Raw genomic sequence first — 288,358 nt, 5'->3', positions numbered from 1 at the left:
GCGAGTGGTCAATGAGGGGAAAAAGGAAACATATGTAATACTTTAAACAATAAAGAATTTAAATTTATAGAAAAAAGTATACATGGGGTGTTTGGTGCCCAGCTAAGGACCAGTAATCAATGGTAATATAATAAGATATTTTCTATGTATCATAACACAGATATATAAGCATGAACATTTTTATAAAAAGATTAATCAATTTCATATACATTCAGATACACAGAACTGTCCAACTTTTAAAAAAAGATTGAGTTTAAAAAACCTAGAGGTTAAAACATCTATTCAGTTCAGCAATTTAAAATCATTGAGTTATGGCAGTGCATTATTAAACTTCTTACTGGATAAAACAAAATGATAACTTAATTATGTTGAATTTTCTTAATTGATTAAGCATTTCAAATTTGATAATATTGTTTAATACCATCTGAAATTACCTATACTTGGATAATTCCCAGCCAACAGATGTATGGGGCCACTTTCTCTATATGTATTATTGTTTTACCCATTTTTTATAATTTCTAATTTATTTGTTATTCAATTGATTAAATACACATTTCAAGATATATAACAATTTTCCCCACATATGCCAGAATAGTGACTAAGGACACAAGTGAACATTTAACTTGTTTAAACATGTACTGTAATACCCATTATCATTTTCATAAAAGGTAATGACTTTCAGTTATGAGAGATTTATAAGCTAGCAAATCTAGAACAAGTAGCAATACAGCAAATAATTCAAGAAATCAACCTCAGTAATACATATGTCTATTTTATTAAAAAAGTTACAAACAGGTGGACTGCAGGGTCGTCTTACAAAATGACAAGAATGAAATCTATTGGAAAAATTTTACTTTTACAAATTTTTATAGGTCATTGTTCAATGTTTGTACTTGTTATTTGAGATTTTTAGTTTTCATTGATAAAGTTACAGTACATTAGATCCATAATAGGCTACATGATTTTATTTGCAGAGCCCTACTGCAGTGATTTGAACAACTCCTAAACAGATGCCATAGTAAAGACAAGACATATATTGCATTTAATATTAATTTATTTTCCTAATAAGCAACTTGACATGCAATCTATTAAGGAAGCTAAAATAACTTTTGGTCCCTTTTCTTAAAATGTGCTGGAGAAACCACCTTTAAATCACTTTCCCCTGATTCCTGTGATCCTAAGTGAATTCAAGTTAAATTTGCTGCTGAGGTTAGTGACAGAGAGATAGGGAGGGAGGAAGGGAGAAAGGGAGCGAGTCAGAGGGAGAAAGAGAGGGGAAATGAGTGAGAAAAACTATCCATAGGAAAGAAACTGTATAAAAAAATCTATCTGCAGAAAATTTAAATCATCATGAATTATTTGATTCCTTTAGATTTCACACAGCTAATAAAGATGAACCACAATCACTTAACCAACTTTGAGTGTTTGGTTTTAAGTTTGGTATTAAAGTGCAAACTTATTCATTTCAAGCAGTTAATAAATAAGAAACAATGTTTTGCCTCTACCCTTATAATCTCAGGATAGATAAAATTTAAAACTTAAGATCAAGGGTTCACTTTGAGGGAATTTGATCAGGAATCAAATGCAACACGATTTAAAAAAAGGAAATCAAAGTTTAATCAATTTCTATGCAATAATTAATGGTCATGCTGACCAATAAATCACATGAATGTAGATATCACTTTATTTGAACGTCACACACAATATAAATTTAAAATTGCCACACCCTTCCATAAACCATCACTGCATATATTAGACCTTTCCTTGACAAAGTTATTGAGCTATTATTATAGATGAAAAGTGTAGTTTTGGTTTTTTTAATTTTGTTTTATTTAGAAGCATGTTCAAATGACTAAAGCTGGGCTCCTAAAATCAAGAACTTTGGTGCAGTAGGTGAGCTGCAGTTATTAACTTCTGCAAATTAAATGCACACAACTAAATCAAATAAAAAACCCAAAACCAAAATACTGTCAAACTTACAAAATGTTAAAATCATTGCTAGAAAAAGCATTTGTCATGATGTTAAAACTGAACCAAAAGATTATTCTTTATAAATTTCCTTTCTTTATGTTTCTATATCTGTGTTATTGATAAAATGTTCAAGTATTCAGACAAAATGTGCTGATTAGGTAAACAACATGGAAGGCAATGGCTATTAGAAGCACATTTGGACAAAAAAAAAAAAAAAGCCCAGAGACTTGGCGCTATCCTCCCGATACACAGATTTTCGTCTCTACTACGAACATGCTTCTTTAAAATAACTAAAAAGCAATTGTGATAGTGCAAGAAAACTTTAACAATATTGCTTTAAACTATTATTTGTAAAGACAAATATTAAGAACTAGAAAGTGTATATGATTTTACTTGAATTCAATTTTACATGTGCAGAAGTCTATTAGATGTCAATTACAAGCCTGATAGGCAAAGCTGAGCTATCTCTGTTTAGATATACAATTAATTTACCATGGATACAATATCCCTTTTCAAAGGCATTGCTAAGTAGGTCATAACTAAATTTAGATCTTAACAGAAAGGAAAATGTTACTGCTGCAATTTGATGCTGTAAATGAGATTAACACATGTGAAAACCTAATGGAATCAAATATTTAACTCTTCAGCTAAATGCTCTACAGTCAATTTCAAATAGCAATTGTGACTTTCAGAACATGTTAACTACAAAAATACATTACAAACTGCACTTGAAGAAAAGGGATATTACATCCATTCAGGTGAAAACGTGATATTTAGTTTCTTTTTACAACACTGCCACACGTAAACAAAGTCTCAAAGTATTAACCAACCATTTAAAGGAGAAAGATTTTACAAATAGGATGAAGCACTGGTACGAGGTAATATACAGAAGTAACCATTTGTTTAAGGCTCAATTTTTTTCTCCATTATAACTTTCTTTTAAAAGGCATTGAGTAGGTAATACTGAGTTTGAGTATTTAATAAATACAAGTTGAGAAACTGATTAAAGAAATCAATTAAAATATTAAAAATTAATTCTTGCATATTAGCCATCAATAAGAACTTAGAAAGCTACAAAAGGACTGATTGGTAAAGAATAGATTTTAAACATATGGTAAACGTGCTAAGCATTTCTATTTAAGGTCAATGGATCTTGAAGCCAAAGACCTTATGCACTTAATTAGATGTATGGCAACATGCTGTAATAGAGACAGGTTTACCAAGGCTCAGTTCTGCAACCCAGGTTGTAAAGTTCTCCAAAGCAGCATCTGTGCAAATTTCCTCTGAGTTTTATCTGCAATTAAGATAAAAATGTCATAAAAATATAGTAACATAGATTAACATTCAAAATGAGAACACTGACAACAGATCTATTTACACATGGAAGTGGTATCAGAATAACTATCTCAAGGTCAAATTGTACTGTGTTCACCATCAGTTTAAGTAAAAAAGTAATTTTCCATGGTCCATAAAAGTCAATAAAAAGTAGAAACACTCTAATGATGCATTGGATATAATATACTGCACATATGTAACTACCCTAGTTTATTTTTTAAATACTATTATATTTCATGCTTGTATTATACATCATACAATATAAAAAATGCTCTTACTGGTTTAAAAGATCTTACAGTATAAAAGTGGCACATGTATTTTTAATGGAAAATGGTATTAGAATTAAATGTATACTACTTACATGCTAATATAAGTAGGCGAACAAAACTTTCTCAAAATTTAGGAGTTTTGTGTTGTTTTTTTTTTTGAGAATTTAAAATACGAAAATGTAATACCATCAGGGTCTAGCTATTGAGCACCTACTAGGTGCCCTGACTTGAGATATGCTGCTGACAGGAGTTCATACGTTCTACTCTGGTCTGCCCTTTTTGGGACATTCTCCCAACCACAGGAACTTCTATGATTGGGATGTCTCAGTCTCTGCTCTTACAATTGTTAGACTTCTGCCCTTCTAATTAATATCAGAGAGAGGGGGTGTCTATTATTCAGACACAATGTCCTGTAACTGTGCTGGGTCACTAAATAGCTTCTAGGAGAGTGGAATTACATTTATATCTAATGTAAAAAAATGTTAAATAAAGCCAGAAACAAACAGTAGAATAGCAACTATGAAAGACTGCCAAGTGAAACCAATTTATGATAATCTAAGGGCTCTACCAATGTTTATACATGCATAATTTCAATGTCATTTGACAGCTACACTTTTATTTGTATTCAAAGAGCCTGAGAGAATTCTTTATTAGAAGCTATATCATAAAATAATTACTTTTTAAAAATGTCTCTCTGCTCATTATTGTTGCAATTCTGTCACCTAAACACATTAGGAAAAATAGGCAAAAGTTTGTCTCTAGAAATTATTATAAAAACATTTTTCCAATTAAATTTTAAAAATTTTCGCATTAAAGGAAATTGTTAATTGGAACACTGGTTATTTAAGTTTGGGCAAGTTCAGTTTCCTCATTATTAAAATAAGGGTAAAATTCTTTCACCAGACGTTTGGTAAATATCATAATACCTTATATGTGAAACATAAGGTAGTTTTTCATTTCTCAACTGTTACAAATTTCTACAAGATCAGGATTATATCTTTGATACCCAGACTAAAGACCATTTCATTTTTTTACCCTCATTTAAATTTTCATACCTATTTGAACACAACAATATGTCATACATGCAATTCTCTGGGAAGTTGTTTCCATAATCCACAGTAAACTTTCCTCAATTAATTTGTATTAGTAAATTTGCTATAAATTTTAATCCACATTTTTCAAATTAAATAATTATAAATATTTTGGATTTTCAAATATGATTATGTCTGTGAAAACTTGTATTATGTGATGATTTAATAATTCAGGCATTCTCTGAAGTCAGATTGAGGAAATAGTGATTATTTCTAGCCAAAATAAACCCTAAGAATACAAACCAGCTTATTAACCATGATGTACATTAAATAAAATGTGATATATGCATTATTTCCCACCCTCTAAAAACCTGGTTAACATTTGCTCCATCAATATTCCACAGGATGACAATACTCTAGTGAACTTAAGAGACAGATAAATTCTGGGTCATACTTGACAATCTTAATAGGAGGCATACCTTTAAATAAACAGATTATTAATTACAGCTACTTTCAAGAGGGTAATAAATTTTAATTCTATGGAGTAATAAATCTTGAAGCAAAAACTTATATTAAGCATAAAGGACAGTCTCAGATTAGAATTTCATAAAATGTAAAATACAAAAGTTATTGCTTCTCACTGTGACAGCAAAATTTTCACTGTACTAACAACTCTCATTCATTTAAAAAGCATTCTAGAAGCTTTATAGGCAGTTGGTCAAACTCATACTTTTTAATTCCAAGGATATTGCAGACACATTGCAAAAGTATAACTTGCTTCTTGTAAGATAGAACACAAGTGATCCTCGTCCTCACTCTCAAGTTTCCAGCAAGAAACCCAACAATGCTTAACTCTGGAAGCCTCTGTTCAAACTCTTTCGTAACTGTTTACACTTCTTTCTAATTAGATTTTGTTATGGAAGAGCCAAAGAAAAATCCCAAACAACAGGCCAAACTTTTTATTCAGGAAATTATGAAACAGGGTCTCCTAAGTGGGATAAATTGGTACATGAGAGTACCAAACACAGAATTGAAAGAACAAAGACCATTATTTATGTCAGCATGAAGAAAAAGGGAGATTCTTGATTCAAGACTAGCACATCATTTCACGTGGCAGCAGAATGCCTGGGATTTTAACAAGGGCTCCTGAAAGGCTTAACAGTTTATGAGTGATTTTTTAGGTGAGCTGCACTTACAATTTCTAAATATAATGGTATTTGTTGGCATTATTTTTAGCAAATATAAATATGAAATCATAATTGATTTTAAGTTTTTTTCATTTTAGACATATGATATTCTGGGGATTTAACAAAAAAAATTAAAAACTAAATTACCCTTCACATTTTTTACCTTGCATTTTCATATTCAAGATAAATATTGATTATATTGGCAAAACACTAGGCTGGAATTCCGTTGATAGAAGCTATGTTTATGTTAAATAATCTTGTTTGTTTATCCTAATTTGCATAATAATCTTAAAGCTTATTGGGGGTGGAGTGGGAGGACTCTGTAATTAAAAGTGCTCACCAGTTACCCATTAAACACAGAGCGCAAAACCTGAACTATGGAACAGAATCCTTGAATGAAAGTGGAACATTGCTTTAAGGAGAACATGCACTTTGATAGTTTATGTGAACCCAGGGAAGAAGAGAAGGGATAAGCAATTTTTCTTATGTCTTGACCTAAAATAAAATATCTTTAAGTTTAAATTATGACGAGTTCGATTCTGATATCTCAGATAGTATGACCATGTCCACTGATAATAAGCAGTAGCAGTGTGAGCCCAATGATTTGATCCTAGCTGCTAACTTTGAATTAGACCAGGTAGGGAGGGCACTGCTCCCCTCAACTCTAAATTGCTTTTACTGTATCCAATATTCCTAAGACTGTGATTAATCAAAAGAATTTTGGGGTATGTTTTTGATAGGATAAGTTTTTCTTAATGATATTATCTTCTGGATTTTATAATTATACTGAGAAAAAATCCCACGAGGGGAATCCTTCCTGTAGTATGGCTAGAATACTTCCTCGATGGCAATTCTCCAACTCCATGATGCAATTTTTCTTAATTCTACTGATGGTTCATTCTAAGCCACAGAGGTAATGAAGTAAAACTGAATGGCTCCCATGCATTTCATTCTGCAATAAAAGCCTAATCTTGAGGTTAAAGGAAGCAATTAAAGAGGGAACAGATATTTAAAAAAAAAGAGTCATTCTAATCACCAGACACTTCAACACCCAAAGCAGGTCTAACTAAGCACCTATTCACTCTGAACAGTCACAAACCATGAACCTTGTAGGGGTTAGTAAAGGTCTGAGAGAATTTGTAGGGCAGAAAGGACAAGGCAACTCTGTTCTCCCCTTCTACCCTAGGGTCATTGCAGGTCTTTATGGTACACATTACCACTAAAGCATGCTTTCTCCTCCATTCAGAGCCACCATGCCATAGGCTCATTTTGAACTGGATGACAAATGAGCTTAAAATAAGCTACCTTCCCCGCTCAAAGTGATGTGCAAAATAGGGCTGGGTGGGGGGAGTATCTATCTAAACTGTAACTTCTGCAACAGAATTCTGCCCCAGTGTTTTACTGGTATGATTAATATTTAACTTGGATATGAAAATGCCAGCACTTTAAAATATACAATGTGATTTAATTTTCATGTTTTCTCCTCACAAATGCTAACTCCCCAGAATATCATATCTAATTAAAAGATGAAAAAAATAATAGAAACAATTGATTCCACACATTTATTTTAAAAAATTAAAATACTAATCAATTCCACTGTTTTTAGAAATAGTAAGGCCAGCTAGACTAAAATGACATTAATAAATTGTTCAGCCTTTCAGGAGCTTTTGTTAACATCCCAGGCATTCTGCTGCCACGTGAAATGATGTGCTAGTCTTGAATTAAGAATCTCCCTTTTTCTTCGGGATGACATATATAATGAACTGAGGCTGACATAAATAATGATCTTTGTTCTTTCAGCTTGATTCCTGGCGTTTGGTACTCTTATGCACCATTTATCTCTTTGGGAGAACCCTTTCCATAATACATGGAGAAAATAAGATCAAATTTTGCAGGAGATCTTCAAACTACACTGAGTGGCCAGATTATTATGATCTCTGAACGCATAATAATCTGGCCACTCAGTGTATACCCTATATAATAAGAGGCTAATATGCAAATTGTCCCCTTGACCAGGAGTTTGACCAGCAGGCAGGCCGGCCAACCGCCCATGTCCCTCATGTCCCCTCCCCCCGCCAGGCTGGCCAGACCCCAACCATGCACGAATTCATGCACCGGGCCTCTAATACACACACACACACACACACACACACACACACACACACACACACACACACTGAGTGGACTGGGATATAGGAATCCTTGAAAACTAATCTTTTAAAAGAGTCTATTTGCCAAAAGGGTATTTACCAAATTGTCACATTTAAGGGAAAACTTTACTGCACTTTCCACCTTCCTTTCAGGAAATCAACGGAATATTTTAGGATATTATTTTACTCCTTTTTGGCATTCCCTCTGTTTGGAATCACCTCTATCCATTGCCCATCCACTCATACCCTACCTATTCTTTTAAAAAATATTGTTGTTGAGAGTATTACAGATGTCCCCCCATTTTCCCTTCATTGCCCCCCTATTCTTTAAGGCCTGGCTCAAATGCTACTGCTCCCCAATTCATCTAAATCAGTGGTTCTTAGCCAGTGGAAATTTTGCCCCCCTAGGAGGCATTTGCCCATGTCTGGAGATATTCCTGCTTGTCACAACTTGGGGGTGGGGGGATGCTACTGGCATCTAATTCAGGGATGCTGCTAAACATCCTACACCCACTGCAACAAAAATCCCAGAATGTTGAGAAACCAGCTCGAAATGGATGTCATCTTTCCTTTTCCTGATCCCCCCAGTACTGTAATTTAATTCTTTTATATCATTATGAGATTAACAAAACACCCAACATTCTCAACAACAGTATATATACACCAAAATAGCCATCTATCAATTATTCACACCAACACATAGGAGCTAGTAAAAGCTTCTCTGATGTAGTTGGTAAAAGTGAAACAGGCCGCAACACTGACCTGGGTTTCTATTACAATGCTGCTGCACAGTAAAAGAAGTCCTTCAGTGCACTTGATGGCAGGCTCCTTGGGTCAGTAAGGAAACCAGCCATGAAAGCAGTACATAAAGAATCTGGCTCTGAATCCAAACTTACACTAAGATTACTGCCAGTGGGAGGTTGAAAGGTGAGGAAACAATCCTAGGAGCCACGCAGATAAACAGGTGTTGGGCAAGAGAGTGGTGACCCAAACTGAAAGGTGGTTAGAAATAAATGTGAGGAATTTTCAGAAGCAATTCATAGAGCATTAATTTTTCCCTTTCAACCATCACGTACTTCTGACTTACTCGAGTCTTACTATTTCTAACTTGGACAAAGGTACTCTTCTTAATATTAAAGACAGCATTTCTCAAATCATCTTTACTTGTCAAAGTTGGTTATTCAATCTAGATTTGGGATTGACAGACTTCAGAGTTTCATGACTCAAGCTACAGGATTCAGAATTTTTTTAGGTAAATAGTGAGCAAGAGGTACAACCACAAATGTTCTGGACCTCAGATTACAGATTTCAATACACATCAGTTCAATCTTATTTGAGGGAATATGAAAAATTACATATAATGTGCTTTGTTCTAAAAGATCTTGATCAGGGATTCCCTTTAATATTTTCAGAAATTCAGCTGATTAGATATTTTATTTCATGGTTCACTCTTTCAATGGTGTATTCTGCTTGCAAAAATGAAAACCAAACAAAAAACTACACAGGCAACTTGAGCCATTATAAAAAAAATGAGCAATTATTGGTATTAATATTTTCTGATTTTTTGTATATTAGTTAACAAAATATGTAAACAGACTTGGCTTGAAATATAAAAAAGATATTTAATCATTTCTGTAGGTAACCAAATGAATTAAAAGTAATTTGGTCACAAAAGTTACAAAATAAAATAAACTCAGGAAACCTACTTGGGTCCCCTCCCTGCTAAAGGGAGTCTGTTTATCTCTCAATAAACTTTGCTTTCACTTAAAAACTAATAATAAACTAAAATAAACTCAGAAATAATCCACAATAAGACTTAAAAATTGCTTTAGAAATTGCCCATTTGCTTATTTGACTGAGACCAATTTTATTCTGTTTACTTTCTATAGCTGTCTATAATAATGGTAGAAAGAAAATTGGGAATATTTTTGAGGACTGGTTGATTTTTTTTTTATGATAAAACTAAAACATGTACGTTTTTGTCATTTGCCCAGTTAAAAGTGTCAGGAAGAGAAATAGAGCATACTGGTGAAGATATAATCACTATACAGAACTTGTTCAAACTTGAAGCTGGCTTACAGTTTAAGACGAAAGATTATAGAAACAAGAACATGAGTCTCAATCACCTATATACACTTGTTACTTCCTCAAAAGACTATTCTGTAAGTGCAACACTATCAGTAAAACATGCTGGACTATAGTCTGAACAGTGATTTTATAAGGTAACAGATGTGGCTAGGTATAAGAAAATAAATGAGTTTCCATCAAATTCTGGTATGCTGGAAAGTTGATGAGTGAAATCCTTTTGAATAAAACACTGTTGTCATCCTTCCTTTTCAAAGATGATACTACCTGACAGTAACTTTTGTCTGAAAAGATGAGTTAGGGACCGTTAGTTAGTCTTTTGTCCAGGGAGTACATGAAGCCAGACCTTTGATTAGAAATCATCACTGCAATGTGAAATGCCTGTTGCCATTTGTAGCACTGCCTTCTAGACTTGAGGTCAGTCTTGGCTCAAAATAATCAATTCTATTCCTAATGTTGTCGGGCTAGTCTGGCATTTGCTGTGATTTCTCAGTCATCCAGACTATTGGTTGTTTTATCTCATTATCTAAATGTTACTAAGTGAGTTTATTTGCCCATTTTTTATGTCTAGATTTAAAAATCATGATATGAATAAATAATCTAATTTTAAATGCTCAATAAGTATTATACACTGAGTGGCCAGATTATTATGATCTCTGAACGCACAATAATCTGGCCACTCAGTGTATATCCTATATAATAAAAGGCTAATATGCAAATTGTCCCCTCAACCAGGAGTTTGACCAGCAGGCAGGTGGGCCAACCGCCCATGTCCCCTCCCCCTGGCCAGGCTGGCCGGACCCCACCCATACACAAATTCATGCACTGGGCCTCTAATATATATATACACACACACACACACACACACACACACACACTGAGTGGCCAGATTATTATATGTTCAGAGATCAGAATAATCTGGCCACTCAGTGTATATCAACTTTTCCAAAAACTCATTCATTTGAAAAAATTTTAAGTCATTATTTAACTCAATGAAAAGTTTCAAGGTTTTGTTATTATTTTATTGTTTGTTATTTATTAAAATGAGTAAGAACATTCCCTAGGCTTAGAACTGTTCCTTCTAACACATCACAGATGATTTTGCCAGATTCTCATTTGAACTATATATTCATGATGAAGTCAAGGTACACTGTGGCACTATAATTTGTTATTATCAGAAGTGACTTAAGTCCCTCAAATTCCAGGTACAGAAGATGAACTTGATTAAATAATCATTCTGTTAAATCAAGCATATGGGTGATTAGTAAATTGATTATTTCAATTATAGCAGCTCTCTAGTCAAGCATAAAAAGTATAGAGAACAAAACTAATCTTCTTCTGAAATTATTACCGGATGCTCTCTTGTGCATTCTGGATGCTAAATCACCAAAACACTGAAAAGGTGTATTATCCTTTAACTCACCCCACCCCATAGGAATGCTATCAATCAAGCAGAAAGAGAATAGTAACTCACTTGAAAAAATAAATCCTCTGATGGAAATATAAGCAATTTCTTACCTTTGTTTCCATTATCTGTATTTTTCAGGCATTCAGCATTGAATGTTGACTATTTTGTGCAAAGGGAAATGTTACTTTAAAAATAAAGAAATTTAAGGTAGCACAATGTGTTTTAATATTAACTGGCTTTGTTATATACGATCAAAAACAAAACGTTCTCTGGTTCATAAGATTTCATCGACTAACCTGCTCGGTATGGCCATGATTGAGGTTATCTTTTTTACTGGACAACACAAGTTGTACAACACTGATCTTGCTTCTCGGGCAGGGATGAATAGTTCATTTGCCTGACGATCTCAGCAAAAAGTTCATCCACCATTGATTTACTTTTTGCCGATGTCTCCATGAAAGGACAGCCCCATTCTTGAGCCAGAGCTCTGCCTTCTGAAGACATAACCTCTCTTTCTGGTTCCAGATCCACTTTATTTCCTACTAGGATTAGTGGGACTTTTTCATATCTCTTCACTCTGACAATCTGATCTCTCATTGGCTTGATATCCTATTCAAACAATCACAAGAAAAAAGAAAAAAAAATTATGCTGTTTGCATAACCAAAACAGAAGTATTGCAATCTCCTAAGAGCTCACACCTCGGTGAGTAAAGAAAGCTGAATCCAAAATAAAACCACACACCCAAATAGAGAAAATGTAATTTTCTACAGTAAAGTTGGAACTAGATTATTTCCACAGACTCTACCTGCTGGATTTCTGTCAAGAATATAAAATGTTGGTTACACACTAACTTTAGGATTCATTTAATCACTTCTTTCCCACAGTCTATAATGATTTAAAAAGTTCCCAAATATGATTAATCCATTCATACATAATGGTGTTTGCCCTTCTCCTTAAACCTGCCAGCTTGTCATCACTCCTCCTAACACTTGATATCCTAGCACAGGATTGTAGCATCTATGCATTCCTAGCCATTTAGTAAGAGCACTTGAGAGAAAAGTGTTTAAGGTGGAAACAAAAACACTGTGTCATGCCTAGAAGAAAGTTAAAAATAGATTCCTGCACGTATATGTTTCATTTTAAATTTAATGGTATATTTTTATCTCAGTAAAATTAAATACCTTAAAATATGTTAAATATAATGGAAACTATTTTAACAATGAGCAGCTCCTGGAATGGACAGGCAGGTGAGAGTCTGGGTGGGAAAAAGTCATACTTTTCTTTGCCTATATTCGGGTTTACAATTTGAATTTCCCCCCAAGTGTATTATTTTTTCTAAGTAGTTACAACTAATCACAAAAGATAAGAGCTTTAGCAATTCTCCAGTAGCATCAACTTGGAGGGGAGGTATTGATTAAAGACAATATCATAGATTTTATACTAACATTACACTTTTTATTTTTCATAACTTAAAAGTTTTAACTCAAATATAAATATGTGATTAATTTAAATAGTTACAGTAAACAGAATATTCACAGGTAGGATGAAGAAAAAAGAGGGGGCTGTGAAAATTTACAAAAACATAGTTATTTGATATTTGCAACAATTTTATATGATCATGTATCAATTCAATCTTCTAGGTTAAGTTTCTTTTCCCCTGCATCTGCATGGAAACCCAAGTTCAGCTGAGAATCCAAATTTATGGCATTTGGGTTTAAAAGAGTTTAAGTCTCTGTTGAAACAATGGCAAATTTTTCACTCCGTATTCATGGCTAGAACAGAAGTAGATATAATTGAAATCTTATGAAAAAAACCTTCAAAAGACTTCCAGCCTCAAGAGAGTCAGCTAATAGAATAACAAATTTCCCAAGATCCTTCAGAAAGAAAATGCCTGCCAAATAGCACCTTTAGTACTTCTGGGGGGGAAATGATGTTATGATATTCTTGCTTTGGAATTTAAGCCTACATAAGATGAACTTGAGTTTGGTCAATATAACTTTTATTCATTCACCCAGAATTATTATCTGTAAAAGAAAAAATCCTTAAGTGCTATATCTGGTTACTGAAAAAGTTCACTATAGTACTTCAAAATACTAAGAAAAGTGGAATTAGCACATTACCGTGACTAAACTATTTAATGTCTCTTAAGTAAGCAGCATTAACTGAATACCATTAAATGTAGAAAAATATCAATTTCCTAAATCAATGGAGGTCAATATAATGGGTCAATATGAAGTTATTTTCAAGGAACAAATAGCAACATTTATTGCATCTCTTAAAATAATGTTAAACCTTCAGTCTGTCTCCTAATGGAGGACAGGGCAGATTTTCCGAGGAAACTGGATCATCTCCAGTTTGGCCACCCAGGCAGGATTATAAATCTGCATTTGTTCAATGTTCCCAGATCCCTGTACTTTTGATAAATATAGTCAGTGTTATCAGAAACAATTTGGATAACTGGAGAAAAGGAGGAGCATTCTACATTTGCAATTAGTAACTTTTCCTTCACATGCCCCAAGTAAGTAAAATGCCTAGAAGGCAGGTCTCAAGTTCATCTTGCAGCACTAAGATTTATGAATCCGGTTGAGAAACTTGGGTGAGCACAGAGAAGGGGTGGGGGAAAACAATCACAAAGCAATTATATATGCAACAGATATTAGACTCCAAGTAATTTTCCTTCCAAAATGATGTATTTACCCGAGATTATTTGTTAATGTTTTGTTGAGTATATTAATCAATACTTGTTGAATTGAACAAGCAACTTCATAAAGTTATATTCCAAACTAAATACACACGGAATGACATTTTTCACTTTTCTTTGGCTTAAAAAAAAAGTTTAAAATATTTGTTGACAGTTGTTATTTTACTACTCTCTATAGAAACAACCCAATACTTTTTCATGCCAGGGGTAACCTCAAAAATGCGCCATGTCTAACTTTCAAAAGCAAAACATAGTCATTAACGCACAGCTCAAGCAAACCAGAAGTAAAAGTAGGATTACCACACCCCCTTTTAACAAATTACAAAACTTGGTTTGGTTACCTGAAAAGACTGTTGATTCACGAGACTATAAACCAGGATGAAACCTTGACCGTTTTTGATGTAGAGATCTCTCATGGAGGCAAACTGCTCAGTTCCTGCGGTGTCCAGAATTTCCAGCACGGACGGGGAAGAGTCCACTTCGATCTCTTTGCGGTAGAAATCTTCAATGGTGGGGTCATATTTCTCAATGAAAGTCCCAGTGACAAACTGCACAGTCAGGGCAGATTTGCCAACCCCTCCGCTCCCTAACACCACTACCTTGTATTCCCTCATGAGTCTCCCCTTCACCCACTCCTACACGAGGGAGGAAAAATAACGCCCCGCTAGCTGCGGTACGACTGGGGAGGCGGAAGATGGGCGGAAATCTGCGAACTGGGGAGGAGAGTGCAGAGAAGCGGAGGGCCCAACGGGGAAAGAAGAGGAAGTTAAAGGCGGGGGAGGGGAAAGAGCGAAGTGTCGGGGTGGGTGGGGATGAGATGGTAAACAGGGGGCGTGGGGAGGAGGGCGCTCCAGGAGAAGCCCAGCAAGGGTGGGGAGAAGAAACGCGCCCCTCGAGGCGAGGGCTGGAGGCCGCAGATCTGGCGCCCAGGCGGGCAGGCGAGTGACGGAGGAGCCCGCAGCCACGGGCTGCCCCCACCCCTCCCCCGCCCTTCACACAAAGGGGCCCAGGGACCCCGCTTCCTGCTCTCGCTGTTAAGCTGGCCCAGGCCTGTGGGCTCCTCTCCCTTCACTGCCGCCGGGCGGGTCTCAGGGCCGCAGCTCCCGCGGGCGTTGTCCGGCCTGGGATGGGAGAAAGGGGTGCACGTTACCCGCCTGACCTCCCCGCCCCAAACCAGCAGGCTCCCCCAGCACCCCCCATCCCCCGACTGGCTGTCTCGGCCAACGCAGCCTTCGCCGCTTACCCTACAGTCTGCACCCGCCCGGCCGCCCGGGAGGCTCTATCAAGCCAAGGCCATGGCTACGGGCCGGCTCCTCAGTATCACCGCCGCCCCAGCGCTGCTATTCGCAGAGGGGAGAGGGGCGGGTGCCGTCCTGGAGGCGACGGCCCGCAGAGACTCCAGGCAAACCCACCTCTTTTTTTTTTCCTCACCCACCCCCCACCCCCCCACCCCAGCACACACCCGGAAGGGTTTCCCTGACACACTAGCTTGAGGTGCCCCAGTTCCCCGAGACTGGACCGGATCACTTCCGGTGGGGAAAGTCCCACCTCTTCAGAGTGAGGCCCTTGGAGCTCCGGCCGCGCCCTGCTGAGCTAGACGGCTGGGGACTGTTTCTGGTCCGCGCTGTGGCCTTGGCAGAGGGCCTCTCAGAGGACCTCCAGCGCCCTTCCTTTCCGCGCCAGCCCGAAGCTGCTGCTGATTCTGCTGCTGCTGACAGTCCCACCCCAAAGCCATTGAAGCCCCTCCTTGTCTCAGCTGCCCTCAGCTCCGCCTGAGTACTTGATGAGCTCGTTGGCCTGTGCCGGACAGCCAATAATTATCTAACGACCGGAGAACGCCAAACATCCCTGGACTAGAAGTCGCGAGGAAAATAAAACAGCCAAGAAAGTTTACTCTCTTCGCTGGTATTTCTTTCAAATGATAGTGTTGTGTTTTTTTTCTAAGAAATGCATGCAAATTACCCCCAGACTTCACTATTGCTCTGATTCCCTATGTGGTGTGTTTTACTTAGCTGCGCCTGACAAATAATTAAATACACAGTACTTTTATCCTCTGACAAATCTGACTTGACTCTACCAGCAAATGCCAAAGTCACTCCTCTTTCTTGTCACCAGGCTCAGAAAACAAAAGGAATGCAAATAGACTTCACAGGTACTCCAACTCAGCTTTGCTTCTCTTTGATTCTAACAGCTACACAGCAGGAAAGGTAAACAATATTCAAGGAAGATTTGATTGGAAATTGTTTATTCCTGCAGATTAACATCTTTTATTCTTTCATTATCTGCATGCACAGCAATTTATATGGCTGGGTTTTCCTCGTTAAAGTTTTTAACAGCCATCCTTCCTAGTCATTGAAATTCCAAAGGGAAGGACTCTGGTGTTAAACACTAACTTTCTATTTTTAGATAAAATTGGTACTTCTTACATATCTTTCCCTCTGCCAACTTTCTATTTGTAAACTTTGTGTCAGATCCACGGGCCCAGAAAGCTAGGTTATATTTTAGGAATGTCACTCCCTCCTTGATTCAGGCACGCACCCAGAAACCTGTGAGACTTAATGGCCAGTCCTGCTAAATTGACTCCAAATTCCTTGCCTGCAAGCCCTAATGGTCAGAATGTATAAAAAATATTACCAAACTCAAATTGTTAGATAATAGAAAACAAGCAAATCACAGTAGTGTAAAGAAGTCCTACTGTGTCTCTCCCTGAGTATTCCCCAAAGTCACTTACAGTATCCAAAGGACAGTTTAGTTCAATTTCTCTTCGGCCTAGGGCTGGTGCAATCAGTCCAGTGAAGTCCTCAGCTCTGGCTCCAGCTGGCCCAGGTCTCCCCTGATATCTGAGACACTGCCCTCTGCTGGAAGAGGTTTGGTCTAGGAGTTATGAGTTTGCCCATAGGTCACTGCTCCTTCCACATGTGCTGTTGCCTGATTTGGAGCTCTGCTGCCCCATCTCCTTGTCTAGCTGTCTCCAGACTGTCTGGTGGAATCACCAGCCCTGCTTGTAACTGAGTCTAGAAATTCCTCTTCTGATCTAGCAATCAGCGTTGAGCAGTCTGGCAACTTACTGCACTGTTACTAAACTGCCAGAACGTGCTGCTATTCTTTTTGAGGTCATCCCACCTGTTGGCAACTCTAATAGCTCTGATTGTGTTGGCCAAAGTGTTTTAGAGAGAGTTCTTTGTTTCTCCACGCAGTAAAACATACTCTTCCTCTCAGGACAGAGTCCCACTGGGTTGCTCTCAGAAACTACAGGGTTGATAAATGTCATGCTCAGTCTGAAGATCCTTCTAAACTTTCTTAAGGGGGGGGGGGGAGGGTTCATTACAGCAGCATCTAGAAAAACAAACAACTGGAAGTAATTCAAATGTCCTGCAATAGATGATCAAAAGTAATGTGTGTGTGTGTGTGTGTGTGTGTGTGTGTGTGTATGTGTACATTCACGAATTGGGATACCATGCAGCTATTAAAAAGAGAAGCGCCAATATGAAAAAATGGCCAAGATATATATAATATGTAATATATATAATATATAATATGGCTGAAAAAAGCAAGATACTGAACAAATATATAATTGATCCCATTCATATAAAATATGTATGAGTGTGTACAATATATAGTTATTATCTGGCTATAATTTATTAATTATTGGTTAGGGTATTATGAAAGGATTTATATTCCTTCATATTATTTTAAGTTTTAAACAATAATCAGGTATTACTGAGAAAAGGGAATAAATATCCTATCTAATAATAGACAAATATGCAAATTGACCATACCTCCGACACACCCACAAGCCACGCCCACCATCCAATCAGAGCAAGTATGCAAATTAACCCAAACCAAGATGGCTACAGCCACAGAGAGCAAGGTTTCCTAGGTAACAGAGGAAGCCAAGCTTTCCGCCTGCCATTGCCAGGCCTAAGCCTCCACTCAAGCTACAAAGTTTCAATTATAGAAGGTAAACAAATTCAAACAAATGGCGGCAGAATGGAGCTTGAGAGAGCAGGCCAGGGTTGCCGCCGACAACAGGGGAAGCAAAGCCTTCTGCACACCCTGGCCCGGCCCACCCGCTTAAGGCAACAAAGTTTCAATTATAACCCCAACACAAATGGCTACCGGCCTCAGAGGGAGCCCCAGGCTTGGCTCCGCTCCAGGCTACAAAGTTTCTATTGTAGAAGGAAAATAAATTCCAGATACCAGGGGCTCCGCTTGCGTTGCCAGGGGGCGTGGCCCGCCTGCAAACCACCACAGGCCCCTCGCTCAGGCCGCCACACACCCCAAGGGAACCCCCACCCTTATTTGTGACACCCTTCAGGGCAAACCAGCTGGCCCCCATCCGTGCACCAGGCCTCTATCCTATCTAATAAAAGAGTAATATGCAGATTGATCATCACTGCAAGACACAATACAGCTGCCCCCATGTGGTCAAAGATCCTGCCCCCATGTGGACACAAGATGGCCACTACAAGATGGCCAGCAGGAGAGGGCAGTTGGGAGGCACCCAGCCTGCAAGGGAGGGCAGTTGTGAGGGACCAGGCCTGCAAGGGAGGGCAGTTGAGAGGGACCAGGCTTGCAAGGGAGGGCAGTTGGAGGTGATCAACCCTGCAGGAGAGGGCAGTTAGGGGTGACCATGCTGGCAGAGGAGGGAAGTTGGGGGCAAACAGGCTGGCAGGGGAGCACTTAAGCATCAACCAGGCTGGCAGCGGAATGGTTAGGGGGTGATAGGCTGGCAGGCAGAAGCGGTTAGGGGCAATCAGGAAGGCAGGCAGGCAAGCAGTTGGGAGCCAGCAGCCCTGGATTGTGAGAGGGATGTCTCACCAGGATCGGGCCTAAACGGGCAGTCGGACATCCCTCCAGGAGTCCCAGATTGAAGAGGGTACAGGCTGGGCTGAGGGACAACCCCCCGCTGTGCACGAATTTCGTGCACCGGGCTTCTAGTTATATATAAAATGTTTAGCATAGTCCCTTGCTCATTATAAACCTTTAATAAATGCTAGCTATTTGGTTTTAAACAGCTTTAATAAAGTGTTATTTGTAAAAAAAAAAAAAAAATCAGCAGACATAGAGAGGAAAACAAAACTCAAAAAGCACCAGTAGCTCCATGCCTGGCCAGTGTGGCTCAGTTGGTTGAGTATAGCCCTAGGCACCAAAAGGTTGTCACTTCAGTTCCTGATCAGGGCACATACCTGTGTTATAGGTTAGATTCTCCAGTTGGGGCATATAGGGAAGGCAACTAATAGATGTTTCTCTCTCTCTCTCTCTCTCTCTCTCTCTCTCTCTCTCTCTCATTCTATCTCTTCCCCCTCCCTCCCTCTTTCCCCCTTTCCTCTCTCTAAGCATGTCCTGGGGCTGAGGATTTTTTAAAAAGCCCAAATATCTCAAAATGGCACAAAAATAATAAAACAACTCAGTTAATCTTTCCAAGGGTATTTATTGTTAAAAAGCTTCTTGTATTTCCTTTCAGGGAAAAAAAACACCACTTTATTTATATGCTAGTATATCTATCAAACCAATTTCTATATGTACTTTTTAAATTACTACAAAAGTAATCTCACTATATACAGCATTCTGTACCTTGCTTTTTAAAAACTTACTATATCTTGGTGATTTTTCCATTTCAGAACATGTAGATCTACCTCATGTATTGTTAATGGCAGAACCATGATTTAGTTAACCAGTTCCCTATTAAGGATACTGGTTGCTCCTAATTCTTTATACTGAATATCTTCCACACACCTATATCTTGCCAGCTAATACTTCAGGAGAATTTCTGGTACCGCAGTAACTGAAAAAACTGATAATTGCATTCCAAATTCTTCTGGTAAATATTGCCAAATTGTCCTTCAGAAAGGTCAAACTAATTTACATCTCTAAAAACAGAGTATGACTGACTGTTTCTTTATAACCTCACCCTAGTCAGTGATGGGCAACCTTTTGAGCTTGGTGTGTCAAACTTCGCCAAAAAACTGAGCATAACTCGGGTAGTGTGTCACTTTGAGGAAAAAACATTATTTCGCAAATGTTTCATCCTCAGGAGCAGCAAATGTTTCATCCTCGGCATGCGGCCGCCTCAGCGGCCGCGTGTCATCAGAAATGGCTACGCATGTCAGTGCTGACACGCGTGTCATAGGTTCGCCATCACTACCCTAGGTATTATTAATTTTAGTATTTTATAAGCTATTGTTACTTGCTTTAGGACATTTTCAAGACTAATAAATGCAGGGTAGTGTTATAGAAGAATTTGGGCTTCAAAGTTAGATAATCCTAACATTGCCCTTTGCCAGCTAGATCTCCATTCTCTGATTTGTAAAGTTGAGCATAATAGCTGTGTCTAGCTTATAGGGCTCCTGTGAAGAATAAGCGCTTAGCCTTCCAAACACTAACTGCTTGATAAATGTAAACTGGTCAAATAATAACTTGCCACTCACAAGGCTCAAAAATAGGGGGAGGGTAACCTCTCCAGAGAGTATGCCCTTGAGAATCAGAACTTTTGCTTTAATTCTGTATTAACCTCCACTCCAAAATAACTATTGCTTGGACAATCATTTTCAAGAACTCAGACAATTTTTACCCTAGCATGAAAAACATCTTAGGGTATAAAACTATATGCAGAACATAGAAGTTTCAGGCACAAAATCTCCTTTTAGGCAATTAGCTTGGTGCAAGTTTAAAGTGTTAAAACATTTTGCTTCAGGCACCAGTTGTTCACTTCTTTTATCATTCCTTTCCAGTTTAGACGTCCTTCAGTTAGCTGTGAGCCCTGGAGCTATTAAATTTTCTGGATAATTTTCCCTCCCTTTCACCCTCCAAGTGAGCCCTCTCACCTTTCACGGTCCTGAGGTGTGTGTGTGGGGGGGGGGGGGCGGGGGGGGGAGCCCTGTTCTTTCCATGTCCCAGGGCTTTCCTTCTCTTTTGCTTGAAGTTGCCTTCAAGTTAGCAGAAAATTAGCAGGACATCTCCTCTTCTTGTTTCAGTGTTTTAGGAGGCCCTTTGATAGCGATTGTCCTGAATTCTTTCCAGTTCCTTCCAGCCTCTAAGATCCCAATCTTCCCTTTCAAATCCCTCCTCCAGCTACACCAGCTGTTGGTTCTGCATGTCGGTCTCCCCAGGTACACAGAACCAATTTTTATATCTTTTTTAAAAAATCTTTTTGTCATTATAAAAATTGTTCTTTGCAAGAAAAAAAAAAAAAAAAGTAAGGTGTGATCCCACTAACCAAAGAAAATCACCATTATATTTCAGTGCCTTTCACAAAATTTTACTCTGAGAGTGAAAATACGTTTTTCAACGAGAATGGGGCCATATAGTTTTGCAAGCTGCAGCTTTCACTTACAGAAATTTCATGCCTGCACAAAGTATTAAAAATACTTATAGCCTGAGTATGCCTTCTTCCCCATAGCTTTAGCTTTCCTACAACTCCAATTAGCATTCATTCACATTCAACCTTACCCACCTGGAATCTTCATTCAACCAATGGGATTTCATGGCAAGGTCTGCTTACCACAGAGGCCACCGCTACCCAAGCCTGGTCAAGCAAACATTCCTATAGAGACACAAGACTCTTATTTTCCAGATGTGTCAACTGAAAGAGTTAGTTCTTTGGAACTCAGTGAGCTACTAAATAGAGTGTATCTAAAACAGGTCTGAACTCCTTAATCATTTTTCCTCTCCATTTCATCTGTAATTTCAAAGATAGTAGATAGGAAAGCATTTTATAATCTATTAAGTTCCACTAAATTTAAGGGATCAGTATTAATAACTATATTTTGTTGTTTATTTCTGTATGTTTATTGCCAATTTTAATCTGTTATATAACCATACTCTTAATTTAAGTGCATCTGAATCACCTGGAAATGTTGTTAAAATACAGATGGCTAGGCCCTGCCCCCCAGAATTCCTGATTCTGAGGCAGGGCCAAAAATTTACATTTCTAAGTTCCCAGATAACACTGCTGATGGTCCAGGGACCCCACTGTAAGCACCACTGTTATAAAAAGTGGTAGGATCTTCCCTGCTTAATATTCATTAATTTATCAACTCACTCAATCATTTATTCAATACCCATTGACTGACTTTCTACTCCAGGCCAAGTACTTTGCTAGATAGTGGGAATGGAAAGATGTATGAGACACAGTGCCCGAAGAAGTTCATGGCCTTTTGAGGAACACAGACAATTAAATCAATATTTATATTACAGTGTGACAAGTTTCATGATAGAAATATGGCCAGGGTGTTCTGGGAGACTCAGGAAGGGCACCAGAGAAGGTTTTTTGCAAGAGGTGATTGAGCTGTAGACAGGAGGCCAGAGGGGTTAGTAGAGGCTAGAACCAGGTAAAGAAAAGCCTGGAGTAGTAAACTGAGGGGCTTGACCTTTCCCTTAAAGGCTGTAGGAAGTTAGAGAAGGTGGTTTTACAAAGGTGGGACACTACTGTACTGAGCAAAAGTAGATTTGGCAGACCTAACCGGTTTGGCTCAGTGGATAGAGCGTCGGCCTGCGGACTGAAAGGTCCCAGGTTCGATTCTGGTCAAGGGCATGTACCTTGGTTGCAGGCACAACCCCAGTAGGGAGTGTGCAGGAGGCAGCTGATCAGTGTTTCTTTCTCATCGATGTTTCTAACCCTCTGTCCCTCTCCCTTCCTCTCTGTAAAAAATCAATAAAAAAAAAAAAAGTAGATTTGGCATCCAGACCCAGGTTTGAATTCTGGCTGTGCTACTTGCATAACCTGGGCAAGTTACTTAACCTTCTCTGAGACTCCTGTTCCTCATGTGTAAAGGGAAAAATAATACCTACCTTTTTTAGGTGTTTTGAAGATTAAGTAAGAGAAAGTACCTAAATGCTTGGAATATGGTAGGTATATAACAAATGGTGATTATTATCAGGTTTGAACTTTACAAAGCTAAAGACATGGGTTATTTCAGATCGAAACTACCAGGCTAGTTCAAATATCAAGGCCGTATTTGATATTATGGCAAGTTGAATGATTTAATGGTATAATGATAATTATTTATTGGTACAGACTATATGCCAGGAATTTTTCAAAGTGATTTATACTCATCATTTCACTGTATTCTTGCAATTACCTTAGACTTAAGTGCTATTATTATCATCCCCACTTTTGCAACGATGGGATTAAGGCTCCAAGAAGTTAAATGACATATACAAAGTCACACAGTTTGTCAGTGGCAGAGCTTGAATTCTAACTCAGGTCAGTCTAACCCTAGAGTCCACACTGTATTACCTCCTTGTTCCTCAGAAAGCAATTTTGTTTCTTTGGACTGTAGAACAGTGAGTGGGTGTTAAGGCAATGTTAAAGAATGTGAGCTTTATTCTCCTATTTCTCTAACCTTGAGCAAAGCTGGTTATTCCTACTGATTTCATACTCCCTCTGAAAACAAGCCTCCATGACCTGCCAGGAGCCATCAACTATGGGTCTGTGGGACCTGCTACTGATGCTGAGGTTGTCACAGTTACCTTCTAAAATATCCTGGAGCATTTACAATAGAGAACCTCCTTCTCTTGATACAGGGACCATATTGAACTCCAAGGGAGGAGGCAAAGGGTAAGCCTAATTATTTTAAATACCATTTTGCAAATAGCAGCTATTACTTACTGGGTACTTGCTATGTGTCTGGAATTTTATGATACACTTTAATCCTCACATAGCATAGTACCCCATAGCAAGTACTATTGTCACCATCCATAGTATAGATATCAGGAAAATGAGGCTCCGGGAGGTTAAGAAACTTACCTAAGATTACACAGCTAACAGAGACAGATTAAAAGTAGAGAACTGGTACATTCATTTTTACAAACCTTACATTTTTAATTTTTGCTTTGCTTCTGTAGCTATAACATTTCCAAATGCAAATGTAATTCTCTTAGATGCTTCTACTGCCTATGTGATTTAGTTACTACACAGTAGTTCAAACCCTGTTTTAAATTATCTGTATGTAAATAATGCCTGTTTCCTCAAAATTATTACATACTGTAAGGAGTCATTCTTTGGCTACTGTCAAAAAGACAAGAAATAAATGTTGGTGAGGTTGTGGAGAAAAGGGAACCTTTGTGCAATATTGGTGGGAATGTGAGTTGTTATAGCCACTATGGGGAAAACAGTATGGAGGTTCCTCAGGAAATTAAAAATAGAACTACCTAGAACTACCACCTAATTCAGCAATCCAACTTCTGGGTATACACTGAGTGGCCAGATTATTATTATCTCTGAACGCATAATAATCTGGCCACTCAGTGTATATATGTATATATATATATATATATATATATATATATATATATATATATATATTAGAGTATTAGAGGCCCAGTGCATGAATTCGTGCATGGGTGGGGTCCGGCCAGCCTGGCCAGGGGGCGGGGACATGGGTGGTTGTCTGGCCTGCCTGCTGGTCGAACTCCTGGTTGAGGGGACAATTTGCATATTAGCCTTTTATTATATGGGATATACACTGAGTGGCCAGATTATTATGCATTCAGAGATCATAATAATCTGGGCACTCAGTGTATACTCAAAGGATATGGAATCACCATTTTGAAAAGATATATGCACTCCCATATTTGCTGTAGCATTATTCACAAAAGCCAAGATGTGGAAACAACCAAAGTGTAGACAGATGAATGGATGAAGAAGATTTTATATATATCTAATATATATATATATATATATATATATATATATATATATACACACACACACACATACTAGAGGCCCGATGCATGAAGATTTGTGCAAGAATGGGTCTTCCTTCCCCTGGCTGCCAGCACCGCATTTGCTCTGGCTAGAGCCACCTTTCAGCCTTCCCATGCTGCCCAGAGGCCCGGAGTGGCTGGGGTGGTGAGGAAAGCCTGCATCGTTGCCACGGTGACAACGAAGTGTCCTGCCCCTGGCTGCTTGGCGCATGTGTATGCAAATTAACCCGTCATCTTTGTTGGGTTAATTTGAATACTCACTCCTGATTGGCTGGTGGGCATCATGAAAGTATGGTCAATTTGCATCTTTCTCTTTTATTAGTGTAGATAATAGCCTATCTAATAAAGAGGGAATATGCTAATTGACCCTCACACTGTTGCAAAGATGGCAGCACCCAAAGGCAATAAAGGAGGAATATGCTAATTGACTGCCCCTCCCTCAAAGATAGTGGCGCCCAAGCCAATAAGGAGGGAATATGCTAATTGCTGCCCCACCCTCAAAGATGGCGGCTCCCATAGCCACAAGATGGCAGCGCCCAGTCCCCTCAACCCTGCCAGAGCCTTGCTGCACTCCTGCCTCCAGAGTCCCTCAGTCCCCTCAGGCCCCCAGCTGCCCATGGCCGGCCCGAGGTGCAGGCAAGCCTCAGATGGTGGCTGCCCAGCCACCCAGGGCTGCCCGAGGCTCAGGTAACGAGGGCTGGCCGAAGCTTGCACTGTCGAGAGTGGCAGCAGCAGGGGTGTGATGGGGCATCGCCTTCCCCTCCTCCCACCCCTGAGGGCTCCTGGACTGTGAGAGGGGGCAGGCCAGGCTGAGGGACCCACCCTCCAGTGCATGAATTTTCATGTACTGGGCCTCTAGTATATATATAAAATGTAAGAATATTATTGATTTATGAGAAGGAAAGTAAAATTCTGACCTACTAGGACCTCCATATGCTCTATAAAGAAACTGCAATAAAATTGAATTCTTAGTACTTTATTTTATTTTATTTTTTAATTTTATTTTATTGTTTAAAGTATTACAAATAGTAGTACATATATCTCCTTTTTTTCCCCATTGACCTTCCCCCAGCCTCCCCTACCCCCTGGCACATGCCCTCATCCCACCCCCACCCCCAGCATCGTGTGTCCATTAGTTGTGCTTATATGCATGCATACAAGTCCTTCAGTTGATCTCTTTCCCCCCATGCCCAACAATCCCCAGCCTTCCCACTGTAATTTGACAGTCTGTTCGATGTTTCACTGCCTCTGTATCTATCTTTTTATTCATCAGGTTATAATGTTCTTTATTTTCCATAAATGAGTGATATCATGTGGTATTTTTCTTTCATTCTCTGGCTTATTTCACTTAGCATAATGCTCTCCAGATCCATCCATGCTGCTGCAAACGGTAAGAATTCCTTCTTTTTTATAGCAGCGTAGTATTCCATTGTGTAGGTGTACCACAGTTTTCTAATCCACTCATCTGCTGATGGGCATTTAGGCTGTTACCAAATCTTATCTATGGTGAATTGTGCTGCTATGAACATAGGGGTGCATATATCCTTTCTAATTGGTGTTTTTAGTTTTTTGGGATATATTCCTAGAAGTGGGATTACTGGGTCAAATGGGAGTTCCATTTTTATTTTTTTTTTGAGGAAACTCCATACTGTTCTCCACAGTGGCTGCACCCGTCTGCATTCCTACCAGCAGTGCACGAGGGTTCCTTTTTCTTCACATCCTCGCCAGCACTTGTCATTTGTTGATTTGTTGATGATTGTCATTCTGACAGGTGTGAGATGGTACCGCATTGTTGTTTTGATTTACATCTCTCAGATAATTAGTGACTTTGAGCATGTTTTCATATGTCTCTTGGCCTTCCTTCTGTCTTCTTTCAAAAAGTATCTATTTAGGTCCGTTGCCCATTTTTTTTATTGGATCAGTTATCTTCCTTTTATTAAGTTGTATGAGTTCCCTGTAAATGTTGGAGATTAAACCTTTATCAGTGATAACATTTGCAAATATGCTCTCCCATGCAGTGGGCTTTCTTGTTTTGTCGATGGTTTCTTTTGCTGTGCAAAAGCTTTTTATTTTGATGTAGTCCCATTTGTTTATTTTCTCTTTAGTTTCCATTGCCTTAGGAGCGGTATCATTGAAGAAATTGCTTCGGCATATGTCTGAGATTTCACTGCCTGTGGATTCCTCCAGTATTTTTATGGTTTCCTGTCTTATGTTTAAGTCCTTTATCCATTTTGAGTTTATTTTTGTGTATGGTGTAAGTTGGTGGTCTAGTTTCATTGTTTTGCATGTATCTGTCCAATTTTCCCAACACCATTTATTGAAGAGACTGTCTTGACTCCATTGTATGTTCTTGCCTCCTTTGTCAAATATTAATTGAGCATAGTGGTTTGGGTTGATATCTGGGCTCTCTATTCTATTCCATTGGTCTATATGTCTGTTCTTGTGTAATTACCAGGCTGTTTTGAGAACAGTGGCTTTGTAATACAGCTTAAAATCTGGTATTGAGATCCCACCTACTTTGTTCTTCTTCCTTGAATTCTTAGTACTTTAAAAGGACTATTGTCTGAATGCTTTAAAAAGGCTGATATATAAATGTGAGAAATGGTGTGAAAATTAATGTAAAGATTGATATTGTTATTTACTATAATAAATTGTTATCTGTTTCAAATTCATTGCAATGTATAAATCCTTTTGTTTTTAATTTGGATCAGCTAGCTGAATATGCAGAGTTCTGGCACTAGGTGTCAGCAAAATATTAAATTAGAATCATCCACCTCTGCTTTTTCTTTATTTTCAAAGTTTTTATAACAATAAAAATATATTTCCTGGATTTTAAGCTAAGGAAGACAACATACTTCCTTGTTGCTGTGACAATGTCAGTGGGAGAAAGACTATTGTTGCTGCTCGAAGTGGACTCCTTAAGGAGATCACCATGGCTCAAGGAATTGTCTTGGTTTGACCTTCAGCTTTGAATGGTCTAGAATTCAATTTTGTGTCACCCAGAAAGCTGAGGGATTAGAAGTTTGCAGGTGATGGTGGAGGAGTGAGTCCACTGCAGTGAACCAGTTCCTCAAAGTCTACATGCAAAATTATTTTACACAGAGAAATCTAATTTTGAAGCTGATCACAGCACTTGTGTTAATCAACTCAGTGAATGCTCTTCCCATGGGGACAAGATAAACAAAATTACCTTAAAGGATCACTTTGAGAGCCTAAGGAGTTGGCTGGTCCTAACATACTACTTTCTATATTTAGCGTATCATTGCTTTTTCTTTTAATCTCCAGAACTTTACCACTATCCACCATTTATGGAAAACAGAACTTTGGATGTTATCCTCAACTCTTCCTTCATCCTAGCTTCCCATAACCAAACAACTACCAAGTCCTGCCAAATTTACCTCCTTAATATTTCTTACATCTGTCTCATCCTATGCCTGCTTCTTCTGCAGTCTTAAAAATCTCAATAAATGGCAATTCTGGCTTTCCAGTGGCTCAGGCCAAACCTTTGCAAGTATCCGTGAGTCTTCTGTTTCTCTCATGCTCCATCTGATCCATGTGGAGAAACAGAAGGTCTACCTTCATAATTCATTTGATCCTTGGATTTGAACTGTATGGGTCCACTTATATGCAGGGTTTTTTTCTTTTTTTCAATAAATACATGTGCTGTTCTCAATTTTTGGTCTGGAACCTGTGGATGCTAAAGGCCAGCTGTACGCAATGAGCTATGCCAATTTACATAGGGGACTTGAACATATGTGGATTTGGGAATTTGAGGAGTGGTCCTGAAACCAATTCCCAACAGATACTGAGGGACAACTTAAATTTGGGGGGAGACAAAACTTATACTTGCTTTTCAACTGTCCGGATATTGGCTCCCCCTAACTTCCATGTGGCTAAAGGGTCAACTGTATATCCAAAATTTGATCACTTATTAGCACCTCCACTGCAATGAATCTGGTTCAAGAAACCATTTTCACTTGCTTGGACTATAGCTGTAATATACTAACTGCTCTTGCTTACTGCTACACTACTCCCTATTTAGTGTCTTTTCAACACAGTAGCCAGAGTAATGCTTTTATAGCCACAAAATCCTCAAGTGATTTGCTTAAAGTAAAGTCAAAGTCCTTACAGTTGTCTAGAAGGATATGGTTAAATACTAGAGAAGTTCTTTAAAAGTGTGAATATCAAATAGGGAACCCCTGCATATAAAATGCTATTAAAAAAAAACACAAACACCTGTGCATACATTTAAATTATAACCAATAGCTTGTCAGAGTTGACTCCAAATATATGAGAAATATTACCCTCTTTCCTTGTGGTTTTAGGTCTGGACCTTGCTGTGTAAATAGACATAAAATGATATGATATAAAATATCTTTAACAGGAAGTAATTTCTGTTACTGGCAATTGTGGTCCTTCTGTCCCAAAGCTGAGCAGAGCTCCATCTTGTCTGGGTCTGTAGTTGTCCCATCTACTTATACAAACAAAACAAGAGCTTGCTGGAAGATCAAGTTTTATATGCATTTTTTAAAAATGGTGGGGTAGGGGCTCTGGCTGCTGAGAGGGAGGTATACATTGGAAACCCGGAGTCTAGGCCATGAACCTTTAAAAAAAATTTTATATGCATTTAAAAAATTATTAAAGGCTATAACACTTCCATTTCAACTTGTAAAAAAAATTGTCTAGAAGGCTGGCTCCTCCAAGATGATACCAGCCTTTGCGGTTACTGTGCCATCTGTCTGGAAAGTTCTTTCCCCACAAGCACATTGCTTCCTTTCTTTCCTTAGGTCTTGTACTCATAAGCTGCTTCTGTAGCGAGACTACTCAATATAAAATTGCATCCCCTTAATACAGTGCCTTCGATCCCTCTTACTTGTTTCATTTTTTTGTTTGTTTGTTCTCAATAGCACTTACCTCTTCTAATACACTATATGCTTTAACTAGGAATTTTATTTAATATATTTCCCTATGAGGACAGAGATTATTGTTAGTTTTGTTCACTGCATATCCCAGAACCTAGAACAGTGCCAGCAATATACTGTTAAAAAGTGATGAATTGATTAAACTGCTTACGTTATTCTATACATATGATATTTCTTTCCCATGTGTCTCTTTTTATGTTATTACTTCTGCCCAGAAGGCTTTTCACTCCCTATTTTTTCCTATGGATTTCTTGTCAGCATTATTTTTAGAAAATATTTAGTAAGATATAATTCACATCACATAGTTCACCCATATAAAATGTACAATTTAATGTTATTTACTATATTCACAGAGTTGTACAGCTATCACCACAGTCAAATTTAGAACATTTTTATCACCTCAAAAAGAAACCTTTTAGCTGCTGCCCCACTATCCTCCTATTTTCCCCACCCCTAAGCAATCACCAATCTGCTTTATGTCTCTATAGATTTACCTATTCTGGGCATTAATTATAAATAGAATCATATAAAAAAAAGTGGTCTTTTGTGACTGGCTTTTTTCACCTAACATAATCTTTTCAAGGCTCATCCATGTGGTAACATTTATATCAGTACTTCTTTCCTTTTCATGGCCAAATAATATTCTTGTATTGATATGCTACATTTTGCTTATCCATTCATAAATTAATGGACATTTGGATTATTTCCACCTTTTTGATATTATAAATAATGCTGTTATAAACATCTGTGTTCATGTTTATGTGTGTACATATACTGTATTTTCATTTCTCTTGTATATATATAGGAGTAGAATTGTTGTGTCATATGATCACTCTAGATGTAACTATTTAAAAAACTACTAGACTCTTTTCCAAGTGTCTGTGCCATTTTACATTCCCATGAGCTGTGTAAGTGTTCTAGTTTCTCCTCATCCCCTCCAACATTTGTCACTGTCTGACATTTTTATTCTAGCCTTCCTAGTAGGCATGATATGGTATCTTGTCATTTTGATTTGTATTTCCCTGGTGGCTAATGATGTTTCCATGTGCTTATCAGTCATTTGTATATCTTGTTTGGATAAATGTTTATTGAGATACTTTTTTTCATTTTCAAATTTCATTATTGGTATTTTTATTATTGAGTTGTTAATAGTTCCTTATATATTCCAGATACAAGTTTCTTTACAACATATGATTTGTAAATATGATCTCTTATTCTATAGGTTATCTTTCTACTTTCTTTATTTTACCTTTTTATTGAATTTATTGGGGTGACATGGGTTAACAAAATTATACAGGTTTCAGGTACAGAATTTCAAAACACATCATATACACACTGTGTTGTGTGTTTACCGCCCCAAGTGAAGTCTCCTTCCATCACCATTCATCCCCCCTATACCCTCCTCCACCTTCCCCTGCCCCTCCTCCCCCTGGAAATCACCACACTATTTTCCGTGTCCATGAGTTTTTTTTTTCTTTTTTTCTCTCTTTTTGCTCAATCCCTCTACCCCCACAACACAGCCCCCCAACCTACATAGCTTTCAGCCTTATTTCTATCTATGAGTCTGTCTCTATTTTGCAAACAGCCCAAGTGTCCATCAGTAAATGAATGGATAAAAAAGTCGTGGTGCATTTACACAATGGGATACTACTCAGCCAGAAAAATAAGGAAATCTTACCCTTTTGACAGGATGGATGGATCTGGAGAGCATTATGCCAAGTGAAATGAGCCAATCAGAGAAAGACAAGTATCATATAATTTCACTGAAATGTGGATCTAATGAACAAAATAATCTACTCTCTTGATAGTTTCTTTTGAAGTGCAAAAGTTTTTTATTTATCTATATTTTCTTTGTTTGCTTGTGCTTCTGGTATCATACCTAAGAATGCTTTGCCAAATCCAAGGTCATGAAGATTTAACCTATGTTTTCCTCTAAGAGTTTTATAGTTTTATCTCTTCCAATTAGGTCTTTGACCCATTTTGAGTAAATTTTTATATAGTGTGAGTCAAAGGTCCAATTTCATTCTTCTGCATGTGGCGAACGAGTTGTTCCAGCACGATTTGTTGAAAAAACTAACATGATCATAATGTCCGGTTTGCTGAAAAAGATATATATAAGATAATCCAATGATTCTCAAAGTGTCTTCACCATAGCAGTAGTATTATTTCTTAGAAATGCAAAGTCTCAGATCCCAAGGCAGATTTATTGAATCAGAAACTCAATGGGTGTGTGCAGCAATCTATGTGGTAATAAGCTCACCCGGGGATTCTGATGCAAGATCAAGTTTGAGAACCATGGCAAGTCAAATCAACTGATGAAGCACATGTACTTAATGAGTATCTATTTTATGGCTCATCTCCATTTTTCCCTTACACTGGTCAGGCCCTGAAGTCCTAATGATTCAACTTCTTGAACATTTCCTGCATCCATTTGCCTTCACCTCTTTTGATTCTCACTATCTTAGTTAAGGTTCTCATCACCTCACACTGCAAGAGCCTCCTTATTCTCCTCTCCACCTTTAGCACTGTCTCTTCCAGGTTAACCCAAGATTCCTGGAATATTGTTCTGAAAAACTACTTTGTACATGTCAGTCAGTGTCCTACTGAAAAAATAAGTGATAATGGCTTCATGCTTCCAAGATGAAACACACATTCTTCAATTGGGCATTTGAAGATCTCCTTAATTTGGTTCAAAACTGACTTTAAAACTTTTTTCATTTATAAATCCTCTACATATATCTAAATTATTCCTTACATATACCATGAGAAGTTTTGCTTCTGTACTCTTCACTTTTCCAACTCCTCCTATCCTATACTCACCACCTCTCCCATGTAACCCTTTTTTATCCCCTGGGGTTTAGCTTAGATGTCTTCTTGTGAATGCTGCATCCATTTGTGGCTAGGGTTCAAGGTCTGGAGAAGGGGCTACACACAAATGGATACACTAGACAAGAAATATAAATTTAGAAGGCATGGGGGAGCCAGGCGGTAACTTCCCTCTCATGGAGAAGCTCTCTGAAACCCCAGACCCATCATCTTTTATTTACTTGAATACACATTTGCCTTTTAGGAATGCAAACAGGCATGTCAAAGGTAAAGTTTGGTAAACAGTAAAAGGATTATCAGGTTAGGGGATTGCCTTCAGCCATTAGGCCAGTAGCAGGGTAATATAATGCTGATTTTTAGCCCTGCTGAATATCAAAGTCCATCAGCCTTCTAACTGACTTATTGCATTTATATGTTAACTGCTGTTGGTCTTTGCCTCTAGCATTTTCTCTTTCAAAATGTCTTCCTGGGTGCTTCAGAAAAGGTTAGGTGTCCCACCTCTGTGATCCCATACAACACTGTACTTCCACACTGTATTTTAATTGTGTGTTTGTCTCCTCCACTAATGTGTAAAGTCCCCAATGGCAGCAACCTTGTTCATTAACTCAACAAATATTTATTGAACTGCTCTGTGCTAGGCTTGTATCCCCAGCACCTAGGATGCACTAAAAAAATTTTAATGGATTAAAATGAGGTTCATCCTTGCCCCTCCAGCCTTGCTCTATAAACCATGAGGTAGAATGGGAATGCAGTTTTGGACATTTAAGATGACATCCAAGGGCAAGTAAGTGGTGTAAAAGATGTAAGAGCCATGGATATAATAACAAAAGGAAAGAAACTTGTACTCATCTTGTACAGTGTTCCAGGTACCTTATTGGAAAGAAGCCCTTTATTTTCTCCCTCTCTATCTATTATGTTAATTTGCAAACTAAAATTAAATATGTGCAAATAAAGAGAATTTAGCTTGAAAAAGTATATCTTTTTGGGCACATATTTGTGTGTCAGAAAAGATAAGTGTTTCATATTAAGATTGGGAAAAGATCTTTTTGGTGTGAACTTGGTTCCACTATTCATAATTTATAGGTAGATTATAACTCTTTCCCCTCACCTCTTACCCTACTCTTCCTTCTATCTAACCTTAATTAATTACATTAATTTGAAAAGCATCTGACATAGGAAAAGGTATCAATAAGTTAAAGTGGGGATTTCAAATGTTTTCAAATAGCCTGGAAAGTTCAGCATTCTTCAGAGTGATCAGGAAAGACTGTACTATGAACAGGATTCTAGATTCATCTATGGTTAAGGTAAAAGTTTCTAAACAAGGGACTGTGGATCCTTAAGGACTTGCAAATCCACATAAAAAAGAAACCTTGTCTGTGCACAATAAGTAAATCTAATATATACATATAATTTTAATATTTTATTGTTGACACTATTATAGCTGTCCCCCATTTCCCACCCCTTTGCTACCCTATAACCAGCCCTCACTCCCACCCAGGCCTTTGCCACATTATTGTCTGTGTCCATGGGCTATGCATACATGCATATATGTTTTTTAGTTAATCCCTTCCATGCTATTTTGATGAATAAAATGGAAATTCATGTGCTTTTACAAATACATTTTATTTTTTCTTATTAGTAAAGTAATACATGTTAATTGTAGAAAGCTATATACTTCAAAAGAAAGAACACAAAGTTCACTTAAAATTCTACTACCCAGAGGTAACCACAGTTAGATATATTTTAAATAAACTTTTATTTAAAATACATTTAGATTACAGAAAAACTGTGAAGATTGTACAGTTTCCTTACAACACATACCCATTTCTCTATTACTAACATCTTACATCAGTATGGTACACTTGTTATAATTAATTAATCAATATTGATTCATTATTATTAATAGAAGTGCAAATTTTCTTAGTTTTTGCCTAATGTCCTTTTTCTTTAAAAAATGTTTTTATTGATTTTTTTTAGAAAGAGAGGAAGGGAGAGAGAGAGATAAAAACATCAATGAGAGAGACTTCAATTGGCTGCCTCCTGCACACACCCCACTGGGGAATGAGCCCACAACCCGAGCATGTGCCCTGACCAGGAATCAAACCAGGGAGCTCTTGGTTTATGGGTCGATGTTCAATCATTGAGCTACACTAGCCCAGCTGCTCAATCCCCAGTGGGGGGCATACAGGAGGCAGCTGATAAATATTGATGTTTCTCACTCATTGATGTTTCTATCTCTCTCTTCTCCGTTCCTCTCTCTGTAAAATCAATAAAAATATACTTAAAAAAGATGAATCCCCTGGATCCAATATCTATTACATAGAAGATAGTGAAATTTGTTTACATTATACATGGGTTTTAATTGAAGAATTTGCTTCCTCTATTCTGATATTGCACATCAAGGGCTCTTGGTTGGGTTGGACTTTGTGAGCTATTTTCATGCACTCTTTGAAGTTTTCTTGGAGTCAGTGAGATATGATCAGGTAAAAGAAAAATATAGAGGTTGAACTAGGTAGGGAATTAAGAAAAGCAGGGGGAGAATCCAATTCAAAGTCACTACCTGGGGTGGCATCAGAATTGAAGTTAAATCTATGATTAAAAGTAATTTTTCTTGTATCTAAAAAAATAAACTTTTCATGAATTGGAAAATGACCCCAAACAATTAGTTAATTTGGGCTGTGGAGTAACATTTCATTAAATATCAAAATTTTGTTCTTCTAGTTGAATGTTTGCCTAACATAATCATAGTATAATCATATCATTGAAACTAACTTTGTGGTTGAACACAATCTCATATTTTGGGTGTTACTGCCAATTGGATGATATTTACTTACTATTCCATATGGGCTAAAGTAAACTAACTGCATTGTTTGTTTACATTTAGATCTGCTTATATTGATCCAAACAAATATGTCATTCATGTCTGCTAACATTATTATTTAAATGAAATGAAGTGTGTATTTTTAAAAATTCTTTATTGTTGAAAATATTACATGTCTCTTTTTTTCCCCATTGACCTCTCCCAGTCTGCCCCCACCACCCCCCAGCACAGGTCCTGATCCCCCTATTGTTTGTGTCCATTGGTTATGCTTATATGCATGTACACAGGTCATTTGGTTGATCTGTTAAGTGTGTATTGTTTATATTTTTAAATTTATTTCAGAGACAAAGGGAGAGGGAGAGATAGAAACATCAATGATGAGAAAGAATCATTGATTGGCTGCCTCCAGCACACCCCCTACTGGGGATCAAGTCTGCAACCCAGGCATGTGCCTGGACTTCCTGGTTCATAGGTAGACACTCAACCACTGAGCCACACAGCCTGGGCAAACTGTATTTTTATGAATAATTTTGTTTATATTGTTAAGTATTTGAGACTGACTGGGGAGGTTATAATAGAGCGTCAACTGATTTTTGCCTATACATCAAGAAAAGTACATATGTAGTAACATGCTAGGAAACGAGTGGCACAGGGGCTTGGATTGGGACCATTATACCAAAGTATGATTTATTTGCAGCAGCAAATCAGAAATGAAAGGAATTGCTGAAATAAGACTATCAACCCATACATTATGTCCAAAGTTCAGGAGATCTTACCAGTAGTATATTCATTCAAATGTGACTGTAGCTGACTTAGAAGTATGAAGGCCTCAGTTTGAAAACCTGCTCCTAAACTAGTACATCAACTCCCTAGGTAACCTAGACTCATCACTTTCCCTTCATGAGTTTCAATCTCCTAAGGCTCTTTCTAGCTCTAATAAACACTCTATGAATTGGTGAACAAAAAAAGTGATTCTATAATAAAACTGAAAAGTCCGGTGACAGTAACCTCACAGTGTGATCCGATCAAAAATTCCTAACTGAGCAGGTGGTGAGTAGTCATGCTTGCTGGAATATAACTTTTAGTAAAAGGTTTCTTTTTGTATTAAGCAAGCCCTGTCCATTGTTCTTGTCTTAGACAAATGTCAAATCAAAAAGATAAGACAAGAACATTGTCCATTGTGCATCTCTGTTAACATATATTTGAAATGACAGAGTAATCCCCTTTTTTTCAGACCTCTTGGAAGTCCTAACCACCCTCTCAGGAGCACATAATCTTATTAACTAGCCTGTAATCCAATTCCCACCTGCCCTTCCCCCATCTTCATTTGATCTTCCTTAACTTTCTTCCTGAATTTCAGATGCATAAAAGAAATTGAAAAACTGCCTTTCTACAGAGCATTAGATATCTTGCTTCCTGGCAATTGTTGTCAGTTTGACTCACATTCATTCTTATAAAAATTCTCTGCAAGTTTAGGTGTTTCTTACATTGCTAAATCTATTATTCTACTCAGTGTGAGGCACTATGCTGGGTACTTTGTGGGAGCCAAAGTTGTATAAGACACTGCTCATGTTCTTAAAAATCAAAGTAAGAAGATGAATGGCTCCATGAACATTTACCAACAGGACTGAAGAAGGTCACAAATACTAAGGTAGAAATAGAGCACGTAAGTATGGTGACACAATCCCAACAATGAAACAAGGCTATGACATTTGTCTTAGCTTCAACTCCATTTATGCTCTTCTAAATATCTACCTATACACTGCTAATATAAAGTGGTAGCATTGATTTAAAAACAAAAATACCAGAACTTAGGCATATGTGTAGTCTTTGAGTAATATCCTTATAAGATTATTCAAAGATACTTGGTAACTGCCTTCATAGCCTATGGTACATGTTCAGATTTACTCAGTTGGAATAGATCCTGGTCACTGGGGAATAAATGAAGTGAAATTAAGCTGGTTGGGAATAGCCAAATGTCATTTAAGAGGCAAATCAAATGGATAAGACAAGTAAGTGATAGAGCTGGGCCCTACATTTTGAATTTAAAAATTAAGTATGACGATTAAGAAATGAGATTAGGTTTCTTGAGAGCCTTGTAATTGGCTCCGAAAGTAATTCTTATTTCCAGAGATGTTTTTATCATCACAAGAATAAATAGATGTTCTCCAAGGGAAAGTACTTCGGAAGGCAACAGTATGTAGTTATTTGCCATACTTAGGATTTCAAGGTTTGTTTAGTTAGAAATACCAGCTATGTTACTAACAGTTAAAAATTAACTGTTACAATTAACCGATCCTTGTTATATTTTTGGGAGAAATAACATCTTTCAAGTCTAAAGGAAAAAATTTAAGGTAACACTTACTGAATCTTCCCTCCACTCAGCCATTCAGTAAATGCTAGATGCTGAACTAGATCACTCCTACAGCAATCCCATATCAAGTAGGCATCATTTCCCCCATTTTATAGATGCAAAACTGAGGTTCAGGAAAGTTAAGAGGCACATCAATAGAAATCAGGATCTTCCTTCAAGTTTGCCAAGAATCATAAAGGAAACCTCCTCCACAGTGTATTTTAGAAGCTTTTGCATAGTAGTTAACAATGTATGTAGCATTAGTACAATTTACTTTCTCCTTTTTGATGTTTCAATGCTATTTTAACCAACCAGAGTACACCATTGCTTTCATATTTCCTGCCAGACACTGATGTAATGAAAATAAAATTTTATTTATTTGATACTTTTTTCTCAACAATAACCCTATCAAATTTATCAGTTATCTACGAAATGGTTTCCCCTCTTTTGTTGTTTGGCTGGTTTGTTTTATTGAGCTCAAGTCTTTTTACCCATAGTGTATATTCACGTTGGCTCCTGATAAAAGTTCTTTTAAATACACTGAGTGGCCAGATTATTATGATCTCTGAACGCATAATAATCTGGCCACTCAGTGTGTGTATATATATGTATTAGAGGCCCGGTGCATGAATTCGTGCATGGGTGAGGTCTGGCCAGCTTGGCCAGGGGGAGGGGACATGGGCAGTTGGCCGGCTTGCCTGCTGGTTGAACTCCTGGTCGTGGGGACAATTTGCATATTAGTCTTTTATTATATAGGATAACACTGAGTGGCCAGATTATTATGCGTTCAGAGATCATAATAATCTGGCCACTCAGTGTAGTTTCTAAGTTTCTAAATTTCTTTTTACAGCCAAGAAAAATAGTACCCTCCAAACCTAGGCAATGTAGCTAATTATGCTGAATCTGTATTCTTATCTTTCACGTGGGGATAAAAATGCTTGCCTTACCTTCTCTCTCAGGATTGAGGGACAATCCAAATGCAGTCATGTATTTGAATGGACGTTGAAGAAGTATAATACATGATATAAAATGCATAATATTGTTTTTTCACATCATTGTGTGATTGACTAACCACTAAAGCAATGTGGATTTGCATGTAACTTGATATAGGTTCTGGGCTGGCTCCAGAGACATATTTTTTTCTTTGTCATAGCTCCAGAAAACAGACAGTAGTCATACATTACTAAAGGCCAGGACCTGAAAGATCTCCTTTGGACAATTAAGCATGGCATGGTCAAAAACATGCAATTATTCTTTGCAACATATATAAATGTCGAATCATTATGTTGTACAACTGGAACTAAGATAATGTTATATGTTAACTAGTGCCCTGGTGCACGGATTCATGCACATTGAAAGGAAATTAATTAGAAGGTGGCTGGTGGGGCGGAACTGGGCAAGATGGGCTGGACATGCCCTAGAGCCAAACTCCCTCGATCCCTCCCCAGCCAGCCACACCTGGGGCCATGGCTCGAAGGGTGTCTGCGGAGTGAGGGAGGTTCCTCCAGCAGGTGGGGTCCCTCGATCAGGCCAAAACTGGCTCTCCGACATCCCCCGAGGGGTCCCAGATTGTGAGAGGGCAGTTCTCGGGTGACACACCCCAGAATCGGGCTTTCTCCTCTCTGGTCCTGGGGTGTGTCACCTGAGAACCACCACTGCCACATCACCACAGTTCAGCAGCTCCTGCATTGAGTGTCTGCCCCCTGGTGGTCATTGCTTATCATAGCTACCAGTCAGACGGTCAGACGGTTGCTTAGCCTTTCAGATATACAGATTATATCTCAATTTTTTAAATGTTTTAAAAATACAAAATATAATTTTGAGTTGAGAAACTTTACAAAAAACTAGATTGTAGCTATTTCACCAAAAAGATACAGAGTACTGTATAAGATGCTTTTTTCTAGAATGCTTGTGTTCCCCAAAATTCATTTTAAGTCCTAATCCCCCAGTGGGGCTGTATTTAGACAGGGGACCTTTAAGGGAGCAATTAAGATCAAGTGAGGTCCTAAAGATGGGGCTTTGATAAGATTAGTATCCTTATTGGAAGAGACAAGAGAGAGCTTGCTCATTTTCTTTCTCTGCATGAGCAAAGAGGAAAGGCCATCAGAGCACATGGTGGACCACCCAAGGGGAGAGCTCTCACTAGACATCAACCCTGCTTCTGACACTTTGATCTTTGGATTTCCAGTCTCTAGAACTGTGATAAAATAAATCTGTTGTTTAAAAAACAAAAAGACTTGTTTTATGCTATATTGAAAGCTAATAAAAGTTGAAATTAGCAAAAAAAAAAAAAAAAAAGAAAAGAAAAAAGAAGAAGAACAAAACCACACCATTCGATTAGGTTGTTTACATTAATGAACCAAATGAGGACAATTCTCCAAATAGGCGACCCTGCAGAGAGAAACTGATTGGTCTAAACAGGGAAGGAGCAAAAGACAGTGTGAGAAACAGGGAGTCTCCCAGGATTTTCAGCCCTGATTCTTGCCCACTGTTTGAAGGTGGTCAAGTCTCTGGTATATTATTTTTTTAATATAATTTTATCAATTTCAGAGAGGAAGGGAGAGGGAGAGAGAGATAGAAACATCAACGATTAGAGAGAACCATTGATCAGCTTCCTCCTGCACATCCCCCACCGGGGATCGAGCCCGCAACCCAGGCATGTGTCCTGACAGAGAATCGAACCTTGACTTCCTGGTTCACAGGTCAATGCTCAACCACTGAGCTGTGCCATATGGGGTCTGGTATATTCTGATCATCAGTTTATTTGACTAATACAAGAGAAGGGACAGAGAGAATGATGCTTTACTTTTCTCATTGCTTTGCTGTGAAGAGCTATATACACATAAGAAATTCATTAACTCAGCAAATGTTTATTGAGTGCTTATTGTGTACATGAACAAAGGAAACATTTATCTGTCCTCAAGAAACTGGCAAAGAATAAAATGTATAATAAGAAATGTGAAGCAGGCCATCTAAGTGCCAGAGTAGAGATAAATATTATTCTTACATTCCTGCAAATAAATCAACTAGGACTAGGTGGTGACTGGAATTGATCAATAAAATGATTAAAATGAGAAAATGATATTTTTGAGACACACTGCTTTAGCATTACATTTGCTTTATTCCGTACACTTAATTAATTAAATTAATTTTCATTTGGAAAACATTTATTAATCAACTACTATGTGCTTTTTCCTCCAATAAAAACTACAGATATACTGGAGTTAAAGATGCATGTTCCTGCTTTCAGTGAAACTTAAAATTTAGAGGGGAGAAACGAACATGTAAAGACATGAGAGAATGTTGCAGATGTAATGATGAATACTTTGGTTAGGTTCTATGTAGGAAGCAGCACAAAGGAAGCAGAGGTTACCTCTTGTGAGGGTAGAGGGGAATCTGAGAAATTTCATGGAGGAGGTGCCCTTTGATTCTTGAAGGAGGACTCCCTCAAGCTGACAAGAAGCAAGGAGACAAGAAGTACATGAACATAAAGGCAAAAGTGCAAAGAACATGGGGAATAAGGGAAATTATAAGTGGTTCTGAGTGACACTACTGAAATGGGCTGTGGGAAGGGAAAAGGCACAGAAAAAAAGATGAAACCACTTTTGTCTTCTTCACAACTTTGCTCAGATTCAGGCCTATAACCACTCTTCAATCTATATTGCCATTGTTTTAGAAATAGCTTCAAGTCCTACCTACACAAAGTTAGAAACATCTATGTTTGCAAAACAGTTTTGTTTACAAATTTTTTTTACAGATATTTACCATGTAAACATGGTGTTGAATGGCACAACTGGATTTGGGGTGGTGCATTACCACCTATTGCATATTTGTCTGAGTTGGTTTAAAAGCTTTCTGCAAGAACTCCTTTTCTTGTTGAAAAAAATGAGTCACAAAATTTCAATTAGCCATTCAGGTTTCTTAGCCCCCCCCTCCCCCAAGCAGTTGTTAGTTCTTTAGCTGTTAGTAGTATCTTGGAATATTTCTCAACTAAAGTCTGCACCTTACATGTTCCCACTCCTTTTCCCCCCATTCAGTGGCTGCACTTGCAACATTGTTTACAAGGCTGGTGAAGATGGGTTCTTCCCCATTTGCTGTGGAACCCATCAGCTATTGTGTTACAGTTCACAGGAAGGAACAGTTGGTGTTCCTCAGAAGCAGACATGCTAGTTGTGATATATTTCTCTCTCAAAATTGGAGAGTCCTTATCTGCTGTTAACTACAGGCTATCTTATATGAGCATCATTCCTGCCTTTTCTACAGGAGCTAGCCTAGTGCAATAGCCATTTGCCATGGGGGAATTCCATTACCTTTCCTTACCACAAGGATATATTCTGTCTGGTGTTTACACTGAAGATGGAGGAAATTTAATTAAATTCTTTCAAGTGCTAGATTTACTTACACTATCAATTTACTGCTAAACCCACCATTCTTATTTTGGACAAAGAGAATAGGACCATATGTCTCAAACTTATCAACTGTCGGCACTTTCAGTAATAGTTTTCTGCTTAGAATCAAAGAAAGACTTGGGTTTTTGAGTTCCTAAAGCCCCCTAGTTAGAACCTTATGGACTTTGTGATTTGGAATGGAATTTACTATACACTTTTGTATGTTGGAATATGTTTTGCAATAAATCCAGTATCTTATTTGCAAATGTCTTAGGGCAAAGTTTGGCAGCTTCTCCAAAGGGTAGTTCTCTCCTCTCATCATTTTCTGGTGAAAACCATGTAAGAATTAGATTAAATAACACCACCATCAATAAATCATCCACATGTTTCATCAAGTGAAAGAATACTGGCCTGTGGGGAAAGCTAGAGAAAACAAGTACAACTACACACAATCATTGGCAAGGAAATGTGTAAATATAAAGAGAAACTTGGTAAAATATTTCTGATGCCAGAGATAAATATTTAATAATTCTGTCAAAAAATATTATGGGAAAGCTTCTCCCCTTGAGTTTCAGTTTAGGTGATTAATCTACACATGGAGCACAAGTACATACGCATTTTCACATTTCTCGAAATTGTATACAAAATATCTAGTATTTGGATAAGAGCTAAAAAAAAATCCCATCCAAAATCTACTGGGACATGGTACCTGTGCTCAAGTAGCTTATAGTACAATTGGAAAAATGAGACTTCGACACATGGCATCATTAAAGTCAAAGTTTGTAATGAGGATTGAAATGCACATAATTTAGTGAAAATCTGCACAGTACAGATAAGCATCAGGAGTTGTAGGAAGTTAGGAAGAGGAATAAAGGATTAATGGGGAGCTGGAGTTTTGGGGAAAGTTTTATGAAGGATGTGTACAATATATGATGTCTGAAATGCTAGGTACAATTTGGATTCAAGAAGGGAGAGGGAATAAGATATTCTGATTTTAAAAGAAGGAAACAAGAGCAAAGACCTGAGAGAGTGAATATGGTAAACAGAAGGTAAAGAAGAGGTCAAGCTGACTAGGATAGAGTATGTGAAAATGTTGGCATGGTAGGGTAAACTCATACTTGGCAATGCAGGCTTAAGAATTTGGTTTGGTTTCCACAGGCAAAGAAGAGATATCAGTATCCATTGAGCAATGTAGTGACTTGATGAAAGTAGTGTTGTGGGAAAATTAAACCAGGATTTTCAGGATTTCATATGGCCATCCAGATGGCAAATGCATCAGCTGAAAAGGTACATTGAGCAGTGAGATAACTGTGATAGCTGAGGCTGGCATGACATCAGGCCATGATGAAGACTAGGATCAACCAGAATAAATTCACATGGGGAGGACATATAGTTTCAATTAGCAATATGGGAGATTTAAGATGAAACATTCTAATCATTATGATATCATGTACCCAAAAGAAACTAAGGAGAAAAAGAGAGATGAAAGAGTGAGGACCCATTATTATCTGTTTCTTGCTTCTTTGTCCAACCTAATTGATGCATGTGGCAGAGCTGCTTGTGATTTCCTGAAATAAATGTTTTCTCACCTTTTCAGGCTTTTGTTCAGAATACTCTTTCTCCCATTTTTCCTGCATGCAATTATTGTAGATAGAATGGCTCCTAAAGTTATTCAGGTCTTAATTTCTGGAACCTATGAATATGCTACATTATATAACAAAAGCATCTTTGCAGGTGTAATTAAAGTTAAGGACTTCAAGATAGGGAAAATAATCCTGGATTATCTCGGACCAATCTAATCACGGGAGCCCTTAAAATCAGAGGACTTTCTCCAGCTGGCGTCAGAGAGGTGTGGCAGAAGGGGAAATAAGAGATATTTGAAGTGTGAGAGAAATTCAGCCTGTTACAGGATTCCATGGCAGGAGGAATAGGGAAACTGAAACAGGAAAGTTAAAACAAGGGCAAAGTGTGTGGGCAATTTGCAGCCAGCTTATAACTAACAAACCATTATCTTTCCCAGCCAAGGACATGAGAGCAAATGGTTAACAACCTCCCTAACAAGAGAATACAGAAAGGAAGGGTAAAGGGGGAAAGGAAAAAAGGGCAGTTTTACTCCCTAAGCAGAAAAGCCAGTAGTCTCAAGGCTTGGCAAGATAAAGTTGCCAGGTGTTTCTCATGAATTCTGGGAAGGCCACACAAAGTAAAGAAAAAAAAAAAAAGACCTTGAGAATTAATATGCACTAAAATAGTCAGCAGAAGAATTTTGAGACCTATAGACAGGAGGGTATATAATACCTCAGACCCCCATCCAACCTGTCTGTGCTTTATAAGCCATATGTATAGGTTTGCTTGCTTTGCTTTTTCAATAAAGGTACATGCTTTAATTGTTTTATTAAATTGGTTTTTCACAACACAGTCAAGTTCTCTCCTATAAATTCATTTATATGAGAAGACAAGGATTGAGGTTGGGAACAGCCCACCCCCACTGACTCAAGGGGCTGTCTGGTAACACCTCTCTGGTGTCGGTGAGAGGTGCCTATAACAAACCAACTGTTGCTAGAAGGAAGCCATATGGATATCAGTGGAAGGAATGATGACCTCTGGGAGCAAAGATCGGCCTCTGGCAGGCAACTAAATTTGGCAATGAACCTGAGTGAGCTTGGAAGTGAGTTTATTTCCAGAGCCCCAGAAAGGAATACAGCTGCTGATAACTTGTTTGACCTTATGAGACTCAAAGCATAGGAACCAGCCAAGCCACCCTATAGCCAGATTTCTCGTCTATAGAACTAGGAAATAATACATGGATGTTGTTTTATGGTAATCAATTTGTTATGGCAGCCATAGAAAACTAATACAGCACACTTTTTACCTCAAACATCATATTTCCAGGAATGTTTCCCTTTGCTCCTCTTCTGGTCTCCCATAGCACCCAATACATCCCTGTATAATGGCAAGAATGGCAGTATATTGATGCCGTTGGCTGTATAACTATCTCCCTCCCTAAGTAGTGAGTGCTTTGAAGGAAGGAACCATGTCTTCTTAATTTCTGTATTGATAGCACTTAGTATAGTGCCTTGTAGCAGATGCTGAGTAAATATTGAGGTAGAAAAAGAAGGAAAATAAGAAGAGGAAAAGCTGGCTGAGAGAGAAATAAAGGATGAAAGAAAATGGAATGGCAGCCAATAATTGCTGGGTCTGTAGGGCTTAGGAATAGTTTGGTGGTGATGGTGGCTAGAGATAAAGGCTAAATAAGTAAATAAATGCTAAAAGGAAACTTAAGGGTTAGAAAGAAATACTAACAATAAACAAGTTTAGAAGACTCTGGAAAGGCTTAAGAATTTCAGGTAATAAGTCTGTCCACCAGTTACTAAGCTCCACTTTTATGCAGCACAAGTTCCAATATACTTTTTAGTTCTTCACCTCTAAATAGAAATGGGTATCCAAAAGTCACTATTCATTTGAAAGAAAACTTCCACTTGAGAGAGGCCAACACAAAGAGAAAAGACAGATCAAAACAAACAAAACAGACAGTGCAGAGAACAAAAGAAAATGTCTGTCTGTCCTCTCTAATAAAATGGTAATATGCAAATTAACCATCACTCCGCTACATAAGCCACGCCCACCAGCCAAGCCACGCCCACCAGCCAATCAGGGCGAGTATGCAAATTAACCCAAACCAAGATGGCTACAGCCACAGAGAGCAAGGTTTCCCAGGTAACAGAGCAAGCCAAGCTTTCCATAGCCGTTGCAGGCCTAAGCCTCCACTCAAGCTACAAAGTTTCAATTATAGAAGGTAAACAAATTCAAACAAATGGCGGCAGAATGGAGCTTGAGAGAGCAGGCCAGGGTTGCCGGCAGCAACAGGGGAAGCAAAGCTTTCCGCACACCCTGGCCGGGCTCCCCCCTTAAGGCTACAAAGTTTCAATTATAGAAGGTGAATTAACTGACACAGAAATGGCTGCCTCCCCGGAGGGAGAAGCAGGCTTGGCTCTGCTCCAGGCTACAAAGTTTCAATTGTAGAAGGAAAATAAATCCCAGATACCAGGGCCTCTGCTTGGGTTGCCAGGGGGCGTGGCCGGCCTGCAAACCACCACAGGCCCCTCGCTCAGGCCACCCCACGCCCCAAGGGAACCCCACCCTGATCTGGGACGCCCTTCAGGGCAAACCAGCTGGCCCCCACCCGTGCACCAGGCCTCTATCTTATCTAATAAAAGAGTAATATACAGATTGATCATCACTGCAACACACAATATAGCTGCCCCCATGTGGTCAAAGATCCTGCCTCCATGTGGACACAAGATGGCCACCACAAGATGGCCAGCAGGGGAGGGCAGTTGGGAGGCACCCGGCCTGCAAGGGAGGGCAGTTGAGAGGGACCAGGCTTGCAAGGGAGGGCAGTTGGAGGTGATCAACCCTGCAGGAGAGGGCAGTTAGGGGTGACCAGGCTGGCAGAGGAGGGAAGTTGGGGGCAAACAGGCTGGCAGGGGAGCAGTTAAGCATCAACCAGGCTGGCATGGGAGTGGTTAGGGGGTGATCAGGCTGGCAGGCAGAAGCGGTTAGGGGCAATCAGGAAGGCAGGCAGGCAAGCAGTTGGGAGCCAGCAGTCCTGGATTGTGAGAGGGATGTCCGACTGCCCGTTTAGGCCCGATCCCACCAGGATTGGGCCTAAACGGGCAGTCGGACATCCCTTGAGGGGTCCCAGATTGGAAAGGGTACAGGCTGGGCTGAGGGACAACCCCCAGCCGTGCATGAATTTCGTGCACCGGCCTTCTAGTAAAACAATAATATTCTTAAAGAAATAAGAGAAGATATTGCCTCACTAAAACAAGATCATGATTATATAAAAGAAAGAATAATCAAAGAACAAAAAGCTCCTGAAAAATTAAAATATAATACCAAAATTTCAGTAACCAGGTTTGAAGATGAAGTTGACGAAATCACACATCCTATATAATAAAACCCTAATATGCAAATTGACCAAACAGCAGAATGACCAGTTGCTGTGATGCGCCCTGACCACCAGGGGGCATACGCTCAATGCAAGAGCTGTCTCCTGGTGGTCAGTGCGCTCTCACAAGGGGAGTGCCACTCAGCCAGAAGCCAGGCTTACAGCTGGCAAGCCCAGAGGCGGTGGCGGGAGCCTCTCCCACCTCTGCTGCAGGTGGGTGGTAAGGAGTGAGGGGTCCCAGGCAGTGAGAGCCCCAGAATGAGAGAGGGATGTCTGGGGAGATATGGCCTAAGCCAGCAGGTGGACATCCCCTGAGGGATGTCATGCCCTGGGCCTCTAGTAAGAAGAGCAAAAAGAGAGTTTTCATTCATCAAAATTACTTGCATGCTTACTATGTGTCAGGTACTGTTCTAGACTCTTGGAATATATTATGTCAACAACAAACTGACAAAAATTCCCTGTGCCTGTGTAGCTTATACTTTGGTGGACAAAATGATAATGAAGAAAAATAGAACAATCCAAGCCATACATTATCAAACCAATAGGAATTTCCAGAAAGAAAACAGAAAATGGTGGTAGCAAATTACCAATCCAAAATACTTTCCCAGCTCTGTAGAACTTGAGTTTTCAGATTTGAAGGGCCCACCTAGAGCCCAGCTAAAGAGCATTATGAGTTTTCAGAAAACTGGAGATAAAGAGAAGAACCTGAAAAGTTAATGAGAGAAAAATATGTCACATACAAAGTATTTGACTTCACAATAGCAAAATTAAAGGCTAGAGGACAATGGGGTGATGCCTTCAAAATTCTGAGTAACTGATTATTTTCAACCTAGAATTTTATCTTTACCTAAGTGATTAATCAAATCAGAGGGTAGAATGACATTATTTTCAACCAAGAATTTTATCTTCACCTAAGTTATTAATCAAATCAGAGGGTAGAATAACCCTTACTCAGAAGGGAATGCACAATCAAAACAAGGATATAAACCAAGAAAGAGAATCACAAAACATGGAGCTTATCCAGTGGAGAGATGAAAGGAATTTAGAGGATGACAGCTGTGCAGTAAGTTCAGAAAGCAAATGGTTCAGATTGGAGAAGACCAGAGAGCCCCAGGAGGGACATTTCTAGGGATAAAAAGCCTCAAAATCCAGATAAAGCCAAACAACAAAACTCAGAGATCAGCTGAAAGCTTTGCTCATGTGACCATGTGAACAATTGTACCAATAGGTATTTTACAAAACTGTTGGAAGGTATAGGAAGACTTGGCAATAGTTTCAAATAAACTGTGTAATGGGGAAAAATAAATTAGGTCATCATTAACTTCTGAAAAACAGAAATTATACAAAAAGGAAATGTAATCATAATAAAATTCTTGTCCCATCAGTGAAATATTTGTGTAATCATAGTGATGCCAACATTAAATTGTGACATAAACTATATTGGGAGAATAAAGGAGGAGAGGGAATTTGTAAGAAAATTCCATCCTCATATCTATAATAATAAAAGTGTAATATGCTAATTAGACCAGATGTCCTTCTGGATGTCCTTCTGGACAACCTTCCAGACAAAGCCAAGGCTGCGAGGGAAGTCCGGGTCCCAGGTGCCTGCCGGTGGCCAGAGGGTAGCCTGGGTCCCAGGTGCCAGAGGGAAGTTGGCAGCTAGGGGAAGGAAGGCCTACTCTTACACGAATTTCATGCATCGGCCCTCTAGTACTATAATAAGATGCCAATAGTTTAATTACATTGAATCAAAAGAAAATAATGCATTCACCACTCTTATTCAAGATAGTACAGGAAGTCCTAGCCACAGAGATCAGACAAGAAGAAGAAATAAAATACATTCAAATTGTAAAGGAGGAAGTAAAAGTCTCATTATTCACAGATGACATGATATTGTACATAGAAAACCCTAAAGACTCCATTGGTAGAAAAAGCAGATTAAAAAACCAATAAGCATATAGAAGAGTTGAAGGACATGATTAACAAAGTTGGCCTGATAGATATAGAACACTATAAATAAAAATCGAAGAATACATACTCTATTCAAATGCAAATGAAACATTCACCAACATTTATCATACTATGGACTCTAAAGCAAGTCTTAAATTTCAAAGGACTAAAATAATACAGAGTATATTATCTGACCACAGTAGAATTAAGCTAGAAACCAATAACAAAAACATAACAGGAAATTGCTATTTGAAAATTATATAATACACCCCAAATAACCCTGAGTTCAAAGGAGAAATAAATGTACAGCATAGGGAATATAGTCAATAATATTGTAATAACTATATATGGTGCCAGCTATGATGATCCAAGGGTGAACCCTAGGTAACTAAGCTTAAGTATAACCACAAGAATTTTTTTAAAAAACTGAGCAGAGATTCCAGTTGTCACACACTGCAGGGTAAATAGACACTACATAATTAGTCCAAGCACATCACTAAAATCCTATCTAATAAAGAAGGAATATGCAAATTGACCATCACACCATCACAAATATGGCGGCACCCAGAATGGAGGTGGGGTTTCTGTAACAAGCCTTAAGGAGCAATCAGCAGGGACCTGAGGCTGCATGGCGCTAGGCCGGGGCAGGGACCTGAGCCTGTGCCTCTCACCCAGTGGGGCTTGACAGGGGACCTCCGGCCATGCCCCCCGCCCAGTGGGGCTTGACAGGGGACCTCAGGCCATGCCCCTAACCCAGCAGGGCTTGACGGGGGACCTCAAGGCACACCCCCTGCTCTGGTGCCAGGCTGGGGGACCTCAGGCCATGCCTCCCACCCTGACGTCAGGCCGAGGGACCTGAGGGTGCACTGGGGGACCTGAGGCTGTGTCCCCTGCCTGGCGTCAGGCCAGGGGATCTGAGGTTTCACCCCCCGCCCAGCAGGGCTTGACAGGGGACCTGAGGCTGCTACCCCCAACCCTGCGGAGCTTGTCAGGGGCCCTGAGGCTGTGCCCCCCCACTCAGTGGGGCTTGATGGGGACCTGAGGCTGCTCCCCCTTCCCAGCACCAGGCCAGGGGACCTGAGGCTGCGCCTCCCACCCGGTGGGGCTTGATGGGGGTGGGGCCGGCTGTGTCTGGGTCTCGTACAATTTTGAGGAGCCGCGGGTGGGTGGGGACTTGACTCCAGGTACAGTGGGGCGCCCCAGACTGACAGGAGGAAAATTTTCATATACATTTTATTAGTCTTCTTTCATCTCTGACACTTCTATTATAGAGAAAGGGCAAATAGCAATATTAAAATATTTCCTCTAATTAATCCTCTTTTAATGTGCACGAATTTCGTGTACCGGGCCACTAGTAAATAATAAATATTTTAAAAACAAAGAAACAAGACATAGCCCATACAGAGGAAAAATCAGCTTATATACATTGTTTCTGAGAGGGCCTTGATATAGATGTAGTACATAAAGATTTCAAATAAGCTATTATAAATATGTTTGAATAACTAAAGGACACCATGTTTAAAGAATTAAAGGGGGCGAAAGTGAGCAGGGAAAGGTCAATAGGGGGAAAAGGAGGCATATGTAAAACTTTCAACAATAAAGAATTAAAAAAAGAATTAAAGGAATGTATGATGACAATGACTCATCACATAGAGAATATTAATAAAGAGATACAAATTATAGAAATAAATGGAAATTCTGTAGTTAAAAGGTATAACAAACAAAAAAATTTACTCAACAGGCTTAACAGTAAAAAACAATGAAGAAAACTGAATAACCTCAAAGGCCTGTGAGACACCATCAGATACACCAGATATGCATAATGGGAGTTTCAGAAGAGTAGGGGGGGTGGGGAATGACATAATTATTTGAAGAAATAATGGGTAAAATTTCTCAAATTTGATGAAAAATTTTAATCTACACATCCAAGAAGCTCAAAGAATTCCAAGTAGAATAAACACAAAGATATTCACAGCTAGATAGATAGTAATCAAACTGTTCAAAGCCAAAGAGAAAAACTTGAAAACAGCAGGAGAAAAATTACATATCATATACAAAGGAACCACAATAATATTAACAGCTGCCTTTTCATCAGAAACAATGAAGACAAATGGAAGCAACCAGGTGCCCATCAATAGGTGAGTGGATAAAAAAACCCCAACAACTTGTGGTACATATGTACAGTGGAATATTACTTGGCCATAGAAAAGAATAGAATCTTACCATTTGCAACAGCATGGTTGGACCTAGAGGACATTCTGATAAATAAAATAAGCCAGTCAGAGAAAGACAAATACCATATGATTTCACTTATACTCGGAAACTAAATAACAATATAAACAAACAACAAAAAACAGAAACAGATTCATAGATACAGAAAACAGACTGATGGTTGCCAGAGGGGAGGGAGATTGGGCCCTGGGTAAAAAAAGTGAAGGGATTAAGAAGTACAAATTGATAATTGCAAAATAATCACAAGAATGCAAAGCATAGCATAGGAAATATAGCCAATAATATTGTAATAACTATGTACTGGCCACATGCCCAGGTTGCAGGCTCGATCCCCAGTGGGGGTGTGCAGGAAGCAGCCAATCAATGATTCTCTTTCACTCTCTCTAACTCTCTGAAATCAATAAAAATATATTTTAAAACATTTTTAAAGAAAGAAACAATGGAGACAAGAAGTCAGTGTTATGACATGTGCAAGGTGCTGGGTGGGGGCCTGCAGCCAAGAATTCTAGAATTCAGTTCACCATGGTAACAGCTCATGACAACACTTTCTTCTCCCCAGCTGTGGGTGACCCTTCAGTTCTTCTGCTCTAAGATGTGCTGATGAGAAGGGCGTGTAGAGGTCTCTGACTTGACACTATGGGTGACAACTTTGAAGGTATGAGCATTGAACAACTAAAACTGGAGTTATTGGAAGAAATCCATAAGAAAGACTTGGTAAAACTCTCAATAAATGAACTAACATACAAGCTAGCAGAACAGAAAGCCAACATCATTAAAAACAATGAATGGAAAATCCGTTATGAATTACAACTTGAAGTGAATGATCAACTGAAGGAGCAAATAGTTACTCTGAAAGAGAAATTGGGAAAACTCAGTGGAGATCCTTCAGATATACAAGGTACTATTCAGGTCTACAAAGAATTGTCAATGAAATATTTAATGACATTACTTAGAAAGCTACTCCAAGAGAAAAGACGTCTTGAAAATCAAGTGAAATACTATTCACGTAAAGTGGAGCAAGAATCAAGGGCTTGCAAAAAGATCAAGGATGAACGCCAAAAACTCCTCGATGACCTATTTCAGGCCTTTCGCTTATACCAAATTTCTAGAAGACAACATATGGATGAATTTCATAGAATGAAAGAGATTCCAGTGGAAATGGGAAGGTACAATACAGCTAATCAGAAGATAGGAAATGCCAAGAAAGGACCAGAAAAAAAGAGTGGAAGATCAAACCTTCTTCCAAAAATCAAGCCATGATTCAAGAATTGGATGGGTTTCTATTTCTTCCTCTTGTTCATTTGTTATATTCACCTTGTGAAGTTAATACTCAATACATTTTTTTCAGGGAATGAAATAGATAAGAAAGAGCTATTAAACCTCTTTTGCTTCTCTTTCAGAAGTTCGTTCCTTTGTGTGAAGGTAATTTTCTTTGTAATTTGGTTTAGTTTCAAAAATTATTTTATAAAGTAATTTTGGTGACGCTAAAATTATAATAGCAGTGTTTGTAATTCTTAAAATATCCTAAGAAACCTGAGTGAGGGACATTTAAAATTATCTCAATCATTGCAATAGTGTATTAGTTGCACATCTTATCATGGGGACTCCATCATGTTTAAGTGTTTGCTCTACAGGAGCTACTTTGGAATACTTCCCAGATGTTGGAAAATGTTTATGTTAGAGTGTTGGCATGCATGTTGGTGGGGTACTATAAAGAACTGAAATGGGAGACACTCTAAGATTTCTGTTCTGTTATCAGTTTTGCCACTTCTAAGCTTCTGACTTTAAGTAAATAATTTGCTTTGCATCATTTTCATCATTTATATAGTTGGAAATATTTACCTAACTAGTTCCTTGAGATTGCTGTGCAGATCAAGGATACTTACTAAATATTTATTTATTTATTTTGTTATACTAGAGACAAAGTTATATCTAGTTCTATGCTCTGAAGATAATTTGTCATGTGAGGTTTTATAAGAAAATGAAACTATTTATTGCAATAACAAAAATAAAAATGATAGTTTGTTATCCTTCTTGGTTAATACTAAAATATATATTAATATCAGTATTTTTAAGTTCAAAATTCATAGAGCAAAAATTAGTATAACAATATTTAATACTAGAGGCTCGGTGCACAAATTCGTGCACCAGTGGGGTCCCTTGGCCTGGCCTGCCAGATGGGGCCAAAACCAGCTCTCTGACATCCCTCGAGGGGTCCTGGATTGTGAGAGGGCACAGGCCAGGCCGAGGGTCACCACTGGTGCACAATAGAGGCCAAGGAGGGACCACAGGAGGGCTCCAGGGCGTGTCTGGCCCTGTTTTGCCCAGTCCTGATCAGGGCCAATCAGGGTCTGCCAGGGAGGGATGTGGGAGGTTGGCCAGCTGGGGAGGGACCACAGGAGGGCTCCAGGGCATGTCTGGTCCATCTCGCTCAGTCTTGATCAGCCAGACCCCAGCATCAAGCTACCAATCTGAGCATCTGCCCCCTGGTGGTCAGTGCACATCATAGCGAGCGGTTGAGCTGCCTTAGCATATCATTAGCATATTAAGGTTTAATTGGTTGAATGGTCCACTAGTCCATCGACATTAGCATATTAGGCTTTTATTATAAGATTTTTTAAATTGATTTTAGAGAGAGGAAGGAAAAGAGCAAGTGAGACAAAAAAAGAAAAGAAAAGAGAAATATATCAATGTGAGAAGGAAATGTTGATCAGTTGCCTCCCATGCATCACCTACTGGGGATCAAACCTGAAAAACGTGGTATGTGCCCTAACTGCAATAGAACCCTCCATCTTTTGGTATATGGAAGGACACTCCAACCAACTGAGCCACACTAGCCAGGCCTTTAATATGTTTGGAATTTTAAAATGTCTAAATATTTTAGCAAATATCAAGAAATACCATTTATAAAAACAAATGTTGCTATAATAAAAAAGACATTAAAAAAGAGTGCTAGCAAGGATATGGAGAAATTGGGACCCTCATACATTGCTGGTGGGTATGTAAAATGGTACAGCTACTTTGGGAAACAGTTGATCAGTTCCTCAAAAATTAAACATAGAGTCATCATATGAACCAGAAATTCCACTCATACAGATGGACAAGAGAAATGAAAACCTACATCAACATAAAAAGTTGCACACAGCTCTAACTGGTTTGGCTTACTGGATAGAATGTCAGCCTGCGGACTGAAGGGTCCCGGGTTCCATTCTGGTCAAGGGCACATGCCCAGGTTTTGGGTTCAATCCCCAGTAGGGGGCATGTAGGTGGCAGTTAATCAATGATTCTCTCTTATCATTGATGTTTCTATCTCTCTCTCCCTCTCCTTTCCTCTCTGAAATCAATAAAAATATTTTAAAAATTTAAGTTGCACACAAATGTTTATAGCACCATTATTTATTCATAATAGCCAAAAAGTGGAAACCACACAAATTCCCATCAACTGATGAATGAACAAATTGTAGTATATCCAAACAATGGAATATTATTCAACAATAAAAAGAAATTAAATACTGATATGTGCTACAACATGGATGAACCTTGAAAATAATATCTTGAGTAAAAGAAGCCAGTCAGAAAATATCACATACTGCATAATTCCATTTATATAAAAGGTCCTGAATGGGCAAATCTACAGCAACAGAAAGTAGATTAGTAATTGCCTGGGGCTCACAGGGCCAGAGGGAGGGTAGGTGATGGGGAGTGACTGCAAAGGATACAGGGTTTCTTTTTGGGATGATGAAAATGTTCTAAAATGTATTATAGTGATGGTTGCATAACTGTGAATATATTAAAAACCATTGAACAGTACATTTTAAATGGGCTAATCATATGTTAAATGATTTATATCAATAATACTTTTATTTTGTTTTTAAAAAAATCTATAACTACCAAAATAACCCTTAAAAAAAATAAAGGCCCCACAAAAAGGCATACCCAGAAAGAGAAAAAAGCCTTAGAGAACTAACTGCTATCAGACTTGCCTTCTAAGAAATAAAATAAATTTGTCAGGTTGAATAGAAATTGTAACCCAAACACCAGGAAAGATAATTACATAGGAAAACAAAGTACAATCCTATCTAATAATAGACAAATACGCAAATTGACCATACCTCCGACACACCTACAAGCCACGCCCACAAGCCGGTATGCAAATTAACCCAAACCAAGATGGCTACAGCCACAGAGAGCAAGGTTTCTTAGGTAACAGAGGAAGCCAAGCTTTCTGCCTGCCCTTGCCAGGCCTAAGACTCCACTCAAGCTACAAAGTTTCAATTATAGAAGGTAAACAAACTCAAACAAATGGTGGCAGAATGGAGCTTGAGAGAGCAGGCCAGGGTTGCCGCCTGCAACAGGGGAAGCAAAGCTTTCTGCACACCCTGGCCGGGCCCACCTGCTTAAGGCAACAAAGTTTCAATTATAACCCCAACACAAATGGCTACTGGCCTCAGAGGGAGCCCCAGGCTTGGCTCTGTTCCAGGCTACAAAGTTTCAATTGTAGAAGAAAAATAAATTCCAGATACCAGGGCCTCTGCTTGCGTTGTCAGGGGGTATGGCCCGCCTGCAAACCACCACAGGCCCCTCGCTCAGGCTGCCCCACACCCCAAGGGAACCCCCACCTGATCCGGGACGCCCTTCAGGGCAAACCAGCTGGCTCCCACCCCTGTACCAGGCCTCTATCCTATCTAATAAAAGAGTACTATGCAGATTGATCATCACTGCAACACACAATATAGCTGCCCCCATGTGGTCAAAGATCCTGCCCCCATGTGGACACAAGATGGCCAGCAGGAGAGGGCAGTTGGGAGGCACCCGGCCTGCAAGGGAGGGCAGTTGAGAAGGACCAGGCCTGCAAGGGAGGGCAATTGGAAGTGATCAACCCTGCAGGAGAGGGCAGTTAGGGGTAACCAGGCTGGCAGAGGAGGGAAGTTGGGGGCAAACAGGCTGGCAGCAGAGTGGTTAGGGGGTGATCAGGCTGGCAGGCAGAAGCGGTTAGGGGCAATCAGGAAGGCAGGCAGGCAAGCAGTTGGGAGCCAGCAGTCCTGGATTGTGAGAGGGATCCCAGATTGGAGAGGGTACAGGCTGAGCTGAGGGACAACCCCCCTCCGTGCACGAATTTCGTGCACCGGGCCTCTAGTATAAATATATTTTGCTTTCCTTCTCACAACTGCTTTAAAAGTCATCTGCATAAAACAGTAATTGTTAAATATTGTTAGCTATAAGAATATATAAAATACACTGTCTATGATAATAGCACAAAGGAGGGGAGAGGAAAGGGAGCTATCCTGGAGCAGTTTCTGTATACTACCAGAAATAAATTAGCATTAATGCGAAGTATATTGTTTTAAGATGTATAGTTAATATCCAGAGCAACCACTAAGAAAATAATTCAACAAATAGAGAAAATAAAGAGAATTTTGTGCCTCTCCAGCACAGCCAAGGTTTCTGCAAGCCTGAGGGGGGCCGGCGAAGGATGAAGAAAAGAAAAAGAGAATAAGCTGGGTCTATGTAGATCTTCTGTGCCTGGCTGAGACCACAGAACAGATCCAGACTGCAAGCTGAGCCTTTATTCTATAGTCAGGGGTAAACAAGATAATTTACAATGTTCTTGTAAGTTTCATTTGTTTTGGCAGCACTTGCTGCACCTCTCACAGCCCATTAGCTACCCAGGAAAGATCTAGGGATTGTCATAAGGTCAAGCTTAATTATGCTAAGAGGGCTGTGCCCTCTAAGCTGGGACTTGTTTGTGGCTTTGCCAACAAGTCAGTCCGAGGCTTAACCCTATAGCTGCTCCCTACAGAATTTAAATGGCACACTAGAAAATGTCTATTAAATTCAAAAGTAAGCAGTAAAGAAGAAATAGAGGAGAAAATATTCATGAGACATACATATAGAAAATAGTTATAAGTAAGTACATTTATATTATAACCAATAACCATATTAAATATAAATGAAATAACCACCACAATAAAAAAATAAAAGATTATCAGGCTAGATTAAAAAACAGAATCTAACTGCATGCTGTCTAAAACATATACACTTAATTTTTTATGTTGTGTTTTAATTTTATATCTTTAAAACATGTTTTATTAATATTTTAGAAAGAGGGGAAAGGACAGGGAGAGAGATAGAAACACTGATGAGAGAGAAACATTGATCGGCTGCTTCCTGCACACCCCCTACTGGAGATGGAGCCTGCAACCTGGACATGTGCCCTGACCAGGAATTGAACCAGTGACCTCTTGGTGCATGGGAAGTTCGGGTCCTGGGTGCCAGAGGGAAGCCAGTGCTGGCAGCAGGGGGAAGGAAGGCTAACTCTTGCACAAATTTCGAGCATCAGGCTTCTAAGTATACTTTATAAAGTCTTCCCCCTGATATTTCCAGTACCCACCTGGAACCATAACATATTTATTAGAATACTAGAAGCCTGGTGCACGAAATTCATGTGCGGGTACGGTCCATAGTCCTGGCCTGCAATCAGGGCTATCTTCACCAGCTGCCTGCAGCTGGCCCACACCCCCCACCATCCACCCCCAGTTCCCCATTCGCCATTGGGTGATCAGAGACTGATGGCCAGGGAAAGAGACCTAGAGGTGGTCAGTGTGCCTCATAGTGACTGGTTGAGTGGTCGTTCCACAATTAGGGTCAATTTGAATATTACCCTTTTATTATATAGGATAGAGGCCTGGTGCATGGATGGGGGCCGGCCTGCCCTGATGGGGGCCTTGGATTGGGGTGTGGGTCCCTGCTGGGGGGAAAGGCCAGCTGGGGCTTGTGGCCACAGGTGGTTTGCCAGTTGGCCATGCCCCCAATCAGGGTGGGGGTCCCTACTGGGGGACGTGGTCGGCCGGAGCGAATGGCCAAGGGGTTGGGGTTGGGTTCCCTGCTGGGGGGCAGGACCACCCGGGTTAGGGGCCATGAGCAGTTTGCCAGCTGGCCACGCCCCTGATCGGAGTGGGGGGTTCCTGCTCAGGGGCGGGGCTGGCCTAGCTGCGGTCATTCTGGTCTCTGCTCATTCTGGTCATCCCGCTGTCTCAGTCACTGGGCTTTTGTTATATAGGATTATCAACTATATTCCCTATGCTGTACTTTACAACCCCATGACTGTTTTGTAATTACCAATCTGTACTTCTCGATCCCTTCATCTTTTTCACCCAGTCTCCCAACCCTCCCCTCTGGTGACCATCAGTCTGTTCTCTGTACCTATGAGTCTGTTTTTGTTTTGTTCATTTGTTTATATTATTTCAGAAGTAGTGGAAATAAAGAATCAGAGTAGGGATCAGAGCAGACACAGAGTGTTATGAGCCATGGTGTTCACGTAAGGAAGAAGGGAAAGTGACTGAAGGAGAAATTAATCTTTATCATGGAGTCCAGAGAAAAGGGAAGTTATGCCTGCATTTCAGAAAACAAAGCATCCCACTCCATGTTACATCTATTATCTTCTACTCTATGCTCAAAGTTGGGAATCATCCTTGACTCTTCCTTCACCATCTTAACAAATCCTATTCATAATTACCAAATCCTATCTATTCTATCTTCTGATGTTTTCTTGAAGCAATCTAATTATCCCCAGCCTCTCTGCCATTACTTAATTCAACCTAACAAAATATCTCTCTTCTGGATTACTGCAATAAATTTCTCATTGGCCTCCACGACTCCACTTTTGCTGCCCTACAATCTAACTGTTATGTGCTGAATTGTACCCCACTCTTAATTATGTATGTTGAATTCCTAACTCCCAGTAACTCAGAATGACTATATTTGGAGATAAGGTAGAGATAATTAAGTTAAAATAATGTTATTAGCAAGGGCACTAATCCAATGTGACTGATATAAAAAGAGGAAATTATAAGAAGAGGAATTTTGAACACAGATACAGAGGGAAGATAATGTGAAGGCACAGAGAGAAGATAGCTATATGGAAATTGAGAGAGACCTCAGAAGAAACCATCTGTGCTGACACCTTGATCTTGAATTTTTAGCTTCCAGAACTGTGAGAAAATTAATTTCTATTGTTTAAGCCACCCAATCAGTGATAATTTTTTATGACAGTCCTGGCAAGCAAGTATACCATCTTCCACACTTCCTCCACAGTAACTTTTATTATATGTAAAGTTAGTCATGTTAATTCTCTGTTTACATTCCTTATTGGGCTCTCACCAAGAACAACTGAAAAATCTAGGTATTATTTAAAAATATACAGAGGTGTAAATATATTGGAAGCTGCTGAAGTAATCAGTATAGGATAGGCCAAGACTTTAAAAATTGTTGAAACACCAGAGGACAGTGACTTTTTGGGGGATAATTTGCAAACTATGGTTTTATAGTAAGAGAATGATAACCTGGGCTTTGGCTAGACAGAGGGCCATTGCTGGAGAAACAAAGCTTTGTGTAGTTTTTAGGAGGTGATTTGAGGGGTCAAGATCCCAGTGAAAAGGGAAGGGAAAGGAAATAAACCTGAAACATATTTTGTGTTTTCCTTCAGAAATTTGATTAATTTTGCAACTGTACATGTCACTTAGCATAATTTCCTCCAGCTTAATCTGTTTTTCTTATATATTTGGAATATTAAGCCCTTATCAGATACATGGCTTGCAAATATTTCATCCTATTTTGTAGGTTCCCTTTTCACTCTGTAGATATAGCTTCCTTTGCTGTGCAGCAGTCTTTTTTGTTTGATGTAGTGTCATTTGTCTATTTTTGCTTTTATTTCTTGTGCTTTTGGTCTCATAGCTAAGAAATCATTGCCAAGTATAATGTTAAGAAGCTTTCCCCTTATGTTTTCTTCTAGTAGTTTTACATTTTGAGGTCTTATGCTTAAATCTTTAAATGATTTTTAGTTGATTGTTGTTTGCTACTTAAGAGCCTAATTTCATTCTTTTGCATATGGATATTTAGTTTTCCCAACACCATTTATTGAAGAGAGTATCATTTTTCTGTTGTATATTCTTTTTACTTTTGTTGAAGATAAATTGACTGTATATGTGTGGGTCTACTTCTTGGTTGTCTGTTCTGTTCTATTGGTCTATATGTCAGTCTTTATGCCAGTATCATACTGTGTGTGTGTGTGTGTGTGTGTGTGTGTGTGTGTGTGTTTAGTATTTTTTTAAAAATCTTTACTGTTGAAAGTTACTACATATGGCCCTCTTTTTCCCCAATTGACCTCTTCTAGTCTGCTGCCTCCCCCTCCCCCAGGCATTCACAACCCTATTGTCTGGAGAGCTATATATCCTTAAATTTTAAATGATAGCCTTGCTGGGTAGAATAGTCTTGTTTGTAAGTCCTTGCTTTTCATAATTTTGAATATTTTGAGTCAATCCCTCTGGCCTGAAATGTTTTTATTGAGAAATTAGCTAACAATCTCATGGGAGCTCCCTTGTAGGTAACTAATTGTTTTTCTCTTGTTACTTTTAAGATTCTCTCTTTGTCTTTAACTTTTGGCATTTTAATTATGATGTGTCTTGGTGTGAGCCTCCTTGAGTTTATCTTGTTTGGGACTCTCTGTACTTCTTAGACTTGGATGTCTATTCCATTTACCAGATTAGGGAAGTTTCCAGTTATTATTTCTTCAAATATGTTCTCAATCCCTTTCTGTCTCTCTCTCTTCTTTCTCTGGTCCTCCTATGATGTGGATGTTGTCATGGTTGATGTTGTCCCAGAGACTCCTTATACTATCCTCATTTTTTAAAAATTCTTTTTTCCTTTTGCTATTATGATTGGGTATTTTCTGCTTCTTTATCTTCAAAATCTCTGATTTGATCCTCTGCTTCATCTACTCTACTGTTCATTACCTATAATGTATTCTTCATTTCAGTTAATGTATCCATCACTTTGACTGGATCTTTATTATGTTTTCTGTCACCATTTTTATGTTTCTTATCTCTTTGTTGAAGTTCTAAGTTCATCTACTCTTCCCCTAAGTTCATTGAGCATCCCTATAACCAGTGTTTTGAATTCTGCATCTAGTATATTTCTTGTCTCCATTTTGTTTAGTTATTTTTCTAGAATTTTGTCCTGTTCTTACATTTGGGACATGTTTCTCCATCTCCTTATTTAGGCTACTCCTTCTGTGTTTTTTAATCCATGTATTAGGTAGAGCTTCTAAGTCTCCAAGGTTTGGTAGAGTGGCCCTATGTAGTAGGTGTCTTATAGGATCAAGTGGCACAGCCTTCCCAATCACCTGAGCTTGATATTCCAGATGGGACCCCCATGTGGGCTGTGTTCACTCTCCTGTTGTAGTAGAGACTTGATTGCTGCTGACACGTCAATGGGAGGGGTTTGCCCCAGGCCAATGGGCTGTGAGGACTGGCTGTGACCACTGTGTAGGATCAACTGTGCAGGGGCTAACCCCATGGAGCAGGATTCCCTTCAATGGGGCTCTGGTGCTCACTAAATCTGCACCTTGGGTGTGCCAATTGTGGATGCAGTTGGGTGGTGCTTTAACGTAGTCCAAAGCTGTCCACTGTGTGCACTGGCTCTGGGGCCTCCTGCAAAGTGCAGATCAAGGCCTGCTGCCACTTGTGTCCTGCCCAGGGCCACCCAGAATGGGCTACAAAACAATCTAAAGATGACTTCTACTTGTGCTGGGCCTATAGGTGCCCAGGCAGAAGCCAAGCTGGGAACAAAAGTAGTCTGCTGCTAGTTATAGGCCTGAGGCCACGTGATGAGTGGTCCAGGGCATGCCATGGCCAGATGCTGCTTGATTGAGAGGTTTTAGTAAAGTCTGAAGCATGAGCCAAGACAGGCCATTTGTATGGAAAAAACACTGGAAAAGGCTTAAATGGATTCACGGGTTGGGTGGCATGGCATCTCAGGGAATCACCAGGGTGGGCAAACAGTGGTAACCAGGTTGATGGAGACTCAGACATGGTGTCTTCCTGCCATTCTGTGGGGGGAGGGCTCATGAAAGGAACAATGACCTCTGCCAACACTTCTGTCTGGGAGAAAGCTGCCTCTGCAGCTTTCAACCTGATGCCAGACAATTTAGTTCTCTCCTTTATATCTCTGGTGCCTTTTGAGCTGTTGCCCCAGTGTTGGAGCTCAGAGCCAGTGAGTCTGAGTAAGTCCATGTGTGGACCCTTTAAGAGGAATGCCTGAGATTCCAGCAGCCCCCTGTCTCACTCAGCCATAATCCCTGCTGGTTTTTACAGCCAGAAGTTATGGGGATTTCTCCTCCCAGCAATGGAACCCTGGGCTGGGGTGTGTGGAGGGGACTGGCCTGAAGCTGGACTCCTTGATTCTCAAGGGGGACCTCTGCAGCTGAGATAACCATCCTGATTTTGATCTATCACATGTGGGTGTGGGCCTGGCACATTCCACATCTCTGCCCCTCCTACTAGTCTCGATGTGGCTTCTTCTTTATATCCCTAGTTGTAGGACTTCTGATCAGCTAGATTTCAGGCATATCTGAATGATGGTTCTATAATTTAGTTGTAAATTTGATGTTTTGTGGGAGGGTTTGAGTACTGCATTTAACTACACTGCCATCAAGACTAGAACACTGAGGCCTTGAAATTTTTGTGTATAGGAAGAGGGGACCAGCCATCTTAGAAATCCAGTTGAACCTCTGGATGACTCTAGCTGTCATCTGACTACAACTGCTGATAGACCCCTAGTAAAACCAGCAGAAGAATACCCCAGTGGAACACATTCAATCCACAGAACAGTGAGAGAAACTAGATTATGTTTTAGCCATTACATTTCAGGGTAGTTTGTTAGGTAACAAATAATAGAAACATTCTCTTTTATAATGTTCTCCATATCCCACACTATGAGGTAGGGTAATGGACATCTAATATCCAACCTTTTCTGTGCACACAAAGCCAGATTTCCTTGTTGGAAACCTGTTCAACTACCTATGCAAAAGGTTTCGCTTTTGGGTTATTCACACTTGTGTGTGAGCTAAGGCTCAGTACACTCCTCTTCCTAGAAGGTACTATTCAAAGTCTCCCTTTGAATTGTGCAGGAAAGACTTCAGTCACAGATCTTGACATTTCTAGCATCAATAGGCAGGTAGTAAAACTCTGTGAATGACTCTACATGCTTGCCTGTCCAGAGGCTGATAATAACACAATTTTATTGCCTTTCTAGAGTTACCATATCCATCTACCACCACCACATATTCTTACAAGTTCTGGTTTCACTAAAAAATTCTCCCATATGAATGCATGATATCCCGAGGTTTGCATTAGATTGAGTTCCAAGTTCATTCCCTCCCCTCTTCCCTCACCATCACAGGCATTATTTTGCTGCAAATTTAGAAGACATATTACTGCTGACTTAATTTACTTATTTTTATTTCCTTAAAAGATCCACTTCAACAGGTCTTGTGAAAATATTAATTTGCTGCTATAGTAATTTCAAAGTATATTTGGAGGTAGCTGATAGGGATTTCATCCAAGAGGACAATTTGTATAAAGCAAACGTCTTTGGATTTTTTATTTAGAATGCACATTTTTACTTTATAACTGTAGCCAACTTGATTATGTAGGCTACTGAAAGGCAAAATTGTGTATAATCTAAAACTTTGGAGAAAAGGTCATTGATATCTGTTTTGGGAATATATTATAGACTAGAGGCCCGGTGCATGAAAATTCATGCACTGGAGGGGGGGCCCTCAGCCCAGCCTGTCCCCTCTCACAGTCTGGGAGCCCTCAGGGGCAGGAGGTGACCCGGCGATCAGGGGAAGGCAACGCCCCCATCACACCTCTGCTGCTGCCACTGCCAGCAGCGCCAGCCTCAGCCAGCCCTGGTTACCTGAGCCTCGGGCGGCCCTGGGCAGCTGGGCAGCTGCCATCCGAGGCTTGCCTGTGCCTCGGGCCAGCCCTGGGCAGCTGGGGGACTGAGGGGACTGGGGGACTCCAGAGGCAGGCGCGTGGAGTGGCGGGACCCACCTGGGAGCGGGCCCAGCCGTGCCGTAAGCCTGCTGCCCCGGCGGGGCTGAGGGGACTGGGCGCTGCCATCGCCACCATCTTTGAGGGCGTGGCAGTCAATTAGCATATTCCCTCCTTATTGACTGTGGGTGCCGCCATCTTTGTGAGGGTGTGATGGTCAATTAGCATATTCCCTATTTATTAGATAGGATTGTTTTTCTGGGAGCAGCAGGTATTCCTAATTATGACTTTGCTTAGGCTAATACTGGAATTAATTTGCACACTGAGCATATATCTATATATATAAAAGGCTAATATGCAAAGTGTACCCTCAGGAGTTTGACTGGGAGACTGGGAGTTTAGTTGCTTGCTATGACATGCACTGACCACCAGGGGGTGGTGTCGAATAAAGGAAGGCCCTGGACAGCAGCCAGCAGTCGAGGAAAGGAGACCCCAGCCAGGCCCCAATCAGCCCTGATTGTTGGCCAGGCCTAGGGCCCCTACCCATGCACGAATTTTGTGCACCAGGCCTCTAGTGTGTCAAGAACATGTTGGGTAACTGAGCAGGGAGCCCTAACCCAAGACTCTTAAGAAGCTCTTTGATATACAATTTACCTGCAAAGTCTTGAGCCCTCTCTTTGTAACTGATCTATCAGACTTGCCGCATAAAATGAGAACTGTTTCTCACTTTGACAGGCTGCATACCAACTCTAAAGATGCCATCACTTGTGAAATTCTCAAAATCTCTTTGCAGTTTACTTCTAAAATCTGCCCTCTTTTTCCCCAGTCATGGTGGAATCTGGGCTTCTGTATCAACCCATCCATTGCAGATTTTGGGGCAAGTTGGAAGGCTTGATAGGCAGGGAAGAATCCTTTGGGTCAGTCATGAGAATGCATGGCTTCAGCCATGGTCTTTATCCTGATTGCTTCTAAATTCCCTTCCCTGGCCCACAACTTTCCCCCCAAATCTAATGGCATGTAGATCTGCTTATTTATCTTCCCCTTAATATCCAACAGGAACTTCACCTGAACTTCTTTTGCTCACTCCATTCCAAATCTACTTCTTGTATATTCTTTACATCAGTGGCTGGTACAACTATCATCCAGTCCCCAAACTAAGAACTTAGGAATTGTTCTTGCTTTCTCTTCTTCACAGTCCTTCCCCAACTTCTCCAGTTCTTGCTGAATTTACCCTCAGATTGTCGCTTCTGTTCACCTACCTCTCTGTACCCTCTTTTCAACTGAGATAAAGTTTCTATCACCTCCTGTGTGGTCTATGCAATTATTTTTCTAATTGGCTTCCTTGCATGGAATCTTGCTCCCTGCTCCCATTTATCCTTCACAGAAGAAACACAGAAAAGTGTTGTTCTAATACACACATTTTAAGTTACTCCTTTGTTTAATGGCCACCATTGCCCTTAAGACAAAGTTTTAAAACAGTGATGGGCAACCTTTTGAGCTTGATGTGTCAAACTTCGCCAAAAAACTGAGCATAACTCGGGTAGTGTGTCACTTTGAGGAAAAAACATTATTTCGCAAATGTTTCATCCTCGGCATGCGGCCGTCTCAGCGGCCGCGTGTCATCAGAAATGGCTACGCGTGTCAGTGCTGACACGCGTGTCATAGGTTCACCATCACTGTATCTTGCCTCTTTTGCAAAGGCCCAATAGAAATGTGACACCTGCCAACCTTTCTAGCTTTATGTCATGTCTCTTTCCTCTTTTGTCTCTCAACTTCAGCCATGTTCTGTTCTCAACCTCAGGGCATACCAGGCTCTCTAGTCTCTGAGCCTTTATTAGGGCCCTCCCACTGCCTAGAGTACTGTTTCACTTTCCTCTTTATCTGGTTACATCCTCCTCATTATTCATATCTGGATCAAAATCCCACCAACCCAGGACAATTCCTCTGACACTCCAGACTTTCCTGTTTTATGCTCTTCTAGCTCCCTGTTTTATGCTTTTCTAGCTCCCTGAACTTCTCCTTTGTAACTCTCTTCAGACTATGAAAGCACAGGGGCATAGAACATGTATTTTTTTTATACTTTTTTTTTTTTACTATGGAATGCTTCATGAATTTGTGTGTCATCCTTGTGCAGGGCTCATGCTAATCATCCAATATTGTTTCAATTTTAGTATATATACTGACACAGCAAGCACAAGAAATGTATATTTTTGTTCCATTCTGAAGTCATTAGCACAGTGGTTGGAACAAAACAGGAGCTCAATAAATGTTTTCTGGGTGGCTGATTAAGCAGTAGCCTCATAATTGTCTCCCTGTCCTCTAGGTTCTTCCCCTTCCAACCTATTCTTTCAACTGCCACTAGAGTGATCACCTAATCCTAAAATCTGAGGCCTGGCTCCATTCAAGTCACTTTTGAATGAAGAAAATAAATTCTCTCCCTCACATACAGAATGAAGTCCAAATGCTTTTCTATATGACATCAAGATCTTCTGTGATCTGTTCCCTAAACTATCTGAACAACTTGACTTGTGTCTTAGTTTCTGCTTAGAAAAATAATCTACATTCCAGTCAAATGTAATTGTACCCTGTTACCTGCCCATGCCACATGCTTTCTAGCCTCCATACCTTTGCTTTTGGTGATCCATCAATCTGGAAAGCCTTTGCTGTGTTCCTGCCTAACTCCTATATTGCCTTGTCTTCTCTGAAGCTTTTGTAGTTCCCCCTCCAAGATGGAAACGGCCACTGTTTTTCCTGACACATCTTACATTTTTACCTTCTTTTGACTGATCCCATTAGGTACAGACATGGCTCATTTTCTCCTAGACTGCAAACTACAGGAGAAAAGAACTGGCTATTTCTTTATGGCTGACAGGACTCAGGCAACACTAGAGGTGTGGGGTTTATTTGCAGACCTACCACTTGTTTCATAACATTGTACTCAAAGTGTGGTGCAAGGATGAACTGCTTATATATCATGTAGGGACTTATTAGTAATAAACAATCTCAGGCCTATCAGACTTACCAAATCAGAACCTGCATTTTAATGAGATCCCCAGGTGATTTGTATGCACATTAAATTTAAAAGGTAGAGCACTGTTATATTATGCCAGGGAACATGCATCCTCTGAAAAAGACAAACCACATTTTGTCATTCAGTGCTCTCAGACCTGGTACCAATTTACAGATCAACTGTACAGTATGTGTTTCTCTATTTCTGTATTCTCAGCCTAATATCATCTGGCTTTTAGTTTGGGACTCTTCCATTTTAAACAGTATGGGACAACAATGGCCCCAATCAGGGAGGGAAGCTGATTCTTTAAGCTTGACTTAATCAGTGCAGTCTCTGGCCAAGCTGTGAGGCAGGCCTGTGTCCTCTGTTAATCATCAGTGAAAGGAATGCCATGGAGTGATGTCAAGTGAGCTTTTGAGCTAACCACGCCTAGAAACATCTGGAGCTGGCAGAGGATCGTGACTATGAATACGGATGAGAACAATTGAACAATTTAAGTTAATCATAGTTTACGTGTTTTGTACAAAATATATTTGTGTTTTGATTAAACAAGGCAAACAACTAAGCAATGCTTGAGCTTCCTAGGTTTTAGAAGAGAGGTCAATACTCAATTAAAAGGACATTCCTGAAATTTCTCCCCGGACTACACTGAGTGGCCAGATTATTATGATCTCTGAACACATAATAATCTGGACACTCAGTGTGTGTGTGTGTGTGTGTGTGTGTGTGTGTGTGTGTGTGTGTGTGTGTGGTGTGTCGGCCCGGTGCATGAATTTGTGCATGGGTGGGGTCTGGCTAGCCTGGCCAGGGGGAGGGGACATGGGCAGTTGGCTGGCCTGCCTGCTGGTCAAACTCCTGGTTGAGGGCACAATTTGCATATTAGCCTTTTATTATATAGGATATACACTGAGTGGCCAGATTATTATGTGTTCAGAGATCATAATAATCTGGCCACTCTGTGTATTTAAACAAGAATAGCCTTCTCTTTTTCCTTAGGCCTTATTTAATTATCAACATAACTCAAATGTTAATATTTAGTGCCCACCTTGTCTGTACATGCTGATGGTTCCTGTGGAGCATATTGTCTCACTTTTCTTTTTTTAAAAAAAATCTTTATTGTTCAGATTATTACAGATGTTCCCCTCCCCCGCCATAGCTCCCCTCCACCTGGTTCTCACCCCACCCAATGCCTTCACCCCTCAATGTCCTCGTTCATAGGTGTGATTTTTGTCCAATCTCTTCCCGCACACCCAATACCCCATTCCCCCTGAGAATTGTCAGTCAGCTCCCTTTCCATGCCCCTGATTCTATTACATTCACCTGTTTATTCTGTTCATCAGATTTTTTATTCATTTGATTTTTAGATTCACTTGTTGATATGTATTTGTTGTCCCTTTGCTGTTCATAATTTTTTTATGTTTACCTTTTTCTTCTTCCTCTTCTTAAAGAATACCCTTCAGCATTTCATATAATACTGGTTTGGCAGTGATGAACTCCTTTAGCTTTTTCTTGTCTGTGATGCTTTTTATCTGACCTTCAATTCTAAATGATATCTTTGCTGGGTAGAGTAATCTTGGTTGTAGGTTCTTGCTTTGAATATTTCTTGCCACTTGATTGTAGGTTCTTGCTTTGAATATTCTTGCTTTGAATATATCTCACTTTGAATATTTATTGCCACTCCCTTCTGGCCTGCATAGTTTCTGTTGAGAAGTCAGCTGACTGTCGTATGGGTACTCCCTTATAGGTAACTAACTGTTTTTCTCTTGCTGCTTTCAAGATTCTCTCTTTGTCTTTTGCCCTTAGCATTTTAATTATGATGTGTCTTGGTGTGGTCCTCTTTGGATTCCTCTTGTTTGGGGTTCTGTGTGCTTCCTGGACTTGTAAGTCTATTTCTTTCACTAGGTAGGGGAAGTTTTCTGTCATTATTTCTTCAAATAGGTTTTCAATATCTTGTTCTCTCTCTTCTTCTGGCACCCCTATAATTCGGATGTTGGTATGCTTGAAGTTGTCCCAGAGGCTCCTTACACTATCTTCATATTTTTGGATTCTTTTTTTTTTTTTTTTGCTCTTCCAGGTGGGTGTTTTTTGCTTCCTCATATTTCAAAATCTTTGACTTGATTCTTGGGATCCTCTAGTCTACTGTTGAATCTCTGTATATTATTCTTTATTTCAGTCAGTGTATGCTTAATTTCTGACTGGTCCTTTTTCAATTTTTTGGCATTCTCACTCAGATCCTTGAAGGTCTCACTAAATTCCTTGGAGGTTTCTAAAAGATTCTCGAGTAACCTTATAACTATGGTTTTGAACTCTATATCCAGTCATTTGCTTTCCTCCATTTCTTTCATTTTTGACCTGTTTCTTTGTCTCTGCATTTTGGCTGCTTCCCTGTGTTGATAGAGTGGCTTGTGTGGTAGGTGTCCTATAGGGCCCAGTGGCTCTCCTCCCCAATCACCTGAGGTGGACACTCTTTGAGCACCCCTTTGTGGGCTGTGTGCACAGTCTTGTTGTACTTAAGCCTTGATTGCTGTTGGTATCACTGGGAGGAATTGACCTCCAGGCCAATTGGCTGTGAGGACCAGCTGTGTCTATAGTGGAAGAGCTGCTGTGCAGGAGACACTCTTATGAGGTAGGACTTGCTCCAGTAGGGCTTTGGTGCTCACTGAGTCTGCCACTTGAGTGTGTCACTTATGCATGTGAAGAGTTGTAATCTGGTATGGTCTCACACTGACCACTGGGTACATTGGCTCTTGGATCTCCAAGGAGGTGCAAAGTTAGCCACTGCCTGGGACCACCCAGCAGGAGCTACAGAGAAATCTGCAGATTCCTCCTCTTTGTATCGGGTTTGGAAGTGCCCAGACGAGGCCTAGCTGTGAAGCAAGGCTGGCTGCTGCTGCCCGGCCTTGGGCCTTCTTTTGGTAGCTTTGGGGCTCTCTGACCCAGTTGCTGCCTGTTTGACAGGTTTTAGGCTGAGAAAGGCCAGTCCATTCATATGCAAAAGCCTCTGTGCACAGCTTGGGTGGGGTTGTAAATTGGGTGGGGCAGGGTCTCAAGGAATCGCCAGGGCAGAGCAAACAGCAATGGCTGCCAGTCAGCCCTGCAATGGGGAGTTCCCCGCGTAGGAACAATGACGCTGCCAGCACCTCTGTCTGAAAGAAAGCTGCCCTTGCATTCCGGCCTCATGCCAGACAGTTTAGTTTCTCCCTGTATGTGTCTGGGTCCCCAGAGTCTCCCACAGAAGTGGAGTTCAGAGCAATCGGGAGCTTATATCTCCCTCCCAATTAAAAAAAGCAGCACACCCGGGTGCCAGCCTGTTCCGCACATAACTCCACACCTCCTACCAGTCTCAATGTGCTTTCTTCTTTACCTCTAGTTGTAGAACTTCTACTCAGCCAGCTTTCCCGTGGTTCTGGATGATAGTTGTTCTGTCTTTTGGTTGTAATTTTGATGTGATTGTGAGAGGCAGCAAGTACAGGTGTTTACCTATGTTGCCATCTTGGTTCTCTCCCCCTCCCCACACTCACACACTTCTTTTCACGCATGTATTTGCTGATAAATTACTACTTCTAAAACTTCCTCACTATCATTTGAGCTTCTTGGCTTCTATTGAGAACCACACACAGTCACAGGTAGGTGAGGCTTCAGACTAGCTTCTGTCTGAAACTGGGGACAAAAAGTACATGAAAAACAAAACAAAACAAAACAGGGGTTGCTAGCAATCCTGCTATCACAGGCTCCTTACTGTGCATTTAATAAAACGTGTATATTGTCAAATAAGGTTATGCCAGACAAGGAAATGATTGCATGGGATCAGAGAAACTGAAAGATGACATACAGGCCACTGATGGAGGCTGTCCTTCTCATGAGAAAGTTGCTCCTGGACAAAATTGTGAAATAGATGCATTGCACACTTTCTCTCCAACTATTTCTCCTTTTGCTGGATATATTAAGCAGTCAAGGCGAGAGAGAGAGAGAGAGAGAGAGAGAGAGAGAGAGAGAGAGAGAGAGGAGAGAGAATGAGAGGAGGATTTAAGGATTTGGCTCACATGTTTGGTGTTTGTGTGGCTGGCAAATTCAAAATCCGAATTCTAGCAAGCCATCTGGCTGGAAACTCAGGCATATTTCCATGTTTCAAACTTGAGACAAATTTCCTTCTAGAGTATACTAAACAGTTCTTCCATTATAGCGTCATTTAGTATAAACCACCTTTTGGTCCAGGTTTCATCCAAACAAACAAACTGCTAGACTGGGCTAGTGCCATCTGGCCTTTCTGGTTATTTAAGGTTGTTGATCTAGACCACAAGGGAATACAGTGGGATTCCTGTAGAATTAAGAAAGCACAGAGGGTGGACAGGGACATTTGTCTGATACTTCTGACATGCATAGCAAGAGTCTCTGAGGCAATGTCAAGAGAACCAAACTCCCAGGTTGTCAAATCACTCATGCAGTGACTCCGGAGCTATTCTAAGGTCTTCCTTCACCTTTTAAACCACAATAGTTTGGCCATTTCCTCTAAATTGAAAGAGTACTCACTGGTTTCTTCCCAGATGCCTGGCTCTCACTGCTCTAGGGAGCCCAAGAGAAGGTTTGATTGTGCCTGGCTGCCCCTTTCCTTGCTATGATCCTGAGAGGCAACCAAAGATCCTCCATTCATTGAACAGGTATTCTTTGGTAGGCAGAGGGCTTTAGAAAGGAATCAGACATGATCCCAGCTCTTGAGGTGCTCCAACCCAAGGAGTCAATGATCTCAGGCAACTGGGATTAAGAGGAGGCCTGCCTCTCTCCCTGGGCACTGATGCTTACTCCTCTATTTATCCACTTCTCCCCAACCTGGTAACCCTTACACCCTCTCCATTATCTCTCCTCACCACATACCTTTGTTGGCCTTCTGGTTGCCCAGGCTTTTGCATTGTAGTGTTCTAGCCAAGCTTGCCCTCTCTGTGCTTCCAAAACAGGTCTGTCCTACTCTTCCATGTGTTCAGAATTTGTTGCCAGTACATGGGTCACTGGATATCACTCTAATAAAGTGGAGCGACAACATGGTATGAGTAACTGATAGTCCATTTAAATTCATTCATTCTACCAACAAGTATGTACCTAGGATCTAATATGTATCAGGCCTTGTGCTAGATGCTGGGTATAGAGAGGTAAATATGACATGGTTGTTGCCCACAATGAACTCATCATTTTGTTAAGAAGACAAGACAAACTGGAAAACACAGACAATTGCCCCAACAAAGAAGTGCAATGATAGAGGTGTGTGCTGTGGAGTAACTCTTTTTGACCTTGGGGAGTGGATATTAGGGAGAGGAGAAGCTTGAGCTGCTTCCTGATATATAAGTAATAATTCACCAAGTAAACAAGGCAAAATAGACATTCCAAGGAAAGGGAACAGCAGGAGCAAAAGCACAGTTGTATAGTCATGCACAGCCTTTTGGGAGGATGAAGATAAATCAATCTAGTGTGACTAGATGTGACACAGTGCCTTCCAGGGATTGGACATGTGTGTTGAAGTGAAGGATCTGGTCTTCCAGGCAACAGGCCTTGGACTTAATGTTAAGAACAACAGAGAGCTATGCATGTTTTTTGGATTTTTGTAATAGCTTTATTAAAGTATAATTTACATACCATACAATTCACTTACTTTAAGTATACAACGTGTGGTTCTCAGTATATTCACAAAATTGTGCAATCATAATGACTACTTAATTCTAGAACATTTTCATCACCCCCAAAAGAAACCTCATACTAATTAGGGGCCACTCCCCATATCTGCCCCCCACTGGCAACCATTAATCTATTTTTTGCATCTCTATATTTGCCTATTCTTGATATTTCATGCATATGACATTATACAATATGTGATCTTTGGTGAGAAGCATCTTTCACTTAGCATAGTTTTTTCAAGGTTTGTGCATGTTGTAGCATGTATCAATACTCCATTTCTATTCATGGCCAAATAACATTCCATTATATGGATGTAACATATTTAGCTATCTATTTATCAATTGATAGACAGTTAGATTGTTTATACTTTTGGGCTCTTATGATTGATGTTATAGCAAACATTTGTGTGCAAGTTTTTTTATGGATATGTTTTAATTTGTTTTTTGTATTTGCCTATGATATGCTAACTCTATGTTTAACATTTGAGGAACTCCCACACTATTTTCCAAAGTGACTACACCATTTTATATTCCCATCAGCAGTGTAGGAGGCTTCCAATTTCTCTGCATCCTTACCATCCTGTATTATATTTACTTGTGATTATAGCTTAGCCAGTGTGACATAGTACTTTTCTTGTCATTTTGACTTGCATTTTCCAATGAATAATAATGTTGAGCATCTTTTTATATACTATTAGCCATTTGTATATATATTGTTTGAGAATTATCTACCCATATCCATTACCCAAATTTTATTGGGTTATTTGTCTTTTTATTATTAAATTATAATATTTATTCTGGATATAAACCCTTATTAAATATATAATTTACAAAAAATATCTCCCACACTATATGTTGTTTTTTCACTTTCATCATGGCATCCTTTGAAGTGTAAACATTTTTATTTGGATGAAGATCAATTTATTGATTTTTAATTTTATGGATAATGATTTGGGTATTGTATCTAAGAACTCTACACAACCTGATGTCACGAAGATTTTCTCCTGTTTTCTTCTAAAACTTTTACAGTTTGGGCTCATACATTTAAGTCTGTAATTATGTTGACTTAATTTTTGTATATCATTTGTATGAGACTCTAAATTTCTCTTTTTGCATGTGTATATCCAATTGTTCTGGTCCATTTGTCAAAAATACTATCTTGTGTTGCCATATTTGTCAAAAATTATTTAAACAAATATGGACACTTAATTCTGTCCCACAATATTTTTGCTTATCCTTGGGCTAACACTAAACTGACTTGATTATTGTTGCATTATACTAAGTTTTGAAACCAGGGAGTTCTTTCTTTTTAAACTTGTTTTGGCTATTTTAGATTTTTCTGTATTTCTATACAAATTTTGAGATCAACTTGTCAATTTCTACACAAAATCCTGTTGTGATTTTAATAGGGTTTACATTGAGACTATATATCAATTTTGGGAGTCTTGCCATCCTGACAATATTGAGAATTCAATCCATGAACATATATTCTATCTCTGTTTATTAAGATCTTTATATTCTCTCAACAATGATATATAGATTTCAGTGCAGAGAAATGTTTCACATCTTTGGTTAGATTTATTCCTGAGTATCTAATACTTTTGTTGCTATTGTATATATTTTAAAATATTCACTTTCTTATTGTTTGTTACTAGTATCCTAATATATAAAAAGCTAGGGGCTGTCATGACCTAAATGACCAAATGGAAGACTGAACAGCAGGGGGTCTGCAGTGGGGGCAGGGGAGGGGCCGCCTCTCCACATGCCTGAACTGGGGGTCTGGTTCAAGTCCCAGATTGTGAGTGGGTGAGTGAGAATGACATAGGCTAAGGGACCAGCAGGGTGTTAGTGGGGGTGGAGTCAATCTTGGATGAGCAGGGAGGTGAGCCTGAGCAGAGGGCAGAGCTCTGGCCAGAGCCCTGGCCAGGAGGCCTGTGGTATGGGTAAGGCAGCCATAGGAGGAATTTGTCCTGGGGATGACATGGGACTTTGGCATTGTAGAAAGAATAGGGTGGAGGATGGCTTGGCTGGGACTTTCCCAGAGGCGGAAGACCAGGCAGGAGGCACTGCCAATAACAGTGGCAGTGGTCTGAGTTCCGGTCCCAATGCTGCTCCCGAGAGAACATTGGAGCTGGAAGGCACCTTCACAGCCACTCAATTCCCATTCCCTTTACAGGTAAGAAATCAAGGCCAGGGAGGCCTGGTTCAAGTGCAAGGGGTCCGCAGCGGGGGCGGGGCTGTGGCAGATGCCACTTGGCATGCCTGTGCCGGGGGTCTGGTTCAAGTCCTGGATTATACTAATTTTCTTTCCTCTCTGACACTTCTATTATAGAGAAAGGGCAAATAGCAATATTAAAATACTTCCTCTAATTAATTCCCTTTTAATGTGCACAAATTTCATGCACCAGGCCACTAGTATAGAAATAAAATTGAATTTTGTATATTTATTATGTATAATTGATGTTTGTAAACTATCAATTCTTCTATACTCTACTCTTATGGATTCTTTGGGGATTTTCATATAAAGATCATGTTATCTGCAAATAAAGACAGTTTACTTCGTTTTCAATCAGGATGTCTTTAATTTTATTTATTTGCTTATTTATTTATTTATTTATTACTCACTACACTGGCTACAACATCCAATTCAATGTTGAATAGAAATGATGAAACAAGAGACTCTTGCCTCTTTCCTCATCGAAAAGAAAAAACATTCAGCATTTCATCAAGTATGATGTTAAGCTGTGGGTTTATTTTGTTTTATTTTTGTAGCTGCACCTTATCAATTTTAGTATGTATTCCATTCCTAGATTGTTGAGAGCTTTTATCATGAATGGGTGCTAGATTTTGGAAAATGCTTTTTTTCCTTTTGGTTAATGTAATTAATATGATAAATTATATTCATTAATTTTCAAATGTTAAATCAACCTAACATCACTGGAATGAATCTCACTTGGCCATGGCTATAATTCATTTTACATATTGCTGAATTTGGGTTGCTAGTATTTTCTTAAAGGTTGTGCCTGTGGGATTGAGAAACCAGGATGGTGGCATAGGTAAACACCTGAACTGCTGCCTCGCACAACAATTTCAAAATTACAACTAAAAGACAAAGCGGACATCATCCAGAACCACAGGAAGGCTAGCTGAGTGGAAATTCTACAACTAGAAGGAAATAGAAAAGCACACTGAGACTCACAGGAGCTGTGGAAGTGCAGAGGTACGGAGGCGCGTGCATGGAGAGGGCTGGCAACTGTGTACACGGCTGGCTTTCTCAATCGGGAGGGAAACAAAAGCTTCTGACTGCTCTGAACTCCAGTTCCGGGTGAGACTCTGGGGACCCAAACTCATATGGGGAGAAACTGGACTGTTTGGTAGCAGGTGAAACTCGAGGGCAGCTTTCTCTCAGAGGTGCTTGCAGCAATTACTGCGGGACACTGAGACCCAGGGGCCTCTTAGGACAGGGCTGATGGGAAGCCATTGCTGTTTGCTCTGCCCTGAGATCCCACCCCATGAAGCCATTGCTGTTTGCTCCCCCCTGAGACTCTGCCCCATCCAAGCTGAGTGCAGAGGCTTTTGCATATGAATGGCCTGGTCCTTTGAATTCTAAACTTACCTAACAAACTGCAGTTGAGTCAGTGAGACCCAGAACATCCAAAAGAAGGCCCAAGCCCCTGCAGCAGTTTGCATTGCTTCACAGCTGGGCCTCATCTGGGCACCTCCAAAACCCAAAAAAAGAAGAGGAATCTTCGGATCTCTCCGTAGCTCCAGCTGGGTGGCTTCAGGCAGAGGCTAAATTAACACCTCCTTGGAGATCCAAAGCCAGTATACCCAGGGGTCAGAGTAGGACCATCCAGATTACAACTCCTCAGATCCATAAGGGACACACTCAGGGGGCAGACTCAGTGAGCACCAAAGCCCCGCTGAAGCAAGTCTTGTCTCATAAGGGTGTCTCCAGCACAGAAGTTCTCCAATCGTAGACACAGCTTATCCTCACAGCCAATTGGCCTGGAGGTCAATTCCTCCCAGTGATACCAACAACAATCAAGGCTTAACTACAACAAGACTGTGCACACAGCCCACAAAGGGGTGCACCAAGAGTGTCCACCTCAGGTAACTGGGGAGGCTGAGCCACTGGGCCCTATAGGACACCTAGCACACAAAGCCACTCTATCAACTCAAGGAAGCAGTCAAAATGCAGAGTCAAAGAAACAGGTCACAAATGAAAGAAATAGAGGAAAGCAAACGACTGGATATAGAGTTCAAAACCACAGTTATAAGGTTTTTCAAGAATTTTCTAGAAAAGGCCAATAAATTTAGTGAGACTCTTGAGGATATGCAAAAGGACCAACTAGAAATTAAGCATACACTGACTGAAATAAAAAATAATATACAGAGATCCAACAGCAGACTAGAGGATCGCAAGAATCAAGTCAAAGATTTGAAATACAAAGAAGCAAAAAACACTCAACCGGAAAAGCAAAAAGAAAAAAGAATCCAAAAATTTTAAGATAGTGTAAGGAGCCTCTGGGACAACTTCAAACGTACCAACATCCGAATTATGGGGGTGCCAGAAGAAGAGAGAGAGCAAGATACTGAAAACCTATTTGAAGAAATAATGACAGAAAACTTCCCCCACCTGGTGAAAGAAATAGACTTACAAGTCCAGGAAGTGCACAGAACCCCAAACAAAAGGAATCCAAAGAGGACCACACCAAGATACATCATAATTAAAATGCAAAGAGTAAAAGACAAAGAGAGAATATTAAAAGCAGCAAGAGAAAAACAGTTAGTTACCTACAAAGGAGCACCCATATGATTGTCAGCTGACTTCTCAACAGAAACTATGCAGGCCAGAAGGGAGTGGCAAGAAATATTCAAAGTGATGAATAGAAAGAACCTGCAACCAAGATTACTCTACCCAGCAAAGCTGTCATTCAGAATTGAAAGTCAGATAAAGAGCTTCACAGATAAGAAAAAGCTAAAGGAGTTCATCACTGCCAAACCAGTATTATATGAAATGCTGAAAGGTATTCTTTAAGAAGAGGAAGAAGGTAAAGATAAAAATTATGAACAACAAATACATATCTATCAACAAGTGAATCTAAAAATCAAGTGAATTAAAAATCTGATGAACAGAATAAACTAGTGAATATAATAGAATCAGGGACATAGAAAGGGAGTGGATTGACAAATCTCGGGGGGAAAGGGGTGTGGAGGGTGCGGGAAGAGACTGGACAAAAATTGTACACTTATGGATGTGGACAGTGGAGGGGGGGGTAAGGGCAGAGGGTGGGGTGGGAACCGGATGGAGGGGAGCTATGGGGGGAAAATAGAGGAACAGTTGTAATAACCTGAACAATAAAGATTTATTAAAAATAAATTAATTAATTAACTAAAAAAAAAAAAAAGGTTGTGCCTGTGTTTCTGACCATGAGCAATACTTGTCTATATTTTTGTTTTCTTATGATATGTTCATCTAGCTTGGAATCAGGGTAAAACATTAGCCTCATAGATTGAGTTGTTAAGTGTTCCCTCTACTATTTCTTCGAATAGAGTGTAAAGAATTGGTATTCTCTAAATATTTGATAGAATTCAGAAGTGAAGCTATCTGAGCCTGTGTTTTTCTTTGTGGTAAGATATTCAATTAGTATATCAATTTATTTGCTTGGCATATGTTTAGTCAGATTTTCTATTTCTTCTTTGGTCACTTTTGGTAATGTATATCTTTCTAGAAACTTTTCCATTTCACCTATGTTGTTAAATATTTGTTATAAAGTTTTCCAGAACAGTCTCATATAATCTTTTAAATTTCTATACTGTCAATAGTGATATCCTCTCTTTCAATTGTGATTTTGGTAATTTTTGTTTCTTTCTTTTAGACTTGGTCAGTCTAGCTTATGACTTTTCAATTCTGCTGATCTTTTTAAAGGAATCAGCTTTTGGGTTAATTGATGTTCTATATCAATTTTCTCCTATTTCATTAATTTCTACTCTAATTTTAATCATTTCTTTTTCTAGTTTATTTTGACCTTAGTTTACTCTTCTGTTTTTTTATTTGTAAGGTATTGATTTGAGATATTTCTTCTTCTCTGATCTAGGCATTGAAAACTAAATTTCCTTTTAAGCTCTGCTTTACCTGCATCCTATAAAATTTGATATTATATTTTCATTAAAAATGTTCATTTTGCCCTAACCAGTTTGGCTCAGTGGATAGAGCGTCGGCCTGCGGACTGAAAGGTCCCAGGTTCGATTCCTGTCAAGGGCATGTACCTTGGTTGCAGGCACATCCCCAGTGGGAGGTGTGCAGGAGGCAGCTGGTCGATGTTTCTTTCTCATCAACGTTTCTAGCTCTCTATCCCTCTCCCTTCCTCTCTGTAAAAAATCAATAAAATATTTTTTAAAAATGTTCATTTTTTTCTCATTTTTTTTCATGCTTCATTCTTTGACCTATGAGTGTTTAGAAGTGTGTTGTTTAATTTTCTAATATTTGGAGGTTTGCCAGATTTCTCCCTGCTGTCATTCTATTTTATTATTGAACGTATTTTGTATAATTTCCATCCTTTTAAATTTACTAAAGCCTATGTTATTGCCTAGAATATGGTCTATGCTGGAGAATTTTTTTATAAACTTGAAAAATTTTGTCCTTCAGTTGTTGGGTAGAAGGTTTTATATATGTCAGTTAGGTTGAATTATTTGATAGTGTTATTCAAGTCTTCCATAACTTTGCTGATTTGCTGCCTAGTTGTTCTACCAATTATTAAGATTAGGGGAATAAAATCTACAACTATTATTTGTGGATTGCCAATTTCTCTTTTCAGTTCTGTCAGCTTTTGCTTCATGTATTTTAAAGTCTTGTTATGAGCAGTGTATACATTTATAATCATTATAATTTCCTGACTTAATTTATTCTTTTGTCATATAAAAACTCATTAATCAATAGTTATATTTCCTGTTTTAATGTCTATTTTGTATGATATTAATGTAGTCACTTCAGCACTATTAAGATTGCTGTTTGTATGGTAGATATTTTCTCATCATTTTTCTTTAAAATTATTTGCACATTTGAATTTAAGGTGTCTTTATTATAGAAAGCACACAGTTGGGTCTTGCTCTTGTGTCCTGCCTGACAATATCTATCTTTTGAGTGGGATGCTTAGCTCTTTTAAATTTAATGTAATTAGTGATATAGTTGGATTTTAACACTTTGCTATTTGTGTTTTATGTCTCCTGTATTTACCTCTCTGTTTTTCCTATTTGCTTTTTGTCATGTTAAATACAAAATATTTAATATACCATTATAATTCCTCCAGTTTTTTAAATCCTATATTTTTAGTAAGTTTATTTATGGCTTCTCTCAGTATTATAATTATAAGATTTTAATTTATCACAGTTAACTTCAGATTAATATTAATCTAATTCCAGCTAAATATAGATACTTTTCTCCAAGATTTCTTCTCTCCTGCTTTTATGGTTTTATTGTCATAAGTATTAGACTTCTAAATATGTTATAAACCTAGCATAGTCTTTTAATTGTTAATATTATTTATAAAATGTTTTATAAAATATTGTCTTTTAAATAAGTTAAGAGAAGATATAAAAAGATGTCTAAAGGTATTTTATATTTAACCTGCCATTTATGGTACTCATTATTTCTCCCTCTGGATTTAAGTCACTGAATTCATCTCCTCTCAGCCTAAAGAACATCCTTTACTATCCTATATAATAAAAGCCTAATATGCAAATCGACTAAATGGTGGAACGACTGGTTGGGGGCGGGGGGAGGGCAGCGAGCAGGCAGCGCCAGGCCAGCCTAAGCGGGTGCCAGTGGGCAGAGGGAGAGGATGGCAATGGGGTGGCGGCCAGTGGTGGCAGAGGGGTGATGGGGAGTGGGGCCCTCCACTTGCAGCCGGGGCTGTCCCCCGATTGGCCTGCGGGTCACCTCCTGCAGAAGGAGGCCAAACTGCAGCTTAGGCCCACTCCTGGGAGCCATCAGTTGGACATCCCCTGAGGGCTCCTGGTTTGTGATAGGGCACAAGCCAGGCTGAGGGACGCCCCCCCTTTCACCCCCGCACCAAGTGCACGGATTTTCTTGTATCAGGCCTCTAGTTTCATATAAAGCAAGACTGATTGCAACAGATACTCTCAGCCATTTTTTATGTTGGAATGTCTTTATTGTACTTTAATTTTTGAGGGACAGTTTTGCTGTTTTGGAATTCTTGATTGACAGTTGTTTTTCTCTTTGAGCAATTTAAATATGTCATTCCACTGCCTTTTGGTCTCAGTTGTTTAAGATGAAAAGTCAGCCATTAAATGTACTGATTGTTTCTATATGTGACTAATCATTTTTATTTTGCTGCCTTTAAGATATTAGCTTTGTCTTTCACCAATGTGACTATGATGTGTCTAGATGTGAGTCTCTGAGTTTACCCTACTTGTAATTTACTAAGCTTCTTGGATGTGTAGCATAATGATTTTTTTTTTAATTTTGGTAAGTTTTCAGCCATTATTTGCTTAAATACTTTCTCTATTTTTTCTTATATTCAAGTTTTCTAACCTATTAATTTTTTTCATTTTTTCCCTCTTTTTCCTTTGGAACATATAATTTCTGTTGTTATATTTTCTAGTTCACTGTTTTTTCTTCTGCCACCTCAAATTTTCAGAATTTCCTTGAAAATCCAGCATTTTCATTTAGTGTTAATTTTATTTTATTTTTTTTTAGAATTTATGTCTGCTATTGAGAATTGAGAATATATATTTGTTGTTTTATTGTTGTCATACTTTCTTAAATCTTTAAATATACTTTACTTTAGTTCTTTGAACATATTTATAATAGCAGTTTTATCATTTTTGTCTGATAAATTCAACATCTTGCTTTTGCCCCTATGAATCTGACTTTCTTTGTCTCAAAATTGTTTCTTGGTAACTGTAAGTCTTAATTAACATATTATATCAACTCTAAATTCTGATGTTTTATAATAATCAGTTTATTATAATAATCTGAAGAGAATTATTGTTACTGAATTTTGTTTGTTTCTTTGCTTAGTAATTTTCCTGGGCTTAATTTATGAAATCTGTGTCCTCCACTTGTTTGTGATTGCTAATGCCTCTTTAGTTTTTCAAACGTCCTTGTTTCTGTTATTAAACCTGGCTTCCTTAGGGTCTCCCTTGTATCTGCATTGTTTAGTGGTCAGTCAATATTTGGATAGAGATTGTACTCTACTGCAGCTGATGAATCTGTGTGCAGGTAAGGGAACACAGTAAATCTTTAGGCTGCTTTCAAGTATGCCTCTATTTTTTCTTTTGGTTGGGCCTTTTCATATCTTCTCTACACATGTGTGCAGCTTCATTCTCAGCCAGAAGTGTGTGGCTGGCATGGACCTACTCAAGTCTCATACGCACATGTATGCCACTGCAGTCAGGTATAGGCTTATCCCAAATATACATCTGACTAGTAGAGATGTTGGCCTTCCCTATACACTGGCTGCTTGTGTTTTTTGTAACTTACTTGTACCAACAAAATTGTTAAGCATAAACATTGTCTACCACCCTTTATAAAAATATATATTTTCTTTTTTTATATTTTATTGATTTTTTACAGAGAGGAAGGGAGAGAGATAGAGAGTCAGAAACATCGATGTGAGAGAAACATCGATCAGCTGCCTCCTGCACAGATGTGCCCACAACCAAGGTACATGCCCTTGACCGGAATCGAACCCGGAACCTTTCAGTCCGCAGGCCGACGCTCTATCCACTGAGCCAAACCGGTTTCGGCAATATAAAAATATATTTTTATTGATTGCAGAGAGGAAGGAAGAGGGAGAGAGAGATAGAAACATCAATGATGAGAGAGAATCATTCATCAGCTGCCTCCTGCACACTCCACACTGGGGATTGAGCCCACAACCCGGACATGTGCCCTGAACAGGAATCGAACTGTGATCTCCTGGTTCATTGGTTGATGCTCAACCACTGAACCACACTGGCTGGGCTGTCTGCCACCCTTTTGACCTTAGCTAAGAAGCTGCTAATTCTCATGATCTACTCTATCTTGCAGAACCTCGATGCTGACTGAGCTAGATGAGAAATGGGAGCAGCTCCAGGCCAGAATGACATAGATTTCCACTGTTCTTACCTGAAGTTCAACATTTTCTCAACTATAAACACTTCTCATATTGTTGTGTGCCTTTTGTTGATCTCCAGAGTCCTAAACTTACCTTTTGTGTGTGTGTGTGAATTCTGTCCACCTGTATAGTGGCTTTTTAAAAATATATATTTTTATTGATTTCAGAGAGGAAGGAAGAGGGAGAGAGAGATAAAAACATCCATGATGAGAGAGAATCATGTATTGGCCACCTCCCGCAAGCCCGCACTGGGGATCAAGCCCACAACCTGGGCGTGTGTCCTTGACTGGAATCAAACCTGGGACCCTTCAGTTTGCAGGCGGATGCTCTATCCACTGAGCCAAACTGGCCAGGGCTTTTGTCCCTGTATAGTGGCTTTTGAGGGAGAAGAGTGGAACATCTCTTCATTTGCCCATAATAATATAGAAGAGTTTAAAACAGGAAAGTGACATGCAAGGTTTAGAAGGGGAGAAAAATCAACCTAGCCAATATATGGTGGAAGGCCTTTGTAGGACAAATTTGAAAGCAGAGAACAGTTAAAAGACTATTGAAGTACCATAGGTAAAAAAAAAAAATGATGGGGGATGTGAAAGGGTTGTCGCCAATGAAGATGAATAAAGTAGATGAATTGGGAATCTATATCAAATTTGAAATCACAAGCCATTTAAGTAGGCCAGTTGAGAGGTATGGTGCCAGTTGGGTACTGGAAATATCAGAGAAAATACTTTGTAATGTATATTATTGTCTAACCACTATGCTGTACACTTGAAACTAGTACAAAATAATATTGAGTGTAACCTATAATTTAAAAAATAAAAAGAAAATCATATGTAGTATAGGATATTGTAAATAGAACTGAAAAGTAAGTAATATTTTAAAGAGATATTACTCTGGAAGAGTTGCAAGGACTTTATGGGAAAATTAGAGCGTGTCAAGAGTGAAAGAATGAGAGAGTCTGGGTCTAGATAACTGGGAGTATGAAAGCACCAGGCACAGAAATAAAGAACAAAAGATGGGGACAGGCTGTGGTGGGAAAAGAAAAAGAAGATAATTTTGAAAAAAAATAGTTTTGAAAAGCTATGATGATATCCAATTGGAAATGCACAATAGGTAGCTGGAGATTTAGATTTGAAGCTCAGAATCAAAGAAAGCCTGCAAATGCAACATGAAAAAAGACTTTTTATATTAATATCCAGGTACAGATGTGTCTAGAAATCTGAAGACATCTCAAGGTGTTACTGTTTTCCAACACAACGTTTGATCTTCTATAGTCTCTTATACTTATCTACAACCCTAGGAAGGGTTTTTGTTGTTGTTTGATATTTTTGTTTTATTTTGGGAAAGTTGGGCAGAGAGTGGACATATAAGACCAGGTGAAAAAAGGGAAGAAATTGAGGTCAGAGAAGGGGAAAAAGCACATTAGGCATACCAGAAGCTTCCTCTATCACTAGCCTCCTAAAAATGTGATGGGGTGCAGGGTCAGAATGAATGATTGTGTTTTCCACATTCCCCTACTCTCCAATTTTCAATGAAAGTTTCACCTATCTTTATGAATATCTGTATCTGTGCCTTATTTGCGTTGATCTTGCCTTTTCATTTCTGTTTGTCTTCATCTATCCTAGTTTCTCTACCAACTTTCCCTCAGGAGTTGTTTTTATTATTCATCAGCTCAATATTTCATACTTGGACTGGCTCATGATTCTGCAAAAGGCTGGCAGAGTCCTCTGAGAATACAAAAGCCAATTGCCAATACTAGTATAGCTCTTAACTACCACTAGATGGCAGTGTCTGGGAACTTTGCTAATCAGGCCTAGCCATTGATGCGTGCCTGACTATTGACTGGTAGGGAGTATTACTTGGTTATTCTCCTTTTACTCTGTTGCAACCAGTTGCTAACAAAAGGCACTAGACCTAGCAGAATCCCTTTGCCAATTATGGAAAAAAAAATTCATGTTTGTAAAATATTCAGGGCTGGAAAAGCCTATTCTCTAAGCTGGTGTTTCCCCTACATTAATTCTCACACATGCTCCTTATTATTATAAACATTCCCTTAGATTCCCTTTTATCCCCTCATTAGCTGTTTGTTTGTTTGTTTGTTTTTATGTCATATTCCCTCTCCAGCCTGCTTAGCAAGTTGGGCTGATCCTTTTTCCTCATTTTGTGCATGGACTTGCAGAATCATGTGCAATCAAAGCCTGAAAGGCTCTTAGACTTTGTTGGTCTAACCCCATCATTTCAGATGGTGCAACTGAGGCACATAAAAAAGAAGAAACTTGTTCAACATCATATGAAGAATTCAAGGCAGAATTCTATGATTCAGAGTCTCATGACATACTTATAATAATCAGTAATACAGCCAGGAGATCATTTAGGCCCACTAATTGCATTAGTACAACTTAGATGTCTGAAGAAGGGGAAGGAGGCAAGAAATGTAAGACATGATACCTGTCCTCCGGGCACTTAGAATCTAGTTAGGAAGACAGACTAATACACAATTAAAAAGAGGTAATGTCTTTTGCGACAAGACAGTGTAAGACATATGCTAGAGTGGATGAGTGGCTCAGGGATTCAGAGGAGAAAGAGCTGTAAAAGGAAACAGGGATGTGGGTGGAAGTGCAGGGGTGGAGAATTGCATGAAACTTGCAGATGGAAAATTCAATAATTATAATTATTTAGGGGTCAATTCCTAGGCTGACTTAAGCAGAAAGTGATGGTCAAAGAAAAGTAAAACATAAAGTTAGAGTAGTGGGCTGGGGCCAGGCTGTTCAGGCTCTTAAATGTCAGACTAATTTCCTACTAATACTGAGGGGGAAATTTTAAGTGTTTTTAATTTTCATATTTTCCATGTTCATAGGTAACTTTCCTCTAAGTTTATTTCCCCAAGTGGCCTCTTCACTTTGCCCTACTTTCCCACATTAGTCTCAGCCCCTCAGAGATGAAGTTGAACCCAAAAGATAGGTTGGTGCTTGTTTCCTCAATTTCTGTTTCTTAATGACATAAGCAAGAGTAACCTGGACATTCTCCAGCTTTAAACCCCATTTACTCATTTCCATCCCCTACCCCCTCAAAGGAGTCTGAGCACCAGTCCTCTGTATCCCTCAGCTCCTTTTGCCTCAAGGGGGCTTCCGGAGAGTTGGAGAGTTCTTGACAGCTGAGCAACACCTATATGAGGTGAGCATGGTTTCATACAAACTATGAAAAAGGCCTCCAAAGAGAAAGGCTCTTTTTTATTACTTCGGTTTTTTTTAACTTATTTTTTCCATCACCATTCATCCCCCCTATGCTCTCTTCAAAAGCAGCCTGAACATGAAAGCAATTCAGGAGCCTTTTCAGATTGTCAAGAGCACATCAGTTCCCAAGCAGCCTGACATGCCACACTTCAAAGCTAAAGAAGGTTGCTCTCTCCCCTGATCAACTCTCCCCATATATCCCCAAATGATTTGAGGTCTGTTTTTCTACCAGGATACAGTGGACACCCCTATCTTAGAATCTTCCATCTAGTTTTACTTCTGCCATTTGCCATTTACTCCTCCCTTCCCATTAGAATGTTAGGCCTTACATTTTGGCTTCTGCTGGTTCCAGCATCTAGCATATAGTAGGTGCTTAATAAATGGCATTTTCTTCCTTCAGAAGGGCTTTAGAGATTTTTTAAAGCATTGTATTCCATGGAGTCACTTTATGGGCCACTGAGGGTACAGGTTATTGGGATGCAGGCAGGCTGCAGGACCCCAAGACTGATTCAAAAAAAGAAACTATTTTCATGTTGATTTACAGCTTGGACTGTGGATGAAATTTTGTTTTGGAGAGAGAAGGGAATGTTCTCATTATCTAATATTTTCATTTTCTAAATGAGGTCAATGTAGCTCAGAGCCACTTTAAATAGAGTCGGGAAAACAATCCCATTTATAATAGCAATAAAAATAATAAAATACTTAGAAATAAATTTAACCAAAGAAGTGAAAAGATATGTACAATGAAAACTATAAAACATTGAGGAAAGAAGTTAAAGAAGACAAAGATAAATGGAAAGACATCTATGTTTGTGGATTAGGATACTTAATATTGTTAAATTTCTATACTACCCTAAGGGAGCTACAGATTTAATGCAATCCCTATCAAAATCCCAAATGGAATTTTTAAACACAAATGGGAAAAAATCCTAAAATTAATATGGAAACACAAAACACTCGAAAAGCCAAAGCATTCTAAAAAAAAAAAAAAAAAAAAAAAAAAAAGCTGGTGGCATCATACTTCTTGATTTCAAAATGCATTACAAAACTACAGTAATCAAAACAATATGCTACTCTACAGGACACTGAAAAAAGAGATAGAGGAAGATATAAACAGATGGAAGAACATATCATGTTTATTGATTGGTAGAATCAACATCATTAAAATGTCCATACTACCCAAAGCAATCTATAGATTCAATGCAATCCCCATTAAAATACCAATGGCATATTTTACAGACCTAGAAAGAACTCTCCAAAAACTCATCTGGAATAAAAAAAGACCCGGAATAGCCACAGCAATCTTGAGAAAGAAGAACAAAGTAGGTGGGATCTCAATACCAGATTTCAAGCTGTATTTCAAAGCCACTGTTCTCAAAACAGCCTGGTACTGGCACAAGAACAGGCATATAGACCAATGGAATAGAATAGAGAATCCAGATATAGACCCAAACCACTATGCTCAATTAATATTTGACAAAGGAGGCATGAACATACCATGGAGACAAAACAGTCTGTTCAATAAATGGTGTTGGGAAAATTGGACAGATACATGCAAAAAAAAAAAATGAAACTAGACCACCAACTTACACCATACACAAAAATAAACTCAAAATGGATAAAGGACTTAAACATAAGATGGGAAACCATAAAAATACTAGAGGAATCCACAGGCAGAGAAATCTCAGACTTATGTCGAAGCAATTTCTTCACCGGTACTGCTCCTAGGGCAATGGAAACTAAAGAGAAAATAAACAAATGGGACTACATCAAAATAAAAGCTTTTTCACAGCAAAAGAAATCATCAACAAAACAACAAGAAAGCCCACTGTATGGGAGAACATATTTGCAAATGTTATCACTGATAAAGGTTTAATCTCCAACATTTACAGGGAATTCATACAACTTAATAAAAGGAAGATAAATAACCCAATAAAAAAATGGGCAACAGACCTAAATAGAAACTTTTCTAAAGTAGACAGAAGGAAGGCCAAGAGACACATGAAAACATGCTCAAAGTCACTAATCATCTGGAGAGTTTTTATCAAGAAAGGGTGTTGGATTTTGTCAAATGCTTTTTCTGCATCAATTGATATAACTATGTGATTTTTATCTCTCAATTTGTTTACGTGATGTATCATGTTTATTGATTTGCAGATATTGTATCATCCTTGCATCTCTGGGATAAATCCTACTTGGTCATGGTGTATGATCTTTTTGATGTACTGCTGGATCCGATTTGCTAGAATTTTGTTGAGGATTTTGGCATCTATGTTCATGTGGGATATTGGACTGTAATTCTCTTTAATTGTGTTGTCTTTATCTGGTTTTGGTATTAGGGTTATGCTGGCTTCATAGAAGGAGCTTGGAAGTGCTCCTTCCTCTTGAATTTTTTGGAATAGTCTGAGGAGGATAGGTTTTAGTTCTTCCTTGAATGTTTAGTAAAACTCCCCTATGAAGCCATCTGGACCCAGGCTTTTGTTTGCTGAAAGCTTTTTCATTACTGCTTCAATTTCTTCCATAGATATTGGCCTATTGAGCTGTTTAGATTCTTCTTGATTGAGTTTTGAAAGGTTGTATTTTTCTAGGTTGTCCAGTTTGTTGGAATAGAGTTGTTCATAGTATTTTCTTAACAATCCTTTGTATTTCTGTGGGGTCTGCTGTTACTTCACCTCTTTAATTTCTTATTTTGTTTATTTGGGTCCTCTCCCTTTGCTTCTTGGTGAGCCTGGCTAGAGGTTCATCAATCTTTTTTATTCTTAAAGAACCAGCTCTTGGTTTTGTTGATCTTTTTTATTGTTTCTTTGGTCTCTATGTCATTTATCTCTGCACTGATCTTTATTATTTCCTTCCTTCTGCTTACACTGGGCTTTTCTTGTTGCTCTATTTCTAACTCTTTGAGTTGTAGGGTTAGGTAGTTTATTACCATTTTTTCTTGTTTTTTTGCAGTAGGTTTGTAGAACTATGAACTTCCCTCTCAAGACAGCTTTCGCTGTGTCCCATAGATTTTGTATTGTTGTGTTTTCATTGTCATTTGTTGCCATGATGTTTTTTATTTCTTCCTTGATCTCTCTGGTAACCCAGTCATTGTTTAATAGCATGCTGTTTAGTTTCCATGTGTTTGATTTTTTTGGATTGTTTTTATTGTAGTTGATTTCCAGTTTTATGCCACTGTGATCTGAGAAGATGCTTGATATGATTTCTATCTTCTTGAATTTGAAGAGACTTTGCCTATGACCCAACATATGGTCTATCTTTGAAAATGACCCATGTGCACTTGAGAAGAATGTATATTCTGTGGCATTGGGGTTAAGTGTTCTGAAGATGTCAATTAATTCCATCTGGTCTAGAGAGTCATTTAGGATTGATGTTTCTTTGATGATTTTTTGTTTAGAGGATTTGTCCAATGGTGATAGTGGGGTATTAACATCTCCTGCTATGATTGTATTGCTGTCAATCTCTCCCTTGATATGCTTCAGGAGTTTTTTTTTTAATGTATTTGGGTGCTCCTGTATTGGGTGCGTATATGTTTACCAGAGTTATTTCTTCTTGTTGGATTGCTCCCTTTAGTATTATGAAGTGGCCTTCCTTATCTTTTGTTATGTCCATCACTTTGAGATCAAATTTGTAAGATAGAAGTATTGCTATGCCAGCTTTTGTTCCATTTCCATTCGCCTGAAAAACCGTTTTTCTATTCCTTCACCCTCTGTCTGTGTGCATCTTTTTTTCTGAGGTGGGTTTCTTGTAGACAGCTGATATATGGGTCATGTTTCCTTATCCAATCCATTACCCTATGTCTTTTTATTGGGGCATTTAATCCATTTACATATATAGTTATTATTGATAGGTACTTATTTGTCAACATTTTTATTCTTTACCCCTGTGTTCCTTCTTCACTACCTATTTCTTTTTTTTTTTTTTTTTTTACAGCACACCCTTTAGCATTTCTTGCGTTGCTGGTTTGGTGGTAATACATTCCCTTAGTCCTTATTTTGTCTGTGAAGCTCCTGATTTCCCCTTCAATTTTGATTGATAGCCTTGCTGGGTACAGTATTCTTGGATTCAGACCCTTCCTTTGCATGACTTTGTATATTTCATTCCATTCCCTTCTGGCCTGATGTGTTTCTGATGAGAAATCAGTTGCTAGTCTGATGGGGGTTCCTTTGTAGGTAACTTTCTGTCTTTCTCTGGCCACTTTTAAGATTCTTACTTTGTCGTTGGTGTTTGCCAATTTAATTATAATGTGCCTTGGCGTCGGTCTTTTGGAGTTCATTTTGCTTGGGACTCTGTGGGCTTCTTGGATTTGTGTGGGTTTTTTCTTTCCTATATCAGAGAAGTTTTCTGTCATTATTTCTTCAAACAGGTTTTCTGTTCCTAGCTCAGTTTTCTCTCCTTCTGGAAGCCCTATTATGCGGCTGTTGTTTTGTTTTGTGTTGTCCCAAAGTTCCCTTAGGCTCTCCTCCTGCTTTTTAATTTTTTTTTCTAGAAGCTGCTCTACTTGGTTATTTTTTCCTACCTTCTCTTCTAGCTCACTGATGCGGTCCTCTGCTTCTTCTAGTCTACTCTTGATGCTTTCTATTGAGTTCTTTACAGCAGCGATGTCATTTTTCATTTCTTCTTCGTTCTTCTTCATTTCCTCTTGGTTCTTACTCATATTATCGATTTGTCTTCCATTATTTTCAGCCACATTATGACCATTTCTCTGAATTCTTTCTCTGATAGGTTGCTTGCCTCCATTTCATTCACTTCCTTTTCTGGTGATGCCTGCTTTTCTTTCATATGTAGGCTGTTTCTTTGTCTCCCCATGGTTTCTCTTCTCTGGGTGTCTGGTTATGTAGTTCTCTCTCTGCTGCATTGATTTAAAGGCACAAAATACAACACAACCAGGGACAATGCACAAGGCACTGAACATGAATGTATTCACGATATTAATAACTCCAAAAAAGGTGACCACCAGAGAAAGGTAAATTAGCAGATATGAGAGAATGAAGAAGAGAGAAAAAATAAAAAAAATAAAAAGAAAGGAGTGCCAAAATGAAATTGGGAAAAGGAAAAAAAAGTAAGAGAGAAAAGAAAGAGAATAAGAAAGAAAAGAGGAACAAACTATATATGTGGGGCGAAAACTCCAATAGAATAGCCACTAATCCCAACAAATGCCAGCAACAAGTACCTGGAGATTAATACAAACTACAAACAACACCTAATATCAAGTGAGGCGAGGGAAAACAAAGGCAAAAAAACAAACAAAAACCAAGCAAACAAGAAAACAAAACAAAAAAAGAATAAGCAAAACAATCTCACAAAAAAAGCATAAAAAAATCGATATAATCAACATTGAGGCAAAAAACCACAAAAGGAGAGAGAGAAAAACAATTTTTTGGATAGTGAAGACAGAGAAGAGAGGTGTGTATGGACTTGTAGCAGGGGATTAGAAATTAGATATATAAGTAGGGTGAAATTTTAACAGGGGGTAAAAAGAAATAATAGGGAAAATCTAAAGCAGGAAAAGGGTAAGAGAAACAGGACACCAAAAGGGGAAAAGTTAGGAAGAGAGTGATGGTATAAAGGTAGAGTGGAGATAGAGTAAAAAGATGCTAAAGGAAAGATGAATATAGAATGTAGAACACGAAAAAAGATGGCGACCGGCAGGAAGGTAGGGAGAGAGTGTGAGTGAAGAACCCATAGAGGAGAGTGTAGATGTGTGTGGTGTGTGTGTGTGTATGAGCTAGGGTCAGTTAGATTCTGCACGTCTTCCAAGGGGCTCCCTAACGGGGCAGTCCTAGACGGCGCAGCCCCGCGCACAAAGCGGACACTTCTCAGCGGCTGGTGCGGACGCGGAGACCACGCCATCTTGGGAAACAGAGCTGCCTGAGACGCGGATCCTGGCTTCTGACACAAACAAGGACCCTGCAGCCACTGGGCACAGAGAACTGCTATCACAGCTTCAGACCAACAAACAACAAGAATCAAGACTTCTCAGCAGAATTCCGTGAGTCAAAGAGCCTACCCCACTCCCAGCAGGCGCGCGGAGAGCGCCATAGTAACTGATAGACCCGCCCCTCCCCCAAGCTGCTGAGTGCTCACAGGCGCGGAGAGCGCCATAATAACTGATAGACCCGCCCCTCCCCCAAGCTGCCGAGCTTTGCACAAGGATGCGCTCCCCCCTAGGGAATTTGGCGCGCGTGCGGGACAGAAGCAGCTCCCCGTCGGGGAAATCTGTCAGTGCGCACAGAGAGCTCCCCTTCGGGGAATTTGGCTTGCGGGTCACAGCTCCCCCTTCTGGGAATCTTAGAGCGTGCACAGAAGGGCTTCCCTTTGGGGAAGTTGGCACGCAGGACAGACTCCGCCCCCCTTCCGGGACTCTGGGACAGTGCACCACGGAGCCAGCTCACCTTCAGGATTTTAAGAATGTGTGCTCTAGCCGGTTTGGCTCAGTAGAGAGAGCACACACAGGACGCAGCTCCACTTCAGGGAATTTGGCACGCCGGACACAGCTGCCTGGGATCCCTGACTCACAGCGCATTCACACTAAGAGCCAGCGAACCCAATTGTTGGTGCATGCACACACAGGGACCCTGATTCTCAACGAGAAACCACACAAGGCAACAGAGACTTTGACACTCGAGTCTTGGTGCAGACACAGGGAAACTCTGACTCCTGGCACATGCTAAGGATCTCATTTTCGGCGCATACCAACAGTGTGGTGCAGACAGGGCCCCTGATTCCAAGTGTGCACACGAGACCACACGGAACACTGGGGACACTGACCCTGGGCAAGTCTGGTTCCCACCAACCAAAGGCAGCCACACGTCCTAGTGTCAGAGCACTCCAGTGAAACTCGGGTGGAGCGAAGTCCCCACAGCACACGGCCCAGGTCCACGCAAACGGAAGCTTGAGCTTTCTGGTAATAGCCAGAATGGGGAAACGAAATAACTCACAGAGGAAAGAAAATGTGGAGTCGCCAAGAAAGGAAATTAGTGAAACTGAAGCTTGCAACATGACCGAAAAGGAGTTCAGAGTAATGGTCGTGGAATTTATACATCGGATGGATGAGAAAATCAACAACTTATGCAAGAATCAGGAAGAAATGAAAAGTGATATAGCTACAATCAAAAACAACCATGGAAAGTTTCAACAGTAGACTACAAGAAACAGAGGACCGAATTAGTGAGTTAGAAGATCAGGTACAGAAACAAGCTCAATCTGAACAGCAATTGGAGAAAAAAATTAAAAAGCAGGAGGAAAGCCTAAGGGAGCTTCGGGACAACATGAAACGAAGTAACATGCGTATAATAGGGCTGCCAGAAGGACAAGAAGAGCAGCAGGGATTAGAAAATCTATTTGAAGAAATAATGACAGAAAACTTCCCGGATATGGGAAAGATAAAAGTTATGCAAGTAAAGAGAGTCCCAAGCAGGATCAACCCCAAAAGACCCACACCAAGACATGTCATAATTTCAATGGCAAATATAAATGATAAAGAGAGAATCCTAAAGGCGGCAAGAGAGAGACAGAGAGTTACCTACAAAGGAACACCCATCAGATTGTCAAATGATTACTCATCAGAAACACAACAAGCTAGAAGTGAATGGAAGGAGGTATACAAAGTGTTGCAAAGCAAAGGACTGAATCCAAGAATACTATATCCAGCAAGACTATCAATCAAAATTGAAGGGGAAATCAGGAGCTTTGCAGACAAAAAAAGCCTCAGGGAGTTTATCACCACCAAACCAGCAATGCAAGAATTGCTAAAGGGAATACTGTAAAAAGAAGAAATAAACAGGTAGGAAGGAATACAGACACAAAAATAGATATGACTGCAAACAAATACCTTTCAGTAATAACTTTAAATGTAAACGGACTAAATGCTCCATTCAAAAGACATCGAGTAGCTGAATGGATAAAAAGACACGACCCATGTATATGCTGTCTACAAGAGACCCACCTCAGAACAAGAGACTCACACAGATTGAAAGTGAAGGGATGGAAAAATATCCTTCAGGCAAATGGAAATGAAAAAAAAGCTGGGGTAGCAATACTTATATCTGACAAAATAGACCTCAAAGTAAATGCCATAACAAGAGATAAGGAAGGCCACTTCATAATACTAAAGGGAGAAATCCAACAAGAAGAAATAATTCTGGTAAACATATACGCTCCCAATATAGGAGCATCCAAATACATAAAAAAACTCCTGGAGGATATCAAGGGAGAGATTAATAGCAATACAATCATAGTAGGAGACTTTAATACCCCACTATCACCACTGGACAAATCCTCTAAACAAAAAATCAGCAAAGAAACAGCAATCTTAAATGACTCACTAGACCAGCTGGAATTAATTGACATCTTCAGAACATTTCACCCCAAAGCCACAGAATATACATTCTTCTCAAGTGCACATGGGTCATTTTCAAAGATAGACCATATGCTGGGTCACAGGCAAAGTCTCTTCAAATTCAAGAAGATAGAAATTATATCAAGCATCTTCTCAGATCACAGTGGCATAAAACTGGAAATCAACTACAATAAATACAATCCAAAGAAATCAAACACATGGAGACTAAACAGCATGCTATTAAACAAGGACTGGGTCACCAGAGAGATCAAGGAAGAAATAAAAAAACATCATGGCAACAAATGACAATGAAAACACAACAATCCAAAATCTATGGGACACAGCAAAAGCAGTCTTGAGAGGGAAGTTCATAGCTCTACAAGCCTATTGCAAAAAACAAGAAACAATGGTAATAAATTACTTAACCCTACAACTCAAAGAGCTAGAAAAAGCGCAGCAAGAAAAGCCCAGTGTAACCAGAAGGAAGGAAATAACAAAGATCAGAGCGGAGATAAATGACATAGAGACCAAAGAAACAATACATAAGATCAACAAAACCAAGAGCTGGTTCTTTGAAAGGATAAACAAGATTGATGGACCTCTAGCCAGGCTCACCAAGAAGCAAAGAGAGAGGACCCAAATAAATAAAATCAGAAATGAAAGAGGTGAAATAACAACAGACCTTGCTGAGATACAAAGGATTGTTACAAAATACTACGAACAACTCTATTCCAACAAACTGGACAACCTGGAGGAAATGGACATATTCCTAGAAAAATATAACCTTCCAAAAATCAATCAAGAAGAATCTAAACAGCTCAATAGGCCAATATCTATGGACGAAATTGAAGCAGTCATCAAAAAGCTTCCGGCAAACAAAAGCCCGGGGCCTGATGGCTTCACAGGAGAGTTTTACCAAACATTCAAGGAAGAACTAAAACCTATCCTCCTCAGACTATTCCAAAAAATTCAAGTGGAAGGAACACTTCCAAGCTCCTTCTATGAAGCCAGCATCACCCTAATACCAAAACCAGATAAAGACAACACAATGAAAGAGAATTACAGACCAATATCCCTCATGAACATAGATGCCAAAATCCTCAACAAAATTCTAGCAAATCGGCTCCAGCAGTACATCAGAAAGATCATACACCATGACCAAGTAGGATTTATCCCAGGAATGCAAGGATGGTACAATATCCGCAAATCAATAAACGTGATACATCACATAAACAAATTGAAAGATAAAAATCACATAGTCATATCAATTGATGCAGAAAAAGCATTTGACAAAATCCAACACCCTTTCTTGATAAAAACTCTCAACAAGATGGGAATAAAAGCCTCATACCTCAACATAATACAAGCTATATATGATAAACCCACAGCAAACATCATACTCAATGGACAAAAACTAAATACATTTCCCCTAAGAACAGGAACAAGACAGGGATGCCCACTCTCACCACTTCTGTTTGACATAGTACTGGAAGTATTAGCCATTGCAATTAGACAAGAAGAAGAAATAAAAGGCATCCAAATTGGAAAAGAGCAAGTAAAGCTGTCTTTATTTGCAGACGACATGATATTGTACATAAAAAATCCAAAAGACTCCGTCAAAAAACTAATAGACTTAATAAAGGAATTCGGCAATGTAGCAGGATACAAAATTAACGCCAAGAAATCTATGGCCTTTCTATACACCAATAGTGAACTTACAGACAGAGAGGCTAAAAAGGCAATCCCATTTACCATCGCGCCAAAAAAATTAAGATACCTAGGAATAAACTTAACTAAAGAGGTAAAAGACCTATACACGGAAAACTACAGGACACTGAAAAAAGAGATAGAGGAAGACATAAACAGATGGAAGAACATACCATGTTCATGGATTGGTAGAATCAACATCATTAAAATGTCCATACTACCCAAAGCAATCTATAGATTCAATGCACTCCCCATTAAAATACCAACGGTATATTTCACAGACCTTGAAAGAACTCTCCAAAAATTCATCTGGAATAAAAAAAGACCCCGAATAGCCACAGCAATCCTGAGAAAGAAGAATAAAGTAGGAGGGATCTCAATACCAGATTTCAAGCTGTATTACAAAGCCACTGTTCTCAAAACAGCCTGGTACTGGCACAAGAACAGACATATAGATCAATGGAACAGAATAGAGAATCCAGATATTGACCCAAACCACTATGCTCAATTAATATTTGACAAAGGAGGCATGAACATACAATGGAATAAAGGCAGTCTCTTCAATAAATGGTGTTGGGAAAATTGGACAGATACATGCAAAAAAATGAAGCTTGATCACCAACTTACGCCATACACAAAAATAAACTCAAAATGGATACAGGACTTAAACATAAGACGGGAAACCATAAAAATACTAGAGCAATCCACAGGCAGCAAAATCTCAGACATATGCCCAAAGAAATTCTTCACTGACACTGCTCCTAGGGCAATGGAAGCTAAAGAGAAAATTAACAAATGGGACTACATAAAAATAAAAAGCTTTTTCACAGCAAAAGAAACCATCAACAAAACAACAAGAAGGCCCACTACATGGGAGAACATATTTGCAAATGGCATCACTGATAAAGGTTTAATCTCCAACATCTACAGGCAGCTTATACAACTTAATAAAAGGAAGATAAATGATCCAATAAAAAAATGGGCAACAGACCTAAATAGAATCTTTTCAAAAGAAGACAGAAGGAAGGCCAAGAGACACATGAAAACATGCTCAACGTCACTAATTATCCGAGAGATGCAAATCAAAACAACAATGCGGTACCATCTCACACCTGTCAGAATGGCTATCATCAACAAATCAACAAACGACAAGTGTTGGCGAGGATGCGGAGAAAAAGGAACCCTCATGCACTGCTGGTGGGAATGCAGATTGGTGCAGCCACTGTGGAGAACAGTATGGAGTTTCCTCAAAAAACTGAAAATGGAACTCCCATTTGACCCAGTAATCCCACTCCTGGGAATATATCCGAAGAAACTAGAAACACCAATCAGAAAGGATATATGCACCCCAATGTTCATAGCAGCACAATTCACCATAGCTAAGATTTGGAAACAGCCTAGGTGCCCGTCGGCAGATGACTGGATCAGAAAACTGTGGTACATCTACACAATGGAATACTATGCTGCCATAAAAAAGAAGGAATTCTCATCATTTGCAGCAACCTGGATGGAAGTGGAGAACATTATGTTAAGTGAAATAAGTCAGTCAATGAAAGAAAAATACCACATGATCTCACTCATTTATGGATAATAAAGAACATTATAAAATTGAACAAAAAGATAGATACAGAGACAGTAAAGCATCAAACAGACTGTCAAATTACAGGGGGAAGGTTAGGGAGAGGTGGGGGAGATAAGAGATCAATCAAAGGACTTGTATGCATGCATATAAGCATAACCAATGGACGCAAAACTCTGGGGGGTGAGGGCAAGTGTGGGTGTGGGGTGGGGGGGGCAATGGTAAGATATGTACACATATAATACCTTAATAAAAAAATTGGAAAGAAAAAAAAATAGAATGTAGAACACTAATCCCAAAGTAAAATAAAGAGAAAATAAAATGACACTTTTTTAAAAAAAAGGTAAAATAATAGTAGTAATAATACTGATTGAAAATAAAAATGTAATAATGAAAAAGGTAAAATCAAGTGAAGAAAAAAGAAAAAAATAGTTTCTTAAGTAAAAGATGAAAAAAAATTAAAAAATGAAAAATAAATAAATAAATAAAATGTGCAGTAGTGAAGGTCATTCACTTCCTCTATTGTTCTCTTTGGCATGCCTGTTTCCCAGTCAGGACAGTATTGCAGTTCCCTGCGTTCCACTGCTCTTCGGTGTTGTAAGCCAGTCCTGATTTTTAAGCAGGCATTGTGTCTTAATTTCTTGTATTCCTTTATTTGTGATTACACAAGAGTCAATTTGTGATTCAGCCCCTGCGTGCCAGTGTTTCTGGATTGACCTCCGGGTCTATAGGTCCTCTCTAGCCTGTGCTTAGATCCTGCTTTCCCTGTGGCACTCAATACTGGTTTGTGGGAGTGGGCTGCCCCAGAGCTGGTTCTCCAATGGTCACTCCCCGCTCTGATCCCCAGGTTCCAGAAAAACAACTTTCCCCTGCAGTCTCCTAGGGTGTCCCCAACTGGGTGATCCTATGTATTGGTCTTAGTAATCAGAAGCAAAGATTTGAAGAGGGAAAAGCGCAAGTGTGCGAACTCCCTTTTTCCCCCTTGGGTCTAAGCAGCCGGCACACTTTTAAAATATTTTTAGGCTGTCCTTTTGCATCAGATCAGAATGGGTTGCTTTTTAGAGATCCCTTCTGTTAGCAGCTCTGAGGACCCCCTTCCACATTCACGGATCATGCCAGCCCCAACAGCCACGGATTTTTCTAGGTGCAGACTTCCCCCAGTCCTCCAGCTCCTGCAGTGCGCACGTTTCTCTCTCCTGCAGGGAGCAGAGACCTCACCTTATCCCAGGCGAAATCTGACCTTTCTTTGGTGGTGTAGAGCTCCTCTGAATCCGCGTGTTTGCGCCAATTGGGGACTGGTGTTCTGGGGTTCGCAGCTGTTTGGTGGGTGTCACAGTTTTAGATTTTCAAGTTTCCAATAACATTCACTTTCCCCTTCAAGATGGTGCGGTCTCCGCGTCTGAGCCATTGGCTCCAGGAGGGAACCCAGCAGCAGTGGGGGCTGCCCGGTCAGGGGAGTTCAGTCCAGCAGTCCCCCACCTTCTACTGGAGTATAGCTGTCCCTTAACTCGCCAACAAACACTCCGCGTGTGACCCTCAGCTGTTCTTTCTTATCTGCTCTGGGACAAGGCTTGAGACACATCTTTCTATTCCGCCGCCATTTTTTTTCTTCCTAAACATTCAGTCTTTACTAAGGCCAAGTAGTAGGCCAGGATGTCCTTATCAAAAGGAGACTGGTTATCTGCAGGACTTTACTTCAAAATACTAAGAACCTTCTGTAATTCACCAATTGAAACCTGCCAAAGTCTCCAAAGAGCATCCCTATCTCTACTGACACTTCAAGTACCATTGGATCTGTTGGATCATGTGGCCCAAGTGGCAGAGCAGCTTGCACAGAGCCTGAACCTGTTGCAGATCCTTTTACTAGTATTTTTCTGGACTTTACTCGAAACCAGCAACTTTTCAGGCCACTTGGTAAATGAACTGGAGTTATACACCAAAATGAGGACTACGCTGCCACTAATATCTAAAGAGGCCCACCAGATGTTGTACCTCTTTTTGGGTTGTGGGAGGGGCCAGATGCAACATCTTATCCTTCCCCTTAGAAAGGATATCTTAACATACCCCAAACCACTGAAATCCTAGAAATTTTACTGAGATAGAAGATCCTTGAATTTTTATTTTCTACCCTCTAATAAGATGTTGCTCCACCATCTTGCCATTTACAGAATTTCTAAGCTGTTGTAATCTCAATCTTTCTTTCCCTGAACATAACATGTCTTATTTTCTATGTTTCTAAAGATCTTCTCTTTATTACTGCTTTTGAGCAATTTGATTATAATGTATCCTGCTCTAGTTTTTTTTTTTCATATTTCATGTATTTAAATTTCATTGAGCTTCTTAGATCTGAGGTTTTTAGTTTTCTTCAAATTTGGAAAAATTTCAGCCACTAGTTCTTCAAATATTTTTTTTTTGCCCCTAGCCTTGAAGCTCTGATTACATATGTATTAGGCCACTTGTTGTAGCCCCAAGCTCAGTAATGCTATGCTCATTAATTTTTTATTTTCTGTTTCATTTTGGACAGTTTCTATAGATATGTCTTCACATTTACTAATCTTCTCTTCTGCATTGTTTACTCTTCCATTAGGTCTAATCCAGTACACACTTCATTTTAGACATTGTAGTTTTCATCTCTAGAAGTTCAATTTGACTCTTTATATTTTCCATGTCTCTATTCAACTTTTAAAACATATGAAGCACAGTTCTAATAACTGTTTTATGGCTTTTTTTTTGCTAATTCTAACACAATTGTCCTCCTCATTATGGGTCATGTTTTCCTGTCTTTTTACATGTCTAGCATTCTTTTATTGGATACCAGCCATTGTGACTTTTATCTCATTGCATGTGAGATATTTTTTGTGTTCCTATAATATAGACCTTTATTCCGGGATGAAGTTAATTTACATGGAAACAGTTTTACCATTTCAAGGTCTAGCTTTTCTCATTTGTTAGGAACGTCTGAAACAGTGTTCAGTCTATTTCCCACAACTGAAACATGGTCTTTATGAGTACTCTACCCAATGTCCTGGAATTCTGAGGTTTTTCAAGCAGGCTGATTGGGAACAGGCACTATCCTGACTCTGTGTGAATGCCAAAACACTCTTGCTTCTGATCCTTTAGAGTCATACTTTCTCCAACATCAGCTAGTTTCCTTACAGGTGCTGTTTAGTATTCAGCCAAGTAGTATTGAGGAACTCTCTGTAGACATCTAGAGTTCCCTCTCTCAGCAACCCTATATTCTCTGCTACTTTTTTTCTGAGAACTCTAACCTCCTTAACTCTTTTCACAGTATTAGCTCCATCTCCTCAACTCCAGGAGTCTGTCCGACTCTGACTGGGTCCCCCCCATTCCTGTGCCACGACCTGGAAGATCTTTCAAGGTAGTAAACTGGGGCAATCATAGGGTTTACTTTATTTAATTTCCATACCTCAGACATTATTATTATTTATTTTCTGATGTCCAATATCCTAATCCTTTGAATCTGTGAATATATTGCCTTACATGGCAAAAAAGACTTTGAAGATATGGTGAAACTAAGGACCTTGAGATGATGATGAGTTATTCTGGATTGTCAGGGTAGGGCCAATGCAATTGCAAGGGGAAGCCTCTAGAATCTGGAAAAAGCAAGAAAATGAACTCTCTACCTAGTGTCCAAAAGAAACACAATCCTGCCTACACCTTGATTTTAGACCAGTAAGACCCATTTTGGACTTCTGACATTCAGAACTGTAAAATAGAAAATTTGTGTAGTTTTAAGCCACCAAGTTTGTTGTAATTTGTTTTAACGGCAATAGCAAACTAATAGTGTTGGACATAGAGGGGTTGGCTGAATTTGTCTTGGTCTATGAAGGAATCTGGGCTGATGCAAGAATTGAAACGCATGATAAAGATTCATGAGATTATCATAGCAAAGATTGGCAACTGAAATGGAATGCATCTGGACAACTAGAAATGAAAACATAAACTGATCCCTCAAATTCATGCAGAAGTCATATATTGGCTTTGACAGACTTAAAATGCAGGCACACAGACCAGCATTTCCACATCTAGATATTTCACAGAGGGCAAGGATAAATACTTTACTTCATTCTCTATTTGGGGGTGTTTTGTGAGTTCATTTACAAAGATGACTTTTCTTATAGCCAGTCTTCACAAAGAAGCGGGTTCATGGAGTATTCATTCATGTACTTATTAATGCTCTGCCAAAATATTGTTGAGCTACTAATGCTTTCACTACTGCAGACATGGTCCCTGCCCTCTAGGAAATTATGTCTACTACAAAAGACAGATAACTTTAATATAGGTATAGTGGGGCAGGATTCTTTGTCTCTTTAACTCTCTTCGTTTCTTTTCTTCTTTACTTCTATTGGAGAGAGGGCTTTTAGCATAATGATGCATCAAATTCTTGCCATCAAGGACAGTTTAATATTAGCAAGAAGCAAAGACAGTTCAATATTAACATGACTGCCATATGCTAAATGCTTTTAAAGACCCAAGGCTGCTTCTGAATGAGATTGTAAGGAGCATTGGATGGAAGGATCCACCATCACTCCTCACCCATAATGAACAATCCCTGGCCTTGGGTTAAAATCTTCAGACTATTGACAAGCCTGCAGGATGGAATTGGGACAATTTGGGAGGAAAAGAGGGAGATCAGAGACTCCCATCAGAAATGAACTTTGATTAGACTGAAAGCAACATCCATGGATACCATCTTCTTGAATCTGAGTGTGCTTATGATGGGCTATTAGTCAGAAATGAGCTCTCCTTGCAAATCACCCCAAGATGTTACGCAAAGTAAATTGTGCTAAGTATTATAAGAGTGACATAGTGACATAGGGTTCTACCTTGATGTGATCAGAGAAGTACCAAGCATGATTTCTCACCCTCCAAATCTCTTTCCACTACTAGTAAGAGCTCAGAACATGAAATTCTGCCATTGATGCCTAATGTATTTTGAGAGAGCAAGTCTCATTAGTCTTAAAAAGTTGGTGGGATGACAGATGAGATTGGTAGTAAGATGAAAGATGCAGCTCTTTGTTCTCATTTAAAAAGTCTTTGCTATTCATCAGTTATAGAGATTACAGTCTTTACTGCTGATGATGTTGTCTTTGCTCTTCAGAATTCCCTGAAGCAGAATGCACATGAAAATGTAATGTTTTGTACTTAATTCTGGACAAAGAAGAGATTGTTACTCAGGCTTTTGCTCAGTTGAAAATAAATCTAATTCCTTGGGTGATAGACCCTACTGTTAGGTAGGGTGCAAGATTTTCATTTTGTGTGCTTAAAGAAGCAGGTCCCTGAATAAAGCTAGCTACTCAGAAAAAGTGTGGCCATGACAAGCACAAAATAGTACACAGCTAGAGCATATTTAGGTGTCTACCGGGAATATTTGGCTAGATACTTTCAGTGAGGGATGCTTTTGGTGCTTCTAGAATGAGCTATATACAGATTTTGCCATCAGACTTTCTTAGAACATTAATGCTCATCTAGTCCCACATGCAAGTTTCTCTTTCGTTCCTTCTCTTGAGATGCATATCTTGGGTGGTTTCTCTGGTGTGTTCTATGTCTAAATTGCCCTCTGCCCTATCCATGGACAGAAGAAACACAGCAGAGAGTATATGGAGAAGCTCAGACAAGTCTAGCAAGTGACCCTCAGTTTTTCCCCCCACCAAGCTTCTTCCTCTTTCATCCTTCAGTCACTCTCGATCACATCAATCACAATATAAGGGACCCAAGGCTGAGTCATGTTATTAAAACAGACTATCAGTTGGCATTATCACTTGGTAACCATGCAGAAGGTAGCCAACAGCAAAGCAGTGGAATCATAGAGGCAAATTACAGGTAAATAAATGACTTCAGAGGTCCATTATTGCAACCTTGCTGACCCCCGGTCATCTGTCTTAGAGTTTCTTTTGGGTTAGGGTCTTTAGGACAACCTCAGGAACAGTTTAAGAGACTGGGCATAAAAGATCCCAGTAACTTCATTTCCTTGCTTTGCCATTCCTCTATGTTCTCAAACCGACCCCACGAAGTAGCATGATATAGAGGAAAGAACATTTGTTTATGGTTTAGGAGACTGGGTTCTAATTCCTAGTTGAATATTGTGACCCTGAACAAACCTCTTTCAATTCTTGGGCCTCAATATGTACTTCTGTAAAGTGAAGGGAAGGATAGGCTACATCACTAAGAACCTTGAAAGCTCTGACATTTCAAAAATCAAAATAAAGCACACACTTTTGTTCTACCACTTGAATCTGACCTTGAATCTGACCCCATTGTACCTAGTTTCTCCATCTATAATATGAGAGGCTGAACTATGTTGTCATGAAGAGCTCTGCCAATTCTGACACTCTATGCAACATTTCCTGGGGCCAGAACAGGTGCTGACTATCTATGACAAGGAAAATCTTCACTAGGCATTTTGGGAGCAGAAAGTTGTTTCTTGCATCCAAGTGCATGTGCTCACATGTCTGGCATAACTCATTGGGTAGGTCTAATTTTCCAAGAGTTGCATTTTTGCTTGTTTGAGTTCTTGTTCAGACAAGTCTGCAATCCATTCTGTGAATGTAATTAAACAAGCAGCTAGAGATTCTAGAGATTCTAGTTCTTCCTGAAAGAGGAAATACATTTACATTGGAAACTAGGTTCCAAGAGATGCTTCCTAGGAGCATGAGAATTCAGTCCTGTGAGGAGGTGACCACCACATAGTGTGGCAATGAGGAGTAATGAGAGGGTGGAGCTCCCACTGCACAATGTTGTCTCCTTCAGTGCTTGTCATTATGCTTCTAATGCAGCTATCATAGGAGAGGGGAGCTGGGGGGTTGGATGAAATAGGTGAAGGGATTAAGAAAAAAACAACGAAAAAAATACAGTTATAGACACAGACAATAATATGGTGATCACCAGAGAGAAAAGGGGGTGGAGGCAGGTAAAAGGGGGTGGAAGGGGGGATAAATTGGGATGGAAGGAAATTTAATTTGGCGTGGTGAAGAAAGAATACAATATACAGATGATGTATTATAGAATTATACACTTGAAATTTATATAATTTTATTAACCAATGTAACCCCATGGCTGGGGGCAGGGGGGTTGTCAATGGGGAAAAAGGAGACATGTAAAACTTTAGACAATAAATATATATATTAAAAATAAAATGTTTTCATTCATTATTTAAAGATTTCATTGAGACTGCAAAAAGGATGGTGGCCTAGAGGCCGAGAGCAGCCTACCTAAAGAGCTTACTTGGCCAGGACCATTTTAAAGAAGATTGGAATTTAAATACCTTTAGGCAGAAAAATGTCTTAACTGTGAGCCATAATCTTCACCATTCCCTTTTGTATTACATCTGGCTGTTTAACGCTGCCCCAGAATACTTAATGACAGTGACTTATTTGGTTTCTACTCCTCACTATGTAGCTCCTCCTCAACTGGGTGTTAGGTACTTGGGAAGTTGATCTTCCAGCCTAGGAAGAAAGTTCTTGGTAGTATCTTAAAGATTTAAAGATATCTAATATGTTCTAATATTTTTCTGAATTCCAAGGAAAATTCTATATCTTAGATAACCTACTTACATTGCCTCAGTCCGTTTAGAGGGTTTTAATCCCAACCCTTGGGGCCTAAATGTAAAGTTCCCCAGTGTGGATGACAGCTGGCTCTGGCACAGAGACTCAAGCAGATTCTCCTAAGCCCAGTCATGGCTGGGGAAGAGAAAGACAACTAGCAATGGCATCTGGTCACAGAGGCATTTCCCAGGCCTGGCCTTTAGCTCAAGAGAGGAAAATTGAAAAGAACATTAAAGAGTTGTTCCACGTTCTGTATCATTTCAACTTCTATTGAATGTCTCAGAGTTTGTAAAGAAGCCTCTGAAATGCCTTTTGGACATAAGGATATAGGGAGGATAAATGGTGATGGAAGGAGATTTGACTTGGGGTGTTGAACACACAATACAATTGACAAATAATGTATTATAGAATTTTATACCTGGAACCTATATGATTTTATTAACCAATATCACCCCAATAAACCCAATAAAAAAGAAACAAATAGTAACATTTTTTTTTCTTGGAGTGAGAATTCATCCAGGTCATGTGCAAAAGGTTTTTTTTGTTGTTGTTGTTGTTTTTTTTCAGATTACCAATCACTTAAATGCTTAACTTGTTTTTCCAGCTTTCCACCTCAAAGTTCCCTCCAAGTCAGCCTGGAGACACTTGACAGGAGACAGTGTATTTTTCAGGCTTGTCCTGTTTCCCAAGTAAACCTGTCGCTCACCTCCTGCTCCAGAGAGAACAGGCACAGGAAAGTGAGGCTGCAGCTAGCTGTAGGGAAGTTGTTAATGGCAGAAGAGTTCTAAGAACAAAACGAGACCATCTTAGTATCAGAATTTCAATTTTTACTACCATCTATGCAGTCTCTGCTCACCCCATTTTATTGGTATTTTATCTTTCTTTTCTGGATAAGGCTGATGAAAACAATGCTATTCCCCAGCAGAGCAGGCCTACAGAAATACCTGAAGGTTTAGAACATTTATCCACAGTGATTGGCACTCACCTCTGCCTCCTAGCCCTGCTGCCCTCTCTCCAATTTCCATCTTTAGTTCCCTCACTCATCAGAAAAAAAAATGTCAATAATGTTCAAAGAACACAGACACCTACATAATTCATTTAATAGGTTCTCAGGCTGTTTTTCAATAAAAAAGAAACGTTTGGGGTCCTAAAGAGCATGGCTCAACTCCCCAGGTAACTTTTCACCTAATCCCTAAATATATGTTCACTAAGGTTCTACCTCTGGCCACCTTTTCTTGTCACCCTTTGTACCACAAATACCATCTTTATGACTCTAAGAAGTCATGAATTGTAAGACATATTTACCATCCTGGAGATCTTCATTTTCTTGTTTAGATCAAAATTTCTATCTGGTATAATTCTCTTTTAGGATGAAGAACTTCCTTTAACACTTTTTGTATAACAGATCGATTAGCTATGAAATTTGTTAGGTTTTGTTATGGGATAGTCTTAATTTTGCCTTTATTCTTGAAAGATTTATTCTTAACGATATTTGGAATTTTTAAAACAAGTTTATTTCTGACTTATATTGTTTTTGTCCAGAAGTCTATAGTCATTTTTTTTTTGGTTCTCTTTTATGGTATTTCTTTTTAATCTCTTGTTACTTTTGAATTTTTCTCTTTATTGTGGCTTTTCAGAAATTTTATTATGATGTGTCTTTGTGTTGTTGTTTTTGTATTTATTCCAATTGATTCATTGGAATTCTTGGATCTGTGAGTTTATAATTTATTTCAAATTCAGAAAAAATTTTGGCCAATATTTCTTAAAATATATTTTCCAATTTTCCCTTTTGCTTCTTTCTAAGATTCCAATTAAACATATATATTAGATTGCTTGGTATTGTTCTTCAGGTTTCTGTTCTTAGGTGTTGTGTTTGGTTTTGGGTGTTTGGTGTTTTTTGTTTGTTTGTTTATTTTTGGCTTTTCTTTCTCTGTGCTTCATTTTAGTTAGATTTTATTGCTATGTCATCAGAGAAACTGATCTTTTCTACTGCAATGTTTCATTTACCATTCAGGTACAAACCTTTCAACAGTATACTTCTATTTCAAATATTGCTACTTTTGTATTTGCTATTGTATTTTTCAGATTTAGAAGTTGCACTTGACTTTTTTTTATAATTTGCCATTCTCCCCTCATTATGTTCATATATTTTACTTTATTTTATTGACCATGTTTAAAATAGCTATTTTAAAGTTATTTTTAACTAATTGATTGACTTTTCTTTTAATTGTGGGTTTATGTTTTTTGCAAGTCCAAATTTTGAATTGAGAATAGTTTTTAAGTATCTGGACTTGTTGTCTTCCTTAAAAGAATGTTGAGATTTGTCTGGTAGGCAGTTATGTCACCAATAGCTCATTATGATACTTTTCAGTCTTGTTTTGAAATTCTGTTAAAGAAACTCTATTATAGACTTTATTCAGCGTTTATTAGGCTTTAATACAAGATGTACCTCTTCTTGAGCCTCTATTGTCATTATGCAGAAGGTATTCAACAAGTTCATTTTCCATTATCTGTTTGGAACTCAAATGTCTCCTATCCTTGTGTGAGCTATGTGAATTTTTCAGCTTACATCACCCTGGTAATTTTTCTTTACCCCATAGAATTTCACTATATGTGTATGTGTGTGTGGCTTAGTATTCAAAAACAGACTCCAGGGTACCCCTATGCAAATTTCCTAAGGTCTCTTCCTGAAAGTCTCCCTCCTCTCCTATGCTTTGTCTCACAAATTTGACTCACTTCAACTTTCCTAAACTCCAGTCTCTGTCTCCTGAACTCAGTGTGTCTCCTATGCTCTGCTTGAGTTCCCTCTCCTTGCACTATGGACAAGAAAGTAGGGTTCAGGTTGATTGTTCTAGTTTCTCATGGATCACATTCCTATGCCTAGAACAATGAATACACTTCTTCTTAACCTTGGCATTATTAAAATTTCATTATTTGTTATGGGGAGTTGTCCGTACATTGTAGGATGCTCAGAAGTGTCTAGACTCCACCCAATAGATGCCAGTAGCACTCCTCCATTTGTTCCAACTAAAAATATCTCCAGGCATGACCACGTGTCCCCTGGAAGGCAAAATCCTCAATTGAGAATCAGTGCTCTAGAGAATGACAGAACGCTGAGGGTGGGTTGAATCTCAGGGCATCAGATTGACCCATAAATTCCTTATGGCACCTGCTTTTGCACCTTTCACCTAGATGTGTTAGGAGCAGTTGAGAAAAGAGCTGAGTAATCTGGAAGTCAATAGACATATGCAAAATGGAAAAGGAAATAGTAAGTTATTCTAGGTATTGGAGGTTTCTCCTCTCCCTGCAAGCCAGAAGAGATTTCTATTGTATAGTATATATACTGCTGTCTTTAGATTCAGATAGACCTTTTTTAATTATAACTCTAACACTGTTTAGTTGTTCAGTCCTGGCCAACTGACATTACTTCTCTGAATCCCAGTATATATATAATCTTTATATATATAATCTTTATATGTATAATCTTTATATATATATACATAAACTTTGATTTTAATTTTCATATTTATAATTACAACTTTTTACTAACAAGTGAATAACTTTTATTTATTTTTATTATTATTTTTAAATATTCACCCAAATATTTTTTTTCATTTTAGAGAGAGAGAGCATCTATGTGAGAGAGAAACATCGTTCTGTTACCTCCTGTATGTGCCCCAACCGGGAATCAAACCCTCAACCTTTCAGGTCTATGGAATGATGCTCTAACCAACTGAGCCATCCAGCTGGGACTAACAAGTGCATATCTTTTAATTGCCATGCTCTTTTATCTGCTGAGCACCTTGATGAAGTTAACTAAGTAAGTGTGGGTGTTGTAGCCAGTGAGAATGAAAATAAAATGGATAAGAAGAATTTGACTTGTCAGAATGGCTATCATCAACAAACAACAAGTGCTGGTGAGGATGTGGAGAAAAGGGAATCCTCATATATTGCTGGTGGGAATGCATACTGGTGCAGCCTCTGTGGAAAACAGTATGGAGTTTCCTCAAAAAATTAAAAATAGAACTCCCATTTGACCCAGTGATCCCACTTCTAGGAATATATCCTAAGAAACCTGAAACACTCATCAGAAAGAATATATGTACCCCTGTGTTCATAGCAGTGAAATTTACAATAGCTAAGACTTCGAAACTGCCTAAGTGCCCATCAGCAGATGAGTGGCTAAAAAAAATAAAACAACAACTATGGTACATTTACACAATGGAATACTATGCAACAATAAAAAAGAAAGAACTCTCACCATTTGCAACAGCATGGATGGACCTGGAGAATACTATGCTGAGCAAAATAAGCCAATCAGAGAAATATAAGTATCATTCATATGTGGAATCTAATGAACCAAATAAACTGATGATCAAAAATAGACCCAGAGTCATAGAAGCATGAACAGACTGTTGAACCGCAGAGAGAAGGCAGGGGAGGGTGAGTAGGAAGAGATCAACAAATGAACTTGTATGCATATATGCATAACCTGTGGACACAGACAATGGGGTGGTGAGGGCCTGCGGGGAGGAGGATGGGAGAGGGCTGGAAGAGGTTTATGGGGGAAAAAAGAGAACCTATGTAATACTTTCAACAATAAAGATTAAAAAAAGAATTTGAAGTTCCCAAGGGCTCTCTGGAGGAGAAGGAAAAAGAAACTGAGAAGGAAGGAGGAGAAGAAAGACAGTAAGATGTAGTGCACAGTGTAACCCCATCCCTATGATTGCCAGAGTTGCAATAAAGTTACTATATTCACAAATATTTTGTGCAAGAGGCATGGTTTAGGAATTTGCATGTGTTTCTGGAAAATGAACAGAAAACTGAATTTCACATGAAGGTTGTCACTGTGAGGACAGAGATGATGTGAGAGAAAGCAGAAGCCCAGGAGACAAAGGAAGCCACAGAAAATGTGGGTTGAAGTTTCAACTTCCACTGATAGTGGATTTTGAGGTTTGTAGTTAATTTTACCTGGAGCCAAAAGTAATGGAGGCTGTAAGTGACATTTACAATACATGCTAAAATGCGAGTAAAAATACTTCAAAAGATTATATGAGAATGAGAGCTAATATAAGTAAAGAGGACACGTGAAAACAGGTCTGGCACATATATAAAATTTCATAAGTGGTAACTATTATTAAGTTGAATATTACTGAATTTTAGTTGGTGAAGGTTTAATCAAATATACCATTTTGTCACTTTTTTCCTTTGATAGTGCTATTCGACCCACTTTTTACAGTAAGACTTCTCCTTCCTATAATCTTCACCTCTACCTGCTCTATCTACAGAGGGTTATCAGTCTGAGACCTCTCAGCACTAAAGAAATAACCTTGAGGACTCAGGGTTTCTTTTCTTCTAATCCAGTTCCTCTTGATGACCATGACAGAATTTCATTGATGTGCATCTTCCTGTTGTACCTGTAAAAGATTATCCACTGTGCATTTGCCCCTTCCCCAAACCTCCAGCCCTTTAATCTTTGCGTTCCACCATCAGTTAAAATCAGAAACCTTGAATCTGTCTTGTTCACTAGGTCCTATATTAAGACATATAAAAATCTTGACAACTACATTTTTATTAAATTTGTTTTCCTGGGTTTTACTCATAACACTAAAATTCATCCCCAATATGCCATAATTTTAAAAAAATATCAGTGTGCTTTTACAGTTACTATAGCAGTAAAGTTTGCACTCAACACTATTATTACAATTTTCTTTTACTTAGGTTCATGTTTTAAAGACAGGGAAGCAAAGAAGTAAATAAGATTATTGCCATTATCACTACTGCAATTTTTTCTGTCCTTGAAACTCACAACCAGTGATACATAAAACAACAGGTTGCCTGAAAACACATAAAAGCCCTTCTCGGAAAAAGTGAGCTTTTTGTTTCCATCATGGTGAAACTCAGGTCCTTTGATAGGATGACTGATGACAAAAGATAGAAAAGCCTGAAAAGGTTTACCTTTGTGCACTCTACACCAGCACCTGTGAACACATGAATATGAATAGTGGTCTGACTCCTCTAAACTTCCCAAGATCAAGTGACCCAGACTACAATTTGCTACTGATGGATGGAGCAACCCTGGGATCAGGCTTGCTGATGGGACAGGGGAGTGGCTCAACAGTTTTTTATGCTTGCTATATTTACTTGCTAGTCTCAGTTCCTATGGATTCTGAACCTCCTATAATCCTCCTTCCTATATGCCTGCAAAGGAGCAGGGATTATCTGTGTAGATAGAATTAGTTTGGGGATTTGCTTTTTGGATAATCCAAGCTAGAAATGGGATATTCTATCTGAAGCAACACAGGGGACATTAGACAAGAAAATTAATCAATGCTAATGGAAAAGTTCAGAAGGTCAGTGCTTTGAGATTTAATATCAGTGGGAGACAGTCTATGGAAAACAAGTGGGTGGGTCTTGTTGGGTTTTTGCTAATAGCCTTGTAGGGAGGTAGATGCATGGTGTGTGAGTTGAATGGTTTGGCTATTTTCCCTAAGCATCTAAGAGATTTATTACTTCAACTCTATATATCTACTGCCAGCAAGTGTCTACTCACCACACCTAACACTAGGACTCCTTCAGGAGAGGAAAAAAAGAAGCTCATTTAAAACAGACTCTCTTTTACTGTTTCCTTCCAAGAGTAAAACCCATTAATCAATACCATCATTTTCAACTACCCTATTTTCTCCCCGTCCTCAAATTTGTTTAAATATCCCCAAACAGTAACTTTTTGTAAAATATCATTTTATTTTTTGAAGGGATCTATTACATTTAAACTATAAGGGCTTATCAAATATTTCTTTGTACTTCAAATTTTTTCTCAGGATAGAAGCGAAACTAAAAGAGCTAAGCAGTTATAAAGCCAGGAAGAATTAAAAACTCTATTTCCATTTTATCATGTTGGAAGCCCCTGAAAAATTGATTTTTGAAAGCTTGGCACAGGGCTTCTATAGAATCGACTCTAGATGATGTTTTCATTAAACCTGGATCACAAATACTGAAACCCAAAGGGGGAAATAGATTAGAGCATTAAAAATATTTCAAATGTTGCATACAAAAAAATCATAGATGTGTGAATGGTGCAACTTTGTGTATGGAGATGAATATATAATCTGAAAATACAGACTCATGTTAATTTAATTAGTATAAGATATGCTTCTCCATGGCAGTGCAGATTCAAGAACAGTTAATAAGGTTGGTAATATTTGGCTCTGTGTCCCACAGATTTTAGTTTAGTAAACTACAACCTTTTCCTTCAGTCTAGGTTTCTCATTTTTCCTTATAATCCATAGGGTTCTTTATTGGAACAAACTATCACTCTCTGGAGTTTTGCTCTTGCTCTGCTGGTCCTCAACTCTGGGGTTCCACTTCCAATGTTCTACTTCACCACTCTCAAAGTTGGAAGACAATTAATGTATCTTAGCAATCTCAGACTTGTTGGCCAAATACAGATTGTCTAGCATTCTAGAGATTACAACATTTAAGTTCCTTCTGTTCACCCTCCCACCCTCAAGAGTAACTTTCAACTTTATAGTCTTCTTTGAGGAACATTGGACAAGTTGACCATAAACCATTGTGGAGACATTTTAGTGGCACCTCTCCATGGTGTCCTGGGATTATTCCTTCCTGACCTGGAACCACAGTACAGGATGTTTTGACTTTCTGAACCTATTTTGAGTTATCTGACTTTTAAAGAAATTATTCCATCTTCCTACCAGAGGTCTTATTGGAAGTCTTTTTGTAAATTGTTTTTCAGTGTTTAAATATCTTTTCCCATTTTTACCAAGTGGCCTCTTAGAAATGGAAGTCCATTTGGCTATACCTAATATCCTGAAGTTTCAAATTTGACCAACATAGGACCTTTCTTTTTCTTTTAATATATATTTTTATTGATTTCAGAGAAGAAGAGAGAGAGAAACATCAATGATGAGAGAGAATCATCTATTTCTGCCTCCTGAATGCCCCCTATTGGGGATCAAGCCTGCAACCCAAGCCTGTGCCCCTATGGGGAATTGAACCATGGCCTCCTGGTTCATAGGTCAACACTCAACCACTGAGCCACAGCCACACCACACCTAACACTAGGACTAAGGCAAGGACCTTTATGTAGTCTCCCAACCCCATGAAACTTCTACAGTCTCTGTAAAGCTTTCACATTTGCCCAAGATCTCCCCTTTTAAATGATGACCTTGAGAGCATTCCTTTGACCTCAATATCAACTCGGAATGTAGTTCCTTTGTATAAAGTAGCTACTTAAATATTTGCTGAATTAACCAATCAATGATGAAATGATGAGAGGAAGGAATGCTTGAAACAGATTTCCAAGTGTCAAACAGTACTGAACAGGCAGTAGTGAGCCAAGACAAAGGTTCACTTTAGGGTTCATTCTTCTCAATCTTTCTCTTTTTGTGTGTTTTCAAAACTTTAGTAGAGGGAGCCCTGACAAGACATCTATATTAAAGGTATGCTCTACTCTGACTGGGTGGCTGTAGCTGTTTCAAAATTGACAGTGTTTTAATCCAGTAGAAAGCTTTCCAGATCCAAATCATTAGCCACTCTATCAGTCTTGAATTTGGTCCCATAATCACTCCATGATTTCAAGATAACCACAGATTTTTACTCACATACTCTACCACTGATTTACAGTGCCAAGCTTAAGGGATCAAATCCTACATTAAAAATATGGCAAAAAATATGGCAGGATTAACTTCACTCTATGTGCTGATCTCGTACCTTAATTATTTTACCATATCTTCATCAAAGCCATTGAGTTCAGGTCAAAGAGAAAGCAAGATATATTTATGGTCTCAACCTACTTTCTTAAGGGCCAGCCAGATGTGGAACTAATGCTTTTCTACTATTTTGACTTCCTGCAACTACATCATTGTTTCTGAAACACCAGGGCTAAATTCTGACTGCTGATACACCCAGCCAACAAATAGCAAGGATTATCATAAGAACAATATAACCGAAGGGTTGTGCAAGAATTACTTGTCCTGTAATTTGGATAATGCCTTCTCAATATCCACTTCCTTCCTTTTCTCTTTATTTAATTTAATTTTTTATATTTCTTTATTGATTAAGGTGTTACATATGTGTCCTTATTCCCCCACTACCCCCCTATCCACCCCACTCATGCCCTCACCCCTATGCTATCTCTGTCCATTGGTTATGCTTATATGCATGCATACAAGTCTTTTGGTTGATATCTCCCCCTTACCCCACCCTCCCCTACCTTCCCTCTGAGGTTTGAGCATCTGATCGATGCTTCTTTGTCTCTAGATCTGTTTTTGTTCATCAGTTTATGTTGTTCATTATAATCCGCAAATGAGTGAGATAATGTGATATTTATCTTTCTCTGACTGACTTATTTCACTTAGCATAATGCTCTCCAGCTCCATCCATGCTGTTGCAAATGGTAGGAGTTCCTTCCTTTTTACAACAGCACAGTATTACATTGTGTAGATGTACCATGGTTTTTTAATCCACTCATCTGCTGATGGGCACTTAGGCTGTTTCCAAATCTTAGCTATGGTAAATTGTGCTGCTATGAACTAGGGGTACATATGTCCTTTATAATTGGTGTTTCTAGTTTCTTGGGATATATTCCTAGAAGTGGGATCACTGGGTCAAATGGGAGTTCCATATTTAAGTTTTTGAGGACACTCCATACTGTTTTCCACAGAGGCTGCACCAGTATGCATTCCCACCAGCAATGCACGAGGGTTCCTTTTTCTCCACATCCTCACCAGCACTTGTCATTTGTTGATTTGTTGATGATAGCTATTCTGACAGGTGTGAGATGGTACTGCATTGTCGTTTTGATTTGCATCTCTTGGATATTAGTGACTTTTAGCGTGTTTTCATATGCCTCTTGGCCTTCCTTCTGTCTTCTTTTGAGAAGTATCTATTTAGGTCTGTTGCCCAATATTTGATTAGGTTGTTTATCTTCCTTTTGTTAATTTGTATGAATTCCCTGTAAATGTTGGAGATTAAACCCTTATTGGTGATAATATTGGCAAATAAGTTCTCCCATGCAGTGGGCTTTCTTGTTGTTTTATTGATGGTTTCTTTTGCTGTGCAGAAGCTTTTTATTTTGATGTAGTCCCATTTGTTTATTTTCTCTTTAGTTTCCATTGCCCTAGACAGTGATGGGCAACCTTTTGAGCTTGGTGTGTCAAACTTCGCCAAAAAACTGATCATAACTCGGGTAGTGTGTCACTTTGAGGAAAAAAGATTATTTCGCAAATGTTTCATCCTCAGGAGCAGCAAATGTTTCATCCTTGGCATGCGGCCACCTCAGCGGCCGCGTGTCATCAGAAATGGCTACCCGTGTCAGTGCTGACACGCGTGTCATAGGTTCGCCATCACTGCCCTAGGAGCAGTATCAGTGAAGAAATTGCTTTGGTATATGTCTGAGATTTTTCTGCCTGTGGATTTCTCTAATATTTTTATGGTTTCCCATCTTATGTTTAAACTAGAGGCCCAGTGCATGATTGAATCATGCACGTGTAGGGTCCCCTACACGCTTTCGCTTTTCACGGTGGAGCTGGGTGCCTGTCCACTCGTGCACCAGGCCTTTCAGAAGCCTCCGGCTCGGTGGAGGCTTCTAAAAGGCCTGGTGCCGGAGCAGACAGGCACCCAGGTCCCCCACTTTTGTTTTTTTTGTTTTTGTTTTTGCTGTGAAAGAGCTCATTTATTGGGGTGGTGGACTCAGTGGATCCAAAGTGGAGAGCTGGTGAAGGGATCGGTGGCTTCCAGTTTCAAGCGCTGGTTCTCAGTCCTGCGGCACCTGTTTATGATCGCTTCGGTGAGGCTGGGCCAGGTCAGGGCCGCATGCACTTTGGCATCCGGGCCAGGGATGCTCTCCAGGCCCCACAGGGTGAAGCGGCTGAAACTGGCGGAGGCACGAATAAAGCGGTCGAAGTCCCACTCCAGCGCCTCCGGGGGTTCCACCAGCTCCTGCTCCTCCTTGTCGGATCCCGCTGAAAAGTCCTGCTTCCCCACCGACTGCTCTTCCATCACCATCACTATCCCAGCAGGCCAGGCGGCACCTCCACCTCCTCGCCCCTCAGACTGCGGCCCCGAAACGACACTTCGAGTCCATCGGGACCCTGACGGATGGCCGGGGTGAAAAAGCGCCCCACAGGGGCGGGCCGGTTAACCCGGACTTCACAGGGCAGGAGGTGCAGCGTGTGCACAGAGTGACGGGGCGTAGGTGGATGCGGTGCTTCTCCATGTCTTCCTTGTCGCTGCTCTCCATCCTCTGCCGGGTTTCTGTGGTTTCCGTGGCTCGCTGACTGAGGCCAGAGCTCGCTCCCCCACTTTTGATGATCCGCGGCCGCTGAGGGGGTCTCCCCTGCTGTTGAGAGGCGCAGGGGGTGGGACCCCCTCAGCGGCCCAGATCTGGCCTTTGAGAGGCACAGGGGGCGGGAGTCCCGCCCCCTGCGCCTCTCAACAGCAGCTTAGCCCTGCTCAGTGGCAGCGGATCCGGATCCGTGCCTCTCAATGGCCGGATAGGCCACCCTGAGTCCTGCCCCCCAGCCTCCGCCGCCCAATTGTGGGCGTAGCGGAGTGATGGTAATTTACATGGTACGCTATTATTAGATAGGATTCTTTATCGATTTTGAGTATATTTTTGTGTATGGTGTAAATTGGTGGTCTAGTTTCATTTTTTATGCATGTATCTGTCCAATTTTCCCAACACCATTTATTGAAGAGACTGCCTTGACTCCATTATATGTTCATGCCTCCTTTGTCGAATATTAATTGAGCATAGTGGCTGGGTCGATTTCTGGGTTCTCTATTCTATTCTATTGATCTATATGTCTGTTCTTGTGCCAGTATCAGGCTGTTTTGAGAACAGTGGCTTTGTAATACAGCTTGTTATCTGGTATTGATATCCCACCTACTTTGTTCTCCTTTCTTAGGATTGCTGCAGCTATTCGGGGTCTTTTTTATTCCAGATGAATTTTTGGAAAGTTCATTCTAGGTCTGCAAAATATGCAGTTGGTATTTTATTTTATTTTATTTTTTAAATTCATGTATTTTTATTTATTTATTTAATTTTTTTTTACATATGTGTTCTTATTCCGGCATTACCCCCCACCCCCCACTAATGCCCCACTCCCCTGTTATCTGTGTCCATTGATTAGGCTCATATGCATGCACACAAGTCCCTTGGTTGATCTCTCCCCCTTACTCCCACCAACCCCCACCTTCCCTGAGGTTTGACGTTCTGATCGACGTTTCTCAGTTTCTGGATCTGTTCTTGTTCATCAGTTTTAATGGGGAGTGCATTGAATCTATTTATTGCTTTGGGTAGTATGGACATTTTAATGATGTTAATTCTACCAATCCATGAACACAGTTTGTTCTTCCATCTGTTTATGTCTTCCTCTATCTCTTTATTCAGTGTCCTGTAGTTTTCCGCGTATAGGTCTTTTACCTCCTTAGTTAAGTTTATTCCTAGGTATCTTAATTTTTTGGTGCGATGATAAATGGGATTGCTTTTTTAGTCTCTCTTTCTGTAAGTTCATTATTGGTGTATAGAAATGCCATAGATTTCTTGGCATAAATTTTGTATCCTGCTACATTGCCGAATTCCTTTATTAAGTCTAATAATTTTTTGATGGAGTCTTTAGGGTTTTCTATGTACAGTATCATGTCATCTGCGAACAAGGACAGTTTTACTTCTTCTTTTCCAATTTGGATGCCTTTTATTTCTTCTTGTTGTCTGATTGCAATGGCTAGTACTTCCAGTACTATGTTGAATAGGAGTGTTGAGAGTGGGCATCCCTGTCTTGTTCCTGTTCTTAGGAGAAATGGTTTTAATTTTTGCCCATTGAGTATGATGTTGGCTGTGGGTTTGTCGTATATAGCTTTTATTATATTGAGGTATGATCCTTCTATTCCCACCTTGTTGAGAGTTTTTATCAAGAAAGGGTGTTGTATTTTGTCAAATGCTTTTTCTGTATCAATTGATATGACTATGTGGTTTTTATCTCTCAATTTGTTTATGTGATGTATCATGTTTATTGATTTGTGGATATTGTACCATCCTTGCATCCCTGGGATAAATCCTACTTGGTCATGGTGTATGATCTTTCTGATGTACTGCTGGATCCGATTTGCTAGAATTTTGTTGAGGATTTTGGCATCTATGTTCATGAGGGATATTGGCCTGTAATTCTCTTTCATTGTGTTGTCTTTATCTGGTTTTGGTATTAAGGTGATGCTGGCTTCATTGAATGAGCTTGGAAGATTTCCTTCCTCTCGAATTTTTTGGAACAGTCTGAGGAGGATAGGTTTTAGTTCTTCCTTGAATGTTTGGTAAAACTCCCCTGTGAAGCCATCTGGCCCTGGGCTTTTGTTTGCTGGAAGCTTTTTGATGACTGCTTCAATTTCTTCCATAGTTATTGGCCTATTGATATTTTTAGATTCTTCCTGATTGAGTTTTGGAAGGTTGTATTTTTCTAGGACTATGTTCATTTCCTCCAGGTTGTCTAGTTTGTTAGAATAGATTTGTTCATAGTATTTTTTTTTACAATCCTTTGTATTTCTGTGGGGTCTATTGTTATTTCACCTCTTTAATTTCTCATTTTGTTTATTTGGGTCCTCTCTCTTTGCTTCTTGGTGAACCTGGCTAGAGGTTCATCCATCTTGTTTTTCCTTTTAAAGAACCAGCTCTTGGTTTCATTGATCTTTTTATTGTTTTTTTTTGGTTTCTATGTCATTTATTTCTGCTCTGATCTTTATTATCTCCTTCCTTCTGCTCACTCTGGGCTTTTCTTGTTGCTCTCTTTCTAATTCTTTGAATTGTAGAGTTAGATGATTTATTACCATTTTTTCTTGTTTTTTGAGGTAGGCCTGTAGTGCTATAAACTTCCTTCTCAGGACTGCTTTCATTGTGTCCCATAGATTTTGGATTGTTGTGTTTTTATTGTCATTAGTTTCCAGGATGTTTTTAATTTCTTCTTTGATCTCTTCGGTAACCCAATCACTGTTTAATAGCATGCTATTCAGGTTCCAAGTGTTTGAATTTTTTGGCTGTTGTTATTGTAGTTTATTTCTAATATTATGCCATTGTGGTCTTCGAAATTCTTGATATGATTTCAATCTTCTTGAATTTGGGGAGACTTTGCTTGTGACCTAATATATGGTCTATTTTTGAAAATGTCCCATGTGCACTTGAGAACGTATATTCCATGGCTTTGGGGGTGACATGTTCTGAAGATGTCAATTAAGTCCATCTGATCTAGTGAGTCATTTAGGATTGCTGTTTCTTTGCTGATTTTTTTGTCCAGAGGATTTATCCAGTAATGTCAGTGGTGTATTAGTCCCATACTATGATTGTGTTGTTGTCGATCTCTCCCTTGATATCTTCCAGGAGTGTTTTTTTAATGTATTTTGGTGCTCCTGCATTGGGTGCATATATGTTTATCAGGGTTATATCCTCTTGTTGTATCAATCCCTTTAGTATTATAAAATAGCCTTCCATATCTCTTGTTATGGCCTTCACTTTGAGGTCTATTTTGTCAGATATAAGTTTGCTACCACAGCTTTTTTTTTAATCCATTTGCCTGAAAGATATTTTTTCATCCCTTCACTTTCAGTCTGTGTGAGTCCCTTGTTCTGAGGTGGGTCTCTTGTAGACAGCATATACATGGGTTATGTTTTTTTATCCATTCACTCACTCAATGTCTTTTAATTGGAACATTTAGTCCATCTATGTTTAAAGTTATTATTGAAAGGTAATTGTTTGTAGCCATTTTTATTTTTTGTGCCTGTGTTCCTTCTTACCTTTTTATTTCTTCTTTTTACACCAGTTCCTTTAGCATTTCTTGCCTTGCTGGCTTACTAGTGATAAACTCCCTTAGCATTTCTTTTGTCTGTGAAGCTCCTTATTTCCCCTTCAACTTTGAATGTTAGCCTTGCTGGATAGAGTATTCTTCGATTCAGTCTCTTGCTTTGCATCACTTTGTAAATATCCTTCCATTCTTTTCTGGCTTGATGTGTTTCTGTTGAGAAATCATTTGATTATCTAATGGGAGATCCCTTGTATGTAACTTTCTGTATTTCTCTTGCAGCCTTTAAGATTCTCTCTTTGTCCTGAACATTTGCCATTGTAATTATGATGTGTCTTGGTGTGGGTCTTTTCGGGTTCATCTTTTTTGGGCCTCTCTGTGCTTCTGTGACTTTTTTCTTCCCCACTTCAGGGAAGTTTTCTGACATTATTTCTTCAAATAGGTTTTGTAACCTTTGTTCCTCTTCCTGTTGTTCTGACACCTGTATTATTCGTATGTTGCTTCGTTTCATGTTGTCCCATAGTTCCCTTAGGCTCTCCTCCTGTCTTTTAATTTTTTTCTCCAATTGCAGTTCAGTTAGGGTGTGTTTTGCTTCCCTGTCTTCTATTTTACTAAATCGGTCCTCCGCATCTCCTAGTCTACTGTTGAAACTTTCCATGGTGTTTTTATTGCAGTTATATCACTCTTCATTTCTTCTTGATTCTCACATAAGTTATTGATTTTTTCATCCATTTCTTCTTGATTCTTACATAAGTTGTTGATTTTTTCCTCCATCCAGTTTATAAACTGTATGACCCTTATTCTGAATTCTTTTTCTGACATATTGATTGCCTCTGTTTCACTTAACAGCTTTTCTGGTGATTCCTCCTTTTCTTTCCTTTGGGGGTTTCTTTGTCTACCCATTTTTGGTCTCAGTGACTGATCTAGATGTCGAGTCGTGCAGGGGATGCTCCTGGGGTGGCAGTGGCTCCTCAGGCTGCGGTTGTTCCTCAGGTGGTCGCTGAAATGGTTGCTCCTCAGTTGGCAGCGGCTCCTCTGGTGGGTGCTATTCACAGCAGTGGTGTCTCCTCTGGCTGGTGGGGGAGGCTGCTCGCACAGCTGCTGTTCCTTGGATGGGGTGGGCTGCTCACATGGCTGCTGCTCCTTGGATCGTGTCTGGCTGCACACTGATGCTGTTCCTCATATGGAGTGGGCTGCTTGTTAGGCTGCTGCTTCTTGGACAGGGGCAGGTTGCTTGCCGGGTTGGTGCTCCTCATATGGATGCAGGCTACTTGCTTAGCTGCTGCTCCTCAAATGAGCAACGGGCTGCTTATGTGGCTGCTCCTTCTCAGGTGGTAGTGAGCTGCATGTGTGGCTGCTGCTCCTCGGATGGGTGTGGGCCGCTCACCCAGCTACTGCTCGTTGGACAAGTGCAGGCTGCATGTGGCTGCTGCTCCTTGGACCAGTGCAGGCTGCACAGCACTGCTGCTCCTCGGACATGGGAGGTCTGCTTGTGTGGCTGCTGCTCCTCAGTCGGGGGAGAGAAAAGAGCACAAATTATATCAAAGAGAGAGAAAAAGATAAGAGAGAAAAGAAAAAGGAAGAAAAATGAGAATATATATATATATGGAAAACACCGCAGAACCAATAGATAAACCAAAAAAATACAAACACCATACACCCATCAAAGAGGGTGGGGGCAGAATCTGTAGAGGCTGAGCTTATATACAGAAAATAAGATTAAGAATTGGATGAATATGGGGAGGTCCTCATTTCAGTGTAGAGGAAGTAGAAAGGGGATGGGTGGATAAGAAGAAAGAGAAGGAGAAGAAAATAATAATAATAATAAATTTACAAAAAAATTGATTTAAAAAATGGTATAAAAATTTAAAAATAACAAATAAAAAAATAGAGTGATGGAAAAATAATGCGAAAAGAAAAAGAAAATAAAGCAACAAATAAAAACAGGGAAATAAAGAAAAAAGAGATAAAATAATAATAATAAAAAAATGAAAATGAAAAAGTGAAGTCTCGTTCCTTTGGCTGGCTTAAGATCCCAGTCTTCTGTCCTGTCTTTAGGCCAGTCCCTTTGGACTCTCAGGGACTATTTAGATTCTTTTTTTTTTTTTTTTTAAATCCTTTGTACCATTCAGGGTGGGATCTGGATGTGGCTGTATTGGTTGTCTGGAAACTGGAGGGAGGGGCTATCTCTTCAGAACAAAATGGCTGCCTAGGTCTGGGCTCAGGTATGACTCAGTGTCAGACTCACTGCCACTTCTCCTGGAACCCCTCCTCTCCCCAGACTCCAAGAGTCCACACCTTCTCCCTCACCTCAGCCACAGGTAAGTGTCTGTATCTGAAAGGTCCTATGAACTAGGTTCATTGAAGAAAGGCACAGACCACAGAGAGGGGAAATACTGGGCCTCTGTGCAATCCTCTCCTGCCAGTGCTGAATGGTCTGGCCAGCCCTTAAGCCTGCACCCTCTGGGTTCAGCCTTTTGTGACTGTGGACCCAGTTCTAGAATTCCCTGCAGTCCAGCAGTCCTGTGGCCATTCTTTCCACAGTCAGATGCTGTTCCTGTCCCCAGGCACACGGCTTGGTGCTGTGCGGATTCCCTCTGACCCTCTGGGCTCAGAGGTCTGGTAGACTCTCCTGCCCAGATCCTTGATTTTACCTTTTTCCATGGATCTTTGCCCTTCCTGGCTGCCAACTGTCTCACCAGCTGAGTCTCCTTCGCCAATTCAGGTTGGATGTTATTCGATTCAGTTGATCATTCTATCTGCTCTGGGATAAGGCTCGGGACACTTCTGTTTATTCCGCTGTCATTTTGTTTCTCCTCCTTCCTTTTTTCTTAAGAGAATTCTTACTCAGGGCAGCCTCCTCTTCAGCTTAGGGGTGGTCATATTTCAAAGTTCTAGCCAGTTAAATGTAAACAGAAGTTGATCAGTTTCGTCTACTGGGAAAGCTGTTTTCCTTCTTAGAAGATAGAGACTCAGTTATCATACATATTTTGCCTTTGCTCTTTCCCTCCTTTTCCTTCTGTGAAACATGGATGCTGTGCCTGGTGCTACAATAGCTATCTTAAACCATATGAAAAAAAAAATATAAATTGTAAGAATGACAGAAAAGGAAGATTGTAGCAAGGAATAATCTTGAGCAACTAAACCAACCCTGGGCTACCAACTCTCAAACTCCTTGTAAGAAGAAAAGAAGAAACCCATTACTTGCAGCCAAACACCCCTAACTGATATCTGTCTCTTTAATTCTGAGAGTCAAAGGGTACTTATCAGGTCACATATCTGCCAGGAAAAATTATCAACTTTTCTCATCTACAAGGGCCTATTGAGAGTTTCTAAGACATAAATAATCCCTTTTTTCAGTGTCTCCAGGCTTTGTATACTCTCAGCCGTTAGTTACTTTAGTAGCCATATTGGTTATCAGATCAATTATCAGCAGAGATAGACCACATTCACATAATTTTTATTATAGTATATTATTATAATTATTCTATTTTATTATTAGCTGTTTTTAATCTCTTACTGTGCCTAGTTTACAAATTAAACTTTATCATAGATATGAATATATAGGAAAACATATATTATAATTAGGATTTCATACTTCTTTGTGGTTTCGGGCATCTATTGGGGGACTTTAAATGTATCTCCCACAGATAATGGGGAATTACTGTGTTTGACTTTTTGCTATTGAGTTGTATGAGTTCCTTATATTTTTAGGATAGTAATCCAAAATTGACTTGAAATGTTTTCTTCCATTCTATATGTTGTTTTTTCATTTTTGTTTAGATGAATACTGTATGAACTCACTTATATGCGGAATCTAAAAGAACTTGAACTCATAGAAACAGAGAGGAATATGTTAACTAATCTTATTGTGGTAATCATTTCACAATATATTGATATATCAAATCATCAAGTATACACCTAAAATTTACATAATGTTATATGTCCAACATGTCTCAATAAATCTGGGAAAAAGGAGAAAAAAAGAAAAGAAAGTAAAACATTTTTATTTTTTTCTTTCTTTATTGATTAAGGTATTACATATATGCTCTTATCCCCCCATAGAAAGTAAAACATTTTTGACACTCAGATATTTATAAAATAACTGGGGAAAAGGTAATGCATGCTTAAGACATTATCAGAAAACAAGAATAAAAAGAAAGGACTCGTTTATGTCATCCCAATGCTAAGTTAATGGATTTTGAGATAGGCAAAGACTGTGGGATCAGAAAACCATCAGAAAAGTGAGAGGAATGGTTCTAGATGTGTCAATTGAGAAGGTATTTTTATCAGTAGCCTTTTGATTATGATAGAAACCGTACTCCAGATGTCTAAAACATTATGTGAAGAAAGTGTTTTATTTGTTCATGTAGTTAAAAAGTCTGGGGTTCAATCTGGCTTACTGGGAACAACTGGGTACTGGGGATCAATGATATTATCAAGATTTTCAACATGTTTTTCTCTCTTTCTTTCATTGCCCACATCTCAGCCTTACTTTTTCCTATGTTTGCATCATTTTTAGGCAGACTCTTCTCATGTGATAACAAAGTTGGATATCAGAAACTCCAGGTTTACATACTTCAGGCTTAACAAGCCCATTTCTCTCCTTATATTCCCAGCAAAGTCCCAGCTTTGACTCATATTGGTGCAGTTTGTGTCAGCTGTCAATCTCTAAATGTAATACTGTGCCTGTTTGGTCCAGTCTGAGTCATCTATCCACCCCTAAAATGGGGTGAGGGTTAGGGTAAGAGATATGAGCTTTGCTGCAACTTCATTGATTAAGAGATTTTGTGGCTTCCTAAAGGAAAATCAGGATTTTATTACTTAAAGAATGAGAATACTATATTGGGCAGTTATATATAGCAGTTGCTTACTTAAAACATCAGCAAAACATAGCCCCAGATTTAAGTCACTTATAAACTCTTTGAGTACAGAAGATTATAGGAGGAAGTCATTTTCTTCCTCGTGTGTTTGTTCCAATCTTGGTCTATAAAAGAAGGACTCTCACTCATCCATAAGTACTGAATAGAGCTTATGCTTTTTTTTTCTACTTTCCACTCACTGTTCCTATCCAAAAGAAGGAGTCACATATATTTGGTAAAACTGGGGGGGGGGGCGGGAGAGATAAAATATGTCTAGCACAGAGCACCCTTCCCCTACAAGGATGTTGCCATGTGGGAAATGCACTATGATGGGCTTCTTTGTTCTTTGTATTGGTGGGAAGTCAGTTAATTTTGATGTTGGGAAGGGGAAAAGTGGCAGGTATTAGAATCCCATTTGTGGCCATAAATTCAGTCACATTCCCCAATAAAGTTTTATTAGCAATAAAGCTGATACTTTTGTCTCTGACTTCATATCTAATTTTTGAATGTTTCTAAGTGTTGATGGGTAAAGGGCCATAACTAATACTTCTGAGATGGTATGCAGAGATAAGATGTGCACCAAACTGGGATTCAGGTAATTTTGGTTTCAAGACAAGCTAGTAGGCAAGTCACTTCCCTTTTCTGGGACTCAGTTTTCTCACTTTTAAAACAAGTGAGTGGGCTTTGGAGAGATCTAAGGACATGTTCATATCTAATATGTCATGATTATTATTGGGTAATGAACCAGGTCTTGAAGAAAATATGATTCAGATTTTTTAAGAGAAGAGTTGGGGAGAGGGTAGCATGGATGAAAGCATCAAGGAAAGAGTTAGCATGGTAAATATGAATAATATAAAGAGACAGGGCTGATTGTATAGCACAGGCATTTGCAGACTGACTCACCTTGACAAGCATTTAAGTTTATGCACATAAAAGGATGTTGAGGATTTAGGAATAATTACATGTAGAAGTTTCACTGATGCATGTCTTGAAAAAGCCTCTCCTGTTCTAAGAAGTTTTATGCTGTGATCTTAATAAAGATTTCAAACAGAAAAAAAAAATCACTAAATATTTTTAATCTCTATAATTCCAATCTTAAAGAACAGAAAAAGGATGGGATAATTGATTAAACCACTTATGATTACTAGTTTTGCTTGGAGTCCGTGTTTAATGAACATAGCAGCTTTTTTTTCTTAAACTTCATTTCATGAATTTGACATTGATTATATCTGACTTCTCTGACCTTGTCCTATCTTTTATTCTGATTCCAGATCTAACTAATACAATGATTATTATTAAGGAATGATTATCATCCTATATAATAAAGAGGTAATTTGCAAGTTGACTGTCACTCCAACACACAAGATGGCCACCCCCATGTGGACACAAGATGGCCGGCAGGGGAGGGAAATTAGGAGTGACCGGGCCGACAGAGGAGGGCAGTTGGGAATAGCCTGGCCTGCAGGGGAGGACAGTTGGGGGGGACCCAGGCCTGCAGGGGAGGGCAGTTTGGGGGAATCAAGCCTGCAGGGGAGGGCAGTTTGGGGGGACCAGGCCTGCAGGGGAGGGCAGTTGGGGGCAACTAGGCCAGCAGGGGAGGGCAGTTAGGGGCAATCGGGCCAGCAGGGGAGCAGTTAGGTGTCAATCAGTCTGGCAGGGGAGTGGTTAGGGGGTGATCAGGCTGGCAAGCAGAAGCGGTTAGGGGCAATCAGGCAGGCAGGCAGGCGAGCGGTTGGGAGCCAGCAGTCCTGGATTGTGAGAGGGATATCCCAGATTGGAGAGGGTGCAGGCTGGGCTGAGGGACACACACACACCTCCGTGCATGAATTTCATGCACCAGGCCTCTAGTTATCTTTTTAAGAAAACAAAATAAAAGGTTTAGCTTATATTTCTTGCTAAATTACTTCACCTAACAGCTCTGAGGGACCCATTTAGGTGGATTATACTCACACACTGGGAAAGCTATGAAAGTGCTGATCATGTCTCTTTATGTCTTCATATCTTCAGGCAAAAGCTCTGACATTCTAACCTAGAATCATTCTGGTTGGTATCCATATATATTCAGAGGTATCTTTTATATTTGTCTTTAGTGTTTTTTTAAATTATTGGTTTATTGATTATAAGGAACTCTTACATGAAGCCATAGTGACCACTTTAAGGGGGAGGAGTGACATTAAACATTTGGTCATCACTGGAGCCTATTATTAAACTGGTATTTTTTTTGGAAAAAAAATTTAGCAGCTCATGACTGTAAGTAAGGTATATGGAATGAGGGCATGGCCTACTGTGTAGCCTGACCTATGACACTAGAATACTTGCCAAGCTCTAGCCAAAGCTATTCAGTTTTTATTATTTAGCATGACCATGGGCTTTGACAACTATCTTTGACAATCTTAGTGACCACCACTCCCATAGCCCATGTCTGAAGAAATCAACCTCAGGGTTCTTTCTGTATAAAGTTGCTAGATCCTGTGCCATATGCATTGAGAGCAGTTAACTCTTGGAATATAGTTAATTCCAGGTACAATAGGTTGAACCAGAGATTTGTACATGATCAAGGCCAACTAGTACCCAAGGTTGTTTGAAAAACACTGGCTTATAATAGTGCTTTATATTTAAATATACGGTTGCCAAAGGTTCACATCTATAGAATGAACATGGAGGAGGCTATCTGTCCTTGCAGTGGCATATTGAGAAACCCAGCTCTTGGAGGTCCTATAGATATAGAAGCGTTTGGGAAAAAGGAGGTGTCTCTGAGGTTCTGAATGAAACTTGATAATCATCCAAGTCTAAGAATTACTGGGATTTAAAATACCTATCTGGATAAGAAGATAACATGTTCCATTGAAAGTAGAGCATAAAGGTTGGATGCAGTTTCTGGAGCCAATATGCCTATGGTTGAATACTAGCTCTGCTAATTAGGAGCTATGCAACCTTATGCCAGTGACATCAAAACTCTGTGCCTTAGTTTCTCCATCTGGAAAACAAGGAGAATGATAGTAACTACCTGATCAAATTGTAAGGCTGACATTAATACATGTCAAGCACTTAGAACAATGACTGGTACATAGTGAACACTAAAAAAATACAAGCTCTTAGTATTATTTTATAACTTAACCTTTTGCACTCGGATGTCAAGTGTGACTCGACATGGTTAGCATTGGTAGCAGCTCTTTTTATACTCTTTGAATGTATCAATAATTTGAAATATAAAAAAATCCAAATAAATAAGTTTGTATGAAAAGAAACTCCAGTTTTTTTTTAATATTTTATTGATTTTTTACAGAGAGGAAGGGAGAGGGATAGAAAGCTAGAAACATTGATGAGAGAGAAACATCGATCAGCTGCCTCCTGCACACCCCCTACTAGGGATGTGCCCGCAACCAATGCACATGCCCTTGACTGGAATCGAACCTGGGACCTTTCAGTCTGCAGACCGATGCTCTATCCACTGAGCCAAACCGGTTTCGGCGAAACTCCAGTTTTTTATTCTACTGCCGCGCTTTGTAAAATCTGGGGTATTTAAAAAATTAAATCCAGAGTAGAATAAAGGAATTGAGAAAAAAGCAAGTGAGTGCAAAGGGTTAAGTGAGGCATGGTAATTTATTGAGATATTGTGTTTATGATTTCTCTATTTTTTTCTTTCTTATATTCCAAATTGAAAGCCAATATCTCTTGTTTCCTTTTCTGGGTACACAGTAAGTTGTGTTCCAGAGCCCAACATCTGTCTTCCTCACTTCTGTTTTACCTGGAACCCTGAGCGTATTGTAAGATTTATGCTCAAAGGAGGGGAAGGAAATTGTTGGCTTTGGAGTAGGCAGAAGAAAGAGTGAGATTTCTTAAAACCTTAAGATGGAATGATAGTTGACATTTTTGGAATAGTAAGGATCTGGTCACTTGCTGGCAGAACACCTCAGGGTAATATATCTGTGGTCAACTTTAGACATCTAGCTAGATTCTAGGTGCTGGAGCTTTCACCTAGGTATGGAGGAAGTGTGATGCTTGCTTTTACAGTACCAGGCAGGCTTGGACTAGAAAGCATGATGGCCTAAGGATCATAGATACTCTCCCTATTTGACAGTTCCCACACAAACCTACTGAGTGTTTGTGTGATCCTAGGGAGGGTGAAGAGCTCCAGAATGTGAATGGAATTTAATTTTTTGTCAGTCTGGCAGCAGATATATGTTGAGTTGAAATAAATTTAATTTAAAGAAAATAAAGGAATGTGATAGTTCTTGCCAACCCAAGTTTGTTGAGTAGCATTCATACCAGTTACACAATAAATTATCATTTTCCAAAGTAATTTACTTTTTATGGGATCTTTTTCTTTATAGTATTAGAAAGACTAAATTATATACAATTTTATGCTAAGAACGTTTCAAAGAAAAGACACTTAGAGAGAATGTTAAGGCTGTAGTAGTGGAGTGGGTAGTGGTAAGGATTACTCCACTTGAAGTCATTGCTTATAATGGTGAAATCATTAATTAAGATATCATTCAGAGGTAAGGTAAGGCTTTGGAGCACATGGTATCTGTCACTGTAGAGTATATATTCATTTCTTAGGACTGCTGTAGAAATGTACTACTAATGTTAGCTTAAAACAACAACAACAAAAATCTTTTCTTACAGTTCTAGGAGTTGGAAGTCTAAAATAAAGGTACCAGGACCATGCTTCCTTTGAAACCTATAGGGTAGATATTTTCTTTGCCCCTTTTAGCTTCTAGTGTTTACTGGTACTTCTTGGCATTCTTTGACTCATATATACATCCAATCTCTGCCTCTATTATCGCTTCTATGAAACTTTTTCACTGTAAGAAATCTTTTCTTCCTTTGTACTGCTATAACATCCAATTCTTATCTTTCTTGTAGTGTTTATCTTGTATTATAGTTATTTGTAATTACATCTGTAGTACATACCTTTCCAGCTGTCTTCCCAGAAAATTATGCTATCAATCTCTACTTTGGGAATAACACTGCAAAAAAGCAGGGGAGAGTTTCGTCTGCCATATTCACAGTACAAAATCCTTGCCTACCCTAAGTGTATTGCCAGAGAAAAACCATAGCTAATTTGATGATGGGTGAACAACTAACCAAACTGAATCAATAATATTCTTTCCCTAAGGAAGTTGAATTTTGGACTCAGAGATTCTAGTAAGTCCTGGTGCTCTTGATTAAGTTGCTGACATATTAATTCAAGCATTTCTAGGACCAGCAGAAAGCTCAAAGAAATAAAGCAATTTATTCTGAATAAAGAAGAATGAAGCAAATGTACAAAGAGAAATGGCTGTAGTGTTAGGAGATATTACAGAGAAAAAAATCAGGACTTTTTTGGCATTTACTACTTACTTTGTATTTCTTTCACTAGGGTTCTATAAGAGAGGAATTAACTTAAACTAGAACTGAGGAAGTCTACAAGTAGATATAGGAAGAAATACGGCATTTCAAGGATGTTTTCTGCTTATGAACTATAGTCTAAATTGACTGATTGTTACATAATTTGAAGCCTCACAGGATTGAAAAACAACAACAGCTTCTCTGTCTCAAAACTGGTTCAATCAGTGGAAAAGAATTGGCAGCCATAGCAGAAGATATAATTGTGTAGTCTAGGACCTAGACTCTAGGCTTTTCTCAAGTAAGTTCTGCTAAAAAAATAAATTCTCTGCCAGACCAAGGGTAAAACCTACTGACAATGACCTAATTATGAGTGATGTCTCATTAACCAAAGATATTTTAGTGCTAAGGGAATGGGTATAGAGACAATTAGATAAAAAGGGGACACTTTAAAACAGATAAAAAAGAAAGCACAATGAAACATAAGAATAGGGCCTGGGAAAATTCAGATCCCCCAGGTATCCCTCAAGCACATACTCCTATCAAAGAGGGCCAATATATTGGATACATCTTAAAAGAAAGGTAGATTAATTGTGCCTCCTCTACCCTAAGGTAACTTTTTAATGAGCCTACTGCAAAAGCCAAGATGCAGATCATTTAATTGAGGGACTAGGAGGCCTGAGCACAGTCATAAGGTCTGTTGCTAAAAGACAGAACTATATAGGCCAGTGTGAATATTTAAGGACACAAGTGTACATTTCTTCCTTTTACTATCACACCATGAAATAGAATTTTAATCAAATCTTTTGTGGTATAATGTAGAATTCTAGTTGCCTACTCAATCAGCTACTTTTTCTTTCTGTAATAACACATTTCCAATTTAGTTCATTCTGTTTTCACTCCAATACTAGACATTGGGTGTTTTGGATGGGATCAAATGTACTATTTATCTAAAGATATACAATTTTTGGGAGCTACATTAAGACCTGCCCAAGATGACTGTGAATTACTTAAAGGTCTTAGGCTTCATGTTCAGTGCACTTGGGGCACATGATTTTAGACTGTCTCTATGTATAGGAGTCATGGGTACAGTTTCATTTGCATATGGCTGGTATAGTGAGATATTAGTTGAAAACCATTTGTAAACTGGGTGGGCTATCAAGTTCATATGTTGTTGTTTTTTGTCGAACATAAATTCCCAATTGTTTTGGGAATAGCACTTTGGTTTTCCTCTGAGAGACAATCTCTCTCTCTCTCTCTCTCTCTCTCTCTCTCTCTCTGTCTCTCTCTCTGTCTCTCTTTCTCTCTCTCTCTTCATAAGGTTTGAGCAGAGTTGTCTTATTCCCTGGTTCAAAGAGTAGGTACATAACCTCTAACCCCACCAATTAGAATGTTCTATCCCCTGGCTTCAGGAATGGGCATCCTATCTAATAAAAGGGCAATATGCAAATTAACCATCACTCCATCACAAATATGGTGGCACCCATAGCCACAGATGGCGACACCCAGTCCTCTCAGCCCTGCTGTAGTCCCCCAGTCCCGGGGGGGGGGGGGGCAGCCGCTGAGAACGAGCAGCCTGAGTGGCCTGGCGGAACACTTGTTTCATCACTGCGGCGACAAGGCAATCATTCTGCACCTGGCTGCAGATGGGCCTCTGGGCTGTGGAGAGCCTCTGGACAGTGGGTGCAGAGTAGCCAGGCCCCACAGAGAGCTACTGGCGCATGGATTCGTGCGCAGGGCTACTAGTATAATATAAGCTGGTATAATTATGTGCCCCAAATTAGGCCAATAAATTATCCCTTGGAATTATGCTAGTGCTATTGGTAGCAATGCATTCTTTCCTTCTGGAATACTAATCTAGTTAGATGTAAGTATGGACCTTTGCTGGGGCTGACCAGCAGACCCTGAGTGATGGATGAACAGATTACTTTGACACAGGTTTCTGTGAAAGAGAGGGCTAAGGGACTCTTTTACTTTAGTAGTAAAAGCAGTCCTGTTTGCCTGCCTCATTGGTTTATTTTTGTAACAACAGCTTGAATTTAAATTAACCTTTAGATACAATCAGCAGGGCAAGTATCCTTGAGAAAGTATATGCTTCTACAAGTATCCTTGAGAAAGTATATGCTTCTTTAAAGACTAAACATAGAGATTCTAGCAAAACACCCCGGGGGATTGTACTTGTTTGGAAAAGTCAAGGTAGGGGCTGCTGCCTTCGGCAAGGTCCCCTCAGAAGCCCTCGACCTTTCAGAGAATCCCCCTTACAGACATTCCAATCAAGTCCAGTGCTTCCCCACAGATCTTCCAATGATATATACAGAGGAAGTTAAAGCTGCAAAAAAAGACAGCAGATTCCCAACCTCACAGCTGAGAATCAGCATACAACTGTGTCTGAAGTCAAACCATCCATGGATCTTTCAACTATTTGACCTAATACATGCCCTCTTTTCTTAACCTAGTTTTATTTTGAATTTTGTTACTGATAACCAAAAGAATGTTGACAAAAAGACAACCATTTCCTTATAATGCACTCATGCCCCCATTTTACTTATGCTAAGGACCACTTATTGATAGTACTAGTAGTTATGTGTTTCTTTGTTTTCTCTGTGCTATAAGTATTTTTACTCTAGTATCACAGGGTAAATTATTTATTCTTCCTTGTCTGATCTGCTTAAAGTCCTGTCATTTGCAACAACATGGATGGACCTTGAAGGCATTCTGCTAAGTGAAATAAGTCAGAGAAAGATACAGTATGAGTATGATCTCACATATATGGAACATATAAGCTCATAGAAACAAAGAGTAGAATGTTGAATGTCAGGAGCTGAGGATTGAGGTAAATAGGAAGATGTTGGTCAAAGGGTACAAACTTTCAGTTATAAGTTCTGCAGATATAACATACAACATGGTGGCTGTATTTAACAATACTGTATTGTATACTTGAAAGTGCTATGATAGTAGAGCTTTAATGTTCTCACCATAACAATAATAACAACAAGATGGTAATTATGTGAGGTGAAGGGTGTGTTAACTAACCTTATTGTGGTAAAAAGTTAGAAATATATATGTGTATCAAATAATCAAATTGCACACCTTAAACTGATACATGCTATATATCATTTATAGCTCAATGGAGCTGGAAAATTGTATCCTCTTAATGATTTTTAAGTGTATAGTTTGGAGGCATTAAGTACATTCATATTATTGAGCAACAATCACTACCATTCACCTCCAAAACTCTTTTCATGTTTCAGAACTGAAATTATGTACTCATTAAAAAATAACTCCCCATCTCCCCTGTTCCAACTCCCTGGCAACCACCATTCTACTTTCTGTTTCTATGAATTTGACTACTTTTTGGCACCTGATATAAGTAGAATAAATAAAATATTGTCCTTTGTGACTGGCTTATTTCACATAGCATAATGTACTCAAAGTCCATCCATGTTGTAGCATGTGTTAGAGTTTCATTCATTTTTAAGGTTGACTAATATTCCATTGTATGTATATATTACATTTTAAAAAATGTTTTTATTGATTTTTAGAGAGAGGTAGAAACATTGATGAAAAAGAAACATTGATTGGCTGCCTCCTGCATGCCCCCCACTGGGGAGCAAGCCTATGACCTGTGCATATGTCCTGACCAGGAATCTAACCTGGTCACCTCTTGGTACATGGGACAATGCTAATCAACTGAGCAACACCAGCCGGGCTATATACTACATTTTTAAATCTATTTATCCATTGATGGATATGTATCTGTTTGAACTCCTGCTTTCAATTCCTTTAGGTATATACCCAGGTGTAGAATTGCTTACTTATATGGTAATTCCACTTTTTACTTTTTGAGGGACTGCCAAACTGTTTTCCAAATTGTATCATTTTTTTCCTGTCTAACAAACAATGCACAGGGTTCTGCTTCCTTCAAATCCTTACCAACACTATTTTCCATTTTTATTATAACCATCTTAGTGAGTGTAAAGTGGTATCATATTATAGTTTTTATTTGCATTTCCCTATTGACTAATGATGCTGAACATATTTTCAAGTGTTTATTGACCATTTGTATATCTTCTTTAAAAATATCTGGTCAAGTCCTTCCTTTAGTCCATTTTTTTAATCCTCAACTGAGGATATTTTTCCATTGAGTTTTTTAGAGAGAGCGGAAGGGAAGGAGGGAGGGGCAATGGAAGGAGAGAGTGGGGAGAGGGATTGTTTAGCTCTTGCATGCACCCCAAACAGAACCAGAGATCGAACCTGCAACCCAAGTACGTGCCCTTGACCGGTAATCGAATCCAAGACCCTTCAGTGCATGGGCCTAACCACTAAGCAACACTAACTAAGGCCTTCTTTTTTCTGTTTTTAAATTGAGGTTTTTTTTTGTTTGTTTGTTTTGTGGTTTTTTGTTTTGTTTTGTTTTGTTTTTGCTGTTGAGAGGTATGATACTACTTTAAAAAAAAATCACTATGCTAGGTGTTAGAAATATAGTAATGGATAAGGCACAGACCCTATCCTCAACAAACTCACAGGCTAGTGGGAGCAGCAAAAATATTTTAATTTAGTGTGGCAAATCCAATGACAAATATACACTCAAGGTATTAGGAGAGTTTCAAAGAGGGGTGCACTAATAGAGGTGGGAAGCAGACGTAGAAGTTTTTCTGGGGGATATGGTGCCTCAACAGAATCGCAAAGATTGCTAGCCAGACCAAAAGGGAGGAGGTTGAACATTCTAGGCAAAAAATAAATCATGAGCAATGGCTTACAGGTATGAACCAGCAGGGCATTTGCTGAAAACTACATGCATTTACCTGCTGTTGAAGTAGCAAGTCCAAGACAGGAAGTGGCAAGAGATGAGGCTGGTGAGGTAGACAGGGACTATCATAAGTTGTGTTTAGGCTTCATCCTGAGGGCTATGGGGAATGATTAAATGATTTTAAGGAGAGGAATTATATAGTCAAACTTGTGAATACATAGCATGATATTTTTAATATACATGCTGAGGTAGGTACATTTGCAGCTGCATGTTACTAGAAAGGACAGGCCCAGGCTTTTCCTGCCTCAGGCCTAATATAGCTATCCCAAGATCTAAGATTGGGAACTTGTTTTTGATAGATCATTCTGACAGCCATGTGAAGAACTGATAGAAAGAAAACACTGGAGGCAGGGTATCAAGTTAAACTAAGTATAGTAAGGATGGAAAAAATAACTAGGAGATATAATTGACAGGCCTTGATAGATTGGATAGAGTATGGGGAAGGAGGAGTTAAACATGATTCCCAGGCTTCTTGCATGTACAACTGGTTGGAGAAACAATATATTTGAGAGGAAAGATTGTGAGTTTAGGAATGGATAAGAGTGATTTTACTTTTAGATGATTGGCTGGAGATGTCCAATAGATGGTAATGTCCTTATTGGCTCTATTGGCTATGAAGATTGAATTGCATAGACTAAGGATCTAGTTTAGTGTGGAAATTCTTATAGCATTAAAAGGAGCCATTGGAGTGAATATACTAGAGATTCACCTTCTTCAAAGTTTCCCTGTCCACAGCTTCAAAAAAGCAACCCTTCATTATATACCATGTAACTACAACCTTTTGGACAGAACTGAATACAACAGGAATAAACATTTGACTCACTAATCAAATTCTCTTTCCTCGGAATCAGGTATTGGGGTCCAGTGACTGAGTCAATTATTTGTGGGGAACCAAGCTTGATACTCAAATGGATTAATCATTTTCAAATTGTGTCCCAAGATTATCATACTCATTTGGTGACTTGTTAGAAATATAAATTCTCATACCTCATCCCATATCTACTGAATGAGACAGTTGTCCCAGCAATCTGTTTTATAAGCCATCCAGGTACTTGTTTGGAGAGAGAGAGAGAGAGAGAGAGAGAGAGGGAGATAGATACTACTTGATAATTTTCTAGTTCCACTAGGTCCAGTTTTTCTTCTTCTTGCAATTGGAATTTGTGAAAATTCCCTCTATCATCACATAAATCCCCTTTATTTGAATAAGGTTTTTTCTTTACAATAAATTATCCTGATTTCTTAGTGGATTATTTCTCAAAAAATTATTATTCATTCACTATGTGGCTATTGTTTGAGACACCATAAAGGATACCAAGATCAACTAGACCTGGTTCTTGCATTTGTGAAGCCCAGTTTAATGGAGAAGTCATATAGACAATGTTAGAAGCACTGTAGGGAAGGTGGTTACTAAGTTTGAGGTTGTCTGCTAAGCATTAAATGAATATTAGCTACATCTCAGTGATATCTGGTAAGGCCAGGGAAGACCTGAAGGAAGGAAGTTGATAGCTCATATATACTTTGAGTGATAAGTTTAATATAGATAGATAGATAGACCTGATGAGTGATTTGAAAGAAGAGGAGGAAAAACAGAAGAAGTTGTTTCTCCAAGTGGAGAGAAAAATAGCACAAATATATATGGACTATGGTATATATTTGGGTGTAAAGACAAATACAAATTTAAAATAAGAGGCTAAATTCTCTTTGTGGAAAATAAGGGAAGAAACCTCTCCCCCACCTCTTTTCTTTCAAAATTCCCTTCCCCATCCTTTTCAAATGTATTTAAATATTTAATGGCTAAATGAGCCTCTCATTAGTCTCACAACTCAGGAATGTTCCTTCAAGGACCTGGGAGCATTCTCTTTGAAATGTAAATATCAAGGAAGGTAGAACCCTACTTCCTATGATAGAGCAGCCTAATTTCCCTGAGCACCTTGCTCCAATTTGCAAAATATTCTGTGGACTTCTCCTAAGGATAAAGTCAACATAGTTGGTCTCCCTAATTATGATGATAAATTAAGAACACACTATGAATGACAAAAGGTGCTGTCAAATCCTCTTATTGAAGACTAGCTATAGTTTATTTTGAAAACATGTATGTAATGGGTTGTATCAGCTTGGCTGTATAAGGAGGTGAGATTCCTTTCTATCTTTGCAATTTATCCGTAGACTAGGGGCCCAGTGCACAAATCCATGCACCTTGAAAGGAACTGTGAGCCACAAGGCTGCAGTGGGCACAGGGGCAGGTTTTGGCCCATCCTCCATGCCCCTGCCCAGCCCCTCCTGCTGTGGCCCCTGGTCCCCTGCCTGCCAGCAGCCTCTCTCCTGTCACTGCCACTCCCACATGCTGATGGCGCAGAGCGATTGGGGCCAGTGCCAGCAGTGGGTGCAAGCATTGTCTGCTGCCCCAATCACCACACAGGAGCAGGGGGAGGTGGAGAAGTCCTGAAGTCCTGAGGGGAGATTGGGGCTGGCAGCCACGACTCACACCCACTAATGGCACTGAGCAATTGGGACTGGCACTGGGCGCCGGCAGTGGGTGTGAGCAGTGGCTCCAGCCCTGGCAGCAGGTGTGAGCAGGGCCAGCGCCGGCAGAGGGTGCAAGAGGCAGCTGCCGGTCCTGATCGCCCCTCAGGAGCAGGGGGAGGTGGAGAAGCCCTCAGGGGTGATCAGGGCCAGCAGCTGCCCTCGTACCCACTGATGGTGCCATCAGGGCTGGTGCCAGATACCGGCAGTGGGTGCAAGCGGTGGCTCCGGTGCAAGCAGCAGGTGTGAGCGGGGTCATTGCTGGCATCAGGTGCAAGCTCAGGGCGGGACCACAGCATACGGGAGCAAAGAATTTTCAGTAACCACCAGAGGCTTGCCCCGATGACAGCGACTGGTGCCCCACCTTGGTCTGGCACCCCCGCTCACCTGCTCTACCATCCTGCTGTGGCCAACACCCACCATGTTCTGCACTCTGCCACCTGATGCCAATGCCCATCATGTCCTACATGCACCACCTGGTGGTCAGCACACATAGTAGTGACCAGTTGTTTGGTTGGTTGGTTGTTCGGGTATTCCGCCGTTCAGTTTATTTGCATATTAGCCTTTTATTATATAGGATTGCCTGTGATGCACATCTCATTCTGGTTTAATGTTTACTCAATAATGAAAGTGTTTTCTTCCACTATCACCTTTGTGGAAAGGACTTTTGAATTGGAAGAAAATATCATTTTTTTAAAATTTTTTATTGATTTCAGAGAGGAAGGGAGAGAGAGAGAGAGAGAGAGAGAGAGAGAGAGAGAGAGAGAGAGAAACATCAATGAAGAGAGAGAATCGTTGATTGGATGGAGCCCACAACCCAGGCATGTGCCCTGACTGGGAATTGAACCGTGACCTCCTGGTTCACAGGTCAATGCTCAACCACTGATCCATGCTGGCCCAGCAGAAAATATAATTTTTAATTGTATTTCCCCAACAGTGCTTTGGTTTGTTGGGAGTGCTTAGGTTATAAAAGGCGGGGGTAAAGATAAAGCTAGAGTGGAAGTGTAAGGCAAAAGCAAGGAAGAATCCTATGTTAGAGTGTAGGGTTTATTCCATAGGCCATTAGGAGCTATGGAAAATTTTTAGTCAGGAAAGTGAAGTAATCAATTTTTGACCTTAAAAAAAATTACTCAGGATGTAATATGGAGGGTGGAACAAATGACAAAGCACTAAATGTGGACACAATAATAATTTAAAATACTATTTAAGGATTTTCTTAGTCCAATTACTCAAAGGTAATTCCTGTGCTAACCTTTCTCTATGTCACCTAACAATATTTGGATCCGAATATTTTTATTTTTACCTCAGGGACATTTTTCACAGATATAGAGAGCAGAGGACAACAATAGCAGATGTAGCTGCATGCTATCTTTCCTGACTGGTTTGGGTGCTCTTCTGGCCCTATGAACTCAGCCCAATGACTCTTAAGGTCCCAAGCATATTCAGGATCTAGAATATCACTGATGGTGTCTATCAGGAGAAAGGAGTTGCTTATTACAGTGGTTTCTACCATTGGCTGGTGCTCAGTTTATGGTAAACAATTGCTTGATATTTAGTGAGGTCCTGTACACAGTACAAATTCAAGTGTGACTATTAACACAAATGCCTCATTTATTAGCAACCTCTATCTGGACCCCCAAATTGTGACCATTGATTGCCTGGATTCCTGTGGGTTCAGGTTTTCCAAGTATAACAACCCATAGATTTTCTTAACATGGGACGTTGAAAATAGAAATTGAGAAAAACCAAGACACTTTGAATGAACTACAGATACATTTATTAAATAGTTAACAAAAGCACAACAATAACCACTTTATATATATATGTATATATGTATGTATATTTTTAACACAGATATGAATCACTTTTAACTGCCAATTTCCCCAACAAAGAATCGTTCAACTCTTCAGGTCATGAAGGCTAAAGCAAAGTCTCAGTCCTGATCCTATTCTTTCCTACTCTCTTTTTAAGACCTACATTGATCCTCAACAGGTTGACCATCATCTTCTGTAACCAGAACATCTCTAGAAGTATGCTGACTGCAGAGTCTCCTCAGATTCCTTCTGCATCCTCTCAAGTTCAGTTGTTACTGCTTTAAAAGTTGCTGCTGTTACTGGTTGTTGCTACTCATCCACTGTTACTCTGATTTTTTACCAATCTCTTTCTTTGCACTTTTACATGCATAAAATGTACTGAATCTCTTATGGAGAAACCTCCCTCTTCCTTATTAGGTAAACCTATACTTTTTCATGCATCTGTTGTGCTTTGCCTGGGTTCCCTGGCTGCCTTTGAAATGCACTCTGTTTTCATGCACAACAAAAATGCTGGGCTACTCTAACCAGAACTTTCTTCTTATACTGATTTCTGTATCTACTTCAGAATGTTGTGCTTTTGCTTTTGGCATCCATCTGTAAGGACAAAAATTAGACCTGTTCCTCTCCCCAACTTCACCCTTATGTCTGGGTGGCTTACCTTTTTATCACTGGTGCTCTTGGCTTTTATTCCTCAGCCTCACTGTCCTCCTGCCTAAGGGAGAAATATAAATCCAGGCACCAAAAGGAAAACTTGGGAAGGCCAAATTAAATGGATATTTCTAGTACAGAAAAGAGTCAAGTAAAAAATCAGAGTATGAGTGTCCATCTAGTTTTGCCTGTTGGTCAACTTTCTTCTGGCCAATAGAAATTTCATTGTCATGATGATCAGGGATGCCTACTCTGAATTCTTACCTATCATTCAGCAGCTTCAAAGAGAAAGACATAAACTGAATTCTGATGAGGCCAAATACCTCTTATAAATGTCTATATACTGACTTGGTTTTAGTGCTGAGATTATCACAGACTCACAGAAACATGCACAATATATCAAAAGGCTCAAATTTGGCTTATCGAAAAATGCCATAGTGGGAACCACACTTACAAATAGTAAAACATAAGGGGGCAATGGAGCTAGTAGCTCTGTATGATTCAGTTGATATTGGACAGGGACCCAACCTCATCCCTGTACCAATTTACTGTTATAGATGTGTGAACAGTAATACTTTATTCTGTCACAACCTCTCATTCACAGGCTCTTCACCACAGTTTTCCATCAGCTCCACTACCAAATGGTGGCCAATGAGAAGTTCACAATTAGTGTGTTTAAGTATTTAGAAATCTGACAGAATAAAGTATTACCAAGTTACATTTTGCTTTCTTAAAAACCTAAAATGATTATCCTTTCATTCCTGTGCCATTTATTGGACAAAACCAATTTTAACTGAGAAAAAACATTTTAATGAAAAAAAAATCTATGTATCCCATTATTATTAAACCATTGATGTCCATCTTGTAGAAAATAAAATGAACAGCACTGGTTTCATATGTTACATTAAAGATGCAGGGTAGAACGGAATAACTGGAAATTACAAACTTCTAATATATCTTAGAATATGCCTCATTTTTTTGAAATGGAATAGAAACCAATAAGCATTATCTCAAAATTTTAAATGTTCTTTTACTAAAATATAAGTATATCTTTATGGAGTTAGTAACTATGGGGTTAGATGTATTCATAGGAATAATACATCTAATACAATGGATGATTATATCATTCAAAACACTGAAGGTATATTGGGAAATAAATTTATTCCATGTATGAAATATAACATTGATGGGGGGCAATGAGGGGATAAGGACACATATGTAATACCTTAATCGATAAAGAAATTTAAAAAAAATATTTGAAGATTTGAAAAAAAAGAAAAAAAGGAATATAACATTGAATCAAATTACAAACTTAAATTTTTTACATTAGAATTACAAAATATGAGAATTAATATGCTACAACATGAATAGCTTTTAAGTGAACTCTTAACATGTGAATATGGATTCATAAAAAAAGACATAACCAATAAATTTGACATTTTATTAAAGGACCAAAAGATGAACATAGAAATAGCATACTAAAATGAGTTGTATAATGCACACTTTTAAACACAAAAAGCAAAAGCAGTTCAGCACTAAAACTTGGAAAAAAACATAAAAATCAAAACATCTAAGTGCCCTATTGATAGCAGTTGAGAGAATGAGCTATTGTATTTTAGCTCATATTATGACCTAAAATATTATGGGAAGTTTATATTTTTGAAATATTGTGGTCAAAATCTATAATTGTTGCACAGGGCTAATAATGTTCTTATCTATAGGTATTTTTAAATCGATATTTTCTACCCAAAATACATGTTTCCATTTTATACATTATACTGGATTGTTGTTACAAAAATGTGGAGAGTTGGCCCTTAAAAATACATTTAAGAACTTCTTAAAATATCTTAATTTAAATTATTGTAATTAATTGACATAATAATAAAAGTTCATTTTCTAATAAAGCAGCAGTAAAAGCGATAAAAGGAAGTTTATTTTGAAAAGGGCAACTCCAGAATCTAGTGATATGATAGTTATATCATTCTCTCAACCGCTAGACACAAAAGATAGTAACAAAATAATTGGGTTTTCATCACTAAAAATAGCATCAGTATACAGAAATAAAACTTTGAAATCATGCAGTTCTATGACAGAGAAATATTTAGGTTGTGTGTTCTGGGGGGAAAAGAGCACTGCTTAAAACTGGGTTACTTTTATGTCTTGTTACAGAGGTATTTATGTTATTAAAGTAATATGATGTAGTATATGACTAGTGAGGATATTTGCAATATCTGCAAATAGCTGTGATTTACTTCAAAGTGATACATTATTTTTCTTTAGGTCTAGCACTATAACTGAGGATGGATTCTACTTAAAGATAACATTTCTCTGGAATAATCCTGTTTCAGATTATTAAATGGGTAGTTCTCTTCCAGGCAAGGACAAGTGGAGAGGCTAGAAAGTATATGAATTAGTCAACTAAACCTTTTCCTAGTCTTAATGACAGAGGTCCTCTTTTGGCCTCAAGTTATTCACATTCTGTTAGATTTCATCCTCTACTTTTACCTCTTTAAACACAGCTACTCTGTTTAAGTGCAAAAGAGTGTGGCCTGTGGCTGTCATCAGGCACAACATGCCAGAAGTTAATTGGATATCTTTTTGATGATTCTAGTTTCATTCTTACTATTTTATAGATTATTTTTCCTGACTGAAAATCTTACTATATTTCTATTGACTTCATGAAAATATATTCTTGTGGCTATACACTCACAGGGAAAGGTTAGAAAATATGTTGGTGATAAGGTTGAAGTTGAAGTTCTTAAATGCATAATAAGTGAATGCTTACATTTTATATCATGAAAATGCTGGTCAGATAGTCAGGCTGTTAGTTACAGGTTGACTCTAAGGATATGAGCTGAAGGGACAAAAATAAATTTCTAATCAATGGCCCTGAGTTATTGGACAACTGTAAGGCTTGGATTGCTTTCTAGCTTTGGCTTATTTTCCTATCCCTGTGAGAACTATCAAAATGGGTAGCAATACTAATAACTCCCTCACCCCCAGGATGGGCTCCTTCTCTAGAGCAAGGGCAACAAGTCCCAAGATGTGAAGGACTCAAAGTACCTGTGGTGATCTCTCCTTAATCCTTTCTAACCTTGACCTTTTCTGGACCTCATTGCTTAGAAGCAACAAAAATTAAATGGTGATCTGGATATGACATAGGAGCTAAAATTGGCAAAGATAGTCTGATTGAAACATTCTTTTCCAGCTCCTATGTATGTAAACTTTTTGCTGATTCTCTCTTGTTTAGTTAAAATAGTGGGAGGCTGAAGTGGCACAATGGAGTACTTTCTAATTTGGTAAAGGTTAAGTCAGAAAACAGCTTCCACTGATCAGGTATAAGGCAAATAAAGGAATTTATAAAGTTGTACCAGGTGCATTTTTTCCTTTGTTGAAGGGAATGAAATGCCATATACTGGCCATACTTAACTGTTAAATTAAATCTTTCAATGGTTGCCAATTTGGTTTTGGGTCCTGGAACTTAAAGGGGAATTAGTGGTAGATGTTAACTATTGACTGTCACTTAAATAGATATTAGTTTATGTAATATATATATATATAATGGGAATATCTGTTTTGGAATTTATAAGGTATTTCACTACTTGCAACCATTGGGAAAAAGAACAAACCTCAGCTAGGAACCTGCCTGGTGTGTGTGTGTGTGTGTGTGTGTGTGTGTGTGTGTGTGTTTACAGTGAGGATTAATTTAAAAAGCAAACACGTTCTGCTATTGATCTTGCTAAAAGGTGAAGTACTTTTATTCTTGTTCAGTGCTGCTAGCTGAAGTTGAGCTGCTACCTGTTACCAGTCTACTCTTTTGGTCAGCTGTAGCAAACTAGAAAGCCTTCACAACAGCAAAGCAACATCCCTCCCTCTCAAAGCCTTAGAAATAACTCTTACTAACTTTTCCACTATTCTCACAGACTTCTTATATTAAAAACAAAAAACACCCTCCAAGGATTGCTTTCATGGACTATGTACATAAGTGCAAAAAAGGTGTGTCTCACACATTCGCACCCTAACCGAGACAGTCAGTTAACTGCAGCATATGTCTCTTAAACATTGTTAAGGGGTCATTCCACAGTATCTTTATGCATGTTTTCGTGAGTGAATTAATTTCATAGTATGCTTTTATCATTCTTTAATCCTCATTTAGATATATTTGTGTAAGTATGTAATTCCAGAAAAGAGAAGTTCTGCAGCTACAGCTTTGCCATTTGAATAATTTTAAATAAATGAAGTTATGAAAAAAGGTCTGGTAACATAAATACCACAATTTCGTTTTGAAGTCCAAATACTGTGGAATAAAACCCTACCCACAAAACAAATTCTATAAACTATAAAGCCTGATTTTAGAATCCACAACTTGTAAACTTTTTGATGAAAAAAGTCACACAAGGACACAAATTCAGCTTTCAAATGGGAATTTGGGACAAAAAGAAAATCAACCATATATGTTTTCTGAGATTTGAGATGTATCTTCTACATGCTCATACTGTCAAAAACCATGTATAGTTTATAAGTAAAATTTTCACCAAAAAGGTGTCTAAAGGTAGCCATGTTGTAGTTTTGTTGCTAAAGCAACTAAATATAATTAGTTAAAATTATTATTTGTATATAAAGTTTGTTCTTAAACTGTGAACTGTAAAGAATAGTTATGGATTTTAATCTATATCTTGTTATGCTTCAGTGTCAGTTTAGAACCTATCTAAGAAGGTTGAACACATGTAGTAAAATCTTAAACTTTCTCTAACTCTCCTTCAAAAGTAAATTCATTAGTCACCTAGTGATATAAAAAGTAATAAAATCAAAACCTTAAAAACTAACAAGAAAAATGAAAACATGGCACCAATTAGTGAGCTGGTGCTAAGAACCTTAACTTGTCATTATATTTACAGTTCGATTAGGTTATCAACTAAATTTGTAAAAAAGTTATACCCTTTTACATACTATTTATTCTATTACTTTTAAGAGGCACTGGTAAAATAAAATTAGGCCACTATCTTTCTAAATCTATTAAACAGAATTGGGAAATCATATTTCCTTATTTCTATTTCAATGTGTGTGAAATATAGAAGAGTTAAAAAATAAAAGAGGATTCCAGTTTCTAATATTTCTGTGCAAAACAGCCTATCCTACAAATTAAAATAACTCAAAAACCTTGTGGCTGCATTTTACCTAAGAGCATCCTCATCTACTCTCTCCAAAGGAATGGGAAAGGAACCCAATAACATTCTAAGTAGCAACAGACCTTCTTTACATGTCATTTAATACAATTTAATGCCAATGTTTTCCTTATTCAGGCATTACTATGTTTACTGGACATGCTATTAAAAACTGATTCAAGTTGTAAAGGTTAATTTTATTTGGTTCCTACTGATGGTAGTGAGGAGGTACTTGCTTTTTCCCAATTTGAGAGCTTGTGAGGCTACCAACTAGTGAACACAGCCCAGTGATATAGGACAACACTTCTGGCAAAATAAAAGTACTTTAAACATGTTTAAAAAAATGGATGGAGAAGATTGATGGAGTAGGGAGAAGATGGCTTTTCACATCACAATAAATTACAAATTAAAGACTAATCTAGACAAGTGAAATGAAATGTATTAGCTGGTTACAGAGTCATGCTCCAATTGCAAAAGAAAATACTGTTATTTAAATACCAATTTTATGAATCCATTTAATTTTGATTTAATCTTAATCTCTCTTTAAATTATACTTATGGTCACAGTGATTTTTATAAAAAGTTGACACTACTAAAACCCTCTTAAAAGATAATTTTTAGATTATTTTATCTGTATACATGACTTATTTTATTCAAGTGTCAGCACTATTGCATATTTTTGCAAAAGGCTGAGAGAAATGAACAAACACAATTTTGGATAATTAAAAATAGAGGCCCTTGTAAATTACAAAGCTTATAAAATCTTACCTAAGAATCACAAGTGATTAGAATTTTATATATACAATTCATTCAGTAAATTACTGTTTAGAGTCACTGATTAGTTTTGTGACTTCTCTTTTTATCTGAAATTTATAGTCTAATGACTAATCTTTCTTCTTTTCTTGAATAAAGATAAGTTGTACAACTCATTGCACAACTAATTTAAAACATGTTATCTTAAAATAGTATCTTGTCAAAATTCTTTTGCATCTGCATCAAAACTTTAGTGCTTTGACTTTTCTTTCTTTAAATTCATTTATAAAGCAATTTTTTAAAATGCCAACATCAAAAATTATGGCACGCAAAATTCAACTACCCTGAATATTCCTCACCAAACTTCTTACTAAAAAATAAGTCTTTAGTAATGTTGTCCAGTGCTTAAAGCAACATGAAAACAGCTGTACTCTAGGTTTGCTGTCTATGCACATCTTCATCAGAAGTTTAACAAGTTAAATGAGACAGCATGTTGCGTCAAAAATATCAAACTACACAAAAAAGTTCATTTTACCCTGAAACATCTCTATCCCCTTTAGGAATACATCCAGACTAGCTTAGGTGCATCCTTCCTGAAGTCCTGTGATCACATCTGGGGAGGCACTGACACAGGTTTAACAAAACTCAGTTCCAAACACATGTAATTTCACAAAGGTGTACTCTACTTTTTCTCTATCAATGTTAAGATTTGAGGAAATAGAAATTAAGTGGTTCAAAGAATCAATAGGTAAAAGTCAGGACACCTCTTATTCTTTAACTCCAGGCAATACTATAAATAAATGGCAATGGCTCCATACAAGCAATACCATTTAGATATCACTGATGATCATGATTTGGATTGATAATTAAGCTCAACAGGATATCAACTATTAAAGAGCTAATTTTGCTCTTTTTTATTCTGAGCCAATTTGATCAGCTTTGGGATGGAGTCTCAAATGTCCTGAAGTACAAATGATGTGAAACAGAGGAACAACTGGGAGCCTGCAGATATTTGTGTCCAACTGTGCCTAACTGGGTAGGTAACCTTGGGCAAGTCATATGCCCTGGGCCTCAGTTTCATCTTCTGTTAAAAGGTTTTACCAACTCCATTGATCTATGATTCAAACACTATTGCCTGTTTAAGGTATCCTAAATCAGATTTTCTCTTTGTCATTTTCATGAACTAGAAAACATTAAATCTAAGTTGATGTAAAATATCATATGGTTCCACTACTGTATAATAATAGTAACTTTAATAAGTAAGGTGGATGAGGCATATCATATACAAGAATTAATTACTATTTTACTTGCTTATAAATTTATTTCATAAAAATTAGTAATGTGAATTCAGCTCAGGTCCGTGGAGTGCAGCCACTCTGTCTCAACCAAAGGGTCTTAAAAAACTCTCTGTTATAATTTTCCAATACATATAAAAACAAACGAATCCAAATCAACATTGGTTTTGATGAGAGAGACTCTTAATAAAGTTTGGGGAAAGCAACACTTAAAATATATCACAGGCGCTTGCTACTTCACTGAAGTGTTTAATAAAACTGAAAACTCAGCTGAACTGGAGCTAAAGCCAACTGTGGACATCCTTCCTAGAACTTTTAAATAGATCAAAGAATAAATTTAAATGTCTTCCTATCCTCCTTCCCACCCGGCCATTTCTCTAATGCTATACTCAGGTTCCAACTGTGATTAATAGAAAAGATTGTCCATTTGGGGAGGAAAGGCCTCACTTGGAACTAATTCTCTTTCACCCTGACAGACTTTTGCTAGATTGCACCTTACTTATTATAAAGAGCATAAGACATTTGCATTCAGAAATGGCTCTTGTGTAAAAGGTAGCAATCTAATGGTTTTTATAGGTTTTTCTCCAATGTGTAAAAAGTACCTCCATGTCCCCATATCCCTGTTTAATTTATTATCTGTAATTAGCATATCTTTAAGTCTCCAGGTACCAATTTTTCAACTGAAGATGACAAATGGCTGTTTTAGACAATCAACCTAGGAGATAGGATCCTTGAGCCATAAAACATGTAATGGGTACTTTATACATATTTTTTAGTATAAATGTTGAAAGATTAATTTAAAGGTAAATTCTAGTTTCATAAGCTATTTAAAGAGTGAAATTAGGAGTTAATTTTTTTAAGCAGTTCCCTGTTTTGTTTTTTTTTGTTTTTTTGGGGGGCAGGTAATTATGTCTCTCTCACAAATAATGTACTAATGTGATCATATTATACAAGGTCAGATCTGCAGGTATAAATTATTCACAAGCATGTTTATGAACAGGTTTTGTGAACACTCAAAAGTAAGGCTTTTAAAATGTCTGCCCCGAGAAACCTACAGAAATATTCTAAACAGAGAAAGCATATTAACATCAACCTGTCATATTTTTAAGCACACATATTTCTGTTTCACATTAGTAACATTTTAGTTGAAACAAAAGACCACACATATTACAGCAAAACTCTGTAGTTTGTAAAAATCTAACACAACACAATATATCACAATACAGTACAATACATTAATGAGGAAAATGGTATTTTGATATAATTTTTACATTTTAAATCAACCCAATAGGCTACTGTGTAAACAAAACAGTAAGGTAACAGCACTTCAAAACAGATGAACATTACCCACCAAGAATACACAGTAAGCCAAAAATCCACTGTGAAGATTTACTCAGCCTAATAGTTATTAGAAAATCACAAAGAACAGTGTGACAAATTACAAAATTTTATGGTAGTGTTCTACCTAATAATTCAAATAAGATAGATGGTAGTTTTCTATTCATGTTTTGTTTTGACATCTCCATTGATTATTTAATGCTTTCTTTTTAATTTGAATTTGTTGGTTGGCATTTTTGTTTGTTTAATATATTGACTGCATGATGCTTATTGTTGTGTTGGTAGAAGAGGACAATACTACATATAGAAAGGCCATATGGAGGTTCTCATGGAGAGATTCTGATAATCCATAACTCTGTTGTTCAGAATTTCAACTGAAATGGAAAAAGAGAGTGAGAAATATTTAAGGGTTATTGAAGCAGGAGTCAGGATACTTTGTTCTTGTTCCAGTTCCTTATGTGAACTATACCAAGATATTCCCCACTCTGAATTTCATATTCAACATCTGTAAAAATGGAGCTGTTGGAGATGGTCTCTAAAGACTCATCTCTAAAGTGTATGGTTCTTATTGAGTGCTAATGCACAGAGTTGCCCTAAGTTAACAGAGATGCACTCAATTGTTTAATGCATTATCTACACAATGCCAAGCCTTTTGACGAGCATCCACCCATCCATCCACTTCCTTCAACAAGCATATTGAAAAATCATGCTTACACCTGAAACTAATATAAAGTAATATTGAATGTCAACTGTACTTGGAAAAAAAGTTTGATTCCAAACATTCAAAATATGCAAATATTAAATAAACTTTAAACATTTTATCTGAATGTATTGGAGAATAAATGTGAAATCTAGGTACTACGTAGTATTTTACAAAATTACATCTTTTAAACTTTGAAGAAATTTTCAACATCTGTTACATATTAACGTGATTATGGCCTGCCAATTCCCTCTACATTTTATAATGGAATCAAACAAAAAGGAATCAGTATTCCCAAACATGTTCTGTTAGAAAGTTAATTTGACAACTTTTGTTTACCTTTATGTGAAGCGGCCCATGAGAATCAGGGAAGTGTTCACAAAATCCACAGTCTTATATTTGGTGCTATTCCCAAGTTGCCACTATCCCAAATGATACTACTGAAAATTATTACAATTCACAGCTACTTCAATTATTCCATATACTCAAAGGTATCTTTAAAAAACATTTCTTATGACTGAAGGGACCTATTTATCTAATGTATAGTCAGCTACAGGCTCTGGGCATATGTGTTCTCAGCAGGAAAGAAATGCTAGCCAGGTTCTGGGGAACCAGCCCATCAAGAGAATAGGACTGTTGCCTTTTTCAACCAAATGACACACTCTGGTTTTGAGAACTTCAAGCTTTCAACGACTAATGTATGCAATTCAGAATAGATATACTTGTTTAATAAGTGCATTTAATTAATTAAGATACCTAAGAGTCTTAAGTGGCTTCAAAAGTCACATGTACCAAGTGAACAATTGCTCTAATTAAGTGTGTGCTATTATAAGCTCTGAACCAGACAGAAGGCAACAAATGTTAATGGGTTAAAAATCCAATAGCAGCAACAAAAATTACATACAAAAAAAGCCATGATTTGAATGGAAATACTGATTAAATTACTAAATTATGTCACTCAAAATTCAAAACAGCTGGGGAAATTCTGGTAGGCTTACATGGGAAGCAATGCAAAATAGCAGACTGTAAAAGCACTATTTTCTAAAATGACATAGGAGAGGCTTATTACTTACTATCTTAAAAAAAATCTTTATTGTTTAAAGTATTACATAAGTCTCCTTTTTTTTCCCCCCATTGACCTCTCCCTGGCCGCCCCCACCCCCTAGCACATGCCCTCACCCCCCCTACTGTCTGTGTCCATATGCATGCATACAAGTTCTTTGGTTGATCTCTTACCCCCTCTTACTTACTGTCTTTAAGATAATTATCTCAGTCAATTTGTGACAAAATTATTTTGCTTAAATTTAATTTTTAAAAAAGCTAGAAAAATGGAAAAGAATTAAAATTGAAAGGTGAGCTCTGTCTTTGGCTAACAAATTATACAAAAAAATAGTAGAAAAATATTTCAGAATTTGTAAGCTCATTTGGGAGAATACAATACCAGCTGTCATTTTAATATAAAAATTGCACATTTGCTATCTACATTTCAATTTTGAAAATTTTGAATGCTTTAAATCAAACTATAAGTTATAAGCAATGTCTATTAGTGAAAGTATATACCAGAACTTTAGCAAATGCAATGTGTAAATAAAAATATAACATATTTTTATTAATACTCAAAGAAACTTACTGTTCTATTGGTAACTTCTACATCTGTGAAACAAACATGCTACTGTTCAGTTCATCTATTGATAATGCTGGTATCTATAGTAAAAGAGATTTTAGATTAAAATAGTTTCTTGAGAGGATTCCACTTACTTTGTTCACTGCTTGGACATGGTAATCAATACCATAATCATTTCACAGAAAAATTTAAACAATATTAATGATATCTACTAATAATTAATTTTGCAAAGCACAGATTAGAATGTGATTTATTTCCCCATTAATTAATGCTTTTTGTGCTATCTGGTTATCATACTTATAATTGAAACAGCAGGGGAACTTGCAGTCATGAAGCATGATTACCACTTTAACAAGGCAAAACATCCATAACATTGCACAATAACTATTGTTTGTATCTCCTTACAGTTTCAAGACTCCCCCCAAATTTATAATTTTCCTTGTGACTCGGCTTGTAAATACCTAAAGCAAATGAAAATCAAAACAACACAAGCACATTTAATGTCAGTATGAGAAGAAATTTCTGACATAATTATTAGATAAGTATAGGGATATCTGTGCCTTAGAAATAAATGTATTAACTTGCTTTCTTTCCAGCAGATAAGAAGGTCAAGGTGATGATTGTACTTAGTGAACATTTAAACACAATAACCAAAAATGGTAGTAAAATAAAACAAAATCACCTCTTGAACAATGAAAAAGTGTTTAGGAAATATTTAGTATATACATTTGATTGGTGTAGTAGCAACAATTGTATATATACTATATAACATATCAAGAAAGACATCTTGTAACTTATTGAAAATGAGATAACTCTGCTGATTCATCTCAGGATCAGTAGCAAAGCAGATACCTCTAGGACAGAGATTTTCAACCTTATTCATCTCGTGGCACACATAAACTAACTGAAAATTCTGTGGCATAACGAAAATATATTTTCTGCTAATCTGACAAAAATATATATAATTTTAACTCATTCACACATTGTTGTGTTGGCTTTTGTCATTTTTTTATTTGATCATCTGAGGGAAAAAGAGGTCAGTGCCCCTAACTAAATAGGTATTGCATGTTTTAAAAATTCTTACAGCACACCACTGTGCTGTAGCACACAGAATGAAAATCACTGCTCTATAAGAACCACAAAAATAAAAACTGTAAATGTAACGACTACTTGGGAAACACAAGAATATGGAACAATGTCTCTCACCAATTCAAAAAGCATATACCGTGTCTTACCAATACACCGTAGATATCTAGGTGAAGTAAATTGCCAAACCTGATTGCCTGTAGCTGTTGCAGCGAAGGGAACACTGGTGGCAGGTGTTGTTGCTGTAGACACAGTGGTAGGTGTAGCACCGTGCATCATGGGCACTTTCCGTAGGAAACCATGGAAGCAACACACGGGAGGGTGAACCATTTATGCAACCATGACATAAACGATGAAATGGAGCATGGTAGGTATCACAGCAACAAGCCATGTGACATCATCATCATGGATACACCAGGGTGCAACATGCAATCACAGACAGTGCAAAGCAGCACAGCACAGAATGGGGAAACATTTAAAAAGAGAAAAGGGATAACCAATTATAGTTTACATTGAGAAAAACAAAATTTTTCAACATTTAGTTAGTGTTTTAGTAGAATCACATTTTATTTGAATTAAAAGGCCATATTTCCAGAGGGTTAAATTGGCTGCATAAAATAAAATCTTATTTTACTAAGACTATCTGTATTAATAGCTAGTTAAGTAGACAAGTGACTGGGTTGCACATTCAAAATGGGAGTAGGGAACTGTGAGTTGGTGCCTGGGTTCATTAATTTATAGATATGAGTGCTGTCACTAGATTTGCAGGTTCAAAGGGACAGTTATATGTATACTTACCTGATCTACATGCAAAAATATGGTAGTTCAGTTGGTGGGTATATGGTAGGGGAGCAGAGATGAATAATACAATGGCCTACACATTCAGGTTTTTAAATACACCTCTGGCAAACCTCTTGAAACTTAGGCTATTTATCAAACACATGGGATACTTTAAAGAAAATATCTGACAAAATGTTGTCTTCATGGAAAATGTTATAGCTACATGGCTAACAACTATACCATCTCTTTTCTCCTTGCCTTTTCTAGTTTCTACCTCATTTAAAAAGCTTTTTGGGTGCTTTTCTCATTTCTAGCTCATTGGTCAAACAGAGTAGATGCAAAGCCCAAAAAGAACTAAGGGGCTTATTGAGATAAAAGGAAAAGTCAAAACAGCAACCACATAGTAGTACAATAAAATTCACTGGCTACGGAAGTGCGGCCTCTGTTATTGAGGGATTGGCTGTCCTCTGTAAACATAAAAAATATTTCCATTGATAATAACAGGAGACCTATATGCATATGACTAGACGATCTGAATTCTGCAAGTTTGTGAAATGTGTCTTCACATTTTGTGACTCTGCTTCCCTGTCCTTTCACCTAAGAACGGTGTAGGAATGCAAACTGCATGCGTCAATAGAGCTGCTTCCTGTAGAGTTGCTGTGTTTCCAAGGGGGGAGGAGTGTTTTTAGAATTGACATGTTGTACATTAAGGAATGTCTCTAAGTAATGGATAACTAGAGGTAGGAATAAGGAAAAACTACAGTTTCTGTTAATCACCATTTGGGGTACAACTATGGTTTCTATGACAATAGATATGTTGATTTTCCTCTCTCCAGGCCATTCATTTTCTCTGTAAATTTTCAGACAATCTGAATTCAATCAATGTAGATGTAAATTATTACATATGAATGCTTGCCATTCACCCTTTAATTTCTTGGTTTGCTTTCCAAAATGAGCTAGAAATGAGAAAAGCACCCAAAAAGCTTTTTAAATGAGGTAGAAACTAGAAAAGGTAAAGAAAAAACACCCTGAAAGAGACGTTTTAGCTGCTAGCCATGTAGCTGTAACATTTGCCATGAAGACAATATTTTGTCAAATATTTTCTGACACAGGACATTAAGAAATGTTCTAGCTTTGCTAAACTCATCCTCTCTAAACATCTGAGTATTGAATAATTTAGATCTTATGGATAACTCATTTGGAGGAAAATTTTGTACTTTAGAAATTGTACATTTTAAATATTTTATAGTGTCCTAGTAACAGATATAAAGCTTAGAACAAAACTGCCCATTCTGGCTAAATAAGGAAATGTTTCAAAATAGTTCAGTTATACTTTTTAGGGTGAAAATAGAGCAATGGCAGGGTCAGTATCTGGCCAACAAACTAGGACTTGGGAGTGTAGGACTAATGTGATTCCACAAAGATGTGAAATAGCACTATATTAAACCTTAAATACTCAGATAATGTCCAACCATATCATTCAGTCATATGCTCTTTCATAGTCACAACAGAAAGTTACTTTTTTTCAGATTAGAATAATTGAGAATTTTTGTACAAAACCTACCAATACTTGAAGCAGGTGCCATGCACAGTATTTGCCCTGTACACCATGCAGAAAAAGCGTGAAAAGTAAAGAAAAGAGATATTTCATTATTTAAGCTTTACTGATAGAAATAATTTTAACTAAAAAGATAATCTTTGCAATATTAATTTATTAGCACATGCAAATCCAAGTAATCTCTTATGCTTATAATTACAGCTTAGTTTTAAAATCACAAACCCAGGTAATCAAAGTAATTCTTGGATGCTTAGGTATAAACTTGAATATTAAATTTTCTTTAAGAGGATTATCTCACTTAAATTACATCCTGTATTTATTTTGGACAAATAGATCCTAAGTGACTTTAATCATGAAAGGGAGAATTTTATTTATTACATAAATTGTTTTCAAAATATGCACCAAGATCTGGTACCTAGTGCCAATAGTTCTAGAGTATTTATCTATTATCACTACCTACTCCACCTTGTAACTGAGGACTTGACTATGAACATATGGAAAATAGGCTTTTTACCAAAAGGAGGCTCAGCCTGAAAGGTTTTTAATTTGTTATTACTTAAGGGGGACAGTGTTCTTCAGATATTTTGGCTTATAAAGCTAGATTTTAAATAATCCAAATCCAGCAAAAAGTCGAAAAATTGTGTGTTTTTTAAATGATACCATGAAAATTATTGTTAGTTACTAGACAAAACTTAATAGATTCTTCCAAAATGTATTACTGATTAATTTATCGATTAAGAAAGAGGTGTTTTTTTTCAAGTCCAGGTATATAATTCTATGCATTTAGTATGTTTATACAATTAACAAGGCTTTATAAATTAATTTTTAAATCATGTCATTTTCATTTAATAATAATTTTCAAAGTGGGAATTTATAATTCTGGCAAGAAAATCTACTATACTCTGGGTAATTCATATTTTCAATTTATTCCTAAGAGACTTTATGGTAATTCTTAAAGTACTGAACCACTAGAAGAAGAGTATTTTCCCTCATATATATATTTGGACAAAATTCTGGCTTAAAAATTTTATTCAATTTGATACAAAATTGTTAAGCTATTAAATGTAGTTGAATGTAAAAGATAATATGTCAGGAAAACTGCTATATTTTTAAATATTAACTGGTTTAAGAATTAGAGGCATGAAATGGGGGGGTAGGAGAGGCTGGGGGAAGGTCAATTGGGGGGGAAAAGACATATGTACTACTATTTGTAATACTTTAAACAATAAAAAAGAATATAAAGAAAGAATTAGAGGCTAGAACTATCTGTTATATTATACTGTATATTATCTGTATATTATACTATGCTATAAATTTAAAGGTAGTTTTATTATAAGTATCTTCAGTATATCAAAGCTATATGGACTTCATATTTTTGCAATGCTGAAAATGGGAAAGATTTTTTTTGAGGGCAGACCAATGTCTTTGAATGTTATACCTAAGAGTCAAAAAATTAGTTTGAGACTGAACCAAGTGAATCAATGATAAGAAGCAAAAATTAAGAAATGTTAAAAAGAAAAATATGGACAATGTTTCCTAGACTGATTTCAAATCATTAATTTTCAGAAATCACAGAAACAAATTTTTAATATATACTAGCAGATCAAACATAACTGCCCTGTTTTGTTTCCAGTCAAAACACCTGTTGATAGTCCTGGCATAAAAGTCATTTGGTAGCTGGTGTGCATTGTATACACTCACAACATCATTACACTCACAGTGTTCACAGCCCAGTTCTCACCTGCAGGGATAAAGGCTGGCTGTGGGAGCTGCAGGTTAGTCAGAGCCTGTTGGCAGTGGAAAACACTGGGATTAAAGAGCGGGACGGCACCATTAGTCTTTTCAAGTGCCGATCTCTTTGGTATCAGTTGAAATGCACCAGGCTGTAGGGCCTGTGAGGGAGGGATAGATTAATAAATAGTACCAAAGAAAGTAAAGAATGTACTCAAACCAAGCAAGCAGCAGTTAGATAAGGTATGATCTGGGAACCCTCTGCAAGGATATCCATCGAGCAAGGTAAGCAGCTGCAGAGGTGAAGCAGTTCACTAAATGACAATTTAGTTCAAAACAGAAAAATACATACAAGGGGAAAAAAAAGCTTTTCAACTTCACTAATTTTGGCAAATAAAAAAGGGCCTTATCATTTGGACAGGATGTGACAGGAAGCTGTTAACAGCAAATAAGCATTTAAAATGAACATGCTCATCTACTAATCTATTAAAAGGAGATTAGCAGAGGCAATGGGTATAGCAGGAAAGACATTTTTTTCCAGTTAAAATTCTGATAAGGATTTAGGAGATAAATGGTATATAGGTAATAAAACATTATCAGTAGTTGGAGTCTGCTACTGTAGCCCAATAAAACAAGTCCAATTTATACCAGGTCTTCAGATCCAAATTCTATAACTGTAAATCTCCCAATTAAAATGTAAGAAAAAAAGGCAAATTATTACTTCCCCATCACCCACCTCACCCAGGTACCATAGTTAGCAAAATCAATTATCATTTGTAGAGGCTTGCCTTACATTTCAGTATGTGCCATTTGCTTTGTACAGTCCTTGTAAAGTTTAATTCTAAACGTATTAGCATTTTAAAATACTCCTTTCGTGTCTACAATTCTTTCAAAATGCTTATAATACTCAGTCAAACTTGTTGCTGGATCAGATTCATTGGAGAAATTTGCCACTACATTTTTTTCTTAGCAAATTGTAAATTACTTAAAAAACATGCCCCAGAAACAACAATTAGGTGTGCTTCAAATTCTCAAGTAGACAAGGACACTTGTGCAGAGTAACAAACCTTCCACACACTAAAACGGTTATGCCATGACCTCCTTACTCCTGTGAATAAAGAAAGCCTAAAGCAGGGGTGGGGAACATCCAGCCTAAGGACCATAAAAATCGCATAAAATCATTTAGTCTGGCCCTGCCATGGCATTAGGGATGAGTTAATTAAATGTTTGACGAAATAAAGCAGGCTAATTTTTTAAGTCGATAACTTTGTATGACCCATGAATGATGTTATAAATATCCAAATGGCCCTTGGCAGAAAAAAGGTTCCCTCCTCTGGCTTAAAGGAATCAGTATTTTCTTTGGGAAAAACTAAACATCAACCCTTCAAGTCTTTTTCTTTTAAATTCATACAAACTTCTTTCAATGAAGTCAACCTGAGCTAGGCACATGAACAGTGTAAAAATATCTCTTTTCACTAAGCATTTCTACTCTGAATCCTTAAACATATAGAAAGCTTAAACTTCTTCATGGAAAGCCTCCTTTGTTTAATCTTATTTCAGACAAATTCGTATGGGCCAATTTGACTTTACCACTAACACTCTGCTCTGCCCAGTTACTCAGAAAGGAATATTATATTAAATTCACAAGTACCAGTCAACTGAAGGCCAACTATATAATATTTAAATTTCAACATGGAAATTTGGGTCTGACTTATGTGCATTTTACCAAATATGCCCAAATTATCAGGAATGAGCACATACATACGAAGGCCCCATGCCTGAATGTGGAACAAGTACATAAAGGCACAAGCAAGCCATTGTTTATACACCCCACACATATGAGAACATTTACTTTTATGGAGCCAGCTGTATTCTTCTCTTTTATAATAGGTCCATGCTGTTTCTGAACTCTACGCCATCAACAGAAATAATCCAAAAATTGAAGGCTTAATTTTGCATTGAACATTCTGGATGCCTTCTATTTTCATAGCTTAAAATTCCCTCATTCAAAAGAATTTAAGATAAACAACATGTGATGAGGTCTTTTGTTTTTTTAACATTCCTTAACAGATTATGTTGTCCAGATCAATCTTTCATGAAGTAATGGGTTCAGTTCTGAGAGAACAGGGATAATGAGAAAGCAGAGCAAGTACAAAATTGGTACTGTGTCCTTAAAGCCATAATCTACCAAGAAAAGTTGGGAGAAATTTGGGGTATCTGGTTTAGAGAAAAAGACATCAGAGTCACCACTCAAGGAATAGGGATTGACATATTTTGTGTAATAAAAAAGTATGAGTTCCTGTTATAACAAGATAGATTTCAACTCATTATGAGAAAAAACATTGTTAACAAATATGGGGTTTGAAAATAAATATATTTCTCTTATTAACGGTAAGGTCTCTGTCAGGGGGTTCAGGTTCCTGTAGATGATTTTTTTTAACAGCCAGAAAATATGAGGTTCCTCAAGGTTTTGTCTCTTATTGGATTACTAGAGGCCCGGTGCACGAAATTCGTGCACAGGGGGAGGGTTGTCCCTCAGTCCAGCCTGCACCCTCTCCAATCTGGGATCCCTCTCACAATCCAGGACTGCTGGATCCCAACTGCTCACCTGCCTGCCTTCCTTATTGCCCCTAACTGCTTCTGCCTGACAGCCTGATCACCCCCTAACCACTCCCCTGCCAGCCTGATTGATGTCTAACTGCTCCCCTGCCAGCCTGTTTGCCCCCAACTTCCCTCCTCTGCCAGCCTGGTCACCCCTAACTGCCCTCCCCTGCAGGCTTGACCACCCCCAACTGCCCACACTTGCAGGCCTGGTCCCTCCCAACTGCCCTCCCCTGCTGGCCATCTTGTGGTGGCCATCCTGTGTCCACATAGGGGCAGGATCTTTGACCACATGGGGGCAGCTATCTTGATCTTGTGTGTTGGAGTGATGGTCAGTCTGCATATTACTCTTTTATTAGATAGGATAAAGGCCTGGTGCATGGGTGGGGGCCAGCTGGTTTGCCCTGAAGGGTGTCCCGGATCAGGGTGGGAGTTTCCTTAGGGCATGGGGCGGCCTGGGCGAGGGGCCTGTGGTGGTTTGCAGGCTGGCCATGCCCCCCCTCCCCCCGCGGCGAACCAAGTGGAGGCCCTGGTATCTGGGATCTATTTATCTTCTACAATTGAAACTTTGTAGCCTGGAGCGGAGCCAAGTCTTCTGTTCATTTCTGTTGGGGTTCATTCACCTTCTATAATTGAAACTTTGTAGCCTGGAGTGGAGGCGTAGTCTGGCCAGGGCAGGTGTAAAGCTTGGCTTCCTCCGTCGCCGGGGGCAACCCTAGCCTGCTCTCTCCAGCTCCTTGGCTGCCGCCATTTTTGTTAGGATTTATCTTTTATAATTGAAACTTTGTAGCCTTAAGCAGAGGCCTGGGCTGGCCAGGGTGTGCGGAAAGCTTGGCTTCCTCTGTCGCCGGGGAAACCCAAGCCTCCCTCCTGCTCTCTCCATGGCCGCAGCCATCTTGTCTGTGTTAATTTGCTTAATTGCTCCTGATTGGATGGTGGGCGTGGCTTATGGGCATGGTTTGTGGGTGTAGCAGAGTGATGGTTAATTTGCATATTACTCTTTTATTATATAGGATTACATCCTGTTACAGGAGGAAAGGCCCAAGCCAAAAAAGAAATAACAAGGAGCTTATAAAAATAATTGAGAGCTGTGACAAAGAAGTAATCATAATTCCTATTTTGCAACCTATCACACTGTAGTATGGTATGCAAATATTTTCCCTAGCTCCTAAAATCAACTTTTCCCCAAAACTGACTTGCTAGGACAACTTTTGTTGCCTCTTCTCCCAACCATGTAGAAATGCCCCTCCCAGCCTCTGCTGGCTGCTTCCTTAAAACCATTCCTCCAAAAAGGAAAGAGAACCTTAACTTTTGGGAAACAAAAGCTTACTTATTATCCCATCTTTCAAGTCTTCTGTTTTTGAAAGGCATTAAGGATATTACTAACAAAGTGCCCATGTAGGTGGCTCATAGGCAGAGGAGCAACTTGCTGTCTTTTTTCATATGCTAAGGTTAGTCATGCTATTGAAAAATCATTCAAAACTAATTTACTATTTAAATTATACAATTTTCCCTTTCCCTAAAAAATGGGAGAAAAAGCACAGTAGATTATAATAATCAGTAAATCTTTTTAAATAGTTACCTTTAGAAAATTTTAGTAAATGAAGTAGAACAAATAGGTTCTCTCTTTTCCAGCTTATAACCTTGGCTATTCATATTAGGGTCCACTCATGACTATCCAAGGTTATGGTTACAAGACAATAGACACACTGAGGTATATATTAATCATTCTCCCCCCAAAAAAAAATATAGTCCATAAGTCCTGGCCTGCTCTTACCGTCCCAGTGGCAGCTGAGTGGTTCATCTGGTGATGAGCTGCCTTGAGTTTGGCTTGCAAGTGTGCGGGAGGATGAAAGTACTTGCATTTCTCACGGGAGCATCGGCCTTTGATGTAATCCATGCAGATGGTCACAGTATTATCACTTGACTCAATCATAGAAACATCAGTAGGATGAGCATAGCGGCAATCATTTTCACCACGTGTACAATTTCCACGCTGAAATTCTCGGCAAACCTTAAAGAAAAAAAATATCACATTGATGACTTAGAAGTTGATTAGGTTTTATTTATTTTTCCAGTGAATGTAAGAGCAATAGTATACATTACAGTACTTTGCTATCTATGGTATTTAGGAAAAATCTAAAAAGCTGAAGGATCATGTAAAGGATGTTCACTCTGAGATGTAAACGTAGACAACATTTTGATTCTTAGAAAAAATTTCTGTTCTCTCCAAAAGAAAGCTGTCTGTTTTTCTTATGTTGAAATAAAAGTGCTTAAAAGCATTGTTTAATTTTCCATTTAATACAGCCTAAAGTGTAATTAGCTACATATGCAAAAGGGATTTATTTTGTTAAGGTCCAAAATGAGTCTTTATCACACAGCAATGTGCTTTTCCAGAAGCAGACTTGTGGGTCATGATTGAATTACATTATGTGTACAATCAAATTCCATTATAATACACTGCCAGGCATTTAAGAAACTGCCAATGAAGCTGACTTTGTAAGAAATTGACTAGTTGTTTATTTCAATTTATGAAGAATGACAATTAAGAGATGTTTTAAGGACTTCAATAAATTAGAAAGCTGTTTCTTATTTTTTTACATTTTCTTTTCTTAGCATAAAGGGATATTTAATATCTAATACATCATTCTTTGAAAAATGGGGGAAAAGGTTTAGGTACTATGAGACTCACTTACATTCTGCATTAGCAGATAGACTAGACTATCTTTTTTTTCAGTTTGATTATTCTAGCAAGTAGAAACTCATCAACAAACATAGCAATTCCAATCTATGAAGCTGGAGCTTGGGTAGAAGCAGCATTCCCACCAGACTTCCTGTGCATAGCAAAGGAGATGTATTTTGTGGCCAGGTGCACTAAGACATGCTTTAACCTACTGTACAACTGAATCAATTCACTTCAAAAAAGGGTATAATTGCAATAGTAAAATATTTAACATTGTTCTGAGGTTATACTCTATAAGCTAAAAACCCAGGTGCACTCATTTAAGGCATTCAAAACATAAGGCTCTGAGGCTGTTGTTTCATGCATAAGGTTAATATAAACCATATAGTATTTATATATTTCTACACAAATACCTCCAGTTTATCTGAACGCATCGGTTTTGGACCAGCAGCTCCTGGCAATGTGAGAGCCGGGTTTCCAGAAAACAGAAGAGGTGTGTTTGGTAAAAGTTCGGCAGGAACCAGGCCCATTCCAGGATGAGTTAAGTAAGGATTGAAAGCCATGGTAGGATTAGCTGCAAGTGATGGAGTCATAGGAAAGGAAGTCTGTATGTTTGAAAGAAAAAAAAAAGTGTTAGAGTTAAACAGATTATTCCTATTAATACACAAGGAGGCATTCTTTTAGAAAGGCTAAGCATATGAAAATTTGTCATTGTTTCTCAGATTTATTTTGAGTCTTATTCTAATTTCATATAGGAGTTGCTTTAAACCAACAAACATCTTTGAGTATCAAATATATTGGTAAATTGATAAAACAAGTCACATAATTTTATTTTTATTTATTTTTTATTATTTTTATTTTTATTTATTTATTTATTTATTTATTTTTAATTTTTATTTTTTTTAAATTTCTTTACTGATTAAGGTGTCACATATTTGTCCTCATCCCCCCATTCCCATCCCACAGCCCTCTCCACGGATGCCCCAACCCCCTGTTGAACTTAACCATTGGTTAGGCTCATAAGCATGCACACAAGTCCTTTGGTTGATCTCTCCCCCCTCCCCCCACCCTCCCCTATCCTCCCTCTGAGGCCCGATAGTCCTATCGATGCCTCCTTGCTTCTGGTTCTGTTCTTGTTCATCAGTCTATGTTGTTCATCATTTCCCCTAGATGAGCGAGATCATGTGTCACTAGAAATATACTTATATGAACTGAATGTGAGATGAGCAATAATAGTTATGCTGACAGGCAAATGAATCAGTCTGTAGTGAGTTTCTTTCTGGACCAACAGTTCTTTTGAGACCCAATATCAATGTCCACCAGTTCCTTATGTGTACATGTCGGCACTGACCCCTCAGCTCTGGATGGTGGACAAATGGTGGTAATGCAGGTTCGATTCCCTCTGGTTGGGTCTCGGCCGGACCCAGGGGCACGGCTTCATCTGGACCCAGGGGCACGTGGCCTCACCCGGACCCAGGGGGTGCGTGGCCTCACCTGGACGCAGGTGCGGGCGGCTTCCCCCGGACCCGGGATCCAGCCTCACCCGGATCCAGGGCCACATGGCCTCACCTGGACCTGGGATCCAGCTTCACCCGGACCCAGGGGCGCATGGCCTCACCCGGACCCACGGGCGCGTGGCCTCACCCGGACCCAGGGGCGCGTGGCCTCACCCGGACCCAGGGGCGTGTGGCCTCTCCCAGACCCAGGGGCGCATGGCCTCACCCGGATCCAGGGGCAAATGGCCTCACCCGGACCCGGAGTCTAGCTTCACCCGGACCCAGGGGCGCGTGGCCTCACCTGGACCCAGGAGCGCGTGGCCTCTCCCAGACCCAGGGGCGCGTGGCCTCACCCGGACCTGGGACCCAGCCTCACCCAGATCCAGGGGCATATGGCCTCACCCGGACCCGGGATCCAGCTTTGCCCGGACCCAGGGGCGCGTGGCATCACCCAGGCCCGGGACCCAGCCTCACCCGGATCCAGGGGCACACGGCCTCACCCGGACCCAGGATCCAGCTTCTCCCGGACCCAGGGGCGCATGGCCTCACCCGGACCCAGGGGCGCGTGGCCTCTCCCAGACCCAGGGTCGCGTGGCCTCACCCGGATCCAGGGGCCCACGGCCTCACCCGGACCCGGGACCCAGCCTCACCCGGATCCAGGGGCACACGGCCTCGCCCAGACCCAGGATTCAGCTTCACCTGGACCCAGGGGCGCATGGCCTCACCCGGACCCAGGGGCACACGGCCTCACCCGGACCCGGGGCCCAGCCTCACCCAGATCCAGGGGCACACGGCCTCGCCCAGACCCAGGATTCAGCTTCACCCGGACCCAAGGGCGCATGGCCTCACCCGGACCCGGGATCTAGCTTCTCCCGGACCCAGGGTCTCGTGGCTTCACTCGGATCCAAGGGCACACGGCCTCACCCGGACCCGGGACCCAGCCTCACCCGGATACAGGCGCCCACGGCCTCACCCAGACCCAGGATCCAGCTTCACCCGGACCCAGGGTCGCATGGCCTCACCTGGACCCAGGGGCACGTGGCCTCACCCGGGCCCGGGACCCAGCCTCACCCGGATCCAGGGGCACACGGCCTCGCCCGGACCCAGGATCTAGCTTCCCCCGGACCCAGGGGTGCGTGGCCACACCTGGACCCAGGGGTGCGTGGCCTCTCCCAGACCCAGGGTCGCATGGCCTCACCCGGATCCAGGGGCCCACGGCCTCACCCGGACCCGGGACCCAGCCTCACCCGGATCTAGGGGCCCCAAGTCACATAATTTTAATAACCATGAGTTAGCCAAATTTTACCTCATTGATGGATTCTGTTCCAAATGTGTTTTATTTAGCACTGTTCTTTTTCCCTAAAAATCATGCCACCAATGATATCATATATACAGACAATCTACCCTGTCTCCTTTCATAGGCATGACTTTTGCAGGTAGATTTAAGGTTCTTCTGTAAGTTTGCTTTGTTCTACCCTCCTTCTTCCTCTTCCCCATCAGTATTGCTTAGTTCTAAGGCTGCCTGTCTTACTACAGTTCCCACCTGCCCCACCAGACACTTGCTTCTCTTGGTTCACTATTAATTTTGGAAGACAGCAATGAGTGAGGAGGAAAGGGGTAGGTTTAAAATGTGGGAGCTCTAACAATTTCATGCCATTTCCCTAAAATGAGATTGGTATGATAATTTTTTAAAATTTCAATGTCTTATTTCATAAACTAATATGACTTGCCTAGCCTTGTCTTTATCTAGTGGGCCAGATGATATCTATAGTTCAAAAGGAGACCCTAAAAATACTACAAGGATCCCTGTTAGGCAGGAAGAAATAAGATAGGATTATAAAGTACATAAACTAGAGTATAGCTTATGAAGAAAATCTTTACAAACACAAAGGATTCTTGCAGATTTTTTTTATTTTTAAAAAGTTCTCATCTCCAAGAGTTTGATATATACACTGGAGTGGCCAGATTATTGTGATCTCTGAACGCATAATAATCTGGCCACTCAGTATATATATTAGAGGCCCGGTGCATGAATTCATGCATGGGTGGGGTCTGGCCAGCCTGGCCAGGGGGAGGGTACATGGGCGGTTGGCCGGCCTGCCTGCTGGTCGAACTCCTGGTCGAGGGGACAATTTGCATATTAGCCTTTTATTATATAGGATATACACTGAGTGGTCAGATTATTATGTGTTCAGAGATCATAATAATCTGGCCACTCAGTGTATATTGCCTTATTTGGGTAACCACAGAATTTATCACTTTACTGTGCTGTTTTCCAGTTTATTCCACATGTGGAAGTCTTTACTTCTCAATGAGGTTATTTCTTTGATAGTTCTATTGTCTCCCCTGTGGTACCCAATACTTAGTGAATGACTGATTGATTTATATAATCAATGCTAAAGTTTAAAAATAAATGTAAACATTTTAAATTAATTAATAACAAATCATGTTTAAATGTAGTACATTTCTAACAGAGACTATAAAATCGTTAGTGCCATGCTGTGCAACTTGTAGTGTTTCACTGTGTATTACTGATAGCATGTGTTCTTTCTTACTTTCTTGTTATTTCTTTGACTAAAAAAATAATGAAACTGTTACACTGACAACCAACCTGTGCCCAAACCTCTGCTAAATCACATTAATAGGAATAACTCTAAATACAGGATGAATAGGAGGTTGTAGAGTATGAAGTGAAAAGCAATATACTTGGAACTTTTCACTAGCACAGCATTCTCCATAAAGTCCCTCTTATAAACCACACTTAACTTGGAAGGAAGGACTTCTGCATTAGCACTCAACCTTAGATGAGTTTATCAAATTAGCTAATTTGACATTGGGAAGGACAGGAAAAAACCTTCCCCCTGCAAACTGGTAAGACTCACTAGGGTGAGTAGAGAAGGCATGGGGGGGGCAAGAGTTTTAAGAGGAAAGGGGCAATACCAGGTTCCAGGAAAGATGATGGAACAGTCTGAAAGGTGCTTTTAAGGTAGATCAGACCATCAAACCTCAGAGGCAAGGTAGGGGAGGGTGGGGGTAAGCGGGAGAGGTCAACCAAAGGACTTGTATGCATGCATATAAGCCTAACCAATGGACACAGACACCAGGGAGGTGAGGGAATGAGTGGGGGGGATGGGGGGTAATGGGCGGATAAGGACACATATGTAACACCTTAATCAATAAAGAAATTTAAAAAAGGTTTGTGGACAGTCAGCCAAGGGCTTACCCAGAGTAACTAGGTACTATGATGTAAGAAGCTATACAGACATGTCATACTTTTTATTGAATAAGATATGAAGGTCCAGTAATTAGCTGACGAAATATTATCTTTTATAATGAGTAGAAATCTCTTGGAAAGAGCCACCCAGACATATTTACACAAAAATGCAGACTTTATCAATTTTATAATGTATGATTTTCTCAAAATTAGCAAGAATCTCTTATTATAAAATCTCCATATTTGAACCACACAATAGTATGCTTTGTTGTACTTCTTTTTTTTCTCTTTCATAATAAATTTCTAACTAAAGTCACTATACTATTCTCCTAGATACTTTTTGCTTTTGCCTTTTACAAAACTGAGAAGAACCATTATTAGATTTTAAAAATGATTGAATTGAAAGAAAGATCTACCTGTGAGTGGGTTTTCCAGTTTAAAAAACACCATTAAAGACTAATAAATACTGATCAATTAATAATAATTAAGCCTAATGTACATATAAGCAATGTATCCTATTTACAGTAGCACTGAAGTTCTACTAACTTTTCCTTTCTTTTTAGGGGGGAAATTTTTTAGGTTAACTTCTGCTTTCTTTGGATTATATTTCAACCTTCTTAAATTTGTTACATTCTCCACAGTTCAAAAACTGTGAAAACAAGCTATAAATTAATGAAAGGTCTACCTAAATAGTGCAAAGGGCTTGCTAAAAATGTTTAGGTTTTCACCATATACTACACTGTTCCATCTTTAGGTTTTAAAATGAGTATTATGTTTTATAATAATTTCTTCCATGAGTACAAACTTCATTCAATAACACTGTTATTAGAAGAAGCAATTATTCTACTTCCAGAAACTCCTGAGGTTTTTATTTATTTTCAAATGGACATTTCTGTTTTCTCACTATTATCTCTGCCCCAGGGTAACTACTCCATTTCATGAATTTGAACATTCAAGGGTTTAGATTTGGGTAACAGCGTGCCCCCTGCCGCCCTCCATTAAGCCAAGAAGCCTGCAAGCTTGCACATTTCGTTTTAATAAGTAAATTTAATCCTGCTTATACCTGTGTTGCAGCCTTAAATGTCATTTGAAATAAAATAAACTGTTCCAAGGGGTAATCTTTGTTTTAAAGAAAAAAGTTCCGAACAGGTTGAATGTGATTTCTATTTATAGCCTGAAATGGTCTAGACACTTAAATATGTTTCAGATATTCATTTGAACCTAAATTACTTACTAAATATTTGAAAATATGAGAAGACTTTTCCTCTTAAAACCAGAGGTGTATATTTTCAATTTTCTCTGAGTTTTATAAAACCAACAAGAATGGTGAAGACAATTGACTTTATGAATAAAAGATCACCTAGACAATTATTTACCCCCACTGTCTCTAGCAGGATTAGTTCCTAGAGTAGGAATTTCCACAGATTCCTTAGAAACTCTAAGGGCCTTAGGAAATGCCTCCTAAAAATTAGTGATTTGTCTCTAGAACAATGCCTCCTAATCTTTTTTAGTCTTGGATTTCTCTGAGAGTCAGATCAAAGCTGCATGCAATCTAGGGAAGTTCAAGGACCTGTCTGCCCTGTTTTTGTATGGCCAAGTTTGTAACAATGGTTCCTACATTTTTAAATGGTTAAAAAATAAAGGATAAAAAATATTTCATAATGCATTAAAATTATATGAAATTCATATTTTAGTGTCCACAAATAAAGTCAACTGTGCCCATTGGTACAACAAAAAGTTGTGGCTACTTGTTTTCTCTCTTGCTATAGAAGTGCCTACATAATATCCTCAACTTTGCCCATTGTCCCACAAAGCCTAAAATCTTCACTATTTAGTCATTTACAGGAAAGTTTGTTGACCCACATTCTAGAGGATTCCCCAAAATAAAGCACTCTATCAATTTATTACTAAATTAAAGTACTAATTATATATAAATCTATTGATGTGAATTTAATACTTGTGGCAAGATTCTAGAAGTTGAAAACATTTGGCTTTAGATACCAATACTAAAGTATTCACTGAAATGTTCTTTTAAATAGTCACTAAAATTAGTATTCTTTTTTCTTTATTTATTAAGGTAGTACATATGTGTCCTTATCGCCCCATTGCCCCCCACCCCCCCACTCATGCCCTCACCCCCCTGTTGTCTGTGTCCATTGGTTAGACTTATATGCATGCAAACAAGTCCTTTGGTTGATCTCTCCCACTTACCCCCACCCTCCCCTACATTCCCTCTGAGGTTTGATGGTCTGATAGATGCTTTTCTGTCTCTGGATCTGTTTTTGTTCATCAGTTTATGTTGTTCATTATATTCCACAAATGAGTGAGATCATGTGATATTTATCTTTCTGTGACTGACTTATTTTGTTTAGCATAATACTCTCCAGTTCCATCCATGCTGTTGCAAATGGCAAGAATTCCTTCTTTTTTACCACAGCGTAGTATTCCATTGTGTAGATGTACCACAGTTTTTTAATCCTTAACTACTTGTTAATAGAAGGATAACTACTAATCAACAAAGATAGATGTAATCCTATACAGGCAAAATGTTAGGAGTCACCACATATTGGTCTTAAAGAATTTTGAAGCACCACTGAATAATAATATAATTCAATGAAAAACTATGCCTTAAATATATATGTCCAGTTCACACATACACTTTAGAAACATTGATTTAATACTTAAATGAGTTATTCTTCAAGCTAGTATAAAGAAATAAATAGTAAATGTTATACTAAATCAATCTTTGTGCCTCCCCAACAGCCTAGATCTATTTGTAGTTGTTTCAATAATATCCAAGGTCAGTTACAATTATTGTTGGATGAATGCAAAATCACTTTGGCTAATCCTGACCAGAAAGTAATGTAATAATTGAGGCCTTTCATCGCAGAGGTCCTATTTAGAGGTGGATGACTAAACATTTTCTTTTATAGGATGATAAACATTTGGTAACAATTTGTTGACTTGATTTTAATACCAGAAAAATAGTCCTCTTAACTTTTACTAGCACTCATAATACCTTAGTTTTATTGCTCATTTAAAAGAATTTATATGGTACAAAAGGAAGCTTGTTTCACCATCAACATGCATATTTCTATCCTTAGATTATCCCAAAGCACATTAAAATGTATAATTTTAGTTTCTTTCAGACTTTATTAACTGTTCACATGGAGCACAAATGAATAATCTTGGTTTCATAGTTTTTGTTTGGTTATCTCCACACTCTTTGTGTGAATTTTTGCAGGGACTGGAGTGGGCAAAAGGCACATAACCTCCAATAGTTAATTGGTTCCTCGGTAATTAAGAGTTAACTTTACAAACAGACACAAGCAGATAGTGGTGTTTATGTACTAATCATACTTGTTAATGAATAAGTCACCATGGCTCCAGAGAATGCTAAGAAAAAAATAAGTTCAAGGGTCAAAAGTGGATAACTGTTCTCACCTAGACCTGGATTTTCTGACCTTATTAGTCACAGAAGTCTCTAAGTAAGAAGACGCATTGAAGGTAGGCAAGTAGGTGAAGGATCAATAGATTATTGTGGGTATAAAAGGTGTAAAGTATAGCATGCAAGAGAGGACAAATTCTGGTTTGGATTTGCCTGTATTGGGTGGAGGACAAGCTACAAAGTAGGCCAGAAGTTATAACTGTGAACTTACACACAGATCAGCATATCACCAGAAGATCTGGAAAGAGGGCAAATGACTTCTTCCTTATATGGACAAGGCATTTTTTACTTTTTTCCCAAGAAGTGAACAAGAACTGACCTAAAATTACTTGTTGGTGAACCACAATGTGATAGTAATGACAATTCAATTAACTTTAGCATGCTACTAGGAAAGGAAAAGTATTTTTATAAAATCAAATGGCTACTCAATTTAAACAAAAGGTATGAAACTAAATATAGATTATTTTGAGGAGAGTAATGGCAAGATCTTAGAAAAGCCAAAAAAAAACAACACAAAAAAACCATAAACAAACAAACAAAAAACCCACATGGAGGCTGGAGACTATAAATATCTCAGTGCAACTCCAGGATAAATAGATGCCAAGGGTTATGATGATCAGGGATTCAACAAACAACCACCACAACTACCAAAATAACACAAATAAAAACAAAACCTTGCATGGTTAATAGCAAGATAGCTATATATGGAAAAAAGAAAAGCCCAAAGCTATAAAAATACAGAAGATTGGGTATATATCAGAAAGTAATGGGGTCAAAAAAACATTAATTCACCATCTTACCATTGTCATACTTTCCTAGAAGGTAAAAATTAGTTCTAATTCATCTTTTTATCCACCTTTTAAATGTTTGGCACAGAGTAGATGCTCAATAAATGTTTACTGAATTGAGTGAAAAGGGATTCCTAAGCCATTGACTACTTTTATGATTATCAATTGGAAAAATCCAATTTAAAAATTACAGTACAAAAAGAAACACTCAAGGATCAAAAGCAGTGGACGAATGCATCAGTTTTGCTCTCTACTGAGGGAGACTAAACATAATGCCACTCACAAATTGTCTTTTGATATAGATGTGAAATGCTAGATCAAGTAGTATGAGAAGCACAGGGTATTTTATACACTCATATATAGTGTCTGTGTGTGGATGTGCATGGATACACACATACACACATTTGTATATATGCATTTTTACATTGCAGTGGTTAAATCATAAGTACAAAAAGGTATTCAATAAAGAGTTCTGAGAAAAACAACTTATTGATACTATAGACCAACATATGTAACTTCTTATCACAAAACGTCTTTGTTCCAGGGAAGTAGTGAATTGTTAATATTACTGCTATTTACAGAATGGTTTAAGAGTGGAGATTAGGTAAAGAAGGGTTTAAAATATTCTGTAGATCCTTACAGGATATTAAGGCAAATTAGGAATGTTTGGGGGACCAGTTTAACTTTAAGATTAGTATCATGTGCAGTGGCAACCACAGGATTTATGCTAAGTCTCCTGATGGAGATAGCTTTGATAAGAAAAAATATCATCCTCTATAGGTGAAATTGTCAAGCATTGGTTTTGTTTATTGTTAGTGTTGTTGTTTTGTTTATTTTCCATCAAGGAAAAAGCTTTACACAGAGGTTTTCCAACTTCCTGCCTTCATCTCACTGGTGATCAACAGCCAACACTTTTGAGGTAGCTGACTATAGCTAGACTGTGACCAAGACAAGGAAAGCTAACAGGCTCACGTGGTTTCATTAGCACCAGACTCTAACCATCTGAACTAATCAGCCCCAAAGGAAAAGGACACACAATGTACTGAAAGGAGATTATGTTTTATATATCCCATGGGAAAATATGAGGGAGGATAAAGGGAGAATTTTGAGATTTATCACTACCAAAGAAACTGGGATCTATAAAAGATATGTACAAATGTCCTCTGTTTGTCTGCAAAATTGTAACATTTTTGCTTAACTTTTGGGGAAAGGATTTCACATTATGAATTAACAGACTTGGCACAAGGCAGCAAACCCACTGCTGGTGTCATTTATTTTGTTTTACTATAAAAGGAGCTTGAAGCAGTATAACATACATAGCCTTGGGAAAGAACCTGAATAACTACTCTACTTTGGACCAGTAATTGCAATGAGGAGTGAATCCAGGATTTGTAGGGCCTGAAGTCTTTCAGTAGAGTTGGGGAGGAGAGGTTTGTACAGAAATATATTTTGCAAATTTTACAAACCCATTGTAAACATATTGTTTGGGCTTCTCCAAGGGCCTTGAAAGTGAGGGCCCCTGAGACTTCACTAAGTTTAAGTTAACTATAACCCTGGAAATAATTTGTTGAACAAATACATAATGTTAGACTTCAGTTGCTATCTGTAAATAAAATATTATCTAATATTTTAGAGAAGGTAGTGAAATCCAGATGAAATGTGAGCTCATCTTATGGTTTTACTCCACCCACTCCTGTGATGTAATTTGGTCAACTTGTCATTATGGAACTTCACATGATAATGACAGTCATAATTATATTAAGAGCACATTAGCCTTATAATTTACTGACTTGAACATTTTGCAAAAATCACTTTACAAGACATTCAATGTCACCACATCCATATGAAACAGCTACTTGCCATTTTGCAAGTGGGTAAACTGAGAAATCCACTGAAGAACTGCCATTAAAATACACAAGACTAGTAATCTGGAATGTGGACATAGTTTCCTTTTTCTTGAAATCTACAAAATACCTTGGCCACCTTTTTCATGATAATTTTATTTATTTTAAATTTATCTTTATTGTTGAAAGCATTACAGATGTCACCTTTCTTCCTGATTGTCATGATACTTTTTAATAAAAGGGCCATGACTATAGGAAGAGAGCATAAAGAATTCAGTCAATAAAATTAGTTTATGTGAACTAGAAAAAATGTACTCTGATGCTAATATGCACAATGTATAATGTACCTTGGTGAGGAAAAGATATTATCCTTTTGCCATTAACTACTAAATTATTTAACTATTAAACAATTTCAAAAATTATAAAGTAAATAAATATTTTGCAATTTTCTTTCAAGTTAATTAAAACTGTTTTAGTACAAAGTTTCATATACTGATACATACCTTATAGCTCCCATTTTAAAAAGAAGAAAAACATTAAAAATGTTGCAGTCTAACAATAATTATATTATTTATTAATTAGTATATCTCCCTTCTTCATATCTACTGGAACTTCCTATCTTTCGCCTTTTGGTTCTGAAGTGTCACATAACCTTCCTTTCTTACTATATTAATGTCATATAAACATATAAGCTTGTTTATGATAAATGTACTTACTAAATAGAATTATAAAAATCATTTTAAAAGATGGTGAGAATCCCAGACAGTCATCAGATGATTCTATCTACGATGAAGAAAAAGCTTGGAATGAAACCCATGCTTATAACCTCTGTGGTTAGGGACACCATAACCTGGCCAGAGGAATGCAAGCCATGAAAAGCATAAAGCAGAGCAGATTTGGCACACCTTGATGGTGAGCCAAATGTGCCAAAGCAATAATCTGTATAAATCATCAGGTGAATACACTTGACTGAGTCAAGTTTACTTATGTGTAAATAACTGCCTCCATGTGAATCAACACATTCAGAGAGAGAAACTAAAGAAATTTACTAGATATGGACAGGTCTAGATTATGTGAAATGTCTAAATAAAAAATATTTTAATAGCCTTACAACACCATGTCCACTTTATACTTATATATATTGCATCCAGCAGGAAGACTCCTTTCTCCCTGTAATGAAAATTCCTAGTTGTGAAATTAAAATTTTAAACCATTAGCTTTGTTTGAGAGTAATCCAGTGTGTCTACTTTCCCTAATATTCTTGTACAGTGCTCAAGTTTGCCTCCCTAATGACGCCAAGGGGAGTTCTTAAACTTATAATTTTTTGCTGTGAACATCAGAAATTCTCTTAAACAACACTGAAAAATATTAGGGAGTCACACGGTTTCTCTCACTTGCTCAACTTCCTCCATAGGGCTAACAAAAGCTTTCAGAGGTGGAAATTTATACTACCAAATGTAAATTCAGGCCTGTTAAATACAGTGAATAAACTTGCCCACTACAACAAGCATTCCTTCCAAATTGACTAGGTGTGACTTTTATTCATTGTTCAGTCACACTGAACAGAATCTCTTCTCTAGCTACCATCCCATTTAGGCTGACATTCCCTTTACCTGAGGGCTTAGAGTAAGCAAACCATACTCAGTTTTCCAAAGAGCAGATGTGCTCTTCTGTTATCCTAGAAACCGATCAAAGTATGTTTTGTGGAATGATCTGAAGTTCAAGCCAATGATATCATATAGATCTTTTTTTTAATTTAATAAATCTTTATTGTTCCGATTATTACAATTGTTCCTCTTCCCCCCCCCATAGCTCCCCTCCACCCAGTTCCCACCCCACCCTCTGCCCTTACCTCCCCACCCCACTGTCCTCATCCATAGGTGTACGATTTTTGTCCAGTCTCTTCCCGCACCCCCCATACCCCTTTCCTCCTGAGAATTGTCAGTCCACTCCCTTTCTATGCCCCTGATTCTATTATATTCACCAGTTTATTCTGTTCATCAGATTTTTAATTCACTTGGTTTTTAGATTCACTTGTTGATAGATATGTATTTGTTGTTCATAATTTTTATCTTTACCTTTTTCTTCTTCTTCCTCTTCTTAAAGAATACCTTTCAGCGTTTCATATAATACTGATTTGGTTTTGAGGAACTCCTTTAGCTTTTTCTTACCTGTGAAGCTCTTTATCTGACCTTCAATTCTGAATGATAGCTTTGCTGGGTAGAGTAATCTTGGTTGTAGGTTCTTGCTATTCATCACTTTGAATATTTCTTGCCACTCCCGTCTGGCCTGCATAGTTTCTGTTGAGAAGTCAGCTGACAATTGTATGGGTGCTCCCTTGTAGGTAACTAACTGTTTTTCTCTTGCTGCTTTTAATATTCTCTCTTTGTCTTTAGCTCTTGGCATTTTAATTATGATGTGTCTTGGTGTGGTCCTCTTTGGATTCCTTTTGTTTGGGATTCTGTGTGCTTCCTGGACTTGTAAGTCTATTTCTTTCACCAGGTGGGGGAAGTTTTAAGTCATTATTTCTTCAAATAGGTTTTCAGTATTTTGCTTTCTCTCTTCTTCTGGCACCCCCATTATTCTGATGTTGGTATGCTTGAAGTTGTCCCAGAGGCTTCTATACTATCTTCAGATTTTTGGATTCCTTTTTCTTTTTGCTTTTCCAGTTTAGTGTTTTTTGCTTCTTCGTATTCTAAATCTTTGACTTGATTCTTACGATCCTCTAGTCCAGTGATGGCGAACCTATGACACGCGTGTCAGCACTGACACACGTAGCCATTTCTGATGATACGCGGCCGCATGCCGAGGATGAAACATTTGCTGCTCCTGAGGATGAAACATTTGCGACTAGAGTCTTGGAGTTAGTTTTTTCCTCAAAGTGACACACTACCCGAGTTATGCTCAGTTTTTTGGCAAAGTTTGACACACCAAGCTCAAAAGGTTGCCCATCACTGCTCTAGTCTGCTGTTGGATCTCTGTATATTATTTTTTATTTCAGTCAGTGTATGTTTAATTTTTAGTTGGTCCTTTTGCATATCCTCGAGGGTCTCGCTAAATTTATTGGCCTTTTCTAGGAAATTCTTAAAAACCTTATAACTGTGGTTTTGAACTCTACATCCAGTCATTTGTTTTCCTCCATTTTTTTCATTTGTGATCTGTTTCTTTGTCTCCACATTTTCGCTGCTTCCCTGAGTTGGTAGGGTAGCTTTGTGTGTTAGGTGTCCTATATGGCCCAGTGGCTATGCTTCCCCAGTTACCTGAGGTGGACACTCTTGGTGAACCCCTTTGTGGACTGTGTGTACAGCCTTGTTGTAGTTAAGTCTTGATTGTTGTTGGTATCACTGTGAGGAATTGACCTCCAGGCCAATTGGCCATGAGGATCAGCTGTGTCTATGCAGGGAGAACTTCTGTGCTGGCAGTCCTCTCTTCACGCACTCATGCGTGTATCTCCAGACCTCTGCCTTCCGCGGCTCCCCTGAGTTTCCACCTGACAGTCCAGAATCCCCCCGTATAAGCCTGGGTCCCCAGGGTCTCGCCCGGAACTGGGGTTCAATGCAGTCGGAACTGGGGCTCAGCACAGTCAGGAGCTTTTGTCTCTTTCCCGCTAGAGAAAGCCAGCCAGGCACTCAGCCACCCACATGTGTCTCCGTACATCAGCCTTTTACAGCTCCTCTGATTCTCCGTGTGCTTTCCTCTTTCCTTCTAGTTGTAGAATTTCCACGCAGCCAGCTTTCCTATGGTTCTGGATGATGTTCGTTTTGTCTTTTAGTTGTAGTTTTGAAATTGTTGTGTGAGGCAGCAGTTTAGGTGTTTACCTATGCCACCATCTTGGTTTCTCTCATATAGGTCTAATATACAACCATACAGACATCAGGACTGAAAATTTAAACAAAACTTGACTGTTTTGGAGAAAATAATCATGTTATGGAAGGTGTTAAAAGGAATTGAGGATTGTTTTGGGAGAGTAAGTACCAGAGAAGTTAATTAAAATCATGTTACTTTTATAGTAATATCAAAATCCATAATGAAGAACATTTCTTTTTAATCATAATGATAAATGTCATTTAAAATTGTCACTAGCTCAATTCCAACATGCCTACAAAGCAACTTTCTAGACCTCAAAAGAGGATCATATTAACCATTGTGGGGTTAATTTTTTTAACATGTAATAACTGCAAAAATTAACCTTTTATCAGTTTATGACATCACAACAGCTATTTTTAAATACATAATCCACAAGTTAGAAATACAATTTCCAATTGTTCCCTGGGGTCTAATAAGTAATGACTTATATCTTGTGATATGCTATAAAATAAATTGTATTCCTGTGAGTCATATCAGTCATGTTCTACAGCCTGGAATCTAAAATTACCCTCACTGAAGAAATAAGGCAAATGTATTCTATTATAGAAAGCACATAGAATCAAATTAGAAGGCACAAGAGGCCAGAAAACTCAATGTATCTCTTATTAGTTTTTTAAAAAACACCCCCTATTTCCCAGTGTAAGCCATCATGATCGATAATGCATAAAGGGTTGAGACTTGGAATGGAGAGACTCTATTAGGATCTGAATTGAAAATGAATAGTCCGCCTTCTGTCTCCACCCCTACTTTACCCCAGGCCTTGCTCTGATTCCCTGAAACAGGAACTTGATTGCTGCCCTGATGCTGTCTCTTGACTTGTGAAAATATATACGCTCCAAGTCTATAGAAAAGGCTGAGCTCAGTGTGTGATAAAATCTGGCTCCTATTCTTTTTTCAGTCTGAAACTGGAACATCCCACGAGAGGCTGAGAGTAGTAAGGATTGGTGAAAAACTTCTTTGGTTTATCCCCCATCTAATCACATTTTCTGGACTCACCAAACACATCCAGTCTTTTGTGGCTTTGTTTATCCTGTCTCAGTATCTAGTAGACTTTCTCTTCCCTACCCCTTTAGAAGTAGGAAAAAATGTAAATATTTCAGTGCATGAAAGCCTAGTTTGAAGGAGTTCAACCATGTAAAGTAATCCTGAAGGCCAAAGAGGAGCTCTGAGGAGCTCACTGGTGACTTTCTGGGAACTAATTTATGATGTAATTAATAGGAACTAATTTATGATGTAATTAATGAATTACAAGGCAAATATTTTTTGAAAACTAATATAACATGAAATCTATGTATTTTTACTTAAATTTGTCTAGATGTTCTGGGAAATGAGAATCATAGTGCAAAATTTTAGTGACTCATCAATGTAGATAGGGGTGCCCTATCTACACATATCTCCTTTAATTCTAAGAATCAACTTTATAATGAAATAGTCAATTCCACTCTGCACTTACATTTTCATTGTATCTAAATACTATATACTATCTTTCAGCATTCATCAGCACTGATGAAATAGATAACAAATTAAGATAACATAACCCTTTCAAGTTAGTATCTTGTTAATGGTTTAAAACAAGTAGGCCAGCTAGAATTAGAATGAGACATCACTGAACTAAATTTGAGACCTGATAAATTCAGTAGAAAGGGGAGTTTTCGATTCCCCCTAAAAGCCCAAACTGCAACTTTACATTGTAAGGTAGCAAAACAAGATGAATTATCAATAGGAAAAAAATGCTTTTAAAGGATCTAAGCTCACTGATCCACAAAAATAGTAGATACTGGTCTAGAATGACACTATAGTCTTATTAATTTTTGCAAAGGAAAACTCTGTGGCTAGGTTAAATTAAATCCACCATCAAATACCTGACCAGTATTCCTCAAGACTGACAAGGTCATGGGAAACAGGGAAAGACTGAGAAATGGTCACAGACCAGAGGAAAGAGGGGACAGATTCAAATAAACGCACTGTGGTGCCCTGGACTGGACACTGGAACAGAAAGAATGATGAGGTCTGAATAAAGTCTGGAGTTTAGTTAATAGCAATGTGTAAATGTCAGTGTCTTAATTTTGACAAAAATGCCATGGAAAAATATTAACAGTGGGAGGAACTGGGTGAGAGATCATTTGGGAACCTTTTGCACTATCTTCATAACTTTTCTTTAAATTTAAAATTATTTCAAAATAAAAAGTCTATTAAAAAGTAACAATAAAACCATGAAAAACTGTTATCGTAGAATTCATAGATTTACATCATGTAATAATAATCAAACCTCCTCATCATTTTAAAATGCCCCTCTTCCTTTATTGATATTTTTTCTATAAACTGAATTCATGTTTAAATATAGCCCAGATTTTAAATCGAACACACCTGATTGCTCCCTTCACATTCAGGGCAGCTTTGTAGTGTCAATTAATATATTAGCTTGTGTCCTAAATCCTTCTGTAACTAACTTCCCAAAGGCCCTGCAAGGTTATTTCAATGTAGATATATATTCTTTAACAAAAAAAAAAGGTACACAGATGCAATTTTTTAAAAAAATGCTGTGACTTACAAATGATGACATTTGAGCATTTTGGAGCATAAACTGCATCTGCTGGGCAAACATGGCTGCGGCAGTCTTTTGTTGAATCAGATTGTTCCGTCCATTAATTTCCAGCTGCGTTTTTAAGTGTGGAGGAGGGTGAAGGTACTTGCAATTCTCTCTAGCACACCGACCCTAAAAATGAAGAATTAGAATAATTTTCATTAATTTTTCTAAAAATCTGATATGGCTAAGAAAAATAAAAGTGTATCAAACAATGAGAAAACCAAGGGGAAAATGTTAAATTTTCCCTCAATTGAAGGGGTGGAGAAAGAATATATATAAATATATGACATACGCATAAATATATTTTCTAAATTTTAAACCCATTATTCTGGACATTTTAGGGTCTAAAGTTCTTTTCCATGAACCCGTACAATGTGAGAAAAAATCTTGAAATCCACTGACATTCTTTTAACCATAGAATATATCCCTTTACCTGGTAGCCATGTTGTTCTTTAGGTTTCAGAGACAATGGCTCTAGATTACTTGGATAATTGATACCAAAGTTTATTTTGGAGCCACAGCTATATGGATGTTTTATTGATGGTTTAAGCACGTCCAAACAAAATAATATGTCAGTCCTGTGGAATCAAGCATCTTTAGTATTGCCTAAATATTGACACAGCTACTACATATAGTGTTTATTATGTGTAGCAAAACTGGACAGATATTTATTACATTGTCAAATGTGACCTGTTGTGTTTAGCTCATGAGCATTATATAAAGCAGCTAACGATTCTCTCATTTAGATTGCTGGGTTCACCATAGTTTGTTTAAGGCAAGCAAAACTGCAAGCAATTTTCACCCCCACAAATGCTAGCGATGGGTGAATAAAAAAGGCAACTTTTTTGTTTTGATCCAGGAGAAAATGAATTAGTTCATCAAGTGTTTTGAACACATGCTGTGGATTTTCCTTATTTATGATTTCTAAATGATTCTCACAATCACTTCTCCATATTTAGTTATCTTGTTACTAAAGCCTTCCTATAATTTCACTGAGAATCAAGTTGTCTCCTTCAAAACTTTATAGAGCTACATATAATGCAAAACCAAATGCACTGCAGCTGCTCTTTTAAATATCAGGTCACTGGGATGAGCTGGCTCTATTATTTTACTTTCTCTGGCAAGAAGCTGAGTACAACTTAAAATGTAGCTTGAGAAATTAGAGGTTCAACTTTTTTTTTCTGTCAGGGTTGTCCTTTTGTTTCTCCCATTGATCAATTTATTTTCAGTCAAATTAAGTGATTTATAAAATAAAATAATGTCTTAGTTTCAATGTACCTTTATATTTCTCTGCAAATCCTGGAAAAGGAAAATTTATTAGCAGTAAGAGTTGACAATGGTATTAACCCAATCTTTCCAAATTCATAAAAGTAGTCTAAGAATAGCTATATGATTTCAGCACATATTACAGCTGCAATAAATTTTTATATGCACTAAATATCACAATAATGAAGATTCTCCCTCATTAATATGCCTTCCAACAGATAACATGAGCCTCTGTTTTACACTTACCACAACCTGCACCAAGCCAAAGATAGTCACAAGGATTTTAGTCCCTAGATTCTCCAGTCTCAACCCAGTGTAACTGAGATTATCTGGCTCAGAATTAACAGCCCTGGCGAGCAGTGATACTTGTGTCTTCCACAGCCAAGCATGTTAGTTTATACTTCAGCATTTCTCTTCTTCTTCTCACACCCTAACATTAAAGATTTCCCCAAAGTTTGGTCCTAAATAATTTCTCTCCTCTTTAATCTCTTTTCCCTTGGGGAATGAAATTCTTGTGAAATTTCATGTATCACAGTAATTGCTCAGATCTTAAATCTCTATCTCTCTGACTCCTCTTCTGAATTTCAGTCCTTTTTATCACTAATTGCAGCAGTATTCGGAAACCCTGCCCCCTAACCAGGTCTAAATAACTTACTCCTGACCTTTTCCCCCTTAGACTATTTTCTCTTTTCCTGCATACTCATATTTAGGACCCTTGCTCAAATCCCCATACTTTAGGGCAGTTTCATAGCAAGCCATGAAAAAAGAAATTAGGCACCTGCTGAGCAGGATTGCCTTAGTATTGTAAACCAACCCTGGTAGCTTTCCCAGATAAGTGGCAAACACAACCATAGACATTTATACAGAACACAATTTGTACCCCCCCCCCCGAAAAAAAAACTGTATAATGAGGACTGTCTCTTATATTCAGAAATTCCAAACAAGCGATCATTTTTTTAAAAGGGGAAAGAAATAATTAGGAGTTTGACTTTTGTTACAATTTAGAGTTTTAACATCATTTCCATTAAATACAATCAGAGATAGGATAGGAAGGAAAGGAGAGAGAAAACACGGGGTATTTGGCACATCTTACCAATCTTCAGATAAAGAATTACTACCTGCCTTTGTGTTTTTATATAATTTTCCTTTACATATAATAACTTTTATTAAGCTTTTATCTTGAGAATCTAATGACATTTTTTTTCCACAAAGCAAAACAGTATACAGAAATAGAAAAAGAGAAAGAATTACTCTAAAAATTACATCAAGTTGGTTTTAAAACTGAACTATGGAATATAAGGCAGCATGACATATTTTTAAAACTTATTTATGGAATTTTACTTGATTTATAAACTATTGTCTTTTGAATGACAGAATCCATAATTTAATTTTATAAAATGCAGATGCATAGCAATAGTACCTTATCAGAAACTGTTGCTTATGTTAAAGAACGTTTATAAAAGACAAAAATATCTGCATTTTCTACCCAAACAGAAAATGAGAAGACCAAATAATTTTATATGAATGTTATCTGTGGAACACAATATTTCAAAAAGAAAACCAAGGCCCTTAAGTTTTTTTTTTTCACAACAACTTTAGAACTCATGATAATAAATCTCCTCTGTATAGTATTCAGTCTCCAAAAGGCCCAGACTTAATTATACACCAAAACATTTTAATTGGAGTTTGGAGGGAGGAAAGGCAAACTTTTTTGACATTGGCTAACATTTGCTTTAATCCTTGTAGGGAATTGGGCTTTTTGGTAAGCATGTATAAATGGGGTGGGGTGGAGGCAAGGAAAGGACTGCCCAGCACAATATATAATCACCTACTGTTTTTGTCTTTTGGGAAATAAATGTCTATGAACAAAAAGGTTCCAATGTTGCCCAAGCCAGTTTTTCTCAGTGGATAGACGTTGGCCTGCAGACTGAAGGGTCCCAGGTTTGACTCCAGTCAAGGGCATGTACCTCGGTTGTGTACCTCTATGCAGGCTCGATCCCCAGCCCTGGTTGGGGGCACGTGCAGGAGGCAACCAATTAATGTGTCTCTCTCAAGAGATGTTTCTCTCTGTTTCTCCCCCTCCTTTCCGCTCTCTCTAAAAATCAATGGAAAAATATCCTTGGGTGAGGATTTTTTAAAGAAAGGTTCTAATCTTGTCCTTAAGCCAGCTAAGCACTTTGAATGGGCCACAAGATACCCTCTCACACTGGGTCTATAACAGCCCAGAAAGGTTCTTGGTCTGAAAAAAAATCATACCTCAGGTTTCCCAAGCCAAGTCAATAGTGTCCCATGTCCTCTAAAAGACCAAGAAGTGCAGAATTGCCATGAGATCAGTTCAAAATATTAGACCATGTCATAAAGGTTTACAAATGTTGTATCTACTACAGTAACCATCCACTGGCAGAGCTGATTATATACTAGAAACAGCAGCAAAGACCTGTCAAGCCATGCAGATCTTTTTCTTCTTCCCCTACATATACACACATAATTTTAAAAAGTATTGAAAAATATTAGAGTGAAAACATTTATGCTAGCCTCAATTTCACTCTTTTTCCACTTCATTTGGCCTTAAAAACAAACCATTGTCATCTAGACTATGTAACTGAGTTAAGAAAATAACAAAGTGATTAAATAGGAAAGTGATTCTCTGCTGAAATAAGTGCTACTATACCTATGAATCTTCCAGCTTCCTTCTCTTATCTACTCTTTTTGAAAATGCATCAAAAAAGCAGCATGGGGAGAAAATTGCCAATGAAATTTCCAAAATATGTCTGTATCAAAAAAGTTGATGACAAAGAAAAAGTTGAAAAGCATTTATAAAACTTCCAAAATTCAATCTATTTCCCTTTCTTATCTTTAAGCTTTACACAAATGCAGTCAAAGTCTTTGACTGAGAGAAAAAAGTAGCATTGTAGAGATTCAAATCCTACCTAAGTCTTGGGAACTAGGAGATTCTGTCAGATATAAGGTTTTCCATATACTTGGTGGTAGACAAATCCTGAGAAATGTATTTTCATGGTCATGACAGGAAGTTCTACTATCAGAATAAGAAAAGGACCCTATGAAGCTGAAAATGACACTTTGTCAATCAGTTTCTTAACAGAAACAGCTGTTTGCAAAATGACTTGCTTTTTTTAAAATACATTTGGAATTATAGGGGGAAGTCCTCTCAAATACAGTAACTCGATTACATTTTCAAAGATATCTTACTGCTCTGCTAGGCTACCAAGAGTTCAAAGTTAAATGTTAAATAAAGGCAACAAACAGATGATTTGTTCTATGAAAAAAAAAGTTATTCCATTTAAATGATCATCTATTAAAAGAAAAAATCCTATTGATTTTATATTAACCCACTGAAAACTACTTACATGCATAGACATGACCTCTCAGAGGAAGTAACAGCAATTTTAAAATTACAAATCATACATACTAGGTTGCTGGGTTCCTACAACCATCGCAGACCTATTAAAGGCTAGAAACAATCACAAAGAGCTAAAAGTGAGTCACATCAACATAAACTATCAGCCAGATGTCAGCATGAGAATGGCAAATTCCCCACTTTCTTCTTTTTAGAGTTCTGCTTTATAAAAATAAATAAATCAGTATTATTTTCTCCTCCAATATTTTACCATCTATGAATATATATATATATATATATATATATATATATATATATATATACAGACACACACACACACAAAGAGCATTTTTAAAATCTTACATACAAGTTTTAATTTAAATTTGGGATGCAGACAAGAATTTTTAAGTCTATAATAAACCATTTCCTGTATATATTAAAGGCAAAATTAATGAGGCTAAACGTAGACCCCACGGAGAGGGCCAGCCAGGTACACACACCCTCCAATGTAGTCAGCACTGATATACATATACAGAGCAATGACTTTGGAGCAAACCAGAAACCAAGTTTGAATATGTAAGAAGCTGGGAGAAGGGCAAAATAATTTTCTTGCCTATCTGTCTCAAGAAAGCTTTCAAATTGTGACCTCCAAAAGATGAAGGGAGTAATAGGCTCAACAATCACATCATTGTTCTGAAATAGCCCACTAAGATAACTTGTTTACCAGAATTGCAACGTTTAGGGCTGAAACAGATTTTAAGGAACATCTTGTGCACCTTTATCTTACGGAGAAAGAGATGAGGTGGCTTGTTCTAATTAACAAGCAGCACTAAGGACAGAAGCCAAGTTTTCAGATTCTCACTACCCAATATGGATTTTCTGTTCAAATGACTCTTCCTCTGTAAAAATTTTCCTGAGCCCATCTCCCCACCCCCATTGCTATTTATCTTTCCCTCTTTTGTGACTCCAGCTGCACCTTGTACTTAGTTTTATGGTTGTACTTATCACTGTGTACACTGTGATAAATTGTTTGCATGCCTATCTCCCCATTAGACTTTGAGCTTATCTAAAGGCAGGGCTATATCTTCCTCATCTTTGAATCTTCAGGAATGTTTCTGTGCCTGGTTAATAGTGACCACTCCATAAAAGTTTGCTGATTGAATGAATAAACTTTGTAAAAATAATCTTACAGGGCCTTACACTAAGTCTGCCTTAGAAGCCTAATTCTTTCTCTTGCTATTTCCTTTCATCAGTTCTTTTATCTTGCTCCAAGAGGAGAATCATAACCAACACGTGACCAAGGTTGTTCCTGGTTGTCTGTTCCAAATGAACCGTTATCCTATGCAGCCCCAGAAAATAACTAATTTATGTCTTCTTTTTTGCGATGAATATATACTCAGAGATGTGACCATATGGCTGAAAATTTCTGGTAATTCAGTATAACTGAACCAGAAATATCAAGAATCCATAAAGTATACAGACACCAACTCTGGTCTAATTGCAGGGTCTGTGGTCACAGGAACCCCCAGGAAACAGGACCCTACAAAGCTGAATAAAGGGACCTTCAAAAAATTCATAGTTAAAGAGCATCTGGGCCTGCCTAGGGGGAGCACTGAAGGTCCAGGATTGGTTTAGAATAAATTGCCTTCTCAAACTGCTCCACTCCCACCCCACATTTTTCAGAACAAGTTGCAAGTCAAATTCCCATAAGCTACTTGGACAAAGGTGGAATACCTGGTTTGGGGATAATCACAGAGGTGGGGCCTTCTTGTGTATCTCTATTGCATATACTGACTTCTTAAAAGAAATATGTTCCCCTGTACTTCAAGACACATATCCAGCTGCATTCATATTAAGCATTTACTTTTCAAATAGTCATGACCTTAAATTTTTCACTTGAAAATTTTGAAGGGCAAATAACAAAATATCATAGTTGCTGTTCACAGTGAAACCAAGCCTGCCTCACCAATACCCCATATATGCTTCCTTCCCCTAACCCAATTTCCCCTGATTTAATCAAACACCTTCAATCTCTTTAGAAAAATATTAACTGAATATCTGTTCAATAATAAGCTACCCAAGAATTCATCATCTGTTTCCAAATAGACAGCCAGAATCAAATTAAAACCCAGAGACAATTGAATTACACTTATATTAAGTTACCAAAAGTCAGAAGGCATTTCTGATGCTAAGTACTCATGGAAGTTGTCTTTAAAGTAGTTGATGGCAGCGAACATAAAATGTCATTAAAATATAGCACAAAAAAAGGGAAAGAAAAATCATGACATTCAATGTGTTACTCTAAGAAATAAAATACACATAAAATCATGCAACTTCAAAATCCACTTACTATATAGAATTTGTTAAGAAATAACATAAAAGGGTATCTCAGACAAAAGTCAGTCAAATCTGCTTGTAGGGTTCCCTCACTTCTCTTTTCTGCACAACCCATCCAGTCACCTACCACAGCGATTTACAGCAAGGACAAAGAGGACACCAGCTACTTGCACCCTTTCTTCCTAGCTAGGGTTTCTGCTTAGGATCCTATCTAGGGTTGCCAAATTATCAAATGAAAATACAGGACTCCCAATCAAATTTGAATTTCAGATAAACAACAAATAACTTTTTAGTGTAAGTATGCTCAATACAATATATTATCTATCAACCCTCTCCCTATTTCTTCTTCTACCCTGGTGAATTGAGCTAAATAGAGTCAAATTCTCCAAAACTCAATTTACCCCCTTTACCTTAAAGTTGTAAGCAGCCCTCTCCATGGAATCAGCCTGGGTTCTACTTGGCCTTCAGTTGCCCAGAGCAAATCAGAAGGCACTCTCAGTCCCAGCTTACCTGACCAGCTACAAGGAATTTAAGGAAGTAGACTGTTAGGGAAAGCAGTTTTTTATTCCATGGCTCCTCCCACCAAAAGCTTCACAGGGCTCCCTCCCAATCCTGTCAGCCACTCAGCTTTCCCATCTAGAGTGGTGCAAGTGTATATTCAAATGACTTTGATGCCTGCCAGAGCTCCTCGTTTAGGTTAGGATGAAGACAGGCATGGTGAGTGACCACCACGCCTAACTACTGACTCTATACAAAAGTTTTGAACATATGAATTATTACAGGAAAATTAGGCTTTTATGTTTTTATATATGTGTCTGGGGATGAGGAGGGCAACTTAACATTTTTTTTTCTTCAGCTCTGTCTGTGGAATACTCAAATTCAAGCAACAGTCATCTATTGAAGCCCAGGAAAATGACTGCTTAAGCATTATGTTTCTCTATGCACACATAAGATCTATGCAGATACTTATTCAAAACATGTAAAATGACATTGAATAGCCATTATGTGCATATTTTTTTCCAGTCAACCCTTGATTATGCATATTAAAAGACAGAGAGAAGTAGGGGGGCATGGTTAAGTCTAGTGAGCAAAATAATATATTCAGGAAAAATGGCAATCTATAATAGCTCCACATTACAGAATATATATATATATATATATATATATATATATATATATATATACACACTAGAGGCCCGGTGCACGAAATTCCTGCACGGAGCGGGGTTGTCCCTAGCCCAGCCTGTACCCTCTCCAATCTGGGACCCCTTGAGGGATGTCCAACTACCCATTTAGGCCCAATCCCGGTGGGCAGTCGGATCCCTAAAGGGGCAGTCGGACATCCCTCTCACAATCAAGGACTGCTGGCTCCAAACTGCTTGCCTGCCTGCCTTCCTGATTGCCCCTAACCGCTTCTGCCTGCCAGCCTGATCACCCCCTAACCACTCTGCTGCCAGCCTGTTTTCCCCCAACTTCCCTCCTCTGCCGGCCTGGTTACCCCTAACTGCCCTCTCCTGCAGGGTTGATCACCTCCAACTGCCCTCCCTTGCAGGCCTGGTCCTTCTCAACTGCCCTCCCTTGCAGGCCGGGTGCCTCCCAACTGCCCTCTCCTGCTGGCCATCTTGTGGTGGCTATCTTGTGTCCACATGGGAGCAGGATCTTTGACCACATGGGGGCAGCTATATTGTGTGTTGCAGTGATGATCAATCTGCATAGTACTCTTTTATTAGATAGGATAGAGGCCTGGTACAGGGGAGGGGGACAGCTGGTTTGCCCTAAAGGGTGTCCCTGATCAGGGTGGGGTTCCCTTGGGGCGTGGGGCGGCCTGAGCGAGGGGCCTGTGGTGGTTTGCAGGCCGGCCACGCCCCCTGGCAACCCAAACAGTGGACCTGGTATCTGGAATTTATTTTCCTTCTACAATTGAAACTTTGTAGCCTGGAGCAGAGCCAAGCCTGGGGCTCCCTCCGAGGCCTGCAGCCATTTGAGTTGGGGTTATAATTGAAACTTTGTTGCCTTAAGCGGGTGGGCATGGCCAGGGTGTGCAGAAAGCTTTGCTTCCCCTGTTGCCGGCAGCAACCCTGGCCTGCTCTCTCAAGCTCCATTCTGCCACCATTTGTTTGAATTTGTTTACCTTCTATAATTGAAACTTTGTAGCTTGAGTGGAGGCTTAGGCCTGCAACGGCTGGCAGAAAGCTTGGCTTCCTCTGTTACCTAGGAAACCTTGCTCTCTGTGGCTGTAGCCATCTTGGTTTGGGTTAATTTGCATACTTGCTCTGATTGGATGGTGAGCGTGTCGGAGGTATGGTCAATTTGCATATTTGTCTATTATTAGATAGGATATATATATATATATATATATATATATATATATATATAATCACAAAAGTGGCAATTTTGGACATTTCAGAATCAGTTTCTCGACAATCCTAAAATTATTTTTTATTCATTAACAATGCAAACTTATTTACTGGAATTATCAAAGATTCAGAATTAGTTATATCAGAAAGAATGAAATGGTACTTCACTGAGGAAGTTTATATGATAATAGACAACATGTCACAGAAATATTAAATAGTAAAGCTGGAAATACTCTTAGACATCATTTAGTCCAGCATTTGCCAGAGTGTGTACCCCAGACCTCTATTCCCAATAAGCCTCAAAAACTGAGTTTCCTGGTTAAATACTTATAAGAAATGGCAAACTATATTACTCTCTTGTAGTCTGATAACACACCAGAGCATAGTAAATGTTCTCTCTCATATGTCCTACAGTAAAGATACCTGCTTACTTTTGTTAACTCAGCATTTCCCAACATAGTTTAATCACATAAACCATCCCTCTTTACTTATTTTATCCTCACTAAAGGATTTATTGATTTTAGAGAGAGAGAGGAAGGGAGAGAGAAACATTGATGTGAGAGAGAAACATCGATTGATTGCCTCCTGTACTCTCCCTGAACAGGTTCAAACCCGCAACCTAGGTATGTGACCTGACCCGGAATCGAACATACAATCTTTTGGTGTATGGAATGACACTCCCACCGAGATACCCATCCCTCTTTTTAATACATTTTAACATATCTCATTAGAGTATCTTCATAAAAATACTGATCTAATTCAATTCCCTCTTACTCAAACCCATACCAAATCCTGTGGCATTTTATGAGTCAAGTTAGTTTTCCATCATATTTTTCATTTCTCTTTCTCTCCTAAATAAGAAAATATAGTGAACTCCAAAGAACTGGATCTCCCTTTGAAATGACACTTAATATTTTTGCTTATACAGCAAGTTCTCACTTAACATTGTCAATAGATTCTTGGAAACTGAATCTTTAAGTGAAATGACGTATAAGGAAACCAATTTTACCAGAGGCTAATTTATATAAACAATTCAGTTCCTACAGCATATTTCTGGTCACAAAAAAAATCACCAAACTTCTAAATAAAAACCCCAAAACACTTCTAATACTAAACATGGAAATAAATGGGGCTAAACATACATATAAGAAAGATGAATCAAAACAAGTAAGATAATTCTTTTCCAGCCCACTTATTTTAGTTCAAGGTCATGGGTGGCCAGATCCTCTCCCAGAAGCTCTGGGCACAAGGTGGGACTCACCCTGGACAGGACACCCTTCTATCACAGGGGCACTAACACCCTCCACTCATTCAGACTGGGACAATTTAGATACCCTAATTCCCCCAATTTACCTAGCATGCACATCTTTGGGATATGAAGGAAACCAGAGGACCCAAAGAATAGCCACACAGACACGGAGAAAACATGCTAACTCCACAGAGATAGTGGCACTGACCAGGAATCAGTCCCCCCCCTGCCCCTTGCACCCCTCAACTTCGTAACAAAACGACGTTATTTGAAGATCTGCCTACTTGATTTTCCAAAAGCTAACAAAATGGATATTTTCCTATGATTGCTACAAAGACAGATTCCACAATTATCTTCCCAACACCCCTTGCCAAAGCTGTAAGTTTTGTCAGTTATTTCCATATGACTGCTGGAGCTTTCTTCTTTTATTTGAATGTTTCTTAGGCAACTTCTGAAGTTACAACTTTGAGTCTTATCTGTCTAACTGGATTTCCTACAGTATAACTTCTGTCCCTTGAACCCATGCCAGTTAGCTTAGGTTTTCCATGTCTTAAGGGTCTCAAGTGAGTTCTAACTGTATTGAAACTTGGGAAGTAACATATTTGGCAATCCCCTCAATTCCTAAGGGTCTTAGCTTTGCACTCATCTTAAACCTTGGGGTTTCCACTTGGCAAAATTAAATTTCCTGTCTCTATAAAAATAAAGTTACAAAGAAAAATTAAATTTAGACAAATATCTTGCAAACTTATAAGGAGGAGGGTATAAGGTGAGAAAGGTACTGATTATTTTTCATATTTAAACAATTTATCTTTTCAGAGCTCAGTATGCTGCTAAGAATAAATTAAATAATTACAACTCTATAGCCAGACATGTAACCCTCCACCCAGCGGTTACATAAAGGGCAGATATAGTTATTGATTTACCTCTGCATTTTTAAATTAGAGGCACAAAGATGAAAATCAGCCCCTCCATTGCTAAACATAAATCTTCTTTCAGATAAAGAAATTTAAAAGCATGATATCAAAATGGCTGTTTACAGGATCTGGTTAAATTCATAAGTGTGAAATCATGTTTCAAGCCCCAAAGAAAGCAAAATTTATCCACTTTAAAATAAGCATTTTCCTCATATCCCTACCCAACACTAAATATACAATTTCTAAGCAGAAAGTTTTACTTGATATGGACTGCCATTAAAATATTTTGAGGCACAGACTACATCTACATTTTGTTAATAATAGTATATTTTTATTAACAAAAGTCTTACTGAAACCTTTGTGCTAATTTGTTATTAAAAGTGTAGGCATTTTAGAGTATCAGACAACTACCCCTAACTCCCCCCCCCAAAAAAAAAAGAGCTCAAAACTCCAAATGCATTGTGTATTTAAATAAAGTGAAGTGGTGTCTTTAGCCCAGGGAGTCTTTTTTAAAAGCATCTGAAAATTAGGCCAACTTACTGTTTGTTTTGTTCTCCAGACATAAGAAGAGCAATTTACTGATACAAATTCTTTTTCTTTTAAAAATAAAGATCTATTCTGCCTGGCCTGAATATCTACCAAGTATATTAAGTTTCATCCAGAATGTGTTTCAGGGATTTGAACAGAACTGACAGAGTTCTAGATAAAAGTACTGAGATTACTTTTAAAAATATATGTATTATAAAATTATCCTGTCTCAGTCTAACTTAGTAAATATAGTAATCTTGTTAAGCTCACCTGCTTTCAGTGAGAAGTTAATATTTGATGATGATGAAACTGTTCCTGGTATTTAAAGAACCTAAACAAGGCTATCCACAAACAATATGACTAGAAATGGGGTTAGTTTAAAGAAGATAAAATGATAAGTGGAGGTTTTATGTTTTAAAATAAATCAATCCCTCAACCATAAAGTCTCATATCTTTACAGAGAAGAATATGAAATATGATCTCTACCAGAGAATGCCTATCTCCAAATCTAAAACAAGGAAAAAAATAAAGCAAAGCAAAGAACAGGAAAAAGTTAATTAGTAATTTTAAAATCTGTCCATTTGAACTCCTCAAGTCAGTTTCAACAGTTGGAACAAGAGTTATTGGGAGAATAGTGCACTTGTAGAGATGTAGTGTTCTTTGAAAACATATACCCTCTATATTAACCAAAAAAGGTTTCAAGGGTCATAGTGATAGTCTAGTAGGTGTCTTTTGATTGGTAGACTCCTTATTTTAGTGAGGAAAAAATAAAATAAAACAGATTTATTCTAGCTTCATTTGCCTTCCCTGAAAATTAGGAAATTTCAGAAAATGCCTTTTTGAAAAATAAAATGTGTCCAGTTTATGTCTCTTATATAAGGCAAAAAAATTTAATTCTAGAAAAAATCCTATATAATAAAAGCCTAATATGCTAAGTGTCCAGTCGGCCAGTCGGCCGGTCAGCCGTTCAACCAATCAAAGTGTAATATGCTAATGATATGCTAAGGTTGCTCAACTGCTCACTATGACGTGCACTGACCACCAGGGGGCAGACAGTCAACCGCTCGACCAGTAGCTATGATGTGCACTGACCACCAGGGGGCAGACACTCTGACAGGTAGGTTAGCTTGCTGCTGGGGTTCAGCTGATTGGGACTGAGCAAGATGGGCTGGACATACCCTGGACCCCTCCCACAGTCCCTCCCCGGCTGGCCAACCTCCTGTGTCTCTCCCCAGCCTCGGATCGTGCACTGATTGGGTCCCTCGGCCTGGCCTGCACCCTCTGGCAATCCTGGACCCCTCAGGGGATGTCAGTGAGCCGATTTTGGCCTGATCCCACAGGCCAGGCAGAGGGACCCCACTGGTGCATGAATTTGTGCACTGGGCCTCCCTCTAGTAGTTAATAAAGTGACACAGTGAAATAAACTAGGTAGTATAAAACATCACTGTGCCAATCTTTTCCAGTTATTTTTCTACTAAATATAACTGGAGAATGTAATTGGTTTTATTTTGTTTCATGTTTTACATTGACTTTATATACTAGACTCTAGAATATAAGGTCAAATGACCTTTAGAAGTGAACTAATTCTTACCATTTATGAGTGTGCTGGAGAATAATTGTATATACAGTTTTAGCACATGTATTTGGCATGTGACAATTGCTGACACATTTAAAGACCAGGTTGAGGCCTCCATAAAATTATATTTTCCATTATTATCTTGAAAGTAGTCATAATGACAAAACCCCTTTAAGGGCCTTATAGTACTTTGTGAAATGGTTTTCCCTTTTTTTCACACCACACCCACTTGAATAATAGCAACTGACTTTATTATGTGTTTATCATGTGCTAGACACTGTTCAAAGTGCCTTATTTGCATTAACTCATTTAATTTTCACAATAAACAACCTTAGGTGGTCAGTGTTTTACTGAGGAACTGAGACACAGAGAATTAAAGAAACACATGCAAGCTGACAGATCTAATATAGCAGAGGAGAGTTTGGAACTGAGGTGCTCTGGTTCTGGAGCTCACATTCCTAACCAGTACACAATTACCTCACAATACTTTGACATTAACTAAACTGAGGAATGAGCTAGTTCAAATATTTCTACCGTCTGGGCCACTAGTTTCCTTCTAAGATTATTTCACATCAACTGGCTGTTAGGCATGTCCAGAAGCTATTTAAGATACATTTATGGAAAATGAGATGTTTTGTTAAGTATCTAGGGATCTTGGGTGACTTGAGAACAAGTAAGACAAGGGAACTGAATGTCCTTTTTTTTTTTTTACAGCACGTACACCTGAATAATTACAGGTAACTTTATTGTGTATTTACCATGTGCCGGGCACTGTTCGAAGTGCTTTATATGTATTAAGACTTTCATCCTTACCGAAGCAGAACAATTAGTACAAACCTGTCCTCTCTTAGCTCAGCTTTTTATTAACTGTTGGCACAATAGAATTTTGCCGAATGATTTGGGAGAAGCATTGTCATATTATCAGGAGTTGGGTTACTAGAGTTGAAACATAAACAACCATGACCTGACAAAAGAACAGTCCAGCAAAACCTGATAGACATAAAGAATGGATGGAAGTGGAGCTCATTGAAATAGTTGGTTGTGTACATTTTGTGATTCTCGTTACAATGCTAAAAAAAGACTCTTAAAAACAGTAGTGCCATTTGGAAGCAGATTTACTCAGACCTCAAATGTCTTGAGTGCTGTAGCTTCACACTATCACAAAGCAGAGAGAAAAACAATGAAAAAAAATGAACTGTATCACATAATAGTAAGGAGTGTTGTTCTCAAGCATTTCATTCCACTAAGAGCATAGGCAAATAAAAATTCACATACACTATACACACCACCTCACAAAAGACTACACGACAAAAGCTCAGTAGTAGTGGAGATTTGATTTAAATGACCAGAGAATGTACATACTTTGAGATGGTGCAAAGTAGGATGATGATTTGCAGGCCTGGGAACTAAGGTTTGACTTTTTCAGTACTTAAAAAGTAGGATATGAACAAAAGTTATGTTCAGTTTCTTTTCCATATTGCAAATTTATTTGGAGGTAAGTATATAAATCTAAAGACTTCAAATACAAACCAATACCTGGATACATCAGGTAAACACTTTAATAATATAAACTCATCAATTCTATTCAATATAACATCATTCAGGTTTTCCCACAACTGTTTAAAAATAAAGTGTTATAGATACTTGCTGAAGATAGTTGGGAATCTGAATTTTATAAGTGACTGGACAATTGGGCATGTAGAACTCAAAAGTGTACTTATACTTTTAAAGACAATATGATAGGGAAAATAACAATAATAACAAATCCAGTGTTGAAATGAATCAACTGTTTAGAATCAGGTTACAGGCTATTCATACTTTGACTTCTCATGCATTTGTTCCTAGACAAAGTGGGAATAAGTCTAAATTTTAATATGATTTCAGGATTTTATTAGAAAGAGTGCTAGACTGGGATTTAAGTGCCTTGGATTCTGATTACCTTTAGATCATGGCTAAGTTATTTTCCAATTCTGTTCATCAGTTTTTCTAGGAATAATTTGGGCTGCTAAATATTTCAGAGGTATTTTGAAAAATAAAAAGGGAAATTTGGTATGTTTAGAAAATAAAATCAGTACAAAATATAAAAAATATTATACTTATTTCTCTTTATTAATTCTTTTAAAAAGAACTAAAATTGTTGCTATGAATTAAGTATTAAAATATGTCAGATTACAAAATATGTTTTACCACTTTACCTCTCCACAAAAGTAATGCATTATATACGAGAAATTCTTGATATTGTGAGTAATGTAAATTATCATGTGCCTAGAGAGGGAACTTATATACAATGTTAAAGAGCCAAGGACACTTCTTTTCTTAGAACTGGATATTGTTAAACAGTTGTTGCTCCCACAGCTCAGTGGTATGATAGGTGAAATAGCAGAGGATAAAGAAGCCGATTCAGGCTTTAATCTTATCCTTACAAATAACTGAAAAGATAAAAGAATTATTGCTCCCTTTTCAACTGGCAATAAGCCAGTGCTTACTTAGGGAGATCCGTTTATCTAATCAAGAGACACATGTCTACCATCACAAGCTTCTTACTTTAAGGTCTCTCATAATGAAAATTCACTTTAGAAACATAATGACTAAACATTTAAAGTAATTTCTATTTTATGAAAAGGTTTGGAGCAACACACTTTTTGGTTGGTACATTTTAAATGTTTTACTTTGCCATACTGCTGTTATATTTTATTTACAACATTAAAATGATAAAAAGAAATCGGGCAAGTCATTTTTCCTGGTAAATTAAGAGGATAAAGTAAAACAAATAATAGACAATAAGAGAAGATGTTAATGGTGCTTAAAATACTAACAAGTAATTAATTATAGTGAAGGAATTTTAAATATTATTTATATAAATTGGTTAAATATTAAAATTGAACTTCATTATAAAATGGTTTATAAGTTTTTGAACTAATTTTTCCTTTTTTAATTTTTATCTCATTAAGCCAACCTCTTAGAAGCCAATATTGACTCATATAAATGTGAAACATGTTTGAATATGTGATATATATGGACATACACATATTTCTATTGTTAAAAACTAATATATAACACATACTATAAATATATGCATTAGAACTAATAAATATTATAAATATACACATATACACACACACTTTTATGTACCCACACTTGCTGCATATAAAATTATGTAAGTCCACTTGTAGCAGCTTAGAACATCTACAATAGAGCTCTTGGGTTATTAAAAAAGTCACTAATGTCTCCAAAGGGTTATAATAGGAAAATGTTGTTTTTTTTTTATTGTTTCATACATTTGGATGCTGATGTTATTTTGCCCAACTATCTGTAATGTAATGTTCTATGAGAAGTTTCTATGTGCTCGACAAAAATAGGGTTCTGTGATCAAAGAATTTTGATAAATATTGGGTTAAAAAGAATTAAACTGCTGTCTTTTGTGCAGTATGTTTCAGAGCCTTATCTGTAATTAAGCCATATTAGCTAATAAGCATTGTGGTATTCCTTGGGGGGAGAAACATAACAACCTTCTTTCTACCATATCAGAACATAGACAATAACCCAAGAATAAGGCCATTTGAAAAGTGATGAAAAGGAAGGAAGAAGCATTGAGGGACCGACTGCTGAGAATTCTGAAACTGAGAAATATCCTCTTTAGTTGATATTCTCCTGGATAGGCATGGTTTTCTCTAAATCAATGATTTTCAAACTTTATTGTTCATCAGAATAACCATGAAGGCTTCTTAAAACACAGACTCTCAGACACACCCCAAGAGTTTCTGATTCAGATGTTCTAGGGTGTGACCTGAGAATTGACATTTCTAACAAGTTCCCAGGTAGAGCTGGTGCTGCTAGTCTGCTAACTATTTTGAGAACCTCTGCTCTATGGGAATACTGTCCTATCCAACAATGGATTTAGCTATTTATTAAGCATGTTCTTATGTTATTGATAATCCAAACATTAAGTTTCTTTGATATCTTAATTCCATATCTCCTATCTCAGCAATGATGTTAGCAGTCATATATATGTGGCTAAGTGTCCATCCAACCGGTAGCTATGACATGCACTTACCACCAGGGGGCAGACACTCAATTCAGGAGCTGACATGACACACATCACGGACCTGGCGCCAACAAACCAACATTTGGCTTCCCCTAAGTGGGACACAGGCCCCACCACCACCCTGGAGTGACACCCCACCAAATTGCAGCCAACAGCCGATGCTACCAAGACCCCATGGCGCAAAATGCAGCCCACAGCCCAGCCCAGCCCAGCCCAGAAACGGTCACTGTGGGCACAGGGTAATGACATCACGTAGCAACACCTGGCTTCCTCTCCCTAGTGTCTAGCCCAGTGATGGCGAACCTATGACACACGTGTCAGCACTGACACGCGTAGCCATTTCTGATGACACGCGGCCGCTGAGGTTTATTAAATACAATTATATATAACAATTATACATTTGTGTTATTTAAACTATAAATATCATGAAATAATGTTTCTTCCTCAAAGTGACACACTACCCGAGTTATGCTCAGTTTTTTGGCAAAGTTTGACACACCAAGCTCAAAAGGTTGCCCATCACTGGTCTAGCCCCTTGGAGTTTCTTCAGCTCAGGAACACAACTTGCTTTTCAGCCTGGTGGAAACAATTTACACTTTAACCAAATGTCTGTGAAGCATTTTCACGTGCCTCATATCATTTGATCGTCGTCACAGAAGTCCTGGAGTAGGTAGATAGGAGACTCAGTAGAGTCCTATTTTCTTTTCATTAGCTGGAAAATGGAGATTTAGAAAGCTTAGAAACTTGACCCAACTAAAAAGAAGTAAGAAATGGTGGACCTTGAAAATGACTTCAGGTTTTCTCACTGCGCAGAATATAGTCAAACACTGCTGCAATTAAATATTTTACCCTTTGTTCTTCCTGCGAGATCTACAATAATAATCTGTTTCGTGTTGATATTTACTGCTGTGTTGCTGACAATTATCTGAAAGAGAAGTTGGGGTGCTTCACTGGACTGGGAAAAGTTTAGCAATATCAGAAAGCAGGTCTAAATAAACAAGTTTATTCTATATATATAAAAGGCTAAGTTGACTCACGCATGTGACATACATATAAAGCTCTCACTAGCGTCAATTGCACGTGTGTGCTTTGATCTGTCATTGTCAATTGTGAATTTGGTTGACACTTCTATTATAGAGAAAGGGTGAATAGTGATATTAAAATATTTCTTCTAATTAATTTCCTTTGAAGGTGCACAAATCCATGCACCAGGACACTAGTATAAAATAAGGCCAATTCAAGTCATGCCAAAAAAAAAAAAAAGGACAGGGCTTCTCAAAACTCTATTCTATTACTCCTCAGAAACATTCATTTTCTGTTTACAAATTAGTGAGTGGTATTAGTTATAAAGTTAAATATATAAGAGCTTTGTAAGACATGTTGCTTATATTTACTCTATAAACTTCCCCAGAGTGTTTTTCTAAATGATTGCTATATGCCCAAATTTAAGCAGATAAAATATTTTGTAGTAAAGTCTCCTCAGTTTTCCAATAAATTAATACTTTTAATCACTGCAGAAACCATACTCAATTGTAAGCATTACCCCTTCTCCTTGTTCTCCAAAATAATATCTGGAAAAAGACAAGCTAAGAGGAAAATGCTTTTCATATCAACTAAGCAAACAACACAGTGCAGACCATGGCATTTCAGCATGGACAAACAGAAGCTGAAGTATCGATAGATTCCCAAACCTCAAAGCTAGCACTGAATCCAAAGTTCATCAGTTGTACACTGCAGGAATGCAATAAGAAAACAACACATTTCATACATCACTATGTCCTTTTAATTGTAAAGAAAACAATTAAATATAAGGAGATCCAAGTATTCATTATTATTTTTTTTATGTATTAAGAGTAGTCTCAGCAGAACTTGTTTACTTCTGAGTATTGCTGAAGCCTATAAACACCAAAGCCCCCAGCTTGCATTACTGAAATACCTGCAATACAATTACACAGCAAAATGAAAAAAAACAACACACCACAATTCAGCTTAATAAGCTTCAAATAAGAAATTCAGAAACAGAATTATCTCCTTCCCTTGCTCTCTTGCTCTCTCACTAGTTATGCAACTACATTCTTCCAGAAGAGCTCAAAAATAACTTATAATAAAGATGCCTTTTCAAGAAGATCATTTTCATAAACCTGAATAGTAAGAGTGATATATAATGGTGAAAGCAGGACAACAGCAACAAATATATAAAAATACATTAAAAAATCTAGACTAAGGTGAATTGCTTCAGCTGGGCAGGAAATTTAGCTCTGAGATATCTAGCAACCATAGTATTGAATTGCATTGTTCTTACTGCCTGATAAAAGAAAGCATATTGGTTAACTAGAGGCCTGGTGCACAAAAATTGTGCACTCGGGGGGGGGGTCCCTCAGCCCAGCCTGTGCCTTCTCGCAGTTCAGGGGCCCTTGGGGGATGTCCGTCTGATGGCTTAGGCCCACTCCCCATGGGGAACGGGCCTAAGCCGGCAGTCAGACATCCTTAGCGCTGCGGTGGAGGTGGGAGAGGCCCCTGCCACCAATGCTGCGCTTGCGAGTCATGAGCCCAGTTTCTGGCTGAGCAGTGCTCCCCCTGTGGGAGTGCACTCCTCACCATAGGTCAGCTCCTGTGTTGAGGTCTTGCCCCTGGTTGTCAGTGTGCGTCATACCAACCAGTTGTTCTGACTTTCGGTCGATTTGCATATTAGCATTTTATTATATAGGACTTGAGGCCTGGTGCATGAAATTCATGCACGGGGGGGTGTCCCTCAGCCTGGCCTGCACCCTCTCCAATCCGGGATCCCTCTTGCAATCCAGGACCACTGGCTCCTAACCACTCACCTGCCTGCCTGCCTAATGCCCCCAACTGCCCTCCCCTGCAGGCCAGTTCACCCCCAACTGCCCTCCCCTGCCAGCCTGATCTTGCCCCTAACTGCCTCTGCCTCTGCCCCCACCACCATGGCTTTGTGCAAAAGGAAGTCAGACATCGGAAGATGGCTGGTCGACCCAGTCTAATTAGCATATTACCCTTTTATTAGAATATATAAGCACCTCTCTAAGAAATGACTACTGATACTGTGGAAGATATAAAGAAGAACAGGATACGGAGCTCGCCCACAAGGAGTTTACCTATCTTATCTCTCTTGCAATTGCAGAGACATGAAGAATGTTGCTGGAAAGGGCTTTAGCACTTGCCCTACTAGTAGGTACAGAAATCAAAGAAAAACCATGGGGTGGAAATCAAAGATGATGAGGGGTACATTTAATGGTGCCATTGAGGAGGAGGAGCAAGTTTGATAGGAACAATGATATATCTCTGAGCCATAATTAATCACAGATCTTTATTTTCACTTCAAGAAGAGATGAGTTTATAGTGGAAAATGTGTGATAAAAATGGCATAAGTAATTCTCTCTCTGGGAAGTCTTACTTTCTTTAACACCTCCTTTTCATTAGTATTTTATTTTATTTTATTCATTACACCTTCATTCTGGTTTCGTTTCAAATACATTATTATTGGAGCTGAAGTATTTAAAAATGAAAACTTTCTCAATAGATGCTTCCAAACTCCCTTCCTTCCTTCCTTCCTTCCTTCCTTCCTTCCTTCCTTCCTTCCTTCCTTCCTTCCTTCCTCCCTCCTTCCCTCCCTCCCTTTCTCTCTCTCCTTTCTCCCTTCCTCCCTCCCTCCTTTCCTCCCTCCCTCCCTCCTTTCCTCCCTCCCTCCCTCCTTTCCTCCTTCCCTCCCTTCCTCCCTCCCTCCCTTTTCTCTCTCTCTCTCTCTCTCTCTCTCTCTCTCTCTCTCTCTCTCTCTCCTTCCTTCTTTCCTTCCCTTCCCTTCCCTTCCCTTCCCTTCCCTTCCCTTCCCTTCCCTTCCTTTCCCTCCCCTTCCCTCCCCTCCCCTCCCCTCCCCTCCCCTCCCCTCCCCTCCCCTCCCCTCCCCTCCCCTCCCTTTCCTTTCCTTTCCTTTCCTTTCCTTTCCTTTCCTTTCCTTTCCTTTCCTTTCCTTTCCTTTCCTTTCCTTTCCTTTCCTTTCCTTCTTTCCTTTCCTTTCCTTCTTCTGGCTTTCTTTTGTTTTTCTCTCCTCTCTTTCTGTCTTTCTTTTCTTTTCTCTACAATTTCTGACTTAGAAGTAATGTCATTTTTTTCTTATGTTTCTATAGTAGGAAAATATGAAAATTGTATGTTTTATCACTAATACTTCAAAGATTGAGTAAATGTCATGTGCCATTCGAGTGAGGTCTTTAAAATTTGGGAAAAGTTAGAGAGTCTTGCTTTAGTTTTAGCTGTCAGTAGCCTATTGAACATATGCTACTGATTAAAAATATTAATGACATCATCATCATCATCATCATCATCATCAACATCATCACAGCTTCTGCACAGCAAAAGAAACCATCAACAAAACACTGCATGGGAGAACATATTTGCCAATGTTATCTCTGAAAGGGCTTAATCTCCAACATTTGCAGGGAACTCATACAACTTAACAAAAAGAAGATAAACAATCCAATCAAAAAATGGGCAATGGACCTAAATAGATACTTTTCAAAAGAGGACATACAGAAGGCCAAGAGACATATGAAAATATGCTCAAAGTCACTGATCATCAGAGAGATGCAAATCAAAATGACAATGAGATACAATCTCACACCTGTCGGAATGACTATCATCAATAAATCAAAAAATGACAAGTGCTGGCGAGGATGCGGAGAAAAAGGAACCCTTATGTACTGATGGTGGGAATGCAGACTGGTGCAGCCACTGTGGAGAACAGTATGGAGTTTTCTCAAAAAAAAAAAAAAAACCACCTAAAAATGGAACTCCCATTTGACCCAGTGATCCCACTTCTAGGAATATATCCCAATAAATTAGAAACACCAATCAGAAAGGATATACTAGTATGCACTCCTATGTTCATAGCAGCACAATTTACCATAGCTAAGATTTGGAAACAGCCTAAATGCCCATCAGCAGATAAGTGGATTAAAAACCTGTAGTACATCTACACAATGGAATACTATGCTGCTGTAAAAAGGAAGGAACTCCTACCATTTGCAACAGCATGGATGAAACTGGAGAGCATTATGCTAAGCGAAATAAGCCAGTGGGAGAAAGATAAATATCACATGATCTCACTCATTTGTGGAATATAATGAACAACATAGACTGATGAACAAAAACAGATCTAGAGACAGAGAAGCATCCATCAAACCGTCAAACCTCAGAGGGAAGGCAGAGGGTTGGGGTAAGGGGGAGAGATCAAGCAAAGGACTTGTATGCATGCATATAAGCATAACCAATGGACACAGACACTAGGGGGGTGAAGGCATGAGCGGAGAGCAGATGGGGAGGCAATGGGGGGATAGGGACACATATGTAATACCTTAATCAATAAAGAAAAATATCAATGGCATCGGTTAAATGCTGCTAAATATTCAAATAATTTTAAGTTTCTTTTTTGATTTTTAATGAATGTATTGGGGTACATTTGTTAATAAAATTACATGTTTCAAATGTACAATTCTACATCATCTGTATATTGCACTGTGTTCACCCCCTAAAGTGAAGTCTCTTTGCATCACCATTTATCCCTCTTTATCCTCTTTTACCTGGCCCACCCCCCTTTTCCTCTGGTAATCACCATACTGTTGTCTGTGTTTGAGTGTTGTTGTTGTTTTTTGCTTAGTCCCTTCACCTTTTTCACCCAGCCTCCAAACCCCCTTGTCTCTGAGAGTTGTCAGTCTGTTCTCTCTATCTATGAGTCTGTTTCTATTTTGTTTGTTAGTTTATTTTGTTCATTAGATTCCACAAATGAATGAGATCATGTGATATCTTACTCTGACTGAAATATTTCACTTAGCATAATGCTCTCCAGGTCCATCCATGCTGTTGCAAAAGGTAAGATTTCCTTCCTTTTTAGGGCCAACTAGTACTCCATTGTATAAATGTACAACAGCTTTTATATACAGTCATCTACTGATGGGAATATATCTGAAGGAACCCAAAACATTAATTTGAAAGAATATATGCACTCCTATGCTTATTGCAGCATTATTTGCAATAGTCAAGTTTAAGTTCCTTTCTTTATGGAAATATTTTTCTAAAATGTTCCAGGTACCTTTCCTGTGTCTGAAAGTAGAGTCAGTTGCCCAAAGCTGAATCATATCTTGATTACTAAGGACTGCACCCTAGGTCTCAAGGTCATCTCTTCTGACAAACAAAAATCACTATTCAGAAATGGAGATGAAGATGAAAAAGGTATAAGAGATTGAACTGATTGCATGAACTCCAAGATGTACCTGATAAGTCCAGAGGCAACTTAAAAAACAGCATCTTGAAATTCCTTTCCCATTTCTTATTTTCTCATTTTTTAAAAAGCAGATTATTTGGATTAATTTCTAGTTATTAAGGGTTCTAGTTAAGTTTATTTATAAATGTTAATGCCTTTGAAATTATTCTATGAGAATTATTTTATTCTTTGCCTTTCTATGATTAAACTTATTGGGCCTTGAAAATTTCATAGGGCATTCAGAACAATAGCTAGTAATTAAACTTTAAAAATACTTTTATTGTACTAGGTAGTCAACTTTTACACAAAGCCCTTTTCTGAAGATTATAACTTTACTAGGGGCCCGGTGCACGAAATTCATGCACTGGTGGTCGGGGGTCCCTCAGCCCAACCTGCCTGCCCCCTCTCACATACTGGGAGCCCTCAGGGGATGTCCTACTGACGGCTTAGGCCCGCACCCCACAGGGAGTGTACCTAAGCCGCAGTCTGGCCTCCCTTTGTGGGAGCCAACCGGGCTGGTCAGGGGAAGGCACCAGCCCCATCAGCCCACTGCTGGAGCCACTGTTAGTCACTGCAGCCACCAAGGTGTTTTCATCAACACGGACTCCAGTCCTTTCACCAAGAAAAAATGACAACTTTCTCTAGGCATTTTCAAGATGTGTCTTTCATAAGATATGGATTTCTATATTTATTATTTTTAAAAAATATGTATTTTATTGATTTTTTACAGAGAGGAAGAGAGAGGGACAGAGAGTTAGAAACATCAATGACAGAGAAACATCAATCAGCTGCCTCTTGCACACCCCCCACTGGGGATGCGCCTGCAACCAAGGTACATGCCCTTGACCGGAATCGAACCTGGGACCTTTCAGTCTGCAGGCCGACGCTCCATCCACTGAGCCAAACCGGTTTTGGCTATATTTATTTTTTATCCTCACCTGAGGGTATGTTTTTATTGACTTTTAGAGAATGTGGAAGAGAAAGGGAAAGACAGAGAGAAACACTTTGATTGGTTGCCTCCTGCATGAGCCGTGATCTGGGCCCTGGCCAGGGAGGAGCCTGCAACCTAAGTACATGCCTTTGATCAGAATCAAACCCAGACCCTGCTGTCTGCAGGCTGAGGCATTATCCACTGAGTCAAACCAGCTAGGGCAGGATATGACATTTCTTAGCCTTCCAGCAGCAGACCTTCATTTTTTTTCTCCAGAAGTGTGGTGGAAAAACCCTAGATCACCTTTTTGGATTCTTATTACCCAAGTTACTAAGAATATTACCAGTGGCATACAGGAAGCTTAGCCAATGTGCAGTCAGAAAAGGTGTTTCCTCTATAGTTCACACCAATGGAGGGCTGGGCCCTGCCCAGGCCTAAAGCCTCTGGCCGAAGCTTTAGGCCTGGGCAGGCCTCTCCAGCTCCCTCTGATCACCGGCTCAGCCCCTGCCCAGGCCTGCCCAGATCGAAAACCTCTTGGGCAGGAGCAGAACCCCAGCTCCCTACAATCAATCACAGGGGGTCCGCTCTTGCCCAGGCCGAAAGCAGACCCCCAGTTCCCTGCCCAGGTGATCAATCGCAGGGGGTCTGCTGGTGTACCAGGCCGAAGAAACCCCCAGCTCCCTGCAATCGATGGCAGGGGGTCCGCTTGTGCACCAGGCCAAAAGCCTAGAGCCAGAGCGGACACCCAGCTCCCCACCTCTGATGGCAGGGGGTCCACTTGTGCACCAGGCCAAAAGCCAGTGGAGGCTTTTGGCTTGGAGCCAGAGCAGACACCCAGCTCCCCGCCTCCAGAGGCTTTTGGCCTGGAGCCAGAGCGGACATCCAGCTCCCCGCCTCCAGAGGCTTTTGGCCTGGAGCTGGACGGGACACCCAGCTCCCCGCCTCTGATGGCAGGGGGTCTGCTCATGCACCAGGCCAAAAACCTCCGGCAGAAGCTTTTGGCCTGGAGCCGGAGAGGACCCCAGCTCCCTGCAATCCGTGGCAGGGGGTCAGCTCAGGGCGCCTCTGTATGCAAATTAACCGCCATCTTGGTTGGGTTTATTTGCATACTCACTCTGATTGGACGGTGGGTGTGGCTTGGCTGGTGGACGTGACTGGTGGGCGTGGCTGGTGACATGGCTTGGGCGTAGCGAAGGTGCGGTCAATTTGCATATTACTGTTTTATTAGGTAGGATACTTGACTCAAAATGACCTTATTAGCACTAACCAGGCTTCCAAGAATACCTTGATTTGCACCAGTGATGGGCAACCTTTTGAGCTTGGTGTGTCAAACTTCGCCAAAAAACTGATCATAACTCGGGTAGTGTGTCACTTTGAGGAAAAAACATTATTTCGCCAATGTTTCATCCTCAGGAGCAGCAAATGTTTCATCCTCGGCATGTGGCCGCCTCAGCGGCCACGTGTCATCAGAAATGGCCATAGGTTTGCCATCACTGATTTGAAAGTTAGCCATCTGCTGTAAAATTTAATTTTAAACATTTTAGGACAAAAAAATAATGCTTGAATATTACTAGATTATCATACTAATTGCTGTGAAATAATATTTAACAATGGCCACTCAGCCAAGTTTTTATAAATCCATATATAAGGTAAAAGCACTCAAAATGCAACATTTGGAGAGTATCCAACAGCATCTGTCCAAAGAACATTTCTATAATGCTAAGGAATAGAATTAAATTCACAAAAATCAGCAATGTTTAGGTCATCAAATCTAGGTTAAAATGTGGTTGAATGAGGACAGTCAGCAAATGAGTATACAATTTCAATTCATATTTAAGTAAAAGCTAAACTTGGAGTGGAAGTACAAATGCAGATGTAGAGATGACTGGACATCTTGCAGGGAAGCCCATATTTATTTTCCTTCTATCAAAATGATTCATTAAGCTCATGTTTCATTCAACAAATAATTTCTAAAATCCTAGTGTGTGCTACATGTGCTAGGCACAAAAGATACAGCAGTAAATAAGACAGCATCTAATGTGAAACTGAAACAAGTATGGCAGATTGGATATAAAGATGAGCACAATAGCAGTAGACCGGAATAGAATGTTAACCTCCTCTTACTTAATTACATTGACTTTACCAGTATCTAAACTCTATCATTGGCTTTCCCTTCCCACTGCCACCACCTAATTTAAATTCTTATTTCATATCTTCAATACTTAAACAGCTTTCTCAGAAGTCCCTTTCTTGCCAGTCTCTTTTGCTCTACCAATTCATTTTGCATAGGCTGATAATGTCATCACTTAAAAATTGTCAGGTTGCCCTAACCGGTTTGGCTCAGTGGATAGAGCGTCGGCCTGCGGACTGAAGAGTCCCAGGTTTGATTCCAGTTAAAGGCATGTACCTTGGTTGTGGGCACATCCCCAGTAGGGGGTGTGCAAGAGGCAGCTGATCAATGTTTCTCTCTCATAATGTTTCTAACTCTCCATCCCTCTTTCTTCCACTCTGTAAAAAAACGCAATAAAAATTTAAAAAAATATATTGTCAGGTTCCTGAAAGCTACAAAATAAAATTTAAACTCATCACTAACTTTTGAGGCTACTTTTCTGCCAACAAAAGCTCTATGTTTTAGCCAGAATACACATCACAATTTCCCCCTCTCTTTGTTCAGCGTATCCCAACTGCCTGGAATATCTTCTTATCCCTCTTTCAAAGAATACCTCAAACAGCACTTCTTACATGATTGAATCTTTAATCACCACAGCTGTATATAATCCCAGCCCCTGCCTCTCCCCTTGGACTCTTTTAGCAGTTAGTTTGTACCTGGTTTATGGCAAATAACACAAACAGTTTCATACTAAGAGGTCAGGCACGGACCATGTCTTCCATAATGTTGTATTCTGCACAATACTGAGCCCTGTGCATAACAAGTAACAGATTTTAATAAATGTTTGCTGAATGAATAATTTCTTTGGGGAATTGAATGTATATAGAAATCTTAATGGATTTAACAGGACTTTCAGCATTAAATGAACATTGACTTTATAAAATCCTTGTAGTAATCCATAACCAATAGTCCTACAAATTGAGTACTGCTTCTTGCCCTTGTATGAAGAGAAACAGAGGTAGTAGTATTCCCATGACTTGCTCAAGGCCACACAAGGAGCCCCTGTTAAAGCTATTTTCACAAGGCAACATTTGCTATGTTTATACCACTTGCTGATACCATGCTTCATTTCATATATTTTCATGGTTATGTCTATATTTCACACAAGAAAGAGGCATCTATCAAGAATACTTCTAAAGCTTCTTTGAAAAATTATACAATAACCCAAAATATATACAATGGAATACTATTCAGCCACAAGAAAGAAGGAATTCTTGTCCTTTGTGACATGGATGGACCTTGGGCTATTATGCTAGGTAAAATAAGCTAGACACAGAAAGGCAAATACTATATGACATCACTTATATGAAGAATCTAAGACAGCTGAACTTAGAAATAGAGTAAAATGGAGGATACCAGGGGCTGGGTATTGGGAAAATGTGGAGATATTAGTCAGAGTGTACAAACTTATAGTTAAAACAAGTTCTGGGGAGCTAATGTACTAGTATAACAGGGTGGCTAGAGTGAATAATACTGTATTATACACTTTATAATTGCTAAAAGAGTAGATCTTTAATGTTCTCACCACAAAAATAGAAAAGGTAATTATTTGAGGTGAGAGAGGTGTTAACTAACCTAATTGTGGTAATTATTTTTAAATATATACTTGTATAAAATTATCACATTGTACACCCTAAACATACACAACATTACATGTCAATTATATTTCAATAAAGTTTGGAAAATAAATCCTTTCTCCAATGGGTACTAGCAAAATAAAAACAAAATTTTCACTTGTTTTTAAGGTAAGAATGAAATTGTTTCTATATAAAATGCTTTCCTGACTAATAGAAAGTGAAATAACCAGGAAATTGCAAAAATACTAGAGATTATGTTTTTACAAAAGCTGGAAGATTTGTAAGTTCATTTAATGGAGCATGTGATCAAGCATAAACATTAACAGCAGAAAAACAACTTCTGGGATAGGTGTTCATCAAATATTTAACATAAGAACACAGAGCTCTTGAAGATACAAACAGCTTCAAATTGTTACTTTGGTATTACTCTCTTTCCAAAATAAAGTGAACAAAAATTTTTAAGGCATTGTGGTCATAAAAATATGTCACTTTAAAACATATAGCCTTCAAAAGTATTTGAAAATGAGTAAGAGATGTTTGATACTACAATACAGCCTACTCATAATACCTAGACACATAAAAGATTGGTGAAGGGCTTAAAGTCATAGATAAAAAATACTTTGTTTGCATTTCTGCATGCAAAGGAAAGACATTAAAGCCTTACTGCAAATACAGTTAGCTAGTAAATCATGGCTGACACATAGCTTATGTCTTAGGTTAGGGAATTTGCCATATTTAACAGTTATATCACTGTGGACTCCATATTTTCAAAGTAATGGATGGTTTTTAGAATGTAGAAACTGTCTTTACTATCCAATGTCTACCCACAAGAACATGGATAAGAATAAAAGGCTAATTTCTTTTCTACAAATTTCCAGTGGGTAAATAAAAATTTGAGTTTTGATAAAAAAATATATATATTCCCAGTTGTATAAGGGGAAAAAATCCAATTTAAAGCATACATTTAAATATCTATGCCCCTATGGATCCTATAGACATATCTACTTCACTAAATAACAGATAAGACATGACACTAGGCAATATTATACAGATTCATCATGAAAAGACATTGAAAAGATAAACTCTAGAAACAACATGGTTAAATCCAAATAGTGGAGATTATTTAGAAAATAAAAGGTTAAAGAACAAATGGAATCATTTATTTACTTTTAAGAAAACAATATCAAGAAACACAGGAAAGCATTGAAAACCCAAGCAGGATTGCAAATTTGGATTAAACAGCAGCAACAATAAAACAAATTTAAGAAACCAAAGACTGATGTGCTGGGGGGGCAGGAGCAGCTGGGGAAAGGACAATGGGGGAAAATAAGACATATGTAATACTTTCAACAATAAAGAATTTAAATTAAAAATAAAATGAAAATATTATTTAGAGATAATGAGGAAATAACCGACAGCTAATTTCCCCTGGAATATATAAGCCTATAAGGTCACCAATCAAGCAGTAGACTGAGATAGAGGAAAACAGGGTAACCTCAGGGATCTTATAAGCAGAAACCTCATCTGTAAGAGCAAAAAGAACAGAAAGTAAATGATGTTTTATAAATAAAGTGACATTCCTAGAACTAATTGTTATTTCCATATGCACAGAAGTACCTTATCCACATTTCACAAAAACATAAAATAGAGAAAAAGACAATATATATAATTATTTCATAAGCTATGAAACATGAAGATAATTTATTTAATTATCAAGTAGAATCACTTATATTTCCCTAACATGTAGGAGTTTCTTTGAAGCAAAAGAGTTGACAAATAGTAGACAGTTCTCAAACTTGAGATGTTCAGATATCTCATACTAAATGGGGTTCCTATAACAAAGCATCAATCTTAATACTGACCATATCACAGGTCCTTTCTCACCAGATAGCCAATAGCAAACTTGGCTTTGAGGAGGAGAGAAAAGATTTTAAGATATGCTCCCATAAAACAAGAATATTTGCCCATAATAGGCTGCTGCTACTACAATATTTTCAGCTGACCTGTAACAGGTACCCCTCTAGCTAACCAGGGCATTATTCTAATTAGTATATAACAAAATCAGACATCAAAGACTTTCATGCAATGAAAATGTATATGATCCACAGCCAGTTAGAATCCCCAATTCTGGCTAGCTAACTCAACAAAGCAGGGTTTAGGGAGAAGATTGGACAAGGGAGTAGAGATAGCTTAGAGTCCTGACCCTCAGCAATTAGACAAAGCTTAGTATCACTCATTTAGATAACTTTGTCTAAAAATAAAGAGTACCTTGCCTCTTTTCTTCCTTGTCAAAGTTAATAGCACAAATGATTGTCAAAATTCTAAATACGAAACCTTAAAGTGTTCATCTAACTACACTATCATGAAACAATAAGCAAAGGAGGGATTAGGAAAGAGAAAGTTGGCTTTTCACCCTTTTTGAAGTACAAAATGTGAAGGAAAGCAGCAAAACTTCACAGGCAGTGTAAAAGCCAGATGCTTTTTATTTAATAAAACAATAGCCCAGTTGCTGTTTACGCCATTTCCTTCTTCCAGGGAAAACAAAAAAAACAAAAAAACACTAACATGACTAAAAGAACACAGGCGTCCTCAAGCTCTTGTGATAACTGCTTACGTGACTTTCGGCAAGTGCCTCTTCCTTACTATCTCCAGTTTCTTACATGGTAATCATTTGAACTGAAAGGTCTTCCTTCTAAAGTCAAAATTCTTGATTAGCTAGGTTTGTGAAATGCTGTTATGGATATGAATGCTTTCTTAACTATTTAATTATCTGACTCATCCAGTAAGATGAGGTCAGTTGCAGAATCATTTTATGAGTTTGAGAGTTTTCTCCTTACCATACCCAAAGTTTTCAAAAAAGAAGAAAAAAAAAATGAAAAGAAACAACACCCCACTATTTCTGAGCATTAAAAGACAGGAGATATACATGTAAGACTAAAAAAGCTAACTTTTAAAAACATTTTATTTTTAAATAATTTTAGACTTACAAAAGATTCCGAAACTACTACAGAGAGTCCCTGCATACCCTTCACTCAAATTCCTGTAATGTCAACAACTTACATACCATACATAGCACTGTTATCAAAACCAGGAAATTAACTCTATTAAAATATTGTTAACTAAAATAAAAACCTTATTTGAATTTCACCAATTTCCCCCTAATATCCTTTCTATTGGAGGATCTCACATTGTATTTACTTGCCATGTTTCCTCCAATGTGTGACAGTTCCTCAGTCTTTCTTTATCTTTCATGATCTTGATGCATTGGTCTTTGGGATCTCCTTCAGATTGGCTCCTGTGTCTCTTGTCATGCTCCAATATTTTTGAGAATTTCCTTAATTCTTGGCACAAAGCATTACAGATTCACCTTGCATTTGTCTTTTACTGATCCAGAAGCAGCCATTACTCCCAGGAGCACTAGTTCCTTTATTGAAGAATAGTATTAGAAACCAGGATCTGGGAGCTATGTATGTTTATTACTATTGAGGTGTCATTGCTTTTAGGTCTTCCTAAGACAGAGCTAGAAAATATAATCAAACATACTAATCCATGAATATACACACATCTAGATCTATTTCTACACCTGTATGACTATATACAGATTAAAGATGAGTTCATACTGATGTTTCCACTTAAATCCATATCACAGGATTCATTCTAGCCTTCCTCTTTCCTTATTTTTAACTATTTTTTTCTCATGGTAAGAAACTTGGCTACCTTTATCTATTATCTAGTCACTTCCTTGTTGAAGCCTAGCATCTACATAGAGTATTTACATTGCCTGTGAGTAACAGAGTTACTAACTAAAGCCCAATATCAGTGTGCAATTTTGTTTATCTTTAATATAAATATAGCACCCAAGGCTTCTTTTGACCAATGTCATCATGGTATTATCTTTCCTCATCTTTTTACTTTTAATACTTTTAACTAAAAGATGCAAGGAGAAGAACAGTATACTACTATTTGTGTAAAAAATTAATAATAGTAGGTATGTACATATTTGCATATATATACATAAAATATCTGTAGGACTAAATATATTGGTTGGGAAATCAACGGATTAGCTGAAAAATGAGATGAGAGGGAGACTTCACTGCATATCCTTTTATACTTAATTTTTAATATTTTTTATTGAATGTATTGGGGTGACATTGCTTAATTAAATTATATAGGTTTCAGGTGTACAATTCTGTCATATATCATCTGTATACTGTATTGTGTGTTCACCATCCAAAGTCAAATCACTTTCCATCACCATTTATCCCCCCTTTACCTTCTTCTACTTGCCCCCACCCTTTTTCCCTCTTGTAATCACCACACTGTTGTCTGTGTCTATGAGTTGTGGGGTTTTTTGCTTAATACCTTCACTTTTTTTATCCAGCCCCCAAAATCCCTCCTCTCTGACAGTTTATCATGCTTATTTTTAAAAACATTTTCTTGAGATATTATTCATATACCATAAAGTTCACCTTTTAAAGTGTACACATCAGTGGTTTTTAGTACATTCATCAAGTTGTACAACCATTACTACTATCTAATTCCAGAATATTTTTTACCCCTAAAATGAAACCTTTTACCCATTAGCAGTCACTTTCCACTGCCCCTCACCTCTACCACCAATGCCCCTGGCAGCCACTAATCTTTCTGTCTCTATGGAGTTGCTGACTCTAGATATTTAACATAGATGAAATCATACAACATGTGGTCTTTCTGAGCTGGCTTTTTTTCACTTAGCATAATGTTTTCATGGTTCATCCATGTTGTAACCTATATTCATACTTTGTTCCTTTTTATAAATAAATAATATTCTGTTGTATAAAACCACATTTTCTTTATATGTTCATCAATTAATAACTAGTTGTTGTTTTTAAATTTTAATTATTAAAATATTTTTCAATTAAAATTTACATTTTAAAAAATAAAAAGGAAAAGAAACAACCCCTTAATAAAAAGAAACAAAAAGGTTTTTAAAAATCATCAAGTAAATCCTATCTAATAATAGAGAAATATGCAAATTGACCATACCTCTGACACACCCTATAGCCACGCCCACAAGCCACACCCACCATCCAATCAAAGCGAGTATGCAAATTAACCCAAACCAAGATGGCTACAGCCACAGAGAGCAAGGTTTCCTAGGTAACAGAGGAAGCCAAGCTTTCTGCCTGCCCTTGCCAGGCCTAAGCCTCCACTCAAGCTACAAAGTTTCAATTATAGAAGGTAAACAAATTCAAACAAATGGTGGCAGAATGGAGCTTGAGAGAGCAGGCCAGGGTTGCCGCCAGCAACAGGGGAAGCAAAGCTTTCTGCACACCCTGGCTGTGCCCACCGGCTTAAGGCAACAAAGTTTCAATTATAACCCCAACACAAATGGCTACCAGCCTCGGCGGGAGCCCCAGGCTTGGCTCTGCTCCAGGCTACAAAGTTTCAATTGTAGAAGGAAAATAAATTCCAGATACCAGGGCCTCCACTTGCGTTGCCAGGGGGCGTGGCCGGCCTGCAAACCACCACAGGCCCCTCGCTCAGGCTGCCCCACACCCCAAGGGAACCCCACCTGATCCGGGATGCCCTTCAGGGCAAACCAGCTGGCCCCCACCCCTGTACCAGGCCTCTATCCTATCTAATAAAAGAGTACTATGCAGATTGATCATCACTGCAACACACAATATAGCTGCCCCCATGTGGTAAAAGATCCTGCCCCCATGTGGACACAAGATGGCCACCACAAGATGGCCAGCAGGAGAGGGCAGTTGGGAGGCACCCGGCCTGCAAGGGAGGGCAGTTGAGAGGGACCAGGCCTGCAAGGGAGGGAAGTTGGAGGTGATCAACCCTGTAGGAGAGGGCAGTTAGGGGTGACCAGGCTGGCAGAGGAGGGAAGTTGGGGGCAAACAGGCTGGCAGCAGAGTGGTTAGGGGGTGATAAGTTGGCAGGCAGAAGCGGTTAGGGGCAATCAGGAAGGCAGGCAGGCAAGCAGTTGGGAGCCAGCAGTCCTTGATTGTGAGAGGGATGTCCGACTGCCCCTTTAGGGATCCGACTGCCCACCGGGATTGGGCCTAAACGGGTAGTTGGACATCCCTCAAGGGGTCCCATATTGGAGAGGGTACAGGCTGGGCTGAGGGACAACCCCCCTCCGTGCACGAATTTAGTGCACCGGGCCTCTAGTAATGTATAAAAAAGAATAATGTATGAAAAAACTTGGTTGGTGCTTTGCCAGAGGACTCAAAAGACTCAGAGAAGATTATACTAATGGCTAAGATTTATGAAGAGCAAAAGATACAGAGAAAAAACAGCAGGAAAAAGATACACATCAGGAGAGTCCAGAGAAGCTCATCATAGGACAGGCTAACTGCCCTGAGTTTTACCATGATAAACACAGTCCTCCCTGATATCCTTAAACCCAAGATCTCTCTGACCTCATCCTCTACAGCTCTCCTCCTTCATCCCTTTGCTCCTCCCACCCCAGTAATCTTGATTTTCCTCAAACACACCAGGGTTATTTTTGCTTCAGGGCGATTGCTGTTGCTGTTCTCTTTGCCTGGAATGTTCTCAGAAATCTTCATAGCTCACTCCCTCACCTCATTTATGCATCTCCTCAAACATCACCTCATTAGCGAGGCCTTCCTGAGCATTTTATTTGAAAGAGCAGCCCCTGCTGCTCTCTGTGTTCTTTCCTTGCTTCATTTTCCTTCACACCTAATAATATGTCATTAACCTGAACATTTATTTCTTTTTTGCCTGACCATCCCCCAGTTAGACTGTTCCATGGTGGCAGGGACTGTTTCTAGTTCACTGCTAGATCCCATGACTAGCACAATACCTGGCACACAATAGTTGCTCAATATGTACCTATCCAGTGAATGAATGAATGAATGAATGAATCAGATTAGATATAGACACTGAGTGGAGAGGGAGAAGGAAGGTATTTGGTTTACAATAAGATTCCCTGTTCTCAGCTCCAGGCTGTAGAGGAAATGCTCAACTAAATTCTTACTTTTAAGACTTGGGTATGCAAACATTTTATTTAATATCATAAATTTTATTTAACAGAGATGATTTTTGTTTCCCCTTAGAGGCTAGCCCTGTCTAACAAGGTTCTCTCTCTCTCTCTCTCTCTCTCTCTCTCTCTCTCTCTCTCTCTCTCTTTCTCTCTCTCTCTCTCTCTCTCTCTCTCTCTAAATATAAGTAATGCATTTTTAAAAGAATTTACAAACAATGCAGAAAGGACTACAGTAGAAAGTGAAGGTCCTCTGGACTGGAGGTTAGGGGGGAGAGAGAGCATGCTCATTATAACAGGGACAGCTGAAACTCAGCGGCTGCATCAGAGTAGCTGTGTCAATAGGGCTCATAAAATGTCCTCAAAGTGTTGAAGAAGATAAATTGGTCACATCAAACTGACTTGCTCTGCTGTTTATGTCCTTTGCCTATTTTACTAAGAAAATATTTTTAAAACATATTTTTATTGATGTCAGAGAGGAAAGGAAAGAGAGCGATAGAAACATCAATGATGAGAGGTAATCATTGATTGGCTGCCTTCTGCACACCCCCTACTGGGGCCTGAGCCTGCAACCTAAGCATGTGCCCTGACAGGGAATCGAACTGTGACCTCCTGGTTCATAGGTCAGCGCTCAACCATCGAGCCACACCAGCTGGGCAAGAAAATATTTTTTAATGTTTGTGTTTTTTATTCATAAAATTCATTGTATATTAAAATAATCTGTCATGTGTGTCACAATTTTTTCCAAATTATTGCTTATCTTCTAACTGTAGTGTTTTATGCCATTCTGAAATTATTTTTATTGTGTGGTCCATTCTAGTAATCCTTTGCCTTTATTGGTTCTACCTTTGATAGAATGCTTGAAGGTCTTCCCCACACATGATTATAAGTGTCCACCTACACATTATCATAGTACTGTCATGATTTAATTTTGTTCTTCATGTTTAAATTTTCAGGACATCCAGAATTTATTTTTCGAAAGGTATTTCTTGAGTGCTTATGATGAATCAGGACCTGTTCTGAGCACCTTACTTGATTCATCTCATTTGAATGCACCTACAGAGGTAGGTATCAGTAGGTTCTATATTTTCACAAACGAGGAAACTTAGGGACAGAAAGTTTGGTTACTTATCCAAGACCACACAGCTGATGAAACCTGGCCCATCCAAAGGTAAAGTTTACACAGGGTGTTGTAAAGATTAGAGTCAGCATGTGAAAAGTTTCTGGTATATAGTAGGCAGTCAATAGAAGGAAGAGTTTATTATTATTCTGGCACAGTTATCATAAACATAACTTCTAATGGCTACATATTATTTAAAGAATGGTATATTTTAAATTAAGCATATTTCTAAAACATTATTCCTTCGCAAGTGTGAAAATCCTTTGGGAGTCCATGGAGCAAATGAATCTTGTTTGAAAGACACAGTTGTCACTGAAAGAAATTTTGGCCTGGCCCTGGTGGCTCAGTGGTTTAGTGTTGACCTATGAACCAGGAGATCATGATTCAATTCCTGGTCAGGGCATATGCCTGGACTGTGGACTCGATCCCTGATCATGCAGAAGGCAGTCAATCAATGATTCTCTCATCATTAATGTTTCTATCTCTCTCTCCCTCTCCCTTCCTCTCTGAAATCAGTAAAGATATATTTTTTAAAAAGGAAATTTGAAAGAAAATATATGAAGAGTTTCATTGGGTAATGGAAGTATATATTTTTTAAAAATAAATTTCTCTATATCACAGTTTTCTACAAAAGGTGTGTTTTTTAATTTTTCTGATAAGACAAATAGTTGCTATAAGAGGTCAATATCCAAAATATATAAAGAACTTATACAACTCAACACCAAACAAACAATTCAAGTAAAAAAAAAATGGTCAGAAGATATAAACAGAAAATTCTCCGAAAAAGACATATAAATGGCCAACAGATATACGAAAAGATACTCAGCTTGAATAGATATTAGGGAAATGCAAATCAAAACTACAATGTAGATAAGTGGATAAAAAAGCTGTGGTACATTTACACAATGGAATACCATGTTGTAAAAAAGTATCTCTTACCTTTGAGAGAGCATGGAGGGACCTGGAGAGTGTTATGTTAAGTGAAATAAGCTAATCAGAGAAAAACAAGTATCACACAATTTCACTTATATGTGGAATCTAATGAGCAAAAGAAACTGAAGAACAAAATAAATCCAAAGACATGGAAGCATGCAACATACTGACGAATCTCAGAGGGAAGGGGGGATGGGAAGAGATTAACCAAAGAAGTTATATGCATAACCCATGGACACAGACAATAGTGTAGTGAAGGCTTGGAGAGGGCTGGAGCAGGGTCAATGGGGGAAAAATAGGACATCTGTAAAAAAAAAAATTACAATGAGATGCCACCGGATCCCTGTTAGAATGGGTATTATCAACAAGACAAGTAATAAGTGTTAGAGCGTTTGTGGTAAAAAGGGAACCCTCATTCTCTGCTGGTGGGAATGTAAACTGATACAGCCACTATGGAAAACAATATGGAGATTCCTAAAAATATTAAGAATAGTGTTATCATCTGACCAAACAACTGCTCTTCTGGGTATCTACCCCAAAATTTGAAAACATTTATTCATTGATATATGTACACCTGTATTCATTGTAAATGGCATTATTCACAGTGGCCAGTACAATGATTGGATAAAGAAGATGTGGTACGTATAAACAATGGAATATTACTCAGCCATAGAAAAGATGCAACACTGCAATTTGTGAAAACATGGATAGATCTTGAGAATATCATGCTAAGCTAAATAAATCAGTCAGAAAAAGTTAAGAACCATATGATTTCACTCATATGTGGGATATAAAACTGAAAGCAACAAAAGTTGTCTCTGTCCATGAGTCTTTGAAGTGCTGTTTGAAATGTCCAAAATAGCATTAACCTTTACCACTTCCTTTTTAAGGTTAGTATCATAGAAGATAGAGATCCTTAAGTAAAATGTTATTTTCCTTGAGTATAAGGATGACAGATGCTGCCTTTATGTCTTTATAGTGCAGCAGACACCTCTGATGGAGCTCAAAAATGGTTCTAAATCTTGTATAATCCAGCGACCCTTGGGATTATGTTGCTAAGAGTCTTCTGCTCCCTGTAAATTTTCTCTTAGCGAACAGGGATGAGGTAAACATTCAGTCAAAAGATGATCAAATTTTAAACTAGTGAAACTGTTGTGACTAGTGATACTAAGTGCAAAATATACTGGTAGCTGAGGACAATTTGACCTACAAGGATAGATTCACATTCGTAGGCCTATAGAACAGTTTTCACTTGTGAAAATATTATGCTTGTGATCATATGAGATGTTTAAAGATAGTGTGGTACTGTTTTATGAGCGTTCCTTACCCAGTTCAAATATTTTAGGAATGTATATGGGTTAATATGACTATTTTCTGACTATGCCAGATGTTAAGACCTTTCCCGATAACTTTTGTTACAAAACTACCCAAAGTGGTGAGTGTATTGGGCAGATGTGATGGGTGTTGATATGTCATAATGAAATAATGATAGCATTTATATTCTTTCTGGAAAACAGATGGCTGATATCACACTGCTTCAGGTATGAAAGGGAAGGTTCAAGATATGACATTGTTGAAGCAGAATACATGAAGATAACATTCTTGACTATGAAAATAATCCCATAGATTTTAGGTTGGTATTTTTAATGATGATGTTTTGTTAACTGCCAGGGACATACACTAAAAATACCAAACCAAATCAATGGTAAACTGTAATATCAAGAATTTGGTGCAGAATGAGTTAAGTAATACTTGGGAGTGAATTTTTTAAATAAATTGTGTCAAGCAGACTAGGCAATTTAGTAAAAAACAGCTGCATATCAACGTAACACAATACTCTTTTATGTAGCTGGAAAATAATCTATGGGCTACACTCTCTAGGGCTCTATCTGAAGATAGTGAAAGCTTTATCATTGAACACTCAACATTCACAAAGTGATGGGCAGAGCCCTTCAGCACAATGCACAATTCGCTGTCAAGTTTGCCCTCCTTATATTCACAATATTCTCTCATTATGAAATCAGTATAGGACATATTTATTTTGCCTATTATGAAGGCAAAGAACCATCATCATCTGATAGAGTACCTACTGTTAAAGGAGTCCTTATAAAAATAAAAAAAACAAAAAAACAACAAAAGCATCAGCCAAAACTCATCAAATGATTGCTTCAATTATTTAACCACTCATAAAAGAAGAAACAGGTGCATTTTGAAGGTGTTTCAATTATACAGACTCAAGAGGGGGGTAGCAAATGCTGCAATTACTATTGAGGTGTGTAATTTGTGTATTATAGATATGATAACAGTACAATCCACATAGGTCACTTACCCTCAACTTAGCATACATTTCAAGCCTGTCTAGAATAAGGATAATATAAAAGAAGAGAATTACAAAGCTTTTGTGCAGATATGGAACTGTGACAAATGTGCTATCTAAATAGCAACTTTTTGAAAGGCATTGTATACTTGAAACATTAAGGTTTTCATTAAAATTTGATAATGTAATAATGATGCAAATCATTTATATCCTGTGTGACTGGTCATCAGGTATTAACATAATGCAAAATTATTTTTAAAACTCTGAATGCAGTGAATAGATAGTATATTTTAAATAAGAGGTTTATTAATACTTATTGGCTATTATCTGTGTAGTTTCTGAATTAAACATTTTTTAAGCTTTGAAGTGATAGTGCAGTATGCATTTTGTTAACAATCACTTTCTATATTACTTTTCCTCAAAATGTTTCCTTTGTGGCACTTTATTGCCTTTAAGTGGAAGAACTGGTTTGAACTGTAACAATGATTAGGAACATCACATGTCTCCTTCCACCAGATGCCTGGGAATATAGACATTACAAAACCTGAAAGGAACTCTATGTCAAAGAGTAAGCCATAAAAACAGTGATACTTAGCTTGAAGAACTAACATGACACTCAGGCAACTAGATTTGGGCATATAGATTTGAAACATGAGTATATAGTTTTAAATAATAAACACTGACTTAATAGAACTGTTTTTGAAGATTCCTAATAGTATAAAAACCTTTCACTTAATTCACTTTTATAATAATAGATGATTTTTCATTTATCTTATCTATTGGAATCTCCACAATAATCTTGAAGGATAAGTAGAGAAGAAGATCCATCTGTTAGAGATGAAAGAACTCAAGTTGTGTCAGATTAAGTAGCCGAGGTCAATAGTGGGGACTGCAACCCAGACCTCCTGAAAATAAATATGTAAGTTCCTAGTGCAATGACAGATCCTTTTTATGGACTGGATGAAAGACATATCCCTCCCCGCCCCCTAACTAACCCAGTGCTCTTCCATTACATGGCACTGCCCAGTTCTGCAGCAGTAGATTTAAATAATATACAAAATAACTGTAGATGGAAACTTGAATGAAACTGAAATAAAGAAAACAGAATAAGCCTTTAGTCATAATAAATATGGCAAATAAGAGTAATCCAGACATTTTTAATGATAGGAATTACCCTTCTATTTATGGTAACAAGTTTTCATTCTTGAACTGAAATGGTTTGTAACAAAAACTAGTAACTATAAAATAAGTAAAAGTAACTACTTAAGTAGTATCACTTGATAAATGTTTTTTGAAGAAAAGAGCACATGAAGGAATACATCTCTCTATTGGTGAATGCATAAATAAAAATGTTAATGAGGTAAAATTGGTCATGACAAGTATAAAATAATATCAAGAAATTGGAAGGTTCTTGCTAAGCTTAATTCATTTTAACACATTTTGAAAAAATATTTAATGTATCCTAGTAAATCTTACTCATGAGACCAGGAATCTATTTCTTTTTTACTTCTATGCTTTTTTCCCCTTGGAATAAATTTTTATATTTAGAAATGCTCGGTCAAAAGGCATACAAAAATTTTAAGCTTTTTTCTTGCTAGGCTTTAATTTATACATCTTTATCCTTAATTTAAGGATAACTGAGTAAAACACGAAAATCAGTGCATTTGTTCTGCAATCATATATGTTCTATTCTACATAATATTTCCTTTGCTTTCATATTTTGGTTATTCTATAGTACATATTATTTGGGTTTGTTGGCCTTGGCGATAGGACTTTTCTTACAAAATGTACTGACAAATCTGAAATTGGTCTAAAAGCAGTTCAGGAAGATAAAACAAGTGAATTTAGTTTTACAACAATATGTTAAACATTCAAAATATACTTTGACTAAGAAATTTTAAAATGCCATCATTTTCTTTCTGGGTAGTGATATTTTCAGCTTATTCTCTCTGAAAGCTGACCGGTCCTTGACAAGTGTATTTTGATAACATAATTCAGTAGAGGACTTCTCTAGATTATATGAGGATTATGATCACTGTACTCAAAACCTAAGTTGTACACAAAGAATTATGGCAAGGCTGAAATTTCTCATTCCTACAAAAATTCTTAAATTTTTTTCTTTAAACCTATCTCTCTTGATCAGTGTCTTTGATGGGGTGAACTTTAGTCTGGCTTAGTTGTACAAACACAAGGTCTACATCCTGTCTTAAAAAAACAATCAAAAGAAAAACGTAACCACTTTCATGCTATTATTAACTTTACCAATTTCAAAGCACATCAGCTTTCAAAAATAGAAATAAAAAATAGAAATAAACAGATTTAATTTAAACATTATGTGCATTTAGATGAGACTCACCTTTAAAGAATCAAAACAAGCCACCACACGGCCATTTTCCACATGGCAATCTCTTGGTGGATGGGCAAACTTGCAGTCTGCATCAGCTCGAGAACAGGTTCCTCTCTGAAATTCCCTACAGACTTCTAAAGTCAGCCACTTGGTATCACGAACCAGGGCAACATTGACAGCCGTCATATTGAAAGCAAAATTAAAATCAAGTGCACCCTCTCTAAGACAGTATTACTGCTGTTGTTAAAAGATTAAAAATGAATTCAAGCTAAATGTAAAGAGATCACAGATTGCTTTGGTGAAATCTTTCTTCGTTAGCACTTAGGTTTTCATTTAAGTAAAATTATGTCTAGTCAAACAAAAAGCCAATCATACAATAAAAATTGTATCAGAATAACTAAAATCCAAATTAGAAACCAACTTCTAAGAAGGCAATCATAAAGGTTAAAATATTGAGTGTTTTATTTTGTTCTTCTGCCAAAGTTACTTCAAATAACTGGTGGACTTTCAAAAGAATTATGTGCTCTCCAGTTGATGTTTTCAATTATTCTGGCAAAAAGCATATGCTGTTGGCTGCCCTTCAATTTGTGAAATGGTCTCAGTTCAGGGGGAGAAAAGTTTTTCTCCCTATTTCTTGGCTTTAAAGATTAAGATTGGTAAGGATGTTACAATTGTAAAAAAAATTGCTGCAAAATCAAGATGAGGGAAATTGACTATGAAAAACTGAGAATCAAAGAAATAAAAAGAATTAGCACACCAGGTTTTGAGTGGTGGTGGTGGTGGTAAGGAGAGGAGTTTATAAAGAGACAGCTCTAGAGTGGAATCAAAGCAGAAGAGCTTTCAGAAAAAAGACACCTCAGAAACCTGCAAGGAAAACATAAAATAAAATTAGCAAATATCATACAATGCTTCTGATTTAAACTCTAGATTTAGAAAAGAAGTAACTATATCCTATTTAAAACAGGAAACATCTAAATACTGACAGTGCAATACACTTCAATTAGCCATTGTAAATAAAAATGCGAATTTCCCAGTATAAAATTGTGCGTAGTAAAAGGAAGCAAATACTTAGATTCACTGTTGTAAATTTTAAAAAAGAATTTTAAAAAGAATTCTTAATTTTGATCTGTTTGGGGTAAGAAATTCATTCTTGGCTCTACTGCACAGAAAATCCCAGAGCCTGACATGACAGACTCTTACACAGTTATGATGCACCTGCACCTCTCAAGTTTTTACAGGCTACCGCAGACCTGTCTTTAAACTGGCCTTACTACATTCTGATTGAAGGCTTGATTATCTGCTCTCAAAATCCAGAAAACAGGAATTGTTAAGAAAATTTAAGTTGCTCTATGAGGAAACTCTGTGTGTGTACTTGATATGTAATTTTCTTATGATCACATAAAATGATCATGACATAACTAGCTATAGTCCCGCTGAAAATGAGGCTGGATAAAGGCTAGAAATGCAACATGTGCTTCACATAAAGAAATCATTTGAAAAGATGCTGGGGTTTTTTTCTGTGTATGCTCTATTAGTTATTAGTCTCCATGAAGGGATATTGGAACAACTTAGAAAAAAGTTTCAGCATATACAAATAAGTGAGACAGAAAGCACTGTTCATTCATACATTCAATATTGTGCAGCTTTAAGGTTTGCAATTTAACCCACAGTCAACCAGCAACAAATTCTAGCAATTCAGCTGATAAGGCAGATGAAAGGTTAATTTACTGGCAGTATGCCATTAACGCATACTGAAGTAACAAGGATTTTCTAAAGCAAAAGTAAGCACTGAGTATGAGGTAAATCAACTAATTGTTAACTTTATTTAAAAAAGTAGAATTAATTCTTAAAATTTTTTCATTTACTTTTTTAAAACAATGACTTCTATAACGTTGTAGAATCTGACTTTTCTATTTGTTTTTTCCACATTCAAGATGAAGTTCAATATCACCTAATTTTTCAGGTGCCAATGGGAAATTAAGTATCTAGAAAATCCATGCAAGCTTATCTATTCAAAAGCAAAGGGTGAGTTTCTAGAGTCATTATTTATGGAAATCTTTCTAAAATGCATTATATGTAGCTTTGGCTTCTTAGAAAATATTGAACATAATTTGGCCTCTGGTTGAAGGCTTGGGATCACAAATGTCCTGGGAAATATTATAGTTCTTCTTCTTCAGTGGCAGATGGATATTTGTCACTTCTATTATTTTTTTTTACTTGAAAATGTATTTATTTATTTTAAATTTTATTTTTCAATTACAGCTTACATTCAATATTATCTTTTTGTATTAGTTTCTGGTGTACGCTGTAGTGGTTAGACTTCTACTCTTACTTGCCACAATATCTGCCATAGTGGACTATCCAGCTCCCTTCTGTAAAACATAATAACCAATCATGAATGTTGAATAAGAGTTACTCAGTCAATGAGGGGCCTCAGGGAGCAAAGTGCAGGGCTTTCATGCAGAAGATCTATGACTGCTCTTATTTGTGTATGGGATCTTTCACAATATGTTCCATAAAGGACCATGTTCTAGGGGGCTAAGGTTGCCAGGCAAATGACCTCTAGAAAAAAAATATATATGAAAGTAGCCAGATGAGAGAAATGCAAGTGAAAACCACAGTGTGATACTATTCTACACCCATTAGGAGGGCTATAATAAAAACAGAAATGGGGAAGAAATTTGAATTGTTATACATTGTTGGTGGGAATGTAAAATTGTGTACCTGCTGTGGCAGTCTGACAGTTCCTCAAAATGTCAAACAGTTACCATATGACCTAGCACTTCTATGCCTAGGTACATACCAAAAGAATTGAAAGCAGGGTCTCAAAGAAATATTTGTACACTTATGTTCATAGCAACACTATTCACAATAGTTAAAAGGTAGAAAAAACCCAAGTGTCTCTCAACAGATGAATGGATACACAAAATGTGATATATCCACAAAATGGAATATTATTCCATCATCAAAAGGAATGAAGTGCTGATAGATGCTACAACATGAATGGACCTCAAAAACATTATGCTAAATGGAAGAAGCCAGTCACAGTGGTGACATATTGAATGGTTCAATTTATATTAAATATCCAGAATAGGTAATCCATAGAGTAAAAAAGCAAATTAGTGATTGTGAGGGCCTAGTCAAGTGGAGAAAGCAGAAAAACTACTTAATGGGTATGCTGTCTCCTTTAGAGATAATGAAAATATTCTGGAATTAGATAGTGACGATGATGCTATTCACTACCTTCTACACTTTAAGTGGGTGAATTAGATAGTATGTGTATTATATATTAACTAGAGGCCCGGTGCACAAAATTCGTGCACAGGGTGGGGGTGTTCCTCAGCCCAGCCTGCACCCTCTCTAATCTGGGACCCCTTGAGGGATGTCCGACTACCATCCCTCTCACAATTCAGGACTGCTGGCTCCAAACCACTCCCCTACCAGCCCGATTGCCCCTAACTGCCCTCCCCTGCCGGTCTGGTCACCCATAACTGCCCTCCCTTGCCAGTCTGGTTGCCCCTAACTGTCCTCCCATGCAGGCCTGGTTGCCCCCAACTGCCCTCCCCTGCTGGCCTGGTCACCCCTAACTTCCCTCCCCTGCAGGCCTGCCCCCCCAATTGCCCCTCCTGCTGTTCTGGCCCCCCCAACTGCCTTTTCCTCCAGGTCTGGTGACCCCCAACTGACCTCCCCTGCTGGGCTGGTCTCCCCCAACTGCCCTCCTCTGCTGACCCGGTCACCCCTAACTGCCCTCCCTGCTGGCCTGTTAGCCCACAACTGCCCTTCTCTGCAAGCCTGGTACCCTCCTCCCAACTACCCTCCCCTGCAGGCCTGTTCTCCCCCACTGCCCTCCCCTGAAGGCCTGGGTCCCCCCCAAATGTCCTTTCTTGCTGGCCTGGTATCCCTCAACTGCCCTCCTCTGCTGGCCTGGTCACCCCCAACTGCCCTCCTCTGCTGGCCTGGTCACCCCCAACTGCCCTCCTCTGCTGGCCTGGTCACCCCTAACTGGCCACAACTGCCCTCCCCTGCAGGCCATCTTGTGTCCACATGGGTGCAGCCATCTTTGACCACATGGGGCAGCCATGTTGTGTCTTGGAGTGATGGCCAATTTGCATATTACTCTTTTATTAGATAGGATGATTATATTTCTTAAAAGTCTACAGACACATGAAAACAAACCAAAAATAGCCTCATGAGTGATGAAATTGGCTACACCAATCTTTCTTAGATTCTCCTTGGACACAAATTCTAATTAGTGCTACTAAGTTGAATTTCAAGAGTACATTAAGTTCCATACTGTAACTAACTAAGCATATAATGGAAAGTACTGTAAAAGTATATATTCTGTGAGTTTATGAGTTTATATTTAAAGAAAATTTTGACAACTAAATTACATAGGCTGCCTAAATACATTTGAAAGAATAATACCTCCCCCAAATTATACATATATATATATATATATATATATATATATATATATATATATACACACACACACACACACACATACATACTGAGTGGCCAGATTATTATGATCTCATAATAATCTGGCCACTCAGCAATATATATATATATATATATATATATATATATATATATATATATATATATATTAGAAGCCCGGTGCATGAATTCGTGCATGAGTGGGGTCCGGCCAGCTTGGCCAGGGGGAGGGAACATGGGCAGTTGGCCGGCCTGCCTGCTGGTTGAACTCCTGGTCAAGGGGACCATTTGCATATTAGCCTTTTATTATATAGGATATACAATGAGTAGCCAGATTATTATGCGTTCAGAGATCATAATAATCTGGCCACTCAGTGTATGTATATGTGTGTGTGTATGTGTGTATGTGTGTGTGTGTGTGTGTGTGTGTGTGTGTGTGTGATTTGCTCAGAATATAAACAGTGAGGGTATGTAGAAATATTTTTTTTTCTACAAGGGTCCATGAAGTATAGAAACAGATACTAAATAATTTTGAACTTTTACATGAATAATGCAATCAGAAGATGGACTCTGGCCATGCAATTTATGTAAGATAGGGGTAATTGAAGAAGGAATTTTCATGTGTGTTTTTTAACTCAGCCTGTAACCTCTTCTGGGTCCCTAGCCAAATCCTCAAAACACTTCCTTCAGACTGGAACTATTTTTGGAGCTGGCATAGAAAAAGCTAGATGCAACAATTAAAAAGAACTGTTGTGACGATGGAAAGAATTTCTCTCCTGCAGCTGTGCTTATCTGACTGTGTATAAAAGACAGGGAGGGTGTCCATTTTCCTTATATTTTAAATAAGATCAACTTTTGCAGACAATACAGTTTTATCTTCACTGCCTTAGATTTGAGTGGTAGGAATACAATTTTGGTTGTTTATGTTTTTTAGTTCTCTAATGTAGAGCATAAAGTTTCCATTGCTTAGCACATTTGTATTTGTATAGTATTTGGAATTCACAAGTGGTTTCATTCCATTCATCATTGGAGCTCTAAAAAAATACTCGAAAGCAAGAGTGATAACCCCAAAATAACAATGAAGAAAATAAAGCTAGTAGAGGTTACTTATCTGAGGTTAAAAAGCCTTAAATGATAGAACCACAAGTAGAGGCAAGATCTTCTGACTCCAAAATTCATGTTTAAACATTAGCAGAGAACTGTAAATAGAGATCATTTCTAATCTCTTATCCCACTTTGGAATTTTAAACAAAAAAAGCCAGTCATTTTTGTGTAGTACTCATGACTCTCAAAATTACGTGCATGTCTGTTGTATCACCATTTTCATAATATCCCTGAGTTGTGCTGCACCAACATTTATCCATCATCTATGATGTGCCAGGCACAGTTCTAGATGTTGAACAAGACTGGTAAGGTCCCTGCTATCGTGGAACTTCCTTTGCTCATTTAAATAAAATCAACCCAAGCCACTATGCTCAATTAATATTCGACAAAGGAGGTATGAACATACAATGGAGTCAAGACAGTCTCTTCAATAAATGGTGTTGGGAAAATTGGACAGATACATGCAAAAAAATGAAACTAGACCACCAACTTACACCATACACAAAAATAAACTCAAAATGGATAAAGGACTTAAACATAAGACAGGAAACCATAAAAATATTAGAGGAATCCACAGGCAGAAAAATCTCAAACATATGCTGAAGCAATTTCTTTACTGATACTGCTCCTAGGGCAATGTAAACTAAAGAGAAAATAAACAAATGGGACTACATCAAAATAAAAGGCTTTTGCACAGCAAAAGAAGCCATCAACAAAACAAGAAAGCCCACTGAATGGGATAACGTATTTGCCAATGTTATCACCAATAAGGGTTTAATCTCCAAAATTTACAGGGAACTCATGCAACTTAACAAAAGGAAGATAAACAGCCCAATCAAAAAATGGGCAACAGACCTAAATAGATACTTTTTGAAAGAAGACAAAAGGAAGGCCAAGAAGCATATGAAAACATGCTCAAAGTCACTAATCATCCAATAGATGCAAATCAAGACGACAATGTGGTACCATCTCACACCTGTCAGAATGGCTATCATCAACAAATCAACAAATGACAAGTGCTGGCGAGGATGCGGAGAAAAAGAAACCCTGTGCACTGCTGGTGGGAATGCAGACTGGTGCAGCCACTGAGTTAATAAAAAAACTAAAAATGGAACTCCCATTTGACCCAGTGATCCCACTTCTAGGAATATATCCCAAGAAACTAGAAACACCAATTAGAAAGGATATATGCACCCCTATGTTCATAGCAGCACAATTCACCATAGCTAAGATTTGGAAACGACCTAAGTGCCCATCAGCAGATGAGTGGATTAGAAAACTATGGTACATCTACACAATGGAATACTACACTGCGGTAAAAGAGAAGGAGTTCTTACCATTTGAAACAGCATGGATGGAACTGGAGAGCATTATGCTAAGTGAAATAAGCCAGTCAGAGAAAGATAAATATCACATGATCTCACTCATTTATGGAATATAATGAACAACATAAACTGATGAACAAAAACAGATCCAGAGACAGAGAAACATCGATCAGACCATCAAACCTCAGAGGGAAGGTAGGGGAGGGTGGGGGTAAGGGGAAGAGATCAACCAAAAGACTTATATGCATACATATAAGCCTAACCAATGGACACAGACAACAGGGGGTGAGGGCATGAGTGTGGGGATAAGGGAGTAATGGGGGAATAAGGACACATATGTAACACCCTAATCAATGAAGAAATTCATAAAATAAATAGAGAAGAAACCTAAGGCACAGAAATGCAAAATGATTATGAGAGTCAATGACGTTCTAGAAGCACACACTAGATACTCTAATTTCAACCTCAGCCTCTAAATCACCATGAATGGTACATCAAGCACTATTACTTAAGAACACTCTTAAACACTCAAACCTTTGCATAGAAATGAGTCACCAAAAGGAATACCTTGGAATTACAGATCCCATTTGAAGAGTTTGGTACTGCTCCCATTTAACATATTGGAAAACAGAGGTGGAGAAAGGTTTAGTAATTTTAACTTGCACAACTTCATGTTGCTGGTAAGTTATCAAACCATGGTTCAAACCCAGGCAGTCCGAGTCCAGAGCCCACCCTTTTAAGCATGTCACAAATACTGTGTATCTCATGGCATGTATCACATTCTTTCATTATAGCCCTTAACTTTTCTCCATTATTAGATTGTAAATTCCCTGTGGGTAGAGATCACTTCTTACTCAGGTTTGTTAGCACTATCTTCTCATTGGAAGTTAGAGTGCTATAGCATTCCCTAGGATTCTTATTTTGAAAAGTCGAAGATTAAATGGTAATTCAACATGAACCCTTCTGCTGTAGCATGCTAGCAAGGAGTTTTGTCAAATAAGCACCTTCAAGGCTGGCAGAGCTTTGGCCACCTCTATCAGTTTTGAATCTATTAGACCTGTAAAGTTGAGTTTTTCTCAGAATTTTAGCTTTCAAATTGGAATGTTAATACCTGGGATTCTTGATCTGTAGAGCATGCAGTTTCCATAAGAAATACCTATCCCTGCTCATTTGACAGCAACAAGATCTAATCCTGGATTTAGAATAAAAAATTGGGATCTTCAAATGATTTCTGCCTATAACTTTGGATAGTAGATTAATCTTTGAAATAATTTGTTTAACAATCCATTTGATGAAACCGCAGTGGGCATGGGGGTGGAGAAGACATCATTTTGAGTATACACAAGTTTTCTCATGGAATTTGTCTTGGTAAAACAAAAGAAATAAATATTATCTACCAATCTACTGGAAACGGTAACTTGTTCCAGACTTTTTGCCAGGCCACCACCAGCAGCTACTTTTGCACACATTTTCTACATTTTCCTTGTCTCCTCCTTTCTTTTGCTTTCTTTCCACAAACCAGCACATAACACAAACATTGTCAATGCCTGGTCTAGAAGATACTATTTGGCACGTAAAGGAATATATGAGGAGGCATTTATTTAAATGTATTTATCAAACTCCTGAATAAACAATGAAAACAATGTTTTCTTTCTTTCCGTTTTAAACTTTCCTTACATCTTTATTACCTTGGAATTTCTTGTGGCCATTTATTTTGGCTCTATGAATGTATGACACACCTGCCACATGCTGCTTGAATTGGCCGGCTAACAAAGTTTAAAAGCTTTCAAGTTTTCATATTTGCTTCAGGTTCTATTTCCCTCACATGTTATCATTAGTGGTCTACTAATACTCATTCTTTAAGGTATATGAGAGGTGCTTAGCATTGCAGATGGAAACCATGATTTCACAGGAATCCTATGGAAAACTGAGTTTTTTATCCAGAAAAAGAAAAAAAGACTGTAAAAATAATGATATTTTGCTTATGTGCAGGCTTTTTCATTAAGTTTTTTAAAGCTTAATTGCATTTCCTCACAATTTTACCAGAGTACTAAATTTAAGATACCTTTCACAAAAAGCAGATAAGGGAAGATAGAAAATAGTGGCTGAATAAGCAGCAGTGTTGTGCACCTCCTCCTAAGACCAGGTCAGAAAAGCAACTAAATGGGAGAACATCCACCCTGAATTAACTAATTAGACACAGCTGAGGAGACAATTTCCAATAAGGAAAGGCAGATGACACCTAGAAAATGCCACTTGCCAGCCAGTGAATGTGCCCAGCAGTGAATGGCACAGCACCTCCTGGAAGGCTCCCAGACATCTGCAGGGAGCATGCACAACCAGAGTGAGCTCCCACACCAGGCCTCCTCACCAGCCCACTGGGACCCAGGGTCCTAGGATCCAGCTCCAGGACCCCGCAGCGAGTGCAAGCCAGGGGGAACCCCACAACCCTCCCCCACCCTGGCCCCCTGGACAGCCCTGCTGGGGTGACCTGGAGGAAACCACACCTGCTTCACCCTGGCCTGAGAGGCACGACCCAAAGCAACCCAGCAAATGCCTCACTCGGGGCCACAGGGGAGGTGTGACCCAGAGCAACCCATGCCCATTCCACCCTGGGCCCCAGGACAGTCCTACCAGGGCCATCTGGAACAACCCAATGTGCACCTCACTCTGGGCCATAGGAGAGCACTGCTGGGGCAACCTGGAATAAGCCGGGTTGCCCAGCCAGGGGCCACAAGACGGTGCTGCAAGTGCGCTGACAGAGGGAACTAGGGTGCCACTCTACCACAAGTGCCAGGGCTGCACAGCGAATTGCATGACAGCGGGCTCTGGGTCCTCACAAGGAGTCAAATATCAGAGGAACTGTGCATGTGCTCCCACCACCACAAGCATCTGAAGCAGACAACTGAGGGACCAGATCTGTGGGAGAATGGGGTACAACTCAGAGCAGCGATAATAAAGGTGTGCGACTCAGGGCAGACCCAGCCTCTGTGCTAATGATTCCTGGACAATTGCCCTGATAGGGTCTTCAACCTCTCAAACCCCAAGCATGGATCCCAGGGCCAAAAAGAGATATCAAAAATGGGGAAACAAAGAAAGAACCCCCCAAGGAAGGAAAAGGAGGAATTGCCAGAAAAGGAACTAAATGAAATGAAGGTATGCAATATGTCAGAAAAAGAATTTAGAGTAAGGGTCATACAGTTCATAAACAGGATGGATGAGAAAATCAACAACTTATGTAAGAATCAAGAGGAAATCACGAATGATACAGATATAATGAAAAGTAAAATGGAAGATTTCAACATTAGACTAGAAGAAGTGGAGGACTGAATTAGTGAGTTAGAAGATAGAGTAGGAAAACACACCCAATCTGAACAGCAATTGGAGAAAAAAATTAAAAGACAGGAGGAGAGCCTAAGGCAGCTTTGGGACAACATGAAACGAAGTTATATATATATATATATATATATATATATATATATATATATATATATATATATATAATAGGGGTGCCAGAAGGAAAAGAAGAGGGGCAAGGATTAGAAAACCTATTTGAAGAAATAATGACAGAACACTTCTCTGATATGGGGAAAGAAAAAGTCACACAAACACAGAGTGTGCCAAACAAGATCAACCCAAAAACACCCACACCAAGACACCTCATAATTACAAAGGCAAACATTAACAAGAAAGAGATAATCTTAAAAGGCTGCAAGAGAGAGACAAAGAGAAAATCTACAAGGGATCTCCCATTAGATTAGCAAATGATTTCTCAACAGAAACACATCAGGCCAGCAGGGAATGGAATGAAGTATACAAAGTGATGCAAAGCAAGAGACTGAATCCAAGAATACTCTATCCAGCAAGAATGTCATTCAAAATTGAAGGGGAAATCAGGAGCTTCACAGACAAAAATAGGCTAAGGGAGTTTATCACTACCAAGCCAGCAATGCAAGAAATGATAAAGGGACTGTTGTAAAAAGAACTATAAAGGGAAGAAGGGACACAGGCATAAAGAATAAAAATTGCTACAAACAAGTACCTATCAATAATAACCTTAAATGTAAGTAGACTAAATCTTCAATCAAAAGACATAGAGTGGCTGAATGGATAAGAAAACATGACCCATATATATGATGTCTACAGTAGACCCACCTCAGAACAAGAGACTCACACAGACTGAAAGTGAAGGGATGGAAAAATATATTTCAGGCATGGGAGGACATATTTGCCAATGTTATCTCCGATAAGAGTTTAATCTCCAAAATTAACAGGGAACTTATACAACTTAACAAAAGGAAGATAAACAGTCCAATCAAAAAATGGGCAAAGGACCGAAATAGATACTTTTCAAAAGAGGATATTCAGAAAGCCAAGATAAATATGAAAACATGCTCAAAGTCACTAATAATCCAAGAGATGCAAATCAAAACGACAATGAGGTACCACCTCACACCTGTCAGAATGGCTATCATCAACAAATCAACAAATGACAAATGCTGGAGAGGATTCGGTGAAAAAGGAACCCTCCTTCACTGTTGGAAATGCAGACTGGTGCAGCCATTGTGGAAAACAGTACAGCATTTCCTGAAATCTTTAAAAATAGAACTGCCATTTGACTCAATAATACCAGTTAGGAATATATCCCAAGAAAACAGAAACACCAATCAGAAAGGATATATGCACCCCTATGTTCATAGCAGCACAATTTACAATAGCTAAGATTGGGAAACAGCCTAAGTGATCATCAGCAGATGAGTGGATTAGAAAACTATGGTACATCTACACAATGGAATACTACACTGCTGTAAAAAAGGTGTGAGACTCAGGGCAACAGCATGGAAGAACTGGAGAGCATTATGTTAAGTGAAATAAGCCAGTCAGTGAAAGAAAAATACTGCATAATCTCACTCATTTATGGATAATAAAGAACATTATAACCTGATGAACAAAAATAGATACAGAGGCAGAGAAGCATCGAACAGACTGTCAAACTACAGTGGGAAGGCTGGGGAGGTTTGGAGGGGTGTAAGAGATCAACCAAAGGACTTGTATGTATGTATATAAACATAACCAATGGACGCAAGACACTGGGGAGGGGGTGAAGGCATGTGCTGGGGGTAGGGGAGGCCGGGAGGAGGTCAATGGGGGGAAAAAAGGAGACATATGTACTACTATTTGTAATACTTTAAACAATAAAATAAAAATTTTAAAAAAGAAAAATTATTTCAGGCAAATGGAAATGAAAATAAGCTGGGGTAGTAATACTGTTTTGTCAGATAGACCTCAAAGTGGAGGCCATAACAAGAGACAAGGAAGGTCACTTCATAATTCTAAAGGGATCAATTCAATAATAGGATATAACTCTGGTGAACATATAAGCATCCAATGCAGGAGCACCCAAATACATTAAAAAAAAAAAAAAAAACACTTCTGGAAGATATCAAGGGAGAGAACAACAGCAATACAATCGTAGTAGAGGATTTTAATACCCCATTGAGATCACTGAATAAATCATCTAGTCAAAAAAAATCAGCAAATGAGATCCAGCATTACATAAGAAAGACCATACAACATGACCAAGTGGGATTTATTCCAGGGATGCAAGGATGGTACAATATCGGAAAATCAATAAATGTGATAGGTCACATAAACAAATTGAGAGATAAAATCACATAATCCTATCAATTGATGTAGAAAAATCATTTGTCATAATCCAACACCCTTTCCTGATAAAAGCTCTCAGCAAATTGGGAATAGAGGGATTATACCTCAACATAATAAAAGCCATATATCACAAACCTACAGCCAATATCATACTCAATGGGCAAAAACTAAAACCATTTCCCCTAAGAACAGGAACAAGACAGGGATGCTCACTTTCACCACTCCTATTTGACAGTACTGGAAGTGCTACCCATAGCAATCAGACAAGAAGAAGAAATAAAAGGCATCCAAATTGGAAAAGAAGAATTACAACTGTCATTATTTTCAGATGACATGATATTGTACATAGAAAACCCTAAAGAATCCATGAAAAATTACTAGACTTAATAAATGAATTTGGCAACCTAGCAGGATACAAAATTAACACCCAGAAATCTATGGCTTTTTTATACACCAATAATGAACTCACTGAAAGAGAAACTAAAAAACAATCTCATTTACCATTGCAAAAAAAAAAATTAAAATGCATAGGAATAAACTTAACTAAGGAGGTAAAAGACCTGTAGTCTGAAAACTATAGGACATTGAAAAAAAGAGATAGAGGAAGACATAAACAAATGGAAAAATATGCCATGTTCATGGATTGGTAGAATCAACATCATTACAATGTCCATACTACCCAAAGCAATCTATAGATTTAATGCAATCCTTATTAAAATACCAAAAGCATATTTCAGAGATAGAGAACAAACTCTCCATAAATTCATATGGAATAAAAAAAGACCACGAATAGCCACAGCAATCCTGAGAAAGAAGAACAAAGTTGGACTGATAACAATACCAGGTATCAAGCTATATTACAAAACCACTGTTCTCAAAACTGCCTGGTACTGGCACAAGAACAAACATATAACCCCATTGAACAGAACAGAGAACCCAGAAATTGACCCAAGCCATTATGCTCAATTAATATTTGACAGAGGAGGTAAGAACATACAACAGAGTCAAGACAGTCTCTTCAAAAAATGGTGTTGGTAAAATTGGACAGATACATGCAAAAAAATGAAACTTGACCACCCACATACTCCATACACAAAAAATAAACTCAAAATGGATAAAACACTTAAATGTAAGATGGGAAACCATAAAAATCTTAGAAGGAGACATAAGCAGCAAAATGTCAGACATATGTTGTAGCAATATCTTTACCAATACAGCTCCTAGGGCAATGGAAACCAAGGAAAAAATAAACAAATGGGACTACATCAAAATAAAAAGCTTTTAAATAGCAAAAGAAACCATCAACAGAACAAGAAAGCCCACTGTATGGGAGAACATATTTGCCAATGTTATATCCTATAAGGGCCGATTCTCTGAAATTTATAGGGAACTCATATCCTATCTAATAATATACAAATATGCAAACTGACCATACCTCCAACACATCCACAAGCCACGCCCACCATCCAATCAGAGCGAGTATGCAAATTAACCCAAACCAAGATGGCTACAGCCACAGAGAGCAAGGTTTCCTAGGTAACAGAGGAAACCAAGCTTTCCGTCTGCCCTTGCCAGGCCTAAGCCTCCACTCAAGCTACAAAGTTTCAATTATAGAAGGTAAACAAATTCAAACAAATGGCGGTAGAATGGAGCTTGAGAGAGCAGGCCAGGGTTGCCGCCGGCAACAGGGGAAGCAAAGCTTTCTGCACACCCTGGCCGGGCCCAGGCCTTCGCTTAAGGTTACAAAGTTTCAATTATAACCCCAACACAAATGGCTGCCGGCCTCAGAGGGAGCCCCAGGCTTGGCTCCGCTCCAGGCTACAAAGTTTCAATTGTAGAACGAAAATAAATTCCAGATACCAGGGCCTTCGCTTAGGTTGCCAGGGGGCATGGCCGGCCTGCAAACCACCACAGGCCCCTCGCTCAGGCTGCCCTACACCCCAAGGGAACCCCCACCTGATCCAGGATGCCCTTCAGGGCAAACCAGCTGGCCCCCACCCCTGTACCAGGCCTCTATTCTATCTAATAAAAGAGTACTATGCAGATTGATAATCACTGCAATACACAATATAGCTGCCCCCATGTGGTCAAAGATCCTGCCCCCATGTGGACACAAGATGGCCACCACAAGATGGCCAGCAGGAGAGGGCAGTTGGGAGGCACCCGGCCTACAAGGGAGGGCAGTTGAGAGGGACCAGGCCTGCAAGGGAGGGCAGTTGGAGGTGATCAACCCTGCAGGAGAGGGCAGTTAGTGGTGACCAGGTCGGCAGAGGAGGGAAGTTGGGGGCAAACAGGCTGGCAGCAGAGTGGTTAGGGGGTGATCAGGCTTGCAGGCAGAAGCGGTTAGGGGCAATCAGGAAGGCAGGCAAGCAAGCAGTTTGGAGCCAGCAGTCCTGGATTGTGAGAGGGATGTCCGACTGCCCCTTTAGGGATCCAACTGCCCACCAGGATTGGGCCTAAATGGGCAGTCGGACATCCCTCGAGGGGTCCCATATTGGAGAGGGTACAGGCTGGGCTGAGGGACAACCCCCCTCCGTGCACGAATTTCGTGCACCGGGCCTCTAGTATCTTAATAAAAGGAAAATAAACAATCCAATCAAAAAATGGGCAAACGACTTAAATAGACACTTTTTGAAAGAGGACATATAGAAGGCCACAAAACATAGGAAAACATGCTCAAATTCACTAATCACCCGAGGAGGTAAATCCAAACAACAATGAGATACCATCTCGTACCTGTTAGAATAGCTATCATCAGTAAATCGACAAATGACAACTGCTGGCAAGGATGTGGAGAAAAGGAACCCTTGTGCACTGTTGGTGGGAATGCAGACTGGTGCAGCCACTGTGGAAAACAGTATGGAGTTTCCTCTAAAAATTAAAAATGGAACTCCCATTTGACCTAGTAATCCTACTTCGAGGAATATATCCTAATAAATCAGAAACACCAATCAGAAAGGTCATATGCATCTCTATGTTCATAGCAGCACAATTTATAATAGCTATGATTTGGAAACAGCCGAAGTGCCCATCAGTAGATAAGTGGACTAAAAAACAGTGGTACATCCACACAATGGAATACTACGCTGCTATAAAAAGGAAGGAATTCTTATCATTTGCAGCAATATGGATGGAACTGGAGAGCATTATGCTAAGCGAAATAAGCCAGTCAGAGAAAGAGAAATATCACATGATCTCACTCATTTGTGGAATATAATGAACAGCATAAACTGTGAACAAAAATAGATCCAGAGACATAGAAGCATCAAACAGACCTTCATACTTCAGAGGGAAGGAAGGAGAGGGGGCTGGAGTAAGAGATCAACCAAAAGATGTGTATGCATTCATATAAGCATAACCAATGGACACAGACACTAGGGGGGTGAGGGCATGTGCTGGGGTGTGGGAGTGGCTGGGGAGAGGTCAATGGGGGAAAAAGGAAACATATGTAATACTATATGTAATACTTTAAATAATAAAGAATTAAAAAAAGAACTGATATCTTCTAAAAATCACATATCAAAAATCAGATAAGTTATTTCATAAACCAATTAAAAATCACAGTTCATACATATGGTAATAGAAAAACAAATAGGTGCTACAGTGTCTCTTTCAAACATAGCTTTAGCAACGTATGTGATTGTTTTTTGTCAAACAAGTTCATCTTTTTTTTAAAGGTTTATCTCTTTTTATTATTTGTAACATATATTTTATTGATTTTTTTAGAAGAGGGGAGAGAGAGAAACTTCCATGATGAGATAGAATCATTGATCAGCTGCCTCCTGCATGCCTCCCATGGGAGATTGAACCAGCAACCCAAGTATATGCCCCAATGGAGAATTGAATCGTGACCTCCTGGTTCATAGGTCAATACTCAAGTACTGAATCACACCAGCTGGCCAAAGTTTATCTTTTTTATTTTTTTTATTTTTTATTTTTTTTTATTTTTTATTTTTAAAATTTCTTTATTGATTAAGGTATCACATATTTGTCCTCATCCCCCCATTCCCATCCCACACCCCTCCCCACACATGCCCCCACCCCCCTGTTGTCCTTAACTGCTGGTTAGGCTCATATGCTTGCACACAAGTCCTTTGGTTGATCTTTCCCCTTTACCCCCATCCTTCCCTACCCTCCCTTTGAGGCCCGACAGTCTGATCCATGCCTCCTTGTTTCTGGTTCTGTTCTTGTTCATCAGTCTATGTTGTTCATTATTTCCCCTAGATGAGTGAGATCATGTGCTACTAGAAATGCACTTATAAGAACCAAAAATGAGACAAGCAATAATGGTTATGGTGACAGGCAAATGAATCAGTCTGTAGTGAGTTTCTTTCTGGGCCAACAGTTCTTTTAAGACCCAATTTCAATGTCCAACAGTTCCTTATGTGTACATGTCAGCACTGACATTACAGTTCTGGATGGTGGACAAATGGTGGTAATGCAGGTCCGACTCTCTGGTTTGGTCCTGGGCAACCTGCAGTGATGCACAGCTGCTAACTGCTAGTATGGGAAGGCCACATCAGCGTCTTCCGTCTCTGGATTCTCAGGACAGGGATTTTATTTTGCTCACTTTTGTATCTCCAGCACCTAGATAAATACCTAGGCCATACTAAATGCCCAATAAATATCTGTGGAATTAATACAGCAAAATCACCCAGTATACTTTAAATGCAATCAGTCTTGTGATTCATTTTGTATTTTACTCATCTAAAATATTTGAACATTAAAAGACATGAATTGCTAAATATGTTAAGTTTCCATTTTCTTCAAGTTTAAATAGTTTTGGGTGAATGAAAATCTTTTAATGGCACTAGGACATCTGCCCCATCCACATAAGCAAGCAAGTAACCGGTATTGCTTAATAACAACTGTGTTTAAAATCCAGATTTTAAGTTGTTCTTATATTAAATTTAAGTTAGTTTAAAGTATTTAAATGGCATTTGGTAACAAGTTCTCATAATTTGTATACTATTTAAAATTGTGTATACTATTTTGTATACTATTTAAAAAAGACAAACCTTGTTTTTAGGTTTATCTTTTTTAAATAGTATACAAAATTATGAGAACTTGTTACCAAATTCCATTTAAATACTTTAAACTAACTTAAATTTAATATAAGAACAACTTAAAATCTGGATTTTAAACACAGTTGTTATTAAACAATACCAGTTACTTGCTTGTTTATGTGGATGGGGCAGATGTCCTAGTGCCATTAAAAGATTTTCATTCACCCAAAACTATTTAAACTTGAAGAAAATGGAAACTTAACATATTTAGCAATTCATGTCTTTTAATGTTCAAATATTTTATATGAGTAAAATACAAAATGAATCACAAGACTGATTGCATTTAATGTATACTGGGTAATTTTGCTGTATTAATTCCACAGATATTTATTGGGCATTTAGTATGGCCTAGGTATTTATCTAGGTGCTGGAGATACAAAAGTGAACAAAATAAAATCCCTGTCCTAAGAATCATACAATCAATTAGTTGGCCATGGATGTGAATGAGGTAGGGTGAAAATAAACAAAAACATATCCATTATTCATTTTATCCATTTAACAAATATTTATTATCATTCCCTAAAATCTTGCAAATTAGGCCTTTGAAAAATTCACATGATAAAATATCAAACAACAAACATTATTGTACACCAACTATATGCACAGACATGTGTCACATGCTTCTGGAGAATCAGAAGAACTCTAAGACACTGTCTCTGCACTCAAGAAGCCTCTACTGAATTGAGGAGGCAAGAACAACATAATCCTCTCTAATAAAATGGTAATATGCAAATTAACCATCACTCCGCTACATAAGCCACACCCACCAGCCAAGCCACGCCCACCAGCCAATCAGGACAAGTATGCAAATTAACCCCAATCCAAGATGGCTACAGCCACAGAGAGCAAGGTTTCCCAGGTAACAGAGCAAGCCAAGCTTTCCATAGTCGTTGCAGGCCTAAGCCTCCACTCAAGCTACAAAGTTTCAATTATAGAAGGTAAACAAATTCAAACAAATGGCACAGAATGGAGCTTGAGAGAGCAGGCCAGGGTTGCCGGCAGCAACAGGGGAAGCAAAGCTTTCCGCACACCCTGGTCGGGCTCACCCGCTTAAGGCTACAAAGTTTCAATTGTAGAAGGTGAATTAACTGCCACAGAAATGGCTGCCACCCCAGAAATGGCTGCTGCCCCAGGCTACAAAGTTTCAATTGTAGAAGGAAAATAAATTCTAGATACCAGGGCCTCCCCTTGGGTTGCCAGGGGGCGTGGCTGGCCTGCAAACCACCACAGGCCCCTCACTCAGGCCACCACACACCCCAAGGGAACCCCACCCTGATCCGGGACACCCTTCAGGGCAAACCAGCTGGCCCCCACCCGTGCACCAGGCCTCTATCCTATCTAATAAAAGAGTACTATACAGATTGATCATCACTGCAACACACAATATAGCTGCCCCCATGTGGTCAAAGATCCTGCCCCCATGTGGACACAAGATGGCCACTACAAGATGGCCAGCAGGAGAGGGCAGTTGGGAGGCACCCGGCCTGCAAGGGAGGGCAGTTGTGAGGGACCAGGCCTGCAAGGGAGGGCAGTTGAGAGGGACCAGGCTTGCAAGGGAGGGCAGTTGGAGATGATCAACCCTGCAGGAGAGGGCAGTTAGGGGTGACCAGGCTGGCAGAGGAGGGAAGTTGGGGGCAAACAGGCTGGCAGGGGAGCAGTTAAGCATCAACCAGGCTGGCATGGGAGTTGTTAGGGGGTGATCAGGCTGGCAGGCAGAAGCGGTTAGGGGCAATCAGGAAGGCAGGCAGGCAAGCAGTTGGGAGCCAGCAGTCCTGGATTGTGAGAGGGATGTCCGACTGCCTGTTTAGGCCCAATCCCACCAGGATCGGGCCTAAATGGGCAGTCGGACATCCCTCCAGGAGTCCTATATTGGAGAGGGTATAGGATGGGCTGAGGGACAACCCCCCGCCATGCACGAATTTCGTGCACCGGGCTTCTAGTATAAAATAAAAGTAAACAATTTAGACAAAAAAAGAGAAAAATTCAGGAATATTAACAACAAAATCAAGAGTTCTGAGATGAGAATGTCACTCAGGCCTGGAGTGGTCAAGAAAGTTTTCAAACAGGAGAAAGTGGAGCTGGGCCTTAAAGAATGAGGACCAAGGAGAAGCAGAGAGCATTCTGGGAAAGAACAATGACGATGAGGGTGAAAGAAAAGATTAGGCTTCTGGAATTTGTAGGATGGTGAGCAGATGAGGGCTGACTGGGATGGCAGGTTCATAGTGGGGAAGAGAAATAATGTGTGAGTAGTTTCTGAAAGACCTTGAAAGTGACTCAAAGAGTGTATCTGTGTTATGAAAGGGAGCCTCTCTCAAAGATTTTAAGCAGAGTAGAAACTTAGTGGTCACAAATGTAGCATGGTAACAATGATCTGCCCTTGGAAAATTGTTTTTATTTAAATAGCCTACAACACACAATCAGAACAAAGTTTATGTATCCAACATATTGTGGAAGAACAAAAGATGAAAGGAACTGGATGAAGGTCAGAGTGTTTCTCTCCAGTTCACAGACTCTGTTAGACCAGGACAGGCAGTGATTCATGTCAGGCCAGAATGAAAAGTAGGTAGAGAAACAAACTGAAAAATGCAGCATCCCGTTTGCACTTTAAAAAGCATTTTATATCATCTTTATTAATGTACACAGGATTATAGAATAACTTAATTGGCATCCTCTAATTGAGCAGGCAATTGTACACTTGTGGAAGTGAGGCCAAGGAACTTAAGTGACTGGTTCAAATTTATTAGTTATTAGGAAGTATTGGTACTAACTACTTATCAAAGACCCCAATCATTAAGGGCATGTAACTTTATTCTTTTATTCTGAATTGACTCAAACACTTTTCAATCTTAATGTATATAATGAAAATTCCTTTTGAAAATGTAGTTGAAATTTCAACAAGGATTTTCTTTGTTAGATTTTGTTATAGAACAAGCTTATGCCGTGAGTTAAATTAAGATAGTAACTTTTAAACTAAAATGGCATCCTGTAAGTTCCTGTTACAGGACTTTAGCACTCCAGTGGTTTGGAAATATTAGTGGTCCTCCCAAATTACATATTTAATTTAACTCAATTGAATTTCCTGGGCTGATTTTTTTTCACTGATAAGATTTAGTTGAGCATTCACTGTTCACCAACACAAACACACACACACACACACACACACACACACACACACACACACAGCAAAACAATAATAAGAAACTATCACTAAGTGTTTATTCTCAGAAGACTAATAAACAGCTCAAGTAAGTCTGTAGTCAAAATTGTCAATCATATAGGGATGATTATTTGCCAAAGAGATAAACAAAAGTAGCATCTAATGGATTTAATGGAGTAAAGCAGTAATTTTCAACCTTTTTCATACATAAACTACTAAAATTCTGTGGCACAGCAAAATAAATATTTTTGCCGATCTGACAAAAATAGGTAAAAATAGGTATAATTTTCATTCATTCATACAAGACTGCCATTGTTGTGTTGGCTGTTATCATTTTGTTATTTGATAATCTTAAAGAAAAGAGATCAGTGCCCCTGATTAAATAGTCAGTTATTGCATGTTTTAAAAATTCTGTGGCACACCTGTTGAATATCGCTGGTATACAGGGATTCATCACTGTATCAAGTAGGCATTCAATGAGGGCTTCCTTACATGAATTCAACACTGGTATTGTAGAAAATAAATTCAGATTCTCAGTCTCAATTCAAAGTCCCTACTTCTATTAGGAGTGCTTTAAAACTAGTGAACAGGTAGAGAAAATCTTTGTGGCTGAAAATGTTGAGAAAGGATCAAATATGCACTAATTTCAAAGACCAAGTAGTTTAATACATCAATGCCAATACTTCTAGTGGACTCAAAGGGATTTTTTTTTTGAGAAAGTAATTTTTCTGGATAAGTGTACACAAGAGTTCTACCTTTTGTGTCGGAAGTTACTGCTGCTGGAAGGCGTTATTTCACATTTATATCATACTCATGACTGACATACATATACACACTAGAGGCCCCATGCACAAAATTCATGCAAGGAGCTTGGCCCTTGCAGCCTCAGTTTTGTCCAGAAGGTAGTCTAGAAGGATATCTGGAAGGTCGTTCGGCTGTCTGGTTAATTAGCATATTATGCTTTTATTATTATAGATATATGCCAATAACCTATAGTTAATTGAAAAGCTGGCTGCTTTATTAAAAAGTTGAAAATAAATTATTGGGAACACAGACAGTATAGAATCTTAAATTCTACATCTCCCAATATTCATAAAGGCCTCAGAGTATCCTTCCTTAAAGAACTCTAAAATTCCATTTTTTTCTCTTGATTTTTTAGAGTGGTTTATGCTGGATTGGAAATGATAGGCCTTTATAGAGAAATTTAGAGAAAATGTAAAATAAGCTGGCTTTTAAACATAATTTCATCAAATTTTGGACAAGTAAAGTAATTATAAATTCATCTTCATGGCCCAAATATAATAGTTCTACTCTATCTCTTAAGGTCAATCTCAGCAACTATCACAGAAAAGATTGCAAAACCCTCAAAGTGGTAGAGACCTAGAAAGAAGATTGGTTCAATTATACCATGAGAATAGGAAGCAAAACCTTAACCCTGAAAAGTAATAGTCATCTTCAATAAAAACAACTCTATGAAATCAATCAATTTCAACTCTGATTTGACTTTAAAAATAGGGAAATATTTTTATGTAGTCCCATTTGTTTATTTTCTTCTTAGTTTCCTTTGCCCTGGGAGATGTATCTGCAAACATATTGTTACGAGAGATATCTGAAATTCTGTTGCCTATTGTTTCTTCTAAGATTTTTATGGTTTCACAACTTACACTTAAGTCTTTTATCCTTTTTGAGTTTATTCTTGTGTATGGTGTAAGTTAGTGGTCTAGTTTCAATTTTTTGCATGTACCTGTCCAATTTTACCAACACCATTTATTGAAGAGACTGTCTTGACTCCATTGTATGTTCTTGCCTCCTTTGTTAAATATTAATTGAGCATAATGACTTGGGTTGATTTCTGGGTTCTCTGTTCTGTTCCATTAATCTATATGCCTGTTTTTGTCCCAGTACCACACTGTTTTGATTACAGTGGCTTTGTAGTATATCTTGATATGATATTGTGACCTCTCCAACTTTGTTCTTCTTTCTCAAGATTACTGCAGCTATTCGGTGTCTTTTGGTTCCATATGAATTTTTGGAGTATTTGTTCTAGGTCTGTGAAATATGCCATTGGTATTTTAATAGGGATTGCATTGAATCTATAAATTGCTTTGGATGGTATGGATATTTTAATGATGTTGATTCTGCCAATCCATTTTCATGGTATATTCTTCCATTTGTTATATCTCCTTCTATCTTTTTTTCATCTTCCTGCAGTTTTCCAAGTACAGGTCTTGTACTTCCTTGGTTATGTTTATTCCTAAGTCTCTTAATTTTTTTTTTTGTTGCAATGATAAATGGGATTGTGGTGTGGTTTTTTTTAGTTTCTCTTTCTGAGAATTCATTATTGGTGTATAAAAATGCCATTGATTTCTGGGTGTTTATTTTGTATATTGCTTCATTGCCAAATTCATTTATGAAATCTAGTAGTTTTTTGCCGAGTCCTTAGGGTTTTCTATGTATAATATCATGTCATATTCATAACAAAAGAAACCATCAACAAGATGAAAAATGCTTCTTCACAACAAAAGAAACCATCAACAAAATGAAAAGAGAGCCCAGTGCATGGAAGAACATATTTGCCAATGATACATCCCATAAGGGGTTAATTTCCAAAATATATAAGGAACTCATACAACTTAACAAAAGGAAGACAAACAATCCAGTCACTAATCATCTGAGAGATGCAAATCAAAACGAGGTACCATCTCACACCTGACAGAATGGCTATCATCAACAAATGACAAGTACTGGCGAGGATGCAGAGAAAAAGAAACCCTCCTTCACTGCTGGTGGGAATGCAGACTGGTGAAGCCACTGTGGAGAAAAGTATGGAATTTCCTCAAAAAACTAAAAATGGAACTCCCATTTGACTCAGTGATCCCACTTCTAGGAATGTATCCCAAGAAACTAAAAACACCCATCAAAAAGGATATATGCACCCCTATGTTCATAGCAGCACAATTTATCATAGCTAAGATTTGGAAACAGCCTAAGTTCCCATCAGTAATGAGTGGATAAAAAGCTGCGATACATTTATACAATAGAATACTACACAGGTATAGAAAAGAAAGAACTTTCACCATTTGCAACAGCATGGATGGACCTGGAGAGTATTATGCTAAGTGAAATAAGCCAGTAATTTAGAGAAAGATAAGTATCACATGATCTCACTCATATGTGGAATTTAATGAACAAAATAAACTGATGAATAAAATAGGTTCAGTAACATAGAAGCATGGAAAAGACTGACGAATTTCAGAGGGAAGGCGGGGTGAGGTGTGGGAGGGGAGTGATTAACCAAGGAACTTATATGCATATATGCATAACTCATGGATATAGACAATACAGTGATGAAATCCTGGGAGGGGTGGGTATGGAGTGGAGGGGGTCAATGGGATAAAAAGCACACAAAGGGGACATCTGAAATACTTGTAACTATAAAAATAAATTTAAAAAAATAGGGAAATAACTTATATGCCAACTTTTGTATGGTGTGCAATTTAAATCCAGATTTCAGATTTTAAAAAGGTGAGTGTGGAAAATACAGTCCACATCAAATAGAAAAAAAAAGTCGAAATAACTCTAAATGAGCTCACAACAGTGTTATCAAAGCCAGTGGTGAACAAAGTATCCTTTTGATTGTTTTGACCTTGAACGGAGGCCCAGAAAGGTTAATCTACTTGGCTAAAATGCCTGACATTGTTAGTGTATATATGAACAGCTCATGATTAAATTTCATCATATCTAATATCTTAGCAATCTGTGTTCAGAATGGGTAGGCAGAGTCCCAAAAGTTTAACCCAATTGTCCTGATTCATTCCTTTTTTTTTTTTCATTGTCAACTCATATATGTTGGAGCTTAATTCCTGGCTATGGTGACATTTCATAACACAGAAAATCAAAAGGGCACTCTGGGTAGCTTTGAATCCTTGGGAAAAGGCAGTACCTTTCCTCTGAAATTATAAAGATTTATTGATCCCAGTTGGCCTGTGTCTTCCATTAATTTCATTGAAACTGCCTTGACACCCTCTTTCAGTTTCAGAAAACACCATCTTTTTGGCATGCATGGTTTTGTGCCAATTGCTTCTCTAATGTAGGTTATCCAAACTTTGGACTATGCTTTTCTACCACACTCTACTCGATCTACTCTAATTTCTGAAAACCTTTTAGAATCAGACTCAGCTTACTGGTTTATAACAATCTGACCCTCCAGGCCAAAGCGTATTGCTAACCAAAGCATATAATTGAGCATATTTCTCCCATTGACCAAATCTTAACAAAGGTTTTGACCTCTTATTCCCTGTTTATACTTATGCGAGACCATTTCATCTACTATCCTATGGTCGGAATAAATATGCATACAAAATATTCTATAAACAAAATGCCTGAGACCATAAAATTCCTAGAACAAAACATAGTTAAACTATTTGACATCAATGTAGTAATATCTATTTGGATATATTCTCTTGAGGAAGACAAAGAAAGCAAAATTAAACAAATGGTCTTCATCAAACTAAAAAGTTTCTGTACAGTGAAGAAAACCATCAACAAAATAAAAAGATCACCTACAAAATAGGAGAATATATTCACAAAAGGTATATCTGATAAGGGGTTGATATAAAAAAAATACAAGGGACTGATACAACTCAATAACAAAAAATAAAAAATCCCATTAAAAATGGGCAGAGTACATATATAAACATTTCTCCAGAGAAGATATACAGATGGCCAACACACATATGAAAAGATGATCAATATCACTAGTCATTAGGGAAATGCAAATCAAAACCACAATGAGATACCACTTCACACTTGTCCGAATGGCTATTATCAAAAGCCAACAAATAACATGTGTTGTTGAGGATGTGAAGAAAAGGGGATTCTTGTGCACTTTGGGTGGGAATGCAAATTGGTGCAGTCACTATGGAAAACAGTATGGAGCTTCCTTAAAAAACTAAAAATAGATCTACTACAGAACCCAGCAATTCCATTTCCAGGTATTTATCCAAAGAAAACAAAAACACAAATTTGAAAGATATATGCACCTTATGTTCATTGAAGCATTATTTACAACTAGAAGCCCAGTGCACAACATTTGTGCACTGGGGGGGTTGTCCCCTCAGCCCGACCTGCACCCTTTAGCAGTCCGGGAGCCCTCGGGGGATGCCCAACTGACGGTTTAGGCATACGCCTCAGTTAGACATCCTCAGTGCTGCTGTGGAGGCGGGAGAGGCTCCCGCCACCACCTCTGCACTTGCCAGCCATCAGCCTGGCTTGTGGCTGAACAGCACTCCCTCTGTGGGAGTACACTGACCACCAGGGGGCAGCTCCTCCATTTAGTGTCTGCCCCCTGGTGGTCAGTGTGCATCATAGCCACAGATTGTTCCACCTATTGGTCGATTTGCATATTACCCTTTTATTATATAGGATACCTAAGATATGGAAGCAACCTAGATGTCCATTGATGGATGAATAGATAAAGAAGAAAAGATGTGATATATATATATATATATATATATATATATATATATATATATATTCCATTATATATTATATACTTCATATATAATGTAATATTACACAGAAATTAAAAAAAGAATGAAATCTTGCCATTTGTGACAACATGAATAGACTTAAAGAGTATTACACTAAGTCAGATGGAGAAATATAAATACCATATAACTTCACTTATATATGAAATCTAAACAAACAAACAAAAACAGACCCATAGAAACAAAGACCAAAGGTATGTTTACCAAAGTGCAAAGTGGAGGGCATAGGGGGATGAGTAAAAAAGGTGAAGGGGAATACAGTCAATAATATTGTGGTTAGTTTGCATGGTGACAGATGATTACTAGAATTATTGGCATGATCACATTGTAAGGGATAAAATGTTAAACCACCATATTGTACACCTGAAACGGATATAAATAATATAATATCGTATACCCAGTACACTTAAACCAAAAAGTTCTCTATATAAATTTATAATCAATTGGGATACGGGGATTTTATTGAGTAAGAATTCCAAAAGCGAGTTTAGGGATAACAGAATAACCACTAAAACACAATGAGGATAAATTAGCTTTACTGAGCACAATTTATGATGTGCTCTAAAGTGGTATCTTGGTTATTAAACAATTGGTATTCCCAGATGTTAATAATAGTTAACATTTATGGTGCTCTTATTTTGTGCCAGACACTGTGTTGTGTTTTTATATTGATTATCTCACTCAATCATTCCAATACCATATGAAGTATATAATAATAAAGAGCACTGTTGAAGTCTCATGTTTTAAAAAATCTGCTGCAAATCTCAACTCTAGACTTGTCACCAAATACTGAGTTTTTCAATATTTAAAGTTCTCAGATGTCATAATAATAGAGTCATGAACACTAATTTTAAAATTTCCAGTTTCTCATCTGGTCAGTGTGGCTCAGTGGTTGAGCATCGACCCATGAACCAAGAGGTTACTTTTTTGATTCCCAGTCAGAGCACATACATGCGATCCCCAGTATGAGGCATGCAAGAGGCAGCTGACCAGTGTTTCTCTCTCACATCGAGTTTCTATCTCTCTATTCCTCTCCTTTCCTCTCTCTAAAATGAATTTTTTTTAAAAAATCTTAGTTTCTCAATTTTCTTTCCAACTTCTTGTAATTAAAATGTGGAAGTTCATTATTGCTTATCCATGGAAGCCAGAGGGTTCTGAACTGCTTATTATTTTTTTAATATATCATCTCATGCACGTCTGGCAAATAAGTTAGAAAATGCTTGACACATTGGGTTTAAAATCTGCTATTCAAGCGAACATGTGGTCCAGAAATCTGGCATCCAGCTGGCAGAGGGAAAGCATAAAAGCCTTTGGGAATACAAACCCCCTCCCCCAATAATAAAAAAAATATTTATGAAAGTAAATGGTTATCCAAATCCAAGTGAAAACTTTGAACCAAGATTTATAAATTATATATATATACTGTAAAGCTAGCCAGCACTTTCAAAACTCATCTCTGTTGCTAATTTGTAAACTTGCTATATCAAAATCTGGAGTATGCAAATCATAAAGGGAAGGGAAAATAAAATAAAAATTTTTCAATGTGAAGGTTTCAGTATAAGATCTGAGTAAGAGCCTGAAAAGAAAGCAGGAATTTGAAAGTAAAACTCAAGGAAATTGCTGAAGTCTAATTAGCAAGAAAGTCTGTACACTAAGGTAAGCTCCAACATATATGGAAAGTAAGAAGATACCTATAGATCAAGAATCATTTAAAAAACAACTCAGCTTAAATGGCCAAGCAAAAAAGAAAGAGGAGAAGAATTAATGTCTTCAATATTGTCTTAAAGAGAGCACTTACATTTATACAGAGGTGAATGGACTCTCCATTAAAGCTGATGAAAGGCTATACTGTAGTAACCATGCTGTGTTCATCAAATTAAAATCATGTAAGTATACCTTATAGGGATGAGGAGGAAATGTTACCTATATCCTCCTTATAGGTATAAAGAGGATATAGGTAACATTCCATTACCTATATCACCAAGTATTGAATGACTTTGATTAAACTTGACTGCCATATAATTTGAAGGAGACCAAAATGCCTTGATTCTATTGTAAATAACAGTATAACCCCACAAAAGATCATAAAGGCTCTCAGCATAATAGAAACTTCTTCAACTCACAAAGACATAAAACTGAGCTTAAATTCCCAGCGTTTGAATATGAATGATATTATTAATCACATGTACTACTAAACAGTGGTTTAACAACAAACATTCAAGCCGCAAGCAACAAAACAGCTTTCATATTAGTAATCATTGGAACAACACAATTGGGTTATCAAATTTGTAAAAGTCAAATACGGTGCTTTGAAGGGTAAGGATTTTGAGAATTCTAAGTTGCAAGTAATCATGAAAGATCAAATTTAGTTCATTACTATCAGGCAAATAAATGGACTCTAAACCATTCAAGGTAAATGGCTCATATTCAATTACTGACTGCATATTGATAGTAGTTCTTTATAATTTATTTGTCATAAATATATTCCTTGAACAAACATTTATTGAAGACTACCTCAAGACCACATAACTAGATGTCAAGATGTATAAACATTAATAAGCTACAGGCCCTCATGTTTACATTTTATTTTTAAAACTAGAGGCCCAGTGCACAAAATTTGTGCACGGGATGGCAGGGGGAATCCCCCTCAACCCAGCCTGCACCCTCTCCAATCGAGGACCCCTTGGGGGAGGTCCGACTGCTAGTTTAGGCCCCATTCACAGGGCAGCAACAGTTAGACATCCCTCTCGCAATCCGGGACTGCTGGCTCCTAACTGCTTGCCTGCCTCCTGGCCTAATCGCTATCTAACTGCTCCCCTGATGGCCCCCAATTGTCCTGCCCTGCTGGCCTGCTGGCCCCCAACTTCCCTTCCCTGCTGGCCTGCTGGCCCCCAACTGCCCTCCCCTGCCTACCTGATTGCCCCTAACCACCTCTGCCTCAGCCCCCACCACCGTGGCTTTGTCTGGAAGGAAGTTGGATGTCCAGAAGATGTCTGGTCACCTAGTATAATTAGCATATTACCCTTTTATTAGTATGGATTTCAAAGAAATTTTTAAAAGGTAATCTTGGTGAATATATGACATGAATTTAGGAATTCGTATGTTATATACACTTCATTTTTTTTTAAATTATGTTTAGGGCCACAAGGTTACTCAGTTAGAGGTCAAGCCGTATCAAGAAAAACTCATCCATTTCTTAGCCATGTTCTTCAGGTGTTTGCCCAGTATGTCTTAAGTTGCAATTCTATATTTCCCCCAAAACAACCCCTTGACTTTTTTATAAGTCAGCTCTTTCTCTTTCTCAGGGAAGGCTTCCTTAAGTCTTCAATCTGAAATATTTTCCACCTGATACCTCCTTTTCCTCACTCCCAATCACTCCTGTAAGCACTACAATATGGCTTCCATCTACACCCATTCTATTAAAACTGCCCTAGACTCAGTGGAATTTAAGAACAACGCTAATTTGATTTAAATATCACTAAAACCATAGGTATAACCCCAGCACAGTACCTACACAACTAGGTTCTCAATAAATACTAGCTGAGTTGAATATTATCTATCTATATATAAAAGGCTAATATGCTAAGTGTCCAACTGTCCAACTGTCTGCTATGATGTGCACTGACCACCAGAGGGAAAATGCTCAATTCAGGAGCTGCCATGACATGCACTGGTCATTTACAGAGAAATGGCACTGTGGGCCTGATTCCCACAAAGCAACACTTGGCTTCCCCTAAGTGGGACACAGGCCCTGCCACCACCCCAGAGCAACACCCCACCAAAACGCAGCTGACGTTGCCAAGACCCCATGGTGCAAAATGCAGCCCTCAGCCCAGGCCAGCCCAGCCCAGAAATGGTTGCTGTGGGTGCCTGGTAATGACATCACGTAGCAACGCCTGGCCTCCTCTCCCTAGCAACTAGCCTCCTTGGAGTTTCTTCAGCCCAGGAACACAGCTTGCTTTACAGCCAGGTGGAAATTTTACACTTTAACCAAATGTCTATGAAACATTTTGATGTGCCTCATCTCATTTTATTCTCACAGAAGTCCTGGAGTAGGTAGATAGGAGACTCGGTGGAATCTTATTTTATTTTCATTAGCCAGAAAATGGAGATTTAGGAAGTTTAGAAACTTGACCCAACTGAAAAGAAGTAAGACATGATGGACCTTGAAAATGACTTCAGGTTTTCTCACTGTGCAGGATATAGTGAAACACTGCTACAGTTAAATATTTTACCTTTTGTTCTCCCTGTGTGATCTACAATAATAATCTGCTTTGTGTTGATATTTGCTGCTGTGCTGCTGACAATGACCTGAAAGAGAAGTTGTGGTGCTTCACTGGACTGGAAAAAGTTTAGCTAAATCAGAAAGCAGGTCTCATTGAGCAAGTTTATCTATATTATAAAAGGCCTGTGGCTGTAACGCGTAATGACCGGTCACCAGGAGGTGCATTAATAGGTCTCGTGGTGCAGCAGGTCTGGGGTCCCATGCAATTTCACGCGCTGGGCCTTTAGTCTATTATATAAAGCTCTCGCTGGCGCCAATCACAAGCATGTGTTTCCATCTGTCATTGTTGATCGTAAATTTGGTTGACATTTCTATTACAGAGAAAGGGTGAATAGCAATCTTAAAATATTTCTTCTAATTAATTTCCTTTCAATGTGCATAATTTCATGCTCCAGGCCTCTAGTATAAATAATAAAGGTGGCCGTGCACATAACACAGTAGTTACTCCTTAAAAAGTCTTTGAATTGTCAATTGTGTATAGGAAAAAGTTTGTTTATTTACAAAAACTGTTGTTTTCCTTAATTTATTTTCCAAATATGTATTAAGTACTATGTACAAGGTATTGGAAGTGGTTTCTATTCTCATGGATTTCAAGAGTCTATCAAACTATATTTTTGATGCCACATGCTTAAATTTTACATATATATGTAAAATAATGGAATGTACTTCCTTAAAAAGGGAGAAATCCCCTTTGTTCTTCTAAGACCAATTTCTCAACTCCACCAACAAAAGGAATCGACAGGTTCTCAAATCATTGTTCAAATAGAACTATCTACCATAATCCCATCATATCATAGCTGTGCACCTATTTCTGTGAACAGTTTGAGGCAGGACTTATTCTGGTGCCTGGCATTTATTAGACTCTCATTCCATTTGTTTTCATTGCATATATGAGGAAACTAAGGCCCAGAAAAATAAAGGTTAGTTTTTCTGTGGTGTATAGAATGAGCTGTAAAATCACAAAGACCTGAATTTAAACTTTGGTAAAAATATTTAACCTCAGCATTTCAGTTTCCTAGCAGGATTAAATCATATGACAAATGTGAAAACCCCTGGTGTTAAGTAAACACTCAATAAACCCATGATCACAGTAAATGGCATAGAACTTATGGTGTTAGACACCATAAGTAGGTTGATAAAAATTTCAAAACAATGAAAAATATAAGTAAACAAATTATGCTAGTTATTTGATGTTTTAGATTTGACCTTACCTAAAGTGAACATTTATATAAATTCAGTGTGGGACAGTGCAAAGGACCTAGATGGGAAAAAGTAAAGAGTTTACCTAGGGGCAGAAAATAGCTGATTAACAGCATCCTTAGAGATTAGGGAGTAAAACTTACTCAGATATTAACAACATCAGTTATATTATTAGGAAAAAATGTTTTATATAATCAAAATAAATGTACAGTGCTTCAAGGTGCAAAAACAGAGTAAATGAAAGCAGTATCTCTTCAGATATTTAAGCAGTATTTTTTCAGATGTTTAAAAGGGAAACTATTTAAAAATAAGTAAATAACGTATCATGAAAAATGGAAATTTAAACAACTAGATATTTACTTATAAGAACAAAAAAGAGGAAAATTTGAAATATCCCTGCTTTAAAAAAAACTTGAAACATATCCCACCATAGCATAATGGTTGAGAAGAGAGTCAGAAGTCTCTTGTTCATAATTCCATCTCTTATCTACTAGTTGAGATACCTTGGGCAAGTTACCTAAATGATTAATACTTCAGTTTCCTCATCCATGAAATGGTGTCAATAATAGTATCTATCTCATAGGGTTGTTTTGTAGTTTGGAATGTGTTAATATTAATAAAGCACTTAGAACAGTGTGTGGAGAGGAGGAAAACTCGCCATCTTGCAAGGAAAGGAGGGTTTTATTGGAGGCCTGATTTTCCCCGACAACAGAGAACACTGAACTGCTGTGAGCACCGATAAAAAGGAACTCTTCACTGCACCAAGAAAAGGTCAGATTTCGCGGGGATAAGGTGAGGTTTCTCCTCCCGGGGGCGGGAGAAGGAAATGCGCGAACGGCGGGAACTGCAGGACCCGGGAAGTCTGTGCCTAAAAAAATCCGTGGCTGTTGGAGCTGCCGAGATCCATGAATGTGGAAGGGGGTCCTCTGAGCTGCTAACAGAAGGGTTCTCTAAAAAGCAACCCATTTTGGTCTGACAAGGAGGGTCAGACTAAGAATTTTTCAAAGGAGTGCAGGCTGCTTAGTCTTGTGCGGAGATCCACTGTCTGCACACTTGGGCTTGTTCCGATTCTGAATACTAAGCCCAATACATAGGAAAACCCAGTTGGGGAATACCCTGAGAGACTGCAGGGGGAAGTTGTTTCTCCGGAACCTGGGGAGAGGAGCTGGGAGTGACCATCTGAGAGGCAGCTCTGAGGCGCACACTTCCACAAACCAGTAGTGAGTGCCATAGGGAAAAAAAAAGCAAGAGAGGCCCGGAAGTCAATCCAGAAACACTGCCATCCAGGGGCTGAAACACAAATTGTCTCTGGTTTAATCAAAAATAATTACGAGAAATTAAGACACCGCCTGCTCAAAAATCAGGACTGGCTTACAACACTGAGGAACAGTGGAACGAAGGGAACTCCAATACAGCCCGGACCGGGAAACAGGCGTACCAAACAGACCACTAGAGGAAGTGAATGACCTCCACTATTGCACATTTTATTCTTCTTATTTTTTATTTTAATTTAATTTTAATTTTTTTGTCTTAATTTTTTATATTTTAATGTTTTATTTTCATTTTTTGCATCTTTTACTTAAGAAACTAAATTTTTTTCCTCACTCGATTTTCATCTTTTTAATTATTACATTTTTATTTTCAATCAGAATTATATTACTATTATTTTACTTTTTTTTTCTTCACTCGATTTTCACCTTTTTAATTATTACATTTTTATTTTCAATCAGCATTATATTACTATTATTTTACTTTTTTTTTAACTGTCATTTAATTTTCTCTGTTTTATTTTGGGATTAGTGTCCTACATTCTATTTGCATCTTTCCTTTAACATCGTTTTACTCTATCTCAACGCTAACTTTATGCCATCACTCTCTTCCTAACCTTTTCCCTTTTGGTCTCCTATTTATATTAACCCTTTCTGGCTTTAGATTTTCCCTACTTTTTCACTTTACCCTCTGCTAAAATTTCACCCTACTTATATATCTAATTTCCAACCTCCTGCTCCAAGTCCATACACACCTCTCTCTACGCTACCTTAACTAAATAAATAAATAAATAAATAAATAAATAAATAAATAAATAAATAAAATTGTTTTTCTTTTTGACCTTTTGTTGTTGTTTGCTTAAATGTTGATTAAATTGAATTTGTATGCTTTTTTATGAGATTGTTTTGCTTATTCTTTTTTTGTTTGTTTGTTCCCCTTTTCTCTCTTAGTATCCTTCTTGTCTCTCTTGCTTTTTTTTTCTTTTCTTTTTTTCTTCTCATTTCCCCAGTTCATTTTCACACTCCTTTTTTTGTTCTTTCTTTTTACTCCTCCTATTCCTTTCCTATCCCCTAATTTGTCTTTCTCTGGGGGACACCTTTATTGGAGGATATTAATATCGTGAATACAATTCTGTTCAGTGCCTTGTGTGTTGTACCTGGTTGTGTTGTATTTTGTACCTTTAAATCAACGCAGGAGAGAGAGAACTATATAACCAGACATCCGGAGAAGAGAGACCATGGGGAGACAAAAAAACAGCCCCCATAGGAAAGAAAAGCAGTCATCACCAGAAAAGAAAGTAAATGAATTTGAGGCAAGCAACCTATCAGAGAAAGAATTCAGAGAAATGGTCATAAGGTGGCTGAAAAGAATGGAAGACAAATTCGACAATATGAGTAAGAACCAAGAGGAAATGAAGAAGAACTAAGAAGAAATGAGAAATGATATCACTGCTGTAAAAAACTCAATAGAAAGCATCAAGAGTAGACTAGAAGAAGCAGAGGACAGCATCAGTGAGCTAGAAGACAAGATGGAAAAAAATACCCAAATAGAACAGCTTCTAGAAAAAAAAAAATTAGAAAGCATGAGGAGATCCTAAGGGAACTTCGGGACAACACGAAACAAAACAACATCTGAATAATAGGGGTACCAGAAGGAATGGAAACTGAGCAAGGAATAGAAAACCTGTTTGAAGAAATAATGACAGAAAACTTCCCTGATATAGGGAAGAAAAAACCCAGACAAATCCAAGAAGCTCACAGAGTCCCAAGCAAAATGAATCCCAAAAGACCGATGTCAAGGCACATTATAATTAAATTGGCAAACACCAACGACAAAATAAGAATCTTAAAAGTGGCCAGAGAGAGACAGAAAGTTACATACAAAGGAACCCCCATCAGACTAGCAACTGATTTCTCAACAGAAACTCATCAGGCCAGAAGGAAATGGAATGAAATATACAAAGTCATGCAAAGGAAGGGAGTGAATCCAAGAATACTGTACCCAGCAAGGCTATCATTCAAAATTGAAGGTGGAATCAGGAGCTTCACAGACAAAAAAGGACTAAGGGAGTTTATCACCACCAAACCAACAATGCAAGAAATGCTAAAGTGTCTGCTGTAAAAAAAAAAAAAAAAGAAAAAGAAAAAAGAAAGAAATAGGAAGCAAAGAAGGAACACAGGGGTATAGAATAAAAATGGCGACAAATAAGTACCTATCAATAATAACTTTAAATGTAAATGGATTAAATGCCCCAATCAAAAGACACAGGGTAACTGATTGGATAAGAAAACAAAACCCATATATCTGCTGTCTACAGGAAACCCACCTCAGAAGAAAAGACGATACAGACTGAGAATGAAGGGATGGAAAAAGGTTTTCCAGGAGAATGGAAATGAAAAAAAAGCTGGGGTAGCAATACTTATATCTGACAAATTCGATCTCAAAGTGAAGGACACAACAAGAGATAATGAAGGCCACTTCATAATACTAAAGGGAGCAATCCAACAAGAAGAAATAACTCTTGTAAACATATACGCACCCAATACAGGAGCACACAAATACATAAAAAAACTCCTGTAAGATATCAAAGGAGAGATTGACAGCAATACAATCATAGCAGGAGATGTTAATACCCCACTATCACCATTGGACAAATCCTCTAAACAAAAAATCAGCAAAGAAACATCAATCCTAAATGACTCACTAGACCAGATGGAATTAATCGACATCTTCAGAACATTTCACCCCAAAGCCACAGAATGTACATTCTTCTCAAGTGCACATGGGTCATTTTCAAAGATAGACCATATGTTAGGACATAGGCAAAGTCTCTCCAAATTTAAGAAGATAGAAATAACATCAAGTATCTTCTAAGATCACAGTGGCATAAAACTGGAAATCAACTACAATAAAAACAATCCAAAGAAATCAAACACATGGAGACTAAACAGCATGCTATTAAACAATGACTGGGTTACCAAAGACATCAAGGAAGAAATAAAAAACATCATGGCAACAAATGACAATGAAAACACAACAATCCAAAATCTATGGGACACAGTGAAAGAAGTCCTGAGAGGGAAGTTCATAGCTCTACAAGCCTACTGCTAAAAATAAGACACAATGGTAATAAATTACCTAACCCAACAACTCAAAGAGTTAGAGAGAGAGCAACAAGAAAAGCCCAGTGTAAGCAGAAGGAAGGAAATAATAAAGATCAGAGCGGAGATAAACGACATAGAGACCAAAGAAACAATACAAAAGATCAAGAAAACCAAGAGTTGGTTCTTTGAAAGGATAAACAAGATTGATGAACCTCTAGCCAGGCTCACTAAGAAGCAAAGAGAGAGGACCCAAATAAACAAAATCAGAAATGAAAGTGGTGAAATAACAACAGACCCCGCCGAAGTACAAAGTATTGTTACAAAATACTACGAACAACTCTATTCCAACAAACTGGACAACCTGGAGGAAATGGACATATTCCTAGAAAAATATAACCTTCCAAAAATCAATCAAGAAGAATCTAAACAGCTCAATAGGCCAATAACTATGGACGAAATTGAAGCAGTCATCAAAAAGCTTCCAGCAAACAAAAGCCCGGGGCCTGATGGCTTCACAGGAGAGTTTTACCAAACATTCAAGGAAGAACTAAAACCTATCCTCCTCAGACTATTCCAAAAAATTCAAGAGGAAGGTACACTTCCAGGCTCCTTCTATGAAGCCAGTATCACCCTAATACCAAAACCAGATAAAGACAACACAATGAAAAAGAATTACAGACCAATATCCCTCATGAACATAGATGCCAAAATCCTCAACAAAATTCTAGCAAATCAGCTCCAGCAGTACATCAGAAAGATTATACACCATGACCAGGTAGGACTTATCCCAGAAATGCAAGGATGGTACAATATCTGCAAATAAATAAACGTGATACATCACATAAAGAAATTGAGAGATAAAAATCACATAGTCATATCTATAGATGCAGAAAAAACATTTGACATAATCCAACACCGTTTCTTGATAAAAACTCTCAACAAGGTGGGAATAGAAGGATCATACCTCAACATAATTAAAGCTATATATGATAAACCCAAAGCAAACATCATACTCAATGGGCAAAAACTAAAACCATTTCCCCTAAGAACAGGAACAAGACAGGGATGCCCTCTCTCACCACTCCTGTTTGACATAGTACTGGAAGTATTAGCCATTGCTATTAGACAAGAAGAAGAAATAAAAAGCATCCAAATTGGAAAACAAGAAGTAAAGCTGTCCTTATTTGCAGATGACATGATATTATACATAAAAAACCCAAAAGACTCCATCAAAAAACTAATAGACTTAATAAATGAATTCGGCAATGTAGCAGGATACAAAATTAACGCCAAGAAATCTATGGCATGTCTATACACCAATAGTGAACTTACAGAAAGAGAGACTAAAGAAGCAATCCCATTTACCATCACTACCCAAAGCAATCTACAGATTCAATGCACTCCCCATCAAAATACCAACAGCATATTTCACAGACCTAGAAAGAACTCTCCAAAAATTCATCTGGAATAAAATAAGACCCCGAATACCCACAGCAATCCTGAGAAAGAAGAATAAAGTAGGAGGGATCTCAATACCAGACCTCAAGATGTATTAAAAAGCCACAGTTCTCAAAACAGCATGGTACTGGCACAAGAACAGACATATATATCAATGGAACAGAATAGAGAATCCAGATATCGACCCAAACCACTATGCTCAATTAATATTTGACAAAGGAGGCATGAACATACAATGGAGTCAAGACAGTCTTTTCAATAAATGGTGTTGGGAAAATTGGACAGATACATGCAAAAAAATGAAACTAGATCACCAACTTACACCATACACAAAAAATCAACTCAAAATGGATACAGGACTTAAACATAAGATGGGAAACCATAAAAATACTAGAGGAATCCACAGGCAACAAAATCTCAGACATATGCCAAAAGAACTTCTTCACTGACACTGCCCCTAGGGCAATGGAAGCTAAAGAGAAAATTAACAAATTGGACTACATCAAAATAAAAAGCTTTTTTACAGCAAAAGAAACCATCAACAAAACAACAAGAAAGCCCACTCTATGGGAGAACATATTTGCAAATGCTATCACTGATAAAGGTTTAATCTCCAACATCTACAGGCAGCTTATACAACGTAATAAAAGGAAGATAAATGATCCAATAAAAAAATGGGCAACGGACCTAAATAGAATCTTTTCAAAAGAAGACAGAAGGAAGGCCAAGAGACACATGAAAACATGCTCAAAGTCACTTATTATCCGAAAGATGCAAATCAAAACAACAATGAGGAACCATCTCACACTGGCCAGAATGGCTATCATCAATAAATCAACAAACGACAAGTATTGGTGAGGATGTGGAGAAAAAGGAACCCTAGTGCACTGCTGGTGGGAATGCAGACTGGTGCAGCCACTGTGGAGAACAGTATGGAGTTTCCTCAAAAAACTGAAAATGGAACTCCCATTTGACGCAGTAATCCCACTCCTAGGAATATATCCTAAGAAACTGGGAACACCAATAAGAAAGGATATATGCACCCCTATGTTCATAGCAGCACAATTTACAATAGCTAAGATCTGGAAACAGCCTAGGTGCCCATCAGCTGATGACTGAATCAGAAAACTATGGTACATTTACACAATGGAATCCTATGCTGCCATAAAAAAAAAGAATTCTTACCATTTGCAGCAACCTGGATGGAATTGGAGAACATTATGCTGAGTGAAATAAGCCAGTCAATGAAAGAAAAATACCACATGATCTCACTCATTTATGGATAATAAAGAACATTATAAACTGTTGAACAAAAAGACATATACAGAGGCAGTAAAGCATCAAAAAGTCTGTCAAATTACAGCAGGAAGTTTAGGGAGAGGTAGAGAAGATAAGAGATCAACCTAAGGACTTGTATGCATACATATAAGCATAACCAATGGACACAAAACTCCAGGGGGTGAGGGCATGTTTGGGAGTGGGGGGGGGAGGGGCAATGGTAAGATATGTAAACATATAATGCCTTAATAAAAAATAAGAAAAAAATAAAAAAGGAAGGGAGTAATACAGAGTAAAGAACTAAAACAGGCTTTTTTTATTGCTGAGCACATAGTAGGTTTTCAAAACTACATGTCAGCATAAATATCATAGCCTAATATGGAGTCTATCAAAAACCTCCCTCGAGTAAATTTCTTTGAGTATATACATTTGTACATAGAAAACTCTACTTAGGACACATCTTGTAAACTACTATGTTGTTTATTTTATTATGAAAAAGGTACCTCTTTTAAATTAGAATATTTGTTGTTCATGACACTGAATAATACAAAGCTAAACTTTATTTTTAAAGCTATGCTTCTGAAGAAAATGCACATGGGTTTCACTAAGCACACACAAGCAGCATTTCCATTTGTATAGTTTCTTTTCAGAAGAATACTACCTCTAATACAAGGTAGTGTGAGCATTCACATCCACACAGCACTTGAAAATCCTCATGTGATAAGCAAAGTCTTATTGTTATTTGAAAGAATTTCCACAGGCAAATTGAACCTCATAAAACATTTTAAGGTGTTCTTTATCTTTATTCTTGTTTTAGTCCACAATTCTATTTCTAAATAATGCACAAATATTTTGGATCACGTATGATATTAATGAGGGAAAATAATTTTCCCTCCAAAAACAATGCATACTTATGTGGCGGGGGGGGGGGGGGGAGGTGTACATGCAGAAATTCAATGATGACAACAGTTTAAATTCTTCGCCAGGCTCACTTCTACTATTATTAGTGAGAAAATAATTCTTCAATCATATTTTATCAAAAAGAGAACACGGGGGATTAACATTCTATATTAGTTCCCTCCCTAAACAAACTCTATGAGCTCCGAAGTGCCTTCACTGAAATCAGGTACCTCTTTTTAATTCTGGTTCTGGTCCCAAAATAATTTTCTCAACACCATAATTTCTATGAGGAATAATTTTTGTTAATATTACTGTCCCATCAGATACTACAAAAGTCCACAAGTTTGCATTAAGATCTTTTTACAATAACACCTTATTTATTGGAACACTGTCTGGTTAGGAGGGATCAAAAAACGTGAAATTTCAAAAATCAAAAGTTATAAACATTAATATTTGTCTCTTTTTACAAACTGGATAAAAATTGTTCTGAAATGCTCTTTAAAAATTTTTTGCTCCCTTAGCAATAGGACAGTAAACAAAAGTTATGCTTTTTTTTTTATAATTCTAGGTCATCTTAATAAAGGAACATTAATCATGCATTGAAGTATATGTTGGGCACTGTTAAATGGTCCCAGATGCCTGTGTGTTTGGAGTCCTCATGTCCACTTTTATAGTTTGTTTGTCTTCTGCCACACTGGCAGCTATTTATTGGCTATGACTTCAGAGTGTCCCTGCCTCTATTACTTCCCCCACAAGTACACCAATTCAATTTTTCTGTGGTTTACAAAACCAGATTCAATCAAATAAAATGTAGCAAACTATTTCTCTGTGTAAGGTGTTGAATCAACTATGCTAGATATACATTTTAAAATACAAATGACATTGGCTTTGAGAGTGCTCCTAAGGCAGGGCCCTGAGGGTTTACCTATTAATACAGTTCAGAAGCTTTAGGACCTGGTTTTCATGAGGTCTAAAAAGTCTGTTAAAAGGTGAGGTTTAGAAGTAGTACTCCATCTCTTTATGGGATATGACTCTTCTCTCAGAATGCTAGCTAACATTTAGGTTGCAACCAGAGGAAAATAGTTCATAAAAAGACTGTGAAGGCCACAGACTTCCAAAGGCATGAGTGGTGGAGGCAGAGGTAAAACTCACAAGTCGCTATGAGCCAGGTAGAATATTCAAAATATTAAACAATTCTAACAACATGGGTACATGACAATCAAAACTAAAGTTACTCTGCCAGGCATCACCATGTTTTTGTTAGTTTTGTTTTTTGTTAATCCTTATCCGCGGTTATTTTTTCCACTGATTTTCAGCGAGAGTGGAAAGGAGGGGGAGAGACAGAGAGAGAGAAATATCGATGTGAGAGAGACACATCTCAATTGGTTGCTTCCTGCATGCATCCTGACTGGGGCCAGGGACTGAGTCTGCAACTGAGGTATGTACCCTTGACTGGAATCGAACCCAGGACCCTTCAGTGTATGGGCTGATTCTCTATCGACTGAGTCTTACTGGCTCGGGTGTCATTGACATTTTTGTTGCTGAGTCATTTGGTGTCTGAGAAGTGAGCATTAGAAAAGGTGTTCTGGTCAGTGTCTATTGACCATCCAATAAGGAAGTATTCCAAAAAGTATTTCAATAATATATTACCATATTAAGGTATACTAATGAAGTATCAGACTGTTAGTTTGTGCTAGGTGCTTGTTAACACATAACTCATGTTCAAATATGTAGGCATTACATGCACAATATAAAGGGATTATCAAGAACTTGATTGGACTTTAATCATTGAGCAACAGGGAGGCTTAGATTTTCCAGGGAGCCAACTAGGAGATAGCATAGTTTGGATTCCTAGGGAGAAACAGAGCCTTCTTTAAATCTAAAATCTGACTAAAAGTCATGTCAATGATTGGGAAATACTAGGGAAATGGTTATTGCTGCCTCTGTTTATCTTAGTGAACGCTCTAGAGAATTAGTCACTGAACACATGATGATTTTTAGAGATAATTACAGTAAGTAAAGACTATTCATTGGTAAATTTCTAAACACAACTTAACTGCTTACATATTTATTTAAGGGAACTTCTGAACAAAAACCAAGAACTATACATGTGAAAGCTATAATTAACCCATTACTTATTGCTACTGAGGAAGCTTTTTTTGGTGGGGACAACATTAACACGTATCCATTTAAAGACAAAGATAAAATTACTAGAAGCCCGGTGCATGAAATTCGTGCACGGCGGGGGGTTGTCCCTCAGCCCAGCCTGTACCCTCTCCAATCTGGGACTCCTGGAGGGATGTCCGACTGCCCGTTTAGGATTGGGCCTAAACGGGCAGTCGGACATCCCTCTCACAATCCAGGACTGCTGGCTCCCAACTGCTTGCCTGCCTGCCTTCCTGATTGCCCCTAACCGCTTCTGCCTGCCAGCCTGATCACCCCCTAACCACTCTGCTGCCAGCCTGGTTGATGCTTAACTGCTCCCCTGTCAGCCTGTTTTCCCCCAACTTCCCTCCTCTGCCAGCCTGGTCACCCCTAACTGCCCTCTCCTGCAGGGTTGATCACCTCCAATTGCCCTCCCTTGCAAGCCTGGTCCCTCTCAACTGCCCTCCCTTGCAGGCCGGGTGCCCCCCAACTGCCCTCCCCTGCTGGCCATCTTGTAGTGGCCATCTTGTGTCCACATGGGGGCAGTCATCTTTGACCACATGGGGGCAGCTATATTGTGTGTTGCAGTGATGATCAATCTGTATATTACTCTTTTATTAGATAAGATAGAGACCTGGTGCACGGGTGGGGGCCAGCTGGTTTGCCCTGAAGGGTGTCCCAGATCAGGGTGGGGTTCCCTTGGGGTATGGGGTGGCCTGAGCGAGGGGCCTGTGGTGGTTTGCAAGCCGGCCACGCCCCCTGGCAACCTAAGCGGAGGCCCTGGTATCTGGGATTTATTTTCCTTCTACAATTGAAACTTTGTAGCCTGGAGCAGAGCCAAGCCTGCTGTTCCCTCCGGGGCGGCAGCCATCTCTGTGGCAGTTAATTCACCTTCTACAGTTGAAACTTTGTTGCCTTAAGCGGGTGGGCCCGGCCAGGGTGTGCTTTAAAGCTTTGCTTCCCCTGTTGCTGGCGGCAACCCTGGCCTGCTCTCTCAAGCTCCATTCTGTTGCCATTTGTTTGAATTTGTTTACCTTCTATAATTGAAACTTTGTAGCTTGAGTGGAGGCTTAGGCCTGCAATGGCTATGGAAAGCTTGGCTTGCTCTGTTACCTGGGAAACCTTGCTCTCTGTGGCTGTAGCCATCTTGGATTGTGGTTAATTTGCATACTCGCCCTGATTGGCTGGTGGGCGTGGCTTATGTAGCGGAGTGATGGTTAATTTGCATATTTCCATTTTATTAGAGAAGATAATCTATACTAATAATAGAGGAATATGCACATTGTCTGGGACGCCATCACAGTAACAGTAACAACCGAACAGCAGGCTGCGTGGGGCAACAAGGCTGGCGGAGGGTTAGTGAGGAACCACCAAATGACTGAGCAGCAGGCTGCATGGGGCGACCAGGCCAGCAGGGGGGTTAGTGAGGGACGACCAAACAACTGAGCAGCAGGCTGCGTGGGGTGACCAGGCTGGCAGGGGGGGGCAGTTGGGTGTGACCAGGCCAGCAGGGGAACAGTTGGGGGTGACCAGGCTGGCAGGGTGGGCAGTAAGGGGCGACCAGACTGGTGGGGGGGCAGTTAGGGGCAATCAGGTGGGCAGGCAGGTGATCAGTTAGGGGCCAGGGATCGGGTCTAAACTGGCAGTCAGACATCCGGACATCCCCCGAGGGGTCCTGGATTGGAGAAGGTGCAGGCTGGGCTTCATGGACCGCCCCTCCCCCCCGCACGAATTTCATGCAACAGGCCTCTACTTTAAATATAATGATGAAAACATTGTTAACAACTTGGTTCATAAAAGTTGAAAGAACAAAGTGGATCTCTCCAGGATCCTGGACTGAGCTGCACTTAGTATAGCATCTAGTCCCACTAGGCTTCTGTTTTCTGTGCCAAACTGGATACTTCATTCCTTCGTGTAATTTTTAGCATTTTTAATGTGCTTGATCCTGAAAATGAAGATATAATCACTGTACTAAAACAATAAATGTGAAACAATATAGAAAGATGAAAGCTTAACAATAACCTGCACTAAAGCAAAAACACTTAGGTTGATTTGCTATTTTTCTAAATTGAAATCATGTATTAGCAAATATATATGCTCCCCTATGTTAATTGCAGCATTATTCACAGTGGCCAAGACATGGAAACAACCAAAATGTCCTTCAACAGAGGACTAGATAAAGAAGATGTGGTACATATATACAATGGAATACTACTCAGCCATAAGAAAGGATGAAATAGCACCATTTGCAACAACATGGATGAACTTTAGGAACATTATGCTAAGTGAAATGTCAGTCAGAAAAAACTGAGAACTATATGATTTCACTCATATGTGGGATATAAAACTGAAAGTCAGGAACACAAACAGCAGTGTGGTGATTGTCAGGGGGAATGGGGTGGGAGGAGAAATGGGTCCTAATACATAGTGACAGGAGAAGATTTGACTTTGGGTGCTGGGCACACGGTGCAGTATACAGGTCTTGTACATAGAAACCCACACCTGAAATCTATATGTTCATGTTGATCGATGTCACCCCAATACATTTAATAAAGCAAAAAAATGAATTTGTGTTTCTCAGGGTTGTTTTAGTTTAGTTTTGTTTTTTTGCTTGTTTGTTTGTTGTTTTTTTTTTGGCCAAGTAGAATTCTTAAACACTGGGGGGAAAAGTTTATCATTAGTAGAAGAATAAAATCACCACTAAATTTTAGCCCCCTAGATAGCATACTGGCCAATGATCTTACTGGTTGTCTAAAACTATGCCCATCTAAACCACAAGGCTGGCAAACAACATGCTATCAATGAGGCCAAAAAGTGTAAATCCAACTCTGTTGTATGATGTATTTCTTGTGGATTTTAAACTATGCATCAAATATTCTAAAAGCACTGATCTCTTAGCATGGGATAATATGGGAGCTATGGAGATTTTATCAAGTTGATGGGAGATAATCACGTAGCTTATTCTAAAACTCTGAGGTCATGTAAAAGGAGCAGAAAGGAATGTCGAAGCTGGCTTCTCATTTCCAAGTAGAGATAAGAGAGAATTTACTTGGCTTTTGATGGAAAAAGAACAAAAGGTCAAAAGAGCACAAAGTCAAAGGATTATATTCTCTGTGTAAAAGAATCCTTTGCATCAGCGATTTTCGACCTTTTTCATTTTATAGCACACAAACTAATTACTAACATTCTGTGGCACACCGAAAAATATATTTTTGCCAATCTGAGAAAAAATTGGTATAATTTTTATTCATTCACACCGGATGGCTATTGTTGTGTTAGCTGCTATCATTTTTTTTTGGGGGGGGAGGCTAGGGGAACAATGTAGGGGAAAAGAGGTCAGTGTCCCTGACTAAATAGTCAGATATTACATGTTTTAAAAATTCTTGTGGCACATTAGTGTGCCTCTTGCGGCACAGTGGTTGAAAATTGCTGATTCACATCAATCTCAAATGGTTTGAATGCCATTTGAAGGTGAGTATGTATGAACATGATAAACAGAATAATAAAACATGAAATTTCACTTGAACAAAAAATGTAATAGCAAATATAAACACTGTGTGCCTAGTGTTAATCTTAGCATTTTCACATACATTAATTCATTTAGTGCTCATAACAATCTTTTGAGGTAGATAGCATTATTGTCCCTGTTTTATGGACGAGGAAATTGAGACACAGACAAATTAAAACAAACTGGTCTAAGGTCATACAGTTGATGAGTGGAAAAGCCAGGATCAAATCCAGGCATGCTCTAGAATGCTTGATGTCAACCACTACTCTACTGCCTCCCATGGGCACAAAAGTGCACCAACATAGCCTAAAATTCATAGGATATTACTAGCAATTTCAGCACATAATGAATCCAAGTTTTTTTTAATTGTAAAGATTATTCAACTTCTATTAAGGTATAATATGATTTCTGGAGGTGCCAAGTAATACTAACCCAGTTCTCTTTAAGTTTTATTTTCAAATGAAATATGTAACTGCATTGTATTCATAGCTATGATGCCAACATACATAAGCATTTGTTAGATTAGAAAAGTGAAATTTAGTGTGTTCTTAATGGATGTGTTCAAATGCAGGGGAGAATGACTCAGATAGGATATGCATATCAGATGTGTGGTTGAATTAGATCCAGACATGAAACTATACTCAGGGTTTCAGCACCCCCGTCAAACATGTTGGCCAGTCTCCATCTCAATACTTGTCATATTATAGTGGAACTCTAGCTTATTTTTCTGCTTGACTCTGAGGTTCTCAATGGCACATCTTATTCATCTTCAGTGTCTGGCTCAATACCTCATACATAGTAAGTTCTCAATAAATACTTGCTAAACCAATGGAAGCAGTGAGCATCTGCTATATGGATGACATTGTGCTAGTTGGGAGGTCAAATATTAGGGGGAAATCAACCCAGGATTTAAAATGTTCTGTGATAGCTCACGCAATGAACATAGTTTATATTAAAATCCCCTAAACAAAAGATTTTTATAAAATATCAGGACTTGTCACTATTAAATAATAGTATATCCCACCTTAATACAACTTTTAAAAGTCTGGTTGCTGTTACTGACAATATTGTGCAGAACAGACTTATCCTGCACAAGTGTACTGTTAATTTAATAATGATTCTCTCCTCCACTCCTAACAATTTATAGTTCTATAACTCAGAAGTTATTGTAAAGTCTGTAGCATCTGGTCATTCCAGATATTTACTTCATTTAAGCAGCACTGTGTTTTATCAGTGCTCCGTGCTATGTTGCTAAGACATAGTGAAAGAGACAGACAGCAAACTCAAGATCCTAATGAAAACTTTTTTTATACTTCCATAATAAAACCATGGGGGTTATAAGCATAAACTGTTAAATTAGAGAAGCAAGTTTGCTGCTCTATACTAGCAGACTGCCTTTGGGTGCCCTACTTAATCTCTCTGAGCTGCATATTGCCTTTCTGTTAAAAAGAGATAAATAATAACATCAACTTCACAGGTTTGCAGTGAGGATTAAATGAGACAATATGTGTAAAATGCTTACTACAGTGCCTGGCACAGAGTAAGTAGCTGTTTTAATTAGAAAAGACTACAAACTTATAGCACTTCTCCCTATCACTTCTTAATATAATCTTAATATTTCTTTTACTTTCCTTTTTTCTCCCTAGTCAATTATTCTAGAATTAGGCCTTCTTGGATACTAAAAACTAGTTATCAATAAATAAAAAGGTATGATTGATTTATGTTGGGTCAGATAATACATGGGAAGACACAATTTAAAAAGATCCATAGCCACTATATATCTACAATACAATTGCAATCTAGTACAGTGCTCAGGTTTACATATAAGTTAAAACTGTTCCTGTGTGTGTTTGTATGCATGTGTTGGGGCTGTGCATTTAGTACTTTGGATGCCCTATTACAAACTTCTAAAAAATATGTAGTCTATAAATACTTTTCAAACAAAAAGAAGACACAATATCTAATACATTTTATTGCTGCACCAACTTTCCAAGGTTATAGGTATCATGATTTCCTATTCAAATGCTGCTTTGGAAGAATGCCAGGGCTGATACGCTGTAAAAGTCAATTGCAAAAGTCACACAAAACTGGTATACCTGACATTTCTCCATGTATTTTTGCAAATTTTCTTTTCTTTCCTATGAATTTGTGTAGCTTGTTTTCTGGATTCAGATAAATTTGCTCCCTTTCCCTATTTTGACAACTGCTCTGCACATATGAGGCTACAATTGTCAATTAGAATATTGGAAAAAATATAATTCCTGCCAAGAAAAGCAGCTACAGACCTTTGGATGTCAACATGGGTATTTAGTAACATTAATGTTGTACCAGGAACTGAGGCTAAAGAGCCAAATGTAAGCTTGCCTTTGGAAACAAGAGGGAGCTTCGGTGATGAATATACACAAACAAATCAAATAGAATTTGAATCTTAAAAAATGTGAATGACTATCTATCCCTCAAAGGCGCCAAGTCCCACAAAACCAGACTTCCCTGACCTTGAAAAAGACAAGGTACTTGGCATCCTGAAGTAAATGTTCTTCTCAACTTAATGCAGCTGGGCAGAAGTGGAGGCAAAGGCTTTTATTGCAAAGCCATTTTAAGAGGGGTTTGTTTGGAAATACTCTCTCATCACTCACTTTTGTCTTCTTTGCTGGAATTTTTTCCATTTGAAGCTCAACAAACAAGTCATCATTTCATCAGTATTTATGACATATTAATCATACACATGCAAACATAGATAATGCAGTAAACACTTTCGGAAAATACTTTTTTCTATATGTATTTTAATGTTAATTATTAATGATTTTAATAATCTTTATTTCAATGTGTAAACCTCGTTGTTAAAAATGCAATTGCCCTGCCCTAGCTGGTTTTGCTCAGTGGATAGAGTGTTGGCCTGTGGACGGAAGGGTCCTGAGTTAGAGTCCAGTCAAGGGCACATTCCCGGGTTAGGGGCTCGATCCCCAGTAGGGAGTGTGCAGTAGGCAGCCAATCAATGATTCTTTCTCATCATTGATGTTTCTATCTCTACCTCTCCCTTCTTCTCTGAAATCAATAAAAAATATATTTTTTAAAAAAGTAATTGCTCTAAGCAAAAGGATTCTGTAAATGTGTTATTATTGATACTAATCAAACCCCAAAAATGATCCATTTGCAAATTCAATTTCTTTACTGAATACAATAAGAAATTGTAATAATAATATACCAGAAAGAAGATTCTGAAAGTGGACCTGAGATGCCTATGAGGTATAGTTAATTGGTAACATGGAACAAGACCTTTGAAGATATATCAGACTAAGTTATTTAGTTAAGAGATACATGAAGTCCACAACTTTGATTATTAAGCTATTTAATTCCTTCAAAACAATAGCCTTAGTTTAAACCAACCATATGAACTTTCTTTCCTTAGTTATCTTTCCGATTATAAAGCAAGAAGTTGAAAGTTGTTGATCACATATTTAATAAGCCCATTTATGCTATTATTGTAAGTTTGGTTCCACAGAATATTTTTTACTTAAAGCAAAAAGATATCCTCAGTAACTTAAATGTGAAACCATTTGGTTTGCTTCTCCATTTATGTACCATAGAAATCTATTTTCTCAAGTATAAAATGATAAGGAAGAAGTTTAAACTAGAAATCGTAAACAAGAAATTAATACCAAAATTTTCAGTCATTTTAGAAACAAATTTAAACATTTTCTCTGGAATGGGGGTAAACATTTAATGTAAGTTACTGCTGATTTTGTGCACTGTGTTTTCTTGGCAGGAAAATGTTATTATTAAACTATTTTGATTCCTGTTGATGGAGTACTCTTAAATTCTTATCAACCAGTAATGTTTGCACAGTAACTTGAAATGCAGAATAAAAATACAAAAGCTGAAATAAAAAATATTTTTGGGGGGATGTAATTTTAATGCAATTTAATTCTCAGAATGTGATATTCCCTTTAACCATAAATTCACAGGCATTTCACCTAAGAAAACTTTCCCCCCTGGAATATGTGGTGAAATAAACACAGTTTGGAAAATGCTAATTTAGATGATTAATACCTGCATATCAATATTCACATTGGCCAAGATATGGAAACAATTTAGCAGTCTATCACTGGATGAATGAATAAAGAAAATGTGGTGTTGGCTGGTGTGGCTCAGTTGGTAGTTGATTGGAGAGCTTCATCCTGTATGCCAAAAGGTGGCAGGTTCCATTCCCGATCAGGGCACATACCCAGGTTGTGGGTTTGATCCCTAGTCAGGGTGCATGGAGGAGACAGCTGATTGATGTTTCTCTCTCACACACATCAATGTTTCTCTCTCTCAATGTTTCTTTCTTTTCTTTAAAAAGAAAGCAAATGTGGTACATACACCCTGAAATATTACTCTGTTAGACAAGAAGGAAATATTTCCATTTGTGACAATATGAATGGCTCTTAACAACATTATGCTAAGTGAAATAAGTCATATGTAGAAAGATATAAACTGCATGATCTCTTATATATGGAATCTAAAATTGTCAACAGAAGAAGTGAATAAAATGCGGCTGTTAGGATCAGGGGGAGATGTTAGTCAAAGAATATAAAGTTTCAATTATGCAAGCTGAATACATTCCGGAGATTTAATGTACAGCCTTTTTTACTATAGTTAACAATACTGAATTGTACACTTGAAAATTGCTAAGATGGTAGATCTTAAGTATTGTACTACAAAAAAAGAGAGAGGAAATTATTAACTATGTGAAGTGATGGATATGTTAATTAGCTTGATAATGGAGTTCATTCCACAATGTATGCATACATCAAAACATCAAATTGTACACCTTAAATATATACATTTCCTGTTTGTTAATTATACTTCCATAAAATTGGGAGGAGGCAAAAATAACTTCAAAATTTTAAGTTTTTCAACATGTTAAAATTTGCATCATTTTTCTTTTTTATTTATTCATTGACTTTTAAAGAGAGAGCGCGCGAGAGAGAAATTTGTTATTCCACTTATTTCTGCATTTATTGGTTGTTTCTTGTATGTGCCCTGACCAGAGATTGAACCTGCATCCTTGGTGTATCTGGACAGCACTCTAACCAACCGAGTTACCCAGCCAGGGCTTCATTTTTTCTTTATAGAGTAAAAAGGATTCTAAGAACCTCAAAGCGGCCAACTTTTATCTTTGAGTAGAATCAACAACAACCTAGACATTAAATACAAGGCTTATATCAGAGATCTTTTGTATCAATAATCATCAGCTTCTAAGAAAAGAACAAAATATGTTCTAGAGAAGAGAATGGGGAGGGTGTCTGAAATGAGGGGAAGTGAATCTGGACCTGAGGTTTACTTTTAAATTACATGTTAAAATATAAAATCCGTGAAAAACTGAAGTTGCCTGATGTAACACAGGGAAGGTGTTTCCCATGTTAAAATTTCTAACGTTATGAAGGACTAACACTGAAATTTAGTCTAAAGGAAAATCATAGAATAAAAGTACATCGTTGGTAGTTACATTTAAATCCTCATTATTTTTAAGAGCTTTCCCCATCTTCCCTTTATTTTTGTTGAGCTTGATCTATGGAAAGATGTCAATCACATTTTCATTAATCCATTTGCACTGTCTTGTCTCTAAAGCCAATTAAAAATAATCTTATCTATTATTTTGGCTGAATTCCACTGTTTTTAGGGGGAGGGTGCAAACCTATCATATTTCTTTTATTACAACCCTAACCCTGTGCCTTAAAGGCAAAAAGAATAAATACCAGAGTTCTTCATGGATTACATAATCACACTGCACAATAGTACTGTGCATATTAACAGAGATACTGGGAAGAAGGGTAGGCACTTACTACATATTTGGTGATTTAGAGACACTTCTTATATTCTACATTTGATGAGCAAAAAATAGGGTCAAAGATCAAATTCGGCTTCACTTCTGCCTCCTTGTCAGCCAGTAAGCATGTCTAAGTCACTCCTACCCTAAAAACAACAAAACTCTTCCTTCCCTTGATCCTATTTCTTTGCAAACTTCCAACATGTCTCATCATTAATCATCAAATATCTTTAAAAAAAGTAATTACCACTTTCATCTCCCAACTTTTTATTTACTCCTCAAACCTTTTAAACTAGCTTCTGGTCTCTAAAATGTCACAAAAGACCTCTAAAATACCAATATCAGTGGCCTCAATTTATATAATCCCTGTGGTAGTTGTTGATTGCCCCCCTCTTCTAGACACTTACTTTTTCCTTTGCTTCTGTGACACACAGAGATTCCTCTTCTGGTGCTCTCTTTGTGTTTCCTTGGCCATTCCTAGGGGCAAGAGGCTGACTTCCAAGGTCTTGCTTTGTTATATTCTCTGCATTCTGAACAAGTTTAATCCAATTTGCTCTAGATTTTTGTACATGACTGTTTCAGCAGCACTTTCACTCAATATCATTTCATACATCCTCTGGTATTTCCTATTCTACTACTGCACCATCTACCAGATAGTTAAACCAGTCCGTTCTATCAAGATGAGTAAGAGATTACTATTGGCCTGACCTACAAGGAAATAAGTATCTTCACTGATGGAAGAGGCAAGCCATGGGTCATGAGGTCATGGTATAGTTCCCAAATGATAAAAATAATGTGACTGGACAATGAAGAAGTTATTATGTGTAAGGGGTGAGGTTGCACTGAAACGTGAGCAAAGAATTAAAGGTGCAATCTTAGCCTGATATCTTAGATGCCAAAGAGAGTTTTGCCCGGCTAGCACCAATTGTATTTCACAATTAAAGGAAATTTTGTCATAACAAAATGAAAGCACCTAGTATACAGTAATTGTTCAATAAATGTCAGTTGACTCTAAATACATATCTATTATAGGATATTTTTATTGGCTGTAAAAGTAGGAATTCGAATTTTATTCCTATATATAAACACCTGCCTACAGATATTAAGATTGATTTAAAAAGTAGACTACACTTTGATGCTGATTTCTTTTGCTGTGCAGAAGCTTTTTATTTTGATGTAGTCCCATTTGTTTATTTTTCCCTTTGTTTCTCTTGTGCTAAGCATTGTATCAGTGAAAATTTTGCTATGTGAGATGTCTGATGTTTTGCTATTTATGTTTTCTTCAAGGATTTTTATGGTTTCACGACTTACATTTAGATCTTTTATCCATTTTGAGTTCATTTTTGTGTATGGTGTAAGTTGATGGTGGTCTAGTTTCATATTTTTACATGTACCTGTCCAATTATACCAGCACCATTTATTGAAGAGACTAAAGGATGTAGAGAAAAAGGAACCATAATACACTGCTGATGGAAATGCAGACTGGTACAGCCACTATGGAAGTCAGTGGTAGAGTTTCCTCAAAAAATTAAAAATGGAACTGCCATTTGACCTAGTGATCCAACTTCTAGGAATATATGCTGAGAAGCCAGAAACACAAATCAGAAAGAACATATGAATTCCTATGTTCATAGCAGCACTATTTACAATAGCTAAAATCTGGAAACAGTCCAAGTGCCCATCAATAGATGAGTGGATAAAAAAGCTGTGGTACATTTACACAATGGAATACTATTCAACAATAAAAAAGAAGAATCTCTTACCCTTTGAGACAGCATGAAGTGACCTAGAGAGTATTATGCCAAGTGAAATAAGTCAGAGAAAGAAAAGTATCACATGATCTCACTTATATGTGGAATCTGATGAACAAAAAATAACTGACAAAAAAAAAAACACACAGATTCAGAGATGTGGAAGCATGCAACAGACTGAGGATCCTCAGAGGGAAGTGGGGGGTGGGGGAGGGAAGAGATCAATCAAAGAACTTATATGCATATAAGCCTAACCCATGGACACTAATAGTGGGGTGAAGGCCTGAGAAGGGGATGGTAGTGAGGAGCGGGTTTCAATGGGGGAATGGGGGGACATCTGTAATACTTTAAACAATAAAGATAAAATTTTAAAAGAAAGAAAAAGCATGGAAAGAGTAATATAGAGAATAGAGTCTCTGCAGTACACAGAAACCATTATAATGGTGTTATCAAAATGACAACAAAGGGAGGATAAATCAGAAAGTGATCCCTGGAGAGATGAAGCCCCAATAGAAAAATTATAATACTAATAACAAAAAAAGTAGTCTATATTCCTGGAAGTGAAGGTGGTATTAAAAGCTGCCACACAAGTACTCCAAGTGCCAATATTATCCTGTCTGGGCCTGCTAGCATAAGTGTCAAGGGAAGTCACAGAACTTTGACATCTCATGTGGTTAAATTCTATATCGCTATTTACACCAAGCAAATCAGAAAGGGACCCTTAATGACAGAAAAGCAATGGCTATTTATTTTCTAACTTCCTATTTCCTAAGTCTGTCCTTCTCCAGGAAGCTAAAAGTATAAAGTCTCAGAAGTCTGGATGTGTGTGTCATTAAATTCCCTTTATAGGGATCCAAGGAAACCCAAGTTATTTTTACTTAAAAACAAATCTACCTCTCATTTCAAGAATGTTTTTTTTATTTGAATTATTACCCAACATAAGGAACAGTATGTGCCAGAGCTCCTTTCCTAAAACTGAGATTATCAGGCTTTTATTTTCCTTATAGGGTCCAATCATTGTAGGCTTCCTGAAAGTGCTAATAGTTGCAATTCTAGGGACCAAGGTATTTTCCTGATCAGTTAGGAAAAAATTTTCCAGCAGAAATACCATCATCTTAATTTCCTTTTGGTCAATATTCTATGAAAATAAGAAATATGGTATAAAGAGTTATACCATAATTAAGCAAAAGACTAGCAAATCTAGCATCTATTCCTTTCCATCTTCCTTCTTCATTTTAGGAGAAAGTTTATCCTCACAGTCTCATTGTCCTCTGAGGAAAACTTTTATTCACAACAAACAAAATAAACTCACCTGTCAAAGGTATTGAGTTCTATGTCTACTTAAAGTTTTAAGTGGCAGATGTATTACACAAAGGATCTTCAGCAAAAGTCTAGAATACTTTTGGTACCCATTTGAGATACAAATACACTGAGTGGCCAGATTATTATGTGTTCAGAGATCATAATAATCTGGCCACTCAGTGTATATGCAGGGTCACCTATTAACATTTTTTAGTTTTTATCATTGCAAATATAATAAGGTATATACCTTTTCTTGGTTATGCTGTCACACATTATTGTGGTGCTTAATTTACTTTACATCTCATTTCATAAATTGATTGCTAATTATACAACCAAATGTGTAAATCTTTTTCTAGTCTTAAAAAGTTTTAAATATGGTAAATATGAAGAGGGAAATAACTCATTTACAATGACAGAGCTTAGTTACCAACTCATTAGAGCTAAAATTATATTTTCAGAGCAGTAACTTGAGTTTAACATTTAAATGTCTATAATGAAAAGCCTAATTGCATTTCAAATTCTCAGAGCTGAGAAAGCAGCAGTGCTTTAAGGGTCTGGAGCATGTCCACAGGAAGAGACCTTTGGGAATGAAGTCAACATGTCCAGCGATAAAAGAGATTTAATGGAACAGGGACGGAACTGGGGGTGGAGGGTGAGCATGAGATCCTAATGGTCCTCCTGCAGATATAACAGTACTCCAGAAGGCAATATTTTCCTCCATCTAACAATTATTCCAATCAAATGAATATGCACAAATTATCCAGACTTCTAAGGACATTTCTAATCTCGTAATGGATTATATTCAGTACTTCATGTGAGTTAATGTTTTGTTGTTGTTGTTGTTTTGTTGTTTGTTTTTTTATTGTTTTTACTAATACTGGGCTTTTATTCTCATCAGTACAAAAAAGTAATTAGAAAGATCATGTGGCTACTGTTTTCTTTATTTGTATAATCATTCCCATCAATATCTCAGGTATATTTAACAGCCTCTCAGCTTATGCCTTCCATACACAATTTTTAAATTCATTTTAACGTGTGCTTTTGTTCAATGCAGAAAAAAAGGCCACTCACAGGTTTTCTTCCAATGTATGATAAATATGTACATTTATATTTATTTGAAAAACAGCTTTCTTCTTGCAAACATGTTCTCATGTGACTCACCACTTTTACTTTGTAAAAAGCAAAACTAATTTTTGAATTCTTTTAACTTAAATTTAACTCATACTAAAATAAGGAGGGATTTTTGCTATTAGAAGCACCTCATATGCAGCCACTCCACTATTTTTGGTTGTTGTTTTTTTCTAAGACATCCTCTTTTGGCTTCTCTTCCAAGCTCGCATTATATTCTGTCTTGTGATCTAGCAATACCACTTGGTAAATACATAGTACTTGCATAATGTACCTGCCCCCTCAGGACTATAAAATACCATAGACATTAAATCTTAGAGTATACTTAGCACAGAAATATGTCTTACTTCTCAGTTTGAGAAACACACACATAACTGTCAAGGTACTTAACCAACAAAACTCTGTGTGTAAGCACCTAAGCACCCAGCATACTTTGTCCCCTTCCCTTAAAAAAAAGAAAAAAAACATTTCTGACCTAGATTGAAATAACATCCACTAAAGCATTGGCTTTTAAACCTTTTACAGCAAAAATAGTAAGAAATACATTTTACATCCTCACTAAGTACATATGTACACATGTGCATAGATCTGAAATAAGCGTCACCAAAAATACCTAACCTTACTGCATCGTGTATTCTGATATTTTCTTATTGTTTATCTTATTATATTTTGTTTAAAATAAATGCCAGGCACAACCTACTAAATGGAATGCATTATGCACTAACGAGTTGTTGCTCACCACTTGAAAACTACAACGAAAGAACAAATAGGCTTTTCTAATATCACAAAGTAATGTTGCTGGCTCCACATATAGTAGGGTATATCTTAATTAATTTTTATGCCACTAGTACAGACTGGTAAATGAACCTAAGCCAACTTGAAATATATATATTTTGGATAACCTATAAAGAAACGGTTTGTTTAACAAAATGATAATGTCAAGAAGATGGAAAGGGTATGTAACCTCTTAGAACAAGAACTTCTAAGGTTTGGGGATCATTATTTAAATGCAGCTACATTGCTACTTTCAATGAGTATTAATATCCAGGCCAATAGGACATCGATTTAGAAAAACCTTCTTTGTTCTTACTCTAAAACATGTTTGGCTTTTTTTCAGAACATTGTCTTTAATTTGAGCTAGCAAAATTTTAATGTATATTAATATTAAAATTCAAGATTATTCAAAAATAAAATCATGTTTTAAAATATTTGTTTAGTTCATCCAGCCACTGCATTGTTTTTAAACCTGCTCAAGGCATCACCTAATAATAACAACAGTAATGAGTATACAGTTCAATTGTACAGTATTTTACACTTCAGAAAGTGCTTTTATTTTGAGAACTGGTAATGACTAGCAATCCTTGGATTACTGTATATTTAAAACATATAATGACATTTTCCAGACCCAAAAATGAAACTTAATATTTGGTTTGTTCTGAATGTGACAGATTACTCAATCCCTTGAAGAAATCCAGGTGCTGGACTCTAATGATTGCCTGTATTATAGAGGTCCAGGCCACTCCTGCCATCCCTCACCAATCTTGGGAGATATGAAAGAAATTAAAATTTCAAGGTAAAGGACCAAGCAAAGTTCTAGAGTGGGGGTGTCACACAACCTCCTTGTGTGGAAGTATTTACTAAAGATCGTAAAACAGATGTTTATATTTTATAAACATTTAACATTTTGGCAAATTGAAAGCTTAGGAAGCTAAGGGAGTGAAGGACAGGCCAGGAAGTCAGGAATTCCTGGATGTGAACCTAATCTTGGTCTTATTCTGTTTTTGCTCTAAATCAATGCCAAACTCTTCACACCTCAGCTGCTTTATAGCAGGCAAGAATTATACGGGGGATAAAACTGTTTCCTGGTAATGTCGCAGGTTAAATGGTTAATATTTCAGCCCTCAACTGTACTTCCCCCAAAAAGCAAGACATCCTCCATGTATATTAGTTACCTTCATTATATTGGGAATCAAAATGGAGCATCTGTATCCTGCTAAACTGAACTTGAAAAGAGATAATTCCATTTCTCAATTCCTGTCCATTTTAGCAATTATCAGTTATACAACTAATTGGGAAACTTATTCATGTGAGTTTTAAGGTTTTTAAGGTAGCTGTAACATCTGTGAATTGAATATTTTCAGGTAATTAATACTTTCAAGTTCAGGGCCCTCATCTTTATTTGTCCCACCTCCACGGGTTCATCAACTTAAAGGTCATCTCACTCAAGTCCTAATTTGACAATTTATGGAAATATTAGTTGGTCCCTGTCATGAAAAGAAGCTCAGTTTTCTGTCAGGAGGCACTACAGCCAAGTCTAGCTCTGTCCATGCTGCTTTGGGTTCTTCAAAAGGCAGAATGTGGTTTCACTTTCTCCTCACCACTTCATGATAAAAGTGTCCTGGTCCCATCTTGTGGCACTTAATGAAAGGCCCTCTTTCCCTGGATTTGGACTGTTGGCCTTTCCAACCACTCATTAACTGGCAGGAAATGCCCTCCTCAGCAATCACTATTGTGTAAATAAAGCTATAAACTTTGGAAGGCTGGTACAATCCCAGATCCTAAAACTGCACGTGTGTGTGTGTGTGGAGGGGGTGAGGTGGGGGGGAATTTTGATTGTAAAAGCATTGCCTTCCAAATTAAACTCAAACCACATGATACAGTCCATAAAATATACAAAACACGCAGTCCAGTGACAGATTTATTGTAGCCATACAGCATAAAGCAAAAAAAAAAAAAAAAAAAAAATCTATACGGAAAACCCTGCTACTTTTGACCCAAACAGCCCCCAAACAGGAAGCTAAAAGCAAATCAGCCAGCTGTGGCCTCCCTAAGTTATGAAGGAGACCAATGCAACCAGCATTTCCTGTCATTGCTTGTCACCATTTCTGAGTGTCTCTGTCTGAACTGTTTTCTTAGCTAAAAAATTTATGGAAATTTCTTTGGGGATAGATGGAAAGAAATAAGGAAGGCTATTATATGATCTAAGTTTGAAAGTGAAAAATAACTTTTAACACAAAATTTTTACTTTGTACAGGTCATACAACCAGTTAGTTCAACTTCTGCATTTTAATAAATACAGGAAGAATAGACATTAATAAATGTTAAAGTGTTTAGAATCAGACACTTTCCTACTAATTTAGAATCAATATTCAAAAGCACAATTTTCATGCATGTGATTAGTAAGATAGAACTGCTGACTACAATATCCTTAAAAAGAGGAGCTAGCTTCTTAGAGTTTCTCTCTCTCTCTCTCTCTCTTTCTCTCTCTCTCTCTCTCTCTCTCTCATCTCTGTCTCTCTCTCACCATTACCATAACACAACTTATGAAACTTCAACGTGTATGCATGTATGACAGCTTTCTAAGGGAATCACATTTTAGATACTTTTTATTATCCTCATCATAAACATCACAGTTTCCACAACACATGGAGGTATTCTCATGTTTTCCAGAACTGTAAAATGTCAAGGCCTATACCCTATTTTCCAGTCTGTCATATTCTCACTCACAAAAGAGCTCTGGAGGGGGAGTTTCATTCAGTCAGAAAGTAAAAGCACTGTGCCTTCATATTATCGCTACATTGAATCTCTAAGTATGTCTAAATGAGTCCTCCAGCAAAACCAAGTTTATCTTTCTAAGAAAGAGGATTAATAAATGGCAGAAGGGCAGCTTGTTCCACCAAAACCCAAGGTGGTTCTCAAAAAAAAAATCCCTCCCTTGAGGAGCTTGTCAATCTGAGTCCAGACCAGACCCTAGCTTAAGAAAGCCAGCAGAACCCTACTGACACAGTCTCTGTGGGATGCTGAGGCCACTGCTCCAGGCACTCATGAAACAGATCAGATTACGCAACCCCCCTGCCCACTCCCCATGTTTTTGTGTATTTTTAAGTCCTTAGACATAGAATATGACCCTATAATGCGTGCTATTTTTCACTTCATACTTTAGGGTGAGCTAATAATGATTTTCTTCAAGTTATCCAATTACTTAGGGAAAATGCTGACATAAACAAGTTGGGAGTTCAAATTTTCCCCATAATCATGTCTGAAAAGAAATAGAGTCCACCTCTTAAGGATCCTCATCCATCACAGACACCAAGAATTTAAGAAACAGCAATGCACCCTTTAACAAAATAGCACCCACAATTGGACCATTTATTGAATGCCTGCTTTTCAGAAGACAAATGCAAACTCCACTTGGACACTGAGGTGAAATGTGATCTCCATCACTATGCTGTAGGTCTTGTTGAATGTCTTTATAATATTTTTAATAGAACTCAGAAAAACCACTATACAGTTCATGAATCCAATCATAATAAAGCAGCCACCTTAATATTATGCGACAATCTCATTTACTTGGTTTGTAAAGCATTAAATAACTGAAGAACTATACTATGAAATACATGCCCAAGCTAATATTATACACCATGCTTTTGTTTTGCTTTGTTTTGTTTTCCCAAGTAAAGGTTGAAAACTACAGAAGATGAAATGTAAGCTCTCAGGTTCTTTCACTCTCATTTTTTAACAGGACACCCCTCTAAAAAACACCTTGTTTGTTTTCTTCATACTGCCACATACAGGTAGACTGCAAAAGCTGTACCTAAAGACTGATAGTCCTCTGGGCAGAAAAGATAATTGTGATGGATCTGAAATGGCAACTCTTGTCTCTTCTACTATGTAGACTTTACTTTCTGAAAACAGTAAAAAAAAAAAAAAGCGCTATTTATACCTGTATCTTGGTAAATAAAAACCTATGCAAATTCAAACTCTAAATGGACAATCAGTGTTTACCTGAAAATGAGACAGCTCCCGGTATTGTTTTTGGTTTTTGTCTGTGACTTCATCATTTTCTAAATTATACATGACATGAAGCATCTGAATCACAGTACTTCTTATTTTTGTTCCTTTTTTATCTGCTGAAACAGTTTAAAGAATTGTTTCTACATGACTTCTAGTTGAAGACTGATTTACCTTGGATGTAGAAGAAATATATGATGTAGAGGTGACAGAAAAATAGCTGCTGGCTTTCAGGCCAATCCTCCAGGTCTCTTGTTTGCTTTTCCCTGAACTTGTTAGACAGTTAGTTGCTACTATGGCCTCCAGCAGGACAACACTCAACCTAGTGTTCAGTCTGTTTTGCTGTTGTTATTGTTGTTGATTTTTTTGTAAAAAAAAAAAATAGAGATACTGCTACCTGAAATCACGGGACAGGTGTTCATAAAAATAAAAAACAAACAAACAGAAAGACAAAACTATTCTTCTATTTACTTAACAATCTTTTACTGAGAATCTACTATGTGCCAGACACTGGGTCCATGAGCTAAGGAGACTCAGTAACCTGCCTAATAAGGATATACTCCTATATTCAGGGAAGCCTTTCTCAAATTTCCACACCAATTCTGGGCAATGCCAAGGAGCTCAGGATTCAAAGAATCTAATGGGGATAATTTTAAGCCAATTTGAGTGATCTAAAATGGAAAACAATATCCAGCAAACTGCCGGTCTCTAGGATGCTCCCATGTTCTAAGGAGATCAATTAGCTTGTAGGAAGTCTCTAGTACCAACCCCCTGAATTTCTGTTCAGACTGCTTTTCTCAATTGGAAGCCTTTTCTTTCTGAGCTGTTGTAGTCCACCCACTGCGAGCATTAAAAAAAATACTCCTGCCTAAAATAAGAAACAAATCACTTCTACTCATGAGCCAACTTAATGCTGATGGAAGTAGGGCTTGAGAGTGGACATATTTTAACAAACATGCCTAATTTATTCCTAAAACTCTAATCAGACTCCTTTTATTTCCTTAACACTTTGTTCTTATGGCTGTTATAAAGAGTAAAGAGTTCTGGGATTACATGCTTGAGTTTCTTGAAAAGTATCATATACATATAGAGGGAGAATATGTATATATATATATATATATATATATATATATATATATATACACACACACACATATACACACTATATATATGTCATATATGTCATGTATTTCTGTATGCAAATTTACATATACATGTTCATATATACACATAATATATATGTATATACATGAATATATAGTATACATATATACACAGGTACATTTTTTATATTCACATACATACAACACACATACACACACACACACACACACACACACCTCTAAATTAAGCTTCATTTTATTCCTGCTTCTTTTTTAGTTCTGAGCAATGTAGTCTTTTGTCAAAGTTAACTGCCTGGAGTTGAGCATTCAGAGTCCTGGCTCTATTACTGAGCCTGGCAGACATCACTTAATACAAAAATTTATTATAGTTTATTGTGAACCTTTTTTCTTTCATTCTTAAAATGGGAGGAATGCTGTAAAAATAGGTATTTTCCTATAAACCTCCAGGGAGAAATCAATGCATAGCTGTATAAAATGTTCTAACATGACAACTAATTTGCTCATGCATGCATATGTGTGTGCTTGTGTATATGTGCCCAGACAAATTGGGAGAACCTTTATTTCTCAAATAAAAATATTTCTCAGTTTATATTACTTTCCCCATCAGTCTTTTAAAAAGAGTCACTCAATATAGTACAAAGTAGAACTAAATGATGGATTTATACAGGTTGTCCCAAAATGTACATATATTTTAACAGCTGATAGCTCAATTTTGAAAATGAAATGTATTTTAATAAACACTGCCTTTACAATTATTCAAAATGTGTGTATAACATTTTTGGGGACATACTATGTTGTGTCTGTACTAGAATGATCTGGAAAAATACATTTTCTGATCTATTTTAGGTCGCATGGATATTATTTAACACCTGACAACGTAATTGATACCTTGTTTATCTTAATTCTCAAAGTTGCCTTTCTAACATTGTTATTTGGCTATCATGAGGCAATATACAATCATTCAGAAAGAGTAGAATGCCATGGAGACCCCTGGTTTCCTTAAGATCTAAAAGCCCACATTAATATAGATCTAATTTCTCTCCTTTTGGTCATAATTTGTGTTTGTTTGTTGTTTGGTTGGTTGGCAATTAAACCTTTTGCTCCCAAACATTTTCATAGAGGAAAAAATGTCCACCTCATTTTATCTGAGACAGAGGTTTCTTTCTAGTTTTGAAGTGAGAACCACATCACAACTAGGGATAAGAATACAAATCCCACAAAGAAACAAGACTTCTGATTTATATTTTCTTGGCATCACATATATTTATAATGGGGAGGGGGAATGCATCTGTTCAACCTACTAAACATTTTTATAAGAAAACTTAACAGCAGGGAAGCACCTTGATGAAGTAAAGGTGATCATAGCCTGCATGCTCTTTCAGACACTTGATAGTTTTAACACAGCAGCGACCATTATCTGACTTTAATTACAGCATCAAATTACTTGTCAAACATGTACTGTAACTTATTCTTGTCTGTTCTGCCCAACCCCTGTTTGTAATCCTATCAGAAAACATTATTTATTTCAAAACAGAAAAATTCAGCTAACTTCCTGAATTTATTGTGCTATAAGCAAGAAAAGTATAAAATTTTAGGAATGAAAATCTTCTCACCTCTTTCTTACTTCCACTCCATCTCACATAAGAATACAAGTGGGTGAAGAACAAAATTATACTTCAAACTATATTGTCAGCATCTGTATAGCAGCCAAGAGACTGTCACTGTCCCAACAAGTGCAGTACTGTACAGTCTCAACAGACAAAACCTTTTTTTCCCCAAGCTGTTGTGATTATTTTTTCATATTGCAGAGCTGGGCCAATAATAATGCAACTACTGGTCAAAAGGATAAATTACACTAGTGCCTGGAAGTACAATGAAAATCGAGAGAACCGATTTGAGGCAAATAGAATTCAGGCAATTAGGGGTCTGTACATTCTAATCTACTTTAAATGTTTAGGTCTTGCAAGCACACAAAAATGTCTTCTGTTTAAATTAAAAGCTATGCACAAAATCTGCTCCTTTGTGAGTTTACAAATGATTCATTTTTTTTCATTTTACTGTAACCCTTATTAAGCACCTTCTTTGTGCAAAGTATTGCTTAGGTAAATGGTAGGTGCAAGGGAATACCAAAGATATTTTGGATACCAGCTCATAATCAGAGGTTTTATCCCCCTTAAAAGGCAGCTGTTATGAAATGCCTGGTGTAGACAGTCGAGGAAAAAAAGGTACTTTATAATAATCCTGGGAATCATTATGGGTGCTAAAAGCAGCGAAGGAAATTAGAGAAATGAATTAGCTCTTAGAAGTAGAGTAAAACATGCAATTACCACCTCTAGCCCAGTAGTACAGGGTGCCCCCCAAAATGTATACACACTTTGAATAATTATTAATTCCAATGGGTTAAATCTGAAAAAAAAAAAGAAACATCAATTGAGCTATCAGCTGTAAAGGGTGTATACATTTTTTGGGGGACACCCTCTATATCAATTCTCTCTCAAAATATTTTACAAACTCCTTCACTTATGTTTTCATACACGGTCTTCAATCCCATCATTATATGAAGCTTCAGATGTTAACTGGCAAATTTTCATTCTAAGGTTTCTGACACTAGTTTAACTTGTCTCTTCTGGCCTCAAAGTTTAGTATTTTCATTTTTCCCCCCAAAGGATGCATTTAGTCAGAAGTATTTCAGCAAACAAGGCAGCAAGCACATCAGGAAGCAAAGCTTGCTGAGCTGGGATCTAAATATGTAATCACTAAAAAGGAGAGAAGTTGCTTTTGGTCACCTCTCTCTTCACCCCTTGCAAAACTGCAAGTATCTATTGCTCTACCTGCAGGAACTCTTCTTTCAGATGTGAAGCAATGAATTACTCCATATACTCTTCAACAATCATCCGAAAAACGGATACAACATTTATTATATAGTAAATTCTGCAGTTCACTTTTTTCTTTCTAGGCACTTTAGCACCTGGGCAGGAAAACTGCACTGTTCTGTAATAGGTGGTAAACAATACCTTTCCCCGCCTCCCTCCCAGAAGCTTGCTAAATTTAATTGCAAGACAGTGCCAGCCAAGTAGCTTCTATTGTTTGGGGAGAAGTAAAAAGTAGACAGACATATTATATTAGCTGGGCTCTGGGCAAAGGTCCCTTTAGGCGATATTTAGGGGAGTGTCTATGAATATGAAGGCATTCCCCCAAAATATTGTATATTGGAAAAAAATTTAAAACAACTTTAAAAGTATTTAACATTTGCATAGGCAAAAGAGAAAATGTGAATATAATCAGAGAAATCTGAGGTCTCTGATAAACTTTATTGTTAGCATGCCTTTCATTAGAGGGGAAAAACCCCTCATAGATGAATTGTATGAAGCATTGATGTCTAATCATTTGTATAAGTATTTCAACAGTCTGCTTTCCAATGATTATATCAGTAATCAGCCAAAGACTTATTGATTAAGCCAGGGAGTCAACATAGTGAAAAACCAGCAATCATTTCAAAATTAAATCTTGGAATAGATTTGTTTTAATTAATGCTTTCCCGTGAACACAATATACATAGGGGATCTGTGCCCATTTACAAACACTAGCAATTTAAGGACATCTAAGAAAAAAAAGAACTCTTCTAAAATATATTCCTTTAATTAAACAGCAACACAATAAATTCACCCTCACAGTTGTCTCTCTCTATACCAAATCAATGGGTAGTAGTCAGAAAAACACATAGATCTACTACAGTAAAGATAAAACTATACAAATGAATCACTTCATGTTAACTTTCATTACTCATCTTGATTTAATTTTGTTTTCTAACCATAAAAGCCTATTGTGTAAATGCTGAAAACTAAAAGTTTTTCATAGTTTAATAGTTTGAATAGTCTCCTAAAATCTACCGTCATGCCCTCCAGATGTTGGTAGTACAAGGAAGCTGCCCAAATGCGTTGATCTAGAGCGGCAAAAGGCAAGGGTTGCAAGGAATCTGTGGCATTGCTCCTGATGTAGCATGACCATGAGCGAAATTACTTGTTAAACGCATTTGCTGACGATATGCCATGCAAGAAGTTTCTTTAAATTACTATATGTAATAGATATTATATATGAAGAAATAGAAGAAAATAGAAATAAAAAAAGAAAGGAAGAACAAGAGGAAGAGAGATCAAAGCCCTAAAATTGCAACAAAGTTGCAGGGTTAATTTCCCTTCTTTTGTCATTTTGGAAGAAAAAAAAAAGAAAGAAAGTTTAAAAGGCATTTTATTTCGTTGGTGTCCTAGGAAGGCAGCCACTCTCAGGAACCCCAACTCATCTCCAGCCTTACCTTACGCTGCGAGAGCAAACCCAGAGGTTAAGAGGTCCTGCTCTCAGCGGCAGAGGCAGTGGCAGCGGCAGCGACAGCGGCACATGCCATCTGTTAGCTACAGAAGCAAAAGCAGCGCTGCGCGAGGTGGCCCAGGTGCCCAGAGAGCCCTTAGCAGGGGTGTATACCGAATGCCGCCATTTTAAAGCGAGGCTCTGAAATCATTAGATATAAGCAAATTAAAGCCCGCCCCACCTACATAACTCCATGGCTGGGACCCGAAACCCGGTTCCAAGTCGGCCACTGCGGGGTATAAAATGTCACGCCAAGAGACACGGACACGAGGGCACCCAGATGGAGGTGATAATCCCTCCGCTCCCCTCTGCCCCCTATCCCGCTGTGCATTTGCAAGCCTACTTTCAGGCCCAGAAGAAATAATATTTTCTTTTCTCCAAAACACGGGGACCCTTTTCCGGGGCAATCCGGCGTGCTGGGGGGCAGGGGGGCCACGGGCCGGCCTCCCCTCTTCTTGCATGCTCTTGGTTCAGTCCGCTTGGAGCACCCTTCGGAGCTCCCCAGCGCCCTCCAGGCTACAGGCTGGCTTGGGGCTCCCGCCTGGCAAGCGGCTGCCATGGCAACCCCGGCCCAAACCCCGCCCGCCCCGGCCAAAGGCGTGCCCTCCACCAGCTGTACCCTGGCGGAGCCCGCCGACCCCAGCAGTTTGGCCCAGCACGCCCGCCCTCCCGGTGCCCCATGACCTGCAGACCCGGCGCGCCAAGGGATCGGCGCTAGTGAGGGGACTTTGGGTGCCAAAACGACAACTCCTGCGAAACTCTGCCCAGTAGCCCAGCTGCGAAAGGGCACTGGAGCCCAGGCCGCCCCACCCGTCCAGGTAGCGCGGTGCGCCCCACACAGCTGCCGCCACCCTCACCTGGTTCCCGCAACTGGACTGGCGCAAAGTCGCCGCGTGCCGCCCCGGCACCCGCGCCCACCCTGTGGCTGTCCGTCCTCTGCCTCCTGCTCGTTGCTCCCCAAAAAAGCGCCAAAAAGTCGCGCTCCAGATCACGCTCCTAGTGCGGGTACTTTCTTCCTGTAGGGCGCTGTTTCATCGCCAACTATATTCTTTGTGTGATTCGTTCATACGTGCACGGTTCTCAGAGAGTGCAGCGCGGGCTTTATTCTCAGGGGGTGTGGCGCCTCTGCCCCAAACCCGGCGGCCCAGCCCCCGCTGCAAATGCTCTTTGTCATTTCATTGTTAAAGGAAGGGGGGCAAATCATAAGCTCAGGTTTTACAAAAGCGAAAACAAACAGCTTGCACACATCCCGGGGTGGGGGTAGAGGGCAGCAAAGTTTCTATAGCCTCTGGAACTAAAATGCCAATAAGAAATGCAGCGTGATTTAAAGCTGTAGTCTTATAAACATTTCAGATACAGGTAAGGTGAAATAGGTAATTCTTCTTTTTTTGTTTTGTTTTTGTTTTAATGGCTTTAGTCAATAAATATATTGGCTCACTGAAGGCAGGAAAAAAAGAAAGTAGGAAAGAAGGAAGGAAGGAAGGAAGGAAGGAAGGAAGGAAGGAAGGAAGGAAGGAAGGAAGGAAGGAAGGAAGGAGGGAGGGAAGGAAAAGAACTAAAGAAAGAACTAAGAAAGAAAGAAAGAAAGAAAGAAAGAAAGAAAGAAAGAAGAAGAAGAAAGAAAGAAAGAAAGAAAGAAAGAAAGAAAGAAAGA

At 38.3% G+C, this 288,358-nt stretch overlaps 2 protein-coding genes and 1 pseudogene across 16 annotated transcripts in view; all 3 read right to left on the bottom strand.

The window, feature by feature from the left end:
• The window catches only part of RAP2C (RAP2C, member of RAS oncogene family), a 17,196-nt gene extending 260 nt beyond the window's left edge, over positions 1-16,936 (bottom strand). Inside the window, exons 1-4 of one of the 3 annotated variants that reach the window (XM_079765035.1) lie at positions 16,870-16,936; positions 14,480-15,259; positions 11,733-12,045; positions 1-3,265 (exon numbers count right to left, since the gene is read on the bottom strand). The exon at positions 1-3,265 is cut by the window's left edge and continues 260 nt beyond it. In XM_079765035.1, the coding sequence (XP_079621161.1) occupies positions 11,767-12,045; positions 14,480-14,752 (552 nt within the window). In that variant the 5' untranslated portion in view covers positions 14,753-15,259; positions 16,870-16,936 and the 3' untranslated portion in view covers positions 1-3,265; positions 11,733-11,766. Of the gene's footprint in view, positions 3,266-11,732; positions 12,046-14,479; positions 15,260-15,381; positions 15,558-15,686; positions 15,825-16,869 lie in introns of those variants that run through there. The other 2 variants (XM_079765036.1, XM_079765034.1) reach the window with 2 other exon arrangements.
• A 99,175-nt stretch (positions 16,937-116,111) lies between these two features.
• LOC307096432 (ribonuclease H2 subunit C-like) lies at positions 116,112-116,597 on the bottom strand (annotated as a pseudogene). Its single transcript has one exon. The product of its transcript is annotated as a ribonuclease H2 subunit C-like (transcript).
• Positions 116,598-139,428: 22,831 nt separating this feature from the next.
• On the bottom strand, positions 139,429-287,673 carry MBNL3 (muscleblind like splicing regulator 3). Of its 12 annotated transcripts, none has more exons than XM_079764692.1 (10): positions 287,562-287,672; positions 220,986-221,840; positions 178,651-178,815; positions 161,856-162,047; positions 160,537-160,773; positions 156,169-156,214; positions 154,434-154,469; positions 152,279-152,373; positions 151,010-151,083; positions 139,429-149,053 (listed from the first exon to the last, which is right to left on the bottom strand). In XM_079764692.1, exons 2-9 carry the CDS (start codon positions 221,160-221,162, stop codon positions 151,027-151,029), a joined length of 1,005 nt encoding a protein of 334 aa, XP_079620818.1. In that variant the 5' UTR covers positions 221,163-221,840; positions 287,562-287,672; the 3' UTR covers positions 139,429-149,053; positions 151,010-151,026. The 12 variants fall into 12 exon arrangements, 3 of the variants coding, with proteins under 3 accessions (XP_079620818.1, XP_079620819.1, XP_079620820.1); XM_079764693.1 differs by having other exon boundaries at positions 156,169-156,319; positions 287,562-287,670; XR_013813187.1 differs by having other exon boundaries at positions 151,010-152,373; positions 287,562-287,673.
• Between the last annotated feature and the right edge of the window lie 685 nt (positions 287,674-288,358).

The sequence above is a fragment of the Cnephaeus nilssonii genome (assembly GCF_951640355.1).
Source record: "Cnephaeus nilssonii genome assembly, chromosome: X".
In the NCBI taxonomy this organism is placed as follows: Eukaryota; Metazoa; Chordata; class Mammalia; order Chiroptera; family Vespertilionidae; genus Cnephaeus; species Cnephaeus nilssonii.
Note: the sequence above shows the minus strand (reverse complement) of the source record. Positions and strands in the feature narration are given on the sequence as shown.

Coding starts and splice junctions, on each gene's coding strand:
- MBNL3 (XM_079764693.1), bottom strand. CDS start 221,162: ATGACGGCTGTCAATGTTGCCCTGGTTCGTGATACCAAGTGGCTGACT. Junction 156,320..160,536: donor ACTCAGCTGCCACTGGGACG/GTAAGAGCAGGC, acceptor CCTCCCTCACAG/GCCCTACAGCCTGGTGCATT. Junction 151,084..152,278: donor CAACAGCTACAGGCAATCAG/GTTTGGCAATTT, acceptor CTTTTACTATAG/ATACCAGCATTATCAATAGA.